This window comes from Pyrgilauda ruficollis, unplaced genomic scaffold (genome assembly GCF_017590135.1).
Source record: "Pyrgilauda ruficollis isolate IOZ18807 unplaced genomic scaffold, ASM1759013v1 scaffold116, whole genome shotgun sequence".
In the NCBI taxonomy this organism is placed as follows: Eukaryota; Metazoa; Chordata; class Aves; order Passeriformes; family Passeridae; genus Pyrgilauda; species Pyrgilauda ruficollis.
Genome location: NW_024509877.1, coordinates 966,427 through 1,190,403, shown reverse-complemented (window position 1 = coordinate 1,190,403; position 223,977 = coordinate 966,427). Strand labels below are relative to the sequence as shown.

Sequence of the window (223,977 nt, the reverse complement as noted above, 5' to 3'; positions counted from 1 at the left end):
GGCACTCAGTGCTCTGGGCTGGGGACAAGGTGGGCATTGGGCACAGCTGGGACTCCTTGGGCTGGCAGGGATTTTCCAGCCTCAGGGACCCTGGGATTATACAATTTTAGCATTCTGTGTTGTCTCAGGGATTTATTTTTATTTTATTATCCCTATAGTCGTTTTACATGATCTCCCTGAGCTGTAAATGCATGAATGCCAGGAGATGTTACAAATTATTGCAAAATATTCTATTTTCCCTTTTCCTTCCCTCTTTTAGGTAATACAGCCAAGGTCTTTATTGAGGTGAAGGATGAAAATGACCACGCACCTGTGTTTACCAAAAAAATGTACATTGGAGGGGTGTCTGAAGATGCCAGAATGTTTTCTTCTGTGCTTAAAGTGAAGGTAAGGCTGAATTTTTTTGTTATAACCTTTGCTTACAGAGGGAATATTTGTACTCACTGGTTTGATTGTTTTTACAGGAAATTTTGAAATGTGCATCTTTTAAAGCTGCTTGATGGTTGATGTTGGCACAGGGATGATTTTGAGTTAAAACCCAAGTTTTGTTTGTAGTCAGTTTTGGTGCTTGTGTCTCATGCCAGCTTGTAGCTCTCACTTTCGATCTGTTAATATTTAAATATTCGGTTTATGATCAATGCCAGTTTTCACCTAAAGGGTTTTTGGGTTTTTTTGTTTTTTTGGTTTTTTTTTTTTTTTTAAATAATTATCTACACAGACATTTCTATCCTGAACGTGGCTGCTCATGGCCAGATCAGGTGCAGCACAGAACAGATTCTACTCCTGCTTCCTGCTCTAGCTGTTGCACTCCAAGCACTGAGCTAACCATCTTCCAGGATCCTAGATCTGGTTACATGGAAATAATTATCTACACAGACATTTCTATCCTGAACGTGGCTGCTCATGGCCAGATCAGGTGCAGCACAGAACAGATTCTACTCCTGCTTCCTGCTCTAGCTGTTGCACTCCAAGCACTGAGCTAACCATCTTCCAGGATCCTAGATCTGGTTACATGGCAGTGTCCATGCCTGCTCTTGTCAGAGACCTGGTGGTGTTCTTGCCACAGCTGACTGCAGAAGGAGAGGCCAATAACCCCAACCATGAAAGATTTGTGGTGAGTACAGGAAAACAGGTCACAGGCAGGCCTGTCCCACTGGCAACCACTTCATCAGAGCTAGGATTGAGCGGACTTTATAGGGAGTGTTGCAATCCTCTCTGTCCTGCTGTCCTGCTAGCTGCCATCCTGACCAGACACAGACCCCGGCATCTGGCATGGTTTGGATGATGCAGCTACATAGTGGCTGGTATGTAATGCAGAAAGCAATGTGAGTGGGAAAAAAGCTCAACTCTGAGACTCAGGCTTGTGAATCAAGACACAGAGAATGCAAACGCTCATCAGTATGGATGCATTTGGTGCACCCTTAGGAAAGTGATATCAGTGGCACCAATTGTTCCCTCAACTCTTGTCTTTCATACTGCCTTTGTGCAAGGCAAAGGTGCCCACACCTCAGCATGGTGAGCGGTAGTTGTAGACTCCTTAGCAGAAAGGCATATTTGCTGCTAATAAAATGTTAACCCGGATGAAGGGCTGGTAAAATATTTAAATATCCAACATTCCTCTAGTCTTCAGCTTCCCAGCTGGCACAAATCACTACCATGATTTGGAATCTGATCAAACGTGTTTCATCGGTACAAAGAGGCTAATTTATAAAGAAGGATTAAACCCTTTGCAAGACCAGGCTGGTTGGAGTTTCTCTTTCCCCTTTTCATGCGGTAAGGCTCTTAAACATTTTTCCACACAGTGCTTTTCGCTAACTTATCTTACAGCCTTTTGAGGCCATGTATTTTAATTCAGAAACCTGAGGGCTGAAAATTCCTATTTATCCACAAGGCAAGTTCTATTTTGCCCTTGGTCCTACGAACAATTTTGCAGTAACCCTTCAGCATACTTCAAGTTTGACCTGTAGAAGGGCAGACAAGGTTACAGCAAGCCTTGGGACCAAAAGAGATGATGAGCAAAGGTGGAGAATCATGCCAAATGTAGTGCAGATACCTAGAGGTGGTGCAAATGAAGTTTGCCTGGGACGTGGCAAGGGAGCAGAAACAAGGGGAGCACATGGCAACCTTGGCCTCAGGTAATGCAGGTGCACATACCATAGTGATGAGGGCCACATTTCAATTAGAAGTGGTGTGGAACAGCATTGCTATTTTTGTTAAAAGTGGGCTGCCTCGTCCTTTCAAGGGGTGCCCCTGAGCCCTCTGAGAAATGGGACAAAGAAGGAAGTTCCTGTACTTGTCCTGTCGTGGCTTTGCTGGTTGACCTCCCTCTCTTCCCTGCTTCAAGCTGACAGAAGACAACTTAGCTACTGAAACACTTAGGTACTGAAACACTAACATCACACAGAAATGCCTTAAACAAAAGTCATTGCTTCTTGGCTGCAGGGAAGTCTGAGTCTTCTGTGGCATTTTGAAGCAAGATGCCCTCCAAAGTCTACCTTGGAAGAAGACCCCATTGGTAGCAAATAAATGATATCAAAGAAATGCTTGGTCTGAAAAGTGGATTTTTCACCTCATCAACTAGCTACCCAGCTTACTCCAGTGTCCTGGGACAAGATCCATGCCCCTCTGCATTTCTTGTTCTGCTCATCACAGAGGTAGCAGAGGTGCAAACACACACACAGAGGTAAACATCTTCCAGACATATGCGTTGATCATTTGCTAGGTAAATTAATTTAAACAACAAATTGGCATTAGACCTATCTTGGAACTTTGAAATCATTAAGTGTTCAATTATTTCTTAGGAAAGCTTTGAAGTGGTGCAGTTAGATTCAGCTCTCCAGCTGCTATCAGTGAGCTGCAGAATATGGCATTTGCATATTCCTGGCTTGGATGCTGGCAGATTTCCTGTCTATTATTTTATTTGGTCTAGGTGCAGATTATGGTGATGATGTAAAGGTTTGTGAAAGTGTTTTTTATTATTTGGTTTTAAATTTACATTGCAAACACCTCTTAAGAAAGATCCAGTTAATCTCAGCTTGGCCTGTTGCCTGGGAATTTTTCTGTGTGGTGTTTAATATTAAATATTACTCTTGAAGATTTCCTTATTTTCGGAAGTGTTTATAATTATTTCTGTTTTCACAGTTTGAAATTGGTACATGAGTACACAGGTAAGAATGAGGTTCTTCCTATGCTTCATGCAAAAATCATCATTATTTTGTTAATCACTGGAGAGATGTTGCTAATACAATAGCCTGCAGAAGATGAGAAAGGGAGAACTGAAAGGTTTCTGTAAGAATGCCTAAAGAAATGGCAGAAACATGATACAGCTTTCAAACACAGACAAGGCTTCATTCTTTCTGTCTTGTTTGATAAAAAATGAACCACATAGTGAATACTGTAGCTTCATGTTACTCCTGTCAAATCTTTAGTAAGTGGGCGTCCAGGGAATTAGATCATAAGCAGAGGGAATATTCCTCTCATTTGAAAGGTTTCTCATTGTGTTTATTAATTTAACTGTTAAGAAGGCAAAATTTGGTATTTTCAAAGGGATTCAATGAAGTGAGATCTGCCTGACCCCTTTACAGGCTATTCTGAGAGACACTTTTCCTATGTATCAATGGAAATACCCAGAGAGAATACATGTAATATAATTATTCATAAAAGAGAGCTAAATCACCGAGCAGTTACACATCACTTAGGCTGAAAATATCTTCAATTAAGGTAGGAATGAAGTAATATCACATTTTATGCAAGTTCCCATCAATAAGCCTGACACATGTCAGCTCTCATTTAATAACATATTTTACTTCTAATAATTCTCCTTTTTTTCCAGGTTCAAAAAATATCGAAGAAGGCTCAACTGTTCACAGGAATGAAGTGTGGTTGTAGGAGGAATTAAGGTTTCATGTTTCAGGGCACAAAATAATCCCCTTCTGAGGAGGCTAAGATGCATTTTCCTGTTTGGAAAGGAGCACCAGCATCACTGGGATGCCACATCACTGGACTCAGGAAATGGCAGAAGTGGGAGCAGAGGTTATAACCAGCTTGACAAGTCCTGTGGTTCATACACCTCCACTTCTGTCCCCAAAATGTTTGGGAGGTCCTTTCTGCCTGAGGCAGTGCTGATTGCCTCATGTAAGTAAACAGAAAGGGCCATGTTGTTCTGGCACACAAATGTTTCCAAAGCATTAGGCTTTCTCAAATTAAGTGAACAAAATGCAGCTTCATCCTGAGCAGCAAATGGGAAGGAAGACAAGTGAAAAAAGCAAGATGTTGGAGATGGGTTAGGACTGGAGAGTCATCCTGAGTGGTGGGCTCTGGGCAACCAGAACAACATTTCCTGCCCAGGCCACACTGCAGCTGGTGAGCTGGAGAGACGAGGCTCTTTGCCCCCATTAAACATCCTAAATCCTGCTCTGCATAAATTGCAGGGATGCACTGCATGTAATTCCACCCCTCAGCACCTGGATCTCAGTGTCTGCAGCATGGAGAGAAACCAGGCTGGGAAAGGAACCAAGAACACATAGAAGCCATTCCCACAGGGCGCTTCACTTAATCCAACCCCACACAAACACACTCAGTCAGGAAACAGAAGGGCTGCAGCTCCTGCCAGGCAGCTCTAACAGCAGTGTAATCAGAGGGAAAAAGCAAATCCATCCTGCAGCAGCTCTCAAAAAGAAGCTGCCAGGCTGCAAGAGTAGCAATGTAGGCAGCAGCAGTTAGAAACGTGAATTTCCATGTCAGCAACTCAGGCTTCTCTCCCTCCATTATTTCCCTTGGTGAAAGGGTTGCAAACTGGGGTTCAGCTCTTTAGGGGTGCAGTGCCATTTTGGACACCCTCAGGTTGCAGAGGAGTTTGCACAGCACTGGCAGGTCCCTGGGCCAGCCACTGGAGGCCAGGTGGGAGAGCACAGAACATCTCAAACAGCATCCCAGCCTCATGTTAAGCAGCTAACTCTAGGTAAACTAAGAGAAATCCCAACAGATACATGGAACTAAAATTAAAGGGATGAAAGGCAAAAATGCAATGTATTATTGTCAAAACTCTAAATTTAGTTTCTATAAACACAAACATAAAATCATAACTGTATATATTTGCATAAAGAAATAAAAGTAAAATGTATTTTTTTTAATGTACTATCATCCATTGTTAGACACCTTAAATCGATTGAATAGGAAATACAGTGAATTCTGCATAGCAAACACATTTGCTGAGATGTTTTCTGATGCACCTCACTAGTGCTGCCCTACCAGCAGAGACCCAAATTTTGTAAGCTGTGTGACTGGAATGATTTTCTTGGGCTTTTTGGCCATTTTTTATGTATTTGGATATGCCAGCCCTAGGTACAGCCTGGCCTCCTTCATCTCACAGAAGCAAAGTTACTTTTTAGTTCCAGTGACAGTGCTGTCAAATTTCTTATGATTTTAAGGTATGGGAAGAGTGGGAGTAGAACCTGAGTTTTTCTTGCTCTCTTGCTTAAACCTATCCATATTTATATACTTACCAGTAGCTTACTGGTATTTCATAACAGACCAATTCTCCCCATGCTCATTAAAGAGGAAATATGGAAGCAAGAGGGACCGAGGAAGCTGCAAATTAATGCTGATGAAAATGAAGAGCATAGAGGGTGTTCCAATAAGTCTTTCCTATCTCTCCCAAGGTGTGCTCCAACAGAGAAATAATCTGGCCCTCCAAACTGCAATCTAACAAGTGCAGGATTCCTTTCTGACTATAAACTACACAGAAAGCCCCAAGTGTAACTCTTGCTATACAGCTTTTGGGAATGTGATGATTTCTTAAGTAGACACTGTTTGCAACAAGTCACAATGTCGAGGTAGAAGAGATTCTCACTGAATGATTTAGGGGAATTTACATTACATTTCATATGGCATAGCTGTAAGTGAAACTAACCACAAATGTAAAGAAGGAGAAAGGTCTTTATCATGTTGAAATCAATTGTTCACATTTGACTTGTGAGAAAATTATTAAGTATCAAGTCAACATTTCCCAGAAATTCTGGGTAAGGCAAAATTTGAATTTTCTTATATCCTGCTTCCAGTTTAGGAGGATTTTTCCACTTGTAAAACGGAAGGATTGTCCTTGTAAAAGATATTCATGTTCCCAGCAAACTCTGCTGTTGCTTTGTTCACCTCCAGTTCCGGTCTTTTGAGCTAAAAGAATATTGTTGTGTGTATTAACTCTGCTCTTATTGGCAAGAGCTGGTTTACTTCACCTGTTCAGAAGCCACTTAGAAAGTGTGAGCTGTCTCTGAGCAAAGGCAGTGGCTTTCTTCTGTCATTCGTTACACCACATCTTCACGGCAGGCAGAAGCATCGACTTCAGTGTTATCCTTGAATAACATTAGAAAACTTTATGGTCTGCAGTCATGAACTCGTCTCTGTGCAGCCTCTGGATACAGTTATAATGAATATACCTGTATTTATTGACCTGTAAACTGAGTTTAAGATACACCTGGCTCACCCCTCGCAGCTGTCCTCCACTGCCGTTCTCAGTTATATCCGCCTGGTTAGGAACAAATGATCCTGATTCCTCTGGAGTTTTGGGATCTGGTAAATGAAGTGTGAATGTGATTTCACACTAAATGAGTCTATAAAAGTAATGATTTAATGCATGACATTTGTTTATACCTTGAAAACATCATAACCCTTTGCACAGATAACATGGCCAAAGCCGACAGGGATCGAGGCAAATCCAGGAAGCAAAGGCACCGAAATGGGGCTGCTGTAAGGCCAGCAGGGAATTCTTGCAGAGAAGCATGAGGGCACACATTGCATTCCAAACCCCCCAGAGCTGCTGTCAGCCTTCCTGTGAGCTGGTTAGCACAGGCAGAGGGTGCCTGCCCAGCACCTCTGTGGGCAGGGCACAGCAGCAGCTGCCTGCCTCTTCAGAGCGGGCTGAGCTCTTGGTATTTCTAAAAAATACAGGAATGGCAGGGTATCAGGTACAATCCAGGACAGAGGAAGGAAATGGAAATCAGACATGGAAATTAGGTTCCCAAGGAAAGCTTCTGGTTGGAGGTTGCTTGCACACCCCTCCTGGTTTCCTAAGTGCAGCTGAAAGAACTAAAGTTTGTTTCTGTGGAAAATACTGATGTCTTTCATGGGAGCTCTCCATCCGCAGTGGATGCCTTGGCTCCAGCAAAAACCTTGGCATTTCAGTGCCAAAGGCGTCAGCTCCTAGGTTTACAGGACGTGGCTTCTCTGATCTGGGGCTTAAATGGCCAAAAGCTAAAAAAATGGAGAACATGTGACTCAGAGTTTAAATCTGCTGTGGTTCTGTGGGATAAACATTACTGTTAGTGTAGAGGGTATATTTTCATGGGCAGTGCACATTTGAAGAAGTTCCCATGTGAGTTCCTTTACCACAAGTCATTAATTTGTTCTGCTGACACATATTATACAAACATGGCATATACAAAATCTATAGTAAGAGAGAGCAATCATGTAACTGGCTTTACTATAAAGGAAAGAAGTAATAGGAACACTGAAACAACTCTCTAAAAGTCTCATAAAGCAAACCAGATTGAAAATCGTTAGTGATAACACCAATGTAATTCCAGTTTAACTCCATTACACTGAGAGATTACCAATAAATGACAAAGAAGTGCTTGCTGCAAGCCAGAAAGCCCAGACAACAACAGATTTTGTCAGCTTTTGTCTCATTCTCTATATACAATACTGCTCAGCTTCTTAATGGAAACAAGGTTTGAAGCTGATTTTGCTTTGTTCCAAGCAATGGTGTCTCCTGTTGGTGTGGCATGATTGCTAGGTATTTTTTCCTGAATACACACAGTCATTTCCTTCTACCTTTACATTTAAAGGTGTTATCCATAAATACAATGTCCCATAAAAATGCATTGTACGATCTGTGACTACATTTGAGTTCTCACATTCCCTGGATAACAGTGGAATATATTTGTTTGAGATTCAGTAGTCACCAACATTTTTCATTCATTACCTGTTGGCAGATTCATTTGCAGTGTACCATAGACTGTGCATGAATGACTGTTTTACATTTTCTGAGAGGCTGTGTATTTATTTTAGCACACCTGTACACACTGTCAAGCACCTAGATTCAGCTGGAAATTTCTTTCACATCAATGGGTTTTTCTGTTTCCTTTTTTTTATAATACTACAGCAAAATCCACAAGAGCACAGCAGTATAAAATGGGCATACATAAGCACATGTATCTAGTCAAGATTAGAAAGCAAGCTCCCAAAAGCATTCGGAAGCAAACAAAGAGACAAGGCTACCCTTGAATCAAACTGCAACCCCTTTCAGCAGTGTTAGCAGATACTTTTCTGAAATATGAATATTTTCCCCTTTTCCAGAACCAGTTAAAAATCTTCAGTTCCGCTCTGAAAATTGCCTGATACTGCATCTAATTTATCCAAATCTAATCTCCTCATCACAGATGTCACGTGTTTGCTCCAGAAAAAAAAAAAAATGCAAACTGTGCATAACAGAGCTCTGAACTTGGAAAGGCTGCTCCTGTGTGTGTGTGCAGACCCACATGTGTGTTTGTGTGTAGGCAAGAGGACATGGCCAGGAAGGCAGCTGGATAATCAAGCAGCTGGGGAAATAGGTCTAACTGTCCTTAGTCAGAGCTTTGCCATTTCCCATCACCCTCCCTACTGCCACCAGAGCCTCCGGGGACTCGTCAGAGCAGTTCCCCCACATTGCTGGGAGCGAAGCTTATCTGCCCCACACTGCCAGGAAAACTCACCTCCAGGCTGGGGAAGTGTCAGGACCTGTGACAGGAAGCCCACAGTGAACCTCGTAACTCAGACCAAGGGTTCAAGCCAGGATGTAAACAGAAACTGGTTATGAAATCCAAGTCTGAATGTGGTGGTTGGTGTGAGAGCCATAACCTAACCCTGGTCAAAAACTGGTCCTTAGAAACTGAGTGCCTTTTAGGGGTGTTAATAACACCAAGATCCTGGGTTTGATCCCTGTACTGGCCATTCACTTAAGCACTGGAATTGATGATCCTTCTGGGTCGCTTCCAACTCTGACTATTCTGTGATTCTGTGACAAGCACAGAAGCTGACTTCAAAGGACAGACTGTCACCACTCAGGATGCGTCCCGGTGCAGTGCAGCAGATGGGCACGAAGCTGGGTAGGTTTTTGCTGGAAAGGTTCAGTTCATGAGGGTAGGAGAGCAGCACCAGATGCCTGTAGTCACAGTCATCCTCGGGGAGCAAGGATCTGTCTGGCCCAATCAGAGGATGACTAGGCAGTGACTTCTCAGAATGGGGTTAATCCTCTTTAAGCTTCTGATTTGGGCCCAAAGCTTTCCTGATGGCTTCACTGGCACCATGTAAATTTCTGTCCACTGGGCTAAACAGGGAGGGAAATGCAGTGTCTCAAACAGTTGCCTCATGTTGGAGCCCATCTCAAATATCCAGATCTCTGTACTGCCCTAGCTGCTTCCCTAGGTGCTGGGGAAGGGGGGAGAGAGAGCAGTGGCTGGTAGCTGCTCACAGAGTTCATGTAACCCGGTCTAACCTTCAGTACAGATGTCATCCATAGGTGGGCTGTGATAGATCATGTGTAGGGAAGGCATTTGAAGCAATCTTCATGTTAAATGAAGATTTTTTTTTCCCCTGTAATTACCAATTATCATAACAAAGAAACTGAAGGGGCTGATCAGATTTGTATTGAGAACAGTTTTGTTTCCACCTCTTTTCTCTTGTCTTGGGAATAAAACATGCCAAGTACCAGGGAAGAAACTTTCTTATAAATTGTTGAATTATAACTAAGCATTTCAGAGGCTACTTATATATCTATGTATACATATATACATGTAAGAAAGCAAAGTATCAGGTTGACAGACATGATGTGTCTTACCTTATGACTAATGTGTATTTTTCTCTTCCTGTATTTTGCCATCATAATTTCTTTTACACTCAACTGCCTGCCCCTGCAAGCCAATTTAACAATTCAAAATCTTGAGTTCCTCAAAGAATCCTAATTACTGTGCCCCACCACTTGGGGCAGACAGTGAGACACATGCACTCTGTGATGCTTTTGGGTTTTACCCCACTTATTACATAAGCAGTAATGTCAGAGTGCTGTGAATGCAGATGAGGCAATGTGTGCTTCCTCCTTTTCTTCTGCTTTATTTGTGATCAATGCAATCCCATTTCTCACCTTGACAACTCTTAGGACCTCATACAGCACATGTGCTGTGGAGCTGCTGCTTGCTGGGCTCCAGTTCTGGTTTCCTGCAAGTGTTGCATCAGCTGCACAGTAGCCATGCAAGTCACTGGTGGGTTTATGTGACAAGGTTTTTATAGCAAGGGTGCAAACATTAACTTCCCATGTGATGCCACCTATGGGGCTCTCAGCACTGTCAGGAATCTGGAGGATCCTGGCACCTTTGGCCAAGCCAGGTGGAGTCTAGAAACAATGAACTGTGAAGTAGTAACAGCCTTCCCCATTTAGACTTTTTAGAAAGAAGAAAAAAAACATATACCCAAAGAAACATGGGTGAACATGCATTGTTAGAACCTGCACCCTTTTCTACTGACTTCTCTTCTTTATCCCTCAGATATTTGAGCATCAAGGATTTCTTTCCTTTCTCATCACTGATTTTTCCATTCCACTTTGTAGGTAATTTTAGGCCCACAAACTAGTTTTCCTTTCTCTGTCTAACATTCCATATAACTTCAGAACGTCCAATTAACTTTCTGTGCTTTTCTTCTTCTCTACCTTGCCAGTTCACCATGTGTGTTCTGGGCTTTTCTGACTTCTCACAGATGTCCTGCTCTTCCCTGCCACTTCTTACATTGGCAGTTAAAATTAACTCCTGTCATGTACCTTACCTTTTTATCCCTTCTCCTCTCCTGGTTCTCATAAATCCATTTGCCTTAGGGTGTATTCCTGAGACAGAAGCTGTCCCTCTTCTGTGACCCTCAGCATTACATCTCATGGGCCTCCTTTGATCAAAGTGTCTCAGGGGAAATGGCTTCTCTTCACTGTTCTGTGAACTTTAATCAGTAAAGCTCCAATCCTCACTTGCTTGAAGAAATTTAAGGAATTCGTATATGGGCAGCAAGAGTACTGTAAATATAATCTTTTCCATAGAAATGTAGACCAGCAAATACAAGGTTAGAAGGCAGCTCTGCACTTGCATGATTGGTAAAGTGTGCTTAAAGGGACATGTGATAAATACAGCTCTGTAATGGACTCTGGCTACCATAGGATTTGCTTATTTTCCTGCACTAATGTATCTTCTCTGAAGGGCTGAGAATGAAAGCTTGACTGGGCATGGGTGCATTTATACCAAACTTTGTCTTCTTGTTTGTCTGCAGATACTCATTCTCAGACAATTAACTTTTCTAAAATAAGTTATGTAATTCAGAAAACATTAGTTTATTTGGCACAAAGGATTAAACCCAAAGAAATTAGGCATTTTTTTACAATCTTTGTCAATTTAGCTCTGTTTTCTTTTGAAGATTCTTATTAAATAGTAACCACATTTGAAATGTAGTCTAATTAAGAACAATTCATGAAAGAGAAGGGAAGAGAGAAAGCTTTGACATGGTTGGTAATTGTTAATAGTTTTTCTAGAAGCACATTCTAATTCTGCATCATTTGCAGAGTTGAAATATCTGAGCCTGGACTTCTATGTAAGAAGTAATCCTAACTTCTATTCTCACATAGGTGATGAACAGTCTATTTTAATTTATTTTGGTGCCTGACCAGCAGTCCCTCCCCATGGCTGAGTGGCTGTTCCTTATTTACTACATTCCCTTCAGCTGCATCCATTTTGTATGTGAATAAATGCCTTCCTTCTGGTCCTGAGATCTGAGACCGAAAGCTGCAAAGATATTGTGAAACACCATCTTCAAGCACTTTATCTGCTTTAGACAAAGAGGATTTTAGAGCTTACTCCAAAGCCTACATCTCTGTATTTCTGCAGTTCTTTATTACTTTTGCTATTCTTCCAGGGATACTTGCACTTTTGACTGCTCAAAAAGTTCTACTATTTTCCACAGTTATTTTCCTCTCTTTTTTCTCATATTTCTTGTAACCTGCACCTACCAGCTATTATCCCCATTACACCCAAGTCTCTTCTTTTAGATCATGGAGCCGCCTTCTGGGCACCACAATTAAAAACATAAATAGAAGGGAAAACTTAGTATTGGTGGTCGTATGTGGAAGTCATCTTTTTGGGCATCCTACATATTATTGATGAATGCCACCTCAAGACCATTACCACACTTATGCTGGTCTCACTTTTGTTTGTGTGTTAGAAAGCATCCAGTGTGCTGTTTGGTTGATGTGACAAAACCACTCTAAAACAGAACTCATAACACAGTAGGGTCTCTTATGACAGAGTGATGACACTGTCTGTTCCTGCTTGTCATTTTCTAATTCCATGCTAAGTCAGGTGTGCTCATCAGGACACTTTACAGTTATTTTGAGAGATTTTCTGATATTTCAAGCTGGGTTTTTTTAGTAGATGATTTTGCTCTTGTACAGAAAAAATTTCAGTATTTTCTAGGCTTTGATGCTCATCTGAATTCAGCAACACTCAGAGTTAGAAAAAACAAACCTCTCTAGAGGAGAAATATAGCAAAAAGAATTCCTCAGCCACCCTGGTGTATAGCATCTATGAAAAATCAGGAAAAGCAATTGGAAAAAAAAATACTGCGGTCTACCCAAATATCTCTACTAAAATAGGCTGCTTAAATAGATGGCATTTTCATGCACAATGTATGAAGTGATACTGATATGAAGCTATTTTGTCTTTCCTAAGAGAAAATGTTGGTAAAGTGAAACAGAACTTTTCCATGAAAAGGTTCAATTAAGTTGGTATATTGATCCAGAAGGCTTACTAAGCCCAGGATTGATTCTAGGAGGTGAAAGTGACTGAGATTCAAACCAACCAGTACTTAATGATTAAAGCATTCTCCTGAGGTGCATGAGGCACAAACTGAACTTCTTGCCTCTCCTTTTAGGCTGGTAATTATTTGGCTAAATATATAAAACATGGTTGTTTGATTTGAGAGGTAAATCTATTTCTTCATAAATCTGTTTGTCAAAAAAGCTGCTTGAATCTGGGTAAATGCAGGCAGACTTAATCCTGTGACCACCACATTCAGCCAATTTCTGTTCACAGACTAATTTCCAGGTTATTGTTTGGACTCTCTTGTCTATGTTCTCTTTTCTAAGCAAGGTGGTTTTCTTCACACTCTGTTCAGAATGTAAATTTCAGACTCCCAATTTTTTAAACAAAAAGCAAACCTTCTCAGCTTTCTGCCCCTAGCCAAGTTAGATCTGTGTAAATGGCTAAAGTCACATGAATACCACATTCTGCTGTTGTACCCCTGTACAAGCCTGGACCTATCAAACCTAAATAGTGTAACTATCTTTTATACATGTGCTTGAAACGGGATTTCTGTCTCTTCAATAGTACTTCAGTTATCTCACTTTTTGCTGCTCCTCATTACTCACAGCAATTTTGTGTACTGCTTTCCATTTATCATCTGGCCAGGATGAAAGCTGCTGACAATGAGAATCAGGGCTCTGTAATCCTTCCCATGTCTGATGCTCCTAGTATCACATGTGGCCCTGGGACACAGAGAGAGCTCTTGTAGAAAGTGCACAGTCACAGGGATGCCCAGGTGTTGGCTGGACATGTGTGGGAATGCATTTGAAAACAAAATGAGTAAACACATTAATGGAAAGAACCTGCAATACTGGGAAAAATCATCTTCCAGGAGCTAATGATCCCTCGTCTAACATGGCATTTGGTTGATGTGCTCCTGCTTGTCTTAGCTAAGCCCTCTGAACTTATGAACTGGACCTTTGTTTTCAGTGTTAGCATTACCAGAGTCAGGTATGGCACGAGTTGCTGACATGTTCAGACACTGATCTATTATTGAAAAATGTGCCTCTCCCTAAGCCTGATTGGTAGTCATCATGCATTTCAGAGGTAAATAGCACCTGTGGTGAACACTGAATCCAACCAGCAGGAGCAATGAGTGTTTATTAAATCAGCATTTGTGTTGAGGTGGTTGCAGCAAAACCAGATAAATGAGTTCTGTTGTCCTGTGTGGTGCCTCTCGCAAGCTCTTTCTTCAATATGCTTCTAAAACCCTGAATTATTATAATGACACACGTGATCTGTTGAATTTGAAAATTAATATTTAGCTGCATTGACTTGTTGGTAGTTGCATCACAGAGAGATCCTGGATCCCCTTTTGACAACAGGAAATGAAAACAACCAAAAAAGAATGGCTTAGATCTGCTTTATAAGACTGAAATGGTATTTGTGTTTGCATTTTTACAATAGGGGAAAAAACCTTGCTATACTGGAGTGGAAGTCTCTGTCCTCCATTTTAGAGATCTAGGATGAAAGATGCTAAAGCATTTCTAACTGTACACTGTCTGTGAACATAAATCCTACCCTGTATTGTAGCAAAAATCAGTTTCGTGCCTGACCAGATAACAGGTGGTGGAAGTTTTCTATGTGTATTAACATGGAACTAAAGTCTAAGGAGATACATGTCATACCCACTTGTACATGCATAAATAGAGAAGTTAGTTCTGATTTCTAAACACTGTATTTAAAATAAGTAAACAGAACTATAGCATGACTACTGAGTGACTTAATGAATAGCATATTAGAAAACAGGATATCACAGTCCTTGTTAAAGTTCTCATTTATCATAGCAGACTTGAGTGATTTTCATCAAATAACTTCTTCCTGCTGTGCCTCATATTCTTCTCTAAAAAATCAGGATAGATAGGTCTCTTACAGAGTGAGGCAAAGATTTGCTGTCAGTCTGTGCAACACTTCATTAGAAAATACCGTTTTTTAAAAAAATGCACATTCAAAACATGTAAAAACTGTAATTTCCATCAAGAAACCTAAATAGTTTTTTCAGAAATATTTGAGACTCCTATAGTGCTGGAGTTGTTATAAGGATAGGGTTGGGAGTACTTTACAGGACCCAGATGTTGTGCTGTGAAGGACAAGTTACAGAAGTTTCCATATTTCATCACGGCTTTGTTTTGAAGCTGAAGAGGATAGTGGCAGTGGTAATTGAATGTCAGAGTGGGATGTGCTCAGGGCTGAACACTGTGGCTATCCCAGGGTACCCAGAGATCAAATAGCATGGCTGGTGGCCTTCACCAGCAAGTACAGTCTGACATCTCCAGTGAGAGCCCACCTCTAAAGATCAGCAGCTAAGCAAGTTGTCATTATGGAGAAGGAACTGCTTTTTTCATAGTGCTGCTGCTGCCCTGTAACCCCCATGCTGCTGCCCCTGGGGCTTTGTGGACCCTTCTGGTCACCTAAAATCATGCAGAAGGGGTTCAGAGTGATGCTGAGCATGTAAATGTGATGACTGGGGAAGGTAAGCACGGGCACAAACAGCTGGGGACAGGTCACAGCAAAGTAAGTTATGGAATGGCAGAGAGAAGATAAAAGGGGAACAGGAAAGCTGTGCAAGGAAAGAGCTCAGGTGGTTGTTCCCTTAATTAGGACAGGAGCTCACTGCCACAAGAACTCAGTGAGTCATTCGTAAGATAATTGAGCTGTTGTAGGTGGCAGATTCTGGAAGAGATACAAAACCTGTTTCAGACCACAAGCCAATTTTGGACTACTGAGGGCCTACATCTAACATGGATGCTGTTCACTTCAGGTTTACACAGTTTTAACACAATCAAACCACACTCCCTCATCTATGACAAGACCCTAAACTGGAAAGGTAGGTGGAGCAATCCAGCCAGATCACCATATAGCAAAAGCATTTTAGGCAGTGAAGATAAAACTCATGTGAGTAACAGAATGAGCTTTTGTCATTACTTGCAATGAAACCCAGGTGACTCATCTACCTTCAAAAATTTATTTCCATGGTACTCTCAGTGTCATTTTTGACTGCAAAAGGTTCAAGTGAATCATTTATGAACATATTCTGGCAACTCAGCCAAGGGATATTCTTCCAAGCCTGGTTTCTTGATGAGACAAAAATGGAAAACGAAAACCTGCATCTGATGAAACTAAAGCTTTTTTCAAAATTTCACCTCATCCTAGGAAAACTGAATTCAAAAATCTCTTCTGGTCTAGGGCCAATTCAAATGCCTCTGCCTGTCAGAAAGGATAACATATAATTACCTACCTCACCAGGGCATTGCAAAAAATTAGTTGTTATTTGCATAGAGTGATTGAGTAATTTAAAAATCTTCATCTCAGCTCTCATGAAAGATTGTCTTTCTGAAGTAAAATAAAGTCTTAGTAATTTCACATTAGTAGTAGAGGAGAAAGCAGGTCTCCAGATCACAACTTGAGTAATTCAGTGATGCCCCAAAGAAACAGGCAGGTACCAGGGAATAGATGGGATGCGCAGGACCAGAGATCTTGCTTCTGTAGCAGACCTCCTCTTGTAGGAACTGGGACCACCTCTTTGTCCTTCAGATGGAAGACAGAAGCAGCAGTTAAAGAAAACATCAGGGAGTGGCTTGGTTTTTTGTTTGTTTCCAGTTCAACTGGCCTGCACTTTTATCACAGCTTTCCCTCATTTCTTGGCTAACCACACCTAATGGCACCCCTTCGCCCCCTCAGGTCTCAAGGGGTGCCTGTGCCCCAAGTGCAGTGAGAAAATGCACATCCTTTGCTCACATCCCAGGATTTTGTGCTGCTTTCACCTCACACAGCAGAACTGCCATGACATGGAAGCTGTAATTTGTTTTCGGTATTTAGATTGCACTTATCAAAACAGTTCACTTGCATTCACAGTCTCACCCTTGATGACACCTGACATTTGAAGTCCATTACATTTGAAATGTCTTGTCTGTCGCTTGCAAGATAGGAGAAACAAGGTGTGCTGTGTTCCCAAAAATTCCACGGCAAAAATCTCTTCTGTCCACTTGCTTCCTCAATTCAGCATTAGTTCTTGTTTCCATCCATGTGACGGGGGCGGCACATCAGGACTGAGCAGAGCTATGCAGAAGAGACCTGCTCCAAGTTGTTTTTAAGCTGCAGTGCCAGCAGCTGTGGTCAGGACCCCACGCTCCATGCACCACATCACAGGCTGAGTATCTGGGTCTGCATCGGGGTTTTTAGGGTAGGGGCTTTCCAGTCAGAGTGCATCCTGGCTGCACAGTGGCAAGAAAGCCTGACTAGATTTCTTTCTTGGATTGTCTGATTCAAAAGGCAGTACTCAGAATTCAAATTGTTGCACACTTCTACTAAGATTTATTTAAAATCCTAGTATCCAGGTTTCCTCCATCCTTCACACAGGGTGCCACCACGTTTTTTAACCAGGTGAGATATATTACACAAGGCTGCAGATATGCTGCCCTGGATAGGTTTGCAATAAGAAAGAACTGTAGCAATCTCAGTGTAGGAAGCTTTTACAGTTATATTTTATTGCCTGAGTGTTCATAGGCTACCTAAACACCCTTAAATCTCTACATAAAGGGTGGAGGAAGGAAGGAAGGAGATCAGGATGGGATTACCATGAAGACAGGGCGTTGAGAAATCTCCTTGAGGTATGGGAACATTAATTTGATCTCCTAGGCTTATGCTGTCTGCTCCAGTATGAACTTTTGTGATTTCACCTTCAGAGTCGCTTGGGTCTGTAAAAGTGAAAAAACAGTAAATACAGGCATTTCATTTTTCCTTTCCAAGGAAGACTCACAGATATGGTTGGGTTTGATCATTCACACATTTGTTTGTATCAAAACAACTTTCTGGTTAGGAGTTTCCTGACTGAGATAGGTGTGTTTCATCCCATACCATGGCATAATGAAGTATTCCTACAGGAGCATAGGGCTTGCCTTGTGCTTTGTTCCTCCATCCAGGATCACTGGAAGAAATGAGAAGATAGATAAAATAGAGAAGCAAAAAGGGACATACAGAGGAGATAAAAATGAGCTGTATGCTCACCCTTCTAACCACTGAGGAATATTCTTTCCTAATTGCATAAGCATTAGTTTTATTATCTCATTGCTTCTCCCCCTCTCTCTGCCCTTAGCTTTGTTTGGGGTTGGGATTAATTAGCATAAGATGTTAGAGCATATGAATTGCAGCAAACTTCTGCTTTATTCCACAGCTGGGGTGGCCAAGGCACTTAAAAGCAAATTCTCATTGATGTTTCTGGGAAGAGATTCAGAAAGGATTTTAACCTACATAGTTTTGACATGTAGCAGGAACTAAAGGAAAAAGGATTACATTAAAAGAAAAAGATATCCTTCTCTACTCACCCAATCTTTCAACAGTTCTTTTCAGTTATTTATATAATGAAAAACAATAGTTCCAGCAGAGAGGGCAATGGACTATGAATTTCCACTTCTGTGTATCTACCCCCTGTGGTAGAGTTCATACCAATGACAAAGAAGCTACTCAAAAAGAACAACTTTTGGTTTTTTTGTTTTGCATTCACAATACCATTTATAACTAAAATCCCTCTGAACCTTATTAAGAAATTCAAACAAAGATTTTTGCTGCAGTTTCTCACTCATATCAGCCCAAAGGCATAAATTAGAAGCTTATGCTCACATGCATACCTTATGCATGTAAATGCCCTTGGGCATCTGCATTGACATGAGAGCCCTGTGTCTGCAGGACTATTACCAAAAGAAGATACAGTTGTGAAAATATCTGTAAGAGTGCCTTTTGAAAAGCAACAGTCCCTGAATGTGTTCAAAGTATTTGAAACTAGATTTCAAGAGTGGAAGAACTTTTCTTGTGAAACTGGATTGGTTACACAGAGATCTGTGTGGCTGGTGGAAAAGCACATGGAAGGTCCAAATGTACCATTCCATGAAAGTCTCCCTTATTGTCTTCCTATTCTAATAGAAGATGTTTTGTTTTTTCTTTTTCCCAAAGCTATTTCCTTCCCCTTCCTTCTACTTACAAGTGATAAGTACACTCATTAAGAGCTGTGAGATCTACTTTTCTTCATTAAAATATATTAAAAAACACAAACCAGAATTAGAGCTGCATAATGCAGTCCCCATCACATGATAAAATATAACCAACAAGAAATATTGTTACCAATAATGTCTTCTATTCATTAAGCAAACACTGCTTGAGATGGTGCTCAGATTTCCTCCATTTTTCTACTACATGATCCATTGGACTTTATTTTCTTGTGATTATGGAAATAAGTGAACATTACACCTGTAAGTTCTAGTTGCTTGCTCCATCATTTTCTTTTAATAGGTTTCAACAGCAAAGAGAAAATTAAACCAGGGAAATCTTGTAGCAGAAAATGAAGAATACCTGATTATGTGCATTCAGCAATTACTGAGGAGGAGGGGGTGGTGTAGCTCTTTTTAAGCTATGCCTACAGGGCACTTCCACTGCTTTGGTATATAGGTGTGCAGTTTGCCACTCACTCATCTGTTGTGAAGACATTTCACATAAAATTCCAACTACTTGCAAGACAGTGCTTTGATACCTGCTTATCTGAAATGGAACAGGGACTGGGTTTGCAGTTCATTCAATGGAACTGGGTTTGCAGTTTATCCAACAAATGAAAATGGACTTAGACTTCAGCAAAATTCCAGCAACAGCCAAAAGGATATCTCTCACAGCTTGACTCTCACTGCCTTGAAGGTTCCTAGGTCCACTGTGTTTGACTGAAAACCTACACATGCATTGGGCTTTGTCCCATGCAATAAGGTGCTCCTCTCCCAGCTGGGCTAAGTGATCATGCACTGTGTTTCTGCTAAAACTTAGTACAATTCAGGAGATAAGGATGCTTCTGTCCATGGAGAGGGATGAGCTGCCTTCGGTAGTCATTGTCTGAGCCTGCTGGACTGATGGGACAGGGAATATGAAAAAAATCCAGCGGCTGACATTTGGAACAGTGATGGCAGCTGCTGCACTCTCAGTTTCCATGTCCCTAGACCCTTCCAAGGTGCAGAGTTTTCTTAGCAGTGGGACAACTGCTCTCGGGGGTTCAGTTTCCAACAAGAAATCAGCAGGCTGCATCTCCCTGGTGGAAACTGTGCCACCTTGCTGGAAGAGTTTAATCAGAACAGAGAGGATGCAAATGCCTGCAGTGTCAGTGGGGCATTCAGCTGAACTTTGAGCCTTTGATTCATGAGAACTCTCAAGACTGCTGCTAGATTTTATGCAAAAGCTGCAAAAATAATCAAACATACCAAACCAAACAAAACGCTACCAGTGAGAAACTCCTACTCTGCTCTGGGATTTTTAACAAGACATGGATATAAGGTGCCATCTTCCCCCATGATAATGTTCTAGATGGCAGATGGAGCTTCTGCCCTGTAGCCCTTGATAAGTGCCTAAGGCATTGCCTGATTTGACTGCTGCAGCAGGATGCAAATTTGGCTGATTGCAGGTGACTTGCAGCTCCCCAGTCAAGCTAGAAACTAGTGCTGGTAACTCAACAGGGTAGGAAGAAGAGGCATGCAAGCGTCTCCTTGGAGGCAGAGAGGTTCTCATAAATTAGGTGCTGCAAAGGTCATGTTTAACTTTTGGTCCTGTTGCTACCAATCTCTGGGGCCTCTCTGGCAGCTCAGTACTACCTTAAAAGTGAAATTTAAGTTCTCTGCAAGCAATTTGCAGCAACATAAAGAAACCTGACTCTAAAGGAGAGTCAAGCATATGTAGAAGACATATGTGCAAAGCTCTGCAGGTTATGAGAGGACTCTTTGTTTCCACCACAGCAGCTGGAGATGAATTACCACCATTCTGTTGGTTTCAGGTCAAAGACAGCCTGGTTAAGCTGAGCTGCCCTCAGTTGTCTTCCCTGATAGAGGTATCATGCTGCAAGAAATTTATATATGTTATGTGAGGTTAGGTAAAAATAATTCAGCTAGAGATTTGCCTGTCTTCATAATAGCAATAGTATGCTGGTTTTTACCTCTAAAATTGTCCCTGTTTAAGGTCTACCTAGAATTATTAAATGAAAATCATTTGGGCTTGTAGCTGGAAGGAGCATGGTCCTACCTTCTTCATGCTTAGAGAGCACTTGGCTGTTTGTTGCTGGAAAATGTGTCAAACAAGAGGAGGACTCAATGGCAAAGTTACAAAGCTGAAGGTAATCCTTGGCTCAGAAAAATGTGCCATGAACTAACTCTACTCAGCTCTTCTCTTCAGAAGACAGAAAAGAGCAGTTTGTGCTAAAGCACCTTGCTACAATACATATCAGATTGTTAATCTCACTTTGAAGCTGAATGCAGAAGCAGCATTTCAGTGCTTCTGACTAAGAGATATAACAGCTCCACATATAAGCAGCCTCATGCTGAGAATATTTGTGACCACCCCACTGGCATAAGGGTCTGAAGCCCCAGGAGACTTTGCTCATCAAGATCAAGGGGGCACAATGCATGTTTTGTGAGGTTTCCCGTCCTATCCTCAGATACTGCAAGAACTCCCTGTCTCAGACATATCTCCAGGGAGTGTTCAAAGACCATCTACGAAGACACTGTTCTTATAGAACTGCCATACTTTGCAATTTGGGAGAGTTTTCTCCTTTGTTTTCCCAAGCAGAGAATTATTAATATGTGTTACTATAAGAAAAAGAAACAGTTTAGAGCATGCATACACCATTTCCTCTGCTGCTGGCATTCATGGATGCACAAACTACTGCTTCTTTTAATCTCACATGACCACAAGTTGTTTCCCAAACGCTGGCTTTAAAATCAGCTTGTGGTTTTGGAGAAATATAGGGCAACTAGCACAAACAGATTTGTTGTGAGCGTTGTGACAGCCTAGACCAGCTAACGGTGAAGAAGAAACCAAGACTTCAGCACAGTTCCCTCTCTCCTGCCTCCCCAATCTGGTGCAGCTGCAGCAGTGTTCTGCCAACTGCTCTGTTGCCATGCCAGCTTCAGTCAGAGGTTATCTGTGTGGTAATGCACAGCTGCTTACAGGCAGCAGCGCTGCTTTAATAGCATAGTACAGAATAAATGAACAAAATGAACATAAGTTGCTGGAGGACTGCAGGGCACTTTCAGGACCAGCATAGCACTTGCCACTCAGCCAGATAATCTGTGCCATGTCTGCTTGCTTTCCCTGGGCATGGGCTTGCTGTCCAGAGTTCATTGGCAAAGCCAGCGCATCCATATAGCGTGCAAGGAGAATGCATGCGTATCTCTGTGTGTTCCTGCCCTGGGGGGTTTGGTTTGCAACCTAATTAAAATACCTAGGGATTTCTTTCTCATGCCTTGACCCCCAGTGTGGTCACTCCTAATGATCTCTGTGGGTCTCAGGCCAGTGCCTGTGTTGTATAACACATGAGAATTAAGGTTCTGTCTTCTGGTCATTGTGATTTAATTACTGGTATCTATGCTGGCACCTCCACTAGACATTACTGTCCCAGTGACAGAGGCAGTGCCACTTTTCCAGAGCTCCAGCAGCTCAAAACCCCAAACCACTGCTGATTTCAGCTTGTTCATGTATTTTTAGCAATAAACTGCTGTGAATGAGGAACAGAGGTGCTCACTGTTCTGCTCCTTATCTGGCATGCAGTAGCTCCTGGGAGGTGTTTGGGCATCATTCCACCTTAAATTCCCCTCCAAAATGAATCCTGGTGCAGTGGAATAATAGTATTGTTGAGTTTGGAAGAGATCTCTAAGGTCATCAAGTCCAACCATTAATCCAGTTCTGCCAAGTCCATGTCACTAAACCATGTGCCTCAGTGCCACATCTACATGTGTTTTAAACACCTCCAGGGATGGTATCTCAACCTCTTCCTTGGGCAGCTCATGCCAATGATGACAAATCCTTCTGTGAAGAATTATTCCCTAATATTTAATCTAAACTTCCTCTGCCACAACTTGAAGCTGCTTCCTCTCATCCTGTCACTTGAGATATGGGAGAGGAGACTGACCCCCACCTGGCCACAACCCTCTTTCAGATAGTTATAGGGCAATAAGGCCCCCTTGAGCTTCCCCTTCTCCAGGCTGAACAGCCACCCCTCATGAGACTTGTACTCCAGACCCTTCAGCACCTTTGTTGCCTTTCCCTGGACATGCTCCAGCACCACAGTGTCTTCCTTGCAGGGAAGGGCCCAAAACTGAACGCAGGATTTGAGTGGCAATTACAGGGGAAGAATCACCTCCCTGGTCCTGCTGGCCACACTACCTCCAACACCGGCCAGGATGCCACTGGCCATGAAAACAGCAGGTGCCCAGGAAAATCAGGTTAGCTTGTTTTTTTGAATTGACAAAGTTACATTTTAATGGAAAGAACAGAAATATCTAGGGCCTGATTTTTAACCCCACAGCTTTCAGTGTGACACAGAGACACGCACTGGCTCAGGCCACACAGGTGGCAAGATATTCTCTTATAAACTCTGTAAGACCAGCAGATTCCTAGAAATTGCTGCTGAACATGTTTTGTTTCTCTGTGCCCCACAGTTCCTTCTGGTTTTGCTTTTGCATGTCTGCTTGCATTCCTTTATCCTGAATCTTTTCTGCCATTTCTTATACATGTTGGTGCCCAGTACAGCATAATACAGCTTGATTGGCTCACAATCAACACTTCATAATAAAAATCATGTACTATTGTCTGATGAGTCAGACATAGTGGAGAATAATTTAATATTTTTCTCTCTCTTATACCAAGAAATTTGAGGACACTTTGGTAATTCTGCTATAATGCTGTGTGTCACTTTGTAGATCTTCAGAGGCCACTGCTTTGCAAAGAGCTATCAATTTGTGAGACTTGAACAAGCTTTATGTAGCAGTTTTTGCATGTAGCATAACTGCAATAAGCACCAATTTTGCCTATAAACAGGTACTACTTCCCATTCTTCAGGGATTTCTTTGGTGGGAGGAATTATATTAAAAATAGACACTTTTAGTTTTGCAATTATCTCAGAAATCAAGTTTAAAATGCAGTGTTAAGGGTAACCCTTTACTGACAATGGATTTTGCATTAAATTTTCTCCTCTGTTCTGTGCAGACTATTTTTAAGCAGTGCGGTATGGTATCGCTCTATGAGGTCAGCTGAGATTTTGGAATTGAAGTCCTTCACTCTGTAACTTTCCAAATCTTACTCTCCATTTCCTTGTCCTTCCTACAGTACAGGCTGCCTTTTTCATCAGGTTTTTATTTTCAGCAATCAGATAATACACTTCAGTGCCATGAAGCCTCAGCACCACAAAATTCAGATATAGTCTTGATGGTGTGAAGATGTGTCAAACTCTTCTTAAAAGAAAAGAAAGTTAAACTTTACACTGAACAAAACATACTTACATTGGAAATTTGTACTAAAATAAGAGAAACAAACTTCTGCCTCCCTCAAGAGGTCTGTATTTCTTAAAAGCTGCCATTACCTAGGCAGGCAGTGGAGTAACTTACCCATATTGCACAAAGAATGCAAAGGCATCTCACTGTGAGATGCTCTGTCTGCAACACTTTTGAATGGGGTATCAGTAGACCTTTACCCACCAGTTCCCTCTTGAGTGGCACTCCTGTGGCTTCTAGGAAACAGATTGAGCTGATATCAGATTTTCAAATAGTTTAGCCTCAGCTGACAACTAGGAACCAGGGAGCTGCTATCTCACTCCCCACCCCCGCCCTTCCCCAGCTAGGATGGGGAAGAGAATTTGAAAATAAAAGGATAAAACCTGTGAGTTGAGATAAGAACCCAGTTTAATAAATGAAAAAAACCATCATCCTCATAATCATCATTATCACCATGTAATGAAAATGGCGGTAACAAAAAGAGAGAAGAATAAAACCCAAGAAACACAACTGATGCACAACGCAGATGCTCACCACATGCTGACTGATTCCAGACCCTGTTCCTGAGCAGTGATCAGCCCCTCCCAGTAACCCAGCATTCTGTGCTATGGAATATCCCTTTGGACAATTTGGGTCAGCTGTCCAGGCTATGCTCCCTCCCAACACCTCCTCACTGGCAGACCATGGAATACTGAAAAGTCCTTGACTTGAGGTAAGCAGTGCTAAGCAACAACCAAATCATCAGTGTGCTACCAACATTATTCTTATGCTAAACCCAAAACACAGCTCTGTACCAGCTGCTAGGAAGAAAATTAACTCTATCCCAGCTGAAATCAGGACACCTGGCTAAGTATAACGCAGTAAGGTGAAGTAAGAAGGAAAATTTTCTTCTGGACATTTAGTCAGCAAAAGCAAGACTGTAAGAGGAAAAAGCCAGACACCAGTCATTATGGCTGAGCATTAATCAAAGAGCAAAACAAAACTGGAAATTTGGCCAAGAAGTGAAGTCATGCTGAACAGCACAAAGTCACCTTCTAGATGAAAGCCTTATGTGACACCATTGCTAGTATGTCCCAACCAGGTGGTATGGTTCTCCACGTCAGCACCTTATCAAACGTGGTTTTTCTCTAGTCCTGTGCAGGTTAGGCATTAAAATGCCCTCACACAGTGTGAGCAGGACTAAGCTAGTCCACAGGCACTAACATAATGGAGATTTTTAGAGAAAGTTTCCAAAATTTCTCTTTCTTTTGGAAATGGCCAACTTGTGTCAGCTAAGATTGAGTCCCTCCTTCCTTCAAACAAGTGAATACAAACAAATTAGTCTGAGGCATCCCTGCAACACTAAAAACACCTCATCCTTATATTTACTGTCAGACAAGACTAAAATAATTATTTGTAGAATTGTTTTAGGTCTGCAGAGTGAGGACCTGACTTGTAGGAGGAGCCTTTCATGACAAACGATAAATTAAAAGTCTAACAAGCAAGAAAGCTCTCTAGACTTGTCTCCCCTGCAATTAGGGTGAACATGCAATGTAGAAGTGCCTTGTACCCCATTTTTTCTCAGTTTCTGCTGTGCTTAGGCCAATTTGTAGTTCAGGTTGGGAGCAGTGTAGTCCCAGTGTTAGATGCACACTAGCTAAAGCTGTCCCTATAACTCAAGCAATACCATCTGCCTCTGCTGTTCATCTGCCTTAAAGATTTTTGGCTTTGGCTGGTGGCTGAGCAGAAAGGGCCTCACTGAATTTACTCATCACTTCTGATACTCTCTGCAGCACCAGGCAGGATCCTGCTAGATGTGACACTCACTCAGAGAGTCAGCCCAGAGCCACCTTCAACTTCAGAGCCATCCTGGATTGTCAGCAAAGACCAAAATCAGGAGAAATCCAGGATTTTATTCCATATTACAATTAGTTAAGTGACTAAATCAGATTATTTATACTTGGAGTTGTGCAAAGCCTGTGACACTGGTGACACTGGTGACACTGGAGCAGGTTGCCCAGAGAAGTTGTGGATGTCCCATTCCTGGCAGTGTTCAAGGCCAGGCAGGATGGGGCTTTGAGCCCTGCTCCAGTGGGTGGCATCCCTGCTCATGGCAGAGGGTTGGAACTAGAACATCTTTGAGGTCCTTCCAACCCAAACCATTCTGTGATTCTGCAGACCTTTCTGACAGCTTCACAGCATAGCAAGCAAGACATCTTTCAGAAGAAGATCCTTTCAGTCGTTGTCTTGTTCAGTGCTCATCCGCTGTTAGAGGCAAAGAAATCTGTATCTCTATAGCTTCAGGCCACATGGCTTGGCTCAGCAGTCAGTGTTCCAGCCACATTTAAAAGGATTGCTAGCTAACTACTCTTTGCTATTATCTGTCACTAGACATTAATTTTGGGGTAGAGATTGTACATTGGAGTTTTTAGGAGAATGCTAATGATGTAATGGTAGGGGAGGGGAACCTTTTGGTGTCATAGTAACTGAGGAGAGAGAAATAAAGCCAAAATATTGCAAACCAGTAATGAATTTAACAAACCAATACAATCAAGTGGAGCAAAAATCACTTTAAGTGGCTTTGTATTTGCATTCACCATCAAGGTCTCATTTATGCAATTATTGAAATATTGATCCTTTTGCAAAGGAAAAAATGTAGTGGTTTGGTTTTGGTTTTGGTTTTGTTTTTTTAATATAAGCATAATTTTTTTAAATGTTCTTTAACAGGGATGGGCTGGAAGATTTCAAAAACATTTCATTATCCTGAAGTCTGGGTCTCAATTATTTACTAGCAGTGGTTCAAATTCTAAATCTCACTCTGCTCAGCCAAATCACTTATGAGAAGGACTTGGTTTACAGTAAATTCCTTTCCCTTGGAGCTGTGTTCTGCATTGTATATGCATTTACAGATATGAGAAATGGGCAAGATTTCTGGAAGCACTGGCTTCCTAAAGAAAATTATTATGTATTTAGGAGGGTTTTCTGAAATATCTAAATAGCTTGTAATTTATTTTTGCAGGTTTCAGCTCACTGTGATACCTCTGCAGACCTCATCAGGTATGTATTTGAATCCCAAATGTCTTAGAAAATATACAAAATATACTGAAACCACCTCTCCTAGTTTGTGTTACTGAGTGTTTCATAATTTATCTGCATTTTGGAAATCCTTTGCATACATTTTAAATAAATATATTTCTGTAAAACACTCTCTAGGGATGAGATAAGTGCATTTCTGAGAAACTGTAAGAGAACCTGGGCAGATCTATCTCAAGTACACCGTTGCCTTTCAATGAGGGAAAATGGGACCCGTTTCAGTTTCAGGCTCAGTGCATCTCCTGAGGTACAGGGAGTTTGTGTCCAACCAGTATGTAGTGCTTGCCACTGATTCCACAAAGTCAGCACCTATTTTAGAGGTTTAACATAGGTAAACTAAGCCTAAATTGAACATTTATTCTATTCCAGAAAGTTGTAATGCAAGTCACTCTGTCAGTCATGCCCCCACACAGATCTATTATTCCATTTGATTGCCACATACAAGCAATTTGAAAACAAATGCTCCTAAAATGGTTTGATTGCTCTTCTGGTAAGTAATCAATCACTCTTTAACTGATTAAAAATATATATAATTTTATGATGTCTCTTGTATCATCTCCCTCTCTGTTTTGTCCGTGTACTCAAAATATATACGTGCCCTATGAAAACCCCTCCTCCTTCCCAGCAGCACAAAATAATCCTCAGCCAGCAGCTCAGATTTCTTCCAGCACAGAGTAATCTAGTCAACAGTGGCCTATGATAGCCAGCTTTGGTCAGGGCAGGCCTAACAATGCCTCTGAGCATGGGAATTGTTGAATTTCAGGTGGGGCTGGAATGAACTCTATTCATATCAACCTGCTCAGCAGTGCCTGTGAGTAACAGGGACTGCAGTGCTCTGGGGACAATCAGATACTAGGTACTTTGGTTAGGCATGAGCAGAACATACCTGATGAAAGATAGTTGGTGAATCAGTCATAAACTAGCTTGTTACCACTAATGGAAAGATAAAAAATGAATGCCATGTGGTTAGGATGTAACGTCCTGTGGAAAAAAGGCCAGACTTCAATGGACCACTTCTGCTAAGTGTCTGGGAATAATCTTGCATAGCTCTGGAGAGTGCCATTTCTATGTCAGTTCAATCTGATCTAGGACTGCATTGCTGCTGCAATTGATGTCCTATTCCCTCTTCTGACTTGTGGTTTCAGTTCCCTCTACCTGACTTGTAGTAATGCAAGTAAAAGGGCAGGAAAACATGAGGAAGGGGAGGGATTCTTTCTGACTGGGGCTTGCTTGGTGCAGAGCAATAGCCAGGCTGCCAGCTGGAAGGACAGCCCCTGCTGTCTGGTCAAATACACAGAGAAGAATCATACTGAAAGCTTTCAAACTGCTAATAGCACAAAGTAGGTGATGCACTGCAGGAGTAGCACAAATCTCCTTTCTGCAGTGAGCACTCCTGCATTGTCTAGAGGGAGTCTGCTGCAAAGGCAGAAGTTGTCATGGCAGAGCAACAGAAGTGCAACAGCAGCACATCAGCACTGAATTCAACTTTCAATAAATGGGAGTTGGTTAAGCTTGATGTCTCAAAATCAGCTGTCCTGTTGTGGTTTTGACTTTGAAATTTTCAGTGTGGGAAAGAACAATAGGTAAAGTCCCAGATACGCTCAGGAAATGTGATGTTAAATTATTTTATTTGAAGGAAATTAAACAATCTCCTACCCAAGTGCTGATCCACAAGCACGTTCAATTTCTGCCCTTTTACTGCACAGCTTCAGACCAGAGCTATGTCTTTCCAGTTCCTCATTGTGCTGCTTTCTGACTTCCTTGTGTTGCATCTCTGCTCAGAATTCACCCCCCAGGGTGAAGGACTCATGGGAGAGAGTTTAGTCCTGACAAAGGCTCACTCAGAACAAGCACAGGGACCACGACCTACCCCTCACAAGGGACCGAGTTAACGTGTGCAGCAGCCCCATAAGAACAGCCTGCAGCACCTTTCTCTTCATCTGGAGCACATCTGGGCAAGGTAATTTAGTAACTGCACTGCCTTTCTGTCAGCCAGTGCAGAGTAGTTTCATGGGATGGAGTAATTCCATGGGATGAAGGCTGCCTGGGCTACCTGAGCTTTCATACAACTGCGGGAACAGTCCCTATCTGCCTGAGACTTGCTTTGGAACAACTGAAAGCACATCAAAGCCTTAGAACATGGAATCTTTAGGCTACCTGAGCTTTCATACAACTGCGGGAACAGTCCCTATCTGCCTGAGACTTGCTTTGGAACAACTGAAAGCACATCAAAGCCTTAGCAGAACATGGAATCTTTAGCCGTCTCCTCATGGAAAAATTGAAATTGGGTGTTTAAGACATCACAACAGCATTTAGACACTTCCTGAACAACAACAACAACAACAATTTGAAATAAAAAAAACCCCAAACATTTACCCATATTCCAGAAGGATTTCACTGGGGGAGAAGTCTGAAATCAGCAGCTCAAATGCTCTTTGTGCATCAACATATGGAGCTGTAGATGTTGTTAATCTTTCTGTTACCTGTCCTGCTCTTCTGCTGTAACTTCAGCTTCAGGAGCTTGCTAAGCTTTGCTGTAATACATCTTCTACCAGAAATAAGGAGAAATAGGAAAGTAGCTGCAGTTGAATAAAAAGGTTGAAAGCCATAAGAGCAATGCAGAATCTCTGACGCTGGTTCTCAATCCAAGGCATTCATTATCTTGCTCTGCACAATAACGTTTTTCCTATTCCTACCTGCTGCTGCAACCACAGCTTTGTTTACCATTCATTTAGTGCACAGTCTTTAGGAAAGGATGTTTATGAGATAATTCGTCTCTCTTCACATGCATAATAAAAAATAAATTAATAACTACATTAATAAAGCAGCTACATTATTATAAGTTCTTTTCTTTATTGCTAACATAAATCATGAATGCCCCTCCACCCAAATTATAGCACAGAGCACAATTCTTACTCATAACTCAGAACTTTCAATTATTTTTTCAATTTATAGCAACTTACCTTCTCTACCTACTACTATGTCCCCAGCAATTCTACTGCCTGCAGACACTAACTAGGAACAAAGCATGCATTACAGCTTGTAGAAATCACATTGCTATTTCAAAATTTAAGCAAAGCATTAACAAAGTTATACATATCAAGAAGTGGGTTAGCACTACATATTTCATCTCAAATGATTGTGTAATTAGTTCTCATCAACCTCCAGACTTCCATACCAACAGCTGGAATTCCTTTCACTATTACTTCCTGGCACGTATTGTGAATGATGACAACAGAAATCCTGTGACATTCAGAACGTTGACATGATGAAAATTAATCTTCATTTTAGGAACATGGGAGCAAGCAAATGTGAATGTTAATGTAATTAAAGACTTGCCAGTAGGGGAATGTTAGGCATGAAGCTTGAACTTACGATAACATCACTTTTTCACGGCTGTGATGCACGTGTTTAAAGAGAAGAGCGATGTATTGAATTCCAAACCATTTAACATTTGCAAATAGGTGTCATGCTCACTCTGTGTAGTTGGGTGCAATTCCAAATGAAGCTACCAAACCCACTTCCATCTTGTAATTGGGATATTTTTCCTACCTTCACTTCTATGTGGTGCAGGTCTGCTAGTCCCTGGTGGAGGTGATGGAGATGATGGCAAACCATAAAATTTGGAAACGTATTCAGTTTTCCACATGATTCTGTATTTTGATCCTATAAGTCAGAAGGGGATTTCCTCTGCCCAATTTTCTCTGCTTGTGACCAGCAGGAGAACATATTGCAGCAAAAATAGACATTTCATACATATTAACCTAATCTCAGGCACAAGGAGTATATTTCTTCTGAAAAATCTCTTAATGTAAGACCGTAACATGTAATATTATGCAAGTGGGCTAAAGAAATTAAAAAACCAACATGATTATTTCTATTTCTCTACCAATATTTCTGATTTGGCACAAGAAGATGGTACATGACTGTGTCACAGGATGTGAGGTATTCAAACACTGAAACACTTGGATGTCTGGGACCAAATTTATCTCCAGGGTAAGAGTTTCACAGGCATTTATTCCATACCCAACATACTGAACCCAGCCTTTAGACTGGCATCTGCCCAGCAAAACTGGCCATTACCTCCTTTTCATTTTTATTTCAGGCAGAAATGCATTCATTAGCAGCTGAAGATACCCAACATTCATTCCCCAACTAGGAGAGGCCTAGCTCAAAAGCAAAAACTCTGCTGTTTTCTTTCAAGGTCAAAGACATGCTGTCCCTGGGGTTAAATGTGTAACTATAGCAAATATTTATCTTCTTTCCGTCAACACAACTGTATACGACTATGAGGAACAGGGTGGGTTAAAGCCCAAAGTGGACGTGCCACATCCAGGTGCTCAGGAGGACTCCAGATATTCAGTAAGTTGTGAATTTAGATAATATTTCTCTGGTATACTTGTCTTACAGGCAGTGCCTCTCTAGTCTTCCTTCCTTCCCTCCTAGTCATAGCTTGTCCCCTTGAGCTTCGGCAGAGAAAGAAAAGTGGATGAATCTCTTTCTCTTTGAGACTGAAAACGGGATGTGATTTCCCTCAGCCAGGAAAAAACAGGGAGGTTTGTGGACCTCAGGCCCAGTCTAATTTTTCTCTTCCCTTCTTTACCTCAGGGAGGATGACAGCAGTGGGGAAATGCTTGCTGTCAGGTGGCCCAGGGCAAGAGTAGGGCACTCACACCCTGAAGGGACTTTTCTTCTCGAGGGGCTTCAGCACTGGCTCTGCCCCTCAAACCCCTTGGCCCGCTTCTGCAAGGAAAGGGAGTGTAAGCATCACCTCTCCAGAGGGGAGGGGCAGGGGATAGGCCGTTAGAAAGGGACTGCTCCCAGCACTCCTTGAGGCCAGCCTTGAGGATGGGAGAAAGAGGACCAAGGACAACCTGGCCATCTGTTCCACTCACTCGATAGACACCGACATGTTGCAGTGGGATGCGCTGAAATGAAAACACCCTTCATCTACTCTTCCAATGAGCTATGTTGTGGGATCCCTCATTTCTCCTCCATTCTTCCTTTCCCAGGAAAAAGCTGGAATGGACCTCATCTGCCGTGAAAGTCAGTTTACCCCCTGCTTAATGAATTTACCTTACTTATAATGAGTTTCAGCATACTTTCATGGAAGGTTCACCCTCTTAGCTTGGTCCTCTCTTTTTTTTCAGTTCATTAAACTGATAATGAAGATAAAGCTTGAGTACTAGGACTGCTAGTGAGCTGATCATGGCTAAAGTGGAACACCCATTAAAGCCCAAACTAACTGCTTCAGGTAGACTTTCTAGTTACGAAACTATCAATTTAAGGATTTCACCATCTTAACAAGTCCTGTTTCTTTCATGTACGTAATAAAAATGAATCTATTAATCTTCAATGTGCATATCCCCAGAAAGAAATGAGCAGGAACATTTTAATTTTCAATCAGCATTTCTGGTGGATGAACACAATTAATATAAAATTGTCATATAAAATATCTATGATAGCTTAAGGGCTTAGAGTAAAACTACATGAATAAATAAAAGGGCCAGTGAATGAATCATAAAAACTTACATCTAAACCACTGAATTCTTCTTTGAGATAATAAATCAGGATTAACCTAAGCACACAAACATATTTGTGTGTATATACATATGTGCTCAACCTGCATTTCAAATCCCTTCAAAAACATCCACTTTTTTAACAAGCGAGCACACATACAGTTGTGTGGTGTTATTCCAAGCAGCAAGAAAATGCTGGTAATCAAAACTTTATGGTAAAATATTTGCAAAAATTAATATATAAATATACAAATTCAGCCCCATTTACAAAGGCTGTTCCACAAGACCAATTGTAAAATCTTGGGTTCCATTATGTCCCACGTCTGCTCCAGGCAAGCTCCAAGCTCTCCATGCATCCTGGACAATCCTGGAAGAAAAAAATTGTGATTTAGGTGAAGATGGGACAAGTCATAGGCTTGCAGAAGAAGTCAAGGCACACCAGCCGCGGGGCTGCCTGGTCACAGAGGTGGAAGGAGAAGATGAAACAGATGGGGCAGGAGCATCAGGAACCACTGAGCAATGTTTTGACAAGCAGGAAGGATACAATGAGAAATAATCTGGAGGGATAAACTCCTAGGACAGAAACAATGACAGATATAAAAGAGATATTTACTGTTGAACAGGGGCAATAGGAGGTAGACAGGAGATAGAGAATGAGATAGAGCATGGAGATCAGCTGAAGATTGAATGGGATTCACCAAGCAAATACATGGATCAAAAGCAAATAATGAGCCTTTTAAAAGATTTCTGTAGATAGATCTGAAGGAAGAAGATGTATTATAAAGTGGTGGTGGTAAAGTAAAAAAAAAAGAGAGAAAACATATCTCTACATGCAAATTTATTTAGTTTTCCTTGCACATTTTCAGGCAGAGTGGGATTAATTTTTCATTTCTATTGAACATTTGGATTAATTAACTTTTCTTTTTCTCATTTTAAAGTATTTTGGTGCATAGAATTTATCCTCTGCACACTCCCACAAACACATATAGCTATGTCACAAAGAAATGAACTGCTGAAAGACAAAAAGTGCTAGCTAAAAAAGTGTTAATGAATTCCTCAGGGCTTTGAGAAATGATGAGTAACAACCACCAAAACAAATATACATGCTGAAGAATATTTTTAAACTGACTTGTTCACAGAAGACTTTTCCCAGACATATTTATTATAAAATACTGTGAAGTGGTTTGTCTGGATTTTGAAGAAGAATAGCCTGGAAGCTAAGTCATAACCAAGTCTGTAATAAAATTTAAAAAAAAAAGAAGATGAAAAATGTGCAAATAGACCATATTAAAACTTGCTTATTACATTTCAGTATTCTCAAAATGTTGTTTACTGTATATTTTATCTTTCTTGATGGTAGATCCACATTTCATTTCTCTTATCTGTCAAAACTATTTCAGTTACAGTATTTGTAGCTTAAACACTTTCTCATTGGCAGCAACTGTATTTCTCTGTTGCTTCATCACCTGCTCCCATTCAGGTATAAGTATTAGCTGTGGCAATATAAAGCTAAATGTGCTTGAATATTGTTTCACATGATCCATAGAGGCTTTAGATTTCATTTAAAGTTTATTTGTTCTACTGAATATATGTACTATTTCAGCAGTTGAGAATTATTTCAGCAACGTGAGAATAAAATTCAAATAACCAGAAATCAGTATAAGGTCTGCTAACAGTATTTGGCTCGTTAAGATTGGATTTGAAATGAGCTACTCAAAATTACTATTTACCTTCTTTTTAACAGTCGCAGAATGCTTAAATTTTAATGTCTATGGCTTTTATTGAATTAAGTAAAGAGTAGGATGTCTATAAACAAAAAAGATACTTATTCTTGAGTTGAACAACAAATCAAAAGTTCTTGTTCAGGTTCTAGCAGTGCAAGAAATAGAAGCAAATCCATTTTATGTTTTATGCCATATAAGCAGAAGGAGATTTTTTCCTACTTAAGAAGTGAATCCGCCTATTCCTGAATGAAACAGGCAGCTATACCTAAAATGTGCAAGAGTGGTAAATACCACAGTTTAATATTTAATGATCCTATGATCAAACTGATTTTATCCTGTAAATGGAATAACCACTCATTACATTTTTACCTGATATCCAACAGTGAGGGTTTATTTCAGTACTAGTTGATGATGAGATGGTGCTTACCATTCTACTGCAGATTGGTAGACATAATTCGGGTCAACCTTTACTGGCTGACAGAGATCAGCAGTCTGATACTTGAGAGATTTTGATACTGAACAAGTTCCATCAAACTCTCCTCAAGTGAGAGGGAAACTTTACCACTCTTATCTCGTCATCAACTCTCAGAACAAATAATCAACATGTCATGGAATAAGATTTGGAACAGAAAATCAAACATGAAAGCATGTTTTTTTTCCTAGTTTTTAGTGCTGGTTAGTCCTTTGCAAACGTATCTTCCATTAAGGAAGAGGTATGTGGAAGTATCTTCCCCAGTGTAAGTCTGCTGGAAGTGTTACCCACTCCAATGGACAATCTGAGCAGGAAAAGGAGTGGAAATGGGGCATGCCCTGCTAGCCCACAGCAAGGTTAAGTATTCCCTGGATGAAGCATTTTTCTTGAAGACCTGAATTTTTTTCTAAGGGTTGCATTTTTTACAAGAAAATATGAAATTTTACCTTCTGTAAAAGTCACGTGTGAAATTTTCCAGCTCTGACTCACCCAACATTGGCTCCTTCAACCTTGCAGCAATATTGCCTGAAAAAAGAGCTCCACAGAATTCTTAAAGGCTTTGGAATACAGTGCATTGCCCCTCCACAAATACCATTAAAGCCAAAGGTGTGTATGTCTCATCTCAGTAAATCCTCAAGAGCAGACCTTGTGGCTGAAGTATGGAAATGATGTAGAAAATAAGTTTTTGGTGTGGGTTCCTCTCCACCACTACTTCCCTGAGGGAGTTCTCTATTGCACAGTTATCTTTGCTCTTTTTCACTAGCAAGCAAGTGTATGCAAAATCCAGTCCAAGCAAGATGTGATATTTGGACTGACTGAATATTTGCAAATGGACTATAGAAGAAGCAGAAGGATTGCCCCACACTGCCCCTTCAGATGTGATTTTGCCCTGCAAGATGTGACAAAATCACATCTGAAGCCACAATTACAGTGTAGAAAACACTGAGTCCCTGATAAAGGCTACTTTGTGTTTCCGGGAAGCTGGGGACAAAACCTTAGCTGCTGAGATGATGCACAATATTGCTGAGCATACACACAGAAAGGGGACATCAGGCAGAGAAGAGGACTATATGGTGCAACACAGAGCTTGAACTGAACACAGGTGTCTGAAACAAATTGCTCTGCAGGATCCACATCCATCTCTCTACAGATAAAATTTGATGCAGAAATTGTATTCACAGCAAGGATGGCAGATGGGGCAAAATATGGATGTACTTGTATAATTTTAAGAAGGATCTGACAATTATTAATGTTGTCTTTAGATAGTACTTTACATTTACACATCTCAGTACAAGCTGTATTAAGTTAATGATAAGTCCTTAAATACACTGGAGTTGAACTAATGCAGATTAGAATGACTGATGCATGAAGACAGAAGAATCCTTAACCTTAATGAATCATGTTCGGGACAGCGGATAGAGTAAGCATTAGAAATAAACATGGACAGTGTGTGTCAGGTTGGTAAGATAAAAAATTAGTCACCTCACACAAGATGTTTTGTAGCATTCCAGCTTCTGACAGTTTTGCTGGAAGATTGATGGCCATGGGGTGAGTTGAGGTTGCAGTGGGCAGCGATATGAAGATACACAGTGCTTGCTCATGCTGCCACAGGCACTGGTTTCCTCTGTCTACTACCAGTACTGCCAGGGCACTTAGTGATTCCTGAGGGTTTTAGCAGATGCAGAATCAAGTCTATGAGTAACCAGTACATCACTGTAACTTTCAGGCTTTTGGAATGGGACATAATGGAGCACTACTAATTAATGTGTATAATTTTAACATCAGTAATGTCAACATTGCAGAATCAAAATGAAAGGCCTGAATGAAGACCATCACCTGCTTAAGCAGATAACCATGATGATTGTGGTATGAAATTACTTGAGATGAAACTGTTGCCTCCCCAGTCAGGCTGAGAGTGATTCTCCTCTGGGTAGAGCAGCACTTAAAAAGCTTTGACCATCGATTAGTAACAGGCACTGCATCCTCATAAAAACTCTGCAATTCACTGGCTCTGTGCCCTGTATTGCTTTTTGGAAATACCAGACACTATCTCAATCTAATATATTTACAATTGCATTTTGAATATATCTAGAATAACTGGCAGACAGATCAATTTTTTTGATAAAAATGACTTTTCTATATTAAAAAAAAAATCTGTCAAAGCAGCCTGCATTTAAATTTTTCCATAATATACTGCTGTTAAACTTTCTGTGTCTGCTTCAGTGTTTATTAGTAACACCATTATTCCATGACCAGATAAGCACTCTTCATTTTCCATTAAATTTTCTCATCCTTAGCCCCTTGAATTGAGGGAAATGGCAGGCACATCTGATTCAGAGGTTGCTAGCAGAGGCTGCAGCTGAGTATCAAGTCACACGAGCACTGATTACCCATCCTTGCACCCACGGGTGCCTGAAGGGCTCCTCCCAGCCTTGCTGCTTAAGCTTCTTTATCTCTACTGGGGCAAAATCTGGGTTTGACTGACATCTGTTACCAACTCCAGAATTCTTGCAACAGCATGAAACTCCTCAGGTTATAGAAAAACCCTTTCCCGACAGCACAGTTGTTATTTCACTGCACAAAAATCCACGGCCTTACACCAGGACAGCGACATCCAGGTATAACCACACAAAATGCTGTGCTTAGACACTCCTGTGTTTCAAACTTATATGCTATTACTAATAATATCATAAAGCATCTTCATATTATTCTCATTCCTTTAAGCGATCCACCACATTAAACAAATGTTTATTCTTCAAGCCATGTAAGATACAGAGGCTTTGCTCCTTTGTGCTCACACAGATTAACTCACCCCTGCAGAAGCAAACAAGAAGAGGACACAGGTCTTGCTATAAGGATAGGTAGCCTGGTAGCTATGGTAGCAAGACTTTGCTGGAGTGAGCCTTGTTTTGGAAATAAGAGTGAATAGGTTACATGAAGTAAAATAAACACAGATTTGTTTACTAGTAAGCTGCTGTGATAAATAGAAAGGAAAAGGATTAGGCATTCCTTTGGGAAACATGTCTCTTCTTCATATTAATTACACTGACAGTAGCTTATTAATGCTGTATCAGCTTTTGTTTACAGTTTTCACAGACAAAAAAGAGAATTGTTACAACAGAATGTGAATATAGACATTTATTTTTTTGCTCGGTACAAGTTTCAGTGATTATTTGAATAAACAAATGAAGATGCCCTCACCATTATAAGATGGAGTAGAAGAGCTGAACTAAAATTATAACAGAAAACTGTCAAAGCTTCACATTTGCTGCTTGGGGTATGCATAATACATGTAAGATTTTCTTTGTGGAATCAGAAAGTCATCTTACTCAGTTCACCTTCAGTCTCATTTTCCCAGATGAAATTTCAACTTAAGTTTTTTGAGAGAACATGAAGGGCTCTAGGTCCTTGAGAAGCCACACTTCTTGTTCTTTTGCTCAGCTACAAAAATCATCATAATATGTTTATATTATAATGATATAGAAAAGTCTGCATTGGTTCCCTATAAGACATTTGTGTTCCATAGCCCCAGGGAAACCCACATAACCCCCTGCCCTAACACAGCAGGAAAGGCCTGTACTAAGGTCATGCTGTAACACGTACGCTCCTGCCAAATTTAGCAAGAAACACAGAGGAAACTGCCTGGGTTTTACAAATGAGACAACAACTATCTGTTTTGTTTAAGAGACTGAAATACTGAGGGGAGGGCTAAAGAAATGGGCTGTGTTTTAAATAAAAAAGAAACTTAATGCTTGATCAGATCTCTATTCCAGGACATGTAAAAAACTTTAGTCTTGCTTAATTTTGTGTGTAGCTGTATCAGCAGTTCCATCGGGACCCTGAGAGAATAGTGGAAAAATTTGGCGTTAAAGTGTGTTACATCGTAAAAACTTCCGTTCCAGTTGTTTTTCTGTTTAGTTGATTAATTCTTATCAAAGTTCCTCAACTTTTATTTTCTCTCTCGGGAGTTTATTGCTTATTGCTCAGTTGGTTAGAGCATGGTACTAATAATGCTGGTGTTGTGGGTTTGGTCCCCATATGGGCCATTCACTCCAGAACTGCATTTGATGATCCTTGTGGTTCTCTTCCAACTCAGAATAAATATTCTGTGATTCTGTTATCCTGCCTCAGTCCAGATGGGAATACCAGGGATCTCAGTGGCAGGTACTTCACTCACTAAATGGGGATCTTCAAACTGAAAATGTAGTAATTTTACAGCAGTCTGCCCTGCCTGGGTTATTAATAATGTATTGTTTGTGGGGGCTAGGCCTTGGTGCTTTGTCATGGAACAAACTCTAAAAATATAAGTACCAGTAATAAAACCACTCTGGCTGGCTGGGACGTGCTGCTGAGGTTTACTGTCGGGGACCTACAGGGAGAAGCTGCTGGGTCCGAAATCCATCACCCTGAGTTGTCCCTGGCATGTTTCCCCCAGTGCTCCCGGCACCACGGTGAGTCAGCCGCCGCTCCTCAATTGCCAAACCTACGTCATCCGCCTGGGGTTAGTCAGAGAGGGACCAGGGGAGACGTCTGTCCCTCCCCACGCAACCATCATTAAAAAGGCTGTGGCCGTGAATACAGAGTGCTGCTGCAGTGGGGAGGCGGCCAGGCTCTCAGGAGGCTCCAGGAGATGATAGTCCACAGCTTCACAGGGCTTGCTTGCTCTTAATTGCCACTGTCCTGTCTCCTGCCTGGGGCTTAGATTTGGGTGTGCCATCAGGGGTGAAGAAGGTGCCATTCTTCATCCAGGAATGGGCTGATGGCCCAGGATCTGGGGTCCTGTAGAACCTTTGTGTTGTGCTGTCTGGCATGACAGGGTGCACCTACACCCCAGCAGGGTGGGCCCATTGTGCCCACCACCTTAAATGACACACAGGCTGGCACCTCTGCTACCCAGGAGATTCAGGATGATGCTTCAGAGACCAGGGGGGTGCACACCCCAATCTCTGGAAATCCAGTGGGACTAAGTTTTCTAAAGAAGAGGCCTAGTTTTCTAAAGAAGTGGCCTATCACTAGAAACCCCCTTATTATACTGGTGAATACTCAGATACCTTTTAGAAAGGCTGTGAAAAAACAATAGAGGAGGGTGTGTGTTTGCACACATATACTTATAATGTAAAACAGATGTTCAAAACCCATTATTTTATCCCATGCAAACATTTATAATGTTCCCCTAGAAACAGGCAACCTTCTCTTCTTTGGCAATTAAATGCATGTTTGGCCACATTCCTATACATTGATAGCATCTATTTTTCATCACAAAACAACTGAGTTAAATAAATAAATGAAATTAAATACGAAATTATTTCTCGCTTTTTCTCATATTACATGTCACATGCAGCAAGGAAACTTCCCAAAATCCTGTGAATGTTGCTGGTGTTGTATAATGTTTAGAGTTTTGAGAACCTTGTTATTTTAAGCATATCCAGACATAAAATAGCAATATAGTGATGTTGAATATTTACCATTACTGTAGATGGTTTTATTTATAGACATCCAACTGCCTAATTTCTATTTTACTCACGTTTGGGTGGACGTTCTGTCATAGATTAAAAAAATGACCTGATCATACATCAAACAGATGGATTCAGTTCTTTTAGGTCTGGACTGACATTTATTACTTATGGGAAATACAGCATGGATTGTCAGCAGAAGTTTTCTTGCCTTAAGTTGCCACATGTGTCCATAGCATATGGAAAAGGGAAATAAAGGGATAATTAAGGACCATGCCAGAATGTGAAAAAATATTAATCTAGCTAAAACCTCAGAAAAATCCAATAATTTCAAAGTATAAATCTTGACAAGTCAGATCCCTTCAATGCTAACCCAACATCATCAATGACAACTGTGGTCTGAGTGGAGTCATAAAGGGGAAAGCCCATAGAAGAACACTTGTATTTTTTTTTAGACACAGAACAATATGGTCATCAGGCAATACTCAGCCTGACAGTAATCATTCTGGCTACATGAGAGGACTTTTCACGGTGCCATATGAAAAAGGCTGCCTTTTGATACTCAGTATTTAGCCTTGCCGTTGTCAGGGTGACTGGAAAAGAGCTGTGCATAGAGAGGGATAAAAGAGAAGAAAAATGATAAAACTTTTTTTGAAGAGAAAAAAATCAGTCTTACAGAAAGAAAATACTGGTTTTAAATCATACCAATCATGCAAAAAAATTACTAGAATGAAAATTTAGGGCAAAAGCTGATGTCTGACATGACAAAATGTTTACAGAATGATTTTCTTTATTCCAGTCAACATTAAGTGAAAGAGAAAATTACTTGCATGAAGGAAACGAGGCAAAATAACATTTAATGACATTTTTGACTGACTTATCAGTGGGGCCACTCCTCATATCTCATAGCTCCTAGTCTGTAGGATTTCACTCACTTCAGTGACCAGCACGGGCAAGCCCTGTGCAGCAAGTTTCACAGGTACCCAGCTGTGAATCAGGCGCTGCTGTGCTGCTGTCCTATCCTATTGCTGACCAAGTGCAAGATGACCCACTCAAAAAGCTGTGATGGCCCTACACCTTCCCAGGGAGGCATTTCCTTGGCTTCAGTAACTTAGACTAAAGGCATTGTGTTTGAGGCCCAGCACTGTGGCACATGGATTTGAATGAGTCATGTATATGAGTAGGACCTTGTTTTATCCCTCAGCACTGGTGAGGGGGAAGAGAAACAGCCTCGTATTTTCCCATTCATATTTTGAAAATCTAAGACATTATATAATAGACCTCTTAGAATTAGGTAATAAATAAAAGAACTAATTTGTACTTAAAAAAAAAAAAAAACCAAAAAAAAAACTTTCAATGTGAAATGCCAAAGCTTATCTCTGCTAACACTGAAATCACCAAGGAAATTTAAAATATTCCACTTCCCTACTTCACGTCTATGTACCAGATTGCTGATTTGTCTCTATCACATCTCGTGTGTTTTTCAAAGAACTCTGCTCCAGGATGGACCAGTATGTGGATTTGTGTTGCTTTTAAAATACAAATTTTAATCTGTGATAAAAAACAGTTTGTGGGAAACCTGCAAATCAAGCCATGCAGCAGGGAGAACGGTCCCCTCTGTCCCAGTCCATCTCAAGGCCACAGTTCCTGAATGAAGACTTCAAGGGCTGGTTTCTCTTCCTACCTCTGCTAAAGACAAGCCAAGCTCTTTTTTAATGGCCACAAACTGTGGAGTCACTGCTGCCAAAGTGCATCCATCAGGATGGTCCCTCTCTGACCGAAGGAGCACGGCAAATAAAAGTGTTTGTCAAGTACTGCATAAAGGCCCACAAAAAAAAAGAATAACTCATTTCATGTACCGCACTTGGTAAATAGGCCATTAAACAATAAAAAAACAACAAAGAATTATGTTTATCCATAAACTAGGTACTATCTGCTTTGTGTGCCAGACACAGTTTCCTGGGAATAAAACTGCGGTCATGCAACATAAGGTTTTGTTATGTGCACGGGGGATGACAGCCCCTCTCTTTCTACCCTTGTAGCTCTCTACTTGGCCAGCACCATGGCCCTTCAGCACTGCCTGCTGTGTACAGTCACCTTATATATTGCTGTTTTCTGACTCAGCACAAGACATGCAGACAATGCGCCTCACTGAAGGAATAAATAATGTAAGAAGGCTTTTTTTCACCAAACTGAGAGAGAAATGGAAACGAGCACGGAGCAACAGTGCAAATTCGCAGGGAGCCTACATATGACCTACATGTGACCATGCCAGGTGGCTGTCAATTTTGTCCCCAGATAACCTGTGCTTAGTGGGGGTTGAAGCCATGTCCAGTTCCTTGGGAACTGAAATGATGTAAGGATGGCTAAGGAGAATAGGAAAAGAAAGGCAGGTTTACTCAAAACAAACTCAGGTTACTTAAAGCACATGACTGGTTTTCATTTTTTGGCTGAAACAACTGACTGAAAATGTGTTATGTGATGACAGAAAGAGGGAAATTGCCATCTGCTGGTATCCAATACAGCCAACAATATTTTCCTATCCAAGCACCAAAACTGCTTTTTTGCCATATATTCTTGAGCAGCTGGCAATCATAGCAGAGCAACAAGCTGCTTCAGTGCTTTGACACATGGTTAAATGAAAACAAAAGGAAAAAAAAACAGTGAGAAGATATTGGAGAGTGGTTAGAAATTGGCAAGTTGTTAAGCACTAATCTGTGTCTACACCCCAAATCCTTCATAGCTGGGGGTGGAGTGGATCTGTGGTTTGGTTCTCTCCTTTCAGAAATGCAAAATTCTTCTTCCTTCCCGTGCTGAAGGCATCCAGCTAATACACATTGGAATCACCTGCAACCCAACAGATTAAGCACGTTTTTGTGTTTATGTGTGCTTGTGCTCTCAAGTGACTGGTATGAGGAACTGCAGAGACTTGGGGCTTAGCCCTGAAGATCACCTCAGCTACAGGGCAGGGGAGCTGCAGTGTGCTGCGCACAGGGAGCCGTGCCGTTCCTTGGCACTGTGACATGGGTTACTGTGAATGATCAGGAGGCCACAGATACCTCTGCAGTGTCATCCTCATGATTCCATTGGTGTTGGGTGTGAATGACATGCAGGAAGAAGGCAGATGGAGACCCTGGAGAAGCAGCCTTTGCAAAGCCAATGGATAAGGAAAAATCACATGGTTCTTACTGGCACAGGCAATGGACCAGTAGATGACACCTAATATACCTTTCCTATTTCAGAAACTTTTTTAATTTTAGGCCAATCTTTGTAAGACAAGCCTGATGGCCTTGCACTTTTTGATTAATGTTATAAATATCAGATCTGGTTTTGTTTTCTTTTTTAACAATGCCTGTGGTTTTGCTAGAGAGTCTCTGAAGTTTTCCATTCTCTTCTGCTGCTGACATCTCCTCTTGTCAGGTCAGTAACCTCTGTCTGTGTCTGTGTACTGGTAAAACCAAAGTACATATTAGCTTCAGGTGTGAACTTCCAGAGCTACTTCTTTCTCTAATTTTGACTGTCTCATAACTCTTGTTTTCCTTTTATCCTTCTCTCAATTCCCCTAGTCACTTAATGTGAGCTTCTCTTCTTTTTTGAAATCACAGTATCACAGAATTGGTAGGGTTTGAAGTGACCTCTGGAGATCACCCAATCCAACCCCCCTGCTAAGGCAGGGTCACCCAGACCAGGTTACACAGGAATGTGTCCAGGTGACTTTTGAATGTCTTCAAAGAGGGAGACTATATGGCCTCCCTGGGCAGCCTGTTCCAGTGCTCTGCCACCCTCAATGTGGAGCAGTTTTTCCTCATGTTGAGGTTGTGGTTTAGTTTATGTCCATTGCTCCTCATCCTGTCACTGGACACCATCAAAACTGTCTGTTACCATCCTCTTAACACCCACCTTTGAGATATTTACATGTATTAATGAGATCCCCTCTAAGTTTTCTCTTGTCCAGGCAAAACATTCCCAGTCTCTCCTCGTAAGAGAGATGCTCCAGACCTCAAATCATCTTTGTGGTCTCTGCTGGAGCCTCTCCATTACCTCCTGGTCTTGTGCTGAGGAGCCCAGAACCAGACACAGCACTCCAGATGTGCCCCACTAGAGACAAGTAGAGGGGCAGGATCACCTCTCTTGACCTGCTGGCCACACTCTTCCCGAAGCACCCCAGGATCCCACTGGCCCTCCTGGCCACAAGGGCACTGCTGGCTCATGGCCATCTTGTCATCCAGCAAGACTCCCACGGCCTTCTCTGCAGAGCTGCTCTCCAGTGGGTCACATCCCAGCCTGTGCTGGGATTTGGGGTTTTTCCTCCCCAGGTGCAGGACCCTGCACTGGCCCTTGTAGAACCTCATTGTGTTTCTCTTCACCCAGTTCTCCAGCCTCTCAAGGTCCTGAATGGCAGCTCAGGCTTCATGGGTATTTGCCATTCCCCCCAGTTTTGTACCATCAGCAAACAAGCTCAGGGGACATTCTATCCCTTTGTCCAGGTCATTGATAAACCACTCGAGCCAGTATTGATCCCTGGAAAACACCACTGACTACACACATCCAGTTGGATTCTGCTCTGCTGATCATGACCCTCTGAGGTCTACCACTGAGGCAGAGCTTGCCTATAAAATAATCTAAGCAAGTTTGGTCTCAGAAAAGACAAGATACAAAAGGTATAACCTGGAAAAATAAACCACCACTTCTTTTTCTTGCATTTGAGAGAGGAAAACGGAGCCTATTTTCAATTTCTTAAAAGGATTATACCACTTGTTGCTTCTTTTATGCTTTTTCAGGTTTCAGAATATCTGGGGATTTACTATCACTGATCAAGAAGGACAGGATGTTACGAAGGGTGGTAGAAGTATGTGGTTTCCCTTATTTTTTTGTTCACTGTATCACATTTTTAGCACCCTGCTGCAGTATGGCTTTTTCTGGCTGATGCACAGACACTGTTAAGTAGAGTTCCACTTCACAGCCTAAATTCCTTACTAAACATGAATACAAAGTGCAGCTATATCTGGGATTTCAATTACTATTGTGGAGAAATCTCCTGTTGACACAGAAACTAAAGAGAAGCTCCCTGTGTTTAAAAAAAAAGAAAAGGTTTGCATCTTCCTTGAAGAGCTGGAATAATAGAAGCTTTCAAAATACTCCATGGCCTGTCATTTGTAAGCCTCATCTGGGTCTGTGTTTCAAGCACAGCTGGTGTATCTCCTCCTGTTGTACTCTGCAGGCTCCCAGAACTGCGGCTATTGGAAAAGGGGTAGTTTGCTGACAGAATATACAGAGGCATTACAATTGCTTAAACATGGGCTCCTATTGCATTTTTAGATGGTACAGAGCATCTTGGATAGAAATAGGACTATCCATCTAGCATGACTAGCAGGACAAGACTCAAAGCTTACAGGAGACCCCCACATGTCTGGGGAAACAGCTGAGGACCAGGTAGTTTGTAACACCTGAAATGATGCAGGATCTGTGTGTAGAATGGGGCCAAGCCTTGTAGTCTGCATTGTACTCATCTACTTGTTTCTTTCTTTCTAGAACTTACTTCCAACACAAGAAGTAGGCAATGCTTTCTGTGTTACCCAAAGTATGTTTATTTCCAGTAAATTCGTTTCAGAAGCCTGTCTGTCATTTTGGGCTTCCCACTTGGACTTACAGATGTTTGAAATATCAGCAGCTAACCCTAACTTACTTGCCCTGATCCCTATAGTCCATATATCCTATCTGTGCTGCACAAAGACAGGCACTGACAGCTGCTTGAGACCAGAAGGAAGAATTGTTAACTAAAACTACCACCAACTGTAGAAGAGATAATTTTGTTAGACTAGACACTCATTTCAGGAAGTTCAAAATTAAATTAGAGGTATCTTCCAGTTTGAGTAAGACAAATACTACAAACAAGCCCTTCTGTGCTGCACTTTTATCCTGAATCCTGGTGTTTCCACAAGTTGCAACACAAGTCTCACTTTTCAAAGGGAATCAAGCCCTCTCCTTATACTTTGGGAAACCCCAAAGTTCTTTGCCTTGCTAACTTCATTATAACCACTAATAGCAAATTTAAATACAACAATATAAAACCTTCCAGCCCATTAGTAAAGGATGATGCACTCACATCAATACAAACACAAATAACACAATGCTGTCTCTGCAAGTGTTGATTAGACCTTGAATGAGGAAAAGAAAATGGATCTTGGATTCCTGGAATGATATGAAATGCTTAATTTAAAAAAAAAAAAAAAAAAAAAAAACAAAAACCTCTTCCATAAAGTGAAAGTTTACTTTTTATTTCTTGAGATGCAAATTACTTTTAGTGAGTTACAATGATGGCTGTTTATTTAAAATGGTCATTACAGCAAGCTTCTTATGATTTTAAGGTTTTCCAGACTATTAGGTTACAAATATATATGGAGGGTTGGGCAAATTTTAGGCTTTCATGTTTTTCTTTATTTATCAGTAGAGGAAGTGAAATTGTAAGAAGATCCTGAACAACATGGGCTACTTTGAGAAGAGACACAGGGCTCAGGTTCACAGTTAAGCTCCACTGAATTAATAAGTTTTCATCTGTTTGTTCCAGGGCTGGGAGGCATGTCCAGCTGGGCAAAGTGGCTCAGCTCACACATAGGTGCCATCTGGATGAATATTTAAAGTCTCAGCCTCCCTGTATTGTGAGAAGCAGTGGGAATCAGCTGGATTCCTCATTAGCTGTGAAAGTGGTGCCTGGAATTCCAGTGTGATGAGATGTCTTATGCTATCCTTGATTCTTAGACATTTTACTTAAAGAAGAATTTGGGTTTTTCACTTGTGAAGAGATCTGGCCTACAAGGAACTCTTCTGCCACAAATTATGATCCTGACACAGAATTTTAATGCCTGTAAGAGACTCAGAATGCATTTCTGTCCATCTTTAAGCTATGAGGAAAGATGATGATAGAGCACTGCTGACAGCTGTTGGTCTGCTAGGTATTTCTCAGAGAAAGTCAGTAAATAAAAATGTCCCAAGTAAACATTCCAAATAATCATTGCTAAAATAAGAATAACAAGGAATTAAGATGACATGATTATTCATAATACACCATTTTTCAAAGAAAATAATAAAGGTCATTTCCCAAATATATCCCATTTCATGCAATGGATAAAATTCACACCTGTACAGTATAGTATGGGAATTACCCACAGAAATTACTTTGGCCTGTAAGTGTGATCAAGGCTTTGTGTCACTCCAATAAGTACATTGTAATTTATATTTTTATCCAACCCTCTTCTTTTTTTCCTCATATTAGTCTGCTGAAGGTTTCAATTCCAGTGATCCAGATGCTTGCATTTGCAGTAGGTGGTAGGATGAAAGAAAGCATGTGTAACAAAGAGGCATTCACCTGTCTGTGAAAAAACACCTGTACAAAAAGCTGGCACAAAACTTATGCTACACTTCTGTAGGCTCCAGCTCCATAGCAGAAACACTTAGCTATCGACAGGGAGATCTAATGGTAAAGAGTATTCCCAAAAAGAGTGGGAAAGACTCTGTGGCAGATGAAACCCCATTCACTCAGTAGCTCCATAGATGTAGGCAGAGAAGTAAACCTGCACAACTCAGTCAGAGGCAGAAACACTTCACAATGCCAGATTATTTGTAAGAGAGGGTATTTTTGTAGTACCTATCAAGTGAATTTGGCAGGATATGACACTGAAAATGACTGAGTAACTGAGTTACCTGCCTAGTCTAACCATCTGGTTACTCCACTGACTTATAATCATACAACATCTATGCCAGGATGCAAAGGAAGAGAAGAAAATACCTTGGTGCCCACATACTAATAGATGTGCCTCACCCATTTTTTGGATTTAGTAGATAGAAACTCAATATGCTAATCCTTCTCTAACCCCTCTCACTAATAATAAAAGTAATAATTTCCTGGGGTAAATATTTACCCGAGCTTTGGCCTATTCCTCTTCACTTCCTAGATGAGTACATCCTAATATTGCCCTTGTCGTGTCACAGATTTACCCTATGCAGTAATTTATTTCTGAGGTAAGCCTTCTTAAAAACACACCATACTTAAATGCTGATGGTCAGGAGCTGATTCTGGCAAGCAATTAGCACTCAAAGAGTGACTATCTACACAATTACAAACTTTCACAATAAATTACCTGGACGTAGAATCTGGTTCTCACTTTTCTCTGCCATAGGAATTCTAGGATGTATGTCAAAGTAACTAAATGGGAGGAGATGCAAAGCAGCTAACAGCTTATACATTAAAACCTTTTTCTAAATTTCCAAGCTCTTTCCAAAAAGGTCCTCTCAGGGAAATGAGTCTGCCATTTACTTAATATAATTATCCCAGAGTATGCCTTGATCTGCTCTCTTGATAAATACTGTATGGCAAAGGCACTCAAAGAACTAGCACACAGAAACATGATGCCTTACAGGAAGCTATTGCTAATAATGGAGATTTTTCAGGGAAAAAACCCACAAAAACAGTGTGTCATGTGCAAATGAATTGTAATGTGGAATTGATGGAATAAATGTATCCAGGAATATCAAACATAAAAACTGGATAAGTCTGTATGAAAGTAATGTGTTCTGTGTGATTTCTAAAAATAATTTTTGGTGATACCAACTATATTTGATGGCAATACCAAGCAGATAAGCAGCTGTGTCAAAATTATCCTCCTTCCCATGTATTTTTTAAACACATACAGTCTTCCCTCCTATAATAAGTATTTATACAGAAGATATGGCACTGTCCCAATAAGACTTGACTGCACATCAGCTACGCTACCAAGTAAACAGGGATGTGGAACTGAAGCCACCTGATAGCAGGCACTTACCTTTGTGCCAGACACATAGAAAACATCTCCCCTATCTGATGTGTATCATTTTCTCTCCACCCCATTATGTTTCATGGGTCCGCTTTCGGCAGGTCCTTCCTAAATCCCACCCTTGCCACAGGCAGACCAGATTATTCCACCTCCCCATGCAGTTCTGAGAAATCAGATTCCTCCTAGCTCAGAGGTAGCGGTGCTGACAAGCTGGCAGTGAGACAAGAGTAGAACATGAAGTATGGACTAGGGAGGCAAACAGTGTCAGGTATAAGACTGGAATGAGAAGGGACCCAGTAAATAAACCACTTGGATATTCACTTACGTTAACCTTGGCCAGCAGCCAGGCACCCAGCCAGCGACTCTCTCATTCCTCCTTCTCAGCAGAGTCAGGGGAGAAAAAATGATGAAAATGCTGGGAGGCTGAGGTAAAGATGAGGAGATTGCTTGCCAGCTGCCATCTCAGGCAAAGAAACCTGGGGATAATAAAGCTAATTTACTGCCAATTAAAAGAGATTTGAGTAGTGAGAAACAAAGGGAAAAAAAAAAGAACCTACCCACACCCTGATTTTTTCCTAGACTCAGCTTCACTCCTTCATACCTGGTTCCTCATCGCCCCACCCCAGGCAGTGCAAAGACTTTGAGCTGTCCATGATGTGCCCATCACTGGCTGATGGGCTCAGCTGTGTGTGGGCCCAATGCAGACCTGGCTGTTTGGCACACGACAGTCACTGGCTGCTTCTTGCTGTGTTTTCAAGAAGTTTTCAACAGTTAATAGGTCTATCTGTGCTGGTAACACCCTGCATCTACACCCCACACACACTGCCATTGGTTTTAGTTACTGTTGAACAACAGCTGAAATCCAGCTTAGCAAAGTGGTAGGTGGAAGGAGGAAGGGCATTGTGTTGCACGGCTCTAACAGGGCATTCTCTCTTTATGGAGAATATCAGCTTATTCTCCCTTGCTGACCTTCACTGTCATTAACAACCATAATGCAAAAGAGCCACTCATACACACAATTCAGCTTAAAAAGAGTTTAGGAACTCGTCATCTGCATTTTGATTAACCTTACTGTGCCTTTGCAATGAGACCTGTCATTACCATTACTGTTCCCTGGCACAGAACCCAAAGTGCCATTTGCAAAGATAGCTGTGTCTCAGTCAAGGCAGGGTAAAGCCAGAAAACATCACAAAACAACACTTACAAAGTGCTGAATTTGAGTTTATTACGTGCAACATATGCAGAATCCCCCTGAGTCCTGGAAGATGGAGTCCTCCTAAATCCCTTCTGATTTGGTGCCTCTGCCTCCAAGAGCAAATACAAACAATTATTACTTCTTAAATGAAGCAGATGAGAATTTCTTGGCTTTAGGGATCTTGAAAAACATACCCTAGCTTTCCCAGTGGAATATCTGCACTGGTTTATTTTTTATTAAATGAGTACTAAAACAGTGATTTATATTTACAGCATCTGACTGTTTAAATTTTTTTTTAATAAGCACGTATTGTGTAGGAAAGCGACACCTATCATTATGAATAGGTTTGCATTGCTGCAAAGCTTTCTCTCTAAGGATTTCAAGCCTGTTTCATTTGCAGTCCCTATAGCTTATAGGGATCTTCCTATAGATCCTAGCTTATCCCAAGCTTATAGGGATCTTCCCCCTATGTGAACCTGAAGGAGGTTGGAGGCTTGGCTGGATTACCATTGAGACACATGGGCAAATGTAGCTAGGACTATGCCTGGATGATTTTGATTTACAAAACTAGGTTGGAAATATTCATCTGTCTCTGGAGGAGTGAACAGCAGCTTGTCACTGCTTTTAACATCCCCCTTTCTGCGTAGGGGGTAAATACATTACATTGGAGGTTGCAAGGTGAGCATTTAGAGTGGAGAAATATATTTTGTTTCTTTATAACACATACATATCCTTACTCTTGGGTGAGCTTCTGGGACAATGTTACTTAATGCTAGTGAAATATGTTTTCAGGTATTTTTCCCTCCTGGGTAAATTCTTCTCCACAGCTCATGTTCACAACTTCTCCTGGTTTGTAGACTTTAGAAGTCTGTGTACCCTGTGAGTTTCCTCTCTCCTTCTGGTGCTATGGCTCTGAGTTGTAATCAAACAGTGCAACATGGGAGAGAGGATCTCCCTTCCAGAGATGATGACTCCTGATTCAGGCTAAATCCACCCTGAGAAGGCAATGCAGAGAAAGCATCACCTCCAGGCCTGACTGCAGATACCCTCTAGCTTTCAGGCAATGGTCCTTGCAGATAGAGACCATCTCCTGCCTTCAGAAAGGTGCACTTTCTACCATTCACACTGTGCTACTTCTCCTCTTCTTGCAATTCTCTCCAATGAAGATGGCTGTAAAAAACCCCACAGCTCCCCTTCTACTGAAACTTTACTAATTTGATGTCCTTCCTTGCTTTATTGATGGTAGTTATAAACACTCATTTGCCATAGCACTGATATTAGAGATATTTTTTCCTGAAGAGAAGAAGCTGTTTATTTGAGTATTTTTTAATTTTTCTGGCCTGCCTAAACCACCAAACTTGTTATAAAGCTTTTATGTAGATTATTACCAACAACATTAGCATATTAATTATTCCTCTGTGAATTCCTAAAATGTTAATTCACCGCATACTGCTAATTAAAGAGGGCACAGCTATGAAATTAGACAGAGACTACAGTTCAGTATCCAACAGAGTTTTCTGTTACCTGACAAATAAATCAGCTTTCACTACATTTTTTGATACTGAAATGAAAGGACTGCCTGTCTTGCCTCACCAACACAAATAGCTTGGAATCCTCAGGGTTGTTCCTAGTTTTGCCCAATAAATATGGACTCCTGGATATCACTATATGCTCTTGTTTCACTCTTTCCAATACTGGCTTGGTTTGGAATCAGGGAATCAGGAATTATTATCCAGTAATACTGTTTGGGCTCTGGATTGGACCATTAGGAATCATGGATAAGAAACTTGACTTGGATTTAACTTGTGTGTCATGTTGCATCCCAGTGCACTGGTCTCCAACCCAAAAACCAGTTTCAGTTTATGGTATCTTTGTGCTTAAGACTCCAATGTCATTTACAGATGCTTTATCAATGAACCTGGAAGAAGAACCTCTACTGCCATGCTGCAGTGAGCAGGCATCACCAAACTTCCCTTTTCCCTTCCTATTGAGGATGTGTCTCAATGTCCAGCCAAACATAACTGCTAGGGGCCTACAGAGCTTCATGCTTCAGAAAAGGGAAATTTCCACAGCCAGTAACTTGCACGTCCCTAAGTAATGTTGCTGGTGAGAAGGGTAAAAATCACACCTGAGAATAGGCCCAGGCTCAGGTCTGAGACTCAGAGGTGCACATATAGTGTTCAGAGATTTTTAGTTCATGAGTTTTTAACTAATAGGTGCAGAAAATCCACATTTTCTGATCTGATTCCCTTTTTTGGCTAATTATTATGATAGATTCATGTGAATACATCTCCTTAAGACTTGCTGGTTTACCACCCTATGTAGCCAGCTAATCTACCAAACAGGCAAATTTTGTGAAGAAAACCCCAAACTGCTGTGAGTCCTTTCTGCAAGAGATTGCAGGAGATGGAAAGTTTGGTTACCAGCTCCATGTAGCAGAAGCTTGCGCTGCATAACTTCTCACTCGAAATCTCAAAGCCTGTTTAATTAGACTGCAGAGGCAGGTGCATGTTAGAATCTCTCCAAAGCCTGCTTTATCTCAAAAGATGGACTGACTAGGTTGAAAAATACCATTAATGGAAGCAAAGAAGGAAGATAACATACTCATGAGAAGAGAATGTCCCTTGGTAGACTTGATCAGCCAAAGCCTGCAGAACAGAACTGAACAAGCCCCTTGGCTTCCTGATCTGGGAGAGATACAATTTTTCATAGAATCATATGATCACTTGGGTTGGAAACAACATTTAAAGTCAGTGAGTTCAACCACAAGTCAAGCACATGACTCTAAACCATGTCTCTCAGTGCCATATCTACATATCTTTTACATACCTTCAGGGATGTTGACTAAATCTCTTCCCTGGGCAGCCTGTGCCAAAGCCTGAAAACCCTTTCAATGTAGAAATTTTTCCCTAATATCCAATTTATACTTCTCCTGGCACAACATGAGGCCATATTCTCTCCTCCTGTCACTTGGTACCTGGGAGAAGAGACCAAACCCCATCTCCCTACAGCCTCTTTTCACATAGTTGTAGAGAGCCCTCCTGAGCTTCCTTTTCTCCAGATAAAACAATCCTAGCTCCCTCAGATTCTCCTCATTGGACTTGTGCTCCAGCTTCATTGCCCTTCTCTGGACACACTAACCCAAAACTGAACACAGGATTCCAAATGCAGCCTCTGAGTACACTGCTGAGTGCAGGGGCATTAGTGCCCTGCTCCTGCTGGCTGCACTGTTTTTGATCCAGGCCAGGATGCCATCAGCCTTCTTGGCCGCCTGGGCACACGCTGGCTCATGTCCAGCTGCTGTTGACCAGCACGCCTAGGTCCTTTTCCTCTGGGCAGCTTTCCAGCCTCTCTGTCCCCAGTCTGTAGCACTGCCTGGGGTTATTGTGACACAAGGACAGAACCCAGCAGCATTTGCCATAGTGGACCTCACACCACTGGTCTGGTTCCATTGACCCAGCCTGTCCAGATCCCTCTGCACTCTGGCAGATCAGCACTCCTGCCCATCTTGTGTTGTCTGCAAACTGCCTGAGGGTACACTTGATCCCCTCATCCAGATCATGGATAAAAGTGTGAAACAGGACCAGGCCCAATACTGAGTCCTGGTGAACACCACTGGTGACCCACTGATATCTCACCATTCACCACCACTCTCTGGGTCTGATCATCCAGACAGTTTTTAACCCAGTGAACAGTGCACCTGTCCAAGCCATGGACAGACAGTTTTTCCAGGACAATGCAGTGGGAAAGGGTGCCAAAGGCTTTAATAAAGTCCAGGTAAAAAACACCCATAACCTTTCCCTCATTCACTAGGTAGGTCACCTTATCATAGAAGGACTGGTTGGTCAAGTGGGACCTGCCTTTCATAAATCCTTGTGGGCTGGACCTCATTCCCTGGCTGTCTTGCATGTGTCACGTGATGGCACCCAGGATTATCTACTCCATGACCTTCCCCAGATGACAGGCTTGGAGTTCTCTGAATTCTGTTTTGAACCTCCTTGTGGAAGGCTGCCACATTTTCTCACGTCCTGTCAACTGGGATCTCACCGAGTATCCAGGACTGATGGTAAATTATGGAAAGTGGCTCAGTGAGCACACCTACCAGCTTCCTCCATTCCATCTGACCCCAGAGACTTGTGTGTGTCTAAGTCTCATGACAGGTAACTGATCATTTCTCCTTGGATTATGCTTCTTTCTGCTCTCCATTCATCTCCCAGCTCAGGGGGCTGCATATCCAGAGAACAATGGCCTTACTATTGAAGATGGAGGCAAAAAAGGCATAATGTACCTCAGCCTTTTCCTCAGCTTTTGTCACTTGTTTCCTCCCACATGCAAATTTTTCTTGCTTTCCCTTTTTTTACTCAAGGTAATGTAAAGTTGTATTTAGACTTGCTGCTAAAGAACTCTGGGATCCTCCAATGAGGAGTGCTGTAAAAAGTTCAAGGCACTGTCAGACTGGGAATTATCTAAATCACAGGGAATTAACTAAAGAAGATAAAGCTATTAAACATTCCATAACCCAGTTGTTTCAGAGAAAATGCAGAGAGATAAGTATTAATGGGGTTTTTTAGAAGATAGAAGAGTGAAGAAATGAAATACTGATAATATGTCTTTTGTCCCTTAAATAAGAAATACAATGTGTCTAGAAAAAGCAGAATCCCTTTTTCTTAGAAATAAAATTACAACAATTACAGGAAAAGATCCCACATGTAAGTTGTTCTCTCATAATTCCTATTAGGGCTTGAAAGCCTGGATTGAAATTCTGTATTTTTGGTAAAGATGCAATAGTCTCTGCAAATTCATGGCAATGTTTCTTATTGGATGGAAGGATCTCCCAGACTCAATCTCATGAGTATATTGTTTTGGCACATGGCTTTGATTTGCACGAGGAATATTGCTTCCACTGGTCAAACACAGATGGTTTGGTGAGAGCAATGGAAAAAACAAGATATGAACACGTAGCTCACGTGAAATTTCAGTTGGTTGGCATACACAACTCTACTGAGAGAACAGAGGACTCATGAGCAGAATGATATCTCAGCTAATCTGTTGAATAACAATAAATCACCACATCAATACTGTAGGCCCCAGCTCCCTTATAAGTACCTTCCCAGCAGAAAAAACACGTAGAACAAATCAAGCAGGCAGAACTCTCATGGCTCTATTACTGCTGCACCTGCTAAAGCAAATGCAGTCCTATTTTAAAAAGCATGTCTACTACAGTGCTGGCTCACTTTGAATCAGTGTTCATATCCAGGTCTTCTTTTGGCTGCAGTCAGTATTTTACTGGCACCATAGAGATACACCTTTCCTACATAACCCTTACAGTTTGAAATGATGTAGAGAATCCTTATTAACACCTTACAGGCAAGATAATGGCAGCTCTTTGTTTAAGCTGTTTATCTGAGTTCTACTCCTTATGAGGGGATTTAGCCCCAAAGCTGCCTGAGTGCCTCTGTTTATCAATTTCAGTATGTTAAAAAATAAAAAAGACAAATAAAAAGTAGTGTATACAATTGGTTTTAAGATCATAGCCAAAGGATATATTTTGAGTCAAAGCTGTGTGTGATCCTGCTGAAAGTCTTACACTTCCCCGGCTTTAATGGTTCTGCCAGAGTACCCTTACTTAGCAGCTATGAAAGCATAAGGCAAAGGCACTTATTGGGAAGCAAAGTTTGTGTCTGGCTCTGTTCAGCTGAAGTGAACCCTTGGCTCAGCGTGGCTAAATTGGTCTCTGCATGTCAGCCCCTCTCTGCCTGCTGGCACTGACATTGCTGTGCACCTTAGTGCTGCTGCAGTTTCACTGCTCATCCTTCCCCTCCTCCTCCTCCTCTCCCTACAGCACACGGAAGGCAGGAACATAGAGACTGTAACAGAGGAGGTGTACAACTGCAAATGCCTCTAATCCAGGTTGTAAAAGGCACAGAGCAACCAAAATCCAACTTAAGCACGACACAGAATACAGGTCCTGGAGCATTTTGGAGTTTGCTTCCTTCTCTTCATATGAAGTCTCAACAGGCAACCAATTCACAGTTGTGTCAGAGGTAGCTTAGCTGGTAAACTGCCTGCTCAAGACAAAGGAGCAGCGGAATGAATTGTTGTCACATACTTAGCACTCTAATAATTAGCATTTGTAATAGCCCGACAGTACATTTAAGGCCCCCTGATTACCCTCTGGAGGTACCATACAAGGCTGCCAACACCAAACTTGCTGGCTGCACCTTGGCTTGGCCACAACCCCTGAGTAAGAAGACTGTATGTGAAGCTGACTATACCTCTGGGATGGATGGTGTGGTCCTGGTCTTTGTTTGTTCATATACGGTGTAATCTGCTTTTTGGCCCTGCTCCCTGTGTTTAGTTTGGGGGAAAGCAGCTAGAAGAGTTTCTCTTCTTGCCTTCTGAATGCAAGGTGTAATGGCAAGCCATTCCCACAAGGCAGGTTGGAGTGCTTCTTCCTGCAAACCTCTGTCCCAGAATGGGGATGTATCACACTGAAAATAGTCCAGCCCTTGGAGCACATCTTTTATGGAACTGCAGGTGTAGGGAGAATAGCCTCAGCACTTGCAGAATGAGATTTTTTTTTTTAATAATAAGTGAAAGTATGTTAAATCCTGGAATGGAGTTGGGGAATCTGATAATGAACAGACAAAACTGACACAGAGAGGGAGAAGCTACAGCTAATATATTCATAATGTAAGACTTAGCTGTTTCTCCTGGGACAAAATGAACATGAAACTACCCAAAGCACAAAAAAATAAGCCAATTTGCATAATGAGAAGGGGAAGAGCTAAGTGTACAGTAGTGTGTCATACACTTTCAGGGCTCTGGTTGAAGAGTGGCATGTTGTTTCCATTGGAAGTTGCCAATTTCTAGTACTTTATGAAAGGAAAGAGAAAAAGAGGTGGCAAAAAGGAGAAACATATTCAGGGACTTTTTAATTATTTTTTTTAATTTTCCCATTTACAATCCTCAGGCTGGAGGATGAGGATTGCATCCTTCAGTGACATGTGCCCATTCCAGGCTTCACTTTTGCTCCAGGCTGGGAGTAACTTGGCCGCAGATCAAACAATCAAGTGCACTTTCATTAATTCAGGGCTGAGCTGCCTTGCCATCATTCTAACCTTGTCCACTGACACAGAAAAATTTCCCCCTCCCCACATGCCCTGGGTAGCACAAAGACCTGCTGCTTGGCACCAGGGAGGATTCATAAAACTGGTGTCCATGTTCAATAAGCACAATGGAGTGGAAATGGCCTAGGTATACTAGTAACACTGCCAATATAGAACTCATGGAGAACAGCAGCTTTGACAACTTTGAAGCAACCAGAAAAAGCTGTCATTAGTGGGAAGGTCATCATGCTGTCTGCAGAGTGAGCAATGTGACAAGTCAAACAGTTTAGCATTTTGGGAATGGTGCCCAGGAGAAGACAACATGTCTGGCCTCCAACAGTGTCATTGCTGCTTCCTATGGGCTTCCCACTGTGGTGCTGGCACCGCTGCTCCCCATTTTCCCAAGATGATGCCACAAGGGAGGCTTGGAGAAGACGTTTGGTGACCAGGGTAACACACCTGGGTGAGACACCTCCAAGATGAGCTCCACAGCCAAGCACAGCACATGGCACAGCTAAGGGTATGTTGCTGTGGTACTCAGTAAGGACACCAACATTTGTATGTGGTAATATGCCTTTATGCCCACAAGATACTACTTAGACCTACATTAGATCAGTTCATTACAAATTTCAGTTCCAGCTGGGGCTGTAAGCATGTAAATTGCTGCAAATGGGAAATGTAGAGAGCTTCTCCACAGGTCCATCTATACTATGTGGAGATGGCAGGTTGAGTATGAATCAGCAGTGCCCTGGCAGCCAGGAGGGCCAAGAATGCCCTGGGGGCATCAGGCACAGCATCACCAGGCAGGCAAGGGAGGGGATTGTCCTGCTCTGCTCTGCGCTGGGGTGGCCTTGCCTTGAGTGCTGGGGGCAGTTTCAGGCACCACAATATAAAAAAGATATTAAGGTGTTGGACAGCATCCAAGGGATACTACAAAGGTGGTGAAGAGTCTTGAGGGGAAGTTGAATGAGAAACAGCTGAGATCACTTGGTCTGTTCAGCCTGGAGAAAAGCAGACTGAGGGGAGACCTCACCACAGTTACAAATTCCTCATGACAGGAAGGGGAGGGGCAGACACTGATCTGTTCTCTGTGGTGACCAGTGACAGGACCTGAGGGAATGGTCTGAATGGTCAGGAGAGGTTTAGGTTGGATATCCGGGACAGGTTCTTCATTCAGAGGGTGTTCAGACACTGGAACAGGCTCCACAGGGAAGTGGTCACAGCACCAACCTGACAGAGTTCAGAAAGTGTTGGGCAATGCTCTTAGGCACATGGTGTCAGTCTTGGAGTGGTCCTTTGCAAGGCCAGGAGCTGGACTCAATGATGAGTCCCAGCTGAGTACATTCTATGATTCCATAATCTTTTCCATGTGTATAAAATGGATCTTTCTGATCCAGTAGGATTTTACACATCATTTGTGTGAGTACTCAGGACTGAAGCAGAGATCAGAGCAAGTCAAAGAAGAATCACCTTCTCATATGTGATCCAGTTTTTCTCAGCTTGTTCTCGTTCTCATCAAATAGCCTTTAGAATTCTAATTTTTGTTCCATTTTAAGGAATCAAACTAAATACTTCATGGCTCATGATATTCTGTGGCTCGTTTTCCAAGCACTCGCTGTAACGAAAACAGGGATTTGTTTTGCATGCTTTTTTTTTTTTGTAATTGTTGAAACTGACACTTTTAAATAGTGGGTACACCAAAACATAAGTCCTAAAGTAACTGCTGTAATAATATAATTTGCAGTGTGTGGGAAGTATCTCCCAACTCTAGCCCATCTCTCCAGCTTGTCTGCATGATTACCCTCAGCACTGCCAGGAGCAACTTTTTTCAGCACGGAGGACACCGAAATACCTTGCCTTGTCACCACTTAGGTTTATTGATGAATTAGAAAATTGCAAAATATGTTATGGGGATCAATGAATTCATCTATTTCACGTAGCCCATTTCTTCTCTCCTAGCCAGTCCCACACAGACTGTTCTCTCTGGAAATTATGCTGCCAGTGAGGGCCACTATGCAATGTGTCTGACGTCCTGATAGTGCATACTCTCGTTAGGCAAATCCCAAGGATAACTCAGAAGCTAATGAGAATGGTTACAGATGCATTAACAAGGTCACTGATAAGAATATAGTCACAAATCACCTAATTAGGAGGGGAAAAAATCCAGGCAAGCTCTTTTATATTTCTGTTTTACAAGTGACTCTCTGCAGCCAGCTGCTAGCTATTGCTCCTCTTTCCCCTACCTGTACAGATGGCTGCCAAAATACCTCTCCCAAGCCTTGAGGCCTGAGAAAAGAGGAAAGAGCAAAAAACTCCTGAACTGTGGCATTTTGATCCAGTATAGAAAAACTAGGTTGTGATTCTGAGAGTATCTCTTCAGGCCTGCTTCTTTTGTAGCCTGAAGTGTTGCTCACATGCCCCTACTGCCCTGCCTCATTCTGCACTCATTTTGTGTCTAAGGACATTGATGGGAGTGTGGCACTCACTACACTGAAAGCAAACCCTACTAAAATTAGGAGAATTATTAATCAGTTTTACATAAATTCGAACCTCAATTTAAGAGAATTAAGGTCAGGCAAAATCAATTCTGGCACCATTAGGAAATTTTGATTTCTCTGGGTTCTGTTTGCTTGGCTAGAAGCAGGACAGAAAACCAGACACACTGGTATTCCCAAGGGACAGAATAAAGGCACATTTAAATCTGATAAAATGAATAGGATGGAACATAACACTGACATAATACTGTCATTACAGGAAATATAAAGCTGACATAATCCATTCCAATTTAATCAAACACTCTATATTTCTATGAGGTCAAAATAAAACCCACATCAACTACATGAAAACAAAATGTTTCAATTTAACCAAGGGTTTTTAATTTAGCTGAATCAACACCTTTTGAAATAAAACAAAAAGTGCTTTTATAAAAGTTTTGATGCTACAAGGAAATGCAAAATAACAAAATGTCCTGCATCTGCAGCAGTGCTCTAACTACTGCCTTACTGTTAATGGGTAGGAGATTTAGTCTACTCCTAATAATGAGAATTTACCTGTTAAAATATAAACTACTACAGCCTGATTCTATTACAGGTTTATGATGCAAATAATTTGTAAAATTAATAATGTATTCTACATATAGTTACAATAATATGTATGTACAAATATAGAATGCTATAAATACTGAACACAAATATTTATAATAGTTGTACAAATCCTAGACCAAAATTCTTACATTAAGTTATACTGGCTGTATTTATATAAAAGTAGAATATATATGCTGACTCTAGGAGAGGACAAGGCCTTGCAAGCAGAGATATTATACAAGCTCAACATGCCCTTAAGAGAGAAATTTATTCCCCTCTCTATTAATTCACTAAATCCTGCTCACTCTTGCTCAATACAGCAAACTTCCCTACTATTCCCCATCTAGTGAGGCAGCTTCATTCTCTGCTGGCACTTTCAAGGTTACTCTCTGCCTGAACAAATGATACCCATGCTGTCTTTTCCTGACTTCGACAGAAATCACCTTGTCCTTCATGATCTGTGTGCAAATGTGTGAGCACTAATAAATAACAGCACTGCTCATTCAGACAGCGTCCTTCACAGGAGCACTTTCCAATCCAGCAAAATTAACAACAACATCAAACAAAAACCTTGCCAACTGGGATATAATAGCTAAACCACACACTGACTGCCTCAGTAAGAAAATAAATCAAGGTAAGGAATAAATATGGGAAATTTATTCATACATTTCTGGAAAAAATTAGGTGGAGACCTTTTGTAGCCTGGTAGCAAACTGCATGGGGAGCCATGCTTGCATATAATCTTTTTTTGGGTGCTCTGGGCCAGATCTCCCTACCCACATAGGTACCAGGCAACACATGCAGACATGTTGGTGGCAGGGAGTTTCCCTGAGGGAACAGAGGTTATTTCATCCTCTGAGTAGGGAGGGAAGCACAGATACAGTCCTGAAATATTAAGGTAAGTCTTGCTCTCAGGCAGCTTGTAAGCCCTGCCTAGAAGGCAGGGAGAGGAAAGGAGCAGGGACAATGCCCAGAGCAGATGCATGAGGAGCCAGTTGCTGAGTCTGCTCAGGTCCTCAGGAGTGGACTGGCAAGACTTTCAGCTCCTGCTGTGCAGTGACTGGGTGGGTGGCCAGCTTGGTGTCGGTACCCCAGAGGCTTAGGCAGACAAGAGCCTGAGGGACTGTAAATGCACTCAGCAGCTCCTCCATATTTTAGGTCTGACCCTGCTGCTGGCTACAGCAGAGCTTTAAAACAACAGGGAAAGGAAGTTAAAAGCTAGCAAGAAGCTACCGATTCAATGTTAGCACTACCTCAGAGCCAAAGTTCCAATTGAAATCTAAATCAGTATTCTAAGGAGAAATCTGGGTATTTTCCATTATCAAAGACCTCTATGCCTCTTGGATGAGCAGTAAATTTAAGCTATCAAGTACACTAGTTAGCTGGAAAAACTGTAGAATCAACGATTGCCTTTAGAAAAATGCCAAGTAGCACAGGTAGTGCTGCTCAGAGCTGCAGTGGGTCGATGGAGTCTCAGCAGCCAGAAGTTTCACTGCAGCAAACATTTTGGTGATAAATGGATAAACAAGGCAGCCAGCACAAGACCCTGAGTGAAGCTCATCAAAAGGCAGCACTCAAAGGGAAACATGAATGACCAGCAGCTTGACAAAGCACTAAACATAAAATAACAAACCACAGACAATCCTGAGTGTATTTTGGTGGTAGTCTTGAATGTCCCTCTCTCCACTCCCATCTTGTAAAAAATGTTACAAGATTGAAAAGCCATAAAAAACACTTTCCAAATCTGTGGCCCAGCTTTTCCAGCCATTGCCCCAGCCTCAGCAGCTGCTGCTGGCCGAGGGCATGCACCCTGAGGGGCAGGGAGGGGAGGACAGTGGGATGGAGCAGGCAGCTGGAGGGGTCCTGCCATTTTCAGGGAATATATCAGCAGCAGCTTGCTTGGCAGACTCTAAGACACCAGGCATATGCATACACAGTTCTGCATATGATTATTTCTAGTTTAAATTAAAAGATGAAATAAAGTAGGAAGTTCATCAGTGCAGAATAAGACAAAGAGTGAGCAGTCATGCTTGACAGCCACAGGTTTGTGGAAACTTCATGAACTGTTGCTCTGAGCTGCTTGCAGAGGTTTGCACCCATGTCCCTTCATCGCTACCATGCAGCTCCCATCTGACTTCATTTCTGGATGCCCTATTTATGCTCTGTAGTTTTAAAGACAACTGAGGCATATTTAGAGGGTGGGGTTCCTACTGATTTTGTTAAAAAGCCAAACACTATCTTTTGGGGTTTGGAAAAAGCACCATTGTATGTTGGAAAATTCAGACTTTGATTTCTGTTCTTTCTTCTCATCATGAAAGTCAGTGTATGTGCCTTGGTGCCTTCTATAAGGGCTGCATAATCAAAGCTTTTTGCCTGGCTTTAGAACACAGATGTCTAAGCCAAACAAAAGGTCTTCATGGTTCTCTTTTGTTGGTTTTGGCTTTTTTTTTCTTTTCTAACACAGATGTTTTAAACAGTATTACCTGTAAGACTGAGATAAGTAAGACCTCTCTCTTGCAGCTGGCATGCAATAGAAATTACAGATTCTGATTTAATCTGTTTGTCCAATTTGCATGATTCTACTAATCAAGTAGAAAAAAACCAATCATAATAAAAAAGTTGCAGCTAGAGCATCAGTCCTTCCAACTTACTGTCTTCTCTCTTCCTAAAACAGTCACTTATTTATGCCAACATATACCTTACAGCTTGAAGGAGAATATATTAATTTCTTCTGGATCTGAAGGAAAATATACTGTACATTGACAAACCCTTTGCCAGCAGGGACAAATTCAGACTGCACATTAACCCCAGGCCTGCAAAACACTGTTTAAAAAAGGGGATGTAATGTTCTTCATGTGTGAAAAACACCCTATTCTTCAAACTGAATCACATTTCTTTTCACAGGCAGGTCAATATTTTATCTTGATTTGCCATATTTAGTGTTCCCAGAATGAAAGTGGGTAAAATAGAAAATCTCCTAATTGTCACAGATTCTGTGAGAAGCCACAATGGCTGTATGTCACCTTGAAAAGCAGCTTATCCAGTACAAGAGACCTGCGTTCACAAATTAATGTAAATTATGTGAAAGCACCAAGGAGTGGAACACAGGGCTATTATTCGCTGAAATTAGTGACTCACAGTATTGCTGCTGGAGTAGAGCTCAGAAAAAAATCCCTACTCTTCAAAATCCCAGCTTTGGTTTCATTTTACAAAATACTGTAATTCCATTTTCCAATGAAAGTAGATTTGGCCCTCAATTCGTTGGTGTCACCATATTAAAAATTGATCAAATACAATTTGAATCAATATTTTATTCCTTTTTTTCCCCACGGCCTTTCCTTACTGAAGGTAGCTGCACTTGGATGCTGCTTGCAACAGCAGCATCCTGCAGGCACTGACCTCTCCGGGCTGCAGGATCTCCGTGGCATGTTGGCAGAGCTCCTGCTGGCTGTGAGAGCTGTGGGAAGGGCCCCACACCTATTTTGTAAATTTGTGGCAGAATATGTGTGGGTTTGTCCTGATGACATCTTGCCTGGGGGGTACAGTTTGCTGAGGGCTCCCTGCCCTGAGGAATGCACAGTTCCCAGCCCACGAGGCATCTTACAGGTTTTTGGGCTAGCCTCCTTCACTCCAGTGCGTGACAAAATGAGTGGCCGGATGAGCTCAGCCTGGAGCTTCCCAGCCTTGCACTGGACTTTGTCTGCTGAGCACCAAGCTCGAAGCTTGTCCAACACAAGCTGCATATTGGAAAAGCTCTTCCCAGCACCAGGCCTCCAGCCAGTCAGGTGGGTCATGCAGGGAGCTACATGAACCAAGGCTTCTTGTGTCTAACCCTATACTAATTCCACATGGTACTTATTTTTTCCCCCCACCAGATTAATTTTTCCCTGATTTTTTCCTGAAAAAACAGTGGGAAAATGCTCTGGTCACATTAAAGTTATGCTTTGCAAATGTTCTGCTATTCATGTTCCATGTCACTTATTAAAAGTGAAATATCTTGGAGCTTCATGAATGTACACAGCACTCAGAAGCTGCAGGCAGTTTTTTTTTCCCTCTTCTGTTTGGAAATTCACTAACAGCTGGTGAAGTCCCTCCTTGAGTACTGTGTTCTTTGGGCCCCTCACTGCAAAAGGGACATTGATGTGCTGGTCTGTGTGCAGAGAAGGACAAGGAAGCTGGTGAAGGGCCTGGAGCACAAGTCCTGTGAGGAGCAGATGAGGGAGCTGGGGTTGTTTATCCTGGAGAAAAGGAGGCTCAGGGGAAACTGCATTGCCCTCTGTCATTACCTGAAAGGAGGCTGTAGTGAGGTGGGGCTCAGGCTCTTCTGTCACGTCTCAAGTGGAAGGACGAGGGGAAATGGCCTTCAGTCGTGTCAGGGAAGGTTCAGATTAGATATTAAGAAAAAAATTCACTGAAAGAGCAGTCAGGCATTGGAATAACTTGCCTGGGGAGATGGTGGAGTCACTGTCTCTGGAACAGAGGAGGTGTCTAGATGTGGCACTTGGAGATACGGTTTAGATGTGATTGTGGTGGTGTTGGGTTGACAGCTGGACGAGATGATCTTGAAGGTTTCTTCCACCCTTGATGATTCTGTGAAAGACACATTATTTTCTTTCAAGTTGGAGACAGAATTTAACTGCAAATCAGACAGAGTTTATTAAGCATGATTTGTCATGCTCTTGTAAAAAACCCAAGTTCTATATCAGCAAAAATTTTAAGTCTATCCATACTTGTAGCTTCTGCCCTCAACAAGAAACACCTTCATGTTGATCTCAGTCTTAAAGGCTTCTACCCTTATTTTAGGATTCATATCCTAAGGTCATCCACAGCCTCTTCATGGAGTAGCTATAGATCAGACTCTGACTTTACCTCCTTTTGTTTTTTTTTCCTTCAGAGCAGGCCTTGCCTCTGCTCTTGCACTTGGACATGTCAATTCTGGGTGAACAGGCTTTTTTTAGTTAACTCTTACCAACTGCACAGTGTTTTTGTGCCTCCCCAGATCTTCCATCTGGCCCCCCTTTTTAATTTCTGTTATCATATTTAATTTTAACTTTATATGATTCAGCCATGAAAAAGAATTTTACAGTATAATCTATAAGATAGATATTTCACAGAATAAAAAGCTGAAATGCATTTCTCAGAAAACAAAAAAATTGTTCAAAGATGGTATGGTCTCTATTTAAGTTATTTGCCATTTTTAAAATGCTTTTTCCTCTGCTGCAAAAACTTCACCCACTCTTGTATTCCAGCCCACAGCCACTGTGAATAGTTTGGAGCACCCACACACATGTTCAACTTCCACAGGTCTAATCACAGAGTCCTTTTCACAGTGATTTTCAGAACAACATAGATGGAAAAAAATAACAAAAATTTAAAAATCAAGGTCGATTCAAAGTCCTGAAAATTTCCAGGTTGTTCTGCAGAAGTTGAGTCAGACTTGACCATGACATAAGCACTGTCACAGGGATGTCATGCTGCTCCTACCTCCCTGCCAACAGCTGATGGGACTTTCCAGTCGTTGATCTTTGTGCACAAATCCCTGTGATATTGCTGCAAATAGCTGACATCCACGAATCAGGCTAGTTGTTTCTTTTTTATACCCTAAACTGTCTTATCTTTTTACCAGTGAGTGTAATTTCAGACAAATGAGCTTAAAAAGTAATGGCAGTCACTCTCTTGCACAGTGGGAGGAAAAAATGAAAGATAAGATAGTTTTTCTCCTATCTATCTTTATAATGACCATGAAAAAAAAGCCTCTGAAATTAGTTGAATTAATCTTGGCACTTCTTTTTTGGCTGAGATCATAATTTCATGGTTAATTATTCTGTATCTAAATTTTCTCTAGATGCAGCTTCCATGAACTTTTATTACTTTAGCAATATTCCTGGTTATCAAAATCTGTTTCTGTTTACCAAGGCAGCAGTACCAACACACAGGACAATGTCTTGACTTGACTTTGCGCTGTCTAGGTTCAGGGTTTCTTTTAAGCATACAAGACAGCAAGTGGGGTTACATATCTTTTCTAGTCGCATTGTAGCTACTAAGCAGCATTAGTGCAGGAACCAATGAATTTTTGGTTCTCTTAAGGGTACAGTAACTTAAAATTAAAATCTGAGGAACAAGTTTGGGAAGCGTCTGTCTCTTCTCTTTGTCCGTCACACTGCCAGCTGGGCTTTGCCATTCCTAAAACACCTTTTTCTCCTCTATTGACAGGAGATGTAGATTCAAAATTTCATGCAAAACAGAATTAAATACTCAATCAGGGAAAGTGAAACTGTGGGTTTTTCCTTTCAATGTATTTCAGATATGTACTATTTGCAGTAATATTTTTTTTTAATAAAATCTGCCCAGAATACCTGTGATTTTAAGCTGTGTGTCTCTAAAAGTTTGCAAGGAGAAACTTATCTTTTCATGTGAGTACTAATGAACAGATGTCAAAACTCACTTTACACAACAGCTAACAATAAAAACACTCCCCACCCCAGATTGATTTTGCTTTTGAACTCCAGTTTAATGGACAAGAAATGAAATTTTAAAGTCCAGTAATTTTAGCCTTGCCTCATTCAGAAGTGCTTTTTCTCCTTGGCATTTCTATTGACTGTGCTGTTTCAATGGGGGAAAAAATAGTTGTCAGTGGAGACAATAATACTGAGTAGCTGGGACAGGATCTTGCTCCTGAGCATTGCTCAGGAAGGGCTCTTATAGTCTCAGGTGGATTCTGCTCATGGCTGAACATGGATCTGGCTAAAGGCTGGTGCGGCCACAGGCACTCCTTGCCCTTCAGATGGCTTTCCCACAGCTGCTGTCCTACAGCTTTTTTTGCACTTACAAGGAGCACAGATAAATAGTCACAGATTGGTGACTAGCAAGAGTCACCCAGCAGAGGCAGCTCCCATTTACCCTTGACTTGGGAGGGAGCTGAGGGCACTGCATGCACTGTAGGTTCAGGGAGTTTATCAGCTTTCTGCATGGTTTCCAAGAGAATCTCTTTGTCAGCCCTTGACGCTGTCCCTGCCGCGCACACTCCTGCAAGCGCTTGTGCGAGAGCTCCTTGGTCGCTCGTCAGGCGCCAGCAGAGATTGTTTTGACAACACAGCTATTCATGATGATTCCCCCAAATGGAAACATTTCACAGCAAAGTTATTCACGCTCTGGGTGAGATTTCTGAGCATAACCAGCGCGCCCAGTGGCTGCTACTTGAACCACTAAGAAGCTGTTCACTGACTGACAGTAAACGAGTAACTTGGGTCTAAGTGTGGCACTGCAGCAGGGCGGAGTAGAGAATTGAAGTTGGGCATTTTCCTCTTAGATAACTTTGCTAACCATTGGGGAGATGGCTAAGAAATATTTTCACTTTTTGGAGCTAAGCTTGCAAGTTTCTTGACAGGTAGAACAAGAAATACCTTGAAGCTAATATAACTTTTTGTCATGGGATGAGGTAGCCTTTTATTGTCCAGTCTCTACATCAGAAAACTGCTTTTCAGTTGATAAGGAAACATACTGCATTGCTAATATGACTGTGAGCACAAATATTAGAGTGTCCAGTAGACCAAAAAAACTCATGCTGGGATGTGCAGATGTGCTGCCTGAGGATGCACCTTCTCACCAGTCTCTGAACAAGCTTATTCTTTTTTCTCTCTGTGTGAAAATAGTAGCTTTTTTAAAGCTACTTTTAAAGCTACTTTTTAAAGCTCTTTTTGATATTGTATACAGTATGGCACTTTATAATCATAAGCATCTTCAGAGGGTAAATAGACATCAACAGCTCTGTGCTCTACACCAGAAAGTAAAACAGACTCCAAGAGGAGAGAGCGAGTTAAAAATAGTTATAATGACAGTAAAGTAGCCATAAATGAATGCTATGGAAACTAAAGGTTTCTAACTATTAAAATGACAAAATTCTGGAGCAGCTCTGCAGAGCTACTCAGATTAGAGAAAAACTAAACCCAGCTAAACAAATTAACATTAGGCTATCAAACTTCATAAAGTTAATAAGCCATAGCTCTTAGCACCACAGATCTCATAATTCATAATTTTATTGGGTATATTGACCCGTTTTGACCAATCTGCTTTACTGTCCTTGGAAAGAAGAAATGTCCTTGTTATTTCTCAATATTATTTGCTTTTCACTCATTTTCTTTTTTTTACTATAAACAATAAAAATTGATAAATAAGTATTGCTGGCATCAGGTACAGGGATGATGTTAAAAGTCAAGGTAATGAGCAATTTAAAAGAGCTGTCAAGAAAAATAGTTCTTAGGAAAGGGAAGATGAGTATTCAAAAATAAAACTAAAACTTTTCTTTTTGACAAAGTTATATTGAAAACTGGGCTTTTTCCCTTACTTTCGTCTCCTCGAAGGTCTGTATGTTGGAGGCCCTACTGAAAATTAACTACTGGAGAATACTCATCTAGGCTGTTTTGATATGGAGTGAAATGTTCCCAGCGCAGGAAGGCACTTCCCCAAGGAATGGCCATGCAGGAGACCTAGGCAAGGCAGACGCAAGTGAGCAGTTTAAAGGTTTGCAATGTTTTCCTAACCAGGAGTAACTTGAGAAATACCTACAGAGCAAGGCAGACAGATGCAGAAAAAGCCTTGCCATTGGTACCATTCATGACCCTTGGGAGACAGAAAATATTATGTAGCAGGGAATGGTGTGCAGTCCATTAATTTTCTGGTGTATAGGGTTCCTGTGTGCAGTGTTTAAGCACCACTAAACTGGAGGGTGGGAACAGAGCTGGAGAAGAGGTTGTTTTCAGTGCTGCAGAGTATCTGAGAGAATGCTGGCTTGCTGAGTTGCTCAGCTAGTTCTTACAAGCAGGAATTATTTTCCCATGTGTGCAGATTTCAGGCTCTTCTTTCCTCATGAGCACATAGACGTATGTATCACCACTGAAAGGCAACCAAGGAACGTGAGGTGAGAAAAATACAGCTGATAACTTTTGGGTCTCTTCCCTTATTCTGTCAAAGGAAAAACTCACTCAGCCAAGAAAAGGAACTGATAAACCTTTGAGACAGCCTAATTCATTCAGCTCATCAAAAAGCGAAGAGATACACACACAGCCCTATTCATCCTGGTGCCCTTGCTGTACCTTAATAAGAGATGTATTCACCCTTTCAGGGGCTCTCAGTACATCCTTTCATTTTGGACAGTGCCTCATTCACCTTCTCCTGAAGTGCTTATTTCCAGTAGCATCAATCTACAAGGCCATCAGCCCTGCATGCTTGATAATTTTCAATTAAAACAGTAAAATCTGCATTGTATAGGACAAAAAAATGCTGGGAGACTAAGGAGGACAATTTCTAAGTTTAGCTATCAGAGGTGAATGTAACCTAATTTAAATGTGATGAAATTAGACCATTTGCCCTAATTTTCATGAATTTAGCTTTATCTCAAGAATACTGATGAGGATAGAATGAACACCTGAGAGCAGCTGGCAGGCAGCATGGTCACTGTGCTGCATCACATTCAAAGTTTGATTTCAGATGGAAAGATAGAGTTATAAAAATGAGGGACACAGGTAGGCTAGCTGGCTCTCCAACTTGTTTAGGAACAGGAGAATGCCAGCATCCTCCCTTCAAAATCACGTTGATTTCTTCTTTTACTTCTGCTAGCCTGCTCTGCCTGTGTATTGAAATAAACTCAATACTGTCGTTTTAGGGGAGAGGGTTGCTCTTTGAGAGGTGTTGGTGGGAAAATTGGGATTTGGGGGATTGTTTGCTTGCATTTTACTTTTTAACTAAATGGAGGTAGGAAAAGGAAAGCATTACTCCTTGAGTCAGTCCATAAGTAGCAAAGACACTACTACTTCCACCTATTGGTAGAAAAGTAAAAATTATTTCACTTGCTTTCCAAAGACAGGAATTACAAGAATTTCTAGTGCCATCTATGAGTGAACACAGAGAATTGCCAGTATTCCTATGCTTTATTTTACACACACACACAGAGAGATATAAAATACAGAAATGCACATTGCTCATCTTGCTGTCTCTAAGTCCACACAAGACCTTTGCGAATAAAATCCTTTTGCAGCTATTTAATACACACACTTGAATAAATCCAGTTGGAGTTAGCAAAACTTTAAAACTCATCCCCATAGTCTAAAGTACCATCCAAACCAGTTGACATTCAATGTGCCATCACAATGCAAAGGTCTTAAAGGAAAGCCTAAAGGAGATACCTGAGCTCCAGTCTCTAAACTTCCTAAATGGCAGCAATCCAGGGTCAAAGTCTGCATTTGACCCATACCACACTGAAGAGAAACATCTTCCCACCACCCCTGCTGTAGTTCAGGTTTTTTTAAATACATCCTAATTCAAAACTAACAAGATTCAAAATCCAGTTGTTGTCCTCCACTCACCCCTGAAAAGACAAGAACAATCCACCTGGAATTCCCCCCTGGATCTTACTGGCAAGCAATTTAAAACCTTGGAATGATAATTATCTTTTTCTGATACTCTATAGGTTGAATTTAAAATGCTTTTGAATACTCATCTTTAGAGACTGTCAGAAGCAGGGATGTGGGAAATCACATACTGTAATATTTCCTTTTTGGATGTTCCCAGATGTATCAATTTCAAAAAGTGCAACTTATGCCTGGGAGAGACTTTCTATTTTATTTCTCCTCACCCATATCTCAGTCTATTTTCTGAGTTTTTTCTCTCCAAAGAGGACAGTAGCAAAGAGACTTGGCAATCCAGAAAATAAAGAATGGTTATGTTGGATTCCATGAGAGAAAAACATGGAGAAAAGGACTACAACATATCTTAAAAAACACATTACTTTCCCCTGGAGAAAAATTTAGGAGTTCACATTAAAGCAATATTCATTTGCAGAATCTTCTTAACACAAATTTGCAACATAAAGTATTATAAAGGCTGTCATAAAAAGTGAAACACCAAGCAAATATTTCCTGGTATTTTTTCTACTATTGTTAAAAAAAAGCAGAGCAGAGCCCCTCACCAAGCACAGCATGTGAGCTTAGCTCAGCGCCGGTGCTGCCTCTCAGCTCTCTGCAGGGACATTCCCTGTGCAGCAGCATTGGCAGTGTGGACATTCCCATTGCAAGTTCTCACATCCACATTGCCCTAGGTCGAGTGAGTGCAGTCACCTGGGCCAAGTGATGCCCTGGGTTTTTATATGGAAATAGACAGCGTCTCATTAGGCGGTGGAGAGATGTAGACAGAAGTAAAAATGCGACATCCACTCTGGCTACAAAGTTATTTTTAGTTTTTAGGGATTGTTCAAAGAAAAACTGTGTGGATTATGACACAATTTCTATGCTAAATACTAAAGAAAGTGTATTATTTGTTTTGTGCTTCCTTCAGTTTCTCTCAAAAGCAGAGGTCAAAGGAGACTTTCATTAGCTGGGGACTTGCATTTTCTTGATATCAGTTTCATGGTAAAAATACTGCTAAATATGGATTACCAAAGGAGCATTTAAATCAAAAAATTCTCCCAGAAGCAGAATCCCAGCAAGAAACGTACATAATGGTGCATATCTCATCACTGGGAGGCATCAATGGAAAATGTGAGGGGAATAGAGGGGGATGTTACATCCATTGTATTTTCAACTCACTATTTTCCTCTGAATAAGAACATTTTATGTTAGTTTAAAAATTACATCTGATTTATAGTAGACCTGATTAAACTAGTCATGCATTTTCTAGAATCAAGCACAAAGGCAAGATAAAAATCAAACTCCAGAATTTTTAAGTTAATACGTTTTATTTCAGAGGACGTGAATGTGCAAAACCAAAAAGATATACATTTGGTTTTCAGTAACCAAAAGTCAGCAAATTACTAAGAAGGGCATGGTACGGCAGAGTCCTTGACTGACACCCTTGTTTCAAAGCAGCTGTAACTTAGTGAGTTTGTGAGCGTTCTACTTGGGATTCTGACACTACTGCGTGAAACACACTCTGTCCTGCTCTGTTCTTTCACTTCTCCTTATAATCCTTCAAGTTCTGTGATGGATGTATGTTTCCAGAGTGTATGTACCTAGATTTTGCTTTTATTCCATCACATGGAAGGTCAGTTGGGAAAGTATGCAAGTACGCCTGTCCTTGGGCTTTCCACCCACACCCTAAGGATAAAGTTCTTTAACAAATCCACATGTGTCAGTAATTAAATTATAACTGCAGACAAGTATTTCCCCTACACAGATGCACTATTGCATGCCTCATTATTCTTTAAGCCATTTATTACAATACAGCAAAAAATTTCATTTCTTTATGCAGGATTTATCTGTTTTCACACCTCAAGAGTCTGTGTAGATACACAGTGAGAAGCAATGGCACAACTGCTTGTAAATTTATTATGGGACATGTTACTGCAGTTTCAGCACATTTCCAAGCAATAATGATAAGCAGGTTTTTAACAAAGGTCCTTTATCTGATCTGGTTGCCTGAGGAATTACCCTTCTTTCTGTAAGGTACCGCCATGAAAAAGACAAGGTCTGGTTCCTGAAGCAGAAAAGAACAAGAAGAGCTTCAATTTTCTGATGAACATTACTAGGCTTTTATTTTTCTAAATGTTGATAAGCCTTCATTGGGGTTTCGTTTTTGGTTTTTTTTTTTTTTTTTTTTTGAGGGGTTTGGTTTGGATTTTTGTCTCATTTTCCCTTGGAGGTGGGATTTTTGGAGGGAGAGCTTTGGTAATCCATATTTAGCTGTATTTTTACCATGAACCTGATACCAAGAAAATGCAAGTGCCCAGCTAATGAAAATCTCCTTTGACCTCTGCTTTTGAGAGAAACTGAAGGAAGCACAAAACAAAAAATACACTTTCTTTTTTGTTTAGCATAGAAATTGTGTCATACTCCACCTAGTTTTAGGCAAAAAAGGATACACTTTGATACATTAACAGTAATTTGGCTATGTGGTAATCTCCTGTTATAGTTTACATACAGCTCTTTGTGTGTATGTTAGATGGCATAAGTAAAACAATTGAGAAAAACAGCTGATTAAAAAAACTAAGGAAACAAACATATGTAAAAAAAACCAGGAGAGACCTTCAGAAAATACATTTGCAGGCGGTGGGCAGTGACTACCATGCACATTTTTTCATGGGAACTGAGCTCAGAAGATGCCCTTTGGTTTTGCCCTTGAAAGTAGTGCATCAAGGGAAGAAAATTTCAATTAACTAGAAAGCAGAAAGACAAGTTTTTAGAAAATTCTTCTGAGAGTTATGAAAATAGATCTTTATTTTTCTCTTCTTTATTACTACACACTGCCTACATTGATGTAGAGTTATAACAAAGTTGACCAGAAACACAAATCTCTATTAAAAGAAACCATAAATACAGAGGAAATCAAATTAACACCTTTTGCAAAAAAAAAAAAAAAGACATTAGGGGGCCAATTTGTTTTGGCTTTCTCAATAAAAATATGATAGTCCTTTTATATTATCATAATTTTTTTAAACATAAATTATGAAAATGCATCCAAAAAGTAAATAAATAACACCCAAATTTCACAGAGTAGTTTTAATACAAAAGGCCTTCTTTGGAGTCAAACTGGTGAGAATTTTTTCTCTCCTTCATTTTAAAGCATAACCCCCAAACAAACAAAAAGAAGATGCAAGAGAATTATTTCTCTGTCCAAATTTTCAGTTTAGATATCCATTTCATCCCCCTTCCCACTCAAATTCCTTGCTCAGCTCTACTTTTGACCTTTTATTTTTAAAACAAAGCAGGAAATAAGAAGAGAACTTGAAAATTCATGCAAAAATAGGCTACCTAATTTATTAATGCAAACATGCATATTTAGAAGCCTGGAATTGACCAGCATATCAATTTGTTCCTGACATTGAAGTTAGAATGTGAAAGAAGGGTACCTTTCCCACTTGCTTGAGATTCAAATGTGTCATACCTCTGCACGTGTCCTTCTCCTGCTCAGGCTGAAAAGGATGAGCAAGAGTAGTCCTGTGAGTCAGTGTCTTCCCTGGAGAGCCTTCAACCACAGCATTATAAAGGCAGTAGTTTTGTTAATTCAATCAAAGAGTGTTTGCCTTCAGCCACTGATGATGGCAGAACGAGTCGCTCCTTTCGTATTTTAGGAAATCCACCTTTTGCATCCTCAGTGGAGTCAGTTTTAGGGGGGAAGTTTGACCAATCTGTACCAGTTTCTCCCCAGTTTCATGTCCTTGACTGCGCAGCGGGTTTGGCTCAGTCTCCTCCCACAGTGAGAGCACTTCAGCTGGCTGCTGTTCTTGGCATGGGATAATAACCTGGTACACCACTGGTGCCTGGGCAAAGAACCTGTTGGTTCTGCCATGGCATTTCCATGGCCAAAGCAGTTTGTGTAGCAAGGGCTGGAATACAGCAGTGGGGTACCCATGAGAGTACAGCTCGCTGCCATGTTTGTGCCATGAAAATCTCTAAAAGCTGAGGTCCCTACACTCATCTATTAATGGAGTCCTGACAGAAATGGATGAAATAGAAGCCTGCTGGCACAAATCAGAATGATCTTGTTATTTTCACCAATACAGAGTTAACAATTATTTGCACTAGTTACAAAACTGGCCTTTCATGTGTAATGGATGACACAACACAGCTGCGGGGAGGAAGAATAGATATGTCCTCCCACTTCTTTATGAAGAAGCTCCATTCTTTAAAATGCTCAACAGATAGAGGTGACTCCTTAGAAGTCAACATGCATGATGTTCAAAGATCTCAGATATTCTGCTGGTAGGTGATCATTTTACTTTATCCTCAGCTGTCAGTGTCAGTCAATTGTAATGCTAAGTAAGGTTGCATCACTTGCTTTCCTCGAATGCAAGGAATGGGATGTTTTGCACAGGTCTGCACAAACTTTTGCTACAAGCCCTCCAGTAATTCTCAAGGTACACTTTGAATTTAAAAAGCTTTTCTACATCTAAGGGCTAGGAGTGCATTCCTCTTTGAAACAGGTTTGATTTATTCCCATGGCTGGTGCAGCTGAAAGAATAGAACCAGCAGCAAACAGCTACATCCAGCTCAATTTGTTGTATATTAAATACTTGCTAGTTGCTTTCTCCCTGCAAACATATTCCAAACAGACAAAACTTTTCAGGAAATAGGTCTCTTTACTGCTAGTAAAGCACATAGAAGTTGGAGTTGGACCTGTCTGCCACGAATATCATCTCCAAGGAAAATGAGAGCTGATTTTAAGGCATGTCTGGCACTCCTGCAGCAGAAACTAATGCTGGGATGACTTCTTGGAGTCACCATCCTCAAACATTGCCTTTCCACAACCCTTTACTGTGACAAAACAGACAGCAAAGTCTTTCATTTGAGCAACTTCTGACTTCAGCACTGCTATCTCAGCAGGATGTGAAGACAAGATAAAAAAGCCAGCAGTGACTTTCCCTGTAGATGGGTCAGAGAAAATTTTCATGAAAACAACTTTCATTTCATCTGTAAGATGAAGTTCAATGACTGCAGCACAGTCAGGTCCCAAGCTATTACACATGTAAGTAACAGCTCAGATATTAATATACAGCAGAGATAATATGTAAGGTTTTTTCCTTTTGTGTTTTTTTTTTGTTTGTTGTTTCTTTGGGGGTTTTTGTTTTGTTTGTTTGTGTGTGGTTTTGTTTTGGTTTTTTGTCTGTTTTTGTTTTTTTGGTTTTGTGGGATTTGGGTTTTGGTATGGTTTTTGGTTTGTTTTTGTTTTGGTTTTTTTTTTTTTTCTGTTATTTCTTGGGTTTGTTTTTTTCAACTTACTTTATACTTGGGATTTAGCTGAGAAAGGATTTGTGACTGTGTCTTTGCAGACACATGACACTGGTCAGGCTCCTGCTCCAAGTACAGTACATTTTTCCTGTGATTTAATCCTCATGAGGGGCAGCAAAATATTATTTAATATTTAGATTTTATAAGACCTGCCAGCACGTTTTCCTGGGCCATCCAGAAAAATCAGGGTACAGCAAACCAGCACTGCACTGAAGTAACTCACAACAACACAGACTGGCCCAGCCTTTCCCAAAGCAGCACAATGTAGATCAATGGACTTAACAGAAAAGCCAAGTTTCAACAGAGGTAAGTTTCATAAAACAAGCCTCAGATTAGATAAGCAAACACTCAGGTCTCGATAGCTGAAGGTGAAAAAATCAGAGACTCAGGGGCTGAGCCCTGCTGAAACCATTGCAGCGCTGCCCACACCGCGATGGAGACCAGCCGAGGAGAGAGCCGGCACTGGGGCAGTCAGAGCTGCCCCTGAGCAGCCCTGCTGAACAGCCCGAGGACAGCAGGGTTTTTTTATGGGTGGAATGATGGTGATGCAAAGGGGTGAGCAATGTCTGACTCCTGCCAACCTCTGGAAAGCAGCTTGCAGTGATCCCCCAAAGCCCAGGGCAGCCGCAACATCCAGAGGGCACTTTTTGGGGTCTTTTCAGAGCATCTGCAGTGTAAGTGCCCTGTGCCCACCTCATGTTCAAGGCACAGAACAGGCAGACTGCCCACTGTTTTCTGCCTGTTTTGAGCCCTCTGAGGATCAGAAGGGGACACAGATAATTTCTACCAGGCCAACTGCGAGCAAATATGTGTGTTGGAAAGGGATTTCACATACAATGCTGCAGCAAGGATGATCTTGCCTGCCGTGCTGTCCAGCATGTGGGAGCAAGCTCTGAAGAGCCCATCTGTAAAAGTGGCAGCCTGTGTCAACCTCCTCACTCCTCCATGCCACAGCAGAGCCATTGTGAGCATGGCCATTAGTTCAGGACAGCACGTATTCATTGAGTATGCATGGACCTTTGGCTTCAGTCAGGGAGCATGTTTGCTCTATACCAAACAGATTTGTAAGAATAATTTGTACAGGACCAACCTACCTACAGTGAAAGGGATCTAGGAACATGGAGATAAAGCTGGACGATCTCTTCTCAAAGAGACAATGTCTGAAGAATAACAGAAGCATATCTCTGGATCAGTGGAGTGGGTGTCATAGACTGGAATGTTTTCATCTGCAAAGACTTCTTAGCCCACCAAAGAGGAGCTTTTTTATACCTGCATCCAAACACAAACAACAGAGTTGGGGAATTTTAACCTGAATGGACAGACATGTTGCCAGTATCACCCCTACATTATTAAATGGCCAAGAAAATTGCTCCTTATCCATTTCTGGATGTAGATAGGAAGCATGGTTCTGTCAGTGAACTCATTACCAAAAAATCATTCCTTGTATTCCATGACTGTCTTGCAGACAGCTCTGCTACAGTCCTTTGCCATGTTTGATTAAGCATTCATAGGTTGTTCAAAAACTGCAGTAAGCTGCACAGTTACTAGTTAATCAATATAAACAAACTGCTGTGTCTTGAGTCCCTTAAGAAGAACAGAGGAAAAGAGACGGCAGCTATTTTTGCATCACAGTGACTCAGGGGTACTGCTCTACGTGCTGAGCAGTTTGTATTTTCCAGAGAACATCCACACCTTTTCATTTCAACAGTAAACTCCAGAGAAGTGCTCCTTCAGCTGAGCACACATTTCTCCACAAATTTCTCACATAAACCTGAGAGAGGATATTTAAGAGTCATACATCTAAAATGTGCCTTGAATACTTGAAAAGGAGAGGTTTTGATGTGTGTCAAAATAAGAACTATTCAGCCAGGAATTCTCAAAGTGAGAGCTTAAATCTTACAAGTTTAGCATTTCCACCTGGAAAAAGAAACACTAAAAGAAACTTGAAGACCACCAGTAATGTGGGAAAAAACCATCTGAGCCAGCATGGACAAACTGCAGTGGCTCAAAGAAAAGAGACATAACCTTAATTGAAGAAAAGGCTTCATGTGTCAGAAAGAGAATAAATTTGGACAGTAGAGGGACAACAACATTTTACTGCTCTGACTTCCAAAATTTGGGGAAATTACACAGGGGAGGCAGGCAGCAGGGGGCAGGGCTGGAGACCTGTGTGGTGGATCCCTTCGCTGAGGAGGACCCTGGAGGGACTGCAGCCCATGAAGGATGCACAACAGGATGAGGAGCAGTGAGTGGCATGGATCAGCAGAAAAAAACCTGCTGTGCACCAGCCCAACCTCAGGGATCACCTGTCACCTCACTCAAAGGGACAGGGAGGGATTGAGAGTAACACGCAGCAAAGTGGGGACCAAGAAAGGTGGAGAAGAAGTGTTGGACTGAAGATCAGTATGAGAAAAGGGGAAGAAAGACATTTTCCTCAGGGTTTGTTTCATTGATCAGCCCCTTAATTTTCCCCTCAATAGCCAAAGTAGATATTAAAAGTTTCTGTTAATCAGAAATGAATTAAATTAAATTAAATTAAATTAAAATCCCTGGGTCAAGACTGATTTGATTGTGATGAGAGGTCTTAATTTACTTGGCAATTTCACACAGGTCTGGGCTGCTTTTTTCCTTTTTTCTTTTTCTTTTTCCCCTTTTTTTTCTTTTTGCAATCACCACAATGTGCTGATAGGGGGATATTTCTTCTTTAGGGTAGGTATGCTCAACAGGCAACATGTGATGCCTATGGAAGGGCACTGCAGGGCAATGAAAATGTTGGCACTTTCTGGCTATCACTTCTGAGCTCACACTGCTCTTTCCCTGCCACAGTCCAGACCGAACTGGGGACAAGCAGCAAAAGCTGCTGTGCTCCAGCCTGTTCCTGAAAACGGAGTGAAAGGAGGCTACCACCCTTGTTGCCTCATACAGCCTTGCACCTGGCTGGGAACAGAGACTTACTTACCTGTGCATAAACACCAGTTGTTCTGGCTGCACCACCCACACCTAGTGTGTGTGTATTTGGGAAGTGCAGCCCCCTCAAGAGGCAGGCAGGACCCTGGCAGTCACACAGGAGGCTGGGTGTGTGTTCAGCAGCGAGCGCCACTGCAGCCCATGAGGAGTGGCACTGCTGTGAAGCTGCAAGTGGCAAACCCAGTCATCATCCACATGGTAAGGCCCAAAGGAGCTTCTGCCTCCTAAAAGAAACTATGCAGCTTTTCACACACAAAACTGTCCTCTCCTGTCCATAAATCATCGTAGCTCAGGGGAAACTAATGCCTGCACAACAAAAGGATTACAGAGCTTTCCTTATGAGGTCAGGAGAGTCCAGAGCATTTCAATCAGCTCTTTGATATTTGCAATCTAGGCAAAGCCCCAGGATACTGGTTTAAGGATTAGAAAAAATAACAGAAATATTTCTTAAACTGGTTTTGAAATCTGCAAATGTTTTATGCAGCAGGAAGACCAGGCTCCAGGAACAAGGCAGTGCCAGCAGCACAGGAGATGGTGTCCACTCAAGAAATATTTGGGTCTTTTGGGTGGGACCAGGGTTCATGGGTACAGAAGATAACAGAGCTATGTGAGGCCTTCACATTTGGCATCAATACCTAAACACTGGCTTAAAAATGAAGCTGTATTGGTCTCAATTAAACATTACATGAGTGCTTAAAATAAAAGCAGACAGGAACACACCGAGCTCCACAAACAGTTCTCCATTGTTTGAAATTTGGTTCCATTTCCAAGATTTGCTGATGACACCGAGCTGTTTTGGGTGCATTCCAGAGGAAACTGGAGAAAGGTGGAAAACCAGAGAAAATGTTGTCACATTAAAGGCATGCAGTTTGAGCTGTTTCCAAATTATATAGGTACTGAATTGAGTACGTCAATTCAGAAGAGATAGCACTGTATTTTAATAAAGAATTTAGTATCAATCTCTGGACAATATTCCAGTGGCAAGATAGACAAACAAACAATCTAAAAAGAAACCAAATGTTACAGACAATAGAAAGGCTTTCAACCAGCTCATCAAGCAAGTAAGCTAATATCTAGCTAATCATTCAAATTCTGTTTAACTTCTTTTGAGCAATACAGCTAAGGCAGAATTTGAAGGTATCACAAGATAAGTGTGTGAGTTCCACAAGAAGTTGGGCTGATATAAACCAATTTTTTAATAGGCTACTCCAGGACATGGGGCTTTAAGTGCTGACCATATGAAAGAATAGCATGGCTTGGGAGTGGTATTTGTCAGCACACAACATAAGATTTTTAAAAAATCAAATTACATGACTAGTTGCAGCAAACTTTACACCCCCACCCAGCAAAGCACCAAAATGCACTCTGCTCTCTCTTCAGAGAAGTGTAAAGCATCAATGCTGCCTCAAAAATTTCTGCAGGTGAGCAGACTCAGGAAGGCTCAGAGGGCCCAGGATGCTGAGGGAAGAGATGTGGGAAAAGTGCTTTTAGACAGAGATTTACTTTGTCACCCACAAAGGTAATGCCAGAGGGAAGGTTCAGCCATCTGCCTCCTCGTAAAGTCAAAGTCCCTGGACCATCAGGGATATGGCAAGGGCTTTCAGGGAACCCTCTTCAGGATGGGTTCCATTTAACATCTGCACGGGTGATTAGAAAAGATGAATAACATGCTCATGACGTTTACAGATGCTGATTAATTAGAAAATGAAGCAAAGAGCTAATATGCAGCTGAAAGGCAGTAATAAATTCAAGTATTGGTGTATGAGGCATACACACAGAGTCAACACACATTTATATGAGTGTGCACATCAGCTTCCAAACAGAGTGAGGGAAATTATTTTCTGAATTACTGTTTTTATTGACATTGGACTCATTCTGTTGAATCGCTGAATGAAAACACTTTTCCATCAAATGCAACCATCTAATATCATTTACTGCTGTGTGCAATACTGTTGATCGAGTTCTTTGCTTCCACAAAGGTGATTTTGACCAGATTCCTGATTTTTTTTTTTATTCCTATCCTGTTTTATCTTTTGTATATCTGTGTTGTAAAAGCAGCATGCGAAAGCATTTCAGGTAAAGTCGAAAAGGGAAAGGGTAAAAGTACAAATTAATGCCTGTTAATTTTTACCTGAGAAATAAAACTTTGATTTTATTATGAATCCTGGACATGACCTTGTAGTGAGAGGAAGGAGCAAAAGGGGTGTGATTCCTGCAGGTGAGCAGCTCTTGCAGTGACTGTTGGAGCTGGGTCTCTTTGCCAAACAGACACATTTTCAAGCCCTTTCAAGCCCTTTCCCTCTGACTGGATTCCAGATGGGGCTGCCTGCTGGATGTGGTAGCAGGGGGATGGCAGCCAAGGCCTGAGCATCTTCCCACCTGCTTAAGGCTGGCAGGATGTTTCTTTTCTTTGCAATTACTCTGTGACCTATGCAAGAAAAGTTTTTCATGTTTCACTTCTGGACACTGGGAGTCAGAGCCACTCACAGTCAGTGCAAGGTCAAACCACTGAATTATTGCTCATTTTCCATTGTTTCCTTCCTCTGGAAAAACAGCTCTGCCCCTTTTCACAAACTGCTTTAAAATCCTGGGTTTGATTACCACTGCCAGGTTCATCTGCAGAGGCGCAAGTATGAGGATGTGAGGCAATAGGGTCACCTGCAAGCAGCAGGGAGACGTGTAAGGAGCACTGATCTGTGCTGTGCACTCTCACCGGCCCCACATTTTACACTCTGATACACTGGGCCAGGGAGGCCTCAGTAAGAAGAAAATGTCTCACAGGTTTGAGTGAGGGCAGATTTTTAGCTTTTGAATATTAAGGCTAACTGTGCTTAGGGTTGGAGGTTTTTTCCATTTTCACATACACCAATCTGAAGAGAAGAAAAAGTAAAAGCCAGCAACCCTCACAGACGCATATGCATTCAGAATGGGTTGGACAAGTTGTTTCAAAGGGTTTATTTCCTTTGAATGTCTCTGCTTACAAACCCAGCCACGTATTCTGTGTTAGAGCTGCCCTGTGAAAAGTCATATCCCAGTTTACTTGGGGCAAATCAATCACTCAGTCCTGCTAGGGCTGGGGCAGAAGCTCCTGTAGCAGTAAGTGCTGCTGACCTCCTGCTTCCCCCTGTTCCTCATCTGTGGCTGCTCCCCCAAGTGACCTCTGTGCTCTACCTCCTCTGGTGTGTCACAGGACATGTAGGAAAAGAAGATGCAACTCTGCCATATCTGGGTGACAAAGCCAGCTGATGATGTACCCAGGGCAGCAGGTCAGATGGACTGTGAATAAAATGATACTGGTTTTGTTGGTGTGGTCTGCCCAGAGTAATTTAGCATACTGGGTGGCCTATAGCACATCCTTTCCTACCCCACAAATCTACTGTGCCATAAATGCAAAGAAGAGCCTGCAATTTATCTGGCATAATTGCCACAGAAAAACCTCTTAGGCTAATGAAGTCATTCAGACTTTTACAAAATGGCATGTACAGCTTTACAAGAAAGCCTGACAATTTAACTATAAGAGGCAAAATTAGTGTGACTTTGTTAGCCTATTTTCAAGGTGTCACAGCAACAGAAAGGCATCAGCATGACACTCTTGTAACTCCTTGGGTGTCAAATCAAGACCCTTTCAGAAGGCAACATACAAGCACAAACCCCCCTCCATTAGCAAAGAGAGCTTTGACAGCATCTGTGTCTCTCAAATAGTTTCAGACTGTGGCAGGCAAAATCCCCATTCTTTGCAGTGAAAACAGAGGTGAGTGCAGGAAAGCCTTGGTGTGTATCCATGCTCAAGGCTTGACCTTTCTGGCTGCTGGTGGAAGAACAGACACAAGGTGAATGAATGGGCAGGAGCTGTGGGGAAATTCCACCTCAACCAAGAGGAGTCACAGCTCTCCATTCCTGCCCACCTGCCTTCCCCTCACACCCAGCCAGGTGCCCTGTCCAGGAGGCTCTCTGTTCAGGTTCCAGCATTGCTGGCTGCTGACTTTGCTGCTTTTTTGGGGTTACCAAGCACACCTGCAGCAGGGCAGGACATGTCCATCAGCCCTTCCACCAGCATCTTACTGCAAGGCTGGTGTGCTGCTGTGGCAGACACTGAACAGCTGCCTGCTCCAAGAGAAAGGAAGTAGTGCTTGAGTGAACGGGTTTAAATTCAAGTGTTCAAGCCCAAGTCCAGTAGCTCATATATGATACAATACCAAGATGTCTCACAGGAATTCGTGCTTCACTCTCCCCTGCACAGCCCACGATGCAGTGCAGTCTCTCCTGGTGCAGCCAGAGTTTCACTGTGGCAGCTGCAGCATTGCAGAACATCCCTTTGCACAAATGGCTTGGTTTTGTCTTGCCACATAAACAACAGCAGTGCAGGAGAGATATCTCCTATGATCACCAAAAACCAGCTGAGATGTTTGTGAATAAAACCACTGAAAGAGAACCATTTTATGGCTAATTTGTAACACACTAAAGTCCTTGTCTGCTTTGCAATTTAGAGGTCTTAACCACTGCTTGAACTCTTTATGGACCTGGGAGATGCACAGGACCCCGGCAATGTGGTGATTCCCTACCTCTCATAGTTGTGACATGCCACATTGCCATCTTTCATTCTGCAGGCAGGATGGCAATCCATGCACCTCATTTGCATTAGCCTGATCAGGCTTTGTGGAACTTAGTCAGCTAAATATCAAATCCAGCTCTTGCAATTCTGCTTACCTAGAAGAAATAAAGCTGGATGAATTGAGGAAAAGGTAATCAGCTTACATTGTTCTGATACAAAATATTTGAAGCTGATCTGGGATCATGTATCTGGGTTACTACATTGGTATTTAGAAAATTGTGAATGTTGGGAATTGGGTGCCCCAGTAAAACCCTTAAGAGAAGAAGTTGTGACTGCTGCTTTTTTTAGCTGTGTGGCACCTGAGGGTTGCAGCACACCCTGGACATGCTCAGGTAACTCTGAGATCCCAGAGTCCAGATGCAGCAGTTCCTACATGCAAGAGACAGAAAAGAGAAGCATGCTGGACAACAGCTGGCCAGATGCATGATTTTCCAGAAATCACGGAAAATTTTATTCTTTAGGAGGACTTGACGGGACTCATACTATTCACAACCCAGAGTCTTGCTCCAGCTCCTAGAGCAGGCCACAGAGTCAGGGTCCTGGTCATTTGCCTGACACTGCTGTTGAACCAGTCCTGGGTGAATCACTCAGCATCATCTCTGCTGCTCCACTGTCCTACAAAACAGATGGCGACTGGGCATTTTCCATGGTGTTGGGAAACAGAAGGGATATTAGCATGTCTTTCTAGGACCAAAACTCAGATTAAAAAAAAAAAAAAATTAAAAAATTCTCTTTAAATATTTACTAGTGAAGATTTTGTTCTAAGTAATGAAAAATGTCTGATCAAACATAATACTCCTCTGCAAATATTAGGGTAACAAGGCAAAGACAGCACAGAGTGAAACTGCTCATCTTTTGAGATTCTGCCTTCTTGTGGAGCAAGAAACTCTGAAGACTGTTTAATTTCAATCTCCCCATAAGTAAAAGCATGTTCAAATAAAGCCCAGGGCACATATATCTTTGCACTTACAAATCTGTACAAGTTATGTGCAAATGTGACACACACAGACCTATGCTATTATTTGAACTGTGAGTCATCGAAAAAAGGAATGTAGCAGCCGGCACAAGGACGGCTGAATGAATTTTCATCAATCTCTTTGATAAACTTGATGTGATAAAATGTCATCAGGGCTTCCTCCCATGGCCAAAGAAAGCCCCATGGCCCGTCAGAGCAGTAGGAACCCCTGGCAGAGCCCCTGCCAGGTCTCAGTATAGACACTGCAAGTCCTTGGTCGTGCTTGATGAAGGCAGCTTGCACATGAAGCGTGGGCTTCATCAGATGATCACTGAAACCAAATTTGCTCCTTGGAAAACATGCACACATTCCCACAGTCCCAGGAAACAGTGGGCTGCCAAAAGAAGATTGCCTCAGCTGACCTGGCCTAGCTTTTTCCTAGCAGAAAATACATATTGAAGATCTCTTAGGCCAATTTGCCAACTTCTGCAAAGACCTCATGGCCTGTCTTCATCTTAGTCATTGAATGGGCTCATAGCTACTCTTCCACAAGTGCTGAGGGTGAGCAGCCAAGATGATTTTACCCACCTGTATTCCCTCAAAAGGTGACCACAGTGTTGAACCAAACAGCCTGTGTGGGAGCTCCACGAGAAACCAGTGAATCTGCTCAATGTTTTAACTCTGTTGTCTCAAGGCTTCTTCCTCAGGCATGAATCCTATCACACTTACAGTTTTGTGAATCAGGTGGTGAAGTGCATCTGGCTGCTGGGGAATTGATAGGAGAAATAAAGGGCTTTCCTTGAAGCAGAGCTAAGTGCCAAGCTTTTCATGCAAAGTTGCAGCCTGCAGCGTGCTGATCGAACTGCCCTTACAGGCACAGAGAAATCAGGCAGCAAACAGCAATGAAGTGGTTATATGGTTTGCCAGAAAACCTTAAAAAAAGGGAAGAAAGTATAAAGGCACCTGAATTTAGTCACAATTTTGCCTCAGAACAATCTGGTAACCTTCCTTTCCAGAGAAAGTATTATATTGAGCTTTGGGAGGTAGGTTCTGGTGCAAGCTCTTTCATAATGCCCATGATTGTTTTCCTCTCCCTAGAAACAGCATTAATCCATCCAGAGCAGGTGCTCTCTTTGAGCCAAGACGTTGTGAAGAGAACTCTGAGGCCAGTTTCTGATGGGGACCCCAGAGTGCCTGGGAGCACAGGCACCAGCTTGTCCTTCTTGGTTCCTCCTCATCTGCAGGGAGCAGGTTGGTGATTAGGCTGGGATCTGCCATGGTCCTTGCTGTGCCTTGTCTGTAGGGATATCACTAGGTGGCCCTGTTAGATTGTCTATTTCTAATGAGCAAGTTTTTAATCTTCAAAAAAATATTGTACTGTTAGGGATTGGAGCTTTTCAATATTTTTTTTCTTTCTTTCTTTTTTTTTTTAATAAAGGATTCTCATTTTGAAAGAAATCATGACTGTGGGAGCTTGCTGGGATGTTTATTCCCCATATTTTGACAGAAACCCTTCAAAACCACAAATCTGGGCTCAAATAAATGAAATTTCTTTCAGAAGAGGTTTCTTTGTACAGTTTGAAATGACCTTGGGTCTAAAGTTAGTAAATGCACACAAATAAAAGAAGATGGGCTTTGAGCAGATGATAATCTGGTCTGCTTCAGTAGAAAGGTAAACCAAAGGTTTGCTACAGTTTGGCTCAGTGCCAGGTGGAAAAGGACAAGGTTTTTTTTTCAAGTGGAAAGGCTGACACATTTGCTAGGACCACTTACATTTACCTGGAACTGCGCAAGGACAACGCATCAGCTTTTCAATCCTGTCATCTGTTACTTGTCCTCTAAAAGGTTATTTGTGCTTCTGTGAAAGGCCATTGCAACATTCAGTTTCCATCACAATCCTTTCCAATTAGAAAAACCAAGAGTGTTTATACAGTGAAGCTTGAAACCACTTGTACAGCTGCAGCATGAAGGCAGCTTGGGAGTGAAAGAGTTTGTAACTACAAAAAATCCCACGATCACATTTCACGGCACTGAGGACCTGGACTGGGGCTCTGTGTTTCATTCCTTGTACAGCTGCTTGGCTAGTCAGCAGTGAATTTTAAGGAGATCACAGAGTATCAGCACATTGTGCTGAACTTCTTTTGGGTGTGCTGGGAGAAGGGAGACTTAAAAGGTCAGAAAAGAAGAAATTATTAGTGCCTGGGAGAAATAATGGGTGCAGAGGACATGCTGCATGAAAAGAATGATGCAAGCTCTCAAAAGTTATTTTTGAGTTATTGATGAGTTATTTCCTGCAAGCAACCACCTCTGCTACCAAAGAGAGGTTGGTGCGCCACCAGTTAAGGAAACCCCAAAGACCAGTTTGGCTCTTCAGCAGTGAGCTGACCTTGCAATCTGAACACTTGGTAACTGCTGCAATTCAAAATTACACATGCTCCAAAAGACCAGTTGCCACAATGAAAGTGATGGAGATGAGAAAAACCAGTAAGCAAAGAGGCCCACACCTCTTCAATTTATTCACCAAGCTGACCAGAGCAAATCTTCATCCCCAGCAAGATGTCAGTGAAGAGGGGAGGGAAAAGAATATTTGTCCAGCTGGCATATTATAGCTAGAAAACCTGCATTTTAAAATGCTCGCTGTCTTTACATAGGATGAAAAAGCAAGGAGTGGGTTTTCTCCACTAGCATCAAGTCAGAAAACCCACCAGTGACATCTGCAAATGTCAGTGGAGGGAAATGTTTCCTGGATACTGCAGAAATGATGATTACTCTTTGTATACCAAAACAGCATTATCTCCAGTAAGAAAACAAAGCCCAGGTTCTCAAAGCAGAATATTTCTATTCTGAACCTCCTGACTAAAAAAAAACATGAAAGGTCTGGCTTAGGGCTCAAAAAGCTCCCTCCTCTTTTTTTGAAGCCATTCGTTTTTTGACTCCCACAGTGCTGGAATTTCTCTGGGAATTTGCTGGGAGGCTATTAGGAAGACTCATCCCACAAGTAAGGTTAGGCATCCTCTGGGATCCCTTCCTTTCCTAAGGACACAGCTTCCAGCCAAAGATCTTTGAGATGAACCCACGACCACCTTGCTGATTGGAGCTGGCCATTTGCAGGGCTATCCAGGGGTTATTTGCTGGTTCTAGCCTTGCACTTGAATAAACTAAGCCATCACATTAAATGGCAGAGACCACACAACATCTGTAAAACCTGCTGACTGAGCTGCCTGAGAATCCCTTTTGCCTACCCGTGGTTGCAGGGAAGGTTCTGCAACTAGAAATGGCAAGGCAATTTGGCACAACAAGAGGCATTTCCCACTTAGAAATTCTCATGATTACACAGGATCAAGTGGTGTGTCCAGTCATACATGGAATGGTGACAGAACTCTCTCTCAAGCACTACAGAAGCCAGCAGGTTTATAGCTTTAAGCTCTAGAGAGACGTGTCACCTTTCAGCCACTGTTCTTAAACTTGAGCATGTGTCCCCTGGTATGTGCCAAAATGTTACGTGCAGCAGAAATAGATGTTAAAGGATACTTAATGCAGGAAAACTTCCCAGAGAAAAGGTTTCTGCCGCCTGCATCTGTTTCTTCAGCACCTCTCATCCCAAGAATAAATTATCCACATATTTCTAAGCACTGAGGCAAGAAACAAGGGCTTTTTACCTGTCTCCCAGCCTTGCCTTCTCCATACAACAGTTGTTCTCAATTACAGCCAGCTTCTATCAGCATCTCTCACTCTCCTTGCTTGCAGGAGACAAGTTAGATACTGACTTTGTATTTTCACTTTAGTTGTTCTCTGGGCTGTGGAGGAGGAAAGGGAAAGAAAGAGAAAGTGAGTGCAAGTGAATATCAAGAACCTGCCTTAGATAAAATATTCAGATCTTACAGTGAATAATACATGGGAATGGAAAACATTTTTCCAGCTATGTGCAAGACCAGTGCACTGTAGCAGAGACCACACCAACTTGGCTAGCAACACCCTACAGAGGACCAAAGGAGGCAAAAAATTCTGCATAGCTTCTGTTAATAACTAAATTCCCCCTCAACACTGCAGCAGCAGACACAGACACAGGCCATGCATACACTCACACGCTCACACACATTCTTTACATTTCTGCTCCAGCAGCATGGGCGCCGTGCTCACATGCAGCAAAACAGCAGCAGAACTTTGTCAGAGGTTTCAGCTGGAGGCTGGGCTGTCTGTGCTGCTGATCAGCAGGGACTATCCCCAAGATGATTAATCGAGGTTTTTGCTTTGCAGCTGCCATATCACCACCACTCTGCACTCCTGCATGCCCCCCCTCTCCACTTCACTGGTGGCCATAGCAACATCCCCAACACTGCCTGCAGTGCCAGCCCTTCCCTCCTTTCAAGCAGCCTCCGCTCTAGGAAACCATCCTCGTGAGCAGCAAACCTGTGTTCTCCACACTTACAGGCTTTTAAATCTGTGACCATTTCCCAGCAGGATTCTGACATTCACCAGGTGCCAGTGGCCCTGCTCACGCCCTGCCCACCCCACCACCGCCTGCTGCTGAGGAGCTTCCCAGGAGTGAAACACTGCGGCCACCAGGCTCAAAGCACGGCTGGCTTTACCTGCTGGCAGCATTTCATGGGCACCCTCTTGGATCCACTTCTGCCCTCCACAGAGGGGATCAGCCTGGCCTTGCTGCAGCTCTGCTTGGTGCCCAGAGTGCCTTGCCTCTCCTTTCTTTGTTCCTCTCTAACCAGAGGGTTGGCTGAGTTAAATCCTGGAAAGTCCCTTTGTAAGAGCTGGGCACCAGCTGTAGCTGGGAAAATGTCATCCCACTCCACTGGATGGGAAAATGCTCATCTAAGGACATATTGTAGCCTTGGCTGCCTGAGCATCCATTTAATGGGCGCCACACTGCTGTGGGAGCTGCTCATCTCCCTGCTCTGACAAGTTGCAGATGTTTTCTTCAGTGTTATTTTAGTTTCAGGCACAAAATGCACAGAGGCTGGAAAATAAGTAGCCCTAAGGGATTTTGTGAACCCTCCCCCAGTTCGCTGCCTCAGGATATGCATGCATCCCTGCTGTCTCAAGGCACTATGCACACCTAGAAACCAGGGAACACAGAGGCTCTCCATTCCCACTCACAGGCTCTGGGGAACAACTCAGCACTTGTATAAATGCAGGGACAAGGGTCTGCACTGCTCAACAGCCAATTCAGGTAATGGCCGTGCCAGGCTGAAACTGCTGCTCTGGATCAGCTCTATTCACAGCATTCCTCTTTCCAATTGCTGCTTGTACAAGTGTTCCAACAGGCTTAGCTTTCAAAGCACTTACTGCTGTTTAAAAAAAACAAAAAACCACAGACTGTCTCTAAGGCTTCCACAAGCATACAGCTAGAAGGAAAGATTTTGTTTACTTTTTTTACTGCTTTAAGACATAATTCATTTATGCAAGGAGATAAAAATGTTACTTATTGTAGGCCAGTTTATTTCCAGACAGAACTAATCATCATTAGCCTTTCTGATTACTGAGAAAACAACCTGCTTCAGTATTGATCATTAATCTATGATATCGCTTGGATTCATTTTAACTTTGCACATTAATGTCAGCTGCTGTGAGATGCAAATACAATAGATTCACTTTCCAATTTCTTGTCAGAATATTGTACATGTGCTTCTGCAGTAGCCCCGGCTCAGTTATTGCATTTCTCCCCTGAGGTCCAACAAACAAGAATTTCAAGAGGGCAGCAAATGAATTTTTAGCCCGAGGGAAAATGTTTGATGAAAAAAATCACATTGTTAATAGTTTTCATGGAAAATGAGATGAAAGTGGGGTTGAAAAAAAAATACTGGAGTGGTTTTAGCTGTAAGTGCCACTGAGGGCCTGATAAAAGCTGTACATTGTCATTTTTTAGACTAGTCTCTCTTGCACACTAGGGCTCCCACTCAGGCTCACACAAAGCATTTCTCACTGGGTATAAGGTAGGAGGAAGACTGCTGCTCCCCGTGGGCAATGTCAGGAAAGAGAGCCTGCCTGGCAAAAGCTAAAATATAATTCAGGAAGCATTATGATACCTGGATTGACTAAAAATCATTGTTTTTATTGGAAGTATTCTTTCTCATGGTGAGAAGTTCTTTACCTCTGTGAATAGCTAGCACATTCCACAATAACTGTGAAAGACCAATTTATCTAACAGAAATGTCGATGGAAATCATTGGGGTCAGCTTTTAGAATACCACCTTGCACTTTGAAAACAGCAAGCAAAGTAGTCTTCCTGTTTTATTCATCAGGAATCAATGGCAGATGGGCCAGGTGGGCTGGACAGCAAGTGGGTTTTAGTGCACAGAGATGCTGCTCAGCTCATGGCTTCATCACCAGCTGAGGGAAAAGATGTATGGGGGCATTAAACAATCACCGCATGCATTACCACATTGCCCCCTTGGAAGTGAGGCATGGGGACTACAGAAATCCATTTCTATTGTTCTTGGATTATAAGTAATAAACTAATGTGCAAAAAACTCCCAACTACAAACCACATATAAAATCCAAGCCGTCCTAAAGTGCCAAGGGATTTTGTAGGAGCCCCCGATGAGGCAGGAAGCAGCTGGGGTAACCTGCTTCTCCAGCCTCCTAATTGCCTTGATCCATTTTCAAGGAAGAGGATAAAATGCCACAGTGACATATTTTGCTTGAGCTAATCAATGCTGTGGGCTGCAAAGCAAAAGAAAACAACCCCATTAATTCACAATAACCTTCTTCTGAAACCTTTTGGGATTTTGTGCTTAGTTGCTGCTAAACAGAGGAGGTTAAATAACAAAAATGCAGAACCACTTGCTTTGCTTCTCAGCTCTGATGGGCAGCCTGACAAGATAGATGCTGTGGTGTGATCCAGACCAGACACAGCAGCTCCCTCGGGCTCCTGCGCCGGCTGCATTGCTCGTGCTCACATCAGTCACTGCTGGGCTTCCTCCTCTATCCTCAGCCAGCAGCAGCAGGCGTGGTCTGAGGAGCAAGGGAGCCTCCTGAGGAGTCTGCACTGAGCTAAAGCTGGAGCAGAGTTAGAGCCCAGGACAGCTGGAAGGCTCAGGTGGTGAGCAGGACATGCCAAGCATTTCCTGTGTGCTTCTTCGAAGGCCCGTCATGAATGAACCCCGTCAGAGCTCTGGGTGTGGGCTGGTTTTGTTAGTTTGTTTGTTTGCAGGTTTGGAATTCTTCTGTTAAATATGAACAGAGGTTAGGGTTATTCAGGGAGGACATTCTAAACCTTCTTTCCCAAAATTGACCTCTTGCCTGGACACAAGAATGCTTTCCCTGCCTCACTGCCACACCCAGAGGCTGCTCCCATCCCTTTGCAGCAGGCTCCCTCTGTGCTCCATCGCACGTGTGCACTGAGTGCAAAGAAAGCCAACCGCTTTCCTAGGATTGCTTTTTAGCAAAAATTACTACTTTTCTTAGCAAGACTTACTAACTTACTACTACTACTTACTAGTTTAATTTATTTTAAAAATAAAAACAACCTGAGGAAAGCTTCCCATTAAAAAGCAAACAGACCAGTAGTGAAGGAGTTAAAGCAATTGATTTCAAAGCGAATGGAATCCCAAACTTGGTAGGTGACACCTGTGGCTGGACTATTATTGAATAAGTTTATAGCTGTTTGTAAAGGGCAAGAAAGAGTAAAATAATTAGTTTGGTATGTCAATCAATAATTTTTAAAAATACATATATTGTTTTTAGTCTGACAGGACACAGGATAAACTTAGAAGACTCTATTTAGTAAGGAAAATGAAAGCAGCAGCCTGGGACACATGAGAAGTCTGCTACAGGTCATCTATAAACTGCTCTATTAGGTATAGAGTTTTAATTTATTTTCTTAAAAAAAAGAAACATTAAGTCATTAGATGAAGACTTTGGTAGCCTTCCCAACACAAAGCTATGGAACAGGAAAGAGATTCAAGAGCTTCTTGGGATATGATGGAAATTATTTTCTGCAAAGTTAAAGGGAAGAGGGAGGTTTGGAGGATAGGTAGCTCTCTGAAGAAACAGTATTAAAAGCACACACACACATGCTCTGCCAGTGCGGAGGAAGCATAGCAGGAGAGCAACTTGGCTCTGCTAGGAGCTATGAAACAGCCTGAGACTTGAGAAGAATAGAAAAATAAGACCATAGGGGAAGCTATTCAGGAGAAGCATGACAGAAGGGCATGAATTTATAAAGGGTAAAATCAAAGGCCAAAGACAGAGAACAGGCCCAGAGAACAGTAGTATCACCTGGAAAGTATGTAAATTAATGCATTAGCAAGAAAATAGAGATCACTACTCAGAGGGAAGGGAGCGGCTAGACCTGAGGAATGGAACAATGCATTCTACTTTGCACTGAAAAAGACACAGCTAGGAGTGGATGGGCAGAAGAATAACACCCAGGAAAAGAGCTAAGATGATACCCGAAGAGAACAAGCCATAGGGTACTCTGGTAAGGCAGAAAATGCCTGAAAGCTTGGTTAACTGATTAGACACGAGGAAATGTACCCAGATTGCTTATCAGCCATTGGGAGAACATGTCAGAATGACCAGAAATTTTTGTTGAGCACTTGGAGAAAAAATGGCACTGGATAATGGGAAACAGAAGAGCAAAATGGTCCTTAAAAAAATTACTTCAATGTCCAGTGATAACAGAGCAAGTGGCTTCAATTGCCACTCCTAGAAGGGCACTGGAACAAATGATCTAATTATATGTGAACATGCGGTAAGCAAACATGTTACAAGCAACCAACATCTCCAACTCATTAATAAAACCCACATCAAATCAAGCCAGTTTTTAACACATTGCCATACCAGAATATAAAATCTGAGAGAGGCTTGTGTGCATGATTTGGGGATTTTTTTGTGATCCCCTCTCCATAGTTTTGGGTTTGAGCTGGGCTTTTTTTCCCACATCCAGCTAAGTTTGGAAAGGAGAAATAATTGGTCACTGAGTGAAATAGAGGAACCTCAGGGGACTTTGATAGTACAGGAGCTTAATAATGTGCCGTGAAATTAGATCTCTTTAAATGTTTCTCTTTATTTGTATATATTACAGTTACTACTTTGTCTGGCTATCCAGATCACTCGCACTGTCTCCGCACCACGACACAGGTGCTGCAAAGTATTTCTTTAAACATCACAGTAGGAATAAGGTTTACAAGGAAATCTGGGGTGCACAAACGCCAGATGAATGTAAATATACATTTCTGTGTGCACATGAAAGCGTACTGCAGTGGCATCCAGGGCTGTTGTAAAAATAATTATGTGCATTAGTCATGAGGTTGAGCAAGGGAAGGTTTCATAAAGGCAGAGTTGTCAGCCTCCATCCACACACAGCCGAGTGTGGGGAGGTGCAGGCAGAGATCTAAGATGTGAAACTGGCTGATAATTACCTTACACAACTCAGGAAGAAAAATTAAGCTGTGGAACCCATACAACATATGTGAATTATCACCTCACATGGAGGGGCAGGGTCTCTGAGGACAGGGGCACAACATGCCAGCCCTGGGGGCAGAGGGTGGTGAAGATATTCTCAGTGCTACAGCTGCCTGAGGATGACTGTGTAGGCCTAAGGAAGTTCTGCTGAGAGGTATGAGACTGAGAGATTCCAGGGATCCACAGGGGAAACCCAGTGGGTGGCTGCAGGCTTTTGCTTGTGAGGAACATGGGCATGGTACCAGGCTGGGCAGGCATAGTCTGAGGGGCAGATGACCTGAGTAGGGGTCTTGCTTTCAATAAGTGATGGGGACATAGAAGAAAATGGGAACACCTGGAAGTTGTGGATTGTGGTTCAAAAATCTTAGCTATCAAGACACAAAAAAACCATTGGTTAGATTCCTCTCCTCCTTGGGTTACCTTGGCTCAGAGTACATGTCCTCTAAATAAATCAAACAACTGACAACCACTGGCACTGAAAAAAACCAACAAACTAACCTCAACTTTCCAATTGTTTCAATCCAAATAATTAAGAGAAAAGTAACCAACCTTTTCAACAAAAACTCTAAATTTTCCCATTTTCCTTTAGCAACCTCCTACAACACATGAACATAACTAGTGGCTGCATTGCAGACACCATCTGTTCCAGCAAAACAGCAACTCACCCACTTCTACCCACTCAGCATGACCAGAATTTAGAAGTGCATGCTGCATGTGCAGGGGAGGCACATGTGTTGTGAGTGGTGGAGGAGAGCAAACTAGGATAAGGAAGGGACAATCACTGCTAGAGAAGGAGCAAAGTGTAGCTCTGCAATGAATCCTTCTTTTTGAGAGGACAGCGAGTTGGCCACACTCAAGTAGGGTGAGAAAAATTCATGGGATAACCAAATGTTTCCCCATCTTGTAAATTGCCTAGTACTGATGCAGCCGTCCAAACCTATTGCTTCCTTGCCACCAGCCACAGCCAGCAATCCAATAATTTTTCAAAATCTTCTAGTACTGTGCTCCACAGAGTCTTTCCACAGCTAGGGCATCCCATGGAATATGGATAAATCATTCTGGTAGTCAGCCTGGGAATTCTGGCAACAGCCCTGGCATAGGCAGAGGACTACAACTTGGCCCTCAAATTCTCTTCCCTCATCCAAAAGTTTTGCTCTGTGGCCATGAGATTCTGCACCTAACCTTGGAGGAAATACAAATTACTGCATCACACATGACTGTAAAATAAACTTTACTTGGCAACAAGACACAGTACCTTGTCTGTGGGGAGCTATACAAAAATGTATCCTGTTCTGCTGAACTTCAGCTCTAGCTACATCATCCCACTGTCCCCAACAGGGAATGCGTGAAATCTACCAAGACCTTTTTCTGTAAGCATTTTAAACATTAGCACAATTCCATGAAGGAGCAATTTCTGTGAAGCAACAGGAACACAGTGAGAACAAGGCTGTGCCCAGGGTTTCAATTATCTTTGCAGAAAGGGCTCTGTGCAGAAAGCACTGTGGGCTTCTCTAAAGGCACGTTGCCAGTGCTGTACTTCCAGTTTCTTTGACTTTATGCTCTCTTGCTCGCTATACTTGGATAATCCAGGTTCCATGCAGTATCATTCCCTTTGCACTTTGATGCTTTGGTAATTCCATCAGTTCACACAGATAAACTGCTCATCAAATATCTGTTGAAGTTATGTCTGCCTCATTTCTGTAATTGAGCAGTTATTAAAGAAGATATTTTCTCCTATATTAACCCTTGTGTCACACCTCTGTTTCCATATATACCATCACTTGGTTGACTGTGCATGAATAAACTGTTCAGTCCCTCCTCTGAGCTAACCCAGAAGCTCATTGGAAGCGGGATTGCATTTGCTCAGCATCAAGCACCCTAACTGCATCAGATTACAAACTTGAATAATAATTGGCTTGATTAGGGCAAAAGGCATGACATGTAAACCAGTGCTTGAATATACACGGAATGTAACCATTGCTACATAAAGTATTTTATTTTCCCTATTGTCTGCGATCTAAACTCCCTGAAATACCAGAAAATCACTTTCCTAAGTCATTACCCTCAAAATAATCCTCAATCTACATAACCTTGTAATGACAGAAGAGCAAACAGTTTACAGAGACGGCAATAAAGCAAGCAAGATTCAGTGTCACTTGCAGTAGTAAATTATGCATGTATTACAGGAATCTACAAAAGCAAAATCCTATGCATATAAATAATAAAACCAGCTTATATACAGATTTTTTTCATTAGTTTGAATCAAGTTTTTACTTCAGTACAAAAACTACTGTAGCACGCTAGAAAAACCCCATTCCTTATTTATATATATTATTTATATTACCTGTATGGCCAGCTTCATTTTAGACTGACCCTTTTTAATACTGTTTATGGTTGAGATGGCAAACTTGAATATATGTGTTCTCTGCCCATTTTTGGAGCTACTTTTGTTATTCACTTAAATGTTCTGTTTTCTCTTTCGATATATGTGCTTACATACACAATCTCCCTCTATACACCCCCTTCCTATCCTGCCTTGATAAAGAGATGATATTTGAAAGTAATGCCATTTAAACAAATCTTTAGGACTCCTGTAAGAGCACTTGCCAAGGGGAAGTCCAAGGGGAATGGGGAGGAGGAAGAAGCGTAGCAAGCTCCTTGTAAATGGTTACCTTCCAGTCTTCAGCAGGTCTAATAACACTTGGCTTCTGTAGGTTTCCTGCATCACATCTAGGCTATGTTGAATCCTAATTTTCTTTCATCTGGAAGTTCTACTTCTTCTCAGTTCCTGCTTTTCTTACCAAAGCAGGAGAAATAGCCACTGTATAAACAAGAGCTCCTACAGAGATGGCAGTTTCCCAGCTGGGTGCCTGAGACAGGTTGAGACATTTGCTCATGCGCTGACATCTCATTTGATAGAGCAGCCAGAGTTACTGAGTTAGCAGAGATGGAATATCACAGTACTGAGAGCTGTTCTTATGCTCAACAAAACATCCTCTATTCAAAATGCCAGTGTCCTGAGCAGTACAATGTGGGCAGGTTTTCTGGTAATAGTGTTTCTAAAACTAAAAAAAACCCCTAAACAAAACAAAACAACCAAAACAAAACATGAAAAACATCACAAAACAATTGAAAAATCAACCCAGCAGCACTGATTAAAATAATTAAGCCCTGACTCTTAAAAAAAACCCAAAGCAAAACAAACACAACCAGTCAGGAGGCAGCAACAAATAATTTTGTAGGCAAAATGTATTTCAGTTTTGGCATGGTTACCTGAATGCTGGAGTCACTGCATCCTTTTAAGCTAAGTATTATACGTAAGCAAATTGGCCCCATTTGAAAGCAGCAACTTTCTATGCTAACTTGGAATCTGTATAATTGAATGCTATGCTAAAGAGCTACACTACATTTCCATGACATTTGTATGAACATTCATGAGCAGAGTTACCCAGGTAGAGCTGAGGACTCTCATGCTCAAAAAGGACAAACCACTTAGCAAGGAGTAACATTCAGTATTTAAATGAGAATTTATCAGGTCTAAAAGAACAGGGCATTTGTACAGACACAGAAAGCTCTGAAGGTCAAAATTACACTTAAGCAGGAACAAATGCATTAGCAATCAGCATTCCCATTCCCACAGCACTCTGGGCTACATCAAAGTATACAGTGAGGGTTTTCACACACCTTTCCATCCTGTTATTACCCTCTGACACCCCAGTTCACACCATCATTTGTGCCAGTGTAACCTGACTGTCCTTAAGCAATTAACCCCTGGGCTTGAGAGACAGCTAGTGCTGAGGAAACCTTTTTCTATTAGTGCCAATTAACTAATTTTTTAAACTGCAGCTGATGCACAGATGAACTAAAAGGCTCCGTTATAAATGATGCTGCATCTTCTGTGGGTGGGTGCTAAACTCAGTGAAATAGAAGTAAATCAGAACACCTTTGCTTAGAAATAGAGTGTTGCAGTTATTTGAGCTCCCCAGTAGCAGTGTCAGGCCACACAGGGGTACAGGAGGGTACAGAGGAGTCTGACCTTTTATCATGCTCCAACAGAATATTGGTGCCTCTTATTCCTGAAGGTGGACCTAGGAATCTGAACTGGCTCTGAACCCAGAGACCAGCAGCAGTGACCCCAGTCTCCCCAGATGACTTTCAGCTATTCTCACAGGGTTCATCAAGACACATTGTGAACTTTGAATTGTGAACTTTGAATTTTGCCACTCAAAATGAAGAAACATGTTTTCTTAGCAGATTGGCTTTTGGACATGCCACCTTTGCATATTTATTTTTAGTACATGAAACCCAGTTTAATTACATTATACTATAACTGAAAAAAAAAAAAAACAAAACCAAAAAAACACGTAATCCCAAATGGACATGAAAGCAGATATTGATAATTTTTATTATATGTTAAAATATTTTGAGTACAAAAAGGAAGATAAACTGAGTCACTGTATAAAATGTTTATATCACTGAACTAAGACATGAAAAAGCTAGACATGAAAATAACATATATACTGGGGAATGCCATTGAACATTTATATTCCCAACTGTTACAAATTCAAGCAAGACTATTAAAAGAGAGGTTCTCTTGCCCATGATTGCTTGTTAGGAGTCTTTTTGAGTTACGTAAAGGCACTCCTTCCATACTTCCATACTGGCTTCCCGGTGGAGCACCTCACTCCTCTGTGGGATAGGCAGTACCATAAGGATTTTAAAGCTTGTGCTTGTTAGGAGTCTTTTTGAGTTACGTAAAGGCACTCCTTCCATACTGGCTTCCCGGTGGAGCAACTCACTCCTCTGTGGGGTAGCCAGTACCATAAGGATTTTAAAGCTTGTATGGAGGAATGGAACACCTTCATGTTCAAAAATCATGTGTAACACTCAGCAAGTTAAAGCCCTCTTCTCCCCTCTAGCAATCAGCTATGATACACCTACAAGCTTGGAGTTTACTTCTGCCTTATCTCCTCCAAAAGGCTCTTCTTGCACCCTATTTTGCTATCAACCTGTGAAGATACCAGTACATCTTTCCATAAATGGCTTCATTTGGATTTCCAGCAAAACCTTAATCTTGAATAGCTCTCTACATACCTATAAGAGATTCCAATGTGCACACAAATCCTGTGTCCAAGCTGTCCAGACAGGTGGTTTTGGCCTTGTGCTTCTTTTCACTGAGATTTTATTGAATTCATAAGTTCATCATGAAGGGTTATTGGCCTCAAGCTTGAAAAGACTAATCAGTAGGCAGAGCCACACCTTGTAAACAGCAAAACGTGCTGGCTAACAACCATCCCAGTTCTTAACAAAATCCCAAACATATTTTCAGGTCAATGCTCTATCCATCTGTTAGTGTTTCATTCGATGTGTTCTGTATTTTGAAACTTATGAACTTGCATTTTAATGTGCATGTAAACAGAAATAATTCAAGAACAGCATCACTGGGCTCTGATTTGTTGTGAAAACGTGATAACCACCATGGGGCAACAGACGGTGTAGAAGATTACTCAGACATGCTTGAGAACACATGAAATCCCAAAAGGAAGGTCAGGCTGCAGATTTCATATGTAGGAGCAAAAACCAAAATCTGCACTCAAATGGTTATGTGGCCTTGCATGACACAACTGCAAAGGTTTATTTACCTAATTAATCAAGACAATCCTCTTTCATAGAACTTATTGCAAGTGAAATATTCCTAAGATTTTGTGACTTGCTTGTTTTCTTTTTTTTTTTACTGTGCTATATAGACCAGACATTTCCCATATAAGCTTGATTACTTAGATAAAATTCAAGCTGGATCCATGTGTGATTTCTTAGATGATGTCTTTCCTATCAAAAAGGCCACTAACTTTTTAATGGAATTCTTATTTGCTTTTTGAATAAGCCACAGTAAAACCATATAGCCAAAAATGTTTTATTTCACCATTAGCCATATAACCAATATGCATAAAATGGTGGCTATATTTTTGTTCAAAACAGTTCCAAACCCCAAGAAAGCTTTACTGAAAACATTAACCAACCCTTTATTCCTATAAAAATAAAAAAGAAAAATTATACATTCAAGAGGTGTCTACACTTTTAAACAATAAATTAAACTTTGTAATATTAACATCGATTTACATTTCAAATTATTTAAAAGAAAAGTACAGCATAGGGACAAAATAATATCTTTCCTTACCTTCCAAATACATCAAATACATTCTTTTATTCCTTTACTGCACTGGCACCTAAGATCTTAGAAGATACTATAGAGTGCTACAGGAAAAGAAAAAGAAAATTTAAAAACCTCCAGCCACAGTCCCTAAATGGATAATACCTTCCAAGATTTTGCTGACAAAACTCTCTGACAAAAGTGCTAACTGAACTTATATGAAAATACAAGCTTAGTGACTAGAATAGTGAAATTTTCTTCAAAACTTGCAAAAAAACCCAAACAACTTCGGCTTTCCCAACTGCTAAGCAATTCCAGTACTATAAACACATTTCCATATCAGTTGCAATCAAGGTCAATTTTAACCATTACATCATTTGTGAGAATGAATGGCAGGCAGATTTTTAAAGCTTTTATAGGGCTGTCCTCATTATACACCTTGTATACACTCTATTAAGGTTACACAATGAAGTGTGAAAACCTAAATAAATTATGCTTAGTGCTCACTGCACAGGTTACTGGAATGTAAGCACTGATCCTCATCATTTATTTTGCCAAACTGGGATTAGAGATAGATTTATATTTGAGTTCATATACTAATTCCCCACCTAATTTCTACAGACAGCAATTCAGATCCTGCTAAACCCCAAGCTTTCAATCGTGTGTGCAAAGCTCTGAATTAGAAGGGCACTGATCAGGACTAACCCAAGTGCTGCCACACTCACCTGCTGCTTAACTGAAGCAAATGAAGCCCACTGCAATTAACACCTCTGGGCTGAGATTTTTGGTTTTTTGGAATGAGGTGCTTTGATATCCTTGCAAACCCATGTAGGTAAACCTGATCTCACTTTGAACTAGACTGCTGAGGTTAGATAGTACAAGTACAGCCCACTAAGATCAATACAGGCTGTGGATTTACTGTGCAGGATATTTCAGTCTCTTTTCCAAAGGAAGGCAGCCCTTTTTCCTTACTTCCTGAATCAGGATTGCAACCAACCATGTGCAAGAAAGTTGACAAATAATGAGGCATTTGGGCTGATGATGCACTTTCTGTGCTTTAGTGGCCATACTGCACACTAGCTGAGAGCCAATTTGCTTTATGACTAGGTAAGCTGCACCCACAGCTAAGAAGGCACTTCTAGCAGCTAACCTTTGCATCTTGTCAGAAAAACTATTTTTCCTTTACTTTAAAAAAGTATGTTTTGTACAGAATTTGGTACAGAGTCATTCCTTACTCGAAGATTTAGATTTTAACTTTTTTTTTTTATTTTTTTATTTTAATTTTAAAGCATAAATTCTAGCTTGGCGCAAGACTACTTCCTGATGCTTCCGAGAGCAAGCTCCAAGGACTATTTATAAAATGTTTATTCTGCAAAAGGCTGAGAGAAATATGATGCTACTCTGGCTTAAGTTGGTAACTGATATTAGGTAAGGGGTTTAATAGCCCTAACAAAGCATCTTCCTCCTCTTAACCATGCAGGGCAGCCTCAACAGTTACCCAGCCAAATGCAGGTTTCATTTATGTCTCAGGAAAAGACATCAAATGAAAACAGACAATATAGTTTTTAAGAGGAAAATATTTAAGAGATTTTTTTTAATGTTACTTAAGAGCACAAACCAGTAGATGAGGAAAATGTTCCACTTAAAATCATTTTCTAGGTGAGTTTGACAAAAATCAAATCCCATGACCAACAGTGTGGATCTTTACTAAAGGAATTGTTCCAAGAGAAATTATGTGTTTAAAACACCAAAGTGTTTTAAAGGAAAAAGAGTGAAAAAATCATATATTTCCCACCCGTACTTTATCTGTTAAAAGCATTTCCATGTTCACAATGTTTGATTTTTTTTCTTTTTATATTTAAGTTAAACCCAGGTCTTATCTGCCCTGAGGAAAACATTTCTTACAAGCTTTTCCATATATTTTTATGATTTCGACCACTGCTAGCAGCACTGTTTAGAAAAGAGATCAGTTGAGACTGGTCTGAACACCACACAGCCCCTTCAGCAGGTGAAAAAAACCCATCCTTTCTTAAGCAACAGTAACATCACTTTGCCTGTCTGAGACAAAGCCAGTTTCACACTTGCAGGAAACCTCAAAGTCATTTTATAAGGCAAAACAATGACATTTCAAGAAACAAAATCATGTAAGTCAAGTAAACAGAAGTTAAACAGTTAACAGTAACCTGAAGTGTTTCACAAATGTCTATTAAAATAAACACTCTAATATTTTACATAGAACTTTAATTAAAGATTAACCTGCAACTAAACCCAAAATAAAGCACAAAGAGCACTCTTATCCAAGTAGTTTGCAAGAAAATGTCCCCTCTCAAGATGAGTTTGTCTTAAAAAAAAAAAAAAAAAAGATAATAATATTTCCTGGTCTCTTACAGACCATACAATTTGTTTTTCCCATAATATTGCTGACCCTCAACATTTGCCCTTTACATGAGTGGTAAGAATGCTACTGTCACAGAGTTAGTCTGAGATGAAAAATGGTTAAACCCATTGATATGTGGTACTTTTTCTTTTGATTCAGAGAAACTTACTTTTTCTTTAGAATGACAGGCTTCAGTGATTGCAGATGCTACTGTTTGAAACTTATACAATGTTAAAGTACACTAAAACTAAATTATATTGCATTAGACTGGTATATTTAAACTGTTAATGTAATCTACAGTTAGACAGCCATCTGAGATGGCAGAGCACTATCAGTGTCAGAATTTAAATGCAAGAAACCCATATAATCAAAACATTGTTTTATATAATGAATTAATCATTTACTTGGCCTTTGAACAAAATATTTAATGAAAACTTTACCTTCGATATAGCTTCAATTAAGAAATGCTTTTAACCAAGTAGACTGGTTGCAGGTTACTAATCAAAATACAAACATTTCCCAGCACATGTTTTCTGGAAAGGCTGAAAGAATTAAATAAACTTGCACTTAAATGCTACATTTCAGGATAGAAAAATAAAGCCATTATCAGTGAAATAACTATGTTTAAATTATAATTGACTGATTATGAATCATGTGCATCTATTTTTAACATTTATGCACTTCGTCTCACATAAGAATACTGTATACAGGGAAGAGCTTTTTTGTAAAAAAGTATCATACTATACTTGTAATAAAGCCAATACAAAGTTCATGATATAGCTCAGAACTAGAGTTCTTTTAAAATACATATATATTTAACCAAGTACTGCATAGTAGGAAATATGAGGGGAAAAAGGAAAACCAACAGTTAAAAAACTGAGTGTATATGAAGACTTATTGCTGAATTCGTGGGTAGATTTTGACTGCATATAATTTAGTATCAACACCTAAAAGACATGACAGTTAAAAGCAAACCCCTAGATTACAATTTTTTAAATTTTTTTTTTTGTAAGACATCACCACTATTCAAGGTTTGGTTCTATTTTAATGACTTGTATTTCATACATCTGGTAACACAAAAGGCATTCATGTTTTAGGGCACTGTTTTTCTTATTTTTAACAAACAGCAAAATCTGTCCCTTTCACCTCTATCTCAGAAGTGTTCCCCTGTGAGATTTCTGAAGACATGCTGAATAGGCAGTTTAGTTACTTCCACATCAAATATAAAGCCACTAAGTTAAAATTTGTTTAATTCTGTAGAAATAAATGTTAGTGTATTTCACAGTGATGAAAACGTCAAGGGTTTATTGCTCCTCCTCATCCACCACCACCACACCAGTCATTTTGAATACTTATTTTCATGACCATGCCAGCGCAGGAAAAATCAAGGGTAAAATGTTTATGAAGGTTATACAGAATCTTTTCTTCACAGCATCTTCTACCACTTTCCAACTGCTTGACAATTAAAAACTTTGTGCTCACAAGTTTTAACTCCCACCAAAATCCCCCCAGTTTTGTCAATTAAATCTATATCTTCGTGACTTCTTAATTTTTGTGAAAACAAAAGCCGGCGGGAAGTTGTTTCATAATTATGCTTTCATTGCAAGATCAGATCTAAAGCATACTTCATTCAGTGCAAAGTCATCACACATTACACAGAGAGACCAAACCCCTTCAATTCTCCCATATGGATCCTACAGGTACATGTGCAAAACCCAGCAAGACTGAAATAAAGATGGACACAATGTACAAGATACTTGTGTAGTTACTATTTCCTCTTAGCTATTAAAAAAAAAAAAAAAAACTTATAAAGATTACTATTTATATATCTTTGAGTATTCTCCCTGTGGCCAGCAATTTCAAACAAGTTATTAAAAGCCAAGAGCTCCCCAATGTTATTACCAAACCCATCCAAGTTTACCAAAACAAGAGCAGCATTTGTTGTCACAATATGACAGTCATCATTTAAATGCGCATATACAAGTCAAGCCTATACCATGTATCTTGAGACTGGAGTTATACAAGAAATACATTTACAGTGCTTTGGTAAGTACATATTAAACATGAAGAAACATAAATAGCAAATGGAATATAGGAATAACCTTGAACACAAAGAAACCATGAGTACTTCCATGAAAGACATGGATGTCAAAAAGATGCTCTGAATATTTTCTTACAATTTATTTTCTTGCCTTTTTCACTTCTTGACAAACTAAAAATTAAATGCAAGTCATGCCAACTGCAAGGGATGACTCTGAAACCCGGGCAGAGGAAAACTTAAAAAAAAAAGGAGATGTTTTAACAGACAGGCACACACATAACAAAGCTTCCCAAGTAATATGTGCATGTCCATTATCTTTTTACATTCAGTCACAGACTGATTGAGCTACCTGACACAATTTAGCAAGATAAGAGTGAACCAATCTTTTGTTTTTTAATCTACGTCCAATCAAGCAAGATGACAATGATTCATATATTACAGAAAACTCCAGTCAAAATGAAATTTGGAATGCACTATGTAAAGATGAGCACAAACCTATTCACCATTCAACCTAACAAAGCCAAGGTTTCCATTTTGCCAACTACTCTGCACATCTCAATTAAAACTCTTTTGATCAATAAACAGTAACCAGATATCTTCTTCAGCTATAGCTAAAAATGTAATCTTGGAGAAAGGACCAAGCCTGCAAAAGACAAGTCAGCAATTTAACTCATCCTACATGCACTTTCTAGTTACCTCCTGGGGGAAAAAAACATAGTCTTCCAGTGACATGAGAGATGCATATTGTACAGCTGTGATAGTTTCTATAATGAAACTCCAGCTATAAATGGTAATATCCATAATACAAACCATAATTCTAAAATACATCTGAATATGTGTGTGCATATATATCTCTCTGAAAAAAAATTATCTAATTTTCACTTTTATACATATAAACATCTGGCTAATATGCCCCATAAAAATTTTTCCCTATTTAGGACTAATTTTTTAAATAACAGAGTTTTAAACAGTCCCTTAGAATATTTTTTAAACACTATTAAAAAATTAATAACTATCTCAGGTTAATCAAAAAGCACACACAAAATAATTTAACATTATACAAATGTGGTTATACTGTTCAGAAAGTCAAATTCTCCCATCTGAAATGAAATAGAGACCAGTGTACCTTAGAGTGAATTATTCATCAAAGTACAAATTCATTCTTTCTTTCCATGTAAATCTTCAGGTGAATTTAACTGCATTTCTGTATAAGCAAGAAACACAGTAAATCTGGAGAACTCTTGCAAAAGGGAGTCGTGTTTCGCTGGATAAGAGCGCTTTGCTGCAGGGCAGCAAGTCAACATTTTATCGCCATCTGAACACTAGCAACACCTGTGCCCTTCTAAGCTTCACACCTTGAAATAGCAGCAACATATTTGATGGGTTCAGTAGTAGTTTTTCTTCCAGTATTGGATTAGACTACTTTGCATATACAGTAAGTCAAAAGTCTAGTACTTGTGTGCAACATTAATCCACATTTACATCTGAGAACTCATAAATACACATGGAAACAAACATGACAGAGAATTAAACCTCATTTTAACTTAAAATGTTTTCAGTCCACATATAGAAACAGCAGTGAAAAGTATAAAGAAGATGGAAGATGGACTGCAGAAAGAGAAGAAAATGGGTGCAATAACTAAAACTGTAAGAAGTAGGTCACTGTCAAAAGGGCAAGTTGCAACTAAAATTGATCAACAAGAGATGTAGACTGTACCATCTGCAAAATGCCTAACTGCAGCATTATTTTCACATCACATACAGTAGATGTGATTTGTAAGCAGCATATTATAACAGCTGGCATACTCACTAATAGATTTATGGTAACTGAATACTAAATTTCTCCAGCTCAGTGTACAGTAGTTATGCATTAGCCTTTAAACTCTTCGTCAGCCTTTTAGTCAAGGTTACAGTTCCATGGATATTTAGTATCCCAATAAGAAATTTACAAATATTCAATGAGCTTTCATATGATACAAATATATTAAATACCTTCTTAGGGAGTATTATTTCAATAATAGGAGTTTCCTTTTGCTATTTCAAAGGAAAAACAAGGAACTTTGTAACTTCCAAAGTAAAGGGTGTTTTAAGGCAGTAAAAGATATGTGTTAAGGTTTCCATGATTGTTTATGGTTGTCTATGTGAATAAAGCATATTACACACAATTGCTGTCATATATTTATCTATGTGACTTTGTTATACTGTACATGATTTAGCAATCTTCTTGAGAAATTTAAAGTGCCACAGTTCAAATGTTCTCATCTGTCTTTTCATGGGCTTCTAGTCCGTTCTAGTTGCTTTCAGAAACAAGCCCTTGCTTTACTTAAAGAGCAGGTTTTTTAGGCAAAAAAAGAAATCCTTCACTGCTGTGCTAACTGGAATCCAGTGGTCGAACCAATCCTTCTTTGTAAACACGAAGAATAGCTTCACAAACAAATTTGTATTGACTCTGTGGAGGAAAGAAAACACAAAAACATTTATGGATGTTCAGTTAAACTGCTGATTAGACAGTATTATTCAATAGGACTAAGTTCCACAGCTTCCTTTTTTCCTGAGCAATGACAGGAGAGGAGCTACAAGGAGGGAGGAGAAAATCCTACTCTTCTCTCTGTGTTTGCAGTAAACAAAGCTGACATTTACTCTTCCTTGAAGGACAAGCATTAAAAAATCACACACCAAGGAAAATATAGTTCCCCAAACTAAAATAATACGTGCTTAATTTTCATGGAAAAGCAATTATTTGTAAAAACTATGCATGACTTTTGACTAAATTTAACATGATATTTACCTTCTTTATACATCTCATCTATTTTGGTGGGGGGGGGGGGGGGGGGGGGGGGGGGGGTGGTAGTTATCTGAATATTACAAGTATTCTGAGCTTGCCAATCCTGCAGCTACATATTACTGGGCATATTTAAAGTTGACATATAGGATCTAAAGGTGCAATTACCTAACTGAACTCTTGTTTTTTTTTTTTCCCCCAAACAACCTACAGTACTGCAGAAGGAGTCACTTTATTTTCAATTTTTGATCAGACCACATACCTCCTTTTGTAACAGAAGGGGATCAATACCTTTCAAATTAATATTTTTGAAGATCAGCAGCCACATTAATTCTTCTTTCACCCAATATTTTGATCTCAATTAGATCTTAAAGCCTTCACAAATCAGAGTTCCGTTTTTGCATTATACTACTACAAAGACTAGCTCTTCCACAACCTTGTAATGTAGCTACTTGTTAAAAACAATTAGCCTGTAAGCCTCGTCCTAAAAAGTGATACATGGAGACATTATCAGTAGGACTAGTGCAGAACTAAAAATCCAGGTAGCCTGATAAATTTTTTTGACTAACACAATCCTGAGAACACAAGATGATTGAAATTTAAAAGAATTTGCAAAGATCAAAGCATCCTCACTTCTTCTTTGAAAGCACTATTGTCAAACCCCCCAAATGAACCCTTTTCTCCAAAGTTCTGTCATATATTCAGAGAAGTAAAGCTTCACATTTTTAATATCCCTTTATCCATCTTTGAAATGTTGTCCCAGCTGCCCTTGTATCGTCAGCTTCCATCAACTTCTGAAGCATCGGCAAATATTCTCCCACCATCTCCCAAAGAGCAGGGCTAAAAGATAACATTTGGACTGTGAAGGACCTTAGGTTGCCTTTATATACCAGTGGTTTGGAATGCTATTCTTGTCCATGACATAACACAATACATTTTCTTTTAAGTACAGGAAAACTTAAGGAAAACAGGAAGGTGGAAAGGAGTTTTCTGCATTGCAATTTTCCTGGCTTTTCTTTCAACCTTTCAGTCAATTACTCCCACCTTCAATATCATTTTGTTCTTATTTCTTAATTACCTTGACTTGTCTCTTCACTGTTATTGTCATTTCCATATTTCTACTGCCTGAACAAGCCAGGTGTGGTATTTAGCTCTGTGTTCAATACTTCTGTTAACTTGTGTGATCAAGTTACTGAAGAAATAAAAGAATGAGCACTTCACCACTGTTTCCTCTGACTCAATCGTTGACTACTTGTTTTCTTTGGTGTTATCTGTTGCATTTATTCCTACTGCTCACTCAGCTAGTAGCTACTTGTATTATGTACATCCTAAGCACTGTATTCTGTATTGCTTCAATACCTAATTTCTCTTTATTGGTTAATTTTTTTTTTTAATGAAAGGCCAGTTACACCAACTTTGTTACAGCTTAATCATTTTGGTTTAAGCTATTTTTGCTGCTCATGATAACAAAATTACTGGTCTTTGAGAAGCTACAGCTTCCACATGATTAACAACAGACACTAAACTGACCAGGTAATAGCTCTGATCAGTCCATATTCTTTTTAAGTATGCCCTGGCACAACATGTATCTGGCAACTCATATCACCTTAGAACTGGAGCACACACACAATCCTCACAGGGCAGCTCAACATGCTTTAGGCAAGGCTATTAAAACTGAACAATCCCTTAATGCTTTGCAACTGAATAATCTCTCCCAGACACTCTAAGCAGGATCTCAAATATGAGCTGTGAGGCTAGCTGGAACGCAGGCATGGGAATGGGATAGAGCACCCAGGATAGATCAAAATATTAACATGAAGCTTTCTGGTATTCTGTTTTCTCACGGCTGAGTGCTTGCTTCTGTGTCTAATTTACAGCACAGATGCTAATTTGCTCACTGGCTTTTCACAACAGTACCTGCCTTCTTCAGAAATAACAAGCAAATTTAGTTTCACAGTATTGGTGCTACAGATCAACCCTTTCCTGATTGTGCTGACAGCAAATGGTGTAACACAGCAAGCAAGGTAAAGAATCCCATTTTAGATATTTGTTGTCCACACTGGGAGTCTGACTGTAGCTATATTCATTACTATTCCCTATACTCTTCAGTTATGTCAAAGTGTGGAGTGGAATTCTGGCTGATTTCTGTTGTAAAAAATGGGATTCAGTCGTCTGGCAAGCTCAAGTTTACTTCAGGTCTTTGCCTCTGATTCTCAAGAAGAGGACCACTTCTAGAATGTTGAAGCTTGACCTTGTTTACGTAATTTTAGAAACTGAGGGGTATAGACAGGTGCAACTCCAGAAGTTAACACTCAGCTTCCTTAAACGTGAAGCTAGTGTATTTCATCTCATGACCACCTTTGTCACCAGCTCAGCTTCCACCTCAGCAAGGAACAGGCAGGGAACCCTTCAAACCTCTCCCTTTCAACCACACAGTCCCCACCCTCTTCCAGAGGGTGAACTCCTGCGGCAATGAACGGTCCCAGCAGCAGGCATGGACAAGTCCACTGAGCACTCTAATGGTACACAGGCAGCTGCAGATCCTGACACTTTTATGCCCTTTGATGATCCCCACATCTAGTCATAATGCTAATTTCTGCAGTCATTAACCTGTTAATGAATAGAATTTGTCTTTTTAAGTTAACTTTTTTTTTTTGTGATCAAATGGATTTGATTTCAATGCATTTCAGGTGTTTTATTTGTAACATGAGACAGAAATGCCCAATTTAATTGTTGGCTTTCCGTGTCTAAACCCCCTTACTTTCATTTCTCATAGGGCATTTAGCTCTCCAAGATAACCCACACTCAAAATTCTTGTCATCCAGCCTCTCCTAAAGAAAGAACAATCTCTCATCCTTCATCCATCTCTAATGTTAATATGCTCATTTCCAAAGCTGACAAAAATGACTCTCATGAACTCAAGCTGTAACACTTTTATCTTAAAATTGCCATCTACTTTCATGTCTCCGTTACTGGTGCTACACAACTTGCCCTTATTTTTTTCCAACTGGGTAGTGGCAAAAGTAAAAAAAAAAAAAAATAAATCTATATGTTCCTATAGAATTTCTACTCTAAAGTGGCCTTTTGAAAACCACTTCCTTCTTTTCAAACCAGGCCACAAACACTTTCGATTTTACCTTCAAGTTAACTTCCTATGGTGTTCTGTACTAGAATAAAAAACAAAAATTTATTCTAGCTTCTTGCAGAGAATTTAGACAAAGGACCAGGAACAGATGATCAGTACAAGTCTGACTTTGGGCATTCAAACTACTTACAATGTATCAAAATAAATTGTCTTTTCATGGCAAGATAAATATTCTAAAAATAGAAAAATACATACCTCATTAGTAAAGCAGCCTTTGTCACTATGCTACATTATGCTAAATTTATTTGCTATATAATGTTTGATATAAAGTTTGATATATAATGGCAACTGAAGATTCATACTACTAGATCCTTTATGAAAATTTTGGACCAGTTTTATAACTTGACAAGTCCAGTATATGTACAGAAAATGATGCTTCCTCTCCATCACTTACTGATGTTTGCACCATCATAGCTCTCTGATCTCGCATTTTCCGTACAATATCCAGTGGATAAACAGGCTGGTTCCTTTCAATTAAGCACATGGCTGTTTCCATAGTGACCAACACACCAGTGCGACCGATTCCTGCACTGTGAAACACAACAGAAGAATTAGGTTTTTGCAATGCACCAAATCCATATCACAGTCTTAATAGTAGGACAGCCTTGGAAATTACAGGAAGACCCTAGTAAAATCCAAAGAGAGTACAAAGTTTACTTTTACAGCAACTTCATTAATATCTTCTGATAATTACTATAAAGAAAATATTTTAAAATATAAATAAAACTAAAACCTCACCTAAAGTAGATGCATTTTTAAATAATTATACTGCTCAAACTGTACAGGTTTGATATTTTTGTCTTAAAAAAGGTAAGATCTAATTAACTGCTTTTATGACACACACATTTGAACAGCAGGAAAAGGATTTTAGCAGTACCATTCAAAATGAGATTACAACAGTTGTAGAGGATAAAAATCAGAAAACAAACTAAATTGCAGATTGTCAGATCTGTGATAATTACGTGACTAAGCCATTTCACAGAAAGGTTGCAGGAGAAAGGGAGAGAAAGTAAACTCATCCTTTAGATATAACATCAGTAATTCCATCATCAGCAGTAAATGCTCATATTGCACAGTTTAACATTTTCATCTCATTCAAGGATCTATTGTCAGAGTTTTAAAACACAAGTACCTGCAGTGAACAAGAACTGGCTCATTCTTTACTCTCTTTGGCCTCATAAATGTCACAAATTCCAAGAAGTCCATGGAGTCATCAGGAACGCCATGATCAGGCCAAGCTACGTACTGAAGATGGGTGACGGTGTGCTGTTGTTCTGTCTAAAATACAGTCAAGTTTTAAAAAAATGGCCAGTGTTATGACTCCTGTATTAATGTTTACCAGATACAAATAATATTTTTCACAACAAGTGTTTTCTGCAGACGCAATAAGAGGTAGATGGTGTAGAGAATGTTTGTGATTTTAAAATTCAGTGTGAAATATGGACATGTAATTCTTGGAAAAATTCATAAGGCACAACATTTTCTAAATAAATTAGATATCAAGTTTAACTTATGTGATCTAAACCTTTTAATTATTTTGATTTATTGACTGTTGACCTATTATACTTTGACATAATTGATTCACCTGAGTTAAAATGCTATAAGACATAAACATAACAGTACTACACAATAGTTTAGAACTGGTTGGAAGAAATAACTGAGAACAGCAAAACTACTGAGAACAAAAGCAATATAGCAGGGATTTAGGGGCTATACAGTCTATTGTAAATACGTCTGCGCACACTTACAGATTCAGGTATAATTTAGTTGCCTACAACACTTGTTAAATCTGGTTTCTGTTAGAAAACAGTATATATACATACATATCATTCATATATACAAGCTTATTATACATATATGAACGACATCTGTATGATCCACAGGAGAATACTTTTCTGTATAGAAGCAGTATAATTAGTTAAAAAGATTCTGTTGTACAAAGAATTATATTTTTTTAAATTTTTGAATTATATGTAAAACCCCTCAAGTTTCACAGAAATTCTTTCAGTTTAGCTCTTTGTTAATTTTGATTATGAAATCACTCAATCACCTCTGCATTCAGATGGAGCTGAACTGATATGTTACAGATATAACTAAAGGTTAGGGTGGGAAGGAAAAGACCTAAGATGCTCATGAGCTCTGAAGCATCAAGCAGTGAGGATGTCAATCTTCACAAACTGAGACAAGTCTTCACAGTCCTTTATTCTTTCCACACATTTTGCAATAGTTAAGCTGTTACCTGCATTTAATTTATGTCCTATATCAGACTTAACATTTGGCACCCTTCTGAAATAAAACTCTCCTATATAACTGGATTAGTCAATAAAAGCTGGCCTTTCCCTAGTGGTCCACACAGGAACGTTTTTGTGACGCTAGTGACTTCAAAAGGTTTTTCCCCTTTTCTCTTATGTACACAACTGCTGAAATATGGGACCTGTTTTGAATATCTTCAGCTGCTTGTTTTCCTCTCCCACTTGAGGATGTTCCACTCCCAGGGAACAGGCTAGTAGGACACAAAAGATGGAATAAGTACTACCTATGTAGTAAGTAGAGTCTTAGGAAATACATTTATTCTGCAGTCAAAGCAAGTGCAGAAATTTACAATTGCCCACAGGGACAAAAAGAAAAATGACACAGCTCATAATTTGCTTCTTAAAAGCAAAGCCTGAGCATTCAACAATTAAAAGGTACAGAATAAGGCCTACATGGACAAGGTAATTTAACGTTAATGACCAAGCTCATAGTAATAAAAATTACATGGGGATCCACCATCCATGTCATCAAAAGATGCACAATGACCAGGATCTCTGCATGGAAAAGCATGCATGGCCTTTTGCTACCCAGCTCTACTGAGCAGGAAAAGTTGACCTTGATCAAATGATTACCATTCACATTTTTCTGAAATGCCACAGATTAAAAAAAAAATACAAAAATGTGTCTAGAAAATGTCATTAAAAAGTCCTCCTTTGAAAATCTGCACTTGCTCAATCAGAACCTCTTCAAAAGGGAAATGAGATAAAGCAGCAATTACATGTAACAGTTTGAGCTGATTCTCTTAAATCAGAGATGTTTGAATTACAGCATCCTAGTGAAACAAAGACTTGATTAATTTGAAAATTATCCAAGACTGAATATCCAGTTGCTTTCCATATACTTCAAGAACTTAAAGCTACACAACATGGATAAGAGCCAGTGGCATACCTGAGAAACCCTGACAATGATCTGTAGAAGCAAGAAGTCATTTTACAAGCTTAGAACAAAGGAAAGAGCTGACTTAATTTTTGCTTATCAGTACTTCAGGCTCAAATAGAGTGAACTGCATTTAGCCAAATAGTTTACAGACATTAGGTACAGAAAGTATGTTACACAAGACCTACTCAGAGTAAGAATACACTGAGAACATGCACTTTAGTCCTCACAGCTGCTAGTTTTGGTGTAAGCATCTTCAATTTCGGTTATGTGCCCTAATCATCCTTAGAGACCATTATAGGTGTTTGTTAATTATTCCAGGTATGCCTCAAGCCTCAGTGCAGCCTTCCAACTATTTGTGCTTTAACATGATCAGTTTTGGTTCTTTTGTTGAGCTTTTCTGAGATGATTCAAAATGCTGAAACTTGACTGTTCTGCTTTCCACTTGCTTTCCAAAATGCACAAGTATTTAAAACACTTTATGTTTTATTAGCAATTTAAACCTAATGTAAATAGTAAATATATTTGTATATGTTAGAATTAGTTTTTCTATGTCTGAGTTTTTATCTCTGTTGCAGAAAATGTCAAAGCAGTACTCTGATGAAGTCCAGATTTTTGAAGTTATTTTTAGCAGGGTTTTTGGCTTTTTTTAAAACATATTACCTTCAAGTCTAGTGAAACTCAGTTTTTAAATACAGAAAAAGTCAGCCAAACAACACCCCACATGGAAATAACTTACATTAAAAACCATCACAGCTGCTAAAATCTAGCACTTCTACATGAAAAAAATGCTAGAATTGTAGTTACTGGTTCCATAGCTAGCCCTACAGTACATGTTCTGTTAGCAATACTTATTTTTAAACACTATTCCTCTCACATCTTGCTCCTTTATAAAAACCTGATAATGGAAAATAAGAGGTAACTTATTATATTCAAGTTTTGCTTATATATAACTTCTCATATTCAAGTTTTTAATCAAACCACTATTCTCTGCAACTCAGTTTAAATATTTTCCACAATTTTTTCTTTTAGCACTGAGGTTTTCAATGACAGTCATCCTACTGACTGATAAATGTATAATTTTTCTTCATGAAAATCTGGCTTTATTAGTCCTGTTTTATGAGTCTTAGAGAAAGTGTGACAGCAACAGCTGCTTATGGCTTGGTTGCTATTTTTGCTTAACTTGACCTTGTACACTTTGCTATTCCAAAATTATCGATTTTTTTTTTGCATTAATGTGGATTAATTTCAATTGAATTAATGTATTTGCTATTTCTCCAAATCAGTTTAAAAATTATGGATTAAAAAAAATTAGCCCAAACAACAGACTCCCGTGACACTTCAGTAATTTGCCCAGTTTACTGCCAGCCCTTTGGCCAACATTTAGCTTCTTCATGGCATTGATCCACATTTACTTAGTAAGGAGCTACAGAGGTGTAAGACATCACCAGCTCTTTGCTATTGTGCTTCTTCGCTGTCATTACAGCAAAGCTGTTCAGCAAAAAAACCTCTAACAAAACTATGTACTTGTCCTTACCCCTCCTGGGCAAATCCAAGACATCTAACTGCAGAAGCAGCTTCATTGTCATTAGCTAACATCCTAGGTTTTGCTCAGAAGCACATGATCTTTTCCAACGAGTCTGTCATTGGGGCTGAAATTCCTGACAAAGAGTACGGCTGTCACAGGTAGTGATTCAAATACACTTGCAATACAGCTGTACTGTCAAGACCTTCAGCCACAAAAATATCCAGTCTTCATCCTTCTGCAGTTTGCAGCCTTGATCATTATAATTACATCAAAAGGCAAACTTCCTTGTTTCATTCTTCTTAAATGACAGACTCTCCCTCATTAATAAAAGATTTGTGTGCTCTTCAGAAAATCAACACACAGAATCATAATAACCATATAGAAAGTAGGAAATTTAAACTTGAAATGTCAACCTTAATTCTTAATTATGTTAAAAACTAAGCAATTGATTTTGCATTTCAATGTTTCAGTTAATCTCCTTTTTCACAGAAGTTATAATCTTCAATAATGGGACAAAAAAAAAAATCACAATGTAGAACTACATGAACCCTGAAATGGTCTTTTTATCTTCTAAGCAGGAAAAGGTAAGCTCCTTGTCACTGAGCTTCACAAACATACCTTGAAAGCTGAGTCTGAATGATCTGGGTAAAGCCCACTTTCTAAAGAGTAGATACTCTAGCAAGTGGCATTTGTCATTTCTTGGACAACTGTTTACACATGATGTGATGTTCACACATTATGTTATGCTGCTGTACACACTTGCCATCACATTTCTCACTTACTTTTGTTATTTGGTTCTTTATGTTTCAAAACCAGTGAGATTTAATGGCCAATCATATACTGCAAGGCATTTATCTCAAAAGAAACAATGAAAATTTGTTTCAGGCCTCTTATGCTATTCTGTCAAGGATCATAAAGAAACACGTATCTCAATTTGCAAAACAGTGCACTGTGGATTAACTCTGCACTCTCACTACATGATTTCTTTCCTTTGGTCTGTTTGTTCTGGTCCCCAAAGTGCTCTGAAGCTTTTTTTAAAAAATAAAAAGCCTCAACCAACCCCAAAAACCCCCAAACTTAGTGCTACCATATAGCTTTCAATCTTGGTCTTAGAAAGAAAAGGCAGAAAATAAACCTTTCTTCATTTAAAGAGATTTAGAAAGGTTACAAATAAATAATTTGAGTAAAAACGACTAAAACTTTGGGTTTATATAGTTGCAAGGCTACTTTTATGAGGATAATTTCTTCTGTGCTGACATTCAGGTTTATTACTTACAGAGTAATTGGCCAAAATACAGAAACAAATACCATGCTGCTCCCTGATGGGAGGTTTCTCATATCTAGAAACAGAAGTAGTGTAAACTGTCTTAACTGAAAAACCTTTAAGTACTGACATCTGACATCTCACGTGTTTATGACTGCAAAGGAAAGCTTAATCACATTAAAGCAAATTTGGATGCACTGTCAAGTGAGAGAATATCAACTTACAAATGTATGAGAGTAAAGGATTGATCATCACACTGTAAGAACATGGATTAAATATTATATTTTAAAACAGATATTGCCTTTTCATTGCCTACTACTTACTATTACTACTAGCAATTCTGGTAACAGTAAAAGCAGCTTAACTATACAGAAGTTTAAAAGACTGACTAAAAGTTAGCCTTTGGTCAGTATACAGTGATTTCTTACACATCTTATGATAGCATAAATCCTTCATCTTTGTAGAAAATACCTATGACCATGGAATTTGGGAAAAGAGGGAAGAAGGGAAGAAGGGAAACGTATAAGAAATGCAGGTCAACTCAGAAACAAAAACCAAACTTCAACCCCTACAATTCAGGTTGTGGGAAATCCAGATGTGACCTGAACACAGACGTCACAATACAAGATAATATGCTGTGTTTTACCTTCTCTTTGCTTTCTAACTCCCTAGACATTAGCATGGAAGTATTAGAGGTTATGGAATAAAAGTATTCTTTATAAATTGAACACATTTCAATTGAGATGCATATGGACTTTTTTCTTTTTAAAAATCTGACTAAAGACAATGTAAAGGAACGGGTGAGATTCTGCATCTTCTCTCAAAACAACTTTGTTATGCTTCACTTCTTTATTAGCTGTTCTACCTGCATGTGCTATTAACAAAGTGACCCATATTTCATCCTTGAAAGAGCAGAGTTACTTAAGAAAAGAACTCTCTTTATAAATCAACGTACTTATGAAGAGTCAGTGATTGCAAAACTGTTTAAAGAAAAGCACTAAACTTCCTTATGATGCTTATTGCAGTACCTGTACAGCATAATGTATCATAGAACTTCAGAAAGTGTGTCTTTGAAGAAGCTCTAAAGAAATAATTATACTATGTTGATCCATATAATAATCACATATTCTATTTTTAAAAATGTATGAGTCTGTGTGTATACAGACACACATCATATCCACACACAGCGATATACACATATACATTGCCAAAAACACAGTCTTTATTTACCCAATCTATAAATGTGTTCATTCAGCTTGTCTGGGGATAATTAAAGGCAATGAGCATTTACCTCAACATTGGTAATGACCATTTCTCTGACAACATAAGCAATTGTGCAGTCTTCAGAGTGGCACCTGACACGGAAGCAGCCATATTCCATTACATCTGGTGGATCAGGCCAATACTGATGACATTTGGTCTGTAAGTGAAATTAGGCACATGTCAAGACTGTTGTTTATCAGCCCCTCCATTTCCAGCCTTCCCTCTTGTGTTGTCGTTCAGGGAATTCAAGGAGTGGTACAAAATCTGTTTTAGTTTGCTGGTTAAACTTTTTCTAAATTGAAAAATAACAGGACAAAATAGGCTAAGTTCTCCATAAACTTCTGTTTTAGTGATTTATAATAAATATCCAGGTAAATTGGATGCGTGATACCTTGCTGTTTGTCTGTAATTGCAAGAATGACTTCTCAAGGCATAATGTGGGAGAATAAAGATGCATTTATTCTGTCTTAAAAAAAGAAGTGCAGGGGTTAAATGTCAAACTAACTTTAGCCATCTAATAACAGGTTACAGCAAAGGCAAAGCCACACTTTTATTCAAAGTGAACAACGGAAGGACAAGAGAGGACCGTAAAGAAGCTATAAGGGAAATTCTGACTAGATGTTGGCAAAAAAAATCCACAAAGAAGGACAAGCACAGAAACAAAAAGCCCTATGAGAATGTGGAATCTCCACCTGTGGAAATTATTAAAATTTTGAAGTGACACTGCAACCTGCACAAAGTTCAAAGTTGTTTTAGAATGTAACTTTTAAACTGATAGAGTAACACGAGCTGGAATTTTTGGAAAATTAAAATTTCTTGATTTTATCTTTAATAGAGCTCAATTTTCACAGGTTTCAAATCCAAATTATAACTATTATGCCTGAAAGTTTTACGGTGGTAATTTATCTTAACTACTTTCCCCTTCAAATTTAAGCCAAAATAATGTATTCATTTCTGAAAAAAATGAACATTACTGAGGAGGAAAAAAAAATCCTATCATACAAATCTTAATACCATGAAAGAGATAGTCTGGAATGTAAAACCTCCAGGGACTAGGAAAATGTTTGGCATTTGCCACTGGGGATATTCTTGACAAGAGTATACATCTTTTTCTATGCCTGCAAGTTCACCCACAAAGTGGGCAAATCTAAATAACTTCTGAAAGCAAACAGAACTCATAAATGTGTTTGGTGTGCAAAGGTACCAGCAGGATGATTAGAAGCTATCAACAATTGCCTTGAAGTTTCCAACTAACTGTATGAACTCCAGACTATTATTCATCTGTGTTCCTCCTCAATACAAAGAAATTAATATACCAATACAATCAAAAGATGAAGGGAGCATCTCTGTGTCAGGTGATGCTCAATAATGTCGGCTTCTATGAGCAGCTACATAATGTGACTGTGGTTAAAACCTGATTGTTGCTTAACTCCACTTCCTTATATCTCAATATTTATGCTGTTTAAGACCTAAAAAAAATACTCACTTCCTTGCTTTCTAAAAACACTGGGTTTTGACTGGGATGCCAGATAAATTTGATAATGTAGGACAGATCACATATGAAATACAGATAAAGGCTACAGTGAAGGCATACAGGAGTCACCACCTTTTCCACCTCTTAAAAAATCCAATTGTTGAGTTTTCAGCTTCTAAAATTTTAAAACCAATACCTTCCCATTTAATCTAAAAACTTAATCTTTAAAACTACAAAAGACAAATTAAATCAAAACACATCAGATTTTCACTGTGCTGTTCCAAAATTCAAGGAGAGACAGAATTTATCCAAACATAATTAAAATAATTATCAGAGCAATTCTAGGAAGGAACCTGAGATGTAAATAAAAAGCAAGCTCAAGTCTGACCACTAGTAAATATCACAGACTCCTTTTTACAGCTAGACTACAAGGTTTGCCCAACCCACTCAATGCTTCCAGACATTTTCTGAATCTTTTGGAGAGAAACTGCCACATGGAGGCCAATGCTCATGGAGAAAAACAACAGCATGTGGTACCTGTCTGATCAGCACAAGAGTGAATGCAGTGATTTCTCTTTTTTAGACAGCTGGTTTGTTTGCAAAGCAGCATAGCAAAAAGCAAATTGAGGATTATCTGCTCTAAGTAATTCAGAAAGCCTGTCCCTCAGAAGAATAATTCAACAGATTAAGTTGGCCTCCTTTAGGGTTATTTAACCATAACAATGGAAAAAAGTTCAAAGGTACAGTACATTTTTAGCATACAAAGGACCTGAGCACTTACCCGTCCTCGTTCAGTGAGTGTTGTTAGCATGATGATCAGTGATAATTTGTGATCCCAGACTACTTGCCAGAAGTGTGCACATGTGTGTGGAAGAGGCCCCTGAGTAGCAATGTACCGGTTCACAATGCCAGCAGAAGGAATTTCCATCTGCAGAGGGAAAGAGAAACTCTATGATAAGTTTGCTCTCACCGCTTTTTGCATTTCATTCAAGTAAGAAGATTTGAGGGAAGATTAAGGCAAAAAGCTAAGTAAAAAGACAATCAAGATTACAATTTGTTTTGTGAAAAACTTTTACATCACTAATTTAGAACAGATGTAAAGCACAAATTCTATAGTCCTTCATGCTGAACTATGAGAGAAGATTAATAGTGAAAATGTACTTGAAAACTTGAAACTGCAAACTTTCTAAATTTTCTTTAACATTTAGTAAGGAATGACAGCAGGGTATATACACCAAAGGTACAGCAAAAGCTGTTTATTGCCTGATACTAAACACAGGAAGTCAATAATTGACTCTGTGATTAAGGTGCTTTCTGACAGAAATATATACACATTTTCCCCCTTTTTTCCCTGACTCCCAGCCTACACTTGATTGATTAAGGAAATCAAGGCTCTAGTTTATTTTCTGGATCCTTCATAGCATAGCTATTAGGTATAAGTGGTTCTAGAACAAAAAAGGCTTAGTTTTACAGATACAACCTCAGCATTTGAAGCATATGGAAAAATAAAACAATTTTTACTGGTTAAAGACTCTGCACATATCACTACATGGTAGCACCCACTGTGTCTTAGGATGGTCACCTGTTTCACAACAGACACTGTTTTTTAGGTTATGAAATTTTATATCTTTCACATTTATGAATCCACCAAATTAAAACAAAATATCCTTATTCTCTAAAAAAGCCAAAATTTTTCTGCTTTAGTAATATAGAAAGTGAGTAAATGCAGGTCTCTGTATGACTTACATTCACGTAATTTGCATTAATGTAATCTTCATCTCCTTGCAATATTATCCTTGTGGCGTCATCTGCACACACACAAGAAAGAGGGAATAAAATTAGCAATTAAGAGACATACTTCCCCTCTATTAAGTTAAAAAAAAACCCTGAGGACTTGCAGAAACACAAACAGCAGAGTACAAACAGAATAAATTACCTTTTACAAAATAAAATGACCAATTACATGACTTCAATTATATAATGAAATCTTTAATCAGCAAGTTCAATATAGCAGCTTTAAAAAGCAAAATAGGCAGAAACTGTACTTTAGACTCACAAGGTAGAACATCTTTGTATCTATTCTTGTCCATATTCTGAGGTACCTTTGCACATGTAACAGCCAATCCTGGTTTCTTTCTATAGAGTTGCTGCAAAGTAGAATGAAAAATTATAGGATTTTAGGGGATGTGTTTATGCCATACACACACTAATTACATTCACACAAAAATGCACAGACTGAAAAAAATTCCATATTTTCTTCAAACTTTTTCCTGTCCGTCTGCAAAATTCACTTGAGAGGTGTTTGTATTTAACATGACAAGAATTTCTGTTATTGCTAGCCCATCAGGACAGCTAGAAGAATTTCTGGGAAAAAAGCAAAAACAGCATGTGAGCACCATTGATATAAACCACTGCTCTGCAAGTTTGCCTTTTGCTTTTAAAACTGCAGACCAGAAGGACAACAGTGGTTGAGGGTGGAACAAGGGAGCAGTGAATGGTATCAGAACAAAAAAATAGCTGCAGACTTATTCTCTGGAATCAACTATAACACAAAAATTTCAGAAAAGTTTATGTATCCATTTCAATCCTGCAAGTACCTAAAAAACCACAACTTCAATGTATCACAATCTCTTAACATGTGACTTTGCTTTTGGGTTAACCCCTATGTTGCAGACTTTATCTGGAGTAAATGGGCATATGAAATGGGGTATATATAATGTGTGTATAACCAAAATTTTGAAGCTGGTGTAAGGTTAATGGCTGGACTCTATTATCTTGGAGGTCTTTTCAAGCCCTAATAACTTTTGCTTCTATGTACATCAAAAAAGACCAAAAAAAAGGCACAGAGGGGAAACAACAGCATCAAAACCAAACAAACCCACAAGAACTGTAATTATATAACTATAACTTTTGTGTATTAAATATACATGAAAGCACCTTACAACTGAGTTATTAAACTTGGCTGTGCCAGAGTTTTATATCCTTCACTGAACACTTACCAAAGAGTTCATTATATATGAACTCACATGTTGAATGAAGATTTTGAATATTGTTCTATATACAAAATGGAATGAAACAAATAGGAGGCTAAAATCCCCTACTTTCTGGTGAAGAGAGAAAGAGCAATATGCAAAAATATTTATTCTGCTGAGATTTGCTGGACCTTAAAACTCTGTATTCAAAGCTCACTGCACTTTTCAACTTATACAACATAAACAAGCCATATGAGAATAGAGTAATATATGTAAAGGAAAAGCTTCTATCTGTTATAAGTCAAGCCCCCCTTTACTAGATCCAGGTTGCAATTTATGCCTTTTTTAGGAAGACAAGAAAGAATAATTTTAAGTCAAGTAACCATTCTTGAGCTTCACTGTTGCCTGGCAAACTATCACTTGCTATTGACAGACTTCTTAAATTCTGACTAAATGGAGGAAGTTATTCTGGAAAAATTTGATTATTCACAGTCTACTGGCTAATTATTTACTATTTTACTAAAGTGAATGAAGAGTTTGAGTCACCAAAGCTGATAAGGAGACACTGGCATTGCCTCTGCTTCTGAAGATCACTAAACAACAAACTCAAAGCAAGAAGACCACTAAGATGTACCCTAGTTTATTAGATTTCAAAAAGCTTTTGCACTTTTTCTGTAAAATCCTTTTATAAATAGTGCCATAAAAATGATAAAATATAGGATCAAATATCCTATGAATATCATAGCACCATATATCAGAATATAATAAAGGATCAAATATCCTATGAAGTTCACTACAGGAAATTTGTGTACAAATTTAGTCAATAAATTTGACAATTAGGAAGATATTGAAAGGTCAGTTCGCATTTTTGAGCTATTCCTTCAATAGCCAACAGATTCATTGTAATTGCTACATTGTATCCAGTACTGTGGATTTTGGAAAGCAGTTATGAACCACTGTCTACAATTCCTTAAAACCAGGGGAATTTTAATTCTCAGAAATCATAGAAAGAAAGGAATCTTCATAAAAAGAGTGGTTATGCAATAAACAACACCACAGCTCTTCAGCAGTTACCATTAAATTTTCCAGCTTAAAAAAAAACAGTGAAGGAAAAAAATATCAAAAGGAGAAAGAAATTTTATTGTTGCTCTACAAGTTTTCAGTGACAGAAGGGGTTACTCCAGAACTCAATGCCAATTTTATAAATCATAATAAACTAAGGTTTATTCAGACCTATTACAAATGTTTGAATCTACAACAGTAAAGCAAGCACAAACATACATACTGCACTGCATTGCCACTAGAGAAGCAAATGAATTATCCTTTGGAATTTCTTACACTAACTCTGAAGAAACTAATTTAATAAAATACAAAATATTTTATTAGCTAGTTTTCTCTGACCTTCCTTGCTAACATATTGAAGAACATAGAAAAGGAAACAAAGTACAAGACTGACCACTTTCAAAATCCCACTACTCTACCTAATTAAACAACTGCAAAAAAATACCAATTTAGTGAACTTGGGGTACTTGAGCCAGAAACATATTAATTTAAATACATTTTTCTCAGCAGATGGTATTTTGTGTAAGACTTAAAACTCATTCTTCCCTATTCTAAGTAGTGAAGTATGAAACTGATGGGTAAGTGAAATTGTTGCTCTCTTGAGATAAGATTGAACACGAACAATGAGATTTGCAACTAATTACAGCCCCTCCATTACTCACTGGTTACAGCTGTTGTTCTACACTAACAGCATCACAGATCTGAGTATTACCTACCTCAAACTGAATAAGGACAGTCCCACTTTCCAGCCCTCTTCTTAGCTGCTCCATAGACTCCTCCAGTGTATCACCACCATATTCAGAACAGACAGGAAGAATAGATTCTGGCAGAGTGTGGGAATCAGCTTCATCTTCTGATATGGGATCCACAAACTGTTTGACTACTGAAAGATGTGTATGGAGTTATAATCCATTACATAGAGCATTAATGTGTTTTTAGCAGATATAAAAATTTACCAGCTTGAAAAAAGAACAAAGGTTTGCAAAACCTCAGAAAAGCAAATAGCAACACATTTAATCACATTTCTTTTTGTATTATATTACTGTAGAAATTGTAAAGAGTATAATGTCCCTAAGACCTTTCTGAAAGAAAAACTCCAAATGCCTGTTTATGAAGGCAAAGAACTTGAATTCCTAGCACAAGGAGGTTTTTGCAACCTTTTCTTACCTAATGAACTGCTAAATAGACTAATGAAACACAACATCCACCATGGTAAAAAAACAAGGAAGTTTTACCTAAAGAAGTGTAGATCATAATTAGTGGAATATTTCTACAAGACACTTCTATCAGTTTGGACCTCCAACAGCAAAACAAAGGCAAAAATCCCTTCATCACACTCCTTTGCCATTAGAGAAGACAAAGAATTATCTTTTGCAATTTCTTATGCTAACACTGAAGAAACGAACTAAAGTTAAAAAGAATTATTAGTCCATTTTCTACAACATTCCTTGCTATTGAAGACATGACAAACATTAAGAAAGTAATCTGCATAGATGTTTTGTCCTTATGAAATGTACTGTATCACCAGACATGTCCAGCTGTGGTTATCCTCTTCAGTGATGGGAACACATCATACCTGCCAAACTTCAGAGAATGAGGAGCTGGTTATGCTCATGCCTACAAAAAATGACTGCTATGGGGCCACAGGTCATCTTTAGATAAAAGCAGATTTCTCTTATCTGCAAGTTGGAAGGGGACTAGAAAATTAAGGGAAAACTAAATGCTGCATAAAGCCAGTGGAAAACAAAATAAAGAGCCCATCTGTCTTCTTAGAAACACAAGAAGTTTCAAATAATGCCAATGTTACAGAAGTACATATCACTTAGGCTGTTTCATTCCCTCTTATTTCCTAGTAATGCCTAATCCCTTCAGATTTTTATGTCTTCATGCAATCAGAAACTCTGTGTAATTGTGTGTGCTAATGTCTTACCATACCTTTTAAGGAAAGCAAATAACAAATTAACAGTTTGACATCATCTGATGGGGGATCGGGATCTACAGGTGTTTAAATATGGAGCAAGCAATGTCAAGCTGGATGAATTTTCCATTTTTAAACAGGTTTAAGACCCTGCATATTTCAAAGATTGTCTCCTCTTTGCAGGCAGCAGTTATGCAAGCAACCAGCACAAGTTTATCTCAGTATTGTCACAAAATGTCTACTGCAAGAATGCAGTGAGGAGCAGCTTATTTGATTGTTTCATCACATAATTGTGCAGGGCAACAGCCCATGAGTTTTTGCGAATCTGCAGTTGGGGGGGCTTTAAAATTATGCTTTATTTACAAAAAATACCAACACCCCACGTCACTAAAAATTTTTTTTCAAGGGACTATTTATTCACATAGATTTTTAGAACAAAAAATAAGAAGAAATTCTAACTTGCAAGACTCTTTGTAGCAGTGGTAAGAACCTACATAGTTTCAACTACTTGTACTACTAATTCAAATTTAGTGAAATCTACTCTTTGCACAAACCTATTCCAAGAGCACTGAGAACATGTTTATGCAAACAGAAGAGAGTACACCACCAAGCATAAGAGCAACAGTCTCAAAAACATTAGAAGTGAATAAAATTAGCCCAGTTACCTTTCCTCCTGACCAAAAGTGCAAGCTCTCTTGTGTGAGATTCTCTGCTGGCTTTTATGAACATGACCACCTGGTCATGCGTGTGCTCTGAGATATCTCGGCCATTAATTAATACTATCTGATCACCTTCATTCAGCTTTGGAATGCATTTATCAGCCTGTTTCAAGACCAAAGAAACATATTAATGTCATCACAACCAGTTGTGCAAGCAGGAACATATCAGGATATTAAGTACATCATGTAAGCAAAGTCTTCACCATTCTCCTGACAATGTTTCATATTCTGTATCAGAGGTTCTGTCAAAGGTTTCAGCTCTAAAGCTCTCATGCTTCAAAGCCTCTCCCTGACAATAAGGAACAAACAATTCAAACAACATATTGATAGCTTTAAAAGGCATTCACATTAATCAAACAGCCATCATCAGATTGCTCTCAAAGATCTGTATTTCAGACTCCAAGCCTCAACAACCTCTGAATTTCTGGATGAAGTGTTTTGGGCACATGAGATAATCCAGCTCACTTTTTATGCAGTGAATACTAAGAAGTCCAAACACAATTTTCACTAACATGATTTAAGTAACATGACATTCCCCAGGCATGGACTTTTTAAATTTCAAAGAAATCCACACACATTTTATGTCTTTGTTACTTTGTAGAGTCTTTAGATTTAGAATAACTGCTGGACTCCAGGGTTTGTTTGGCTTTTTTTCTGCCACAGTTCTCTGTATGCTTAGCCCTATGTCGAGCACAAAGCAATTAAAGCTAGGGCCAGAATATGATGATGATTCTACAAGGAGGTCTAAGGGATTAGAGCAACTCTTGCATGAAGGAAGACTTAGAGAGCTGGGAGTATTTAGCCTAGAGAAGAAAAGGCTCAAGGGGATTTTGCAATGTACATAAATACTTAAAGGGAAGACTTAAAGTCTTAAAATACTTAAAGGAAAGAGAGGAAGAAGCCAAACTCTCAGCGGTGCTCAGTGACAGGATAAGAGGCAAAGAGCTCAAAATGAAACACAGGAGGCTCCATTCAAGCATCAGGAAACAGTTCTACTGCTGTGGTGACAGAGCACTCCAACATGTTGCCCAGAGATATTGTGGTCTCCCACCTCAGAGCCCTCAAAAGCCATCTGGATATGGTCCTGGGCAATTGACTCTAGGTGATTCTTGAGCAGAGGGGATTGGACAAGAGGACCTCCAGGTCCCTTCCAACTTTCTGTGCTTCTCTAATAAGGATATGCAGGATTCTACAATCTTTGAGTGTCAAGTAATGTAACAATTTTTTCATCATTACTATCCTAATCTTTATTTTGTTTAGGAAGTCTCCAGCTACACAAGTGATATATAAATACTTAATTTCATTTATTGTATGAATGAGACATAGATCTTTACTGTTTTTATTTTTTCATAGGTGTTCCCTGTATTTCCTTCATAGCCAGCACAGGTTCCCTGAGCTTTATTCATCCAATATCATTAGCCCTACCAAACAACCATTACCAATCCCCTGTGAACAAGATATTAAAATTGAATCCAATCCCGATTATGTCCTGCACCAATGGCTCCTAATATATTGATATTACCAACTAGTAAATAAGAGATGGAAAGAAGAAATTATAACCAAAAAAAAAAATCAACAAGATGAAAAATGCAGAATTAAAAAAATAGAGGCAAGAATATTAGGAAAATAAATTTAGAGTCATTTGTAACAGCAAACAAAGTTAAAGAAAAATTAAGACCTGTCTTAGTGCCAAAAAACAGATAAAGAAGAGAAAGAAGCAAGAGAGAAGAAAGATGCATGCAAGAGGAAAAAAATACCACGCAGAAAAGCTGATATAAAAATTTAAAGAAGGAATAGTTTCCCCCAACTTCTTCCATAGAAATAAGGAAAGAAGATAATGAAGGATAGGGAAGATTGACAACGATTCATAAAAAATGTAAACAGAAAAAGAATGGGAATTAGGAACAGCCATGATGTTCTTCAACACTGATTTAATTAGGTATTCACAGGTCACTAAGAACACCCTTGCCATATTTTGTACAATTTACAAAGGCAAGACTAAAGACTGTAACTATGAATGACTAATTTAATCACTCTTAAATATTGTTAAGTTTTTCTCTCTGAAATATAAATATTTGAAAAGATAGGTGATAAAAAGACCATATCAGGTCAGTCTAGGAGAGTCAAGATGTCAACAAGAACTGGGAAGGAATGGTTTTGGATCTCCTATATTTGCCTATAATTTACATTTCTCAACTGGCTGCTATTAGTCTTTACTACAGATGGAGACTAATATCTTTGCTCAAACAAACTTTCTTAATCATGTGGTATGTTAATGCATCAGCTTTCTTATTTGAATCATCTGACTATATAAAATATATCTCAAAGGAGAATTAATTCCTCCTATGCAAGCATAATTTATAGATTTTTCAGAGTCCAAGCTTTTCCAGGCAATTTCTTATGTCAAAGGCTATTCTGCCCTATTGATACACCCAATGTGTCATTTTATGCTAATCACCTGCTATTGCTCCAAGGAGCATGCATGTTCTTTTTCCATTAAAAGTTCTATTAAATGAAACTACAATGACCTCTTTAGCACCTGAAAGCATTAATACTGCTTGTGAAAAAATCTGTATAGAACTTTAATTTTAAAAAAAAACCCTAACCAAACAGATGCAATAAATGGTTGTTCCTTCACGAAAATGTTAACACTGCTATTCTCCAAAAATAAGTATATTATTTTCCTCTTGCTATAATATGACATGATTTCCTTAACACTGCTACTGAGTATTATATATTGGATAGCTGTTTCCAATTCTTTTTCTGCAATCCTGGTAACTTGCTCACTTGGCGGTTTACTAGGCTAGAGAGATAATTGGTCACTCTTGTCCATGTCTATGACACCAAAGGGAGACACTTAATGAAGTGTTTAAAGTTGGAAGTCCGACCCTTTTTCAATCCAAGAGAAAAAAATACAGATCAATACATTCCAGAAGATCAGCCAAATCTGCCAAAAGAAATGACTGCCTCTGGAGAAACATCTTTCATTCTCTGATTGCAGAATGAGCCTATTTGCCCTATATAATTTCAGAATCTCAAATCACCCTTAGAATATTTGCTAGGTTGACCATGAAATGTCTTAGGAACTGTTTTATTTTCAATTCCTAGATGTAAGTTATAATTATAATTTCCTACCAAACATTTTTTCAAATAATTATTATAGTTCATAAAGGAGTGCTATGAAATGTGTAAGTCAGACCAAAAATAATAAATGTGACAAAAAAATAACTTCTCAAGCAATCTGTTTCAGCTGGATTAGCATCATGACATTTAGATATAAGTCCTGTGACTGCTTATCAAATTTCAGAAGAGTCAGAAGATTCAGAGTGCATTGTATTTTTAGGATTAAGTCAGTAATATTTCCTAACAGGTCTGCACTGAATTTATTTTATGAGAGTTAGGAAATATAGTTTGGAAAAAAGGCAAGTGAAATATTTGATATACCATTTGTCCTCACAAATTTATGTAAAAATTATTTAGAAAAAAAGTTAAAAAAGATTTTACGTTCCTATTATTATTTCACAATTCAACAGAACTCAATGACTCTGCTGATTCTTATAAACATTTCACCTAGTCTATAAATATTTCCATAAGCAAAAAGTCTATGGCAAAATAGGAACAGAGCAAATATATGCTCCCTTTTTATGCTCCCTCTCTCCTGCCAAGTACTCTCCCATCCTATAAATAATTTTAGCCCTAAGGATTTCCTCAGCCTATTGTGGCTAGCTTAGTCATTAACAATAGCTTTTTTCCCCAGGTATTTGTCCTGCCCTGACCACACACAAAATTATTTTAACCACATATCCTTTGTCAAGGAGTTTCACAGGTCTACTATCTTCTGCACAAAGAACTACTTCACCAAACATGAAGAACCTGACCTTCACAAACTTAATTCTCAATTTAGTAGTCCATATTTCTGCTGGAATTCCTTTTTCAGTGCTCCTAATCTTGCAGATCCCTACTACATCTCCTTCAAACCAGCTATTTTTTCTAGGGGGCAGGGGCCCAAATTACTTACTTCTTCAGTAAATGATGTTCCTTTTCCCCAGTTCTTGCCCCTCTTCAAGCATTTTCCAGTTCAGGATGCACTTTTTGAGATGACAGGAGAACACAAATATACTTTCTACTTATATATGGTTTGACAAACTTTTCCAGATCTTTTAATCTTTGGTTTAAGAAATCACTGGTTAAACAAATTCCTAACGAGAACAGTTCTGCTGCTATCTCATACTGGCTACAGGCGTCCAAATTTCTATGCGTACAGACCTTTGAGATTTGGAAGGGGTAGCAATGGAAGGGATTAAAAACCTCAAGAATTTACTTACAGGTGATCCTGGAGTTATTCTTGATACCAGCAGCGGCATTTTCTGATCTACTCCACCCTAGAGGAATGTCAAGTAAATAGCAACCAGAAATTTATCATTAAGCATAAGCAGCGTTTAAAAGAATTAATTGCTTATTTTCTTTTTAAATATATACATATATATATATTTTTTTTTTTTTTATGCTGTGTCATCATGGACAGGGTTGGCAGGATTGGATTTTCATCAGTAAACGGGGAATTATGGGGTAGGATGTGGATGTGGTGTCCTTAAATGTACCAATTTCCAGTAAACTAGACTGGGTGTCTCTTTCAGGCCATACATTTTAACAGGCATAAACAGATAAAATGGAACATTTTTTGTAACCCTGTGCTTGAAGCAAGCCCAATTCTACATTTGAAATTCCAAGGCAGCCAGTTTTCTTAGATTTTGTAACAAATGTGCAAGGAATCTGGTAGGATCAAAGTTCCAGACAACCATACTCCTTCAGTCTCTTTACATCACCAATAAACAGCCAAGGAGAAATGACCAAACTCTACTCTAATTTTGATATTATGGCAAACTTATAATACTCTGCTTAAATGGAATTTCAGTGAGGGAATGTAAAACATTTACAATAGTCAATTATCAATACTAATTTAAATTTTCTTCACAAATTAGTTTTCAAATTTTCAATATGATTTCTAATGGCTATAATTAAATGGAACACACAAATTATTTTATTTTTTTTTTATAATACAGAGGTCAAATTTTCCAAAAGTCAATGCCTTAAATTAGGTTTTTGAGTTAATATTTAAGCAGCCAAATAGGCAGTGTGCCTTGGATATGTGCTATGCCCATAATATATGCAACTGAAAACCAGAGAACTATTAGAGGCTTATTTCTGTAAGCGTTGCTTTAGCACTTAAGGATTAGGCTGCCACTTCTAAAAACTCTCAGTCCATAGGATATTCCTGTAAAATAGACTGCTTTCTCCAAATCGTTATACTAAAAAAATTTTTTAAATTATTAAGTAAAAACATCTTATCCATAAAGCATCTGAAAATAATTAAAAGACAGCTGTTTACCTTTAGATTAAATCCAAACTTCCCTTCTTCATCTGGTATGATACGCACCAAAAGTAAATCTCCCTCAATTAGGTCATTCTGCAATATATAGAAAAAGAAAGAAAATATTCTGAAAGAATATTTTAGAAGAAAATATCAGCAAATTAGAAAACAGTGCATCCAAATTTAGAAGTGCTGAACAAAAATACTCTATGTAAATCCACCTTTGAAATAGGAAGAGGATATGGTTGTAGAATATACCTATGGTAGTAACCTTTTAAATAGCAAAGATAACAACATACATCTCAGCAAACGTTTTCTGGTTGCTCTGTCCTAACAGTGCTACTCTCAGCTTACCTTCCCAATTGATAAATCCTATTGGAGTTACAACCGGTTGTCATTAAAAGCTTAGGTGCAACATATGAATAGAAATTATTCTACTCCAAGAACTGTGAAGTTACAATTTTTTCCTTGACTTTTCCCCTTTAAACAGGTTTTTTTTTTTTTAATGCAACAGATCCACAAGGCAGAATTAAGAAGTGTCAGCAGCTGACAGACATGTTGGAAATGACAGAACTATTCTAACTAATTTTAATCAGTTGTTTTAATTAATTGTAAGTTCCCACTTTTAGCCAGAACCCCTCTGGAACAGGCTGGGGAAGAATGATCCATGACCATAATGTTAGCAGGGAGCAGCTGCTCTCCAGCCATGTCAGAACTCAAAAGGATGATGTTTAGCCATCCCTAAGAGATGCCTGGGATAAAGCAGAGCTGTTTCTGCTTTTCAGACAGATAGCAACTTTTCCCTTGGAAGAAACAAGATTTAATCGTGTAAGGATTTCTACTCCACTAGGAACTTTCCCTGAAACTTCTAGAACGCTGGACACTTTGGAAACCAATGCACTTGTTAAGCTCGTCTATCACATAACCTTGGATAAAGGTGAGTAGCAACATGAGATCTACTCTCATTACTACATAAAATATGTCCATCCTGAAATACAGCCACCACTTTGCACATTCTCAAACTGCAGCTCGAAGTCACACTCACTGCTAGCTCTGACACGCAAGTGCACGCACCTTATCGCAGTAGTACTGACTGGAGTCTTCCGTCGAGCTGCTTTTCGTAACGTTGTCATACGTTTCTAGGAACTGCTTATCCACCCCTTCCGATGGGTAAGAGCCAGAAATGTTGCCAACTCCATTGGGAGACCGAGCCAAGGCTTTAGGTGAGAGACGGGTCAGAGAGCACCGTGTCGGACTGTTTCCCAACACGTTCCTTTATTTTGAAAGGATAAATATTATAAAGGCACTGTTATCCAGATTTTTAAAAGAAAATATTTAAAAAGAGCAAGTTCTAAGAGTTAAAAGATTTAACACCACTTCTTAGTAGAAGTGCAGGGAAACAGGATTGGTGTGTGATCTAAGCCTATCATTTGATCAGTGAATATCCAGAAAAATGTTCAAAAATTCTGGAACAGCAAAACCATTTTAAGCACATTATTTGGATGTTAGCAGTGAAAGGCACTGTTGCAGTGGTACAGGAATTCACAGTAACACACGGAGAGGACTGAGCCGCAAGGAAAAGGCACTTCAGTTGCCAATTTTATCCATGAAAAATATTTTGCTGTGATTCCACTATCATTCCTGAAAAACATGTAGTTTTTTTTAAAGACACCTCCATCTTACAAATGCCATGTCAACCTTATCCCTGTGGGAGAAGACAGTTTGCAGAAAAGCCGGGTAAACTGTCAGAGAAATAGGAAATTAAGTGACAATGAAAGGTTTAATTGCAGTTAAAAGTATTGTGTTTTTGAGGTAGTTATAGCCACACAAAAGGACTCAGAACTAACTTAGGGTACAGATCTGGCATTCAAGAACTCTAGCATTCAATGATAACAAAAGTCAGTAACAAAAACCCTCAAATCTGGGAACTGGCCAAGTTGCCTGATGGTTCTCCAGGAGTTCCCAAACATTCATTTAGCTACATTCCCTCTCATGTAAAGGGTGACATGCAGACCTCTCATAAAACCAATCCCCTTCTTTAATTCCACCAAACTCATGGATAACATACAGACTAACTGCTCCATCCTTATAACCACCTAATATGAAGATATCTGCCTTGGGGAAAGCTCAAAGTACAGCAACATCACATTTTGACAGTGTTAAAGAAGTACATGTCTTGCCAAGTAAACCTTGGCATTAAAATCTGTAAATTCAAACATTTATTTCTGCTTTGGTATTTGTCGATATATGTGAGCTTTTTTGAGCCGTTTCCAGCAGCCATTTTGAGCTGTCAATGAAGAAGTAATTCTACACTCCAAGGAGTGTAGCTTTTAACATACAGGACCTGTATTGCAACAAACTTTGATATTGCAGCCACTTGTTTTTTGGCCTGTGAAAATCTGATCACAACAAACGCAAATGTCCTGAAAGATGCCATCAAGGAAATGTATTCTTGCCATAATACCTCGGACTTTCAGTTAGACCATGTGTACTTGGCAATGGCAATGAGGTGTTTCATGCAGTATTTTCAATTACTACAGAAAGTGGCACTTTCTGAATGCATTAAAAGTTTCAGAATGCTTTGAAGTAGTGAATATAATTACACTGTCAAAATTCAAGTTTTATTTGATAGCTTCCAAGACTTTTCATGATTCTGATGAAGTCAATGTTAAGCAAGAAGGAACTCTGTGTATGTAAATACATCCTAATAATTTTTTCAGAACACAGTCAAAAAAAACCATTTCACTTACAAACTGAAATTACAACCAATGTAATGATTTTTTAATGTAGAAAAGAAATCTAACAATACCAGAAAAATATTATTTCAGTCAGTGTCATCTGGCACTATATAAAGAGTCACCACATAAAATTACCAGTGGATTTTTGTGTCATTAAACTTTTGTAACAGCTTCTAATCAACGTTTTTTGTTAATAGTGATGAGAGATTACAACTTAAAACTTTGCAAATCCTAAGCCCAAAACTTTACAATCATAATTGATTTATACATTTATTTATGTCTTTTAATCATACAAAAACACTACTTTGAAAAGTCAGTTGAAGTTATATATTTCATCATTTATCTTAAAGAGATGGAAAAAAGCATAAAGAAAACTCACTTTGGTGATTCTTGTTCAGATGACCTGGTAAAAAAACCACAAACACAAAAACAACATTAAATGAACATAAGTTCAATCTTCAAGAAAACAAAAACTAAACTCCAATTAAAAAAAAAAAGGCTGCATAAAAGCCAAATGTTGTGCTTATAATAAATTAAAGAATACTTAACCCTATGGTGAAAGCCTAAATCAGATAACTAGGGTGTTTATGAGACACTCAGCAAAAATCCCAGAGCAGCTCTGATCACTCACTTCTACTTTTGATAGAAGCCCAATACAGGCAGCACACATCTGCTACTGCAACTCAAACTATGCAGGAGTTTACACAGGCAATCACTTAGCCCGACACACTACAACATTTCAGAAAGTTTTAGGTGTGGATTACAGTGACTACAGATGTCACCGATTCTATTTTGTAAAAGTTAAAATGTGGCAAGATCTTTATGTTTAGGTAGCCAGAAATGAGTGCAGGTGGCTTCAGAAGCTTGACATTTCCAATGCTTATTCTCATGAAGTAAGAGCAGAGAAGGTGTTGACAGAAAACTTGGAGACCAAGCATAATGAAAGTAGAAGTGGTTATAGCAATGAGGACAATCTAGAATGGAAATCAAAATTTGCACTGCACAGCATTTTCCAATGCATTCAATTAACGTCATCAAAAATCACCTCAAACAGCAAGCTAAGTGATATGGCATAAATTAAAATAATAGCAGTGCTACTAAGATGAATTTTAAAGTAAAAGTTACCAAAAAAGCTGCTTACAAAGCAAAGTTTAAGGCAGATTGGATAATTTTACAAATTCATTTAAGGAGTGACCAAAAATCCTGGAGTGGTATATGTCCATGCTGGATAAAATATGTGAAGTAGTTCAGTTTGAAAGAAGACTTGCTGAATTGCCAAATTATAGGAGGCCATTCACAGTCTACAGTTAAATTTTCAACTCACGCTCTCTAAGTCATCCTTAATACTAAGAGTTACATACTACATTTCACTAAAACTACAGTAAAAATAGCACCAGTATCAGTCTAGTTAAGATTTCTTGCATGTAATTTGCCAAGATTAAGAAATTCTTCATTGAGAGGCAGAGATGGTAAAGCTTGATCCCTGAGGAATTTTGGAGGTGTGAGTTCTGTGTACTTTTAATACTTTTAAAACATTAAGATTCTTCCCCTGTTATTGCAGTCATATCTAACTTCTGACCCCAGTGACATCCACCCCCACACACCCACTGATATTTCTGGTTCTGTTTGTCCACCATCCCCAGAGAATTTTTACCCTCCAAGTGTAAGCAGTTCCTATGGGAATGCAAACTCACCTGCTGCCTGACCAGCCTGCATCTAAATGAGACAAATACTGAAGTTGTACTTTAACTCCTCAGTGAGAGGACAATGTCATCTTAAAGTTTTGGGATTTTTTTTTCCTGCCTAGTCACTGACTTTTACTAATCTTGAGAAACTTTGCATGTTCAAAAACTCATCTCCTACATTACATTTGATTGCATTGTCCAAATATTCTCAAGTGGAAACAGAGGCAGAGGGGCTGTACAATGACATAAGCCTTATTTCCTTAGGAAGTCACACTAAATATAAAGAAACATTGAATTTATTTTCATTAAGCTAATGGATTTCCTTGTAAGGCAAAGAACAATGAAACTGTACATCTTTTTTACATTTTGTCACAGGAGACCTGCAGCTCTATTACCAAATCTTGTGCAGAATCAAAATTACCCAGAATTAACCCTTTCAAGAGTCTTCATCAAAAACTTACCGACACAGAATTGTGTTGACAATCAATATAATGCCCTGGTTTTAATATATTATCTCCACTCTACCTTCCCAAGAGAAAGAGGCAGTTCGAGAAAGAAAAAAACCAACTTGGGCTTTCACTCATAGACCTTCTATAAACTTACAGTAAATTTTTCATTATCTCTACCTTTGGAGACTTGAATGCAGGATATAAATTCTTAGTACTATTTAGTACATATAATGATGAAGAGGTAGTTGTTGTAATTATTGCACTTTAATTCAAACACATTAGCTCTAAAAGATTAACTGAAAATTCTGTAACCTTTTAAATTGGCAAAAAAGGTAACCAAGTATTTTTGGAAGAAAAGCCACCAAATTCAGTATCTAAAAGAATTCATTAGAGACAGTGCAGCTGTGTCTTCCTAAAATCCTCAGTAGGTCAGCAGGCTAGAGCTGCAGAATTTTGCACTCCAACACAGTTAAATAATATTTCTATAATTTAATTACTCGGCAATATGATAAAATACCTTAAACATGAATAACTAGGTGATTTTTTTTGGCTACACAGTGTTGCACAGTTTACTAAGCCATCTTCCTCATTTCACAACATACAAGGACTGTATTTTAAGTCAATAAAAGACAACACTCACCAGACCAGCCATTCAACTTTTTCATCAAGGAAGAGAGCCCTTCCTTGCAAGGAGATTAAGCTTTCCATTGGTGCAGCAAACAAGCAAACACTTCAAAAATTCAGGTTATTCCTTTTCCTCACTTCACAATATAACTAAAATCATGCCATTCCAATCTTGCACTCAGTATGGATTGATCTACTGACAATTACCTTTAAATATAGGTCTTTGCCTTGAAAAGTCTAACTCCCCTCTTCTATCAAAAGGACAGAATTGAAAGGTTTTAAGGAAAGACCCCTCCTCCTCATTTTGGTGTGACCTACCAGGGAATTTCGCTATTCTGAGAACCAAGGATGATAAATTACAGCAGAATAAAACCCCAAGAGAAAAGGGTCAACTGAAACAATAGCACTGTAGCAAAACTCCCCCTTTACAAACAACTGAAGGAAACATCTGTAGGTTTTGCCCTTGCGCTGTTCTTGAAGTCCTTAAAGCTTCTTTCATTGTAACACCTGCAGGGCTGGGGAAAGTGACTATGCCAGCACATCCATTATCAACTCTTTTCTGAGACTCACCATTACAGTCGGTTTTTTTATTCATAAGCAAAATAAGTGGAAGGTATTTACAGCAACACCTTTCTGCTGCCTTTTAGAGGAATTTATACACAGAATATTCTCTGTCAAGAGAATAACTGTGTAAGGTGTCATAAGTTTTTTGTACTGTATAATTAAGAGAATCAGTACAGAAAACTTGAGGACTTCATGGCATACACAAGCTTTTCAGTGATTTCCTAGAAATTCCAGTCATTCACATTTGTAAGCTGCTACCATCACCTTAAAGGGATACTTTGTTACTCTGCATTGCCTCTATTGATTGTACCCAGTTTACTGGCTTGCCAAGAAAGTTTCATGTGTTTTGATACACAGCAACTGCTTGGATTGCTGCAAGGTTTTCCTTATCACAGATTTGCGATTCAACTTTGAGACTTTCCATTTAGATGCAAAATTATTGCAAGGAAAGTGTAGTACATTTGAAGAAGGATATATATTTAAAAAGCAAACTTTGCATGTAAGCAAAATACATACATGTACTATTTTCATGTATATTTGAGTGGAAAAACACGTAAAACTTAAATTCTATTAGTAGTAGCATTATAATTCTAATTTGAAACTAATTGAAATATTCCCAGCTCCACTGTCTAGTATTAGGATCTCTTCCTTGAGAAAGGCTGAACTACACAAATAAGGACAACAGAACTTTGCAAAATGCAACAGATTTTGTAGAAACAAAGAAATTATCATATCTGTATATGATTAAGTACTAAGGATAAATAACAGTTTAAAACTGGGGGGGCAGGGGGTGTCATTTATTTGCAATTTTCTACCCAAAAAGTAGCTACGGGGACTCGGCTGGATAATTCTGAAGAGTACTTTTATCAACAGTAAAGCTTTCAAAATTTTCATCTCATAAAAAGTCATATTTTAGTTAAACTAATGATGTGTTCCCATAGTACATTCACCAAAGCTCACTATGCAGCCACAGTGATTGTCTATCAAATGCTAAGCTAAAAGAATTGAACAAATGCAGCATCCGTTCAGGAAATCTATTTTCAGTGCAATACCTTCACCAGATGATGCATCACACTCACACTAGGAACATATGTGCACTTCCAGAAATTCATAGCACAGTGCAAGTGAATTTCCGTTTTGTATATTAGTTCATCATTTCATTTCCTTCCCCTGCAACTCTGGGGCTGCACACATTATTCCATCTGTATCAATAGCAAAAGATAGTTCTATGATGTAAATTGAAGGATGCCTATAGCTTTGCAAGCATTTCAGACAAAAGTTTATGAAGAGATATGTTGCATTTATAACAAGAATTACAGACTCAAAATAATTTATGTTGGAAGGGAACCTGAGAAGTCACTTAAACTCTTATTGAAAGAACAGACATCAAAGCTAGATGAGGGTATTCGGGTCCTTGCCATGTTGTGTTTTGAGGTTTTCCAAGGATGGAAATAACTCCACCTTTTTGCTGATGCATAAAAAGGCTTAAATAATCAATATGTGATTTCCCTCCCCGACCCCCATTATCTTTTGAGCATTTCCCGAGCTATAACTTGCGTCCAATGCCTCACGTTTTTGCTCTGCATCTCCAAGAAGAGTTGGCTCTATATTCCTGATAATCCTCTTTTGGCAGAGCAAGGCAACAGTGTGACCAAACCCTCCTCGACTCCCCCAGTCTTCTGGTTCTCATGCATCATACGCTTGCACCTGTGAATAACTTGCCAGATTTATCTCATCAATCAATGTATGACTCTAAATACACGATCTATATCATTTCACCTGTCAGGAAGCTTTTCTTGCTGACTGTTACTATACCTTATCACTTAGAAATATGTTTTACAATAATCTTCTTTCTGGTTAGACAGAAAATTTCACTAATCTTTTCTGTTAGGCCAGAAAATCTACTCTAAAAAAGTACCAAAACACTTGCTCCTACACAATCTGCTGTTCCAAACCAAACAGACATGTTCAGTTTATTTAATTACAAGGTGAACAGGAGAAACTGAATACAAATCAGATAACAAGACCCTCCTCCACACAGCTTATCAGGTTACTTTTCCAAGCCAATAAGCCAGTTACTTTTTCTCTTTAGCACCTTGTATACTGTGCTGGTTTTGGCTGAGATAATTTTCTTCACAGTGTCCAGTATAGGGCCCTGTTTTGGATTTGCGCTGAATTGTGTTTTGGATTTGTGCAGGGCTGATAAAACAGAGATATTTTTGTTATTGCTGAGCAGGGCTTCCACAGAGCCAAGGCCTTTTCTACGTTTCATACTACCATGCTGGTGAGGAAGTTTTGGGTGCTTGAGAGGTTGGGAGGAGACATAGCCAGGACAGGTGACCCTAATTGACCAAAGAGATATTCCAGACCATATGACATCATGCTCAGTATAAAGTGAGGAAAAGAAGTAGGAAGGAGGAGAATTTGCAGCAATGGAGTTTGTCTCCTCAAGTTACTGCTACAATGTGAGGCAGCCCTGATCTCCCAGAGACGGCTGAACACCTGCCTACGCATGGGAAGCAGAGAATTAATTCCTAGTTTTGTTTTGCTTCTGTGCATGGCTTTTGCTTTCCCTCTTTAACTGTCTTTATCTCAGCCTATGGACTTTCTAGCTTTTACAATTCTGATTCTCTCTCCCTGATTCCACTGCTGGGGGAATGAGCGAGTGGCTGCGTGGTGCTTTGTTGCTGGCTGGGGTTAAACCAATGCAAATTTTATATTCTTCCTGACAAGTACCCTTCCCATTCAGAAAAGTGCATTCAAAAACAGGAAGAAAGGCATTAAGAGGGGAAACAACAGCTATATTAATACTCCAAACTATTTAATCTATGATATAAAAGAAAAAAATTAAAAATATTTTTAAAAGCACAAGCCATTAAACCTGAATTTACAAGGTCAAAAATAAGCTCTTCTCCTCATATAAAAGAAAGGGGAAACAACTGCTATACAGGTAACATGACTAAGATTATCCTGAACTGCCAAAATAAATTACTCTTTGCACATAACACCTTCTTTTCTTATAGAAACCTGAGCTTACTAACATTCAGTAAAGGGGCAGGTGCTGGCCACAACATGGGTCTTCCCACAAAGCCATAAAAACCTTAAGTCCATGAGCAGAGAAGAATGGAGTATACTCCTCTGTCATACTGAATGGTAGAAAACCATGCAGCTTCCCACACTTGGGTTCTTGGAGGTTAAAAGCATTAAACAACACAGTGGTTTTCAGTTTTCATTTCTTGGCATTAGTTTGTTTTAATTTCTCATTGCCTAGTGAAGGGTGAACATCTGTATCACACCTCATGTACCCAAAGATGCTTGAGAAAAAAGAAAGGAAAAAAAGAAAACAAGAAAAAATAAAGTCCAAAGATCTGTAAATAGTATTTGGTTACAGTGGCTTTAAGTGTCCATGACAGACCTTGGTATTTCAAGTTCACCAAGTGTTTAAAAAATGTCTTATTGAAACATTTAAAATTACATTTTTAATTTACACCAAATACCTTAACATAAAAACACCAGTGAAATCATTACAGAAGTTTAAATTTACACTTATTTCTTGAGGGTAAAGGGCAGGCTAGTTTATTTTAAGTTTATTTTAAGGAGTTATTCTTTTAGCTTCTTCTAAGAGTTCATGTATGAAGAATTCTACACATATTAAGTTGCATTTTAATTTTTATTCTTTTTTAAAGCTACCAATGCAAGAACCAGACCTTGCACTGGGGATGGCCAGTGCAGCCTCTCAGCAGAAAACCTAATACCTGATAAAAGATCAAGCATGTCAAAGTACATGATTCCAAAACAACTACTCTACTGCCCCAGTTAAAACCAAGTTTGATTTGAAGGTTATTACTGCATAAATCAAGGATGTTTTGGAATTTCCCAACCTGATATTGAAATAATGTCACATACAGGTATGACTATTTTATTTTTCCTGTACCTTTTCCCCTTAAGTGACACAGTAGCATACAGATCACAGTGGTGTCAGGGAAGGCAAATCAGCAAGGATGACTTGTTCCTCTACATCTGTGAGTCTCTCCTTATTCCAAATTTGGAAATTGTAGTGGTACCTTTATCAAGACAGCCTGCAACAGTGGTAATCTTCAAGCACTATACCAGGCTAGACAAAGCAAAAATTGCAGTAAAAAAGAATTCCCTGGACAAGTCCATCAGTCTGTCTTTAAAAATAACCAGCTGTGGGTTAAACCTGTTCGATGTATGGCAAAAGCCCAGGGGAAACGTCCATATTTAATACTGAGGATATGCAAGGTAAACGTTTTTCTTACAAAACAGATTTAGCTGATAGGGTAGGATTTCATTCATCAATACAGCATTCCATGGAAAGAAAGATTTTATACATAAACATACTTAATTTCACTTTGCATCTTTCAGCAAAGGAAGTGAAGTAAGTAATAACTGTTGTAAGATTGCAAAAGGAAAAACACTGGAATGTGGACTAACAAACTTCAGTGTAGAGAAAAAGTGAGGTTTTTTTAATGGCTACTATTTTACCTCAGTTGTTAAAAAGGAAATTATTAATGACTATTTTACTTCACAAAAATCTAATGGTCAATACAACAAAGGATCATTTATTTAATTCTTCTTCCAAAACACACAAATTGAATTTAATTACTCAGATTTATGCAGGCATTTTTTAATTTACCTGCAGAGTATCAAATATTATAAACATACCCAAAAAACTGATAGTGCATTTGGGATAAGATGTAAGAAAAAAAGCAATGATTTATATGTGGTAGTAACAGTAAAAATCTCCACAGTGAGTGTTATTACTAAGATTCAGCACAGTCACTAGGGTTCAGAAAATATATGAATGTGCTACTTTCAAATTTAGAACATCCTTTTTTCATTGTCTGAGAAAAGGCATGAAGGCCGGCATTTCCACTCCATTCTCAGTAGGTATAAGATAACTGAAACAGGAAGGAAAGAAAAACTACAGGGGAAGAAAAGAAAAAGGAAAATAAAAGAAGTACTACAATGTATGAGCTGGCAGAACACAATTTGCCAGTCACAAAACACAGCATGTTCTGTCTATAGCTTCTACCTTCATCATCTCTTCTTATGTTTGCCTCTCAGTATTTTTACTCAGAAAATACTTCTAAAAGTGTATCATCTGCAAACTTTAAACACAGCAAAGACATGGTTTCCTATCTATGACTATTCACAAAATCTACAGGCCTAAATTTTATGTATTACCATGGCTACTACTGCCATTAGTACTAACAAGTACTACTAAGGTTCAGCTGCTTTCCAGTCAGAAATATAGAAAAATGAAGTGACAAACTCCAAACACTTAATATACTCAAAAGAGTGACAAAATCCAAATATGCATACAACGTGTCAATTTTCCCTTTTTTTTTTAAATTGAAAACTCTCTGCTATAATGTCACAATAATATTATTATAGAATTTAAAGAAAATAGTTTCAATCACAATTTAAAGCTATATTTAGTTCCTGCACATTGTCACAGAGGCAGGTGAGTCCTATCAACTTCCATTAAGACATTGCTTCTCAAAATACACCTCGCCTTAAAGTCACTAGGCATCACTAAAAACCATTTTTCTTTTGCAGTGCTACAAAGGAACATGCATTTCAACACGTAGCACTCTCCCCAGCTGTAAGTTTTAAAGCAGCCATTTTCTTTTTGAGACTGAACAATTAATGTCTTCATACATTATTTCTGAAGCTGATATTGTGATCATCTGATATTCATTAAGAAATGGATGTAGCCATACATATAATGTAATACATGAACAAACAAATAATCAGAGTGCACAAAGACAGGTGCTTCCAACTCCTGGCAGCAAACCTAGCAGTTGTTAAGGCACTGCAGAGGAAACAAAGTAGGTCCTCAAGGAATACAGCCAAAAAGCAGACACTGCCTTTAGACAAGCCATTGACAGTTCCTTTGAAGAAGAAAAAGACGGATGACCACCAGCATTATGAAGTTCTTGTGTATACTCAAATGCAATACCTCTTTCGACTGACAAGGCTGAGATGATGATGTGGAACGTGACTGAACTCTTAAAAGAGTTCACTACGTCTTTCTCCCCACAAAAAGGAGTTTCTGACAGGTAGGAAAGCATTGCAAAAGCTACTAGGAAACAGGATATTATAGATTTGAACATACATGCCTTAGTAGTAGTTCTAATTTTACTAATAGCTCAACTACTATGTATTATTTAATGATGAAGGGTTGGTATGCTTTTGACTTGCATCTTGTGTCATAGCATTTGCAGTATAGCAATTGGTGAAAATAAAGCTTATGTATGTTTGAACTCATTGTAGCATTACAACTGATTGTGACTGTTTCACACTACAGCTCTTTGGGTTTTTTGTTTGGTGCTTTTAAAAAAATCAAAGTAGGCAATGGGCTGTTTGCAGAAGACCTTACCTCCTCTGTGGACTACGGTTCTGAGAGAACTCTGAATCACTGTCCTTTGACGTTGGAGAGCCCTTATATGTGTAAAAGACATCCTCTGTTTCAGTAATATAACTAATCTCGTTCGTAAGGTTATCTACAGATGAGTGCCGTGGTTTGCGGATTTCGTGACGTAGTCTAGGACTCCGCCTTAAAAATACAGAATACAAACACAAGCAGGAAGATCAGAATATTTCATGTAACTTCATAAAAGAAAAACTTCTATCTTATTGCAGTTATGATCTGAATCTTCATACCAGGCCTGTAAGTCTCAATTCAAAATAATCAATTTTTAAGCATTCTGTATGGTATACTAGGCAATCATACACTGCTAGGTTCAGTACACTGAACTCATTTGTGTTTCTCCCCCTGTAAAATGCAACTTATATTATTACATCTTAATCATAGGATAATTCTGGTTGGAAAGGACTAATGGGGGTCACCTAGTCCAATGTTTTGCTCAAAGCAGGGTCAACTAAGGCCAGAGTAGGCTGCTTAAGGCTTTATTCTGTCATATCTCAAAAAATCTGAAGGATGGAGACCACAAAACTTCCCCAGGCAATGACTGTCCACGTGGTGAAGCAGTTTTTCCATTATATAATGACAAAACCTCCTTTATTTCAACATATACTTACTTGTTGCCCCATTCTCCCACTACGCAATGGTGAAAAACCTGGCCTAACCCCGTAGCTGGCCTCCTCATAAGTAATTCTGGGCTGTTATTAGGCATCTGGGCAACCCTTGCTTCTCCAGGTTGGACATGTGCCACTATGTCAGCCTCTCCTCACAGGGTAGTGCTCCAACCTCCTGACTACCTTGGAACTGGTGGTCTTTGCTGAGCTTGCTCCAGTTTGTGTCTGTTTTATATTTGCAGACAAAAAGGGCTGCAGCATTCTAATAAAATCTAGAGAATGCTGGGCCAAAAGGGGCTACCGCTTCCACTGACCTACTATCTACAACTCTTGTCAATTCTGCCAGGTTGGACTTGTTTGCTGTCAGGGCATACCAGATGGCTCATGTACCACTTCTGCCTATAAAGATTACCAGGCTGTTTTCCAGAAAGCTGCACTGCAGACAATACTGTTACACTGGGTTCTTATTTCCCAGGGCACTATGTTTGTCTCTGTTGAAGTTCACACATTTCCTATTGGCCCATTTCTCCAGATTATTGAGATCACTGGAGAGCAGCCCTGGCCCCAGGCTTATTGACTCACCCCCCTAGTTTGGTGCCATCTGCAAACTTTATGATCAAGCATACCATTGCCTTCTCCAGGTCATAAAGAGGTTAAGCAGGACAGGTCTTAAGAGCAACCCCTGCAGTCATCTCCTTTTTATTGTTGTCCAGGTAGAGTGTGACCCATTAACAACTCCCCTCTTAGTCCAGTCATCTAACCATTTGAACATTTTTTTTTAAACCACCCATCCAGAAACATAATGTTTCACCTGGGTAAAAGATTTTGGCATACAGCATGAAAGCCTTGCTAAAGTCGAGGTGACACCCACCCTTCTGTTGTCATATATATTCTCAGAATAAAAATGTTTAAATATATATGTATACGCTACATAATTACTCTGCTACATACAATTAGAAATGGTAGGAGGCTAGAAAGTGTGGAAAAGGCTGAAAATGGATTTACCAATTGGGGGTAACAGGAGGTGATCGAGAAGGAAGGCTTTTGGTCTCTAGGTGCTCAACTGATAAGGATCGTCTCATAGACGGGTTCCAAACCATCCCACCTATCACTTTTCTGCAGTACTGGTTGTTTACAGACCTGAAAAGATATAAAACAGCTTTATGTGAGTTATTTTGCATAGAAAACTTAAATGAAATAAAATATGCTTATGAAATTCAGCTTCATAATTTAAAGCATCCCCTTGTGCCTACCCCTCCTTACTTATGCATTTACGTTCTCACAGAGACATTTGCTGTCCCTCATTTGTGACAATAAAAGTGATTGTTAATCCCTGCTACATTGCTTATCACAAACCTGGGTAAAAATAACTTTTTCTGAGAATTATTTTTAACCCAATTGTGTTTAAGAAGACAGAGGGGAAAACAGGAAATTCAGTATGTCCTACTGGCACTGAACTGAGTGCCTGACAAAACACAGTTCAAATACAGGTAATATGTTCTGAAGCTTCCCTGTTAATATTCACAAAGGGGTAACAATTCAGCAAGAGCTTCACTGAGCACAGGACAACTTTACCCTCTACCGGCTGCCTCATCAATTAAGAGCTAAACCAGACAACACTCTATTGTGGAAGGAAGCCACCTTTAAGTGACGTATTCCTTACAGCGATAAATTATTTAAAAAAAAAAAAAAAGACAGGAAAATAGGATGTCCAGGTCTGGACTGCTTCTTTTGACAAGAATCTGAGAAGGGCTGCAACAAGATGAGAATCACAGCCAGGAAAGCAGTAAAAGTATCTTAATAGTCAAAATACACAGCACAAAGAAAATCTTAAGTAGACTGAAATTGAGATAAACTAACTGTTACGCATCATTTTATACAACATTCCACAAGTCAAGCTGAGAGATAAGCTGCTCACCCTTAGGTTTATAGGCCTAGGATTTCTCATGGAAGAAACAATTTATTAGTTGCAGAGAAAACATCTTTGGCCTATTAAGCCTTGAACTGTACATAATGGACAGCTGGGCAAGCAGGCTAAGTAAGGATCTTACTACAGAGCTGAAAAGTCTCAATTTTACATAGCATTTAAAAAAAATAAAATAAAAATGTTACTAAAGCTGTGGGTATTATGCTAAAATCAAACCTTATGCATGCTTTGTATTGTATTACTTATTGCTAATATAAGTAAAAGAAAAAGCAACCCATATTTTTTTCATATATACTGAAGTATTTTATATATCTTGTTCATGATTTTCAAGGAAATCAACTCCTTCATCTTCTAAATGTACTTTAAAATCTTCTCCAAGTATAGAAAACGGAGTAAAAACTTAGTATGAAGCATCTACATACTACAATCAGCTACCCATGTATGTGTCCATGCCTAGTAAACAAAGTTCATCAACTCAGGAGAAGCTTTTGGCTATGCTACCCATCTTATTTTTCTAAGACTTTTGAATACAATGACAAGGTACCAGCTACTCATCATCTTCAGAAACAGATGTATTTCAAAGAAGCCTTACATAGTTGGAGCAGAGGGAAAGACTGGAAAAAGATGACGTGTTATGAAAAATGCATTGCGAAGAACTCCACATTAATAAGCTTTTCATTTTTACAAGTGGCTGTTGAGGCATTTCCCAACACAGACAACTTGAAGTGCAGCATAACTCATGTGATGGAAGCCAGAACCCTAAACCCTAATTCTAATCTTAAACCCCTAATCCTAACCACAAAATCACTTATAGAGTATGTCTCTAGATATTTCAATTAAGGCACAGAAGATAAATAATCTCCTGAATTCAAGTAGCTGCCCTTCAAATGCCAAATATCAGCATATTTCTCAGCAAACATTCTGGGAGGCTGCCAAAGCCTTTCTGGAATGGGCTGTACTATCTGGAAATGATGCTTCCTTTCTCCTATCTATTTCTGAGGCTATCCTTGGTGAAAACTACAGAAACATTTTTTTAGCTTTTCAACAAGGAATGAGAATGTGTCTAGGAGAGGTTATTCAGCGTTCAGTCCAGAATTTACCTCTCAGAATCTGGGAGATGTGATTCAGTCTGTTCCTTGAACAAGGCTTACAGGTGATTTATACAACTCAGCAGCCTAAGAGATAGAATGCTTCTAGCACCTTAAGCTAAGAGAATAAAGAAGGGCACAGGTATGTGCAAATAAGAAATTGTAACTCAAGTACTGCAACTATCTGAACTGATGCAATAAATGCCAGGCTATCTGCCTCAATAAGTATAGAAGAATACAGAACAAGAAAGCCACAAATTCCATAGGAAAACCTGTGATACTTAAGATGGTAAAACCTGAATGTCACACCCTCCAAAGCTGAAGGAAGCTGCATGAAAATAATTCTTGAATACGAGTCAATCTTAAAACCTCCAGGACTGCACGTTCTGGTCAGTGGAGCTTTTGTGTGCACATTTGGTTTTGTGGTTTGGTTTGTCTGTGTTTGTTTCATTTATACAATGCAAAAATTTGTTCCCTTTCATAAGAGAGTATGTAGAATCTCTTTTTTGGTTGTGTAACTTCCACATGAGCTCAGAGCCATCCTTGAAAAAGAACATGGAAAATCTTATAGCATTCCACAATCATAAAGAAGTCAGAAAGTAAAAATTTTCAATATGTGAAATATGACCTCAGAAGTGATTTTTTCACCATTGTTCTTAAATCTTTTGAGAAAATAATTTGCTGAGTTCATAGAAACTACTCAAAGCTTTTCAAAATTACTGTTGCTTCTTCTGCAGTTAAGGAGCCTTTCACAGCAATGGTTGCTGAGTTACTTCCTCATGTAGATCCCAAAATTCATGCTTACTGCTGGTATAAATAAGGCCAAAGAGGTTATCCTAAGCTGATGGAAGGTGTCTCCATAACTGATTCTCCCTCTGGAGATTCCTTAGAAGTAAGGAACTCAGTAGAGACAATGCCTCAGAGCATTGAAATTATTTGAAAATAATTATTTTTTAGTATTTCAGATCAACAATGAGAACTGTCCTGTATGCTACAGACTATTAAGAAACTGTAGCAGCAGATGTGTCAAAAATAAAATGTTTGGTAAAAAGATGAAATGATACTAAACTGGTACCCTTTGGAACTCATACTCTTTTCTTTCTTACCATTACAAAGGCTGTGGAATACCCGTGTGTATATATCTGTCCTGTAGGAGGAACAGGATTTTCAATCTCTTTGCAAATTTGAAAGAAATAAAGGACTCCAGGACCTGACAATCCAACAAACTTTGAGTCACCTCAACACCTCCACTTCAGGAAAAACAAGGTCATAACACTCCACAAATGAGTTAATCTAAAAATAGGGGTTTTTTAAATGCTATAAAATTGGAATACTGTTTGTACAACTACTTTTTTTTTCCCCATGATTTAGAAAAGAGAGCATCCAGCTATGATCTAGTACTAGGTGAAAACATGAAATTGTACTCCAGTAGAAAGCACAACATTCTATCAGAATTCCTACATTGCCCTCAGGGGTTAATGGCTTCATTTATAAGCAATACCAGTGCACTTGGTATTAATTTCTGCAGTATCAAGAGACATCAGAGTGTGAAATGTCAGAAAGTCATCAAAGTCTGAGAAGCCATTTGAAGCATGTTGATATCATTCAGAAGTTGAAGCTTATCCAATAGAAGACAGAAAATCAGTCTGACAAATTATATGTAAAGTTAAACTGTTAAGAGAACACACTACAAAAAACTCACAAAAACACATTACCCATGAACAAAAAGAAAACAGTAAAATACTTCACCAAAAATCATGAGAACAAGCAGGTTTCTAGAGCGTCTACGGATCATCAAAGGGTCAAAGAATCCCCCCAGAATGTCACATCCAGAGAGGAAAATGATATAAGACTTTCTTTTTCATTCACTATTAATATGAAATATTTTTAGTATGTTTCAATACAGAATGTTTTTTGGGGGTGGGGCAGGAGGATTGGCAGGGGATGGATGAGACATTGAAGACACAGGACATGACATCTTTGTAGCTGCATTACTGATAAATGTAACAACAGAACAAATGAACATAATGGAAGAAATCGCTGTGACTGATACTTGTCAAAAAAATGTAAAAGCCCCTAAAATAAAAGAGCAGTGTAAAAAAAAAGTCACACAGGATAGCCAAAATAAGGGCCAACTGCAAAGAAATGGAGAAGGATTTTACAATGTCATGTGATTGGACAATAACTGGCAGCTTAACTTTAATGAAAATAGAGCTCAGTTACTGCATATGGGGAGGAATAATCCCAGCTTCATCTAGGAAAATCACAGGCTCTAAAGAATTACTTCTTGGTAACTAGATCTTAGACAACACTAGGAAACTAGTGTTTCTAGTGCTCTGTAACTAGAAGAATCCAATGAGAGAAATAAAGGATTAGAAGTGTCACAACAGGGGTATCTTGAATACCTGAATGGGAGAAAGTTTTTCATCTTTGTGTCAGTAATAAGTGGTTGGTGTGATGTACTCCAGAAATTTCCCTAACATATTAAACAGAATGAGTACATGACACTAATGGCTAAACACTTAAAAACAAATCTGTTCTGCAAATTCTCTTACCGGATCATTAGCTACAGGACATTTTTCCTTTCCAGTGTTTTTATACTTCAGACTGAAGCAACAAGTTGAAAAAATAGTAGTAAAACTTAGATCCAAACACCTTTTGAGGCAATTATAAGAAAAGTTCTATTGTAAGGAGATCACACTGCAGAAAGTGAAACCACAACCATATAACTTGTCAAATGGTTCATATATAGACTGCAACAAAGCTATTGTCAGGACTGAACTCTGCCACTCCAACTTGAGCTACTACTGACACAAATCCTCCCATTCCCAACATAGAGCAAAACGTGCTTTCACACAATACTTACTTTGCTGGATTTCTAGAACCCAGAGTCCAATAATGTGATAATATCTTTTTTTCATGAGGTAGTGACTTCTTTGCCTGAAAAAATGTGTGATGCTCTACACAAGATTTCCAAAGATTTTTGCATGCTCTGTAATTTAACATGTTGAAGGCAACAATATGCTCTCTGGATTCATTCTGCAACAGTAGGGAACACCATGTTTCAACATATACAAGTAGATGAAACAGTAAACAAGGTCATAAAAAACAATAGAATTATTTTAAGCTTAAACATGAAAAATACATTGTGGCAAACAAACAAAAAAACAGCATATAGTAGATTTTGAGCTGGAGATGACCAAAATACCTCTGTGACTATTTGAAATTCCAAACTGCAAAATGTGCACTTTACAAGTTCATGAAATGTTAATAAAACATTTAAGTATAGAGTGATAAAATTTTTTTATATATGAGTATCATGTTATCCTGATAAATATATTTTCAGGTTTCCAGTGAGATTTTGACTTCTTAAGATAAACAAAATTCTTTAAAACATTCCATTAAGGGTGCAATTTCAAAAGAAAACAAAACCCTCATTCTTTGAATTCAAACTCTAAATGTAAGGCTTCATTTCAATAATGTTCTTTCAAGCGCCATAGTATGCAAAAACCATATTCTTGATAGTCTTTCAGAAGAAACTGAGGATGTTAACAGTGATCTTTCTTTGGGGAAAGAAAATAGTTGTGATGAGACTGGAGCTGCTGCAACTGCTGTAGAAATCCACTCCTGCTTGGATGATAATGTGATGCCACAATGAGGAGGTTCAGAAGTCAGAATATAAAACTTGCATGTCTCGATGCAAACTCTCACAGGTAACTTCAGGGCCAAAGTGCCAGTGAAACATCAGTACAGCATAATTGTGCCACCAATGTTTATCCCAAGAGTTTTGTACAAGAGAAAGCTTTGGTTAGTTAATCTAGTTATTGACAGAAAGAAAGTGGAATGAGAGCAAAGCATAGAGTAGAAATAAAAGTAACCTGTGAGACCTGAGTCAATTGCCAGAATAGCTCAGCACTTCAGTGAAAAAAGATGTCTTCATCACTCATCTTTCCTAGCTCCTCTAAATTATGACTGATTTTGACATCTCAACATATAATTAGACAGGCAACCTTTTGCTTGTTCACAGCAACAATCCTGTCGGGAAGTAACGACAAACCATTTTGGTTGGTATAGTAAATCTGTTTTTCTTGTGTTCTTTTTATTTCTAGGCAGCCTTTTACAAAAGACAAGTATCTGAGAGCAATCCTGCATTTTGCAAATCACTTCATGTCTAGTCCAGAGAATCTGTGGCTTCAGACATGCTTTTAAGAAAAACAGTGAGACGAGAGAGAGAGAAAAAGATTTCCTCTTGATTTTACATAAGCACTGAAAAACATTTAACTGATTACACTCTTCAAGGAACATTTTCCCTATATCCATTAAAGCATTTAAAACGTATTTTCTTTTCAAGATGTGGGTTTGTTATTTGAGTCTCTTGCATACTGGAAACAATTTGTCAGTTCATCACAATTGCTTCTAAGTAGTTACATAAAATAAAGCAGGAAAGCATAGCAAATCTTAACTCAGAATTTCTTGAAATACGTAAAGCATACATCACAAGGGTTTAATGACATACTCCCTGTTGGTTGAATACCACTTGAAGGGTTTTACTACTCCAGCAGACAAATAAAAGAAGTGTATAGATATTTTTGCTGGCCTGAAGCACTGGCCTTTCAATTACCACAAAAATTATTTTATCCAAACATCTCAATTATACTGAGAAGCTACAGTATAAAGATAAGCAACTAAGTACATCTAATATTCTGTTTTTAAATTTAGGTTTGATAGCAGCAATTAATTTTGCTGGTTATGAGTGTGCTTTTCTGTTGTCACAGAACTTTCTTAGCAGCCTTTAAGTGGGCTGAAAGTTTCAATATGGATTTAAGCTAGAAAAAATATTTTGAGAAGTTTCATAAAAATGTATTCAATTTTTAGACTAACATAATCTTTTGTTAATAACAATCTGCCTCACTAACAGGCCACCTTGCAAGTTATGCTGTTAAATCTGTGTACTTTTTTAAAGGTGAGGAGAGTTCTACTGGGATCCAAGGGTCTAATGCCCACCATACTTCTCAACTCAAATTCTAAAAGAATGGCATTTTCATGATTATCAAAAAATGAGGATTAGAGAAATTTGAGGTAAAGGGAACAATTCCACATAATTAAAGTGTTTTGCTAGTTCAGCATATGGAAGAATTTCTGCATCAGTTGTATGCCTACTCCATTAACAGAAAATCTGAAAATGTCTACAACATAAAAAGTGAAGATATATTTTAGTATGCAGCAAATGAAGTTGTTTTTAAGCATTAGATAAGCACATAGAAAATAACATTGCATTCCTGAAAGGTACAAAATGTTGCCTGTAAACAGCATAGCTCCTATTCCTACCTTAAATCCTGCACCCTTCATTAAGCCTATATGTCATGAGCTTCTCTAGCATCAGACATTCACTGATTCATCAGTCTTGCTCCCCAGTCCTTATTTGCCTCTTCAGTAGAAAAATAAATACTGCATACTCCTAATCAAGTAGCTGAACAACAGACTGGAGCAGCGGGAGGGTAAAAGAGAAGGTGAGTAGAAGGGAAAGATTGAGACAAGGTAAACTGATTTTTCAGAAAAGGTGCATAAGGAAAGAAAAATGGAGTAAATGAAATGAGAACAAATCAATGAAACATGAAACATCCCAGGGGACTGCAAATCCATTGCCTTTGATAACTTTCTGTAGATTTCTGTAAAGTATCTACATACAACATATTAAATATAAGAGATTCTATAGCACTCTCATCATCTTTAGTCAAACCTTGCCTATGAATATACCGTGTCTGCTCTGTTTTCCCCACACTCTTTCATCTTCCTTACTTTCAGATTCATTTACCTATTTGCTTCTGTCTTTCCAAGCAAAAAACTGATCGTTTTGAAGACTGACACCAATGCAGTTGTCTGCCCTCACACACCTCTCAAGCATCCCACTATTCTGGTGAAACCCCTAGGACTCCACTCCCTCTCTCCCACTGCATGACACCAGCAAGCTTTTCCAAGCAATACCACTGGAGCACTGCACACTTGATGCCCTAAATTTCAAACAAAGGAGGCTGACAAGGATGGATCTACCCACAGATTTAGTGGCACACCTGGTCTGCTTTTTCATATGAACTGAGAAGGAGTAAAAAGGTCATGCAGCTGGCCTTGTAAGAACTTTTCTTACAGTTCTGTAGCTCTTTAAGCATGACATTGAGTGCGTTACTGTCACCTCCGTAGGTTATGAAACAAAGAACTTTGATCACTTAAGAGAAGGTAAGCTAAAAGAATCAAGAGCCTTGAACTGTCATCATTTATCAAATGTTTAATTGAACAAATTAAGATTGCTGCTCTCTTCAAAAGTGACACAGGTCTCCAGAGACAAAAATTCTACTTTTGACAGCAGTCAAGTCTTTATGTAATGAATACACATATTTTACATTAAGTCCACAGATAGTTCTATACTGACACTTTATTCTTACACATTACAAAATTACTGTGAGTACACTCATTTTCAGAGAATCATAGAATGGTTTGGGTTGGAAGAGACTTAAAATCGAGTTCCAAGCACTGTTTTACAAATCCTTCTCAGAGAGTTCTGTTATTACATTTATTCTCAGGGACACATTTGGAAACTGCTGTCTGAAAGCCTGTACTTATCTGCATATTTGAAAATATTTAGATTTTAAAATTACTATTTATCAGTGAATTTTTAATCCTCAGACTCAGGAAAGAAGTTACTACTTGCAAGTGTTTATGCTCACAAGTGAGTAGAATGGTCTATCAACCACTCATTTCTTCATGCAGTGAAATATATATGAACAGACTGTGACACGTCTGCATTTAGACAACATATTTATAAACTTACAGCTAGGAAAAAAACCTTTAAGATTCCCCTGCACTGTGTAAGGACACACCCTGTGCATGCTATGTGTGTGTGCAAGCATTAGTGCAGTACCACTATGTCTGGATACTAACTCTTTTTAAACATGAATCCTGAAAAGTTGCATGTACATACTTGCTCACTCCTCAAATTTCAAAGAGTCCACCAAACTGGGGAAAAAGGGAGTACACAACAAAGAGAAAAAAGAATAAAACATTTTCCTTTTGGGTAAAATAAAAGGCCTCCTTAGAAATCTGTGTTCAGCAGACCTTCTAATCTATGTGGGTCAAGAGGTGCTCTTGTAACACAGTTCCTATAAATTTAAGAGCTTGTGTACTACAAGAAAGAGCTTCCATGAACTTTAGGTACAAGTTAACCTTTTACTAAGTTTTGCCCTCAAGTGAATTAAAATATGTATACATCTGCTGATCAGTATTTTCTGAAAAATTTTTTATTTTTTTTTCAGTCATATGAAACAATCTATGCTCTTTGTAAAAAGATGTATTTATTTTTTTTCATATTGTGGACCTTGCTTTCTTCCTGAGCACTGAGCCCCATAAGCTGAAGAGACCTCACAAACTCCCCCTAGATGGACCAAGCAGTTGCTTCATAGATTCACTGCATTAAGGAACTCTACAGGGCAAGGGAAAGAGCAGCAGATGCTGATGAGAAAGGGAAAACATGCTATGTTAATAGATATTGGAGAAATGATGGAGATCTGCATTTACCCCAAGTCTCCAAGGGAGAGGAAACCTCCATGGAAAAGATACAGGCTTAACAGATTGAAAGTGGAGGGATTCAGTGTTGGAAAAGAAACAAAAAAAGGGAAAAAGTGAGGGAATAAGCAGACCAGAATAGCAAGACCAAGTTAACAAAAGAGTTTCAAAGGCACATTACCCCAACAGAGCCTTTTGATCAGTAGTTTGTATGTTACATTCAATATAAAATATTGAATATGGTCACTAGAGCAAAACAAAATTAGAGGACTACTTACATGTTTTTGCCGTTGTTGTATAAAAAACTTTTTCCTTTTAAAGGAAATTTTTAAAATGTTCACCCTAAAAGACAGAAACAGGCCATGAAATACCAAGCAATGTTTAGAGTGATAAAACAATGAAAAATAATACTGTGTACAGTGAGCCTGAAAGATTAGAGATGTACAATATTCAATGAATAATATGCAGCCATCTCTTGTGTTGAGTGGCAAATAGATGTCCTCATTTAATCTTTAAATAGTTCACAGCAGTTCTCTCCCACCAAATCTATTCTTGCAGCAAAAAACTTGATGACATCTTCTACACTAAGCTGCACAAATGTTAAATGTGTCAACTTTTGTATAACTTTACAGTCATATGACAACTGTGAATAAAGGAATAAAATTTAAGACCCTAATGACATGACAAGGTTAGTCTTACAACAACTGAAACTTTGCAGAGGTTTTGCAGAATTGGTTTCATAATTTGTATTAATCACTAAACAAAATCTCTAGATAAAATCATAATTTTAGAAGGATGAAAACTGTAGGAATGAGTGCTAATATATTTTTCACTTCATTAACATTGCTATGTAATTTATGTGGTAATTTTAGAACTGAACACATCCTTTTAAATATACACAGTGTGAATGCATATTTTCTAAGGTAAAGATTACAACTGGAATTAGTGCTCAAGCAATTTTCATTTTAATTATACACTTATCAGTTTTGCTAAATTAAACAAACTTCTACCCACCTGCACAGCTTCTCACAGCAAAACAAGATTTGTCTAAAATACCTAAATTTTCTCTGCAATAATTCTACTTCAGTAATTGAAAACCTGCATTTTTGGACAAATAAATCTCTGATCTATGGTCAGCCGGAATCTTATGGAGGCCTTTAGGAAATCTACTTAAGGTCTGATCAAGTCATATGTGCCTGAGAAAAAAATTATGAAAGGGTTTTGTAAGTTTACTGCTATAAGTCTCATATTTTCATTAATGGATGCTTCACAGGATGTTAGATATCAGGTATAAACTTTGTTGAAAGTCCTCTCCATTTGGCACAGTTTTTGCATTACTTTCATCAAGTGGGATGGCATAAAAACTCATTCCCCACTGCTCATATGGGAGAGGCACTTGAGTTGCAGAGCAACATCCTTCATGGATACAGGAGAATATATTTGCCATTTACTAACAAGAATATTAATGGAATTACCTATCCCTCTTCTTGCACAAGAGGTGGAAAACAGTGTGTGCCATTTTCAGAATATGCTTTTCTCCATCAATTACAGAACCACAAAGAAACACGTATTTCAACACTGTTCTTTGACCAGAAAAACTGGTGTGAAAATCAATGGAAAGTTGAAATCATATCTACCTCTCCTGTTAGGCCAACTCTGAAAATACTCGTGTCATTTGACTTGCTACCTCAAATATCAGTGATCTGCATTGCTCATCTAAAAGCTCTTGATTCTAAACTATCTGACAAGTCATATAAATTTTCAGTTGTATTTCCTGAGCTGCAATTCATTTTATATAACTCCTCCTTGATTCTAGTGCTACTCTGCCTGAACTAGTACCACTCAAGTTTTGTGCTTCTGGTTCTTTCTTACCATATTTCTTGACTTAGACTAAACTTCAACCAACAAGTTTTTGGAGTTATTCCAAAGTTGCCGTGATGGTCTGGTCTTACCCCAAAACGAAGCCAGCTGAAATGCAGGACACAGAAAACTAACCCTGCAGACTAAGTGAAAAGCCCTCCACCCAACAACAAAAAGGGAGCCAGCGTCCTACAGTACCAAAACTCCCTCAATAGGTCTCCACTACACCCTGCTTTTATTAAAAAAAAAAAACCCAAACAAACAAACTACCAAACCTGCTTTTATTAAAAAAAAAACCCCAAACAAACAAACAACTACCAACACCTCATCAAAACCAAAACAACCTCCATAATTCAGTGTGTGACCATATAATCACTTCAAGTCAAATCAGGGCACTAAGTCTCTTTTTTTTTGACACTCTCCTAAATAGAATACCCCTCGCAATTCCATTCAGTCTCCTTAAATTACAACTAAAGCTATTTAGTTCAGGCATGAAGAACACTTGATACTATGACATTTTTATTTAACAATAACTAAAAACCATTTGCAATGTTATGCCCACAAATTGACTAAATGTTCACACCTAGAAAAATCTAGAAAAATATCTAGGAGATTAAGGTGTCAAAGCACTTAGACTTAATAAGTTCTTGAAGATGCCATACCCAAAAATTATATTAATAGAATGCAGTTACTGTTATTATAACTGGTGGCTCAGTGGCCCTTCTTTCTCACCAATAATCTGTTCAGTGACTACGCATCATTCACAAATCATTAAATTTCATGGTTTACTTGAAAAGTACTCACTAGTTGTAGCCTATTAAGAATGATGGATCTTTTGGGTCCTATCTTCCTATAATTTACAAGCTTCAAAATAGATTTGTCACTCTGTGGACCACAGAATTGTTAATTTTTGATTAAACTGGCAGTACTGTCCTAGAACTTAGTACTAACAGCTGGTACTTGTGACTTGAAGAAAGAAAAACTTTCTTTACCTGTAAATCCTATACTTTGCCACTGAAGAAGGTTTCTGTCCAATTTGCTATGCAAGATACTTGTTTTCCAAGTTTTAACTAACAATGTATTATGCACTCCTCAAGCAGTTTCTCTGAAGTTTTCAAAGCAGTGAAACTGCATACATGAAAGCATTTAATACCCAGCTTTAGTTGCTGCTGATATAGTGTTTGTATGTTTTTGCCATTAATATTTTACTTGCAAAATAATCTAGAAATTACCACATAACAGTTAAGCACCCTTGAGAATAACTCTGCAGAGTGCACAAAATACTGCATTAAATCCAAAGCTATTTTTTAAACCTATCTTGACTTGCATTGTCGCTGACTGATCAGTCAGCTTTTCACGTAGGTTGCTCTGATTGAAAAGCGTCTTTTTGCCAAGGCAGAACTCTCTCACTGCCTCTGTTCCTGAAAACTTTGGTCCCATTTGACTACTACCATATGGCATAGTTGTATTGTTGTCTTCCATTGCAGAGTATTTTACTTAAAATTTTGGAAAGAGTGCTTTGATGGTGTTTGCTGCCACCTTGAGTTCTAACTCGTTAATGGTGAAGTTTGCAGAGTCCATAGGAAAAACCACTTGGTACAAATGGTGTTACATACAGAGCCTAAATAAATACCACTTCAGGCATTACAGAAATATATCCTGCTTGGAAATCTAAAATAAAAGTAAGAATCGATACTACAAAATGCATCCCAAGCAACTCCACTCTGGTGGTTTTCAGTGTTTGCTTGTTTTGGTGGGATCAGAGAATGGAAACCATTCCTGAACAAATAATTATAATTAACTCATGCAAGATGCCAGAAATAAAATATCAAAAAGTTAGCCCCTGCGCAGGGAGCTTTTGCTTTCAAGTTGAAAAGAAATTTTTAGAGAGAGAGAGGGAGAGAGAAAAGTAGAGAGAGAGAGTGAGTAGGAAAGCTTGGAACAACTGCATGAGCCGTCAGCTGAAAATACTACTGCCTAAACCTCATATTTTAGAGTGGAAATTATTTGAACTGAAAAACCTGTGGGTTTTACTTCCCTCAACTTTTTTCTGTAAATGAGAATAGGCTTTTGTGAAAAATGCATCTGTGTTTTATTCCTCTGTGCTCTGAAGAAGTAAAAGTAGCACAGGAAGCTGTAGATTCCTCCTGTCTTTTGTGCTATAAACTATCTTTCCCTTCCTTGAAAAAAATCATATAGTCACAGATTTTAAAATGCCATTACTCTGTGATTTTCAGGAACAACTATTATCAATTCATATCCTGCTTAGGTCAATTAGGCTGGCAGAACAAGGCTGGCAGAAGACAGAAAATGTGCCTCCAGCTGGCAGTTTTTAAAACCTGCAGCGGTTCAAAGAAACTGAGAGGCTGATGTATGAAAGAGCAACACTCAAGGCACAAAGATGAAAGACAAGTCTTTTATGCTTCAATGTGCATTAGAAATGGAAACAGACAAGTTTTCACTGTGCTGCTGCATGAGAAAATTACTGACATGCATTATCCAGGATGATTGCAATATATCCTAGGGAGTTAAAATGCAACCCACAGCAAAGAAAAAAAAGTAAATCCAGAGACCATGCAGTATATTTTCCTAAAGAATTTTAATTGAAACTGATTTTATTGCTTTTCTATAGGAAAAAAGTTGTTTGGTTGGGTTCATAAATGAAAGGATGGCATGACACTAGTATTTAAAGAATAAAGCTAGGGAGCTTTTTTTTTTTTTTTTGGTATAATTAAGGGCCAAAAAGCAAGTACAACCCCTTGGAATGCATTTTTCTGTCATGATTAAGAACACTGTACTATTTTACCAAAAACGTTATCCAGAAAAATGATAATGTTTTTGTTACAAATTCAACAAAGAACTCATGTATAACATGACAAAACTATGGCTTTATCAAGCATTAAAAAAAGGTTCGTACTTCATTCAAAAATAAAGATTGAAAAAAAACTTCTTTCTGATCCAATCAAAAAACTTTAAGGAAATGCCCAGCCTGCATATAATTTCTTATTCAGGTTACAATTTTTAGTATGGTATAACTAATAAAGCCCAAAAGTGCTTGAAAAAAATTATAGCTTATACAACTTCTCATATCATTCACATTAGAGTTCTTGTGCACATTATTTCTTTGCAGAGGTTATTTTCTACAGCACAATCATGCATTCTAATGTTTTATGTATAAGAGAATAATGTACAAGTCTCTCTGCTTGTTACTGTTATGTACCCATATTTGATGAGATTTAAAAATGTCTAAATTATATCATCCTACTTCCTGTAAACGTGAAACTCCAAAAACCTCATTTTACATTTCTACTCCGAGAAGTATCTTCTTGCTGAATGCCATGTTAAAAAGTTCACACTGAACTTAATTCAGACTGAATTAGGGGCTGAACTTTAACAGCAATACTGATTAGTTTTGCTTGTTTGTAAAGAGACATATTATTGAGCACAACAGCAACAAATCTCTAAGGCCACAAGGTTTTCCTAATAATGTACTCATACCTGTATGTAAATTAACTTGATCAAGACTTCATACAGTGCAAGGACTTCAAAAGCCTTAAAGATTTAAAAGCCTAGGTATGTTTTCATTTTTATCTAAGCACAAGGAAATACCACAATACTCTATAAAGAACAAATATATATATTACAGGCTTCTTTGGAAAAAATGTGAAAGCAAATGGAAGGAAGATGGAAAAAACTGGACATATTTCTTTACAATACAGAAATTTACCAGGGATAGAAGCTTGTACAGATGAGTTTTCTATATACAGCAATTCCACTGGATGCAATCCCAATCATAAGATCTAGATTATGGAGATCCTAAAAAAGAAAAATACTGTAAGAACACAGATGCAGTTTGTGTCATACACATTTATCTACTAATAAATGTATTTTCAAGATTTCTATACCTAAATTGCTAGGAATAAATTGAGGAATTTAAAACTGAGGAATAAAATCAATGACATTTTTGAGTTTTGATTTATGCACATCTTTCCTTTGATGGTATCTATTACACATTCTAAATATTATTCATTCATTAAAAGTTGTAATGTTCATCCTACTACCCTGGATGCTCCTCAGGTCTGTATCAAGAGTAAATTTGCAAGTCTAGCCTTATTAATTCAAGTTCAAGAAGTTCCCAAGATTAGTCAGGTAAATGTCACAGAATTTTGGGAACTGAACAAAAATTGCCTGATTATATGCTGTTTTAAAAAAGAGAGGAAATAATTCCTTACTTTTTCCTAAAAGGTCCTATCAAGAAAGACTGCACAGGAAGTGACCACAATTTTCCATATGAGAATATGTTGGAGAAATACATGTGTACATGAATACTTCATACACTAAATGAAATCCATTATTAGCTAAAACAAAAGTGGTGCATTAGCTTAACACATGCAGCTGGAAAAAAAAACAAACCCACATAATTTTACAATCTTTTCTAGGTACTGAGATACTCAAGAGAAAACACATTCTTCCATAGAAGCAAACATTTGAGTTAAAAAAACCAAAGAAAAATGCAGAGAGGAGAATGCTGAATGGTCATTTTGAGCCTAAACTCAGACTGATGTTAAAGAAGTTACAAACCTTGGCTTCCCATTTCTTGTGATCAACACACATTAATGTGTTATTACACAGATTTCTAAACAGAGCTAAATGCATACATAAATCAACATGTAAGTAGAATCCATTGTTTAAAATCACAGGTTTGACTCAAAAGCAGTTTCAGACTGTTTTTAAAGGACAGCCAATGGTAACAGTCTCTTAAAGCCTTCAGTAGCGCTGTTGCTCCTCTAGATGGTACTCTGGGCTCAACTAATATATGGCTTTCCTCCATGTCCAATCCCAACGTCTTTATACTAGTAAAGTATGGGAAAATAGAACAGGTAGCATGTGCTCTGGCAATACTGTGGAAAGTCTACAATAAATCCTTTAAAAACAGTTTAATAGAAGTGTGATACAGGCCCATGAATGAGTGAAGTCCAACCTAATTTGCAAAGCATAATACAGGAATCCAAAACTGACATCCCTGTATTTTAATACTTGGGAAGAACACTGAGGTATTCAGGAGATTAACTGCCTACAGTTTAGCTGTTTCTGCCATGATATGGCAAACCTAAAGCAGGGTAGAAAATTTTATTATTAGCACTTTGTGCTTACTCCAGGTTCCTGCTTTGAAAAATCAATACTGTGAAGAAAAAACAGCTTTAAAAATAAAACCTTAAAATCGACATGATTAAGTAGAAATAAAGGATTATCTAAAACACTTGATAGGGATTAATTAGGCTAAACTACTCTATTTTCTCCAGAAGCTTTGTCAGAACAAAGTTCATTCCTTACACTCCTCTGCACCAGCCCAAACCACTAAGCTCCCATGTTATTATGAATTCTCTAGTATTGAGCCCAAGAAACACAAAATCAAGATGCTGGAATAGCATAAAGAGCTATTCCTCTTATATGAAATATGATATTGGTGTACAGTTATTTCCCTTTCAAAACATCAAGCTGTTAAATTGCATAACAAAGAAATAAGATGCATATTTTTATTAAAAAACAGGTAACATGAAGAAGATAATAATAAAATTTGTAAAGATAAAAAATTACCATGCCAGGCATCTAGCTAGTTAAGTACTGATTCATATTTGATTTAATTTACAATTACCATTTTGATTTTTGTAGATATGGAAATAATATTGATTCAATAAATTTCCTATCTTCAACTCTCTGAGTAAAAATGAAAGATAAGTTAACAGGAGATTAATTATTGAGCAGAGGGGATAGTGGTCCAGAGTGAAAAGGAGATTAGAAATTCAAGAAATATCAATATAGTTTTAAGATATTGAATTCACTCTCTCAAGTCTCCTAACACTATCGCATATTTTAATATTTTAGCAGTTAAGATTTTTCATCAAGAAAAAGCAGAAGTGTTTGCAGATGAAAACTGAGCTCAAATTGAAGTTGCATGTTTAGTAAGTTCCCGAAAAAAAGGCTCACACTTACATTAAATATTTAACTTTGTATCATTAAAAAAAAAAAAAAAAAAAAAAAAAAGGAAGCTATATATCCATCTGCTCTTCAAGAAACATTATCCAAAAGTATCCCACTCTCAACCACCAGTACAGGAGCACCAGCTTCTTTGGGCCATTAGTACAAAAGCCAAGTGTTACCTGGTTCTTCTGCCTTACACAATCTAAGAGGAAAAAGATCATCAGAATCCACAGAGACAAAGCCTTTCACAGAGACGCAGTTTAATTAGCCCCTGCTAAATCTGGTCAAGGCACTGGGATGTGACAAAACTGGAAGGAAGATTTAAAAGCAGTCCTGAGTGGGGGGAGGATATCAGGAGGCACTGTAAACATCCAGTTTACAGGACATAGTAGCCTCTGTGAAGAAGCAGCTTATAAACCTTCACAGTAAACTTCTTACAGGGAGCAAGACCAACCTCATGTTGGTTGAGAGATTTGCCTCGCGGCACTCAATCCAAACAGTGACTAGCAACTGATGTTTTGAAGGACAAAACTTCAGAGACAACCAACTACACCTTGACTAACAACTTCCCTTCTCAGTTTCAGGTCATTTACAGGTAAAGGATTTCCTGGTTTAGAAGCTTCTTTTATGTTTAATGGACTCCAGTGACTGCCTGACTGTTCCTGAGAGCTATTTCACCTTGGGCATCCATTAAATCTGAAGTAACCCTTACAGTTCAACTGCAGCCTTATGAATAAAGTTCCTTTACTTAAACCTGTGTCTTTTTGGGTAGACTGAAGATCTTGTTGGCTATTCACATTCTCCATGCTGTTCACCTGCTACAAAAGGCTTTTCCTTAAAACATTTGTGATTGTTATCCTTCTCTGTACTTTTCTTTTACTGTTACCTACTCTGAGACGAGGAAGGGAGAGGAAGAATGAAGCTCAGCATTCAAATGATATCAAAACTCAATTGGAAAGGTGGCATGATATTTTCTGGTTTGGGTTCTATTTCCTTCCTAGCAGCTTCTAAACGTCTAGCTGTCTAGTTCAATGGCTAGAAAAACCAGATCACTTCAAATATTTCATCCTTAAAAAACCTGAATTTTGATAAAACTATTATTTTGAATTGAAACAGCAGCAAAATCATCTGCAGTGAAATTTCATCTAACTGAAAATGTCTGAATCCAGCCTATTATCACCACTGGCACTGGTAAAACCACTACTGACATCCTGCATGCAGTTCAGCGGACTGCAGCTCAGGAAGGACAATGGAAATTGGAAGAGCTTTCAGAAACAACATCCCGTCAATATTAAGAGACTGGTCACAGTCTAGTGTGGAAGTCTTAGCACTCAAGTTGGCTTACCAAAATACTAGGCTATAATAGAAGTTAAAAGGCAAATATCCAATCAAGTTAAGTGCATATAGTGATCTCAAGTGTAACACTAAGAGCTTCTTCAATAAAGTAGAAAGGTGACAGATGACCCAATACACAAAAGTCAGATTTACTAAGATAATTTCCTTTCCTTTCCACTTTTTTCCATTATTAAAAAAAAGTGTCTACCGTTTGAGCACTGCATTTCATGAATAGGAATGTAATTACAGTGGCTTCATATAGAAGTACTTTAGGAACATCTAGAAATCCAATGCAACACTCACCTATTTGTGGCAGCATAAAGAAAAACAAGAAGAAAATATGTTGAAGGAAGCAAATGACTCAGTTTATTCCTTCCTCATCATTAAATAAATTTATCAATTTTTCATTATAACTCTTAGTGTCAGGATTATTAACAAAGCTCAAAAAAAGTTAGGAAAACTACAAGTCATCTTCACCTAGGACATCAATTATCTGCAGTACACCTCCTTTGGTTTTCACACTACAAGTCTTATAGAAAAACAATTTCCTATTGCACAGAAGCACAAAAGGTAACTTGTAACCTAGGATGCAAATAAAAAAGCATTTTGGGGACTCATTTCGGATGAATAGTGTAGTCAAAAAATTAAATTGCAGTAGACGGTGAAACACTAAGACATGTTTCTTATCAATGAACACCTTGTATCTAAAAGAGTTCAAATACATTTTTACTGGTCATTGCTCAAGCTGTTAAATACTTAGACTTAGCCTGGAATCTGGGAATACAGAAATTTAAACAAAAAAAAACCCAAAACAAAACAAAAACAAAAAACAAATAAACAAACAAAAAACCACAAAACCCTCTATATTCTTAACACTTAAGAAATTAGTGCTAGAAATTCAGAGAAATGAAACTCTTAAAACACCTGCCAACTAACAGCACTAACCAGAGCATTCATTTTCCTTCATGATAAGACACTCAGAAACCTTTGTAAAATAATTAAGTAAAATATATTGCAGTAATTAAATAGTTTGTCTTAAAAATACTTTGTTACACTTTTGATGAGTTCTAGCTTATTTGGTTGAAATTCTATCACCTATGTCACACATAAGTTATTGAAAAATTACCCAGCTCTACTTAAAAATAACACATGATAAAGTCAGTACTTATTCTTTTTTTTTTTACTACTATTAATTAATGTAAAAAAGCATATAAATTTACTTTCCAAGGGAAAAATTACAATGTAAACATACTCTACCACTGTGCAATTCCACTCCATAGAATTCAAGTGTTCTTGCTATATTTATATAGCAGGACTCTGCTTCAGATTGCTTGAGGCCACTAGAAGAAGGGAAAAAAATAATAAATATGAACCACAGAAAAGTAAAAACAAAATTATATTATATTTATTCCAAATGCATAAAACCAGAAGAATGCCAAAGTCCAGTGTCTCAGAGAAACCCCATATTAGGTAGTGCCACAACTTTTTTACTGCTGAAGGCCCTGCTAAAGTATTCCCAAAAAATTAAGTTAATTATATGTGATTTTATTACCTTAGTCACTCTGGACTAGCTATTTTTAGAAAAATCTTTGTTATCTGTTATGTTCAAAGGGATGAGGAAACAATTCCCCTATAAAATATGACTTTTTAATAAGAAACTGTATCTGTAAATATTGTATATTTCATAGTTTCTCAGAAAGAAGTCATGTAGAAGAAAGATAAGAAGCACAAGTGTACTAATAAAATAAAGGGGAAAGAACAGATTAAAAGTTAAAGTTATGAAACTCACCGAGGATAAGTCCTCTGAGTTTACCTAAAATCTGTAAGTCCTAAAATATATTTTTGTCCTGCAGGTAAGATATTAAAATAATAAAAGCATTTGACCTCATCTCCAAGAAAGCTTCTATAAGTACAGGTAAAAACATCTCTTTGCTAGGTAAGCTTCCAAAACAACACGCATAAAATTACATTAATCAAATGCAATTTAGGTACAACCTGCAAAAAGTTGACGTAACATTGCGTTATCTTAAGAACTCCAGCATCTGTTGCTTCCAATTAATATCCTTCTTTTTAAATGCAAAGCCGTCAAAACACAACGCCCTGAAAGAGCCACTCTAGGAAATATTACATCATGCTGCAGAAAACTGAAAGCTACTTTGAACATGAAAGCCACAGCCAGTGTGGCTTGAGGATTGCATAATATCAGGAAAAAAGAGAGCAACGATGAAGAAAACTGCTGTTTGTCACAATCCTGAGCTAAACTGGTTTCTCAGATCTATATGTATACTGATTATTGTTACCTTGATTCTGAAAAACTTTATAGACCCTATATCTTTCAGTGTGTGAGAAAATTATAGAAGCAAACCAATGTGAAATGCCCATTTGGTTAAAAGGATGCTGAATACATTTGCAGGAGTACACTACTGTCATTTTAAATAATTTGATCAAGTACTTTGTTCAGAAGGTCTGCTGCACACTAACAAGATATGCCTGCAAATTTTAATTCTCAATTTGTATACTCCACCTACATCAGACCAGTCATGTCTTGTGTCTTGAAGGGCCAACAAGTATCTCAGAACACACTTAGGTTTTTTACTCGTTATTGTTACACCCTCCTACTCAATTAGAGGTGAAACGAAACCTTCAGGTCCCTAAGCAGATGGTAATTATTCAGTGAGATAAACAGGCAAGAGGAAACTGCTCTTGATGTTCCAATTTTTTTAGTTGTTGATACCCAAGGACTAGCAAACCTCACCTGGAATGTAAGCATCCTATTTAGTTACAAATGCATCCTTCTCTTCAAACTGATGGCAGAATCTAGCAAGCACTATGAAAACCTGAACAATTTGGACAATATCTGCATCCTAAGATCTCAGGCTGCTTATTTTACTACGCAAAACACAGCAGGAAAACCACGTTAGAACCAACTATATACAGAAAAAATCCCCCAATGGATTTAGAGATGAACACAAAAGGAAAATTTCTGAAACTATACCAGTTCAACATGACAATAGCTGCTTTCTTAACAGCTACATACTGTCCACTGAACAGTGTGACATGAACTTCCTCAGATTTTGAAAAGCAACATAAGACCTAGGAAACAAAAACCTTGCACTGAGTTACAATACATAACACAACTTCTCAAGCCTGTATTTCAGCAATTCAAGCCTTTTTATTTTGCTTTGTGAAAGTTTCCCAAAGGATGGACACTAAAGAATGAAAAAATGATAGATGTTTATAGGGTTGGTGTTGAAACCCTGTATAATACAAGAATTCCAATTTCAAAGCTACAATTATTTACAGATAACCTATATGGTTTACAGCAATATTTTTTATTCCAGATTAGCAGAAATCTCATTCCAAAGCAACGATGTTCTCTCAAGGGGTAAAAAAGTAAACTCTTCCTTTCCATCTTTCCTTCCCAGCAGCTCTGATGAACACCAGAACCATTCTTGTGAAGTATGTTCTTGGCACTGATCTAGTCAAATTCATGTCTGAGACATATGAATGCCAAAGGAGTATGCAAGAAATACTGCCAGAATATACAATAATTTGTCTGCCTCTCCCTGCACTCTGACGTAAATTGGCCTTAAGAGTTAAGTTTCAAAAGAGGTGTTAAAACAATAAAGAAACATTTTTTTCCAGTCCAATCAATTAATATTTTTATTCAGGCTTTCAATAACCAACATCTCTGTTAATTCCAATATGGAAGTTAAACTTCTCAACCATCAAGGCTTCACTCCACCAAAGACACTCAATGAAAGCATTGATGTCACTGAAAGGACACAGACAAGAAAGCAGTCTTTCCAACCGATCCCACCACACCTCAGTCTGGACCAATGCTAACATCTGATCCTTCCTCTGCAGAACATAACCAGTTTTATATCTCTTACTACCACAGCACTAAATAGATGAGCTCAACCCAGCCAATCCAAGACTCTTCAGAAACTTCCCTCAGTGGTCTCCAAGGTGACTCCTTCCTCAAGACAAGCAGGTTTACTCATTCCTGTCTAAAAGTCCCCCTCAAAAACTAGTGAGCCTACTGGAAACTGCAAATTAAGGAGTAGAAGCATCAGCTGTTGTGTGCCTGAGCACGAACTGTTAGGAAAGCAGCCCAGATTAGTATCTCCAACAGAAAGGACAGCTGGAGTTAAGAGTTCAGCGGTTATCTTCTTTTGCCTCATAAATGACAAAGCCTGCTCTGGATGGACAGGGAGCACACGTGAAGTTCAGAACTACTCACTACACCCACTAGCAGTAAAAAAACCAGAGGGAAAAGTAAGAGTATTGAAAGATGAGAAAAAAACAGCTGAGGGACATTAGGAAGACATGAAAATGGAAATATTTCAGGGTATAAATCAAAGAAACTAAGAGAGCGGGCAATTAGCTCTGCTGCAGTCAAGATACAGACAGAGAAAACAAGTCTACAGAGATTTGGATTTCATTTGCTCACAGACAATTTCTTAGATTGGTATATTTGCATTCAGCTTGCAAGTATCTGATCAACACCACTAATTCCAAAGCTGCAGTCTTACAAGAGACAAATCAGCAGGGTCAGAAAAAATAATTAGCAGTTCACTGACTGGAATAATCTGTTGCAGCCTTTGTATTACACTCAGGAGAGGGGAGTGAAAGCACAAAGTTAATTGAAGTGTTTTATCGTTATGGCATTTCTTGGAGCTTTTTTCCACAGATATAGACAAAAAAAAAATCTGTAGAATTTGAAAAATTATTCAAATGTTCTTCATGCTGCAAATTCCTCAAACATCTAGTGTAGTGTTCTAGATTGTTGCCTTTAATAAAATTTAAGGCTAACTAATTTCCTGGAGGTTATAACCAGAAATTTATTAAAATGTTTCAACACATTAGCATCATACTCTGAATATAATTAATCTAGAATCTCTATGATGAACCCAAGTATTTAATTTAACAGAAGATATATGAAATAAACTGGCTGTTGTAATGAAACTACTAAGAACTTGAGTATTCCTTTTGACATCTGTTATTTTTTTTTTTTTAAACTCAAGAAGTGAGAGAGAACTAAAAGTTCACATTACCTGTGTTGCTCATGTAGTGTTTCTACTTTGGTAAGAAAATCTTTGTTCTGCTCCGGTATAAAGTTGTAATTTGAAAGATATCCTGAACAATGCACTGAAGCATTATAGTCTCCAAGTTGTGCTGTTAAGAAACAAAAACCACATATATAGTTTTAATAGTTAATTGGATTTTTGTTTAGAAGAAATTCCTTCTCATTAAAACACATACAGGAAAATGCAGAAATTACCAATTATTTCCCAACAGACAAGAAGTGTCGAACATCGGGAACTGTATGACCTCAGCAAGGTAAGATTTTTTTTTCAAAATACACTTACCATAACTATAATCTCAGGCACTGAATGACTCAGTACTTTATTTAGTTACTTATGTAGCCTCACTTTTGCATCACAACCCGTAATGCACCAGACAGATGTCATGTGCTGTGCTGACACAGACGTGCAGCACTGTAACATCAGAGAACACCAAACTACTCCAGTAAGAGATGGCAAATTAAATAAATTTGACACATTTACTTGACTAGAACACGTTAGAAGTCTTCAACAAGACCTGTCATTTAAAAAGCATCCACTCCTTCCAAATTCAGGTGGAAATCACTCTACTACCAACTATATCCCTGTCCTAGAAATTTAGCTGTGAATTACTTAACAGAAAATGTGAAATAACTGCTGATTGATACATAACATTACCAAGCTGCTACAAAAAGTAAATAACTACAAGCTGTATTAACCTTCTTTTTCATAAAGAGTACAGAATAGTGATTATAAAGCCTTAAAGTTTCCCAGAAGTTATTGGAATGATTTGCAAATTAACACAAAAGAAAGTAACGGATAGGCTGCAAACAATTCAGCATCGAAAGCTCCTCAACTAAATCAAAGTTCAAGAACACACTTTTAGGATACACTAATATACTAATATGTATACTAATATACTAATATATATACTAGTATACTAATAATATTAACACTATTTTCCAGAAATTTTTTTTTAAAAGTATGAAAGAGATATTTAAGTGATTCAAGTTGAGTGGCATGAGGAGCACATGAGAAATAGCTTACACCTAGTAATTATGCAGGATCTGCAATGCAGCCGATAACTAATATTTGCCACTTATATGTATATTCAAACTGCATGATTTATATGGTCCAGAAAATGGCACTACAATGGTACGATACAATTCCCAGGGAAATGCAGTCAAAAGCTAACATAGTTGCACACATAATTGTCTGCATCAAAAGAAATATTTAAATAAAAAAGGGAACAAGAAAGAGAAACTGATTTACTTTAAATGCAGAAAGTCTTGCATGCTTAGTTCTTTCCTTTAAAAGTTAGCCTAAACTTGAAATTAATTAGCAAGTGGCAGGCAAAAGACTACATATTTTCCATGAGAGCCAAAGCACATATTCGAACATTACTGTAAAATTTATCTGAAGAAAAACAAAAAACCAAGAATGAATAAAAACAAAACAAAAAACCACCAAATCAACCAAGGCAGACAATGCAGAAGTATCCTAAGAAACTGAAATGATTTTTAGGAATATCCATATATTGACAAAAGTCCAAGCCTGACAATGCTAAGTCTAAGGCAACAACAACAAAACTGAAAATTTGAAACTTTTAGAAAGAAATAGTATGCTAAAAACAGTGTAAAATAAAACCCACAATTTCACAATTACAGTAGTTGATTGAGGATCCTTTCCTTTACTAGTCATTAACACAACCAATCTTTTCTATGAAACAATCTACATCTTTAAGGTTTGCTGCAGCCAGCTTGAATTCCAATCTTGCCAATGGGAAAAGACCAGATTGTCAGGAATAAGATAACACAGTTTTCTATTTCAATTTTCTTTGCAATAGGAAAATATATTTTTACTGTAATTTTACCTTCTCTAAAAGGGACAACTGTTACTCCTCCATACATTATGAGGTAGTCTTCTTTCTAATCTTCTAAATAGGCTACACTGAGTTTTTTCCCTCTTGCTACTAGCTACCCGAGGCCATGCCAACAAGGGGAGCAATTTAGCTTCTCCAACTCCCTAGCCAGCTGTTACAGTAGAAGAGAAACATCTTGCAAGACTAATGATCTTGTGTAAGATTTAATTATCCAAGTAGGGAAAAAAGTTAGGACATATCAAGACATCGGCAGGAATAATACCCCATGATGCTTCTATCTCTTTACTGGATTTCTCCAGCAGAGAGAAGAAGGGTAAGAAATATTAAAGACCTATTTCTGAGTTTCTCCTGACATAGTTTCTGCTCTGATCACGAGTCAGCAGATACTAACTCAATAGAGTATAAAAATAATAATATTTTAACCTTTCTCCATTCTAGACTATTGTTGCTCCTTAATTTATTATAAATGGCAAAGAATACAGAGCAAAGTGAGAGAAATTGGAACCAAGGATGAGTCAAAAAACAAAGAAACCCCTTATATTTGAATATCAGAATATTATATTTTACAGTTAGATATCTAATATGAAAAGCTTTAAAGGAAGGAATGTGATGGACCATTAATTTAGAAGGTCATATTCATAAAAACAGGATATTTATTTTTAAATTTCTAGGAAAAGAAGAGTTCAATAGCCAAGTAGCCATGCTGACATGCTGAAACACTAGTCATACAAACTTTCAACAAAATAAGGGCTTATAAGTACTTGAAACACAAGTCTTGAAATCATACAAGTTTACAGAGTATAGGATCTGTCTATGTCTTATTGAAGCCTAAACAAGCCATAAATTCTTCATACTTTTTTCAAAAGTAATTTGTTCAGATATCCTTCAAGGTGCAGATGACATTGTTCTCCAATTCCACAGACTTTGCTTGTAAATAATTAGAAAAATAATTGCACACAAAGTAATAGCACCAGAACTTAATTCTACACATGGGCATTTCAAGTAACTTCAAATACAAGAAGGGAAATGTATAAATGGCTCATTGGCTAACCATGATGAGGTATAGGTCATTTGGGCAAATTTACCCAAAAGAATGCCTACAAAAACTAGTATTTAGAAACTGGTTAAATATCAATTTTCTACAGACCTGAGAAGTGTATCAGAAAAGAATCAAGCAGGTTCATATTGAATTTGTAACTTTATAGCAATTTTAATATTGTAGGTCAAATGAATAAAGCACAAAAGTGAACTGAGTTGCCTGTTTTAAAAAAAAGGATAACTACATATAAAGATCAAGTTCACAAGGCAACAGAATAAACAAACCATAGGAAGAGTCTTGCACATAAATTGTAAAAATCCTCACGTACAAAACTGCAGTCTGGGATTAAAACGTAGTTAGGATCATATGACTGGCCTCCAAATCAGGACAGCAATAATGACTCACATTCTTGAGATGAGGGTGAAAAGTAGTATTAAAAGCTAAAGGTTAATTTATCTTCATATGAAAACTGAGGTACAAAAAGAAAAAAATACTTAATCTATAGAGTTTAATCAGTTTAGAAATTTTAAGTGATTGCTTCTTGGCAATGAACAAAAAGAGAACAAAAGAAAGATGAACTTTCTAGCATAAAATGTTTCTCAACAGTAACTAAAAATTATTCAAGTATTAAAATGTTTCTGGAATCAAAAAACAATCTGCTACAGCAGAATTCAGTTTCAAAGAACCAACATAAAAATGCAGCCACTTACTACAGACAGACTAAAACAGTACATTAGAATGAGCAAAATGACACCATGTTGAAAATGGTTTTCAGAGAGAAATTCCTAAAAGGACCAAAACCCTCAGAAGTGAATGTTAGAGAAGGAAAGGTGTTTCAACAAGTGGAACCCGTATCCAAATAAGGATGCGAACATGAACACTAACCCACTCAGTCCCTAAGTAATTGTGATGCCCTACAGGACAAGTAGAACTAGCTACCATGTGAGTTAAAACTAATTTGTTTTGTAAAAGGAAATAATGCTTCACACTCAAGAGCCCTTACAAAATGTTCAGCCTAGGCATGACTGTAAATAGCTGCTTATGACCACTTACAACAGCTGGCCATTTTGTGGTAAGGCAGAATGAGAAATTAGGCATTAATAAAAACAAAGGAACATTTGTAGAGGAAAAATAAAGAAAACTATGCATGCACAATGGTAGTCTCCAAGTTATTTACCACTCCAGAATGAAAAATGAGCCAGTCATTGTAATGCCTTTTATTAAAAGAACTAAAAAATAAAAATCAGCAGCTCAAAACCCAGACACAGTCAAACAACAACACAAAGCAATAGTCACAAGGAACAGGAAGAAACAAATCAAAAACTATAAATTATACTGATTTGCTGTTTCTGCATCTCAAATACAACATGTACTTCAGAAACCATACAGACACAATCAAAAAAATTACTGAGAAAAGCAAAGTATAACCCAAAGTACAAAGAGTATTCATTTTGAGGAGGTATTGGGATAAAAGACTTAAAGGAATAGTTACCAACACTCCCAAAACATTGTAAGGCTTTACCAAATTAATGCATCTGATCCTCTGCCATATATGTTGTTTCTCAGCATTCACTACTCATTTGAGAATCACAAAGTCATTTAGGTTGGACAAGACCTCTAAGACCATTGAGCCCAACCCTCAACCCAGCACTGACAAGCCCACGCTAAACCATACCCCTCTGTGCCACATCTACACATTTTTTAAATACCTCCTGGAATGATGACTTCACCACTTACCTGGACAGCCTCTTCCAAAGCCTGACAACCCTTTTGGTGAAGATATGTTTGCTAATACAGAAACTAAACCTTGCCTGGTGCAACTCGAGGCTGTTACCATGAGTGTAATACTGTATTACATGGACCTTGACCTTGAGAAACTCTTCTTTCCCCCTTTTTAGTTATGTTACACAAACATATTTAATAAGTTCATCCAACTTAAAAATACAGAAGAATAGTAGTATCAAATCTAAGAGGCACTGCAGAAAGTCAGCTCCTTCAGCTACAACCCTGGCCAGAATCCCAATCTGGGGTTCTCCACTCTGGAGACTGTACCTTGTTTTGAAGTGTTACAGTTCAAAAAATTATTTGTGGCTTAATGGAAGACCATCACAAACAATACTTGAAGCAATGATCTCCTGAAGTGGCTTCTGTATTGCCTAACACAACTGTAAAATATAACTAAGGAAAACCAGCCTAAAAGAGCTGGAAAGTTGCTGTACATAAACAACCAGGACACTCTTAGATGATCTGTTGTACAGAGATGCTAGCAAGCTCAGGAGCAGCAATCTAGAATTCCGATTCAATGAACCATATGGAAGGAAATGGGAATGTTTTTCAATTAACCTCTCCAAGCTGATTCTTGTACTGGGAGCGTTATGAACCTCACACAGATAACACTGGCACTGCTGACGACAGGTACTATAAGATATGATAAAAGGTACCTCTGGCTTAACAGCACTGATGCAGGCTTCAGAAGAAGAGATGTGACATGCACACAACCCTCAGACTACCCAACCCATCTAGTAAGTCATTTCAAACACTGGAAATTCAGCTCAAAATTCTCTCTACTAATCCAGTCTGATTTTGATTCTAAGGGTTAAAGGTGCCCTGGAAAGAAGCAGAAACCTGGCTGATCTGTAAGCAAATCTTTCAGCTTTTATGAGATGTGCTTATGAGCACTATTTCACTTCAAGAAAGCATGGTGGGGAGCACACACAGAAAAATCCCCAAATGCTAACCATGAAAAGAGAAAGGTTTCCATAAACTAGGAAGTCTGAGGGGTCAACCTAATTTTTATAAAGTCAGGCAAAAAGATGGCAAGTCAGAAAAAAGAGTCAGGCCTCACAGTGGTGTTGATGTTTCTCTAAGCCTCACAGCCCACCTCGATCTCTGGGACACCAATCTTCTGGCATTCCCAAAATTCTAACACTCTTATCCCCAGTTCCTGAGAGACTTTCACACCAAGCTCAGCTTTCCTTGATGCATCATCATCACTAGCCCTCCTTTCCTTACAAGAGGTTAAAGTCCATTTGAATTCCTAGCAACCAGCCAACCCCTTTCTGAACAAAGTCCCAAAGACAGATAGCAGTGTGCTGGAGATGATTCCTGGGTCTCAAAGCAGGGCTGAGAGGAGCAGTACTGCAGGAGACAAGAACAACTGATGCTCAGGAAAAAACAACCTTAGAAGCATTCATAACATCTTGGCTAGCTTTATTGCTGTGCTTCAGATTCAAGTCCCAAGTTAGCAATGGATTTATTAACATAAGAGCATATTCTCACAAATCCCATGGGATTTCTTATATACCAGTAGCTGGGCATTTAAACAATGGCCTGGAAACGGCAATTTGCTACATGAAGTGATAGAAAACAAGTGGTGCTAAATCACCATTTGAAATTTTAAAAAAGGAATAGTCGTACTGTATAGGTTTCCTTATTTGGTTTTACAGACAGTACAACATTCCCATTTTGCACTAGTAAAAACACATGACTAATCAAGATTTTTCAGTATGAGTGTATCCTTCCAACTTCACAATGATGAAATTATTTGAAATGCACCTTAACAAGTTCTTCTTAAAGAAAAAATATTTCAAAATCCTCTGTGACTTTGTGTTTTGTCACAAAGTACATTCCTGATACACTAACAACTTATTCTTGAAGTGGCTGAAGTATGTTCCTAATCAGGTTCAGTCACATGTTCTTCAGACACAGTATTCACACCCACTTGCATTCCCCTGTAACTTAGCCCCACCAAGCAACACAGGGTGTGCTGCAGCAGGGCAGAGGGACACGTCAGAGCTTTATTTCAGAACCAAATGCCTGCACACAGGGCACTACAGAGAAGCAGCATCCCAGAAGACATCACCAAAAACTGTCCCCTTGCAAAACTCAGACAAAGCCTCTGAAGGCCAACCATAGCGCTAGCACATGGAAAAAATTTAGTTAAGAAGCAAGAGCAGAAATATCAAACACCAGACTTCATACACTGTGAAAGTGATCTGCTTCAGCCCTCCCATCAGCAACAACTGCTACACCTTTTAAATAAACAACCCACAAGGTTGTCAGACAACAAGGATTTCCCCTTCTGCATGCAAGGGGAGCTACAGAAGGAGAGAGCAGCCTGAAAGCCACCAAGAAGTGGCAGTAAACAGCTCAGGTAGAACAGATTCATGGCAACCTGAAACAATGGATTTCTCATAAGCAGCGACCTCATACCAAGAACTTTCCTTACTAAGTATGATTAGAAATTAAAATGCTAATAGAAAACTACTTAAAACAATTCCAATTGACAGGAATCACAGAAAACATGACTCAGTAAGGAGACCAAACCCCTTGATTTCAAAAATCTCTTTCCTATACCATCATCTTCAGGTAAAAGCAAAAAAAAAAAAAAAAACTTAAGGGAATATGTCTTTCTCTTAAACATTTCATTCCTTACCAATGCAGAGAATAAATATCAGTATCACACAAACAGCAACAGAAAGGAAATCAGATAGCAAAAAAGTAGTTACTTTTGGGTTTGGGGTTTTTTGTGCTGTGCTTTTTCAATTAAAAAAGAAAAAGAAACAGAAAAAAAAAATCCCCACCACTTGGTAAAAGAAGCACTGTCAGAAGTTAGAAAAAACAGATAAATAGCTCAAGGAAAACCCAGAATCCACCATGAAAGACGATGATTAAAACACACTAGCACCCTTTGACAATCTTCACCATCCTTCTATCATTCTCCTTTAGTACAGATGACTGCATTAGCAGTTATCCTAGACTAAGTACTAAAAAGGGAACAGTTGTAAAACTGAAGGGGAAGCAGAAACAACTTTGGGATACACTAGATATGACATGATTAATTTCCCTTTTCATAAAACCTTTGCATTCTTTATTTTTGAGCTTTAGCAGAATTGGATCACCAATTCATTTAGCAATCCTAATGGTGCAGAGTGTTTCAGTCTTCAAGTGCCCTTACTGAGCCTCAGAAACAACAGAGCAGGATGCATTTCATTTGGCACCAAAACTGGGGCTATGGGAAATTTGGAAAATTTCAGCTGTTCTTACTGAAGCTTGAATCTGATTACAGTTTCATTTTATAAAAGGGTGCAACATATGATATGCTTAAACTTAAAAGCAAATGTTTCATAGACTCTTAGGGTTTCAACAGATACTAAGAGTTTATCACATTCCTCTTTGAAAACCACACTTTAATTATTTTAGCTTAGTTCTTATTTCAAACAGATATTACCACAATTGTTTCTGTGGGCCTTGTTAGTCTTTCCATAAAAGAAATGAGATTCAGCCAAATAATTACACAACTATTCTCGCTTATTTTCCCCTGACTATTTTAACAAATATGCAAACGCCAGTAAACCCCCAACCTGTTTTTTTTTTTTTCTTTATTTGTTTAATGAGAAAGGTCTTCCTCCAGCTGTTTTCCACTATCTGTTGAAGATGCTTGTGAGGCATTGTCAGACTCCAATTTGGTTTTCCTACAGAAGATGTTTTTCTAGTATCATCATTTGATTTTTTTAGCCAGCTGAAGGCAGATGAGAAGGATGTAAGTTCTTATATGTAAAGTCACCTTAAATGTGTTGCAAAGGGCCAGTTTTACATAACTAACAAACCAAATTCCATGAAACAAACATTGTGTAAGAATACTGTAGTTTCTTAACCATGAGTTTACCTTCCTCTTATGTGTTCTCTAGATGACCACTTATTCCCTTGGAATGCTTTCCCCTAGCTACTGTAACACACAGTAAGTTTTACAGTTTTGTTTCCACTGACAATGCAAACCTGATTTTTTTGTCAGCAGTCAGAAGCACACATAAATAGTAACATTATTCTTGTATCAACTTTTTTTTTACAGGTCTAAAAAGTATTCTTTTTCTATTTTTATTTGTCTCTGCAGGCTGCTTTAATAACCTTCACCTGCATACCAAATACTTCGCATAAATAGACAAGGAAAGAAATCTTTCCTGACTTTTCAGTGCCAAACAGCCAAGAAAGTAGTTGGTCAAATCAGTTTATTAACAAAATAACGGTTGGTAATTACTTACATTGTACTGCATACGATGCCAAGACAACAGCAGAACTAATGGGGCATGACAACCTGGAAATGAGAGGAAATAATTTTATTTAATCATAGGCAGTATGTATGTCTTATTGAAACTGTCTCACAATTAGTTCAGTATGCACAGACTAATTTATCTTCAAAAGAGTATCTGATTTTTTCTTACTAAGTTTGATTGTTAAAGCACAGTACAACCAGATATTAAAGAGTCCCTTAAGTGAATGGAAGGAACTAATTGGAAAAGGACATACTCAAACTCTTTCTGGATGCTTAGTCAGGAAAGAAAAAGGAGAAAAGACTTTTATGGGGCTCTGGACATTATTTTAATCGCTGCATTCTGGTGTATTTAAAACTAGACGCAAACACTAAAATTACCCAAATGCCAAGCACAAAGACAGCTCTGATCGTATGACCAAAACTGACTCTATAAAAGAAAAAAGCCAACACCTGTAGGCAACTGACATTTGGCACCAAATACTTGGACCATGTTTTCCTTTTCAGTTTTTTTTTTAATGTACAAACACAGAGAAATCACAGCCAAATAAACTACTGGGTATATGCCCACTGTATAGGTAATACAACCCTGAAATAATGAGAAATTATAGCATGAACTGCCCGTTGCTACTCCTGATTACTGCACTAGGTAGTTGTCCCCAGGTTTGGAATTCCATGCCTGGCACACCAAGCCTTGCATAAATACCTCTGTGGCTGATGTTGAGCTTGTTGACACATAGCATCTCCTATAGCTCATTCACAAGAGACTTCTAAATTGTTCTTAACAAGTGAGCTATGAGAAAATTTGTAACATTTCCTAGCAATGTCAATTTCCTTTAAAGCAATGTCTCACAAGGCATATTTATGGGATAACTGGGATAATTTTACAGCAACAATATCCTCAGGTCAAAGGCTTTTAAATTTTATTTTTAAAATAATTATAGAGAAAGTGAAGATTCTTATTACCTTCCTTCTGCAATATCAATCTTCAACTGCAGAAAGAATAAATGCCTAGAAAACATTTTTTTGGAAAAGAAACAAATGTGCATTTATTTTTAAATGGTATGACTTAAATAGCTACATATATTAGTTTTACTTCATTAGATTTCCCAGCAAGCTATACAAACAGATGAACAAATATTAGTGGCATTTGCAAATACGCAATCATACACCCACTTACTCTCACAACATTTTTAAGGATCTTTGGCCATCTCTACTGCAATTCCAGGGCCACGGTATTAATGCCACAATTAACACTACAAAAACCAAATCACCACTGAAATGGGCTCTTTCTCTTCCTGGAATACTCGTTTTGAATGCAAATTAAAAAAAAAAAAATTTTATAATAGAGCAGCCCAGTAATTCCTGTTCAGAAGACAGATTTTTATTATTTTTTTAATAGGGTACAACACTGTAGTGATTGAATGCTTTAAACCACATCGTATTCCATAGTCTTTCCTTATCTCATAGAATCATTCTTCCTATTAAAAAAGATGGGAAAAGAAAAACAAAATTTCAAGCAAAGGACACCCACTTGGCCCATGTTGATTTGGAGGATTATCCAAATTTCTACTGCTAGAGCAGAACTCGTAGCAGCTCACTTGTGACTTGAATGCTCAGCATTACCACATCAGGCTGTTGGCCTCCCATGAAAAGCTATGCCCATTTTTCTGGAGTAAAGTCACATGTGGAGAAAACAATGTAGGCAACACCCAGCTGTTGAGACTACCTTTCCCTCTCCAGCACTCTCCCATCTTATTTTTCAAAAGAAGAAAAAACACCCCAAATCTCAATCAAGGTTTGACTGTGAGAGTCTATCTTGGAGCTACTCAGTGGAGGATGAGACATTTTTCTAGCACCATATGCTAACAAAAAGCTCTTAAACAATTCTCCAAGACCAGTCTTCCTCTTATTAGTGTGTTTGACAATGTCAGTTTATAGTGATACTGAAAAGTGGGCATGTGAAGAACCTTAGAGAGCAGATCATTGAATAATTTCAGTTTTAAACTGCAGAACAGCTTAAAACATGATTAACAAATACCAAAACAGGCCAAAAGCTAAATTTTCTATAAGAAATATAATTTCACATATTGTACTATTTATATTCCCAAGTCGCTGAAATTAATAAGCAATGAAAATGCTACAGAAATGTCAGATTAATGGTCAGATTAATGTGTGCCTTCAAATTCTAAACTCCAAATTACAGGCACTGAACAAAACAAGTATTCAATTAAAATCTTGTGACAAACTAATTGAAAACTGCTTACAATTCATGTACCCCATCACCCCATAAACTTAGAGAAGGGTTTAAAAATAAAACTTCAGAAGTCTACTGTAAACTGAAGCATTATACATCTTTGCATGCTACAAGTAATGGGCAAACGAGAAAACAAGAACTGTTATCTGTTCTTCCCCAAAAAAAATAAACCCCACCCTCCCACACCCTCAGCATTAAATCTATTACACATGTTCAAAACTGACTCAGTGTTGATACAAAACTCCTAAGATAGATAGACCTAGGGCATGCAGACTCAAAAAAAAATTCAAGATGCAAATAAATGTACTTTTAACACCTGTATCTTTGTACTAACTTACACTCCAGCTGTATCTGAGTTGTAAGCTGTGTATATCAGAAACTACTCATTGTGAGCATGGCATTAAGCCCTCCATTCCAAATGCATTCAATACCAAGAGTAACAGAAAGTTATCTATGTCATAAAGCATAATTTGCCAAGCTGCAGACATGGGCAAGACACATTCTTAGTTCAAGAAAGCAAACGCCAAACACAAGTTACCTGGTTTGTTCTTGCTGAAGTGTGTTAGGATCAGGTATAAAAAACCTTACACGAAAATGAAGCGTGCAGGGAAAACCTCCTGCAATATTTTAGAAGAGCAAATCAATATTTTGTTTAAAATTGAAAGAGTGTAATATTTTCATTTCTATATTTACAGAAAAATTACATGAACAACCACATAGAAATCTCATGTATTTTTTTCATGAAACTCAAAGAAACTATGCAAAGTCTCTCCTGATGCCCCAACACCAACTACATCAACTTTGAGAAGAAAATACTCTCAAATGTAGTAATGTTTTCATTTGAAGTACTTAGCATATGCTACTTTGCATAAAAGGCATTATTGAGCTTCCTTTGCCTCCTAAGTACTAGAAGAGAGAAAAGCACTAAATATATTTAAGGTGTCTCAGTTGGGATAATGCTCAGTTCTATCTAATATATAAACACATTCAATTACAGAAGTCCAACATGCTACTTTTGTATATGAATTGAAAAAAAAAAATGTATCATCTGTAGCACAAGGTAGAAATGAGAGTGCTGAGAAACATATCTCAAGTGTCACAGCACAAACTGGGACAGTGCCACTCAGTGCCACTCCTAAGCTGCTCTCTGGCCAGGGTTATGCTGGCTGGCCTTGCTAGGCATTCTGTGTTACCCAAAGCTGTATAAAACAAGACGTACTAGAACAACAGATGAACCTGGAAGTGTGGGGTGTTGGTTTTTTTGGTCGGTTGTTTTTTAATAAAAATGCACAAATTTGGGGGTTCTTATTGTATGTGAGACAAGAAATTGTCAGAACCTACACACGAACTTGGCTATTCCTCCCTCAATCAAAACCCTATTCCTTTGCTTCCCTCTCAGGAGGAATTCACTGGCACCACAATATGACTACTGCTTTCTTGGCCATCTAAGCATTTCTAACACTGCTCAGAAACCAGGTTTAGCTGCTATTATAGCATCAAAGTTAATGATCTAACAGGTCTTATTTCCACTCAGGAGTAAGGAGAAGTAGAAGGATCTGCTGAAAAGACTGGCAGACATAAGACTTGCTATTGAAGAAAAATCCACCATCTGGGCAATATGCATTTCTTCTAGCCATAACAACATAGAAAAACAGAACTGCAGAGTTACAATCAAGATAAAAATAAGTCTTACCTTTTAACTGTTTTCTAATAGGTTTGCTTGGTTCAAGCCATCGCTGTGAAATGAAAAACTATTAGATAGATTAAAAATATTTACAAAGAAATACTGTTTATGTGCATGTGTGTGCATGAATATGTGTATACATACATGTGTATATATTTATACACACATATTCATGCACACACATTATTATTTACTATACTTACAGGTGAATCCACTGAAGTCTCATTTTGCTGTAAACCAAAATATTCCTTCTCTGTCACACCCAGCTGGTTATAGGTCATATCCAATAAAATCTGTCCAGTGTCTTGTTTCTGAAAAAAAGAAAAGTTTATAAGTGAAATCTGCAACACTTATACATTTTAAGATACAATTAATTGAAACTAATTTGGTTTTGCTTTTTTTCCTCATGTAACCCATGAATAAAAAGAGCTACTAATTCATCAGTTCAAAGTTTTTCAGTGATAAGACCTTTATTCTGATAAAGGTTTGGGTTTCTTTCCAAAACACTTTAGGCACATGAAATTTTCTAATATGAACAGACATGTATTCCAGCCCTTGATGTGAGTGCAGCAGATTCACTGTAAGCAGGTCACCCCTCTCTTGCCCACAGTGGGAGCCATGCCCTTCCCCGGAGCAGCAGCATGCAGGGATGGCCTGCAGACACACGGGGCTGCTCTGGCCCCTGCTGTCACCACAAAGCAGCACGCTGTGCTTCCACATCACCTAACGAAACACAAAGTAAGTACACACCAGGATGGGGAAAAAAAAAGGAGGGGGATCCTGTGATCCAGCCATGAGATCCCATACATCAGCCTCCGCTCTCACCTGCTCCTTAGTGTCCACATGCTCAGCTGCTACTGAGCCACCCTATTTTCTGCCTAGACATCCCCTGTGACAGAAATCACAGAAGAATTGGTACAACACGGTATCAGGCAGCAGAGATCAGAAGTCTAAGGCTGGTATAATTTCCCCCAAACCAAAAAAGAATCTCCATGCCATGGCATTGTGGAGAAGAGATTAACCAACTTCTGCCAAATAACACTATGAATCAATTCCATTTAAAAAAGCCACCAAACACCGAGTCAAAAAAAACAAACCCCCTCAACAAGACTGCGATCCTAAATATGTCAATAAGTAATAGAGAGTTTGCTGTATTGGCTTTGTTGGCTAGATTTTGGTATCAGGGAGGCACCAGAGCAAAGATTCCCCTGCAGATCATGGTGAAGCAGCTCTCTCCCTGCAGCCTATGGAGTCCCACAAGAGAGGCAGAGATCCATCTGCAGCCTGTGGAGGATCCCATGCCAGAGCAGGGATGCTTGAAAGGAGTTTGTGAATCGATGAGAAGCCAGGGGTGGAACAGGCTCCTGGCAGGGACATGCAGACCCATGAAGAGAGAAACCCACACTGGAGCAGTTTGCTGGTAGAACTTGTGACCCTGAAGGACTGCACCTCAGGGAAGAGTGATCCACATTGCAGCAATTTGTGAAGAACTGTGGCCTGTAGGAAGCCCATTGAAGAAATTTGTGGAGAGCTGTCTCCTGTGGGAGGGACCCCATTGTGGAGCAGGTGAAGGACACCTCTCCCTGAGCAGTAGGAGAAACAACCTGTGGCAAACTGACCAAAATCCCCATTCCCTGTCTCCCTGTGCCACTGCAGGGGAAAAGGTAGAGCCTGAGATGGAGGGATGACTGGTGGGAAGGTGTTTTTAAGATTTATTTTACTTCTTATTCTGCTCTGGTTTTGTTTGTAGTAAATTCAGTCATTATCCCCAAGTTCAGTCTGTTTTGCCTGCGATGGTATTTGGTGAGTGCAGAGCTGTATGGCATCTTAGCTGTAGATTATTATATACAGAATTGCTGGACAGAGCAAAAATCAGGTCAGTTTGCCTTTTTTTTAATTAAAAAAAAAAAAGAAAATCAAAGGAAAAAAGTTTTCTTATTACTTTAAGATTTTTCAAAATGTCTCTCTTAAAAGCAGACATAATCTGCACACATTAAAAAACCCAACACAAAAAAACCCCAAACCAAACAAACAAAAACTCGGAGGAAAATTATTTTAACTGCAAAAGACAAGCACTTCACTCTTGAAGAAATTCCTTAAAAATTCACCTCTGGTTTTATTTTGTTCTGATTTCTTAAGAAAACTTCTTGATTTTTTTGAAAATAATCTCTTGAAACAAAGGACTTAATGCATAAGCCACATTACTATGGCTGGCCCCAGTCTTGCTCAGTATGTAAGAATATAAACCAATTCAATTCTTTTATTTTTCAGACAAAATAGTTGAGATCTCACAATCAATGTGAGTCCACACTGTCTGTAAGGTCTGTAAAGGCTGTGTGGCCACTAAGAGCAGCAGCTTTGCGCCCTCCTTCTACCCCAGCTGCACATTCCCACTCCCCACCCTTCAACCAGGCTGCTGGCATAGTCAAACCACAGCACTCATCAAAACCCACTTTTTTCTGAAACAGCATAGGCCTAACATCCAGCTTAGAAACTGAACTGCCAGTGACAGGTAAGGGTCACGCAACCATGCATTCCTTGTCACACAAAGCCATGGCACCATGCACTTGTCAGGCAGCTCTATCCATCAGTGGCATTGCCTCCACCACGCAGACTGAGATTTGTCCATCAGAAATTATCCATATGTGCACACAAGAAGGCCCCATGGAAACAGCAGATTGTGCCCTCTGAAATAATGGGCATTTCCTGACATCAATAAGCTCATCTCTAGCACGGACCATAGTAATTTCCCCAGGGTTGGGTTTTTATAAGCAGAAAGTTAAAACACTTTTAAGTGTCATCATGACACCTGCACAACTCAGAAGCCTAATCGCACACCTACGGTGTGCACTTTTGACAGCACTAAACAAGCTCCTAAAGCTATATGGTGACCAAAAGCAGTAATTACAGGGGATGGAATAGATACTTTGATGAAAGAAGGTGTTCAGAAATATTAGGTTTCATTATAAATGGAGCAGGAACAAGACCACAGAGGGTGGATTCTTCTGCTAATTTTTACTTTGAATTTCAACACTTCTTATTCTTTTTGGTCTTCTTTCTTCACAACAGCATTATCTCCAAATTCCTTTCTCAATTTCCATGCTCCCAGTCTTTCATCCCAATTCAGATGCCTTCACCTTCTCTCTCCCTATCCCCTCACAATTGCATTCCTGCCTCTTCCCCAGCATATATGAATTGCTAAGCCTTCTCATTGTTTCCCTGTAAAGACAAGCAAGTTCCCCTCTATGACATTTTGCTCAGCAGAGTTCTCTCTTAGCAATGTTCCCATGGGTGTCCCAACCCTAAACCCAGCTGTTCAGCCAGCACTAGTCTCATCCACCTACACATCTATTTACTTCTCTTCTGCCTCATCACATTTCCTAGAAAAAAATAATTTCCAGCATTACTTTAATGTGGTTCCAGTTCTTGCCCTGTGGTACTAAATGCACAGGTTTGTTTTTTTTCCCAGTGCCTAGATCAAGCACCCAGGCAAGAAATGTAAGCTCAGTAAAAAATGTTTTAAATTGTTCAAGTCTTGTTAAAATCCCCAGTTATAAAGGGATTTGTTGTTTTTCACAGAAATGTTTACTTCCTTAATTTTGGCATTGAACAATAATTTAAATGTTTCTTAAAGCAGTCTATATACCTAAAAATGGCCACACAACTCATGCTGCACAATCTTCAACTTACTTTGTAAATTAACAGTTTTGGGATCTGGGTGTAAAGTGAGGCAGACTAAGGATGTCATTGGAAGTCACCACTTCCAAATTTTGACACCCATTCCAATACAATTCACAGCCACAGCATATTCAAATATTACAATGTGTCGAGTGCTTTACAACACATCCTATTTTCACTCCCCTGTGCAATAGGAGGGCAAAACCAACAAGAACACTGCTCAGCTATATTGGCATTAGGATCAAGTTCTCCTTGATCAACGCTATTAACCATTACGGCAAATATTTAAGGCATTCCTAATTAAGCTCCTGTTTTTCTACAGTGTAATTTTAAAAATTATGTATTTTCTTCACTAGCCTGCACTGCTATTATGACACAGGCTCTTCAGATAACCTTGAGAACTTCAAAGTTTTTACTGAAAAGAAACATTTTCAAGAAGTTTGTGTGTTTCCACCTGAAAAGAACTTTCCATTTATTTCACCTTCATGATATCTACCAATCCTTATTCTGAACTGTTAAAAGCTTTGCATCAACCACCTCATAACCACACACTATTCACCTCCATTTAACTCTGTCTTCAAATCAATTACAACTTATGTTGGATAGGACAAAAATTAATACTTAAAGCACTCATAATTAACACTTGTTACATTCTACCCATGCCACAACAAGTTCCTACATTTAGGGAATTTAAATTAGTCAAATTCAATTTCTAGTAAGTTAAACAATTGTAAAGAGAAAAAAGCCCTTCATTACTTTTTAATGTCAAATACTGCCTAGAACCTGGAGTGATCAAGACTCACTGTCCTGAGAACTGCAAAAAAGTTAAAGTGAAATTGTTAGAACCTTGGACTAAAGAAGTAAATCTACATGTAAAGTTCTTCAGGTTTTGGTAAAGGTAAGTGGTACAAAGTGAATTTCAGAGGAAAGTGCAATATAAAGCATATCTCCCTGTCCTCTGCAGAAGCTTTGCCCCCACTCTCTGGTAATGATCACCTCCCAGTTAAGCACTACCTAAGCTTTTGCAAATTCAGTCTACTTCAGACACAATATACACTGCCCTGCACATGCTGTTTGAGGTCATCCTTTCCTAATTTAGCCTGAAACACTCATTCACAACCAGACAGCCTATATCCTTTGGTCCTAAAAGATGCATGAGCCTGAACAGAGTGCTACCACTTTCTTTTAATTTCCGCAGTAATTTAACACACAGCTAATTTGCTCTTCTGCTATCTCTGTCCTTTTCTCTTCCTGGAATTTATTTACTGACCTGATACTCTTATTTAACCGTGGAAGATTTTATTCATCTAGAATAAACAGAATAGGCTTTTTCCTAAGGTCCAGTCTTCTGCAGAGCAGCCTAGTTTTACTTTCTAAGCCTGCCTGACTGGAACTTCCCTCTTTTGTCTGCAAGTGGCCAGGATCCATCCACATGTGACATTCCCTGGAGGGTTGCCTCAATGCCAAGACTAACACTGCTAATACTTCCTTGACACTGGCTGAAGATTCTGGCCTGGTGCAAGAAAGCACTCACCTTTTTCAGAAGAGTAACACATGAGCAGCTCAGTCTGCAGACTGCCACTGTTCTCTATTGTTTGCAACTGAAAACTGAGCTTAAAAAAACATTACCTCATCTCATAAAAGCTATTAGTTTACACTACTGATTTCCCTCACTGCAATTACTCCTTGTTCAAGATAACCTGCTACCTCATATTCCTGTATCTTTTTGTTGTTAATAAGGCCTTAAACTTAATATTTTTGATCTTTTGAAAAAGATTCAAGAGCAACACATTAAGGAAGTCTGACAGTCAAGAATTCCCTTTAATGTCCTTGCACTATTTAATATCTCCTTTTCAGCAAGATCCACATCCACCTCCTCAGCCAACTCCTGGCCCACCCCGTAACGTTTCTAGATTCCATACACTTTAGCACAGTATTTTCCTACATAAAGGTCATACAAAATATTTATCCAAGGACAGAGTTTTAACCCACTGCATTTCCTCTGCCTCACAAAAATGATTTAAAACAAACATATATATGAGGTTAGTCATTCCATTCTAACTTCGGAAAAATTTTCCCTCCACTAATTCTTTCCTTCAGCATTTATTATGAAGTCTTGCCCCACAAAGGGCTAAGACTAACAAGCCTGCTGTAGGGCAGATCACTTTCTCACTGTCCTCAGAGGCATCATCAAATTTCATACTGACTTACTGCTTTCCAGTAGAGTATACTGACCGGATACAATACAAGACTAAATATTTGTTGCCAGCCTGAAACTTCATACAGCAGTTCTTTCAACATGCAGGGACACAGAGTAGCATTAAACCATCTTGTATTATTAAACAATACCCAGTAGGAAAACCTGGTGACAGACATAGAAAAAATTCTGCATAATTGCATTTTTCTATGATTGGTTTAAAATTATAAAACTGACATCCACAATCAAAAAGAACCTCTAAGACTTGTACCTCTGTCCATTATTTTAAATATACCAAGAGTAATTGTGGGTGTTCATTTTAACCATCATATTCCTTCTCAAATACTTGAAGAAGAAACTTAACTGAGGTGCAAGGAAAGGAAAAACATTCCTTACAATTCAAGCTTCAATACATGCAACTTTTTGAATTATTATAACCTCATAATTTTATTTCTAGATGGAAGCACTATTATTAAAAGCCAACTAGTCTAAAAGCAAAAATTCCAGGTAATAAGACAAAAACATTAACCCAGACAGACAATGCAATTCAGAAGTGATCTGATGCTGTCAGTTTTACACCTTCTCAAAAGTCAGTTTACTTGAGAGATGCTTCCCAAGTGGTCATTCCTGGTAAATGAGTCAAAGTAGAGCAAAACCAGAAAATCCTGTATGTTTATATCAAAATTAAAGACAGATTTGCATTATTGCACAATGTAATATATATAATATAATAAATACCTATTAAACACACACATACATGGTATATCAGCAAATTGTCAATATATCAGAATGACAGCTAACATTTTCTCCAGGTGAAATGCCTATGCATTATAGTCTTATAAAAAGTCTTGCATTATAGTCTTATATGAAAATAACATGACAGAGGTGACAATAAGGACAGAGGTGAGTTAACCTTAGCATAAAACTGAAACAACTGAAATTTACTGGGAAGCTTCAAGAAAGCCTGGATATAATTAAAGCCAAGTGCAACATTCAGCACTAAATGCAGTCGAGTCTTTGCCTCAAATGTGGTTTTGAAAGGACATTTCCAACTCTCAGCTTCCATGCACCTTCTATTCTTTGCCTGGACTTTGGACACGTTCCATCTAAGTACTGAAACATAACAGTAGAACAAGAAAGGCCATGTCAGCCTTGCATAGTTAACATACTGTGAGGACTGTAAGCAATGTAGTGGAATGTCTGTCTGTTCTCCCATGCGAATTTTCTTGATAATGATGACTTAAAATCAGGACATACCACAGGTTATACTGATGAACTCTTTGTGATACCATGAATCCAAATTTCAGGCTCACTCAAACTGTAGTATACCACTTTTATATAACAGATTGAACAAAATAGCCAATCACTTCACTACTCTGCCAAACTAACAAGTCCAGGAGAAAAATGGCACTGCTCTCTTGCAATTAAGTCTTTGTTTACAGCTGGTCAGAATACCAGTATTCTTTGGGATAAATGATTAACAAGAATAACTTTTAAGAAAGGAAATAATCCAGCTATCTTCAGGCTTCTCAATAGATAGAAAGTTCCTCTGGCTATATCCACATGCAAAATCTACCTTCCTTTTTCCTTTGTCCAGTTTTACAATACTTGGGTTTTATTCACCCTCCTACAGACAGAATCACTGGAAAAACAAACATCTGAAGCATTATTAATCAGAATGACAAAGAAGAAAGAAACATAGGTATAGCTGCAAAAGTGCCATGCCATTTGGTTACAAATTTTGATGAAAATCATCTCCGTGGGTTCTATAAAGTTCTTGTTCCTAGATAATGAAAAGAAAGTTTTATATCTATTCTCCCTGTTCTATTCTCTGAAAGATTCAGTATTTTAAGATACCATCATTTAAGATACCAACATTTAAAGATGTTAGTACTAAATTCCAAAATATATAAGTTGTTCTCAGTGCTGTAAGTTTAGACTATTTAATCAATTATCTTTCTATTAAATTTAAACCCACCCCATATTTTGTAGTCTTGAGCATATTTACATTGTCAACAAGACAACAGAGATGACAACATAAGGATATCTATTTGTTTAAACTTACAGCAAATTTATCTTAAGTTTCTTCTTACCTATGAAATTTCTTTTTTTAATATTATTTTCCTATATAATCCCCTTATGACTTTGAAAGAAAGAAATCCTTTTCCAGTATGAATTCTGTGTTCAGAGAGCTGCTACATGACAAAGCAATGCTCAGTTGTTTCTATCACACTGTCATTAGAATGGGAGAACTCTCCAATTCCACTTATGCTATTATATGGACAAAGGCCAAGCTTCAAGTATTCTGCTTTTCCACTTTTACTTTCTACTATTTGTTGATGAAAAATATAATTATGTCAATGAACATAAAGCATACTTATATATATGTAAATATTAGCCTAATGTTAGTTCAAAGTAAAACATCTATCCAAGCTTTGAGCCTTCACAGATCAGAACCAGGTACCACTAGACCACAAACAACCCTGAAGAATTCCCAACCTTAATTTTCCACTGATAATATTGAAGTTATTTTAAAGAGAAAACACTGAACTCTATGCTTTAGAAGAGGTGATCCTATTCAGGTCTATTCTCCAAAAAATTCAACATATTTCAGCGATAATTGTAAAAGCAGAGAAAGTAAAAAAAAAAGTAGAAAACTTATTTTAAGTATCCAAAAGACATAGTAGGGCTTTTAACCATGGACCTTGTATCTATGTCATTTTAATAAAGTACTACTACATCATTTAATACATTTCTGCTAATTTGTCTTCTGGATAATTATGCCATGTTATATGCATATTTAATTTCTTTAAAATATGGAACTGTCAATTAACATGCCATCCAGAAATGAATTAAATGTGGAGAAAAACATCTTGATACGAGAAACAGTTTCTGTAAAGCAACACAGAAAGACTTCACTAGTGGGGAAAATCTGTTCAAAGCAAAACTTGCTGTTTTTCAATAAGTACATGCCCTTCAGTTCATGACCAGATGATTTCCAGACTGACCGCAGACCCAAGTTATTCTTTGCTCACACAGATAAAATTGAATTATGTTGGCAATTAAAATAAACACACAAACACAGAGTTAGGCTGAATTTTTCTGCTAACGTAAGCAAAACTTGGATACTAATTTTCTGCAGCTGGTTTCCCATATTTTTGAAAAATGGACCTTATGACACTACTAGAGTGTGGCAAAGCCTATTCCTGGGCTGATATCAAGGTTAGATAATCAAGAAGGGCCATCCTCACAGAAAAGTGCAACCTCCCTCATTACCAGCTCAGTACTCAAAGAACATAAATCTGCGAAACCCTTTTCTTAGTCCATAACACAGCAGGGTAGCTGCACTCCCTGCTTGTTTCATGTAGAGCAGTAATGAGTCTTATATCACCCCTATGTGGGTTCAGCATCTCAGCTGCAGTAAAGGAGGCCCTTACAATTCCTGGATGGAGGAGGTAACCAGCAGTGATACCCTAAGGATATGCTGAAGGGAGGGAGAGAAATCAGTTGGGTTCAGAACTTAAAATAATCATAGAATGGTTTTGGTTGGAAGGAACCTTAAATATCATCTGGTTCCAACTACCCTACCATGGCCAGGGACACCTTCCACTACTCCAAGTTGTTCAAAGCCCCATCCAGCCTGGTCTTGAACACATTCAAGGATGGGACATCTGCAACTTCTCTTGGCAACCCATTCCAGTGCTTCACCACCCTCACAGCAAAGAATTTCTTCCTTAGAACTCATCTACATCTACCCTTTCTCAGTTGGAAGCTGGTCCCCGCCCTTGTTGTATCACTACATGCTCTTGTACAAAGTCCCCCTCCAGCTTTCTTTAGGTATCAGAAGGCTGCTTTAAGGTCTACACAGTTCCTCAGTGGTTCCCATTTTGCACTCACTGCCTAAAGGAGGAAATGGGGAGCAAATTTCACTTGTATAGTGCTGGACTTCAGGCCAAGCACTACACCTAAAGCTGTGTAAACGTCTGTTTACAAAGAACAAATATACTACTGTGCACGGCTCTAAAACCATTTTGAATTCTTCACTTTACACAGAGCCTTGTGCAGGGCAGGGGGCAATTATGCCAGCTCACTGACAGACAAGACAATTCCTAGGGCATGCTGGAGACAAACAATGGAAACTGTATACTAACATGTTGGTCCTTCTCTTACTTACTCTCCGTCTACTCCACTCCCCAATATTACATACATATATGAACACAGAGCATGCAAAATATATACTAAAATGAGACTAATTCTGGATATACTATGGTGAAAATAACCTTTTTAACCTATCAGAAAATTTATGTTTCAATTAATATCCAATATCCAACAGACAAAAACAAAATCAGTCTGCAAAGAACTGTAATAAGACTCCGGAAAATACAACTTTTGGGTGCAGTTTTGAATGTCCTGTTAGAAAACATAGTGTAGTCGAAGATACCTAAACAGTACAGCTTCCTCAGCAAAATCCTTCTTCTCAAATAAGGTAAATTGGATAAAATAAGTATCATATAAAGAAATGCATACCAATCTGACACACAATTCTACTTAAATTTATCCACAGTTTTTCTGCATGGGGAAATAATTCTGTTTAAAGCTGATTGAGAAGTTTCCCTTGCATTCATTTAAAAATGAACTGATATTTTAAATCAGTACTAAGGGTTATAAACCTTGCACAATAGAATACAATAAAAATACAGAGTACAAACCTCCATTAATCCCCTTTCCCTCCCCACACCCAAATAAAGAGACTGTATTGAAGTACAAAAGACTGAACAGAACAGTCCTACTAAGCCACAACATCTTCACTGTTTATATCACCTTTGCATTTCTGAAAATATGTACTGACATCACTACAGGAATTTATAAGGAGGAGTCCTTTTTACTAGTCCTTTGAAGCAGAAGCACATCCCAGTTCAGGAGTTCCCTTTTAATATTAATTACTTATTCATAGTTGATAATGATCACCATATCTGTTTCTTCGTGGTTCCCATATCAAATAGAAGACCTTTTTCCAGATACAATCTGCATGCCATGATTTTATGACACTGAAGTTGGTTGGCTTGAAAGTAAATTAAAACAGCACTTTTTAAATCCACTTCATAAGCAGTAATTGTGCAATTTGTTATGACAAAGCTACATCTTCAACATCTTTTGGAGATACCATGCCTCAGGGTCCCGTATTTCATCTGCAGCTTTCAAACAAATTTCTATGTATTTAAAAATAAAGTTTTCCAAACTTACGTTGACTTTGAAGCTTTGTACTGAGCCATCCAAAAAGTGGACGTTACAGATTATTTCTGATCGGGTTTTCTCTTTTGGTAGCTCTGACGCTCGTATGTTATTTATCCTCCCACCTAAGGCTCGTAAACGGGAGTTCATAACTATTGCTGAATAACCTATAAAACAAAAATTATGTTTAATGACAGTTCTTAGAATTCTCTATGTTTGCTTTTCAGAGTAACTTACAACATCATATAGACCTCATTACACCCCAAGTTAACAAATGCTTCTTATAGAGAAGAACAAGTTGTAAAATTAGCCTGTTGTAAACCAGAACATAAATGCATAAATACAGAGGGGCTCCCATGTTGTAAATGTGAATGTTGTCAAGAGAATTACAGGTAATCCCTGCAATATATACCTGGGTTAGGCATGAGTCACTGCCTCAGTTTAAATCAGTAAAAAACCCCAAATACCTACTATAAAGTAAGAAGGCAACATCAAGACAAGTTTTCATCATCTGTAACTAGGAAATACCTTACCACCTTTTACATTTCCTATATATTTCTGCATTTACAATACAAGTTCCACTACAATAATTCTGTTTACTTCCAACTGACAAAACAGTCTTGAGTTAATGCAAATCAAGTTCTATCAAGTAACACTGTTTCAGGAATATATACGCAAACACCATATGTAAGGCAAGAAGAACTAACTCTCAGAACATGTCAATCTTTCACAGTCTAGCATACATAAATTCATGAAGCCAGAAATTCATATCAAAGAAGAACATGCGACAAGAAAAAACTTACTTTGTTGTTTAGGCTTTTTTAAAAAAAATTTTTTTTTTTTTTTAGTTTTTTTTAAAAAAAAAAAAAAAAAAAAAAAAAAAAGCAAACAAACTCTTCATGAAAACCAAACCTCTAAAAAACAGTATTTACAAATTAAAACAAACAAAATAACATCCCATCAAACAGAAAAAGCCATTCATTGAAATAAGAGGTGAATTTAATTCAGACAAGGCTGTAAACATTTCAAGCCTCTCTTCATTGGATCAGTTTACCAATTAACATCACAGCGTTTAAAGCCAGTTGGCAAGCGAAGCAGAGGATAGTTTTCCAGGTTAATTACCATACCAATTACCAAACCATTCCTCACTTATAAGAGGATAGTTACAAAGGGACTTGCATAATATCAGTGTTATGTAGACTGCTGGCCAAGCTAGACAGGACCTATATGAGCACTATTTTGCCATCTCCCCTTTTTTGTGTATCTGCCTTAAAACACAGGCTGGATTTTCTTTTATGCAGCTACAGAAATGGAACAATTTAGGAAAAAAAAAATCACTTAAAATACCTAAGCATTGCTTCTACTACATAGCTCTTTGAAAATGAAACATGAAAAGCATGAAGAGTCATGAAATGTAAAATTGTATAAAGTGGTCTTTTTGTGGTTGCAAAGACAACAAAGCAGCGCAGTGATCCTTCTCCACTCAACTCTGTGTAATCTATACTCAGAAGCAGCTAAAACAATTGCCTTCTCACAGACAGCTCAGAAGTCAGACACACATTAGCATTCAACACTTCCAACAACACTCTCATGGGCTTTTTTGTCAGCCAGTTGATAGTTCACCATTGTATATTTTCTAAAATCAAAACTGTAAGGTATGAAGACTCATTTTTTAGCCAGCATGCATTTTTTTTTCCCTCAGAAAAGGTGTGGGTTGGGAGTTTTAGATGTTTCTTTTATCTGGCTTTTATTTTTTAAATGAGGGGATAAAAAGGAAGAGGTAATCTTTAGGATAATTATTAAAAATATTTCCATATAAACCACCAAATACTCCTATTGCTTTGAAACTTTTCTTGATATACAGTCTGCATTTAATAATAGTTTTGGTTTTAGGTTTTTTTAATATCCAAAAATGGGTTAATTCAGGAATGATTGATGTTAAATAAAACATACAGTTATCCAATTATCAAGAGTATACAGAAAGTTGATGACAAACAATGATTGTAGAGGAAGCCTTCAATCTCACAGTCTCTAATTTTCTAGCAGCTAAGTTTTGAACTATTTATTCAGCACTGTGCTCACCTGCAGAAATAGTTCTCTACCCACTGGTCCATTGATGGGTAAGTGGAAGGTTATCCTTCACTGTGAGTCAGACACTAGATGAGAGAGGATGTTTTGGTAGCCAGATTCAAAGCTTCATCAGCCTGGCCTTAAGGGCTCGGTCTGCATTGCAACACCTAATGGTCCCAGCACACAGACTTCTCCATTCCTGGAAAAAAGGCTATTTGAGCCTTTTGCTTATAATACCCAACCTATCTTACACTTCTACCACTCCCTTTCTCTATGCCCTAATTATATTCAAACTTGGTCAGGCTTCAGCAGAGCGCAACAGTCCACAGGAGTCTCCAGCACCCTGCTCCTGCTCTACCCAGAGAGAGGGAGCAAACAGGGCTCAGCCCCTGAAGCCCTAATGCAGAACATGCTTCAGGTTAAACTACACTTGGAGACCCTTCAGATGTTTTGATACCTAACTCTAATCCCTCTCCAGCAAAGCTTTTTTTTTCAAGTGTTACAATATAGCCAGATCTTGCTGCTCACTTGTTTGAGCTTCAAATGCAGAAGCCAATAAAATAGCATCAATAAGATTTATATGTATATGTGCTTGCTATCCAGAAAAAAAAAAAAAAAGAAAGAAAAAAAACACCAGCAAAAAAAGAAAACTCTTATAACTGCAAAAATAAAAAAAAAATTAACCTGAATAAACCAAACTGATGATTTTTATTTAAGTGACTGTGCATAGTAGCACAAAGTAATTACAGGTCCATTTCATACCATGATTCCTCTGTAGGAAACCCAGCCTGGCTCCTGGATAACCTAAGCTATCCAAGAACTAACAGTAACACAAACCTACATACTGCAGTTCATTATAAAATGAGAGGTGCTTAGTTTGAAATTTGTAGTCTCGTGCTAGTTTTTCAGTTACCTCTGGTTTAACGCCTTCAGGTGATCTGCTGGATGCTGGGTTATATGCCCAATTCCTCAAGGGAAGCAGTAAGCTGGAAATTCATCATGAGAACTACAAACTTGCTAGCATGACCAGTTTGCATTGGGTTCACAAATGAAAACCTGCAATTCCTTTATTTTTACCATTTTATATAAAATCACGCCAGGAACACAGAGTTCATGGTTTGTGCTTATGGCAAGCAAAGAGCCCCAGCTGAGGCTGTCCTCGACAAAGCCAGCTGACCACAGGAACTGTGCCAAGACAGGGACAAATGGCTGAGTGTTTGGATGCCACAGCTATCAGTCAACTGGAGCTCCAGGGGACTAATCAAGCACTAAGGAACTGTCACCAGCTGGAGTCCCCAGCAGAGAAAGCCACAGCTTCTACTTCCCACCTCCATGGCCTTGAGCACCAGTGTGCCAAGTGAGCATCCTCAGGAATGTCACACAGGAACCTGCACACACCACTCTGCATGTCCCACCTCAGTGTGCTGCATGCTCAGCGAGTCTGCAAGGAAACACTTAGTGAATCCCTAGCCTAAAAGGCACGGGAAGGAGAACAGGAGACAGGTGAGCAGCTGAATTGTTGGCTGCTCCATGACTTTGAATCCATAAGTGAGCTGTTTAAAGCTGTATTTTACATCAAGCCAGATTACTGGAATAGCTTATGGACCCCAGTGCAACATGTAGAAGCATATGAAAGAACCTGCAATGGCAACTGCTTTTGGGGAGGGGAGAGGGGCCACTGAAATCCCCAGCACAACCAGAAACCTCATGCTTCTAAGACAAGGGCTCTTAAGCCCTAGCAATCACCCTCCAGCCCTGAGCAACCAGAACCAGCCATTACATGCAAATCTCAGTTCCTGTTTGTAGCCTCAGGAAGAAGGCTGATTCAGAAATGAAACCAAACTTTAAAAAGACTATAAGACAATTTAATATAATCAACAAGTCAATACTTCAATATTTGTTTCCCTTTCGCTAAAATAAGCATGTTTTCCCTAAAAAAATCTAGGAAGTTGGGAGGTCTATTTTAAGCAAACAAACAAACCGCACTGAAAACACAGTTATTTTCACAGTTATAAAGTATAAAACAAACATGTGAAATTCTATCCCATAATGAAATCATGCAGTAGGCTTACAGGAGAAACAAATACAAGTACAGTTATGGAAAGAAGTTAATGTTTTCCAAGTACATTAAACACATTTCTGGACAAGTTTGGTTATGCATGCCTTCTCCTACAGTAATGCTGCAGTCAGGCAGAACAAAAACATGTTTTCCTCATCTTTTGTATTGAAGACTGATTTTTAAAAATACTTTTTTTCCATACCAGAATTTTATTTCTTTCTAACTGCTCAGAAATTGCTGCTAAAAAACTTAAGACTCCATTATCAATATAACTGCCATTAACTTCTTTTTTACCAATTAATTAAATCACGGGGAGATTTGCTGAGTACACACTCAAGGGCCTTCTACATATAATCCCACTGTGTACAACTGTTAATAGTTTTGTTGGGTTTGTAATTGTTTGAGGGTGGTTTTTTTTTTTTTTAAATAAATTATTTATTGCCTCCACTTCTTCTGGTCAATAGGGATAATTTACTCCTGTAAATGGGTACATTCATGGGTTTTTTTTTTTTGTAGAAGAAGACTACTGCACTAAGTTTTCTCACTTTATTACAGTCTTGACCAAAAATGGTGGCCTCTCAAAAATCATATATATTATAGAATCTGTGGGAATGTCATATACAAAAGGATAGTGCTTCCAACCCACTTTCATTGTCTGAGTGACCACCCCTGACAAGGAAGGGGAAAACAGTAGCACCAAAGACATGGCCAAGTCTTGTGTGTCCTTTCAATAACAGTTACATTTCATGGTTATCTGTTCCTTTACTTAAAAGGTACAAAATAAATGACACGGGAATGGAAAGAGGTATAACAAAGTAAAGGTGTCTTTGTGACAATGTATATCCCTAAGACAACTGATACAAATGATCTTCAGCATGCATCAGCCCATGTGGTTAAGAATTACTTACACACCTCAAAGCCCTATCTATCATCAGTGCATCTTAACAACGACTAAATTATTCAGCCAGATTTTCCAAACAGAAGAATTAGGCTTTAGTCACTATGGATGAAAGCCAGGTTCTGCTTCCACCTTCTGCAGAGGAAATGCTTCATCTTTTCTACATTCCCAATAAGAAACTAGATGCCTCCCTATTAATAAAAAATTCCACTCTTCTATTTTGCTTGGGAAAATCTCAAGAGGTACTGACCACAATACAAATTACTGGGCATTACTAAAGCAACAACCAAAGTAAAATATAAACTTCATTTTGAGCAGTGTGTGCAGGTCACCATTTTATCCTTATTTGTAGTTATTTCCTCACAAAGTTTTCCTGACATATGCATGTAAGTTATATAGAAAATAAATGTGGAAGCCAGAAGCAACATGATGAAACTTCACATCACTTGGGGAAAAAAAAAAAAATCTGAGCCAAAGCAATTAAACCATAAATATAGAACAAGCATGAAACCCTTAGATGATTAAGCCTTACAGCTTATGGTATAAAAATACCTTCAAACTGAGAAACAAAGAATAAAAGACTTGTTGCAGCATGGCCTTCCTTAGAACAGGAATAAAGGTTAATATCCATGCTGAAAGTTGGTGCATGTATGTAGATACACACACAACTTCCAAAGCAGTAGCTGCAAGTTATCAAACCACTGCTCTTTAAGAAAGGCAGCAATATCATTATAATAGAGACTCTTCACACCAAGGTTAAAATCAACATTAATAAAATTAAATATTTGGCTTTCTTAGATTTGTTTCCAGCGGCTGACACCTATGATATTTTCAAGCACAGCAAAATTATTTATCTGACATGTAAGCAATCAAAAGGTCTTGCAAAATATTCTAAAAATTATATCAAAAATTGCACTAATAAGGCTTAAATTATTGTAGTTATTGTCTTAGGTTTTCCAGGGAAAAAACCCTATAGGCAGAGATTCTTCACACAAAATTATACCATATATGCAAAAAACAGAGGCATTTTGAAGTTGTACCTCAAACAGGCATAACACATATTGCCAGCCCATAATATACCAGAACCAGTACAGAACAGAGGAGAGAAGACATGCTTCCACAGTAAAATATAATGATACCTCTTCTTCATTTAATAACCCTTAATGCTGGAGTTCACCCACAAATAATCCTTCAGGGTAGACCACATACAGTATGACACCTCTATTTGTTTATTCATAATGTACTTCAAAGCATTTTAGTTTCAATGAAGGCAGGTACAAGGAAGAAAGGCTCATTCTAAAAACAAAAACCAGACCACAAGTAATTGTGAATACTCTTTCCTCTTCTAACCAGCAGAGAATTGGAATTTTTATTTCACTTTTAAAAACCAGTAACTAAGTAAACTAGATTTGTTCCTATGTCTAGGAATCAGGTACCTACCTATCTACAATAGTCATTGCCTCTTACAAGAGAATCCAATAGGTGAATAAATTTTTAAAAAATCCCTACACAACTACAAGACATTAGATGCTTAATTAGTGCATAAAATTGTGCAATTAAGTGATTTGCAAGCCTTCCCTGCACTTCATTTAGCTTTTCGTTATAACACAACCCTGGTAAATCCATATTGCAAAGTGTTTTCAGGGGAGATCCAGCTATTTTAAACTCTGGATTCAGCAAGACCACGCATGAATGCCAAAGACAGACAGGAAGAGATGGACAGGAAAGGAAATATGCCTTTCAGTTCTAGCATTACACTGTACCCTGACTGACATGTCCCTGAGATCCCACTAAACCCATATCACACTGAAGGCAATGCCAGCAGTGTGAGCAGCTGCAGTATGTGGTGCAGAAAAGCCATGCACCACAGTAAGCCACCCATCCAGGCAGTTTTTCTGCTGCCTGGGACCTACATACACTCATGCAGCTGCACTGGGAACATAATTTCTGTTGGGGACCATCCTACAGTGGCAGAGTAAAAACACTAAGTGACCAAATTATCCTTAAGAAAGGGAACAGCCACATCAAACATTTGTTCTTATACATATATATATACTTATATATATATATATACTTATATACTTATACATATATATTCATTCCAATACAAGTTTTAGAGACAAAGATTTCATTTCAACTTTTCTGAGACCCTTTCTTTCTCTCCGCCCTCCCCTTTTGAAAAAGGTGTGCTTTACCTGCAAAGATTTCCAAAAAGATTTTTACCCAAAGAGTCGTAAAACATGCACAGCTTCAGGCATCCCAATCGTTCTTGCTGTTAAGACTGAAGAAGCAGAACAGGCTGCCATCACAGGGTAATAGAGATTATTCGACCAAAATAACCATACTCTTTACATAGTAATAGCCTTTACATGGGGGACTGGGGGTTACAAGGATTATCCCAGCCTTTCAGCAACATGTTCAGCAGCAAAGACTGCTTATCTGAAAACTTAATCTTGAAATCAGATAACCTAAAGGTAACTAAATTCTAGAAGAGCTTATTGGTGGAAAAAGAATACTGATCATAAATTTCAGTGTTGTTCAGATCTTGTGTTTTTAACATCCTTTATTCCATATTATGAGGTAAACATTTGCAAAGGATCAAACAAGATTGTATGAATAACTCCTCAAACTTCAAGGGTATACATCTGGTCATGCCAATTTCACAAATGTTCTTTTGCATACATACAATAAATCCATGCAGGTAAGTCATTGTAGGATCCAATGTGTCATTTCAAAGAGAATTATTGTTAGACCTGAGACATTATTGCTAGACCTGAGACACAGGATTAGCACAAGTAAAGAGATGGTATCTACTGCATGCAGAATGACTGAGAGCAGAAAAACTAGTGGGAAGAAAAAGCAAGAGACCTGCTCCCTACACTGCTAAAATACTGTGAAATGCAGGTGAGAACAAGACACGCTTATAATGCTTTCACATTTTTTTGCAGTTTTTAGTGCTCATGTCAGAGATCTTTATGATGTTTATTTTTAAAGTATAAAATAACACCTTCAGCCAGTGTGTTGAGGACAGTAACCAGCATGCTACTTCACTTCCTGCATGCTGCCAATCAAAGCGTTCAGGAACTCAATGACTTCCTCTATTGCCCACCTCAGCTTTAAGCTGAGAACAAAAGAACATCATCTCACCAAAAAATGCAAGGGCTACCACTACTTCATTTTCCAAATAAGGTCTTTGGGAGGTAACTAACAATGTTGCATGAGTTCAAAACAAAAACTGCAGAATGAAAGCCAAAGTTCACCTTCCCCAGCTTGGTAGTGCCTTACACTAACAACACTGAAGAGTGGAAGTGAACACTAAGTCAAAGTGAAAGCTGAGCACTGCAGTGTCCAGCTATCAACATTTCCCATAAATATATGAGTTTATATGGAATAAATAATTTATGCCTTCAAATTTTCAAAACGAAGTAAAGAAGCATTCACCACTGAAATTTATAAAGACAATCAACTAAAATATTCAGAAAACTTTGTTATCAAATTAATCACCATGTCAAAACTGAAATACAAAAAATACCTTGTATTCCATTAGCAATGAAGTGTATGTCAAGAAACTTTTGTATGACGCATAACATGAAACAAGAACCATCATATCAATTCTCCTGCCAAGTAAAGCTGTTATATTTAAGCAGAATTATAATCATCTGCATGACAGATTCAGGATGAGATGTAGAAAAATAACCAAAGCTTTAAGGATTAAAACATATTTCCAAAATATGTTTTTAGAGGGAAATTCTACTTTTTTACTATATCCACAGTATAAATCAAACAGTCTAGAAACTACCTGTTCTACTTCTGGTTTTAAAAACACCCTAAAGTAAAACTGGGATTATTCACACAAATCTCACACTATCCACTATGCTTCCAGGTTAATATAAATCTCTACCTCCTATAGGATAACATAAACAAATACATATAACTTTCACTTTTGAGAATGTTGCTGAGAGTGTCAGAAAAGCATCAAGTCTGCATATAATGCTCCCTGTGCGAGACACGCTCTTTTTTGATAGCAACTTTGAACTGTTTCCTCCACCTATGAGCTAAAAGACTACTGATCTACCTTGAAACATTTATTTGCCAATGCAGCACAATGATGGCTTACCAATGAAATAAAAAAAAAAAAAAAAAAAAAAAAAAAAAAGAGAGAATCACAAACTGCAGAAAATGCCTGTTATGAGTACAGGCATGTTTAAAAAAACCCCAAACACCAGCTTTCTAAAACAATCCTCTCCTCAAATCTCAAATACATGTCTAGAGTAATTTTTCCTGTGCATGTTAACCAGACAAATGAAATAGACCTTTTATAATTTATGCTTCCAATTAACACAGTATTTTTGCATGTCAAAGCTACAGTTATCAAAGATTTTAGTCTTTTCAGCAGGCCTGATGTCATTGTACTTCACAAAACAAAAGAAATTTAAGCTGTTTTTTAAGGAGCAGGTAAAGAGCAGATTGTACACAGAACAGAGTAGAGACTCAACACAAGGCTGTGATTCTAAATGTTTACATTCTATTTCTGATGTTGGCACTATTGACATTTGGTGAACTGGTCGCTTTCCTCCTCCCCAAATTTAACATGGACCAGCACAGAAATAATTGCTTTTCAAAAGCATACTTTTGAAAACTTTGAAAAAGCAGGGGTAGGTAACTGGACTGTGGATACACTTAAGAACTTGTTCTTCTACAGAAGGACTGAATGGCCCTTAAATCTGTCAGCTCAGAAAGATGCTGCTGGCAGTGGTGACTGCCATTTTTTGCCAAGGGGGAAAGAAGGAAAGAAAACACCTTAATCGTGGATGTGAGAGTATTAATGAGTACTAATGCCACAGAAAGCTAACTCAGCTTTCAAAGAGAACAGAAATTCCACACAAAAATCAGTGCTGGATTGTTAAGAAATAGCCTGAAATTACAGATGACTGAAGTTTCCTTCATGCGTGGGCACAGTTGAGAAGCAGATCAAGACCTGCCACTGTTACCTGGTGTTCTCCACTGTGGGCAATACTCAATCTGCTTCTCAACACAACAGAGGACTGTGTACCATTCAAGCTTGGGAAGAAAAAGTCTCATCACTAGCAACAAAAAACCCCAGACCATACTTTTTCCAAGAAATCATTTCAGATCTCAGAAGAAAGCCTACCTTGTAAACTGTGTTAATGAACAAAAAATTCTTCAGAATTATTATGAATTATCTTTATAAACCCAGACATTTATTTTGGAACTTAAAGCTTAAAACTTCACAGGACTATTTTCTATACATTCCTGTTTCATATATTTTATAACACACATTGTGATGCAAACTTTTGAAATATATTCCATTAAGCATGACAGAAAACTTCTGTTATAAAACCTGTGACTTCAAAAGGTCCTCAAAGGGATTTGAAACCCAGCACAGGCAATCTGCAGTTAACCACAGAATACTGTTGAAAAAGATTAAATGATAAAATAATCAAATGACAGCAATTCTTCCTTTAAAAGAAAAAGGAAGGACACAATATCAATCTGGAAATTTAAAGTTATGTTATGAAGGGAACTTCACGCTGTATGCACAGAAAAAAAGTATTTCTTTAAAGACTATAATTCTATAATGCAATTTATACTCCAGGACTGTTAAAATGATGAGTTCAGGAGATCCTCAAATCTCATAAAACCAGTCAAAGGAATTACACAAAGTTCTACCTCATGATCTTCAGGAAAGAATTTAAAAATGTGCTGCAAAATTCTTGCATCTTAGAATCAAAACCTAAACAACATGATAAAATTAAAACACCTCCTGATACTTTGATCACAATGTCTTGTTTTTACATATTCAGACTAATAAAACCGAAGATGTTCATGTAAGATGTTTATTTGCCCTGTGAGGGGACTAAGGGAGAAGAACACCTCCAGACAATTTACAACTTTTTACATGGGCATGTAGTGATAGGAAAAGGGGTAGGTAATGACTTGGGCTAAAAGAGGAGAAATTCAGTTTAGATATTAGGCAGAAAATCTTCACTGTGAGGATGGTGAGGGACCAGAATGAGTTGCCCACAGAAGCTCTGGATGCCCCACCCCTGGAAGTGTTCAAGACCAGGCAGCATAGAGCTTTGAGCAACATGGTCTAGTGGAAGGTATTCCCGCTCATGGTAGGGGATCTGGAACTAGGTGATCTTTAAGGCCCCTCCCAACCCAACCCATTATATTTGATTTGTAAGTCAAGAAGAAGAAGCAAACACACACTGTGGAAAGCCAGTCTAGGAATGTCTGCATTTTGTAAACAATCACCAGAGATGGCTGCCATTCTTTCCTCTCTTCATCTGCTCTTCCTCCCGCATTTATGACTAACAGAAATATTTGTATTTTAAGCTTACCAAAGCACACCTCTTTCTTCCCTTTTCAGTTTGTTTCACAGACTTCAAAACATCTAGTATCACAAGAATTTGTTATCAATAAGATCAAACTGTTTTCCAGGACCTGCAGTAGCACTGACTGCAGCTCTGTAGCTTTTGCACAAGTCCTCCTCCTCCTGCACAAAGAGAGTAGGCAAACAAAAAAAAGCAAGACTGCCACCCAAACTGCATAGACATTTTTCCAATTCCTGCACATGCTTGGACATCCTTAATTTAAAAGAAGAAAGCAATTCCTCCATACAGCGAAGAAAAAATAAAGTAAACATACTACAGAACATGTCCTAGCTTGCAAACAATTTGTGCTTTCTGGTTTTCCATCAATATTTAAACAGTGTATGTTTCAAACCAGCAAAATCTAAACATTTACATCTTTACATCCCTGTTAGAATATTTTTTTCACCACCCTACAAGATTAACACACACCCTGTGACCATAGTGCATCACACTAGAAGGAGACAGCTCCAAAAAGCATTCACCTAAAATAGATGCTCCTGCATCTTCCCTCCACTGCAAACCCAGTGGCAGCTATCTCTTGGTCATTTTCTTCCTTTCAACACATTAATAACTTCAGCCTCCAAAGAGCCAAAAAGTAACCTCCCAGTCAGGATTCAACACAGCTTTGGTGCCAAGCTCAGGCTGGACAGCCATGTCCCTGGCAGCACATGTCTCTAGACCAGGGAAGGCAGAGCATTCTTCCACCATCACAGGTTGGGATGAGTGTATTGGAGCAGCTTTTAGACAAATACCTGCTAAATCTTCTGCCATGAGGCCACCAAAGTAGAGTGAGCATGAGCCATGCAACCCAAACTGGAGTTTATGGGAGTAAAATGGAATGGATTAGAGTGAGATTTTGTAAAGGAGTCGGGTAAAGAACTGCTTGCTCTTGGGTGAAGTACTACTTTGGTTTTGTTGGGCAGCAGGGAAGGGGGGTTGTTTTAGGTTTTTTGGTGTTTTGTTGTTTCTTCTCAAATTCTCCTACTGACATAACACTGGCATAAGTAATTCAGCCCACTTAGGTGCTTTTTGTTCATTTTTAACACAGCGGTCCAGCAAATGGGCATTTATAAAAAAGCCTCCAGTTGTCATCTGAAGTAATGCAAGTCTCTCCAACCTTGTGCTTACAACGTTGTTAAAACTCCCATGCAAAGCCAAGACCACATAATTTAGAGAATTAAACCACCTCATTTTTGAGAATGCATCCCTATGTATCAAGTGCTGCTATTTTTCAAAATTTATAATTCAGAAGCTAGTTTGGTTTTTAAGTTTCAAATCATTCAGTGCACAAGACAATGCCAAACATTTTCAAGCAAACACACCAAATTTTGCCAAGTAGATCTGACATGCCCCAAGCCTTTCTATTTCAGTTTTTGTATTCCTGGCTGGCAGGTAGAATATTTATCTGCTTCCCACAAGCAATCTTAGCATGCTGTGGCAACCGATTACAGAGGAATGCAGGCACTAGGCCAGCATTGCTGGTTTATACTGAAACAGGAGCAAAAAAAGGAGAGCTCTGCTTACGGTCCTGAGATCCGGTATCTCTCCCAGTTTCCTCACTGCTCAGCACTTTTGCAATGCAGAAGTAATGGTCAATGCCTCCCCACAGGCAAATTCCTCAAAACCTAATGTAGAAGGGCTGGGAGAGGTAGAGGGGGTTGGCTACAGTATCTCATCAGGTTAGAGCCATGATCACAGAACAGCTGGAATGAGAAACAGGACAGAAGTCCACAACTACTAATGGTGTTTTGCCTTTGTATTTCTTTCATGACCCAGCAATACACCAGAAGTGCACTTGAAAGGACAGGCATCAAAACAAGGAGTACTAGAAAACACAGCACTGTATTTCTAGTTTTGCTAAAGACTAGCCAATTGACCAGAAATGAGCAGTACAGCAAATCAATGACAAACCAGCCTTTTTTCTTGGAAATAGCTGATCATCATGAAAGCTTTAAAGGAGAAATTAATTTGAAATGGGTTCTTCAATGTCATCAAGCTTATTTTACCTTAGCAACTGAATAAAACAGATTAGCAACTTGATTTTGAAAGCTATTAGCTAAATCTTTACATAGATCTCTAATATATAAGCTTATGCTGTAATCAGTAACAAAGGTAATGACCCCTATTCCAGACTGCCTACCCTAAATTACACCTAAATAAAAATACCCAGCTCAGTTTATTTAATCTTAATTGCTTTCCTGGTAGCTTGTCATGACCAAGTAAGTGGTCTGCTTGCCCACGAGAACTTTCCGAATGTGACATCAATATTTACACATGCTGAATGTTCTCAATTGCTACGTGATCTTTGGAATCAAAGTACAAATTCTGACCCACACCACATACACTTTCCTACTATTAATAAAACCTAGTATTTCACCCAAGCAAGTTTGTCCCTTGCAAAAATGGGGTGGGGATTCAGCTTCAGCATGCACTGCAAATTAACTGCCAGATCTAGCCAAAACTTGCAAGGTATGTAACCTTCAACCGGGTTAAATTCATGCAGCAGCATAGAGGCCCCCTCTTGAAGCAATATGACAAGAACAGAAATTCTTTCAAAGTAAGGGCAATTTGCAAGTATAGAAAGAATAATTGGCAGGACAGTTTTGCTGGGGACTGAATGAAATGACAAGCTGGCTGCCTACCCTGAACCAGCAAACACAAAGAAGCCAAAGTGAATCGCAGCAGCATGTTTGGAAGGGAGGTCTAAGAGATCTTCACAGCAGAGCTCTGGCTGGAAACACTTCAAAATCTCAAGGAAAAATCAAAAAGGGAATGCTTCCTGGTTTATTTCTTATCATATTCATGAAGAAAGAGCTCCCCTTTCTATAAATTTCAAAAGCATTATATCAGATGATGTTCAAATGTCAAAATAAATCAGGACTGATAAGACTAATTCAATCAGGAACTAGTGCAGGCTCTGAAGAATATAGGGGGTTTCAAGTAGAATAAGCAGAAGACCAGACATAAAAACATGTGCTGGATGAATAAAAGCATAATGGGATAGAACAAAGCAGATGGTAACACAGGTATGACAACCATGCAGAGGTTGGAAGAAGAAGAAATTAGATAAGATAGTGAAAGGGAATTACCTAGCATCTTTAAAAAAAATGAATGAAGTTTACTCCTGAAGAACTAGATCAGTGCCAGGCAACAAAGAAAAAAAATGCATTTAGGATTTGTACAAATTCCTTCTTCCACCATTGTAGGAGTGTGCCTCCTGATGACAGAGTGACTAAACTATCCTTTGTCCCCCAAAAAAGGAAAGAAGCCCAGAAGTTTCTCTCAATGATCAGGTGAAAAGCCACCTCACAGGACCTCAGAGACGTCACCAAAAACTTGAGGGCATCTAACTGGATAGAAGCCAAAAAGTCCCTTTTTCTGCCTGAACAATCAGGTAGAAAAAGAAGAGAACAAAGGAACTAGAGGCTTTTTTGAGGTGTTTTTACCAGGAGCAGATCTCTGCACCTAGCTCGGATTTTTCTGTTTGTTATTTTGCCTTTTATTAAACGTTTTTGTTTCTAACACTGCAGCAGAAGTCATCCTGCTTATTTTATGCCCCCAAAATAATAGCTGAGCTACCCTTGGGTGTATTATATATTCTTTTGAGCGCTTATAAGACCAGGCTCAAGAAAAAGAAATATAATACACCATAAAAAAGGAGAGAAGTTACTCTTTAACTGATTATTATGAAACAAAATATGGTGTTTGGGGCATTTATTCTGGTTTGGGGTTTTTTTGGGAGGTCATGGTTGCTTGGTTTTTAAAACGCCCATTGAAGTTTCAGTGTCTTTTGTGGGTTTCCCTTCATAAATATTAGATAGTATGATTTCATGCTGAGTCGGAAGTACTTCCTTAAAAGCACTTCTTCTTAGTCCCAGCCACTCTCAAGAAATGTTATCTCCACAGCTGGGTGAGGAGTCAGATGCATCTCATTCACCTATCTGGTATTCTCTTACTACTGAATTTGTCACCTTTTTCTCCAACATGACTCAAATTATTCATGTACAGACAGCTAACAGTGACCACATGCACACCTTAACCTCTGTGCCAGACATGCACTACTACACTTAAATATAGGTCTTAACATCTTGTTTTACAGATAAAGGTTTGATCTGCCACAGTATAAAATATTTTGCCATCATTCACTTTTAATGCTTTGAGACCAACTCCTCAGCTCCACCTTACTAATATCTCCAGAAGGAGAGGGAAATTAAAACCTCAGAAGAGCAAGGATGGCAACTCTTTCTGGTGGTATTACTACAACCATCATCACAGACTGTAATAATTACTTTCTCCTACCTCAAGCTTTCAGTATGCAACAGTTTAGCAAACTATCACCTTCTTATCTCCAAGATCCTTTTGCTCAATGATCAATATTAAGCCACGAAGGAAAAAAACTGGCAACATTATCAAAGATGCACAAAATTATACAAACACTGTAGCATACTAAGCTTGTAAAAAGAAATGTGCATTCGTACTCGTGTAGGTGGAATCAGAGGAATCATACTGTAATTTGCTTCAGAAAAAAACCCAAAACTGTTTTGATCAATTAATCAAACACTTGGAGAGCAGAAAGAGCAGAATATCAATGTAGTTGAAGTAAAATGAAATCCTTAGGAGGCTGTAGAACTTTTCCCTAAATTTAGAAGTTCAGCTACTACAAAGTGTTATCAAACCTACAAAATTCAGTGATACAACTGCCATTACAAATGCAGTAAAGAAAGGATTAAAAAAATGTAAAAATGCAGATTTAGATGGCTACTTTCCTCTGGTTTTCAGGCAGGCAAACCTCCGAAAGAGGCTTGGAAGCTGAGCTTGGAAGAGAAGCCTGGCTGTGCTGGGCCCTCTGCCAGCCCCAAAAGCGTGGCTGCAGGTCCCCAGCCCAGCACACCCTGCCCACTCTGCCGCGGTGACACCGCCCCACGCTGGGAACACGGAGGTCCAAGCTACTCATTAACCAGGGCCGGGCAGGAGGCTCCCAAAGCCCGCCCGGAGATGGGGGCGCTTCCAGAGCACCTGCGAGCCGAGCTGACGCAGCCGGCGCTCTCTCCCGGAACAAACTCCAGGGAAAGCCCGGAGTGGGCTCATGCTGACAGCAGGCGTCCAAAAGCATCCACTCCGCTCTTCTAGGACTAACCCGTTGGAAGATTTCTTCCCCTTTCCCTGCCCTGTCAAGGGGAGCTGTCACCTAAATTATAATATTTGTAATTGTGCAAACAGTAGTTAATTATAAATCTAGCTAGCCAGAGAAAGGTGACAGCACACCAGCGCCTGGAGCAGCGCTATTCAAACATGGTCTGTGATGGCTGCAATTATGCTAAGAATAAGAAGCTTCTACATCAAACATCTCTTCTGGAAAGCAAGCACAACACAAACGCCTTTCTGCCCACTTCAAGAGCAGGTCCTAAAGTGGTTAGGTGCCAGGAAAACAAAAAAAGTCGGGCTGATCTAAATGCAAAGAAAATAAAGATATCAAATAATTTAAACAAGCAACAAAGAATAAATCATTAGCAACACCAGGTAAAAAAAAATTACAAAGTTTTCATTTAGAGAAATGCTGACCTTGTAACTGTTTTTCTCCCTGCTTGAAATACTTTTACTTGCTTAATGAAAAGAAACAAAAAATTAAAAAAATAACCTGATGAGTCATTATAAAACATGCTTGTGAAGTAGATCCTTATATATCCTCCTCTTCTATTGCAAAGCTAAGCACTGGAAACAGTATTTAAAACTCGCTAAATATACTCAAATCAAATCATAACTAAACCAGGTAGTCCCTGCACCTAATTTTGCATGCAAATCAGTCACAGGTTAACATAAAAGGATTTGAATATTTAAGTATACTTTCCCATGAAGTAGCTTACAGGATTTTGTTATCTCCAGTAAGAGATCTTTAAGTTCCACTCTGAAAGCCAGGTCTAAATTTTTAGGTCTTCTGTAAAAATTTCACATAGTATATGCACAGACATCACCACAGAACTCAGGATTATTTCCTGAACCAGCAGACAGCAGAATTACTTTGGCAAAATTTGAAAGGCTAATTTGAAATGTCATACAGGGAATGCCAATAGATTACATTGACTTTGTAACAATTTCTACAACGAATTGCTGGGACAAAACCAAAAAGACTTACACCAAGAAGGCCAACCACTAGAGCTGGCCAATTTGGAAAACAGACAGACAGACAAATGTAAAAAAAAAAATAAAAATAAAAATCCACCAACAAAAAATGCCCAGAAAGTAACTATAAACAGGATATGCTTACTTCAAAGTGTTTTGAAACAAATATAGCTCCACCATTCTTAAGCTTGTCTTAACATGTTCAATTTGTTCTGCAACAAACATATCAATATATATGTTATTTTCATATATATACATACACAACATGCCATCAGTCATAAAATCTTCATTCAGGTATTCATCATTTACATATAACCAATAATAAAGGGGGTGGAAAGTATTTGCTACTAATAGTCAAATGCTTTCTGATTAGGTGTGAAATTAGGTTGTTAAACACTACTCAAGCGGCATGAGTGCATCAAGCAAGCTCCTTACAGGATGCAACCTCACTAAGAGCTCTTTCTGCTCTCATATAAGTAAAAATAACTGAGAATCAGAACTGTAACTATTTCTCTAATATAGAACAACAATGTGAATTCTTTTAGTAAGTTTATCATTGTATACTGGCAACAGTATTGCATTGGTGAACTTATTTCCCACATTTATTTTCAACAGAAAAAAATATCCTTTATTTTAACAAGATTATCCTTTCTTTTTAACAAGATTAATGTAATTTCCATTATGCTACCACAAATATTTTAGAAAAACATGGCTATATATGACCTAGGTCACAGAATCATAGAAAAATCTAGGTTGAAAGGGACCTCTGGAGATCATCTGATCTAACTGTTCTTGAAAGTAGGGCTTTAAAATAGATTTTCCAAGGTCCCATCAGGTCAAACCTTGAATAATTCCAGCAAGGAAGATTTCAATACTTCTCTACATAATCTATTCCCAGAGTTATATAGTTCTCAAAGCAAGTATTATTTTTTCCCCTTATACACAGGCATCTAATTAAAAAAAAAAAAAAAAAAGAAAAAAAAATAAACAAAAAATAAACATAATGCAAATAAAATCAGAATAATAGAATTTATTGTCTGCAGATTATTTATTTTGAGTAACTACAGGTTTATAATAGATGTAACTGGTAAAGTCCTATATTTATTAATAAATAACTTGGTAATATATTGGTGATCCCTCTTGGTGGGAACCTCTGGCACCATCCACTATCCTAAGAGAGCCAGACAGGCATTCCCAGATGCCTCTGAGCATGCACCTACCACTGCTCTCATCTCTTAGGGTTCCAAGCTGCCAGCTCTCGAAGCCTGAGCCCTTCCCCTCTTCTCCCAGCTCCCCGGCCTTTGTGAGTCCCACACATTCCTCCGTACTGCCAGTCCTGCCCAGCCATCAGAGGATGCAGAGAGCACAAGTGTAGGTAGTGACTGAACATAAATCAAGCAGCTGCTCACTCTCTGCCCGGTGGGCAGAGCGATTCAGACATCTGCAGCGCCTCTCAGAGAAGCCCCAGCCCTAGGCCAGGCAGTAACCTCTTGAAGTAGTTCACAGCTTGAGGTCTGTAAGACATTATACATATAAAATGTGTTGAAACCAAGAGGATCAAATATTACAGGTGCAGGGATGGACAACAGCACGCTTTTTAAACAGCAAAAATCAGGAGTGGAGTGTTTATTTCACCCAAGGTTGCTTGAGGTCACCTGACAGCACATCAGAGTTAAGCATATGAAGAAACACAAACCTGCACCTCATTTACTTCTCACACAACTGCCAAAAGGGATCTCAATGAATGGAAAAGGACATTAATAAAGCCAGGCTCCTCATGCTGTCTAACCTTATCTTCTGGCAAGAGCACATTTGCTGATTGCCTTGAAGTTGCCTCTAATCAATCCAGTAAAACAGGCTTTTTTTATTACCCATGTTAAAAGTTCAACTTTGCCTTATAACCTGCAGATGGTTGCAAAGCCAGTTTTTCTCCACACTTCCAGAAAAGAAAAGCAAATGTGCTTCAAGGAATGTTGTGAGCCGTCTCTAGGCAAGAGAGGCCATTTCACAGCTCTGTGTGCTGGCACGTGGCAGCTGAGGACCACTGATAGAAACAGGACTCCTGCAGTGCTGTGACCATCTACACAACGGAGGTCACACCTACAGCAACACTTTCTTCAGAGCTTCAACAACATTAGGCCTCCTATCTACTCTTGTAAAAAAAAAGTTATAAGAATAAGCATAGTATCTTGACCTTAGAAGTAATTTTGCTTGATTAAATAAACTAAGCCTTCTAGTCCCTGAAGGTGGACTACAAAAGGAGAGGGAAACTTTTACATGAGCACAGTGACAGGACAAGGGGGAGTGCCTTTAAACTAGGAGAGAGTAGATTCAGATTAGGTACAAAATTCTTTCCTGTGGGGGTCAAGGCCAGGTTGGATGGGGATTTAAGCAACCTATTCTAGTGGAAGGTGTCCTTGCACACAACACAGAGGATGGAACTTGATGATCTTTAAGGTCCCTTCCAACCCAAACCATTCAATGATCCTATGATGATAAGCAGTGGAGGAGACCGACCATGTTTGGTGGTTACATTAATGTGTTCATAAATGCCTGGGAACAGAAGGCAGAGGGACAAACATGGGCCAAAAAAATCTGCTTTTGCCTTTGGTAAATGAGGTGATGATAATAAACACGCAGTGCTGCACACTTGCAAGACTAAGCAACATGAGGATTTATTTCCTTCATACCCACTTAACACAGCTTGTAATTGTCTTTGGCAGCTTACTTAGACTCCCAAAAGAGAAACTTTAAGCCAGTTGTTTTATACCAGGAAAGATTTACTTCCTGGGTAATCAGTAAAAAAAAAAAAAGCAAAACCAAATAAGGATGACCGTAGTACCCAACACCACACTACTCCAAGTCAGCCCAAGGTAGTACGCACTGGTTAAGAGGTAACAGAAGTTGTAACTGATAACAGTAACAAAATCACTTGCTTCTGAGAGAACTTGGTGACAGAGCTAACTTTAGACACCAATACAACAGATTCTAGAGGCTTGCTTTTAAGACCACATTAATTAATCTCTGAAATTTGTATTTTCAGAGCATATTATCCTTCAAAACTTCTTTTAATAAAGGTTAGAGTCCTCCTTTATAAGCTAAAGCAAATGGGTAACACATCATGGGAAAGGTTGGTTTCCTGTACAAAACAATCACAACTCCTCTGCAACCCTTTTGCTCCAAGAAGAGAGAGGGTTGTTTTGAAGAAACTTTATTTATATTGTGTTTTCAGAATTAAGAAGTCAACACAAATAAAAAGAAGTTATTCTAGTGATACATTACCTTTACCAGAATCATAGAATCATTTAGGCTGGAAAAGATCTCTTGGATCACCAAGTCCAGCCATTAGCCTATCACTGACACCACTCATCCATGTCCCTAAGTGCCACATCTACATGCCTTTTAAATCTCCCCAGGGATGGTGACTCCACCACTTCCCTGGACAGCCCATTCCGAAGCTTGCTAATTCAATTGGTGAAGAAAATTTTCCTAATTCTGAATATGCCCAGCTTCATATTCTGCTGCATCACTGTTTGATTACCACAAGACTTTTGATGGCTCACAAATCAGATAAATTTGTTTAGAAACAAAGTATAGTTAGATGAATGACATTCACAGTAAAATCAAATGTCCTGCTATCTCAGGATTTAAAGCCAAGATATATTAACATGTAATAAACAGGGTCTACCAGTTTACCAGTGATTTTAAACAACTATGTAATTGTATTCTTCTGTTCATAGCGATAAGGAGAATTAACTGTGAGGCTGTAACCCTAAGCAATCTGCTCCAACAAAATGATGATGTTCCCAATTCATTCCAAGGAGATACTACCTGACACATGCAGAGCACAGGCGAGAAGCAGAATGCTGTCGGCCAGTTCAGGCTCTGTATCTGAACAGTAACAGGACACTGAACATGATACATCAGTTATTTTGTACCTTTGGTCAAAGGCACCACGTATCACACGAATGAATTGAAAGATTAAATATTATCTGAAAAATAATAAAGCACTATCTGTTCAAAAATGGTATAAGACAAAAAAAAAAAAAAACAAACCAAAAACCCTCTGTTCAAAAATGGTATAAGAAAAAAAAAAAAACCCTAAAACCACAAAACACACAACCCACAGCTTTTCCCCCTATCAAACACTGAAACACTTCCTAGTTAGCAAGAGCCACTGTGCTTCCCTTAATCCTGGAGCCTTATCAGCTGCCAAGTGCCAAATCACCAGCTTCCTTAAGATAGGTACCATCTCTCCAGATGTGCATTTACAATATGAATAGGAAGTACATTAACCAAAGCTGGAGAATAAACTTCAAAAACATTTAATTTAATGAATAGAAAGCTACAATTAGGATGGCTGCTTTACTACAAGAGTATTCTGAGGAGTTCTAAAATATGTCAGGGATTTTTGGTTTATTAGTTTCTAGTGCTCTCACAAAAATTTCCTCCACTTATTAAATTTTCTGGAAACTACTTCAAAGAAAAACTGTGTTGCTAAAGTCAAACAAATCTGAAAGAAAGAAGAAAGAAAAAACCTCCATCATGGCTGCAAATATAAAACCCTACACCTATGTGTAGTCTTGTTAAAAGCTGTTAATTTTATATACACAAAGTATAGTATCACAAGTATTTTCACAAACTAAGAGTTGCCTAACATTTGCACATCTGGATTTTCTCAGTGATACCTCAAATTGCCTGTACTTTTGGGTAAACCAGGAAGGATTGATTCCACCCCAAACTGTTTTCCACAATTCTAGGTTATAAACAAGTACAGGATTTTTATCACTGGCTTGCAACCTTCCATGAAACAGCCATCAAATGCTGCATACCTCTCCAAGCAGCCAATGCTGTCTTGTTCTACTACTGCATTTTTTAAATTGTTTTAATAAATACATGGAAAACTTAAGGTTTTTTTAACTAAGTAGTCATGCATGTCTAAATTCTTAGCAACATTTTCAGGCACCACACAAAGTAAACTACACTTACAAAATCATGCTGTGAAGATAGCAAGGTTTATGACCATTAAAACAGTAAGGTCTTTCCGTAAAAATATTCTCAAAAGACATGATCTCTTTTCAAACTAATTATTAATAGCATAATGCAAAAGACAATTTTTAGAGTGGCGTATGCTCTACCCAAAGTCAAGCTCACCAACGAGTTTCCATCAAGTGCAAATTGTGACATCTTTTCTAGGCATCAGAGAATGTCATAGATGGAAGTGGCAATGGGCAGAACAGATACTAAAATGGCAACCAGGTTTGCACTATTATTAATAGAAGGATTGTTCTAATAAACAATGGCACTGATTCACAGATGGAGAGCATTACGACTTAAATTTGAGTTAGGCATAGGAAAAGGTAGAAAGCTTTAAAGGTAAACAGCAGTAGCCCAGGCAATTGTATGTGAAAGAGGAAACTATCAGAGTTCAATAGTTTTATCCCCTTAAAGTCTTTTGATAATCAACACAATCCACTGACACACTGAACCCAAAAATAAGAAGCCAGGGACATCACAAAAGCTTGAACTATAATATGACTATGAACTTAATGCACCCAGTTGGCCAGGATGTTAGACAAATGTTTTTAAACAAGTTTCCAAAGTGTGTTAATAAATCTTTAGTGATATACAGACATATATATATATATGTATATATATGGCTAGAAGCATGTGCAAAATCCTACAACAACCTCTGAAACCCAGTAAGGACAGCTTGTGCTCACTAGGTTGTTCAAAGACGCCTTTCTTTCCTACAGTAAACAAGGACTCACATATTCTGAAAGAACAACCTGAAGATAAGACAAGCTGTACTTTAACATGTGCTAGCTGATCTTCAACTTGACCAAAGTACAGTCTGCCTTAACTACAGGCTCTTAATGTGCTAGTTAGAATATCAGCAACACAGTCAAGAAGATAGCTTCTTCCAAACCACCAGCATTGAAAGCATGGCAAAAACCACCAAAACTTGTGTGTCCTTAACTTCAGGTACACATTCACATTTGCCTCAATCAAAAGCTGTGCCTCTATCTACACCATTATAGTTCTACAAGCACAGTGCTTCCCCATCTATGTAAGAATATCCAAAAAAAAAAAAAACCCAAATCACAAAAATTCTGAAAAGCATTTAGACTGACACAGATGTAGAAACAGAAACAGAATGCTACCGTACATACATGGAATAAAAACCTTAAGTTTAAAAGAAAAAACCACCAAAACTGAGTGAAACTGCAGAGAACAGGCCTCTGCATACTTGGGCCAATCCCTGGGGAACACCCCATGTTGAACAAGAGGATCCATAGTCACAGAACTGTAGGCAAACAACACAAAAACAACACTACAGTAGGAAATCCCACATGTATACAAGTCACAGCTCAGGCTCCCAGCTTTGATTCATAAAATGCGTCATTCCAGAGAGCGTAACTGTATCACATAACTTGCTAGGGAAATAGCCATGGTTACTCATCACAGCTTGGTGTTATGAACCACTGGCTTTCCATAACACTGCACACACCAGATTGAAATCTCTCTGGGGGTGGAGGGAGAGGATAGCAGGAAATCAATGAACAAGATGTCAAATCATAACTACTTTCATACTTCAAAGTGCAAATAAAACAACATTTGACTCAGTAGTGAAATACTTCAGCTCACAGCTGCTCCTTCTCTAGAACTATTTTTTAAAGTTTTACTCAGGCTAAGAAAAGAAAAACGTCTGCTTCAAAATAAATAATAAATTACTTGAAAAGAAAATGGGCTTTATGTATCTTGCTATATAAAAACTTAAAAGGTAGCTTTCCTTTGTGCATATGCAGTTTAATTTGACCTTTAAACCATATTGTTGAGGCACAAGCCTTGCTTAGGACTACTGGCACCTCTCAGAATCACCAGAATTAGAGCTACCACCAAAACACTGCCACTGTATTTGCCAGCTACGAAGTCTGAAGCATTTTATGATTTCACACAAATTTTACCATTGCTTCTCCTTCAGAAAATATAACAGTGAAGCATATTTTGTATTGTCCACCTTAACATCAGAAATTAAATATTTTAGTTTGTTTGAAAGGTTATGTGAACTGAAAGAAAGAGTACACAATTAGTTTTACATTACATTGCAATAGAAGAACAGAGTTGGAATCGCTTTCTGTACACCCATTTTTCTTCTTCTAGCAGAGAACTTAAAAACACACTGATTTTATTTTCATCTGGCATTATTACAAACCTCTTGAACTCCTTGTAAAACTTTACCTTTCACTAAGATAACACACATGTACAGGTTTGAATTGAGGACTGGCTTTTGCTTCACTTTTTGTGAATTTCTATGAGCAACACCACTTAGTATTAGTGGGAGAGTTCCAAAAAGAAAAGTAGTGACTGAACCTGTGGCTGGTAAGTTACTACCTTAGTAACACAGTATTGATTGAGAATAATTACATAACCAATTTCAGAGTGCACCAGCCATCAGCTTGAATTAGTAAGATAAAAGCTGGCTGTTGACAAAGATGATAGAGCAGGTAGCTGTGACAAGGGTTACTACCTTGCCTCTTGAAACATACTGAATTGGTCAATACAAGCAAGCATGCAACTAGCTTGGCTGTACTTCAGCTTTGTGATGAAGGGAAAGGAATACATTTCATTTTTGGCAAAACACCTTTTAGAAAGCCCAAAACTCCTCCTGCCAAAAAAGTGATTAAGATCACTTATCTTGAAGAGTTCCTCTCAAATCCAAATTCTGAAAACCACAGTTTCCTCAGAAGTGTTTTTAGACATAATTCAAAGCTTAGGACACTTTCTCCCCCCTCGCCTAACATATGCTGCTGTGCTTGTATCAAACATAAACTTGCCAAGAGAGGGAACTGATGAAATTACAGCCAATATGACAGATTAACATATGCCATGGCATGCACAAGCTTCACTGCTTCTGGGATTTCTGTTTTATTTGTAAAACTGCATTATCTATCTAATGTTCTGTAATCTTCATATTGAAGAGACATTTGCAGAAGTTTAACAGAGGGAACTTAGTCAGAGAGATCCATCAGACAAGACCACTCCCAATGATTTTCATTTCAAACAAAGGCCATTAGGATAATGTGCTGGTTCAGACTTAGGGACCTAGAGCCTGCAGAGAGCCATCACATCCCTTATGCAGTGATATGCTCTCCTGTTAAATCAGTGCTGACAGTTCTTGGACAGAAGAACTGCATTTCTTAAAAGGAGAAGTATTGTTATTGGACGGAGACACATGCTGAGAAGGGACAGTAAGACAATGTGAGACAAGAAGGCTCTCAAACCACAGAAGTGTGACAGACAAAGCCAGAGGAACTCTAAGACCAGTGAAGAGGCAGATACAGTTCTGCTCATATTTTTTTCAACTTTTTTTCTGGAAACTGATTAAAAAATACCTCACATCTTCCAGAGGAGTACCAGATGGATAATCTGTATTCCAAATGTATGCCCAGAGCCCATATTTTGGGATATCTTTAACTTGTAAGCCAAGAGCACATGAGACTCACCAGGTGAACAACAGTACAGCAGTGCACCAAGAACCTACAAGGTTTTCAAGTCTCTCTTGATTCCTCTTGACCCAGAAGACAGGAACCCTTTGTTACCATTACTCATGTGTAATCTTTGGAAATCTAAACCAAAATCTAGCAGACAGGCATGACCAGACTTCAGCATGGACCAGATTTCAGCACAACTCAAGCAATCAAATTATGTACTAAGTATCAGTGTTTTCTGCAGGGAGAAGGCTCTTCAAGATTGTGAATGCACTTTGACAAAAGGAAGAAAAATAAAGACAAAAAAAAAGCTTTATAAAGCAAGCTATTAGACAATGTTTTCTATAGTATCTGATTTCGTAGCATTTCATGAATGCCAGGATACAAAAAGAAGAAAGAGAAGGAACACAAAGTCCCACAGTGGGCACGTGACTGAGTTTCATATTACAATGCTAATAATAGAAATTAGAGCTACTCAGTGAGGTTCAGTGCATGCTGATTGAAGGCAATGGTATCGTAGGGTATAGGGAGATTAGATCAATTATGTCAAGGTATGTCAGGATGAAACTTGCAGCACATCTGTTACTCCACTCCAACCACTTGTGTGCCTGCTCTTTCTCCTTAGTAGACACCTCGACAGAAGAATAATTTACCTCCCATAAATTCCCATTTGTCGTGAGGAAAGCCCACATACACCTTCTGACTTCTAGGCTTCGAGAACAGGAAAACACTACAGGTCATGAAAAGCATCCAACTCCAAGACAAAACTGCAGGCAGAGCATTTCTTTTTGATACTGATGCTTCCCTTGCCTGGATTAAGTTGCCTAAAATCTGTCTCTCTCTTAAGAGACAACCCCAGTTCAGAGTTACTTGATTGATTCCTATTCAAGTGAACCATCCTATGCTCCATCCCAAGGTATGGGATGCTTCCATCAGGGGCTAAAATGCCAGAGCTATGGCTTCTCATCAGTGTTGTGCCAAATCTCCTTTGCTGACTAACATCAGGCACTCAACACCACGGAACAAAATGTACACTGCACTGCTACACATAGGTAGCCAGAAGAGAAACCAATGCTACAAACACAAGGAGGAAGCAAAATAAATATTTTTTGCTTAATATACTCAAAGCTGTAGTTTTGGGAAAACAACTGAAAAATGTTGCACTCTCATTTTCCTGTGTGAACTTTCCAGCAGATGAGCACACAGTGCTGCCTCTGACAGAAATCAGTTCTCAAGTTCGCAGTTATGAAACTTAGGGAATGTGTTTCTCAGTCAAAAAACAAACAAACAAACAAAACAAAAAAAAAAAAAAACCAAACCCAACAACTAAAACCAAACCCACACCACAAGGGTTCTATAAAACTTGCAATTAACATTTACCACATTTAAAACAATGAGACTGATAACTGTGGTAAACATCACCACTAAACTACATTTTACTTTTAACTGGTAGAGTTTTAATGAACAAATACCCCTATGCATAGATGCCAACATGGCAAATATTATTTGTGAATGAAGTGACAAAACAGAAGAACTGCTCACTGCACTGGTATTTAGTTCACCTTGGAGAATCTAACATCAATGGCTTCTGTGCACAAGACTTTTGGTGCTGTACCCATGTAAGGTTACTCCTCCGGTGTCTATGTAAAGCTATCATATACCCATCAGTGCAAAAGTAGGTCACAGCTTAGAAAACTCTGCACAACTGTCTCTGCTAGAACACTGACTACTAGAAAAACAGTCCACCCAAGATCTTTAGAAATCAGCTGATATTTTAGACTCCTGGATTGGATGAAAACATTATTTATCACATGGTAAGTCATGAACATATTCAAGAAGATGATGATACCACCACTAGCTTTTTTGTTACTACTTTTTTGTTGCTTCTGTGTAGCGCTTTAAGCAAATTACACCAATAATAAAAAATGATGAACTGAGAAGCAGCCATGGAGCTTTGCAATTTAATAGCACATCACTTAGCTACAGCTTTATCAACATCTTACTTTCTACTAAAAGTATTTTGGAAGCATGAAGGTAAAGAGCTAAGTATTGTCAAGTACAACATGTCACTGTGATATTACCCAAATTTATGTCCTAAAATAATGAACTGTCCCAGTCTTAGAATATGCAAAAAGTTGATATGGGAACATTAGAAATGCTTATTAAGTCAGAGAGATGACATGTGTTAAGAGTTCTTCCAGGAATCCACTGCCAGCAATATTAGAGTGTTTAATGAAACAAAATTAATCTTATCATCACAAGTTGGTCCTTCAAATGAGCTGTTCTGATAAGTGTAGTTAGAACTATGTGGAGTATTACATTTTTTCTTATGAACTAGAAAACAAAAATGTATTTAGGTATTCGTCACCAATTTATCAAGATATTTTTGCCACAGGACAATGCCAGAGAACGTCACCATCATAAAAATTTAGCATTTGTATTGCATTGGTGAGCAAGCCTTTCTAGATATAGTAACTGAGGAGACTCTTCTTCCCCACAGTTCTGTTTGCTGGCTGTTTCCCTTATAATCAAACCCACTTAGGTAATAGGGACAAACGTGCTTCTTGTACAACTAGTTTCAGAAAAAATTCGTTTAAGAAAAAGTAAAGTGCTAAGTAAGCAGTCTACACATCTACATTCACTTTTTATAAATAATCTTTCAACGCAATGCTGTGCAAAATTAATACTTCAGTAATAGAGGTATTTCTACTATAAAGACTGTGATTAACCGACTGGCAGTACCAATATTTAATAGCATTAAAGAACTAACTTGTTCTGCTTTCTGTTACATAGGTATTAGAGCAGTAGCAATTTGTGACAGGCTGAAGAGTGCCACAAGGGAAGCAACCATCATAGCACGGAAGCCAAAAACATCCCAACTGTATCTATGAAAGAGAGGAAAGCAAAGGGTAACAGAAGGAGAAACTGACTAATTACTTCAGATAAGTTCATTCAAGAGAGGAAACAAGAAGTGCTGCAAGATGAATGAGAATTTTATATTACAAGAAGCATCCCATTTTACTGCTTTTGCATCTGTTCCATAACACCAGTGAGGCAAACAGTTGTCACACTTGACATATATGGATATATTATATATATATATCTTAGATATATTACAGATATACTGGATTTTTTTTTTTATCTCCACAGGGCAAGTCAGCACCCAAAACGCTGAAAAGTTACCACAGTGGAGCCCCGGCAGCCTTTGTGGTGGGGCAGCTGCTGCTCAGCAGCCTGTGGTACTGCATCTCCGGGCTTTGGGCTCCGATCCCTCGGCAGAGCCATCGGGGCAGGGCCACGGGCAGGGCCGCTCTGCGCCCGCAGCGCTCCTCTGTCTCCTCAACACGCCCCAGGCACCCGGGGCTCGACAGTACTCTCAAGTCGGGTGCTCTGCCAACGATTTGGGGGGAACACAGAAGAAGCCAAACTCTCCCTGTATTAACCGGCAGCAAAGGCGAGAGCAGGGGAGCCCGGGGACGGGACGGGACCTTCCCCGTGCCCTCCCCCGCGCCCGGCGCAAACACACAAGGCGCGGAGCGGAACAGAAAACGGAGGGACAACGCGGAGCGGAGCAGGGCCGTCCCCCGAGGGCACGGCACGGCTCGGCGGGCGACGGGCTGACACCCAGCCCGGCACGGCCGCGCACCTTCCCGCTCGCTTTCCCCCGCGCCAGCCGCCGGGAGCAGCGCTCGCCCCCGCGCTCCCGGCGGACGGCCAAGCACCGGCGCGGGGCCAGCCGCCCGCCCGGGCACTCCGCCGCCCCGCCGAGGTGCAGGAGGAGGAGGAGGGAGGCACGGAGGCGGCCTCGGCGGCACCGCCGCCCCCGCCTCCCGAAGGCGCCCCGACGGCGCCAACTTTCCCCGCGCCCCGCGCCGCTCCCGCCGCCTCGCCCGGTACCTGCCGTGCCGCCGCCGCCGCCGCCCCGCTGCCCCAGGGGGCGCAGAAGGCCGTCGCGGCCGCCGCCACCGTGCGGACCGAGGAGAGCAGGTGCGGAGCGCGGGACCGCGGAGCCGATCCCAACCCCGCTCCCGCCGCCAGCTCCGGCTCCTGCGCCTGGGCTGGGCGGGCGCGGCGCGGCGGGGCGGGGCGGGGCGCTGAGGGGAGCCCGCCGGTCCCGGGCGCTGCTCTCCGCCTCGGCTCCGCTCGGAACCCTTCGGCGCTTTCCGCCGTTTCCACAGGGGAACCGGAGCGGGGTCACCGCGGATGGCGGGGCTGGAGCTGTTCCCTCGCCTCCCTTCCCGCTCCGCAGCAGCCCTGGCGGGGACTGTCCCGCCGCCACCTGTTCCCGCACGGCCGCGGTGGCTGCGGTCCCGCCCGGGTCCCTCCCTGGCCACAGCTCCTCCCGGGCCGGCTCCAGAGGCTGACACGAGCTTGGCACACCGCCGGCTGCGGACCCTGCCGGGGACGA

The 223,977-nt window shown here is 38.9% G+C and overlaps 1 protein-coding gene across 1 annotated transcript; it reads right to left on the bottom strand.

Moving 5' to 3' along the window:
• Positions 1-106,536: 106,536 nt before the first annotated feature.
• On the bottom strand, positions 106,537-223,588 carry PTPN3 (protein tyrosine phosphatase non-receptor type 3). The gene is made up of 26 exons (XM_041483168.1): positions 223,467-223,588; positions 193,545-193,699; positions 182,629-182,736; positions 182,435-182,477; positions 181,280-181,358; positions 179,451-179,495; positions 178,477-178,529; positions 169,506-169,626; positions 165,701-165,788; positions 160,859-160,947; positions 155,550-155,613; positions 150,581-150,753; positions 145,705-145,839; positions 144,041-144,217; positions 132,649-132,847; positions 131,593-131,670; positions 130,529-130,585; positions 126,150-126,306; positions 124,283-124,449; positions 121,589-121,679; positions 121,279-121,340; positions 120,314-120,460; positions 118,087-118,215; positions 111,947-112,092; positions 111,209-111,344; positions 106,537-107,336 (listed from the first exon to the last, which is right to left on the bottom strand). The coding sequence occupies exons 2-26, from the start codon at positions 193,680-193,682 to the stop codon at positions 107,259-107,261; spliced, it is 2,760 nt and encodes a 919-aa protein (XP_041339102.1). The 5' UTR covers positions 193,683-193,699; positions 223,467-223,588; the 3' UTR covers positions 106,537-107,258.
• Positions 223,589-223,977: the final 389 nt, after the last annotated feature.

What these genes read in the sequence shown, in the direction of transcription:
- PTPN3 (XM_041483168.1), bottom strand. Translation starts at nt 193,682, where the DNA reads ATGAACTCCCGTTTACGAGCCTTAGGTGGGAGGATAAATAACATACGA. An exon ending in CTGTCCTTATTCAGTTTGAG is followed by an intron (nt 121,680 to 124,282) that starts GTAGGTAATACT and finishes TCTACTTTGCAG; the next exon opens with CAACTCTATAGAAAGAAACC. An exon ending in TTAATGCAAATTACGTGAAT is followed by an intron (nt 120,461 to 121,278) that starts GTAAGTCATACA and finishes TTCCCTCTGCAG; the next exon opens with ATGGAAATTCCTTCTGCTGG.